Source organism: Crotalus tigris, unplaced genomic scaffold (assembly GCF_016545835.1).
Source record: "Crotalus tigris isolate CLP2741 ecotype Arizona unplaced genomic scaffold, ASM1654583v1 scf7180000017668.6805642782:7212621, whole genome shotgun sequence".
In the NCBI taxonomy this organism is placed as follows: Eukaryota; Metazoa; Chordata; class Lepidosauria; order Squamata; family Viperidae; genus Crotalus; species Crotalus tigris.
The window spans coordinates 5,686,474-5,930,266 of record NW_024096554.1 but is presented as its reverse complement, the minus strand read 5'-3'; the positions used below and the strand labels follow the sequence as shown (position 1 = coordinate 5,930,266).

The following is a 243,793-nucleotide window of genomic DNA, read 5'->3' as shown; positions in this document are numbered from 1 at the left end:
TTCGGCTCTTTAAAAGAAGAGGCTGATTGCAGGGTGATGATATCTTATTTACTGCCTTTTGGATGCTGTGTTGTGCTTTGAATCCCACTGCTGTCAAGCTCCATTAGGAGATTTGGCCATCATCTTCTACCTTTGGGGCCCAGCCTCCTACTAGCCAAGCTTGAAATGAGGGCAGCACTTTGGCCATGGAAGGAGATAGATGCAGAAAACAGCTTTAAAGAGACAATGCCCTGCACCTTGTCTCTCAATGGGCACAACTAGTTTGGTTTCAGAGATGTTTAGCCTAGACTATACATGGTGCTAAACTAATCTGTTTGATTACCTGTTTATCATATTTATATGCTGCATACTCTCAATAGGACAGAATGACTTTGCTCACTATGCTAAACTATAAGCCCCATAGCACTGTTTGAAGGCTGGAGGTTGCAGCTAAGCCTCACTATCTTCAGAAGAGTTTTAGGAGGCTATCCTGTGTCTCTGTGACATCACTAGAGAAGCCAACATTTCTGACCTGTTTTTGATGTTAAGGATGGGAGCCGGTGGTTACAAGTTATTTCCATTCCATCCTTAAAACCACTCCTTTTATCTACTATAAAGTTTGGATCCTCTTTGCGACCCCAGCCTGCTTGCTGGGGAATCCTGGAAGCTGATGTCCACATAACTTAAAATTGCCAAGGTTGAGAAACACTGATCTAGATGTCTCTGCCTATGACCTCAATCATCCCCAGTCATGCTGACTATGCAATAGAGCAGTGGTTCTCAACCTTTCTAATGCCGTGACCCCATAATACAGGTCCCCATGTTGTGGTGACCCCCAAGTGGGTGTGGCCACCAATAAGTGGGAGTAGGACAGCTAGGGAAAAGGGAAAAAATGGCGGACAGCGTGGTTTGGCGACCCCTGTGAAATGGTCGTTCGACCCACAGGTTGAGAACCATTGCAATAGAGCAACTGTAGTCCATAGCTTCTGGAAGGTCAGTACTGGAAGGCCCAAGTTGTATCACTTAATGCTAGCCACCAGTGTTTTGCTTTTTGAGGGCATTTTTTTCATTAGAATTGATGCAGATTGGAAAGAGAGAGCTTTTTTTTTTTTTTTTTTTGCTAGCTTGTGACACTCTTCCAAGCCTCCAGTCACAAGATTTACTTTGTATAGCTATGGTATATTGACACCTCATTTATATATCATTAACTGAACTTGAGACCAGCTGTAGCCCATTGCACTTTTCAAATCCTATTGTCATCCTTTTATCCAATATTTTTGCCATAAATATTACAGGAATAAGATGGACCAATGATTATTTCCTAGTTCGCCACAAATCTATACCTTCTGTAACTGATCTGAAATTCTATTAACCCTGCTCTGGCCATAGGAGATACCCTTAGGCTATCTGAGATTGGCTTGGTGTTCCAGTCACATTAACTTCCAATTGCTTGTGTTCCTCAAGCCTGCCTTCCATTTGTCTTACTGGTTTTTTTAACCTGGTTCTCAATTTGTGGGATTCTCTTTTGTGAAATGAAGTATGTTTTTAATTTTTAAAATTAATATTTATCATGCTGGAAAATTTTAAAACTATAAATGGAAATGAAAAGGGCTTATGAATAGTGGCTTGCAATGATGAAAGTTCTGAACAGGATCTATTAGGACAGAACTGCATTCTGGGTGTAACAACTGAAGCCATATTAACCACATGTTTCAGAGCTTCAGTTCTTATAAGTTTCTCCATGATAGATGATAAATAGGTAGGTAGATAGATAGGTAGATATGTAGGTGTGTGTGTATGAGACAGAGTGAGAGAGAGAGAACGTCTGGGCTTGGCAGATTGAAGGAAAACAGTGCCTGATCTTCCTGTTTGATCATTGTTGCCCTTACTCAAAAAAGTCTTCTTTCTAGTTATGTTTTAAATGTTATGTTATGAATAGCAAAACAACAATTTACTGTCTCTTAAAATATATGAAAAGTCTATCAGTGTGAGGAACAAAAAGAAAACATGTATGTCTGGCTTTTTGTTGAAATTTATGTGAGGATGTTGTTGCTGGTGCTGTTGCTTGCCCCTGTCTGATATGAAACAAAGCGAGATAGTTAAATTTTATTTTTCTTTTTTTCTTGAAACCCAGGAGTACTCATTGCTAAGCATACATTTTCCTAGGATGTGTCCTTCACATTTCATTGTTCACTCTGTTTGTTCTTGGGCACATCATTTTCATTTCACAAAAAGTACCCTTCTACATTGTGTCTTACAACTCCCAGGAGGCCTTCCTATCTGGAAATTTGGACTATCCTAAACACATTCCAGTTTGGGGAAAGTATAACCTAAGGAATCTCTCCAGATTTCAACTATGACATGCCCATGCTATGACACATAAAGCTATAAATGCTGGTCCTATCTTAGAAGCTAAATCAACCTATAGGATTCACAGTTTCCCATATTTCACATTGAATTATTTAATAAAGTACTTGAGGAATTGGTCCCTTTTTTGACCATTTGAAATGATCTGTTGAACCAAAGTGCTTTATTCAGTTACTGCTCAAAGTTGCAAAGAAAAATTCCAGAAGAACATGAAGATTGAGATAGATCTATTCTGGAGTCACTAACACATAACCCAAACCTCTCCTAGCCTTACGAAGAAAAAGAGACAGTTATCCAAATTCTATTACAGAAGACATGTGATTAGGCTGGCTTTTCTCCAGAATTCTGCAGATATATTAAACTACAAATTCCACAATTCATTGCTATTGGCCGCTTGGAAGACACTAGGTTGGGAAGGTTGGTCTGTGTATATATTGGGATTCAGTTATTCTGGAATGGATCTAAAGCTTGCTATTAGATATGAAGTTGAAACTACAGAATTCTGTAGCACATTAAAGTTCCATAGATTGATTTGGGCATCAGTTTTGAAAGTTTTTCATCCTTTCCCCAACACCTAAGTCCTTATTTATATTTTTGTTTTTATTTTAAAAAGACTATTTTAACACAATATTACTTTAAGCATAACAGAGCAAGTAAACAAAACCAAACAATAGGAGCAAATTTTATTTAAAAGTATGTCATGTGGGAGTATAAATATGACCATGTTTATCATGTGAAGAAATACAAAAATGAAAGTCATCCTCAAAATTTCTCTCAGAAAAGACTTTTATAGTAGCTTCTTGACAGCTACATATATTCAGATCTGGAACTTTGAAATCAAATCAGAGATCCTACAGTAAGACTAAAAAACCCAAATATTATGCAGTGTGGTATGTCTTGGAAGGAGAGATTCAAAAAAGGCTCATGGTGACTTCCGGTTCTGGTTCATGGCGACTCTAGTCGCCCGGGGAGACTTGTCTCCTCAGCAGCTAGATTTCCCTCCGCCGGTCGACTCTTATACGGGTCGAAAGTCACCCTGGAGGGTGCAACTTCCATCAAAGAGGCTTCGGCTTGGCTGAGGAGGAGCAGTAGCTCCTCCAGCTGTCCGGGCGATCTCTGAGGGCCGACGGAGAAGAAGATCAGCTAGTAAAATGGCTGATCAACTTGCTGCTTCAGACCGCAAGTCAAGAACATCTAAGCGTTAAGAGCCTCCGTGGTGAATCCAGGTGAGATTTTTCCTTGTTACCCTCTCTACTTGACTTTGTTTTCTGCCTGTAAGAGCCTTGTTGGAATTATTTCCCTGGCTAGAGAAAGCAGCTTTGATATTTTTGGGAAAGAAAGTGTTTTATAAGATTAAAATTTATTTTCATATTTTTTGGGATACAGAAATCTCTCTTTTTTTTGTTCTGCTAAGGACTGTACTATTATTTGGTGTTGGAAGATTATTTCTTCTTTCACACTACACTTTTAAAGATAGAAACAAAGCAATGCTGTCTGGAAAAGATTCTTCTTTAACTTACTGAGGACATCTAGTGGCAAAAACTTAATATTGCATTTTCTGGTTATTTCTTTGAAGTAAAACCAGACCTGACCTTCAAATCTTTTTTTGAAAAAAGATAAGCTGAGCTGTGGGAATTGTGAGGGTGGATATAGATTAACTCTTACCAAATACAGCCTCCACAAACAAAACAAATAAACAAAACAAAAAACTATTACTAAGTACTATCAAAATGGAGAATTGCATCACAATTAAATTATAAGCTTATATTGGAAAAGATACATGAGGCCACTACAGAAATTTGTACCATGCTGAAAGAATCTACTTCAGAACTAAGATCTAGAAACTTCACTTCAAACATTCAAATGGATGACCAGACTACACTTGACTATTCTACAAACCAAATTATATTAGAAGAGGAATCAACTGAGATAAAAGAGGAGCTTATTTCACCCTACAAGCCTTTCATCTGTAACTTTGAGGAACAGAAGAAGCAAAGACTGAGATTTGAAATTATAATTATAAAGCAAAGATATTTTAAAGAGGAGAAAAACAGATGTCTGATGCAGAGGATGGGACTTTTATTTCTTCAAAGGCCATTCCAAGCAACAAAAATAGACTTACTGATTGAAAGGGAAGCGTGTTTATGGAAACCTTCCCGGTACAGGAAAAAACCTAGAATTAGACTTAAAAGAGGAATTTAAAACTGTGTAATGGAATAAAAGGCAATACTGGATTTATGGATTGTTTTAAGGATTAAGATTCAGAGTTAGAAGCAACTAAATATATATACATACAGGAGCATGATTATTAGAATAGATATTTTAAACAGATTAAGAATGTACTGGATTGTACTTATGTAGCGTTTGGGAAATATATGAAAATTATTATCTACTGGAATTGAACAAATGATGACTGCTTAGATTGGGATGTTTTTAATAATTTATGGAATGTTTTAAATTACTAGAATGGATTTCTTGTATGACAACAAAGACATGATAAGGCATGATAAGTTGGAGAAAATTTGAACTTTGTTTAATGAATATGAATGAATCAAGGTTTAATATTATTTTGTTATTTTAAAGAGATGGATTGACTTTGGGATTACATATATATAGGGCTGATCAATATTTTATTGCTATTAAGGTATCTATTGTGTAGTGGAAGAAGAAATAAATGAGTTTGGTATAAAATGAGGGATGTGAGAGATTAAGAATTAGAATTAATAATTTTTTGTTTTAAATTTAAACTATTGTAATTGTAAACTGATAGTTATAATACAGGTTTAATAGTGATAGAAATTTAAAATAGAAATGGAATATTTAAATGTATTATGTTAACTGAATAGAGAGGGGATAGTGAAATTTATTGAGTTGTATTGTTTATATATATCTTCACTTTTGAATGTTTGACCACCCAACCATCACGGTGGGTCTTGAGTACTTTTTGCTTAAGAATTTTTTAAAAAATGTCTTTAAAAAAAAAAGACTGGTGGTTTTGATTTCCATGTCAGTATTATTGGCCATCTGGACATATAATGGGAATTGTTTTATGTTGCTGTTTTAACATGACTAAACATTCCAAGAAGATGCAAGGAATGCCTTGGTTATTCTTATGCCAGACATTCCAACTTGACAGCTTTTGTTGATTTCAAATTAGCTTTTTACTTAATTCCAAGGGAAAGGCTGTGGTAAAAATTAAGGGGACAGTTTGGAATGAGAAGGTCACTAATGGCATTGACCTCTTTTTGCCTTGAAGAAAAACTTGTTATAAACTATCAGAAAGCCAAAGTTCTAGTATTTGCATGAAATTACCATAAAATACATATAAAATACATAATTGGCAAATTAATGGGATTTTTCTTGTGTAGATACATATCTATAAATAGCTTAGAGTGCTATTCCAGGCCTCAGTGTCTTGGAAAGACCTCTTTTCCTATATGACTGATATTCCTTAGCTATCCTGAGATTTTTCCAAAGTAATATCTCAGCTTCTTTATGGCATCAAAGTCTGTACTTTTATTAAACTCAACATCCTTAAAGTGGTATCTTCTAAGTTTCTATGAGGTATATTCTGGAAATCCCAGTATGTTATTCTACTTTTATAGATGGGCCTGGTCTCTAAAGATGCTAGGCAATGACAATGTTTGCAAGTCTTCTTTTCAAAATAAAAAAAGCAACAATGGCGGGATTGTTCAGACCATTAGGTAAGGATAATAGATGTATTTTCTTTTCTTCTGCAAGAGTCAAACTGGATTATAATCCAATATTATATCTACTCAAAGTTTAACACATCCACTTTCTTTAGTTTTTCTCCCCCAAATCCAATTGCTTTTCTCTATTTTGTGCTGGATATCAGTGGTATTGTCTTGAGGCTCTAGAAAGTACCAACCCTCCCCCACTCCGAATAACAGCAATCCACTAACTGCTGGAAGCGGTTCAACTCTGCCCTGCATGAAATATTTCTTTCACAGTACAGAAGAAGGAAAGTTTAAAGAGGATTGTGCATTGTCACCAGTGTCCTCTAGGCCAGAAAACTGAAAGAAACCCTCAGTGGCAGCTGGTTCTTAGGCAGTTACTGATGTCTGCCTAGGGGCAACATAATTACCGATGTCTAAGCTGTAATCAGAATTGCTTTCTTCCGATCCCACTTGCAGTTGCCAAGAAGCACTGTGCAAATCTGCATTCATTTTGGAAGGGAATTGAAAAATAAAAATGAGTCTTAAAATGATTCCTCCTCCTCCTCCTCCTCCTCCTCCTCCTTCCCTCCCTCTCCCCCTCTCCCCCCCCTCTCTAAGATGATGGCCATAGGTCAGACAGCAGACTTCACATCAAATCAAGAATTTGCCTATCATCGGGATGAACTTCTTTCACTTCTATTCTAGCAGTGAGTTGGACAAAACAAAACGAGTGAAGGATGAGATGTGAGCCTTCTCTCAAATGACATACAAAGCTTCTTAAAAATAGTTCATCTCTTGCAGCATGGCAGTCTATGTAAAATATATTTGTGAATAATTTGGCCTTCTTGTTCTAAGCTCACCAGCTGTCAGATAGTCATCCCCATCCTACCCCACTCATTTAAAGGAATGCTGGTTGTTCTATTTTCTTGAAAATGACCCATAATATGGAAAAAGTTTCATTCATCAAATATTAAGTTAATCAGTGAGGGGGGGAAAAAGAAACATTTCCCTCTTAATTAATATGATCTGTATGAATTGGGAGAGGATCAGATTCCTCTTACAGTGATTTAATGGGGTTGGTTAGACCTAAACCAAATTCATTACAATCAAGTTTTTCATTCTGATACCGGTATTTGGCTGCATGTGATACCATCAATCTCAGAAGACTGAAACAGAAAGTTTATGATATGACAAATGATTTTAAGCTTACAAATATCATTAGAAATCTGTTCCAGAACCCTTTGTTTTTTGTGGAGTTCCAGGGGAGGTGAAGTAGATGGAGGAATCAAAGGACTGTGTGCTGCAGCTGCCAAAAAGGCCAACACAGTCCTGCATTAACAGAGGGATAGAATCAAGATCACGTGAAGTATTAATACCACTCTTCAATGCCTTGGTAAGGCCACACTTGGAATACTGCATCCAGTTTTGGTCACCACGATGTAAAAAAGATGTTGAGACTCTAGAAAGAGTACAGAGAAGAGCAACAAAGATGAGTAGGGGACTGGAGGCTAAAACATATAAGGAACGGTTGCTAGAATTGGGTATGTCTAGTTTAACGAAGAGAAGGACAAGGGGGGACATGATAGCAGTATTCCAATATCTCAGGGGCTGCCATAAAGAAGAGGAAATCAAGCTATTTTCCAAAGCACCTGAAGGCAGGACAAGAAGCAACGGGTGGAAACTAATCAAGGAGAGAAGCAACCTAGAACTAAGGAGAAACTTCCTGACAGTGAGAACAATTAATCAGTGGAACAACCTGCCTCCAGAAGCAGTAAATGCTCCAACACTGGAAGTTTTTAAGAAGAGACTGGACAGCCATTTGTCCGAAATGGTGTAGGGTTTCCTGCCTGAGCAGGGGGTTGGACTAGATGACCTCCAAGGTACCTTCCAACTTTACTACTATTACTATTTAATATTTGAATGGCTTACCATAGGATAGTGTATTGACTCCAACTCAATATTTACACCAATGATCAGCCACTCCCTGTAGGTACTAGCATTTGAGGAGGTAGCACAATGTCTAACTGAAGCCCTGATAGAGCTGTACTGGTATTATCGTGATAACCAGTTAAGCCATACCCAGCAAAAACTCAGGTATGTGCCTTTCATATTCACAATAAGAAGGCTGTCAGGAAGCTGCTCATTATATGGAAAGGAACATTATTGGAGCATTGCTATAGCCCTAAATATTTAGGGGTCACTTTAAAGAGGGCCCTAACAAACAGTATAAGTAGCACTGTACCAACAGTAAACTGAAAGTCAGTGGAAGAAATAACATCCTCGGGAAATTAATGAACTCTACCTGGGATGCCAAACCAAGGGTCCTTTGCTATTTGGCAGGCGAATATGCCTGCCCAGTCTACCCCTCTAGAAAAGATCTACCAACCAGCTGGCATTGCCCCACCTGCTGTTTGCAGGGAAGAAGAAGCATACAGAGAGGGATTCAAATCATCAATATCTAGGCAACACCCTCTCTATGGCCTACAACCAGCTCATCAGAGATTAAAATAAAAAAAAAGCATCCTTAGCTCAAAGGAAAAATTTGAAAGCAGAGTGTACCTGTGGAATGTTACCAAGAACCAACAATGGATAGAACCAAGAGAGGAGCTGGCACCTGGGTCTAGCAAAAGCTGGGAAATATATTGTTATTATTTAGCATATGATGAGAACATGACAGAAGAAAGTAAACATATATACACAGTCTACATAATTATAAGTGAAACTTTTATGGGGGTATCACAGTGGCCTCATAACTCGATGTCCAATTCAGCTACCCAGGTGATCGCTTCATGCAGATCTTCTAGGGAACCAGAGAACATATCGTGGGCAAGCTTGCACAATATGTTTAATAGTTTGCATATCAATACCACAATTGCAACAAAGGGAATCTTTCCATCCCTATTGATACAGGAGAGAGGCACTTCTTCCAGTATCACACATAATTCTATTCAATTTCAACTAGACAAGTTTCTGGATGACAGATAATGTACAATTCCCGCAAGGGAGAAGTGCCAAGCTGGAAAGAAAGAAATGAAAGATTTGAAGTGAAAGCTGGAGGGAGAAAGAAATTTCTAAAGCAAAAGCAATATTTAAGTGGGGTGTCTATAATAATTTGTTTTAGATTTAGAATTCTATTATGCAAACTTTTTGCCCGCAGAAAGCTTATTGCAACAGTTACTGGAATCTCCATGTAATTTGACCCTTTAAATTATATCTGTGGTATGTATTGTTAATTTCTTCTTAATATTTCCATGTATCTTTCTGAGAACTATGTTTACGTTGAGACAAAGTTTGGCTATGGTAGATAAAACTGTGTACAGGTGGTCCTCCTCTTATGACCATTTGTTTAATGATGGTTCAAAGTTATAATGGCCTCAGAAAAAGCGACTTGCAACTTGTCCTCAAACTGTCACACCATCCATGCAGTCGTGATCACAATTTGGCAATTGGCAATTGGGTTCTATTTATGATGGTTGCAACGTCTTGCACTCCTGTGATTATGATTTTTGACCTTCCCAGTCAGCTTTCAACAAAGTTAATTGTAGAAACCAGATTCACTTAGCCCAGAGGTAGGCAACCTTGGCTCTTTTATGACTTGTGGACTTCAATTCCCAGAATTCCTGAGCCACATGGCTGGCTCAGGAATTCTGGGAGTTGAAGTCCACGAGTCATAAAAGAGCCAAAGTTGCCTACTCCTGACTTAGCCACTGGATGATTCAATTAATGACCATATGATTTGCTTCATGACCACAGTAAAAATGATTGTAAAATTGGGTCTGATCACTCGAATGACTTGCTTAATAATCGCATTGCTTAGAGACCAAACTTCCTGTCTCAGTTATGATTGTAAGTTGTAGACTTGCTATAATAAGATGATCCTCTAGTTGGTTGTTAGCTCAAATTTCTGAATTTGCACAAAAGTTTGAAACAATGCTCAAAAAGCAAGTGACACATCTTGCATGTATAATCAGAGAGAAAAAGTAGAGTTCCCATTTATGGGGCTATGTGAAAACATCTTGTTCATGAAACTGAATATATATCATGCTTGCATAGATTTTCTATACTGTGGATTTGTTGTTATTGTTGTTGTCATTTTCTCAGTCAATTGGATTCTTTTCTACCACACCCCTGATGACTATGGCAAAAAAGTGCACTTAGAAATTTTGTATTTTTGGTCTTAAGATCTTATGCCAATTGATGTTCCATGCGGAAGAAGCAGCCATAACTCAAAACTGCTGTGAATTAACTCTTCTGTTTTCCTCCCCAAAAGATAAATTGCTGTAGGCTATTCTTGCTCCATGTCCTATTTATTCAAGCCAGAATATAAGAAATTGGCTTGCTACATAAGATGAAGGGCTATTTAATCCAAGGTGCTGTTTCCTGCTGCAGCTAGCTATATACAAGAAGGCTCTGAAGGAGATAATGTTATTATTCTTCCTTATACATCCCTAACACCTAGGAAGAGCAAATACCATTTCATATTATAATTAGCTTTATGGAATTGCCCTAAAAGCTATCTTGAGTGAAGGTGGGGGTGCGGGCGAGGGGCTAACTTTTTTTTTTTATTAAAATTTTTTAAAATTTTACAATAAAAACCCCTTCCCCAATCCCTCCCAACCCACCCCAAAACCCTCCCCCGTTCTTCCCAGAGCTGAATACAGGCTTAACTAGATCTTAAAAGAAAAAAAAGTTTTAAACCCAAATAAACCTTAAGCAAATATAATTACACTCAATAAACAAATTGTAAAATACTTTAACTCCATTATATATAAAAAACAAAAAGAGGAAAAACAAAAGAGAAAATAAAAAAGAAATAAAAAAATAAAAAATTAAAGAATAATAACAATTACACTTCTAAATAATATCTTAAACTTATATAAATTATTCAAAAGCTAGATAATATTTTCTTATACTATACTTATATTGTATAAAATTTATCCATCTTTTCCACACCGAAAGATACTTCTCTTGCGATTGATCTTTCAAGAAAGCTGAAATTTTTGCCATTTCCACTAAGTAAGAAACTTTAAAAAACCATTCTTGCAAAGTAGGCAAAAATTCCTTCTTCCAATATTGCCCTATTAACAACCTAGCCGCAGTAATTAAATTTAACATTAAAATAATCTCTTTATCATCACAATCAGAAACAATACCCAACAAAAACAATTGTGGAGTAAATTTTATCCTTCTTTTAAAAATTCTTTGAATATTCCACCATATCTTAATCCAAAAAGCTTTAATACTTTTACATGACCACCAGATATGATAATAAGTAGTATCCGAGTAACCACATCTCCAACATTTAGGCTGCAGATTTGGATACATACGAGACATTTTTTGTGGATCAAGGTGCCATCTATAAAACATTTTATAAAAGTTTTCCCATAGGTTTTGGGCTTTCGTGAATTTAACATTCCTCACCCAAATAATCTCCCAAGTATCTAATAAAATTGGTTCATCAAAATCTTGTGCCCACTTAACCATACAATCTTTAACTAACTCTGCTTCTGAGACCAATTCCACCAAGACACCATAAATTCTTTTAATGTGGGTTCGATTTTGATCTCTAATTTGTTTTAACAAATTCTCATCCTCTCTAAGCAAGCCCACCTTATAATCTATCTTCCACCTTTCCAATAATTGTCTAAACTGAAACCATGAATAAATAATATTTTCTTGTGCTAATTCGTCCATAGATTTTAATTGCCAATTTTTACCATCCCACTTAAGTAATTGTGTATAAGAAGTAATATCCATCTTAACTCCTCTCCTTATTCCTTCTATTGCATGCCATGGAATGCGGGGGGCTAACTTCTTCCCTGCCATAACTTTTAAAATCTGAATTGTATGCCTTCCTAACAATTCACCAGCCATATAGTTTCAAATGGGCACTTAGAAAATCAAAGGCATATCAAGAATTTACTCCACTGATGAAGCTACTCAGTGAGAGTTGCCACAACCCAAAATACATTCCTCTAAGGTAGGGGTGTCAAACTACAGGCCCGCAGGCCGGATGCGTCATGCTGAAACTGCACCCCCCATTGCCAGCAATGGAAAAAAAGTCACAATATGTCACGACACGTCATGTGACATTGCAAGTTTGATACCTCTGCTCTAAGAGATACCAAAAATGACAATAATAATATAGTTCAAGATATTTCACCAAAGCATATTTGTGTAAATATATCATTTTGAAGCAGAATTCCACATTATGAGTTAAGCAGGATGTTTTTAATGCTAATGGGAAGATAAGTAGCATTTTCAGGAAACAAAAGAGGAAGGAAGACATAATTAATTTTAATGTTCCAATATAAGTGAGCATAGAATTTCAGTTAACTGCATGTCTGGAGGGGATCTGAAACTGAGTGGCTATACTACTATGAAATTATTCAGATAGGAAAGGTTCAATCATTTATGGATTAATTATCAGCTATACTGAAAATCACATACATCTACATAAAAATGCCAACTTCTGAAATAATAATTTATATACAGTATTGGTATGTTCAAATGTTGTTAACAGTCAGTAAATAGACATTTTGCTTATAAATGTATACAGTGTAATCTAGCCATGAGTTTATTTACTCAAAAAATAAGTGAACACAATTCTCTAGCACATGTAGCTTGCCAACCTTTTGATGTAGGCCTATTCAGAAAAACAAATATCAGAAGGGCAACTGGAATTCTACTTTATTGTTGAAGGGTATAATAAAAAAAGTCCCTCTCTTATGCTAAAGAGAATCAAAGTAAAGCAATCTTGAGTTTCTTATTCATTCTCTTTCAGGGCTAAGGTGGTGTGTTGCTAATGGCTGCTGAATATCTTCTTCAAGACCATCTTCATGTTTCTCTACCTAGCCTGTCATCAAGAGTTCACTACAAGAGTATTGAAAGTGAAACCCAATCAACAAGGCTGGGAATCACTGTCTAATAAAAATATTCAGGATCACAGCCTTGATTTGAATAAGATTTTAAAAACAAAATATATTGTCTTCCATACACACCTCAAACAATGTAGAATTAATGCTTTTACAAATTCTTGAATACTGTAAATATAGTTAAGAACTTACTGCACGAAAACCATACAATTATTCTGGGATGTAAATGAAACATGCTCTTGCTTTTTATATTTTTTGAAGAGAAGCTAATAAAGTAAAGAAAACATTGCTGAATGCATGCTAGGCTTGGTTTTGTCTTTATTAAAACAAACCCAGCCCCTCCCAACCTCAAGTTCATCTAAAATTTTGTTTCTTAACATTTTCTATTGTCCTTCAAAAAAGCACAAAGTGGCTATGAAGTTCTGTTGTTTTGATTAGCAGTTCTCTGTATTCTCTGGCATCCATTTTTACTCAGGAAATACCTTTGCAAGTGCCTAAGCAGCTAAGAATGAGAGTGGAAATATTTTCAAAATAAAAATGAGGAGATCAACCTGTTTATCATCATGTTTCTTTTCTGGCAAGGAAGATATCATGTTGGTGCTAAATAAAACCATTTGAAAATTGCAAAGAAGAGGAGGTGGGAGGATGCTAAACTGTGAGAAAGTATATAAAAAGAGAGAAGTATTAAGTAGATCTAAATGTGTTGCCTGCTTCTAATACAGGTAAAATATTAGGAATGGAAGATGCTTCAAACAGATGCCTCTTAACTGCTTCTACAATAACTGAATTTTATACAAATATTTTATAAACAGGCTTACAAGTTTTAATTGAGATTAATTCATGACAGGCCTATTTAATTGATGGGAATCAGTTTTACACATTTCAATGCAGTTGATCTTTCCTCTTAAAGGTGAAGAATGGATTTTGTTAACTTTATTTTTATTACTGGTTGGTTAGTAGACCATTTATTTATTTGCTAAATTTATATGGCTGCCCATCACACAAGAAGTGACTCTGGGAGGCATACAGCAAAAATTTAAAACAATAAACATGTCAAAACAGTCACATTAAAAAGGCTTTTTGAAAGAAGGCATAAAAATACACAAGAGATTATATTAGCAAGGGAGCCATCTCAAGACCTCACCAGTCTCCTGAGACTGCCTGGCTGGATAACATAGTCATATCTTGAGGGATTTTTGGAAAATAAGTAGGGATTGGTTTACTTTACTTGTTTGATTCTTTGGTTTACATGCTAATCAATCAATATGCTCAAGCTGGCTTAAAAATCTTCCACTGGAGACCTAATATTAACTAAGACTCTAGAAACTTACCAATTTCTTTCCACTATGGCTCTGAAAATGTGCTTCCTCTTCTATAGTTTTGAAGATAATGGACTGCCTGCTAAACACTGGAAAGGAGGGGAGCTGCTGTATATCTGAGCTCCAGTTATTGCAGCAAAAACAGCCTCTCTGCTTCTGCAAATGTAAAGTATATTATGAGAAAGAAACAAATTAGATTGTAGACATCCATTAGCAATCTATTTAGATTATAGTAGTCTTAATTCAGATTCAGATTAAAATAATTCTTCCTTGCTAGAAGATAGTAATTTTTGTATTGGCTGGGACTTTTAGCAACAAGATATTATTTGTTTTTATTTACAATCAGGATAGTTTATTGTGTTTGTTCCCCTGGCATCAAACTATTATAGCCCTATAAGGGACTAGAATGCTATTTGAAAAAAAAATCACAAACACAGTTTATATTTTGCCTCAAATGTCTTCAGTTTATGTGCTGGCAACTTCATGGGGGGGGGGGGAGAAATACCCTCCACCTGAGATCTTCCAGAAGCCATTATTGGTCAAAACAAACCTGAATTATTACTCTAATGCCCCACTAACGCAAAACCAACCTAATAGCCATCTAAACCAGCCCAGGAAATTTTTCATCAATCATTGCTTTTGGACTCTAAAAACAATGTTTGTAAAATACAAGATGGTACTAATGGCCCAAATGCAGTTTATGTGTCTCAGATTAGATGAATCAACAGTTTAGACTTAACCTAAAGTGGGCCAGGAAAACTGGGAAAATGATATATTATGTGCCATACCAGCTTAATGTGGGGATATTTAAAATGGCTCAATTGTAATCCGTTTGAAAACTTTTTGAGTATGCTACAAACAGAAACAAAGGAATAATAAAAAAAAAAAGACCTGTATGCTAAGTCTGTCTTAGAGGCTAAGTCTGTGCCTCAGAGGAGAAAGGCTATTCAATTCAACACTTGTAGGTTTCCTTTATAATCCATTCTATATATTTGAAGGCTTAGGTCATGGCTGTCCAATCATTTGGTTTGCCTAGGCTGCATTGAGGAAAAAGGAATTGTCTTGGGCCACATATAAAATACATAATAGCAAAAGCACTTAGACTTGTATACTGCTTCATAGTGCTTTACAGCATAATGTACTGTACAGTACAATTTGTACTGTGCTTTATAGTACATTTTACTGTACATTGTATCATCATCATCATTTTAGTATTGTCTGTCCACTGCAGGATGAAGGCCTCTTCCACATGTTTCCAACCAACACGATCCTGGGCTTTCTTTTACCAGTTGGGCCCACAATACTTGCTGATGTCTTCGATACAGTATATGGTACTCTGGACAGCTAGTAATGTGGCCCCACAAGATAGTAAACTTTTAATATGTGATTTATAAACTGTACATTAATATCCAGGGCCCCAGGCAGCCCATAAGCCACATGTTGGACATGCCTGGTTTACGTAGAAGCTCATGTCCATAACTGCCTTTTCATATGCAGTTTTAATATGTTCAATTGGCTATAATAAACTCTGTGTGTGTGTGAGAGAGAGAACATACTCAGCTGTCATGTTTGATTTTGTTATGTATGTATTATACTGTTTTTACACCACCACCATCCAATATCCAACATAACAGAAGCTGTGAACATCCATTAATGCCCAAACCATAAATTCATTTCAGCCAAAAAACTGTTTGGCTATTCATTCATTTTTTAAGATGTTAGATCTGTTAACATCTAACTATATCTTAAGAAAAGACTCTTACAAATAACTCCATTCCCTGATGGTCAGGGAATTTCTGGTAGAAGAGAAGTCCAGAGGGTACAGGATTCCAGGAAAATTCAGATTTCTTGCTCTATCCTTAAGTAAAGGGATACTAAGGATGTGCACATCGGATGAAAAAAGTCTACTTAAAGTGTTTGATCTGGCAGGTGCCGGGTGTCACGTCATTTAGAATCTTACAGATCAAAATAGTGAAGTGTATCTTACAGATCAAAATAGTGAAGTGTATCTTGTGTACTGGCACAACCCATAGCAACAGTGTTATGGGCAAATAAATGTTCATCCCAGTCTACTTAAGGGTCAGGATATCATCTCATTAGTCCTGCTTCTTCCATTCTTCTAGTTTTTAAGCATGCTTGTAATCTACTGTGTTATCAGAATCAGCATTCAGACAAAAATTAATACTCTGGATATTTTGATTAATAGCATCATAACACAATCCTAAACATCCATGTGTTCCAAGGATATATATTCAAAGCAACCAACTTCTCTAAACTTTCTTCCATTAAAAAAATAGGGACCAATTAAAAATGAACAAAATTTAAGACCTGTCCAAGCAGACGGAGAATTTCATTAGCAAACCTTTGGGCTGATAATTAAGGTGCGTGCCGATAATGAACGCCTAGCAAAAACGATTTTTGCTAACAATGAACGTTGAAAAATAACTTCAGCACCACGGACAGCGACCAAGAGCGCCGAAATCCCTTGTTTCATTGCATTCCGCCGGCGCTCCAGCAGCCGCCGACCACGCGCAGTTCGTCGATTTCACAGGGGCTTCTGGCTCCACGGGAAGGTGTTGGCTTTGCAACCTGTGGAGCCAACACGAACTCCGACTTCTCTTCGCCCTCGGAAGCTCAAGAAAATCCTCGCAGGAACCTCCCCCTCTCAGTGGCTCCACCCTTCCAACGCTTCTCAGGCTCCTATGAAGCCAAGCTCAAGTTTCGGTTTTTAGGACCAGACGCCGCCGCTTCCTCCTAAGTCTCTCGAGTGTCTTTAATCCTGCTTGCCAGATGTTTAGTGAGCTGCATTTTCAAAGTGACCATCCTTAGGGACCTAAGGTAGCTGAAGGCGGGGCTAAACATCTCAAAAAAATAGTTAGCGTGCTTGGATTTTTAACCGTTTGCTAAAGCGGATTTCCCCATATCCCTCCAAGATTTACAATCCCGAAGTTGGACTGCTTTGACCTAGTCGAAGAAGGTGGCCGTGGGAACTGGTCGTCGCTGATTAGTGTTACCCGCTTTCTGACGCCCGGTGACACAATCTCCCGTTCCGCACAGTGATATCCGCGTGTCCCGACGTCCCTGTTACAAGAGTGCCGGGGATCGTCTTCAAGCTCTAACTGGCGGGCGATGGAACCTCGGCGCCCCCTGCAGGAGGGGGAATCCAGCGCATCCTTTGGGAGAGTGCGGCGCTGAAATGTACCAGAATCTCCCCAAGAGCTTGAAGGCGCTTTGATCGCCACCGCGGCTCCGATCTCCCTGCTTGTTTCCCCCCCATCTACATACTTTTCTTCTCCCGCAGTTGCTACTGAGGTCCAGCGTCTTTGGACAGTTGCAGAGCTGGAAATCGGGCGACTTCACCCAAGTAGACGCCTCCAAGGGTAAGTGGTCTCTCCGAATACTGTCCTAACGGTGTTTCAGGATATTTGCCTCCCCTCCCCAATTTTACAGTGTGTCCGACAAACATACTGTTGAGTGACGTGTGTAGTGATAGCGCTGGATATCTATGTGAACGGAGGAAGGAGACGTCGAAAGAGGCATTTCCTTCCATTCAGGTCTAATTGCACGGAGGTCTTTTAGTGTGCAAAAGAAGGGTGGGGACTGACTGTCCTGATCCTCTCCTTCTTATGGACGAATTTTCTCCTCTAGCTGTGACACTTTCTCCCCTCCTTTTAAGACTTGGCACTCGCTTTTCCCTAAGGCCTCCCCCACTTTCTAAATCCGCTTGCTAGTTTTGGGGTCGACACACTAGTTAGAAGAATAAACCAACCTGGAGGAGGGACATGCAAAGCGGGACAGGAAATGGATTAAAATATAATATAAATGTATCTTTAAAAACTAGAGTTCCTTGTTCTCTTCCTCTTCTAGTTCGTTCTTAAAACAAAACAGCACTATATTTCTTTTTCCCCCTCTCCCCTCTCTTTTATTTCTTTACTGATTTGTGGGGGGGGGGAGGGAGGATGGAATTCCGCCAGATGGAGTGCAAATATTCTAGGGATGCTTTCTATTCTTTTGACTCCCATTATTACCAACATGGATTCTCTGCATAGCTATTAGCAATTATCTGACTTGCATGAGATGCTGCATTTCAAGTTATTCAGAAATCTCGGTTTATAGAATCATCCTGTCTTCCCTGCTCTTTTCCTGAGTTCCATCTGGGAGCTTCTCTTCCAAGAAGTCAAATGACTCTTCCATTTGGGAGATTTATCCATACTGAAAGTAAGCAGTCTGGTAAACATTGACCAAAGGATATGTTCCACCAAGAAATTATCCTGAGCATTCATTTTAGTGGAGCTTCCACAAGCCACTTCATACAGCGGCTGTTTAGCAATTTTTTTATTATTCATTCATTCATTCCTTTAAATTTATTGACTGCCCAACTCTAGAGGAGCTGCACATCAGATGGAAGACATTGTGCTTAGGAGAGCTGATATAATTCATAATCTATGGTGTTTCATTTATAATAGTAAGGACGTTGCCAGGCTTGGTTCACTTTGTGTGTAGTTGAGTTGCGGGGTTGTTGCTGTCATTCAGGCAATCGTCTATTCAAACTTTATCTTACCCAGACTTATTGTATCTGATTCTATATTCCAGTAATAATAACTTCACTTCAGTTTAATTTTGCTTAATATTATCAAGGTTTTCCATTAGCACACAATTCCTGTAACTCATATTAGAAATTGCAAATTTCATTTGATTAACATGATCATCTTTTTTTCTATTCATGTCTCATGCATGCCTTGCTTTGCTTTCTTGTGTCTGGTAATATTCATAAAGTTATGGTTAAAGATGTTTCTGAAATGAGATTTTTCCCTAACTGTTTTTTTCTTGAATCCACTGTACATTTCATGTATTTCCTTGTATCTTCACAGTGACATCCTATAATATTTGTATGTAGCACAATTACTGTATGGATCATCATATGGAGAATTCTACCTAGAAAATAAAGATTAGATATATTTATGTCTAAATATATAGCCTAATGCTGGCAGGATAGTCTGGAACTGTTGTCACAATATATCAGGGAGGCAACAGCTTGGGAAAGACTTGTTCTCAGCAGTTTTTTCTTGGCCTTCCTATTTAATCAAGATCCTTAAATTGATGGGTGGGAGGCATTTGCCTTAGATCTAGGAATTTGGGGAATCAGAGGATGGCATTTAACTGATGATAGATTATTGTGACTGCTAATTTTAATTCCTTTTGTTCCCTAGTGAATTTATTATTATAATATTATGATTGGTCACAGAGTCAGCCAGATGTTTAGATTGGCTTTGGCATTTTTATCCACCTATCAAGTGCTCCCCACTGACCTAGGGTAGGCAGATGTTGGTTGATGGTTCTAAAGATACCATCACAGGATGTAAGCTGTTCCAAGTACAGCTGCCTTTTGCACTTGACTGATGGTAATTTTGTCATTGCTGAAGATATTCAAGTGGTGTTCCAGTTGCTTTAGAATTGCATCCGAAGTGCCTATTACTATTGTTACTATCTTTGCTTTTTTTTTTGCTACATCGTTCTACTTCTATTTGCAGTTCTTTGTGTTTTGTGATTTTTCTACAGACTTTCTCTTCTCTTCTGTGGCTCCAGGTATTATTATCTCTTCACAAAATGTGAAGTCACAGGTGCCTGTTCTTTAGTTGGTGTTGGCTTTCATAGGCATCTAGTTCTTTCCAAGAACATAAGATATTATAATGTATTGGCATAGGATATGTGCGGATCCGAACAGTATGGCGTTTTGCAATTGACATATGGAAATTTTGTCAATGCACACATTATTATCATTATTATATTTTTATCCCACCTTTGTATAGATAACTCCAAGCAGCAAGTATATCAAAAACTCCTGCCATCCATTTTTCCCAGAGCAACAACCCTGGGGAATGGATTGGGCTGAGAGAGAGTGACTGACCCAAAATAACCATGTCAATTTTCATGCATAAAGCAGCCCTAGACCTCAGTCTTCAGACTTCTTGGCCAGCACCTAGCCTAGCTACTACCCCAAAGTGGCTTTCATTTATATGGGTCAAAGCTGGTTTGAAAATTGAGATTCAGTGTATTAGAGTGGCACAGAATTGGATCCTTCTTCAGATATGTACCCCATATGACTTTGTTTCTATTTATCTTTCATCGGTTTTGTCGATCCTCCTCAAAATCTTTCAGATAAATGTTTTGTGTTGTGCCTTAAGCATTTAGAAGAGAAGTAGAACATAAATCTAATCAAAAAGAAAATAAATAAAATTGACGGCTTGCTTGTTTCAACACCTCTGAGTTAGATTAGGAAATAGTTATTTGCCAGTATTTTCTCATAACCAGATAGTTAATGGAGCAAAGATCTGAATCTGAGTTTTCTGCATTAAAATTTTACGGCCTTCCTAAATTGTAGCCTTGTAATTTGATGTTCACATACCAGAAAGTAGTTCCATTCATCTTGGACATTTAAATACATAGGGTTAAGGTTAGGGCACCAGCTGGTGTTCCAAATGGTGATTTTATACTGAAGATCATGAAACTACAGACCTATCAGCCTGACCTCAATACCTGGGAAGATCTTGGAAAACAACAAATCAGTGAACATCTAGAGGCAAAGTCATTACCAAAAGCCAACATGGGTTTATTAAAAACAGATCATGCCAGACAAATCTTGTTGCATTCTTTGACCAGGTGACAAAATTAGTGGACCAGAGAAATGCTGTGGATATAATTTACTTGGACTTCAATAAGGCATTTGATAAAGTAGACCACAACCTACTACTTGATAAGATAGAAAAATGTGGGTTAGACAGCATCACAACCAGATGGATTTGTAGCTGGCTGACTGGCCGTACTCAGCGTGTGTTCCTCAATGGAACTGCATCTACACAGAGGGAAGTGTGTAGTGGGGTGCCCCAGGACTCTGTTCTGGGCCCAGTGATCTTCAACATCTTCATCAATATTTTGAATGAGGGGATAGATGGGGAACTCATCAAATTTGCAGATGACACTAAGCTGGCAGGAATAGCCAACACTCCAGAAGATAGGCTTAAGATACAGAAAGATCTTGACAGACTTGGACATTGGGCACTATCTAACAAAATTAAATTCAATGGTGAAAAAAAATAAGGTTCTACATTTAGGCAAGAAAAAACAAATGCACAGGTATAGTATAGGACAGGTGGTACCTTGCTCAATAGTAGCAATTGTGAGAGGGATCTTGGAGTCCTAGTGGACAATCACTTGAATATGAGCAAGCAATGTGCTGCAACTGCCAAAAAAGCCAACATAGTGCTAGGCTGCATTAACAGAGGGATAGAATCAAGATCACGTGAAGTGTTAATACCACTTTACAATGCCTTGGTAAGGCCACACTTGGGATATTGGATCCAGTTTTGGTCACCACAATGTAAAAAAGATGTTGAGACTTTAGAAAGAGTACAGAGAAGAGCAACAAAGATGATCATGGGACTGGAGGCTAAAACATATAAGGAACAGTTGCTGGAATTGGATATATCTAGTTTAATGAAAAGAAGGATGAGGGGTGACATGATAGCAGTGTTCCAATATCTCAGGGACTGCCAAAAAGAAGAGGGAATCAAGCTATTCTCCAAAGCACCTGAAGGCAGGACAAGAAGCAACAGATGGAAACTAACCAAAGAGAGAAGCAACCTAGAACTAAGGAGAAATTTCCTGACAGTTAGAACAATTAATCAGTGGAACCACCTGCCTCCAGAAGCTGTGAATGCTCCAACACTGGAAGTTTTTAAGAAGAAATGGTATAGGGTTTCCTGTCTGAGCAGGGGGTTGAACTAGATGACCTCCAAAGTCCCTTCCACCTTTTTAAATTATTATTATTATTATGGATCATCGCACAGTCAGCCAGATGTTCAGATTGGATTTGGCATTTTGTCTACCTATCGAGTCCTTACCCAGGACCTGGGATAGGCAGATGTGGATGTTTGATGGTATTACAGATATCGTCGCAGGATGGAAGCAGTTCCTAATAAGGCCTGCCTTTTGCAATTGACTAATAGCAAATTTGTCAATGCCAATGGTGTTCAAGTGGTGCTCCAGTTGTTTTGGGATTGCACCCAAGGAGCCTATGACTATTGGTACTACCCTTGCTTGCTTTTGCCACAGTCTTTCTATTTCTATTTGTAGGTCTTTGTATATTATTATTATTATTATTATTATTATTATTATTATTATTATTATTATTATTATTATTATCATTAAATCCAATTATAGTTAGCATCAAGTGTAGAGGTGAAGGTGACCCTAAACATTTTGCTTTCTGAAAAAGGAATTCCACATACATCAGCCAAGAGAGTGGCAGCTGCATTTTAACTTTCCAGTACTGATCAGAAAATGTCTCTCACTAGAATAAAAATATCTGAACTGACAGGCAGGATTGCAGACATAGCCCATCATGAACCAATGGCTGCTGCTGGGGGAAACATGGCTGCCTTACTCTGCTGGATCAGATAAGATTGGCTTTGTGAGTTCACTGAGCCAGTAAATCAGTGGTCAGTTATTTAGCATGTAGCAAACTAGTTTGTAAGTACAAGAAGTCCTCAACTTACGTCCACAACTGAGCTCAACGATTCTGTTGCTAAGTGAGACACTTGTTAAGTGAGTTTTGGTCCCTTTTATGACCTTTCTCGCCACAGTGATTAAGTGAATCACTGCAGATGTTAAGTTAGTAGCCCTGTTGTAAAGTGAATCTGGCTTCCTCACTGATTTTGCTCGTTAGAAGTTGATATACGACCCAGGGACACTGCAACCGTCATAATATGAGGCAGTTGCCATGTGTCTGAATTTTGATCATGTGATCGTGGGGATGCCGTAGTGGTCTAAATGTGAAAAATGGTCATAAGTCAGTGCCATTTCTTCACTGCTGTTGTAACATTAAAAGGTCACTAAAGGAAAGGTTCAGGACTACTTGTAATGGGCTCAATTAACTGAAAGGCTAGCTGCAACTAAGGCAATCATTATTAAAAATATTGTAAATAAAAACTTTTTAACATAAAAATTTTTAAAAATAAATATGCCAAATTCTGCTTTATCAACATTACTTCCTGAAGGACATTCCTTATCCACATTCTCAGGCACATTCAAATCTAGAACATACATTCTTCTTCTTCTTCTTGTGCCATATCCGTTATCGGACGTTGGCAATCATGTTGGCGATCCTGTTTTTATCAGCAGCTGCACGAAAAAGTGCTGCTGAGCTTTGTCCAAACCAATCCCTTAGATTTTGAAGCATACATACATTGCAGTTATCAAATGTTTACGAATGGTGTGCACTTGAAAAAAAATCATTGGTGTGTAAGAAGAAAAACTACAGTTTGGAAACACGGTGTGTGTGTGTGAGGGGCCTTTAATTTTTTTGTCACCCCTTTCTGATCCTGCTGGAAAGCCTTGAGTTTAAATGAAACTTTCTCACTTTTGGAGAATCAGAATCTTCCAAATTTTATTAATTTAGGTTTAGAATGGGGACTATAACTTTTATTATCTCATGCATTGGACCTTCTTTATGGTGTCTCATGATGATGGTCTTCTGTTTAAAATGTACCCGCCAAGGCTAGCTGTGTTACATTATGTTTTGTTTGCCCCTAGGTTTTTTTTTGCAAAATCTCATTAGACTCAGTGGGACATGACATGAGTGTAACCTAGAAAACATCAGTCTGCAAGATTTCTGTTATAAATTGATAGCCTTTATAAGAACTGGGAGATTGTTTAACTTTTTGCAGCAATTACACAATGATTTTGGAGGTAGACCTGCATATTTCTTTAGTATTCTATTAAGCTATCATGAAGGAATAAACAAAGGATTTGAAGAGAAAAAAGGAATGCAAGTAACAGGAAGATATTGGTCAATGGAATATCTGTGACAGGAAATTAAAGCTGGGGGAGGGGGGAAGCAGGTTGTTAATCTTTTTCCTCTGATCAACTCACCTCTGAGAATGTCCCCAGAAAGAAACATGACAAGCACCAAGGAGAAATGAATTAAGAGTGGACATTTACAACAAAAATGAGTGGATTGCAAAAGGATTAAACATTCTCCATGTTGCCAGCTGATTCTCACCACACAATGCCGCCTCTGCTTTGCTGACTTGGATCAATTCTATGTCAGTCATTTAAATGAGTTTTGATCTACCAGTAGTAAAGCTGTATCAACATGTCCATGAATAAGATGTGCTCCAGTAAGGGAGGAGGTGGAGGCATCGATTGGCACAGTTGGCGTCTTCATTTTGTTTAAAAACATTCTGCTTAAAGAATGTGGATCATTTCTTAAAATTGCTTTCGCCTACATTTTAATTAATACTCTGCAGTGACAACAGCTAGAATAGCCCAAGACATTTCCGAAACCAAATGCAACCTGGTGCCCCCTTTCCTTTTCCTAGACAGAAGCTGGCAGGACTAGCATTTCAATCTTTGCTCAGGCCCAATTTTGGGAAAGCATAGTACATCGCCCTGGGGCAGTTGAGTAATTTAAGGGACCCAAATCAGATTCTAATCAATAAAAGATTCTGCTCAAAGAAATAGCCCTTACCTTAATTCAAAGAAATAGGTGTGGATCAAAACATCACCACAACCTGAGAAGTATTTCTGACCTTAATGTGATCGATCAGTTTAGCATTTCAGTATCTTTTCTAAAAAACATACAGTGACTTCTTAAAACATAGGCTGAAAATCAAACCTTATTTCATTGAACAATGATCTTGAATTTGCTTCCATGGAATCTCTTGTTCCTCCCCATAGGTCCGAAGAACCCACAGGCTTGAACTGGAAGTTTGTTTGCTATAACAGAAGATAATTGAATGAAAAAAGGCACATTTTCTATCTGTCACAATGTATTTCCATGAAGCATGTGTCCTGGTCAATTCATATCACACTCTTGCTGGAAGAAAAAAAAACTTGGAAGGGAAAATGTTTCCCTATATTCCCTCCTCCCCCATCCTTAGGAATAATTGTAAATATTTCTGCCAAGTCCAATTCCTTAAAAGAATCCATAGCATAATGTTCTAAGATCTTTATGAAAGTCTAAGTGCTATTCTTTCCAAAAGAACATTGTTAAAACTACTTATTTCTCCAGTTGCTATTACTCTGCATGTTTCTATGAGAAATTCAAGCATACTGTAGAATTTTCTGCCTTCTAGATGGATAATTGAATCTGGAGGGACATGTTGTTAGCTTTTGTGAAATGCAAGTGGTAGTTGGTATAATATGATCACAATATTAGTGAGCACTGTTTAAGCTGTCCTGCAGCCTGGCTGATGTTTAATTGCATAAATATAGTAATAGGAAGCTTGGATCATGATATTTTAATTGTGTACCTTATTATCTGTTCTGGAAATAATTAGAAAAGAGGTTAAGGATAAAACATATTAAACAAAAGCTAATGACAATGAATGTCTAAACTGACTCAGGCCCCGTATGATTTAATCTGTAATGATGCAGAGCTTAATTTTAGCCAGGACTTTAGCCAAGAATATTATTTATTTCACTAGCAGTTTTCAGCTGCCTGGTTATCTGAATTAAAATGTGAAATACAGCTTCCATACACATTACATCTTGCTCTTTGCAGTTTTTTTTATTCTTGCCCAAGGAGCCTTGATTCAAGATCTTTTTCCCGTCCTCCTCCTGCCATTTCATGTAATTTTTGCTCTTAAAACTTACATGATATTATTTGAAGACCCAGCCCCTTTTCTTCTTCCATAACAATCAAGGAGAAAACATTCTCTGATAGCTGTTTTTTTTCTCTGTACATTCAGGATGTTTACAAATATTCAGTCGAACCACATTAAGCTAATAAATTGGCTCATGGGATTTCTTGCTATATTAATCATACAATATTGATGAGATGTATAGGTAGACCAAATTAATTGTTTCTAGCAGGTGGCAATGCTTAAGCACACACCTATCTTTGGGACAAATCTAGTCTAATCAAGGGGTCTTATTGCCAGGCTGAGTAGTACAATTTCCTAGACTGATAGTGCTGAGGAATTTTACCTCCATGTCTTGATAATAGAATAATGGTTTTCATGTCCATGTTGTTTCATGGGTATCTCACAGGTTATTGGCAGTCATCTTGGCAGTCATATATTAGACCTAACGTTCACCTTGGTGCATGATCTTAAAATAGTGCATGATCTTAAAATGGAAGGTAGTACGATCAGTTCTTTGCCATGGTCAGATTAGTTTTTGGCCAAGCAGTATCTCAATGCCATTCTTGCCCACTACAAGGGTGGTTAGATGAATTAAGATTAAGTGAGAAAGTCAGGATGCTAGATGTACTTGTTCCCACATAGCCCTTCTTCAATCAAATATCCAAGGGTGCATCTGAAATTATTAAGGAACTCTGATAATTGAAGCATGAGACCCCAAAGACCAAAAGTGAAGATAAGCCATCGCATGTAAGTCTATACTCAAGTTTACACTTGATGATCCCTACCCCTCTTGGATTTTCAGAAGACTTGGTGGGGAGGTGATCAGCTAGATGTGAGAGATGGTAAATGATTCTTAGATAGAAAGTAAAATGCTGCTAACATCACAAGGAACAGTGGTCCTCTTCTCTCTCAAAGAAGCTATTTTTCAATTTGCCCGTATTGACAACTACCAGACTATCTTCCTTTTTTAAGGAAAGGAATTGAAGAAGGTTATTGTGTCTCAGCATCAAAATATCTTAAATGAAATGGGCTAACCAGGCTCTTTTCAGACATGGTATTGTCCCTTTTTAGATAGGATTCATGGATGACTACCAATGGAAGATGGGGTGGGGTGGGGTGTTATACTACTCTCAGTCCTTTTAGATCTCTAAGTGGCTTTTAGATCTCTAAGTGGCTACTAGATTGCTTGAAGGACCTGGGGTGGGAGTTGCCAGTTGAAGACATTGTTTTGTGAGAGTTTATTCTATTCAGATCTGTATAGGGAATGTCTGTAAGCAGCTGTGTATTAATTTATACAGTGCAAGTGCAAGTTGTATCTTGAAGTATAATTTGACCAGTGGATTTATGTCTTTCAATATCAGTCCCTAAGTATTTAGCTAAATACTAAAAAAAATGTATATCTACCAACACATACTGGACATGCATAGTAGATTATGGTCCATGACCTTCAATAAGGAGGTTTTTATGTTGCAGTGCATTTATTTGGGGTGATAATAATAATAATTTTAATTCATTGACAACCTCTACTCTTCTTCTAAAGATGGCATTTTAATTCCAACTTTTAATAAGAGGCTGAAAAGTATTTTTTTACTGATCTACTGTATCCTTCTAACATGGTACTTCATTTCAACAAGCTGATGGAATTGCTTGATTTCAGTATCCAAATCTGCCAAGGCTATTCTCATAAACATATTTCATTGAGCTATTTTAAAATGGTAGTAGACTACAAATACATGTGCTTAAATTACTAGACTTTTAGTGGCGTTTTATGTTTGGTAATTTCATAGAGTCTGTATAGCAGATATTTAGAAACTGCACTTCTAAGTGAGCCTGCAACAAATCCTTAATGTACCAGTTACTGACCTGAAATGCTCCCTCATACATCCTCCTTTGCACCAAGACAGTACTAGCGAGTCTTTCACGTACCTAAAGCTTCTGTTCTACTCCATCTATCTACCTGGGTCTGCTGTCACCCCTCCTTCCAGCTGTCTCCTCCATATTTACACAATCTATTCCTCCAGACTTCAACCAGCATTATTCCCTCACCTCTGCCATCTTCCCATCTCCCTCTTCCCAACATAGCCACAAGATATAGCAGAAGACAAACCACTATATCATCCACCTCTATTCTTTTTTATTATTATTATTATAAATTTTTACAATTTTACAATAAAATCCCTCACCCACTCCCTCCCAGCCCCCCCAAAACCCTCCCCCCTTTTTCCCAGAGCTGAATACAGGGTTAACTAGAATTAAAAAAAAAACCATTTAAACTTGAATACAATTCAGACAAATATAACTACATTCAAAAAACAAATTTTTGAATACTTTACCTCCAATATATATAAAAAAAAGAAGAAAAAAAAGAAAAAAAAAGACAAAACAAGTCTACATTTCTAATCATTATCTTAAACTTTAAATATAGATTATTCAAAAGCTAAATAATATTTTCTAATATCATACTTATACTGTATAAAGTTTATCCATCTTTTCCACACCAATAAATATTTCTCTTGCGTTTGATCTTTCAAATAAGCCAAAATTTTTGCCATTTCAGATAAATAAGAAACTTTAAAAAACCTGTCAGAATCCAATTATATTTCATCTTTAATTATCAAACATAGAAAACCCCAATTCTGCCTTCTCTGGATTCTGCCATAAGAGGGAGAGAAGGGGGAGAACAAAGGGGCTTTATGGCCCTCACTTCCTTCAGTAGACTTCAAAGAGCTGAATGCTGAATGTATGTTTATTGTAACCTCAAAGTGTTAGCACCAAGAACATTACCATAACAAGGAAGGGTATTTGCCTTTCATGTAGTTATCTGAAGTCTCCATCCAGACGGAAGAAAGAAGAAAGGGGGTGGAATTGTGATACTTGAAGCTATCACTGGAAGGGGGGTTGATTGGGTGGGACTACTGGGGAACCCCTTAAAACCTTGAATGGGAGAGCTTGAACCCCAAGTCCTGTCTAGCATGCCTGCAACCATTTTCTCTTAATAAAGGATTCCTGTTGGAAGAATTATTCCAAGAGTTCTGTCTTCTTAAGATGCAAAGTGGGGTGGGTCCTTACATTAAATTCCTCCAAAGTCGGCAAAAATTCCTTCTTCAAAATGATCCATGACAAGTAAAACACATATCAACCAAACAGCATTTTAATGTAGGAAAGAGCAACATTGAGAGATATCCCTGTTCATAATGAACACCAGCAATGTAAACAATATACCTGAAATTCAGAATACATAGTCAAGAATAGTGTTGAGTTCTTGGCGAAAAGCAGACACGAGAAGCAGTTGTAGTTCTCAGGTTTCTTTTTATTCTGTGTTCAGCTTACAGGTGAAGGCTTCAGCAACGCCCCAAAACTCCCAGCCTCTTATATAGGCAATTCCCGGGTCAATGTGTTACTTTTCCCGCGCCAGCACCCGCGCGTGCGCGCAGGCGCTGGCGACAGCCTGTCTGGTCCCGGGCAGCTTGCACCTGCCTGGGACTGCCTGCAAATGCCCCGAGCCCGTTTGCAAGGCTCGGGACATAACACCCCTTACCCCTGGGCTAAGACTACTACCAACATACAATTATTTCTTGATGCAGTGTTCTACTCCCCAGTGCTCCTACTGTTTACTGGCTTTTGTTTAGCCAGCAATGTTATGTAATCCTCTAAGTACTTAGGAGATTTCCTTGCTCTCTGTGACCTTCTCAGCTCTGGGTTTCTGACAGGTGTTCCCTGACTGAAGGGAGACGTGAGCCTGTTCTCCTTATTTTGCCTTGGTGCCTTCCAAGGACTGTGCCCCAATGCCTGGCCTGCTTGCTCGCCCATCGGGCTCGTCAGGCCAGGGCTTCTGTCACTTTGTGACCTGTTTGACCTGCCTAGCTGTAGGCCCTCGGGCCCCTTGAAGTGATAGCCACTGCTGGGCGTCTCTGTAGAACTCCTAGGTCCGTCCAAGACCTGTCAGGAGGCTGTCCATTCCCTAAACCCCGTTCTGTGTCCGGGCTCGTGTGGGTTTCTGTACCTTCCCAAAACTCAGTTACTCCCTGATTTGGGCTAGAGGTGTTGCGGTCGGGACTTGGTTCCTCGACCACCTCCCTGTATGTTTGACCCCCTGTAGGACTTGGGGTAAGGTCAGGACAACTCTGGGGATTATGTGCCAGCTCTCTTGCGGGGTATGATTTATTGGGATCCTCCCGGGTATCCTCCCTGACTGGAGTACTGTGCTGTGCAGGTGAATAGAGATTGTACCCCCGGGGTGACTCCCTGGCTGGAGTAGGTGTGAATGCCTGGTAGTTGGATAGGCTCTTAGAATTCCTGTTTGGGGCACTCGTGGAATCTTGGAATGGGCCGTTTGTGGCTCCATCATTGGAGGTGGGCAGCAGCTCGTCCCCTCCCTTTGCTCTAAAGGGTCCCCCTCCCCCCTGGAAAAGACCCAGGAGTCTCATCTGGAAGATCCCGCCTAGGGCGGAGTTGGTCGATGTGCCGACGCAGGACACGACCGTTGTCCAGGGCTACCTCGTAGGATAGAGGACCTGTGACCCTGGAAATAGAAGCGGGGACCCATGTATGACCAGGCCCGTAATTGCGAGTCCAAACCGGGGCACCCACAAGTAGTTGTCTAGGTGCCCTAGGATGTGAGGTAGATGAAGGCAGTCTGTCCGGATGCAACCGGTCAAGCTTCGTAGTAAGTTTGCGCCCCCAGCGAAGTTCAGCTGGGCTTCTCCCTGTAGAAGTGGACGGTGTGGTGTGGTAAGAAAGGAGAAAGTCAGCCAACCTGTGATGCCAGTCCCCATAGGTGAGTCTTTTCAAGGCGTCCTTTGTGATGCGGACCATGCGTTCAGCCATACCGTTGGTGGACGGGTGGAAGGGTGCAGACGTGGCATGACGAATCATGTTAGCCTGTAAGAAAGCTTGGAATTCGGAGGAAGTAAATTGAGGGCCGTTGTCAGACACGATGACATCTGGGAGCCCGTGTGCAGCAAAAATCCCCCTCAGTACCTGAATAGTCTTTGCAGTGGTGGTGGATGAGACAGGTACAACCTCAAGCCATTTTGAATGACTGTCAATGAGGACCAAGAAGAACTGGCCCTGAAAGGGCCCAGCGTAGTCAATGTGCACCCTAGACCATGGGGACTGTGTATCCTCCCATCTATGCACAGGAGCTTGGGGCATCTCTGGGCGAGAGCGCTGGCACAGGTGGCATGCATGCACCTTAGCCTCAATGTCCTTATCTAAACCAGGCCACCACAAGTGGCTGCGCGCAAGGGCCTTCATGCGAACAATGCCAGGATGACCCTCGTGGAGGGACTCTAAGATCCTAGTCCTCATTGAGGTGGGAATGACAACTCTGTTTCCCCAAAGCAGACAACCCTGAGAAGTGGACAACTCGTTCCTTTTGGACCAGAAACTCTGAAACTCAGGACTAGGGCAGTGCTCAGGCCATCCAGACAAAACCCAAGAAAGGACACGTGAAAGTGTGTGATCTGTGCCTGTTTCAGCGGCAACATCCCTGGCATTCAGAGGGGACTCGGGCAAGGCTTGGATGGAAAGAATGTTGACAGCTGGCGCAGGGTCAGCTTCTACTACTGGCAGGGGCAATCTACTGAGGCCATCAGCATGGCCCATTTCTTTCCCAGGCTTGTGGAGTAAGGAAAAATCATATGCAGACAGAAAAATAGACCACCTAAGCATTCTAGGGGAAATGATTTGGGGAGTTTGTTTACGTGTGGTAAACAGTCCCAGCAGAGGCTTATGGTCAGTGAAGACCGTGAAATGCCTGCCATACAAAAAATCATGGAATTTTTTAATTCCAGCAACAACAGCCAGAGCCTCCCTGTCTATCTGAGCGTAGTTGCGCTCAGCAGAAGACAGTGTTCTGGAGTAATATGCAACAGGAACCTGAGTTCCATCAGACCTGAGGTGGCTCAGGACGGCTCCTACCCCGTAAGGGGAAGCATCACAAGCGATGCACACAGGAAGGGACTCATTGAAGTGTGCAAGTACACTGTTAGAAGTGAGTAAGGCCTTGACCTCATTGAAACTAGCCTCATGTGTTTGTGACCACTGCCACACTGCTTGTTTGTCTAATAGCCTGTGAAGAGGCTCAGCTACACTAGCTTTATGTGGAAGAAAGGAATTGTAGAAATTCAGGAGGCCCAGAAAGGCCTGAAGTTCGGCCTTAGACTTTGGCCTAGGTGCTTCTAAAATGGCAGTTAGTTTGGATTCAGCAGGGTGAATCCCAGCAGCATCAATTTTGAACCCCAGAAATTCAGTAGAAGGCACCCCAATTTTGCATTTGTCTTTTTTGAGCTTGAGGCCTGTTTTCCTGAACCTTAACAGAACAGCCCTTAGCCTTTCAGCTAGAATGTGTGTGGAGTCTCCTGCAATTGAGACATCATCAAAGTAGGGGCAAACCCCCGGTATGCCCCATAGTGTGTTTTCCATTACGCTTTGGAAAATCCCAGGAGCGACATTCACTCCAAACTGTAGCCTTTTTACCTTAAAGGCTCCCCTGTGGGTCACAATAGTCTGAGCTATAGCAGCATCATCATCAACAGGCAGCTGTTGATACGCTTGAGCTAGGTCAAGCTTTGCAAAAACGCGCCCCCCCTTGAGGGAGGCCAGAATATGACTGACCACAGGAACAGGATAGGCATGTTGCTGCAATGCCTTATTAAGAGTGCATTTGTAGTCAGCACAAATGCGAATGTCCCCATTTGCCTTTAGAGGCGTGACAATGGGGGTCTCCCAAGGGCTGGAATCAACAGGTTCTAGGATTCCCTGTTGGATCAGTTTGTCTAACTCAGTGTCAATTTTACTCTTTAAAGCAAAAGGGACCCTTCTTGCTTTAATTCTAATGGGAGTGACAGTGGGGTCTAGTTTTAAGGACACAGGGGGTCCCTTGAATGTGCCCAGCTGGGGGCTGAAGACATCTGCAAATTCTTTGCAGACTTCCTGTAGGTCGAGTGTTTGTAAGCTGTTGAGCCCCGTGACGTGTATCCCCAAGGCTTCAAACCAATCGAGTCCTATGAGACTCGTTCGTTCACCCCCTACTACTAATAGGTCTAGTGGACCTTCAAAATTCTTATACTGTACGTTAAGGGTGGCCTCCCCCTTAACACACACTCTCGAATTCTGAAAATCTGTTAGCACAATGTCAGAAGGCCTTAACTTGGCCTGAGTTCCACTGCCGGAACAAATCTTCCTAAAAGTAGGCAAGGAGATGATTGAAAGTGCAGACCCTGTGTCTAGTTCCATGGTTAATGGAACCCCTTGTAGCTTCACCTTGAGTGACAGCTTTTTCTTAATGGGCTTGTGTGTGCCTGTCCTAAAGATGCTCCTTCGTGAAGCGCAAAAACCTGGTACCCTGGGGACCCTGGTACCTTTCAGGCGCAGTTCTTCCTGAGGTTGTACCTTTCGTCGGCCCAGACACACAGCTGCAATATGTCCTTGTTTCCCGCACGCCCAGCAGATAGCGGAGCGGAACTGGCAGTTGGCTCTCCTGTGGCGACCTCCACAGCCAATGCACTTGAGGGGAGCTGAAGAGCTTCCTTTCCGGTTCTCTTCCTTCGTGGGGTGGAGACGGTCGACTTCCTCGTCCGGATCCTCCTCAGAGTTCCCTCAGACTTCTTCTTGGTGCACGGATGCAACATCTGGACTGTTCCTGATCGGCCGCATGTTCTTGATGGCGCCACCTGCTGCTTCTTCTGGGGTGACCTCTCTCAAGGCATCTTGGAAAGACAAGTCCTCTTTGGCGAAAAGCCTCTGTTGTAGCTCTCGATGCCTTAGCCCGCACACGAATCGATCCCTCAGTCGTTCTTCGAGGTCCTTGAACTCGCAGTGCTTGGCGGCCTTTCTTAATGCGGCGATGTATTCTTTGGACGATTCTCCGGATCGTTGATCCCTCTGCTTGAAGGTGTGGCGCCATGCGATGACGGACATCTTAGGCTGGAAGTGCTCCTTCAATAGCTTCTTTAGATCTGCGTAGCTGACAGACTCTAATGGAACAGGTGCTGCAAAGTTCTCTGTGATTTCGAAGGCGTCTTGGCCGCAGACACAAAGCAGGGTGGCAGCCTTCAAGCTATCTTCCCTCACTTGGTTCGCCTTGAGGTAGTTTTCCATCCTGGCTACGTAGGAGTCCCACCGCTCTGGAAGTGAGACGTCGAACTCCGAAAGCCTTCCAACCTTTGCCATCTTCTGGAGACGGGTCTATCAGCCAGCCTACCCCCGAATGCGCACTGGATTGGCGGGTAGCTGCCGAGTCAACTCCGTTTCGCCGCTCAGGACTCACTTGGGGAAGCTTACACCTCTTCCTTTCCAGACGATGTAAGGGATCCCACCTTCGTCGCCAGTGTTGAGTTCTTGGCGAAAAGCAGACACGAGAAGCAGTTGTAGTTCTCAGGTTTCTTTTTATTCTGTGTTCAGCTTACAGGTGAAGGCTTCAGCAACCCCCAAAAACTCCCAGCCTCTTATATAGGCAATTCCCCGGTCAATGTGTTACTTTTCCTGCGTCAGCACCCGCGCATGCGCACAGGCACTGGCGACAGCCTGTCTGGTCCCGGGCAGCTTGCACCTGCCCGGGACTGCCTGCAAACGTTTGCAAGGCTCGGGACATAACAAATAGCATTACTAGGAGGATTGGACAGAGTACAGTATGCACAGTATACTTCATGCCTCTTCTCCATTCCCTGACTTCCATGAATAATGAATGCCACAAGAGAGGAATAAATGGCAGGCACCTTCCAGTGGTTGATCCCCTAAAACCAGAAAGTTGTCTGGAAAGTCTGTTGCCCTTTATTACAGCAATTCCCTGAGATGGTACTACCTGTACAAATTTCAGTGACAACCTGGGCATGTCTTCCAACATTACATTCCCACTGCCCTCATTAAAATTGGGAAGAATATTGATGATAACCATGACCGTATTAGATTTGATCATGCAGAATGTAGAAGAATATCAACTTGCCTTTATTTGCCAGAATACATCCTGTTAACTACTTAGTATGAATGTTTGTAAAAGAAGAAAAGCCAATGGTTTAGAGTGTGGGGAGATATTATTGTAGACCATGTCTGAATAATATATCTCTTATCTCCAAAGTCTAAGGGGTGCCTCAGCAGTAGATACAACATCGTGGCAGGCCATTCAAGAATGTGGTATTCTCCAGCCTTCCCACAGGCAGGAAGGCTCAAAACATTTCAGTGTCATCCAACTGAACATTCCCAAATACATTTGTGTAGATGTAAAATGTGTATGTGTACGTTGCCCTGGCTTCTCCATGATCTGGAGAACTGTAGTGAAAATTTCTGAAGTAAATATTGGATCAATCTTCCTCTGGGGCTAAGATGTGAATATGTACAACCCCACTCAAGGAAAACCCAAATTGCAGAAGCCTCTGATGGTTTACTTTCTCATTCTTACCTTTCTGACATCCGAGAAGTATATTTCACTCAGGACAAAATAATCTTGCAGAAGATCTCCCAGGATGTATATTTTCTCAAAACAAACATGGTACTTAAGGGGTTTAATCAGTTCTGAATTCCTGCTTGTACCTGGGCAGAGGCAGAACCTCTCCATAGGCACCGTAGTGTTCTATCACCACATCGTGAGGGCAACCCCTGAACCAACCTGACTGAATTTTACAGGAAACCTGCTAGCAAGGATGAATTAGTAGCAGGCACCAACAAACGAACAGAAAAAAGCTCATCATCATGAGGGAAAGTAGCATCTGAAACAAACTAAATTGGAGTGTCCTTACTGTTACATAACCAACAGCCCCCTCCTTCCACAGGCATTTTTCCTACTCATAAGACAAGATCTGACTGGAAAAGCAATTTTATGGAGGTACTTTGTAAAACTGGATAGGGCTGCTCGATTATCATTATCAAACAGGGGCCTGTGTGGAAAGAGCTTTAATAGAAAATGGCCTGTTTTTTCCAGGCAAAGTTGGCATGGGGGTGATACTGGTCCCAAAAGAAGGCTAGATGCTGCTGTTTTGTTCCAGACAGATTGCTATGTACCTATTCAGAGTGATTTAGCATGTCACAGTTTCTGAGCTTGGCCTCCAGGGGCTCTGTTGAGGGGATTTATCATTTAGTTGCTTTGCTGGCTAAGTACTTACTGGAGGAATATTTGCTGGCAGCCTGACAGGAAAGGTTGGGGCACTGCAGCCAATCAGAGTTGGAAGCTCATTTCTGCAGCTGCTAGCCTTTCCAGTGAGGTTTAGAATAGCAAGTTTTTGATTTTTATTCATATCAGTTCCTATAGGTATTTGGCTGGCTCTAATTGGGAATTGTATGCCGAATTTGGGGGCCTTAATGTGATATAAAGCTGATATACAAATAGACTTTCAAAGTACTCCACTAAAATTTTTGGACCAAGAAATATACCTAACATATCTTTAGGAATTAAACTATATCTTTATATCTAGATTGAACAGTGGGAAAACATCTTGTCCTTTGCCTCAGATGGCTATTTTCCTTCTCTGGAATATATATTTTCATATACAGGTAGTCCTCAGCATACAACCATTCAGTCAGCAACTTTTCCAAGTTACGACAGTGCTGAAAAAATGGAGGTCCTTGAAGTTCCAGTTGTCCCAGCATTCCCTGCAGTCATGTTATCGAGATCTGAGGACTTGGCCATCCTTTTGCACTTTTTGACCAGTTGCCAAGTGCCCCATGATCATGTGATTGCCATTTGCAACCATCCCTGCTGGTTTCCCCAGAAAGTCAGTGAGGGAGCCAGCAGGGAAGGTTGCAAGTAGCACCCTTTGCAAACCCTCTTCCAGCCCCTTTGCACTTGCACCAAATCAGCTACTCACACATCCCTCTTGCACCTTCCCAACCCACATGGTGCCTCTCATGCACCTTGCTGCACCCTCTCAGATCCTCCTTGACCCACACTGCACCTCTTGCACATCCCTTTCTCTCCCCCACTTCTCTGACCCGCCCTCCCACCATATCCTCCCTGTGCCACACCTTTTGCATACCCTTCTCAACCCTCCTCCACACCCCTGTGTACCCTTTGCTCCTCCCTCCCCTGACTGCAGCCATTTATCTGCCTGCAAGCCTGGCACTTACAAGTTTCTGCCAGCTTCCTACGGAATTTGGTTGCAGCAGAAAGTTGTCTTTCCTAACAACCATGGAATTCAGCTCACAATAGCAACTAGGACTGCAAGGATTGCCATTGCTAAACAATGCAATTGCATTTTATGATCTCATGTAAACGTAAATTCTGGCCAATTGTAAAGTCAACTACCTGCAGGAATATACAAATATTTTAAAAAATAAAATAATCAACTCCAGACATGTACAGGGAAAATGCTGGTTATGCTTGGAATAGGAATGATGGGAAGGTCAGGAGAAATTAAGTGTCCTATTTAGATGTGGTTTTTTTTTTTTTTTTTTAAAGAAGACTGATGTTTTAAAAAAGATTGGACTAACATAAATACATAATGAGAGAGAACCGGCAAAAGAATAGAAAGAGTGAGTGCAGAAGAATACAAAATTAAGTCCAGTTGATAACTAGGATATAATGTTTTTAAGTGGTTGCTCAGGAGTTTAAAACCTCACTCAGAACATGCTGGAAAAGATTTCTGGGCAGAAAGGAGCAAGGAGAATCACTGCCAATGTGGAAATCACCTGTATGGGTAAGGCAGGAAAACTCCAGAGGATTGCATTTTTGCTCCAGATGATCTCTGCTTCTGGAAAAAGATGAGTAAGAGCCAAATAGACAACATAGCTGTTGACTGACAACGATGTCGCCTAAAAGTCCAATGAAATTTTAATGATGGACCTTTGTAAATGCAAATGGCTTATGAGTGGACAAATCTAATTAGCAACCTGGAGAGAATATTTCCCTGGTTTTTATTAATGACTCTGTACATCTGAAAAGAGGGAGGCAAGCTAAAGGAGGTTCCCAAAGGGCAGCTTCTTAAGGGGGGGGAAATGCAGGACTGAGCTATTTCTCTGATTCCTTTGTAGGATTGGACTCACTCCGAGGTTGTTTGACCCTCTCCCTCCTTGAAGTTGATGCTATTAAGTTAAGGCAGTAAATGACACATTGTTGAGCACATTGATGTTTTGCCCCTATCTTGCACAGCTTTAAAAAAAGTTGGGGGAGGGAAGTATCCCCTCCCAGCCAAGAGGTCCATTTAGACTGCCTGCTTGGGTGTCCTCTTTTGTCCTAAGGGAAAACAGATACTACCAGTCTTATATATAGTACCCATTTATTCCGTTTTTAAGGCTCAGAGCTGTTTTCATTGGAGGCATGTCTATTGCCTTTTTTCAAGGCCGAATTAGCATTCTCTCTCTTTGGAGCTCAGAGATGATACCTTTTTGAGACTGCTACCAAGTCCAGACTTGTTAATTTCAGCGAGAGAAGTATATCAGCCCGTCTCTGTTCTTTTCCTTTGATAACTAGGATTCTGGAATCTATCAAGAATAACAAGTGCTAGAAATCATTTATTTCACATTCTACAGGAATTTTGCTCATTGTTTAAATAGTTTAAATGCCATTAACCCTTTTCTGATGAACTGATGGTCAAAACAGATATTAAAAACATTTGCATTTTAGCAATATCTTTTCTCCTTTGTATTATGAAAATAGTATTTGCTATCCAAAATTCATATTTTATACTTACCTTAGAAGATTGGAAAAAGTTGCTTTTGACCTTACATCTCTTTCCCATTCCTTAATCATTCTTTTTTGAAGCATCAGCATACATTTGTTTAGTAGAAAGAATAGAGTGTTTGAAAAAAAAGATAAAGAGAGATGAATCCCTAAACCCCAACTAAATCATGCAAAAGGATTTGTGAGGAATTCCAACTTGATTCGAAATCAGTCAGATCCAATTATACTTTTGATTTGAACTTTGAACTTGATGAAGTACGTTGGAACTCTGGCATAAATTCCTTTAAATTCTATTTCACTGAATTGCCAACATTGCTTTAAAGATAATCTATAGATTTCCACTCCTCCATAGTTAAATTATCTAAATTTAACTGCATTGATTGGGATAATATTGTTTATCTCATCATGTTAGTAGCAATGCCCAGTTAAATCAGTTCTTTCCTTCACATTTTATGAAGAAATTGTGGAATTCAAACAGCTGTTGTTCGTAATGAATCTGCTGTTGGTTTTTGGTCCATATTCCCTAAAGCAGTGATGGTGAACCTTTTAGAGACCGAGTGCCCAAACTGCAACCCAAAACCCACTTATATATCATCAGGTGCCAGGTGGGTGTGGCCCATTGGGTGGGTGTGGCCCATTGGGTGGGCGTGACCACACACATACTATAGATTCGCTACCACAGACTTAGGGTTAGGGTTATGTCGCCATGAACTTGGAGAGCAAAATGGACATTGCGAACAAATTCGGAGTGCTTGGTTATGGTTAGAAAGGCACTGTTTTTTCTAGCCTGCCCTATCTATGCTTCCTAGTAAAATACATGGGAAAATCCCATTGGAGGAAAATTCCACTTAGGGTTAGATCACCATGAACTCATAGAGCAAAATGGACCTAGCCAACAAATTTGGAGTGCTTGGGAGGGCACTGACTTTTTTAGGCTGCCCTATCTATGTTACCTGGTAAAATAAATGGGAAAATCCCATTGGGGGAAAATTCCATTTAGGCTTAGGTCACCATGAACTCATAGAGCAAAATGGACATCACCAACTAATTCAGAGTGCTTGGGTATGGTTAGGGGCACTGACTTTTCTAGCCTGCCCTATCTATGTTTCCTGGTAAAATATATGGGAAAATCTCATTGGAGGAAAATTCCACTTAGGGTTAGGATTAGGTCACCATGAACTCATAGAGCGAAATGGACATCACCAACAAACTTGGAAACTTGGGTATGGTTAGGAGGGCAGTGAATTTTCTAGGCTGCCCTATCTATGTTTCCTGGTAAAATACATGGGAAAATCGTATTGGAGGAAAATTCCCCGGCCTAAAGCAATTAAACTGATGCCACATATGCTAATTAACCTATACTATTAGCTGCCACATTTGTTATTAAAAAATACTGAAAATTACAACATATCTTATACTGCATTGTGGCATTTAAAAGTGTGAAAAGTTGTTCTAGCTGAAAAATTAACAATAACAGCAACATACTTTAAAAGTCAATCAAAAGCTAAAGTTTAGTTCATCAAGCTTGACTACAAGAACACAATCAGTTCTTGGCAACAGTATGAATATTATTTGTATTGTCTTCTTTAGGGATGAATTTTCAGCTTCCTATTTACTCTGTTATACTAGGAGTCACCCATCCAAATATTCCCCAGGCCTGACTCTGCTTAGCTTTCTCAGAATCAGCCAAGGTCAGTTAGATGCTATTACCCCTTCTAGAAAAAAATATTAAATTGATTTAGTTGACATTTGTTTCAGTAATTTTAACCGAACTGCTTATATACATAAATGTTCTGAATAGAAATATTGAACACCAAAGCTTAAAATATTTGCTTCTCTTTACGATCTCTTTGTGTGAGCATTCCTTTTAATTTCTTTTTTCTCCTTGCTTTTGCTTGTGTTTCAACACTGCAACGTTTCTCCTTTTTTAACACTGTAATTTTTAACTTTAGTTTTTGTCTTAAAGCTTTTTCCTTAATTTAAGAAAGCAAATATATATTGTCACAAAGAGCTGTAGAACTACACTCTTATCTTTTAGTTGAAATTTTAGCCTGACCTTAAGGTACGAGCCATACCTTAAGGGAGAGGCTGTGGTAACTCAGCCTGGTCCATTTTGAGTATGATATGAAGACAGATGGCAGACAACCCATTGAGGTAAAAGCGGAGATATCACAATGTCCCTAAGTACATATTTCCACAACACTCCAATGTCCTTGTAAATTAGGGAGTTCAGGTTTGTGATTTTTGATTTGTGGGAGGCAGGCAGTTCTTGGAAGGGCATTGTGGCCACATCCACAATGTAGAAAGAGAGAGACAATGTGAAACTTACATGCATCCATAGTTATAATGGTTCTCTTTCCCCGAAGCTATAAGAAGGGAAACAGTTTCCCTGAGTTTAGTTTCTTTGAAAAGAGGAAGTTTTGTCTTCCTGATCTCACATCTCCAGAGACATTTATTGGCTTACGTAACCCCAAACACAATTTGTCTCATTTGAGATCTGAAATTGCAGGGTTTTTTGCCACATGAACCAAGATGACATCATCCTTGGCTGAAATTCTTCAGGATGGCTTTCTTCAGGAAAGTGAATTCTGCATTCAACATTGCAATTATGTTAATGGGCCAAACTGCCACATCTATCAAATTGCAGCCATTAATAAAATAGCCAGCAACGATACATTGATTTTTCATAAAAATGGGCCAAAACTCTTTGCCCTTTTTTCAAATAAAAAAACCTTACCCCTTGAAAATATTAATAACTTTAAATGGTGAAAGGTCAAAATCTCTTAGAGTTGGGCATGGAATTCAGAAGATAAATATCGGACAAGATTTATCTCATCTTCTCTCACATCTCTCTTGCTCCAACCAGCTTGCCTATAGTTTTTGCAGTTGCATGTCTTCCTGCTGCCCGATTGCTTGAGAGCATGAGAGGAACCATGATATCATGATTTTGGGCTTTACCAATTAGACTGATTTGCCAATACAGAAATGGCTAGTGCATATTACTATAGAAATGTAAAACGTTGAGATTTGATTTTAATGTCTCATTTTACGGCAACAGAGTCAGAAGTCAATGCCTTTTTTTTCTCCCCCCCTTTCTTCACAACTTTTTTGTTTTCCCCTTTTCTACTGTTGTCCCCTACTATTTGCTTTTGTATTTTCACATGTTATGTTATAAATGAATAAAACTAATTAAAAAAAGAACCATAGATTTGCAGTCCTCAACACGTGCTCTTTTGGTAAGTTTGGAGACTCAAGGGAACTAGAAATATGGAATACGTCCTGTAGGAAAAGATAGTTTTCCCCAACTAGCTGAAAATCAGAGGGGCATGTTTGTGTTGGCATTCAGTGAGAAGAATAGACAATGCAGCTGAAAATAAAAGAAAGGGGAAAAGATATAAGTGGCTCTACAGATCTCAAAAAGCAAATCCCTTGAAAGATTAGTGCTTGCTTGGCAGCACTAATGTCTTAACCAGTGTTTGTTGGCAGCAATGTTTTAAATACTATTTCTCAACTTTAACTTTAAGACATGTGGACTTCAACTCCAGAATTTCCCAGCCAGCCATCAACTCCCAATTCTGGGAGTTGAAGTTCACACATCTTAAAGTGCCTGAGATTGAGAAACATGGTTTTACCTAGTGAATTTCATACTTCTTTGTCCTAAGGCAGAGCTTCTCTTCTTTTCTTGCCTGTTCAATTATCAGTACCTCTCCCCATACTTCCATTGTTCCTCTTTTTCTTTTTCCTTCCTTTCTTCCCTATAACTATTTCTTCCCCTTTGCCCATTTCCATCTTTTATTCCTCTTCTGTTTTGTAGTCTCTTACTGAAGAAGGGAGGGAATGGGTCTCTCTGTATTTGGGTACTTCAGATGCTTAATGTGGGAAAGAAAGAATAATTAGTATAAGTAATGGGATAATTCAGTTTATTTTACAATTTTAATCAGTTGTTATTAATGCAATTTTTCTGACAGGTATATATACTTCCATACACTTATACATATACATACCTGTAAGTGTATCTCTCTTACACACGTAGTCACATTTATTGCAGAGTTTATGTGGAATTGCCATGGTTGATTTCAGGAGGAACTGTCAGTCTTCTTGTTCACAAAGTCCGGAAGCTGGGATAGATTTTTTTTTCTCTGTACCCTTCTTTTGAGAATAATCATCCAAAATTCAGAGTCTTTGTCCTGTCAGATAAACACAGTATTAACAAACTCCTCCCCTAGTTTTGGTGGAAGGAATAAAGTGACTTTGAAGACTGTCCCAAATTATTTGCGTGTCTGAGCTGAAGTAGCAAATGATGTTTCCCTAATGCAGTGGTTCTCAACCTGTGGGTCGTGACCCCATTTGGGGTCGAACGACCATTTCACGGGGGTCGTCAAACAACGCAGTCCGCCATTTTTTCCCCCTTTTCCTTAGCTGTGCTAATCCCTTTTATTCTATTGGCTTTTGAAAGCCAATAGAATAGACTCTCTTGAATAGAGTCTAATTCTATTGGCTTTCAAAAGCCAATAGGAATTGTCCAGGCTGTCTCTGCCCTGCTGAGCCCGCCAAAAGTCCCATTCTGCAAACAGTGCTGCACCAGTTGAGTAGTCCTCGACTTACGACCGGTTGAGTAGTCCTCGACTTACGACCGGTTGGGGGGTCGCGGCATTAAAAAGGTTGAGAACCACTGCCCTAAGATCAGAGGGTATAATTAGGTTATTTTCATCCATGTTGAAGGAAATCTGAGAAATGATTGCCCCCCACTTTATAAGAAAAAAGCATTAAGTTATTTAATAAGAACCTCTCTAGTTTAGACAAAATATTTTGTCCCAACTACATCCTGAATGCTTCAAAAACCAAGGAGCGTCCTCTTATTGAACAGAACTCGAAGACGTAAAGATTCTTCAATTTCTTATGCTTGGAGACCTGGGCATCCATTGAAGCTTCTGACTTTTGTCAAAATGTTGAAAGCAATGTTGCACAACAATCCTTGCCCACTTCATAAGCTAGTGCAACATCATGACACATATACACAAGGGATGGGGTTTGGGTGGTGATACCACTCTGTCATTTTGCCCCCCCTCCCCGAAGTTGTTGGTTATATGATTGCTGTACCAGGCAGTATCAAACATCCAAATTAAGTTTTGCCTTAATCTCAGAGGTCATAATGAGGCTGGGTCAGGTATAACTGAAATTACTTAATGTCACTAGTTTGGTGCAGAAGATTTGGCCAACTTTCTGTCATGATATCATTAAAGAGACATAACAGGCAAGGTGCTTTTTTAAAAATCAATTGGCTACACTTGAAGTACTAGTTGGAAATCGACACCAATAGATACATTTGCAAAACATGTTAAAATATAAACCACTAAATCCCATTTTAGCCAAGTGTTTGTACAAACCCGCTTTTGTGGTCAGCTTATGGTTCACGAATTGTGCAAAAAAAAAAAAAGGTTGAATAAATAATGTGTTTAAGCTAACTATAGCCAAACTTGTCATGAAATCACAACTGGAAGATAAGGCAACAGAAAGTGAATTATTGGTCACTTTTCTTCACCAATGACCTTCTGGAATAGTTTTCAGTGGAGGTATGACAAACATAGGAAGCTAAATTTTAATTTGTTTACTTATTGCTACAATTTCCTTTCTCTGTTTCAGTCTCTGTCTTACTCTGGGAATAAATTCCACTAAATTTAAAGGACTGTGCTGCAGATAAGCGACTTGAAACCTGTTAACCTGAATCTGTTGTCTTAGCAGCCGAAGTGAACAGCTGTGCTGAAAACAGAGAATGTGATGATTATTTTATTGAGAGAGGAGAAATCTGCCACTTATTTAAATATGTTAGCTCTCTCTGTGCCCTGCCACTTCCCTCTAGAGATGAAAGGCTTGTCTTGTTTTTCAGTGTGCTGTTACCAGACTATTCATATCAGTTGTTATCTTGGAAACAACCAACCAAACAATCAGAGGGCTGAGAGGTGGCAGATTCGACTATATTTCACTACCACCATGACTACCTATCTCCCTCTCCCTCTCCCTCTCCCTCTCTCTCTCTCTCTCTCTCTCTCTCTCTCTCTCTCTCTCTCACACACACACACACACACACACACACACACTCACACACAATATACACACACACACACACAAAACACACACACACACACACAAATCCACAAATCCACATGGTGCACATAAAAGATATAATGGCTAATGGTTTGTGTTGTCATGGCATGAAAAGCATATATATGAACAATTCTTCAGTGAAACAGAAGGCGGAAATTTCTCCCATGGAATGCTGATTTTGTTTTCCTTTTCTCCTTTACTCTTCAATATTTTATTCAAAATGACATAAAAGCTCTTTGACTATCTAATTAAGTAGGTCCAGGCTTCCCCCCAGGTCTCTTATAATGATAAATTATTAGATTTGTTGTGTCCTCTATGTGGCTGTGATTTCACAAATCAAATCTAAGACTTATATAACTTATATAATTAGGAAGTGCACGTTGCTGAAAATATGAGCATTTTCCTTAATCAGAATGGGTACAAAAAATATCAGTCACAATATCTGAATAAGACTACATTCCAATCTCCAAAAATATAGTGGCTCAAAAGTTTTTTCCTCTTCTACTGTAAAATGACTCTGATTTCTTTAACAATATAATTTAACTAAATATTAGAGATCAAATTTATTTGCTTCTAAACCAGAGGTTTTCTGGCAACTGCTGCAAGATTTGGTAAAGAAATCTCTAAATCTGGAAACTGCAATATGTCCATTTTTACAGCCATGCTTGGTGAAAGTTATTTTAATTATTTTATTACAATAATATAACAGCAACAGTAGTTTCTGCCTCACATAGTATTGTTCCCTGCAGTTGAGAGCTTTCTTTTTGGAAACATGAAGAACATGCTTTAAAAACATGGAGACACAATCTTATCTATTTTATAGTGGAACTTTATTAATTTTTCATCTGACAATAATTGTGAGATAACTTCCCATCTCACAAAAAGCAGCATATGGTTATTTTCATGATCTTTAACCATTAAAAACAACAAAGGAACTAATAAAGAAGGAGTTTTATATTAAGTACCTTTCCCAGAATCTCTTCTTTGACACAAATAAATTTTTATTTATTTATTTAATCAAATTTATAGACCATCCATCTCACCATCAAGCGAATCTATAATAAAATGATTTATTATAAAGTAACTAGCCAAAACAAATATCCCAAGCAGCGTCCAATCTACATTTGAGAATAAGGATGAACAGAGGAGACAATGATAACAGGAAATTAGTGAATATTTTTCATACTAATCTAAGTTTCAATGGGGGAATCCATAGTTCTGTATCTGCCTGATTCCCAACCACCCCGGCATTGTATAAACCTTGGCACTATTAACTTTGTGCTAGCAAAGTATATAAATTAAATACATGGTTCCTTAGAGTGATGAAATACAGAGAAGAAGTAAATATGCATGATAATTACATTAGCTGTGGACATGATTCCTGATTATTTAGCAATTTCCCATCTATGAATCAGTTGATGTTTTATATCCAAGAGGGAAAGGTTTATTGATTTAATAAATAAGAGCACGGAGTGTGAATTTTTCTGGATACCTTCCCAGCTCATCAATATCCATGGTGTAACAGGCTGGTCATAAACCTTTTATGTTGCATTCTTTAGTTCTCTTGATCATTAGAAGTGTTGGGAAGAGAATAAATATGAGATGAAGTTTTTGATACTTCTCTATTTCTTGGGGTTTTTAAACTTAGAATTCTTGATTGTTATGTCAAACCACCTACTTCAACCTTATATTAAGATAAGATGTATGGAATTACACATACAACTTAAATTGGCATGTTCTCCCTTATTGCAAAGAAAAAGTAAAGAAAAAGAGAGGAGGCTAAACAAGTGTGAAAAAAATTACATTATTAGACCTAACAGCAATCATTTTCATGCAGTAGATCCATGGATATTAGAAAGTATACTTTCTTATATTATATAAGAAAGTATATTTATTATTATTATTAACCCAGGCTAATTTCTATCTAACCAAGTTATAGCTGATACATATAGAGTGCTTTGGGAATTATGACTGTAGCCAGCTCTTAGCCCCACTACCAAAGTTCAAGGGAAGAAAACAGACCAAAAAAAAAAAAAAAATAGAATAAACACTGCAAAAGTTACACTTGCTGGGAGAAACCCCTTTAAGAAAGTTATTCCTGATGCTGTTAACATAGATAAATCTCTTGTTTTGCAGGCAAAAAATATCATTTGCCATCCTTGGTCAATCAGGCAGCCAAATCTTGTTTACAAACACTCAACTCATAAATAGCTGTGGGATCTCTACATTTTTTTCCAACAATTAAAGATTCCAGGTTGATTTCAAAGGAAAAATGCCATGACAATTAAGCATAGCAACATTTCATTTTCTAATTTAACAAATCTAATGACAGTGAGAGAAAACAGATGAATTGTCACTCCCCCTGACAGCACTGCCATTCCCTCACAACATTAGCCAGGGACTGTACTTACTTATTATCACTTCCCCGGTTTCATGCTGTGCACATCCTCTGTGTGCCAATAAAATGTCAGTTGGGCAGTGCTTGAACATATACTTAGTGATCTTCTAGAATAATGCTAAATCTCTCTTTTTCAGAAATAGCCTGATAGATCACAGAATAAGATAAGATAAGATAAGATAAGATAAGACAAGACAAGACAAGACAAGACAAGATAATTTTTATTATTGTCATTTTTTACTGTGAGCACACTGGCCCATGTAAGAATGAAATTCTCAAAGGAAAGTATATACCTACCCATACACATACATAACACACATATACACATTATATGTGTGTGCATTTATATGTATATGTGTGTTATGTATGTGTATGAGTAGATATATATATATATATATATATATATATATATATATATATATATATATATATATAATATATATGGGTATGGGTATATGTAAATATATATATGTGTGTGTGTGTGTGTGTTAAATTTAGATTTTTGCTGACAAAGAATTAAAGGAAGACTATATATGTGTGTGTGTGTATATATATATATGTGTGTATATGTATGTGTGTGTGTGTGTGTGTGTATGTATGTGTGTGTGTATATATAACATCGCCAGGACACTTCCAATTTTACGCGGGAGAAAACCTGAATAACCAAAGACCTACATACAAACACCCGCGAAAACCTCAGAATATATATATATACACAAACCATCTGACCAGGACCTATGAAAAACCTGAAGTCCAAAGAGCTTCCATTTTATGCGACCTCGCATTCCTACGCAACTGCCAAGATCAAAATTTAATCCCCACATGTTTCCAACTGAAATTCCACTCCAACTCTGCAGCTACCAAATGCATCCTGAAAAGAATAGAATTGGCCCTAATCAGAAATGAACTTCACACAAAAAGATTCCTCCTAGACCGAATTAACAAAGATCTCCTCACACTTCACCTCAAACTCAGCAACAAGATCCACCCCGCACTTTGGGACAAATCCAAACAACTCGCCGTCTGGAGAGCTGAAACACAGACCACCCTCAAGACATACACACACACCAACAAACTCTGAAGACTACAAGAATGCCAGAAACAAACCCCTCCTCCCTCACAGCCACACATGAAACAAACAGTGCATAACATCTCAGATAGGATCTTCACCAAAGCCAAAACCAATGTCCTTTCCAAAAGATTCAACTTTGCAGTCGCTCCCAAACACATCCCCACTGAAACCATTATATGTAGAGTTGAAACCAGCCTGACCAAAATCAACCCCAACGACGCTAACAGAATCAGACTCGAAATCACCAACATCCTCTGCACCAGCCACCCAACCAAAAGCAACTTACCCAAAGAGGAACAGACAGCACTACGTAACCTGAAAGGAGACACCAGCATAATAATCCTACCAGCAGACAAGGGCAATGCCACGGTGGTTATAAACACATCTGATTACCAAACCAAATTAACCAACCTACTCCAAGACTCCACATACAAACCCCTAAACACAGATCCCACCACCTACCTGGAAAAAACCACCAGATTCAAAATAAAAGCCTCCCTCATTAGCAAAGAGATCCAGTAAAGAATCATTCCCAGAGAGAAATCATCCAGATGCCTCAAACTCTATGGTCTCCCCAAGATACACAAAGAAGGAACCCCACTCAGACCCATAGTCAGCTCCATAGGCTCACCTCTACAAAACCTATCCAAATTTCTCGCCAAACAACTACAGCCCTATGCAGAATCCATCACCTCACATGTAAAAAACTCATTCCAGTTTATAGAGATCATAAAGAAACAAAACTTACAGCCCAGCGACCTACTTGTGAGCTTCGATGTCATATCCCTCTTCACCCAAGTGCCTATCAAAGAAGCCTTGACAGCTATTCAAAACAAATATAACCTCCCCAAACACATCTTAGATCTGACCAACCACTGCCTATCCAACACATACTTCATCTATAATGGACAAAAATACAAACAAACAGAAGGAGCACCCATGGGATCACCCCTCTCACCTGTCATTGCAAACCTCTACATGGAACACTTTGAATCCCAAGCTCTAGAAAAATCGGATCACAAACCCAAACTCTAACTCAGATACGTAGATGATACCTTCATAATCTGGCCACATGGGAAAGAAAAACTGGACAACTTCCTCACACACCTCAATAGCCTACACCCCAAAATACAGTTCACCATGGAAACAGAAGCTAATAACCAACTTCCCTTCCTGGATGTCTTAGTCTACAAGAAATCCAATGGCTCCCTAGGACACACCATCTACCAGAAGAAAACACACACAAACCACTATCTGCATGCTCTCTCACACCACCACCCAGCACAGATCAACTCCGTAGCCAAGACACTCATCTCCAGAACAAAACGCTTAGCTGACGAACAACACCTAAACACCGAACTACACACTCTCACCAATGTACTAACATCCAATGGATTCCAAAGAAATAAGATTACAAACCTAATCGAAAAAGAAACCCCCACTAAAATCCAAGACAGAGAACAAGAAAACGGCAAAGCCCTCCTCCCATACATAAAAGGCACCACAGACAGAATCAGTAAGATCCTCCATAAACACAACATCAAAACAGCATTCTACACAAACAGAAAAATATCCACCATCCTAAGAAACCCCAAAGATAAAACTGAGTTAGAAAATCAAGGAGTATATGAAATCCCATGCACTGCTTGTCCCAACACATACACCAGACAAACCAACAGAAGAATAAGTGCACGCATTGAAGAACATAAGAACTCAGTCAAAAAAGAGGAACCAACATCTTCCCTGGTCCAACACCTTAAAGCCACAGGACATGAAATTGACTTTAAAAATACCAGAACCATTGCCAAAAGTGAACATTTTAATAACAGAATAATCAGAGAAGCAATCGAGATAGAAAAATGCCCACACAGCATGAACAAATGAGATGATATGTCCCCCCTACCAGCCAATTGGAAACCCGCCCTTATTGACAAACGACTCCCTAACACAAAAAATGACACCAGACCCACACTCAAAAAAACCACACAGGATGTCACCACCACACCTCCACGCAAAAAGCAAACCCAAAGCCACACCGATGATGAGGCATGACCACAAACCAGAAGCCAGACCACATCATTAGCCACTTTAAACCCCTCCAATCCATACATGAAGCAAACTGACACCCTCCATGAAGATGAGGCACGACCACAAACGTGAAGTCAAAAAATAGCAAGGCAGCCCACCTTCTTAAATCCCCCTGCAACTCAGACTAACCTGAGCAAACAAAGCCCCCACCCAAACAGAACACTCCCCCAGCCAATCAGAGCACAGCCAACCCCCCAGCCAATCAGAGCACAGCCAACCCCCCCAGCCAATCAGAGCACAGCCAAGCCCCTAACCAATCAGAACACACCTCCACCCAATCAGAACACAGCCAAGCTCCCACCCAATCAGTTCATAGCCCCACTGGCAGTTAAAAGGAAGAAACAGCTAAGACCACACATTGCTCCTCGAAGCACGAAGCTGAAAACACCAGCATGAAGATGACGAATGGGACTTCGTCGAAACGTCGCCAAGACACTTCCAATTTTACGCGGGAGAAAACCCGAATAACCAAAGACCTACACACACACACACACACACACACACACACACACTCATACCCATATATATTATACATTTAATCACTGTCCATTTTGAATACATAATGGAAGGAAGAAACTTGAGAGTTCACAAGGTTGACACTACATGGAACGAAACTGTGGCTGAATCTGGATGTTCTGCTTTGTATACCACAAAACCTCCTCCCAGAAGGTAACAAGGAAAACAGCTCATGAAGAGGATGAGTAGTCTGGCAGACCCTGATCAAGCATCGCTTATATGCTATGTTTGTGATAGAAGGAAACGACCAATAATCGTTTCTGCCATTCTCACCACTCTCTGCACCACCTTCCTGTCTGATGCAATGATGCTTCCAAATCAGACTATGCTGCTGTATGACAAGATGCTCTCGATCGTCCCTCTGTAGAAAGTGGTAAGGAGAGGGGAAAGAAGATGTACTTTTCTCATGCGACACAGAAAATGCAGGCACTGCTGTGCCTGTTTCACCAGTGTCTCACTACTGAGCGACCAAGCTAGCCTACTCATTAGCAGCAAACCCAGAAACTTGATACTGCTAACCACCTCCACAAGTGAATCATTAATACATAGAAGTATGTGCTTGCCTTTTTTTTCCCTACATTTAAAATGAGGCTGTTATTTTTATAAGGGGAAACAAAGTATCTCCACCAATCCATTTTTTAAACATTCCCTACAGTAAATGTGTCAAGCATCTTCTCCAGCCTTCATAATATAAAGTATATATATACCTAACAAATCTGCTGCTCACATTTCATGAGATCTCTTTGAAAACAGGCAAGGTAAGACCTTTACTACATCTGACAGCAGCACATCCCATAATGTAATTGCATTTTATTAAGAAGTACTTTTATTAGCCCTGCAATTCCCAGCTTCAGTAGATGTTCTTGGGTTCTAATGATCCTTGGGAGGGACAAAACTCTGATACAAGGTTGGTTTCCATTGGAAGTCGTGCCAGCACTATTATGAAAAGTCCTGGTCCACACTGAGCAGCAGGGCCTTGAACTGGAAATATGCACGGTCAACTCCTTTAGCCATTCAGTTTCATTTCTTCACAAGGTCAATGGAAAGATGGTACTCATAGCTTCTGTTTTTTCTTTCCCTTGAACCACACTACTTTTATTTGTTTATTTGTTAATTTCTAGCTAACCATTCCTATTCAGTCTTCCAATTTCATCACACAACAACAACAACCACATATAGCAAGTTGGTCCCTAAGACATAGTAGTACTAATAGTGTTTGGCCCAAAGTAATTCACAAAGGATCTATAATTGAATATCAACTTGAAATCTGGTTTCCTTATTCCAACACTACTACCCCACATTGGCGTGCCTCATAATGTTGATGGTTTATCTCTTTCAGTGCTGTTCTCCCTACTACTGACAGCCAGCATTTAGTGTAATGGTCTGCTTTTGTCTGAAAGAAAAAGCAGTAAGTAGAACAAATACTTTTCCAGGTCTTTGAACAGAATATTGCCTTGCAATTTAGCCATACAAGTCATTGGATGTTCTGTTGATGAATATTATCAGTATCAGAAAGTACACAATCTGAAATAAGTTTCAAAATATGGTTTTCAAATCTGAAAGAGTTTTGTTTCTAATAGCCATGAATTCTCATTTCTGGCATAAAGGAAGGTAATGATTAATTATCCCTAGAAGTCTTCAGCTGCAACATATCAAGCAAGGCAGGACTTGAGTATGCCATAATTGGTAAAATAAATCAAAAAGTGATAGTATGATGAATATAGTAAGGACCACAAATTAGCTTCTTCAATATATGATCATCTCATATATTGGAAAAGATAAAGAAAACTGTTCCAAAATGTTTTATTAGAGACATCCTCTAATTATTTTTCTGCATGTAGCAGGGAGCCAAATAGAACTGGTGGTTTGAAATAATCAGCAAATTATCTTTAAGATTGCTTTTAGCTATTCTTCAGTTACTTGGTTCTAGTTGGAAGGTCCTATAGGATGGAATTTTATTTTCATTTTGAAAGAACTGCAGGAGGCAGTGACAAAAACTTGATATCTACTTAAGAATTTCCCAGACAGATATGCCTGTTTAGCGGTGAATGAAGGATAGTTGGCATTGTTATATGTTACATATTTATATCCTGCTATAGTCAAAAACTGATGACAGACCAATTGAATCACTCTATTTTCCTGCATGACTTCACTATTACAGGAAAAAGGTTTTGAACAACCCAATAATATAAAAGTCTCAAGTTAAGAATTTCTTCAGAATTTCATGGAGTAGAGAACTGTTGTCCCAAATACATCTCCTCTTTTTCCTAAGGGTATCTATTAGTTTTGAATCATCAAGAAATGTCCATTCTGGCCCTTTATGTGGGCAATATGGCTCTTCTATTCCCCTATACTATACACAGTGGTTTATGTACAATGTACCCTTATGCATGAGTCATCACTTAATGGACAAGCTAGGATTTTTAAAATGAAATATTTCCAATATCTGAACTCCGCATGTTAGACAATGAACCATATTTTCCATTTATCACATTGCCGGTATTCTGGTGAGTGAACTGGGCATCTTATGGTGCAAAACAACAGACAACTTTGGAAATAACTAGATAACCCTGCCCTATGGGGTCAACATTTCAAGATACTTCCTTACCTCAACAGGGAAACAGGATCACCAAGATCTTAAAAGCAGTGGGAGTAGACGTTATTTCTGACTTCTAGCTGGCTTCATTGTGCCTGACCAACCTCTGGCACAATGGTGCGACTGGTCTACCTAGCACCAGTGTACTCGTCCTCTGGAGAGCTAGGGTGAGACCAATCCACAGAGCCTCTATACAGCAGCATAGTAGCACTGAAACAAGCACAATTTGCCAAATTTGAATCTGACAGAAGTCACAGGTCCCAGATATGGACATACTCTGTAAGTTAGCCAATTTGAGGTCTCATGGTTCAAAAATTGTTGTCCTAAGATGCTGTTAAAGGTTACAGACCCAAAGGTTATAGAGTTTTAGTAGCATATAGATTATTTCATTTTCTCCACTTTTTGCCCATTAAAAGGTATTAAAGCCCAAAGAGCTTTCAAGTTCATATGAGCATTTCAGTGGAAGAAAGGTGAGAGAAGAAATGGTAATTTGGAATTAATGTGGTCAGTTTCACATATTCTCTACTAACCTAATTTGTATGAACTGACTTTATTTGGAAATTATTATATGTGGGATAACAAAATATACCCAGGCAAAATACACCTATAAATTGTGAATCATTGGCGTCTAGCCCTTAATTTAGCTGTAGCTGCTATTGCAGGGAATAAAGAAAAGAAGACTTAAGAAAGATTAGGAAGAACATATCGATATTAATAACTGCTGCCATCAACTGGTACACATGTGGATAAAATAATACTGTGGCAAAATTCAGTAGTAGAAAACAATCCTGTCATTGTTAAGTGTGTGAAAGGAAAGCATAAGGATTATGAAGAATGGAAGCACAGAATAATGTCCTCATCATCACCTTTACTCCTTTGATAGTCAAGATCACTGGAGGTTACAGTGCCACAATTGCAGAAGAAATATTGTATATTCTGTGATGAGTCTGTATGTGCTTCAGAAAATTATTTAGAAATGTTTTTGACTTAGGGCAAGCACAACGCCTGTCTGTTCTTTCTTAAAGCAGCTCAACTTTTTCAGGTTTCTCTAAATTTGGGGGGGAAATGCCAGTCATTTAAGGAATCTCTTAATGCAGAAGCACTATTTTTTTCAGGCATATATGAAAACTTTAAATGTAGATAAAAGTCTTCTTTAATGTACTAAAGCACTTTTGGATCATTTTCAAGCATGCTCAGTCCTGATATGTGTGAACCAGGCAAAAGTGAGTTTGCTTGAATCTCTGTGGAAGAAGTTTATATGACAGGGACTCCAATTAGCTGGGATATACAGCAACTTCAAGAATTAAATGTAGCATGTAGTTTTTAAAATAAAAATTGAGAAAAATCAGCATTAGACTCAGAAGTGGATAAAAAAGAATATTTGTAATGCTGTGATGCACTAAGGCCACTTGCAAGAGTCTATACTCCCCTAATTCTCTCATGTATCCAGACAGTACAGTTTACATTTGTATCTGTCACATCACATTCTCATGCATGATTTCCTGCTCCTCATGGCTTTTTTCTTTTTTCTTTCTATTCAACCAAAGTTTTTCTTGGGATGATTCATCACTAATTCACGCCTTTCTTTTTCTTTGCTCTTCTTTCCTCCGTTTTCCCAGATTTTATAATAGATTCCTTGCAATACACAATTTTCATGGTAAAACCATCATTTTACGGGGCCAGAACAAAGCATCCAATATTAAACAGGTTTGGCATGATCTGTAGCTTAGCTTAGGCACTACAGAGCTTGGACACAAACTAATTGCTTTATCTCTTCTAAAACTGGCCATTTGGTTATGAAAGAGAAACTTCAGTGTACACGTCCTTATCCTACCATCACATCTACTTCCTATTACTTGCTCCTGATTAATTTCTGTCTCTACTTACTCTTTCCTATGAACAGTAGAGAGAAAGAACTGTTTTTTGGCCCCAACCCTTGTGCTCATCAGTTGTGAAGGACTGCTGAACACAACTGATCAGTACATGAAGACTACCTTTTCCCATTATCTTCGACAGACTCTTAGTCTCCTATTGCATGTTCTCTTGCCAAAAAATCTATTGAACATTTGTACAGATTTTTATTAAAACCTTGTGGGGGGGAAATCACCAGATTGAAACATAATTGCACTTATTTTGTAAAATATATCATGTGAAAAAGAAGTAATTTTCATTTTGTTGTTTGTAATTAAAGCTTAGCGTGTTTATTGTTGATCTAAGTTTTAAAAAAACTGATCTCTTCCTCCAAGCTTTCAGGAGTAAACATGTGATCACTGACTGACACATTTATTTATCTCATTTCTACTCCACCTACTTCCCCTAAGTGACTTTTGGTGGTTTGGAAACAGAGTCTACAGGGTCCTATAACTGGACTCTAAAGGCCAATAGAGACTCTCAAATGACAACTCCTACCCCTACTCCCCTGCCCTGGGGTCTCAGTTGGTGCCACACTCCAAAATGGGAACATTTCAAAAAGAGGACCCCCCACTCTACCTTCTGGGCGCAATCGGGTTTCAGAAATGTGTGTCAGGTCAGCCTACATCTCCTTAATAAGACCACAAATAAGGTGTGTGGGGGGGGGGTTATTACTGACTGACCTGGCACTGGGTAGCAGAAACCAACAGGCAGGCTCTATAGGTCTTTTAGCACGATCATTTGGCTGTTCTAAGAACTGCTGAAGGGAAAGTTAAGGAATATAAATATTGCAAGCTTTCTAAAAAATATAGAAGAATATTAGAAGTGTCCCTTTAGCCACTTCATATATATAGAGAGAAAAATAATAAACATCTGCACAGCCATGAACTCCCAGATGCTCTCCACATTGCAATGGTCACCTCTGAGAATTTCAGCAGGCCTGCCAATAACTCTTTTCAGAGATTCCCCCCATAGTATCTCTATGTAACTTTCTGTCTTATTGAACCCATATTTTGACGAGCATTACAGAAAATTAAGGCTGCAGCAATCTAGTAGAGATTGCTTTTTCCCATGATGTAAGTGTTGTGGTCTGTGCCTTCTCATACTGTAGCTCTACTGATCTTCAGGATAACAAAATAAACCTCAAAAAGTCTTCCCCTCTGAGCTCTAATTTATCATCTTATGTTTAGTGGACCTTTTTCTCGAAGCTTCTTTAGAATACATTGTAGCAGCTCCTTACTATAAATTAGAATTAGATATTACATGAAGCAATGCAAACCCAAGATTTAGTACAACCTCTTTCCATTTACTGTAGTCATCTTTTCATTTCACAGACGCTGTAAGCTGGAGAATAAATTAACAGCTCCTCCAAATTCAGAAAGCTAGGTAGGAGAGAAATTGTGCCTTTACAGAAATCATACTCTGCTGTTTTCTCAATTACTTGCTTTGTTCCTGTTACAAGTCCCTTTGACATAAAGGATCTTGGCGCACTCATGTTTACTGTTTTACTTGAAAAATGTCCTGTCATTTCACAGCATCTCAAAGAAAGCACTGTTGATTTTGTTACCATGATTTCCACAATACAATTTCTGATCTGTTTTAGTTGATAAATACCAGACACATTATAAACTGGAAGATGACATGGTGTATGCTTAAAATATAGTAAAAAAATATGATATTGTTAGAAATGTGCACCTTTAATGAAGTGGTTTTCTAGACAACTCACTTCTATACACTGAACTACAGTAATCCAGATATTTTTCAGATATGTTATTTGCTGGATCTTTTTCTCTCTTATTTCTCCAGATGTCTTCCCTCAGCCCTTTTTTTCCAACTGAATTCATTTCTATTCTTGGAGGTAGCCGAAGGATAAATTGGAAAAGCAAACCTGCACTGGAGGCACAGAGTGGGATTTGTGTGTTGAATGGAGCTTGAAGGGATCAAAAAACTTCTCAAAATACAGCTGGGTAATCACATGACCAAAGATAATCCATTATTATATCCCCTTGTTATTTTTCAATATTGGTTCTTTTGAGGCAGTTTTGACTACTAGCAATTATCTGAACTAGTGCCTGCAGTTTTCTTGGTAAGGTTTTTCAAAAGTGTTTTGCCATTGCCCCCTTCGTAGGCCTGAGAAAGTGATTGGCCCAAGGCCACCCAGTGACTTTGTGCTTAAGGCAGGACTAAAACTCACGGTCTCCTGGTTGCTAGCTTGGCACCATACAGGTTCTTGTTTTCAATGTTTCTTTGCTCCAAACTTTCAGCTAATGTAGCAACAGCACTTAAATTTAAACATTCCTGATTCCTGGCAGGTAAGTCTACAAATTTAAATATTCTTTTATACTTGGTAGGAAGTACTTGCTAGACTTCCACAGAGAAATTCTTAGAAAAAGCCAGTAGGTAAAAAAAATTAATAAAGGAGCAAGACATGAGATAAACCTGCTGCCGGCTCCCTGAGTGCCTTCTGGTACTGAAAAATGTACAAGTTACATTCAAGCTCAGACTTAACTGTTAAAATAGAAGGTATATTTTGAGGGAAATTGACAGCAGTGCTATAAATTGCAGAGCACAAACTCTAGATATATTCTAATTTGATTTCCTGAAATTTCTATTTACATTTTCTATACAAATGGTTTTCTCTACATATTAGAACATTGTGTGTGTGTGTGTGTGTGTGTGTGTGTGTGTGTACTTAAAACTTGTCAATATTTCCTTATAGATAATTAGTTGGAATCATTCATAGCAAAAAGGAAAGAAGGCAAAAGCTGAAGGGAGAATATATCAATCAAGATGTTATGAATATGAAGTTTAGTATTAATTTGCATTTCATGGACATGCTATAAAAGCAGTGGGAAGGAAATCACCTTTGTCTGCCCTTGCCAAGTGGATTCACGTACTGGATTAAAGCTAAAGCACAAAGGAGAATATTAAATATTTCCTCAAGGTCTTCTCATGGAGCATAAGGTTGACAATACTGCTAAGCCTATGAACAGTAACAAGAAATATCAGGACCTTAGAGCAGTGGCTGACATCTGCAGAATCTCATGATGGCATCCATAGGCCTAAAAAAATGAAAGTATTTTAAACATAGTTCATAATACAGCAGATTTCTCAAGATGTAAGGGTGCATAGTACTTTGGAAATCATGTTCTTGTTCTTTCTTGCACCCTGCCATCCTTCTTATTGTATGATGATGCCCATTATTTCAGAAGACTGCTCAGCCTATCTCTGGTTCAAAGAGATCAGAGTTGTCCTAAAAAGCCAGCATTTTTCTATTTAGATCCATCTAAACAGAACTGCGTTCAAAGCATCTTAAAGGAACTCCAGGCTAGGAGATAATAAAGCCTGGAGTTTGGTCTTATATACGTGCTTAGAGAATACCAAGCTAGTATATTCTGGCAGACTTGTTAAAAAGGAAACTGTAACCAAATGGCTATGGCGAAGTCCATAAGCAAAATATAAAGACAGTAAAGGGTTGTGAAGGAATATGGAGATAACCTTGATAAAGACATGCAAGAGCCATTCAGAGAAAACCCTGGGAAAGGAGTGTAAGAACAAAATTCAAAATAGCCCCATCTTGATTTTACTTTATATGAGATGGGGCAGAGAGATACCTTTGCTGGTTTTCAAGACTCTGCTGTTTTACTCAAGAACATTAACTAGTATTCCTGATATTAAACTTGCTTTAACCCTGTGATGTTATGGGAACATATGCGTAGATTCCATTTCCTCCTCCTCCTCCTCCTCCTCCTCCCCCTCCTTTTATCTCCTGGTCCTGCCTCTACAGCCCTGGAATTTCCTGTTGGTCTCCCATCCAAGTCCTGACAAAGTTTGAGTTTTGCAAGATCAGCCAAGGTTAAATACCTGCAGTCATTTATTGATAACTGTTCAACTTCTTTAAGAGCCATATAAGTAGTGCTCCAAAAAGCATTTTTGAAAAATAAAAATGCTGGTAATTGAAGTCCAATGTTGCATATAACTATGCCTTTTGGCTCAAAAAAGGGGCACAGATAACCTGGTATTCAGTAGAAGAGCCTTGGAGGATCATGTGTGTCAGTGTGTCTGTGTTTGTGTGTGAGAGAGAAGCAGGAAAGTGCATTTTGAAAGTTAAAGGGCATAGCAAGCAGGAGAGGTCTGTATTTTACTATGCACATAAGATTATTTTGTTGATCTGGTGTGGGTTTTTGCCTAGATAATTGTTTATGCTTGCCCAGATTTTCCAGTATGCATATGTGAATGTTCATTCATTCTTTGAGCATCATTAGGGAATTTTTTGTTTGTTTTTTGTTTTAAACTGAACTTCTGTTTGGTATAAGTTCCTGAGCTATTATTTAGAACTCAAACCCCGTTTAAATGCTCACAATGTGGTTTTAAAATTCCAAATGCCACCTCAAAAATTTGGGAACTGCTGCTGTAATGAATCAGCATCATACAGATGGATAGCAAATGCATTTATAGACTGCTTTTAAACATCTTTTGAATACACCATTTGAAATGGTAGCAAAGTAGCTGTGGATTTCCCCACCAGCTTTTGGCCTTGACACATTCTGTTCTTTGCCTGCTGAAATAAAAGTTGGCGACCCAAATTCAGCAGAAAACATTGCCAGAGGATGTGCTATTAAAGATAAGCAGAGTGCTGAAAAAGTGGTAGCAGAGCATCTCATTGAAAAAAAGAAAGGTAAACATTATTATATAGATGTTTGGATGTAGAATATTGGTTTAGGCCAGCTGTCAGTGCTAACAGACATTGTTCTGTTTGAAGGTAAATTGATTGGAAGATCCATTAATTCAGTAAAACAGAACAGAGAATAAATAAAAAAAGGAAATCCGTGGTAAAAAAAAAACCCCTTCATCCTACTTAACTACAGTTTGAGAAGAGAGAAGCAGAAAGCACAACAGAATGTGAGTGAATTAGGAGCATTTCTTTGCCTCTTAAATGCAGATCCTACTCATTAAGAAGAGGCCAGGTGAGAAACAGAGTAGGGACAATGTGTGAAGATCTTTCCCCTTAGCTATCTTTCTTCATTTTCCACAGCGGTCAAAATGAGTTCATAAATGCAATCTTCACACTCCCCTTCCCATCATATCCAGAACCCACATGTAGTTCCCGTCTTCTGCTGAAGCATCTGAATCCCTCTTAAGACTGTGGTTTGATCAGCCTATCAGTCCTGTTTCTGCATTCTGATAAGTCCTTGATCTTGTACATCTCATGCTTAGTGCCATTTGGAATCAGTGTGCTTACAGTTGGCTTCACTAGCTGAAATATACTTTGCTTTGGTGGAGGACAGTGCCGTAATAGCTTGTTTCCTGCTGGCCAGCTGATTTCTACACCATTACAGAGGAACAGAGGCTTGCTTGTAAAATTTGTGGTCAGCTCTATCTTTGGCTCAGTTTGTGTCATGTATCCAATTAGTTCAGGGTTGCTGCTTTTTGGCAGTTTTAACTTTAAGTCAGCAGTGCCCTTGAGGTATCTGCTCAGCCTCTTTCTTGATTGTTGTCCAATTGCTTTGAGTTGGCACACTTCCTTCTCTGCATAGAACTCCCACTGCTGTGTTAATGGCTGGTCTAGGGATTGTTGACACATAGAGAGACTTTGCAATTGCAGGTATGTATTTATTGATGCAGGAAAAGGACTGTTTTTCTGTCTTTTTTCAGAAAGTTGCAATCTCCATTGGTGCGTTGATTGAGTTTGCCTCAGTCAGCCCTAGGAATTCTACACTGTGGATAAACATCTGTTTCTGGTGAAGGAGATAACATCCTTTCTCATCTTCTTCAATATGCATTCCAAAATAACAAGAGAATTTCACCTCTCCTTTCCCCAACAACTTCCTTTGTTCAGGTGCTCTATAATCTTTTTCATCTTTATAACCAATTATTAAATATTAAACTCTGAACAAACATCCATTTGTTGTTTTACAAATTGAATCTAGGCAAGAGTTGACCTTCCTAAAGCAAGGTTTAGTTTTCGTTTTCTATATCCTGGGGGCCTGTTTTACCACACAAAGGCTTTTCTGTGGTTTGCACACAAACTTCTTGTTAGCTTCAATGACCCCTGGGAGCTGTTGATTGTACATTTCTTCCTCTGAGTCACCATGTAAGAAAACATCCTCAACTTCCTGTGTGTTATGGCTAGTAATACCATTTTATTCATTTGCTTGTTTGCTATAGTATGGGGTAGAGGTGGGATCTTCCTCCTAGTCCAGTAACCACATCCAACACTGATTGTCCTCACTGGCACCCCAGGCCAGCTTGCAGAGCCAGGTTTTGATGGGAGGCCAAGAGGGTGGGGGTGGATCTGACCTCAAGGAACATGATGTTCCTCACCAGCCAGAATGCCTTGACCAAAGGGGTCCACAACATGCCCCTTCTGCCAGAACCAATGGGGTGGAGGGCAATCCCATAGGGTGAGACAGTTCATCAGGCCTTATTGGGTCAACACTTCACTCAGATGGACTACAAAGTCGGGAAATTCTAAAAAAAAACAGGTGCATTTGGAAGTTGTAGGATGCAGAACACAAAGAATCAGATGGAAAGTCCATGCTCGGGAGATTTGATTAATTTTACCCTTCTTGCTATAAAACATAAAGAAGCTGCCTTGGCACAATGAAGCAGGAAAAGCAGTGTGTGTCCAAGAAGGTTTTATTTCATGCAATTTTGTGAGATGATAGCTTTAAAAAGTGAGAATTGGGCTCCAGTTCCAACATTTATGAGAGAGAAAGAAAGAAAGAAAAATCTATCAGAGCTTGGAGTGGAAACTTACAACCCACTCAATATATATAAAATGAACTCTGGGCAACAGACAGTAAAACTTTGAGAGAAATGGCACTTATGGTCAGGCAGCTGCCCTCTTTCAAACTTTTTTCTGACAGCTCAAATTCTCTGCTGGAGGCCATAAATACATTTTCTGTCCATGTCCATTATGAAAAAAATCTGGATTTTAGAGAGGAGAAAGACAAGAAAGAGCAGTTGTAGGATGAAATAATATTTTTTTATGGAGGGAATCTGATAACTATTACAGAGAAACATTGGTTATCAACCACTGCATTATCTCTATATCTTCAGCTGAAGTAACTGAAGTAACAGTGTCTACATTTCTTTGTTCAGTATGTGGCAGAACATTCCGTGCTAACATCGGTCTTATTAGCCACCTATGGACACATCGTTGATGGCCCATAACGCACAAGATGTCAAGGTCTTCATCGAAATTGATGGACGAACAACATTATCTCTATATTTATTTATTTATTTATTTATTTTCAGTGTTTATATGCCGCCCAATCCCAAAGGACTCAGGGCGGCGTACAAAGTTAAAAACAGTCGTAAAACAATAAAATAATCCAGTCATACCGCGAGTCCGATCATATCCCGGCCCCCCGGGGACATCAGCCCCAGGCCTGCCGGAACAGGAGAGTTTTAACGGCTTTCTTAAAGGCCGGCAGGGTGGGAGTAGTTCGAACCTCGGGGGGAAGTTGATTCCACCAGGTCGGAGCCACCACAGAAAAGGCCCTTCCCCGAGCGCCCGCCAGCCGACATTGTCTGGCCGATGGGACCTGAAGGAGGCCCAATCTATGGGACCTCACCGGTCTCTGGGAGCTGTGCGGCAGAATGCGGTCCTGTAAGTAACCTGGCCCTATGCCATGAAGGGCTTTGAAGGTGATAACCAACACCTTGAATTGCGTCCGGAGACCCACAGGAAGCCAGTGCAGCTCGCGGAGGATAGGTGACACATGGGCGTACTTTGGCGCGCCCACAATCGCTCTCGCGGCTGCTTTCTGAACCAACTGCAGCCTCCGAACGCCCTTCAAGGGTAGCCCCATGTAGAGCGCGTTACAGTAATCCAGTCTTGAGGTGACAAGGGCATAAGTGACTGTGAGTAAAGCCTCCTGGTCCAAATAAGGCCGCAACTGGTGCACTAGGCGAACCTGTGCAAAGGTCCCCCTGGCCACAGCCGATAGATGTTGTTCCAGATTTAGCTGTGAGTCCAGGAGGACACCCAAGTTGCGTGCCTGCACTGAGGGAGGTAAATTTGCCCCCTCCCCAGGACTAAAGATGGACCATCCAGTTGGCCTTTGGGAGGCAAGACCCAGAGCCACTCTGTCTTGTCAGGGTTGAGTCTAAGCCTGTTCACCCCCATCCAGACCCTCACATCTTCCAGGCACCGGCACATCACGTCGACTGCTTCATTGAAAGGACACGGGGTGGAGATATACAATTGGGTATCATCCGCGTACTGATGATACCTCACCCCGTGTCGCCGAATGATCTCACCCAGCTGTTTCATGTAGATGTTAAAAAGGAGGGGGGACAGGACCGAGCCCTGAGGCACCCCATGATCGAGGCGCCTAGGGGTCGATCTCTGTCCACCCGCCAACACTGACTGCGACCTGTCAGAGAGGTAGGAGGAGAACCACCGCAATACGGTGCCGCCCACCCCCACCTCTCCGAGACGACGCAGAAGGATACCATGGTCGATGGTATCGAAAGCCGCTGAGAGGTCAAGAAGCACCAGGATAGAGGAATGACCCCTATCCCAGGCTCGCCAGAGGTCATCGATCAGTGCGACCAAAGCAGTCTCAGTGCTGTAGCCGGGCCTGAAACCAGATTGAAAAGGGTCCAGATAATTGGTTTCATCCAAGGATCGCAAGAGTTGAGATGCCACCACCTTCTCTACAACCTTCCCCACAAGTGAGACGGGACGAAAGTTCTTCAAAACAGCTGGGTCCAGGGAAGGCATCTTGAGGAGGGGCCTCACCACCACTTCCTTTAAAGGTTGCGGGAAAGACCCCTCCATCAAGGAAGCATTGATTATCGCCTGGAGCCAGCCTCGTGTCACCTCCCTACTGGCAGAAACCAGCCAGGAGGGGCACGGGTCCAATAAACAGGTGGCGGCATTCATTGTCCTCACAGCCTTGTCCACTTCATCAGAGGTCACAGGCTCAAACTCGCTCCAGATAATATGACTAAGACCAGCCCCTGGAAACTCGGCTGGCACTGCCCAGTCAGAGTCCAGTTCCCTCTGAATCTGAGCGATTTTGTCCGAAAGAAACTGAACAAACTCCTCAGCTGTCCCCTGCAAGGGTTCCTCCGCCTCCTCCACTTTAAGAAGGGAGCGGGTCACCCTAAACAAGGCGGCCGGGCGAGATTCTGCGGACGCAATAAGTGCGGAAAAGTGAACACGCTTTGCCGCCCTTATCGCCACTAAATAAGTCCTAATATAGGCTCTTAATAGTGATCGGTCAGATTCAGAGTTACTGGCCCTCCAACGTCGCTCTAGACGTCTCTTGTGGCGCTTCATCTCCCAGAGCTCCTCAGTAAACCAAGGCCCCCTCCGGGGACCACCACCACAGAGAGGTCGCAAAGGCGCAATTCGATCCAGGGCCCCGGACGCCGCCTCATTCCAGGCCGCAACCAGGGACCCGGACGAGTTGTGGACAAGGGAGTCAGGTATTTCCCCAAGCTCCTCCTGGAACCGATCTGGGTCCATTAGGCGCCTGGGGCGAAACCACCTAGTCGGCTCCCTCTCCCTGCGATGGGGGAGTGATGCTCTGAAGTCCAGCCTCAATAGGAAATGATCTGTCCATGACAAGGGAGAGATCTCTATTCCCCTTAATTCCAGATCATGTCTCCATTGCCCCGAGAGAAACACAAGGTCGAGTGTGTGACCACCCCTCTGGGTCGGATCCTGAATTACCTGGGTCAGGTCCATGGTTGCCATGGAAGCCATGAACTCCTGCGCCACCTCTGAGCGATCGCCGAGTGATGGTAGGTTAAAGTCCCCCAGTACTATAAGTCTGGGGAACTCCACCGCCAACCTGGCTACTGACTCCAGCAACGCAGGCAGGGCTGTTGCAACGCAGCTGGGAGGTAGGTACGTCAGCAGCAAGCCCAACTGAACCCGTGAACTCAACTTCAATAGGAGGGACTCACACCCAACAACCTCTGGGGCAGGAATCCCACGAGGACTCAAGGACCTCCGAGCGATGACTGCCACTCCCCCACCCCTGCCCTGATGTCGAGGCTGATGAAGCACCACAAACCCGTCCAGGCACATCTCCGAGAGGGAAACACCCCCCTCAGGGCCCAGCCAGGTTTCGGTTATACATGCCAGGTCCGCCCCGCTGTCCAATATTAAATCACAGACAAGGGGGGCTTTGCTGACAATGGACCTGGCATTAAGCAACAGCAGCCTACAATTAGGGCCCTGTACTCCCCTGTCACCAGTACTACAGGATGAGCCTTTTGAGGGGCCGGAACAAGGAATCGCTCTAACATAGCGAGTCCTCGTTCCCCAAAGATGGCCTGCCCTTCGGCTCCCGCCATATCTGCCCATCCCAGTCATGACCAGGATGCTCCAACCTTCTCCCCTCCCCGGAGTACCCCCACCCTCACCAGCCTTCTCCCTTCCTGACCGGACTCGCTTTCCATATAGACCAAGCCCAAGGGTAAGTCCTGCCCCCCCCTACTTTTGCTATTGCACTCAGCAGAGGGGGTACCAGGCTCCACCCCCGACTCCACCATTCTCATACCCCAAACACTCAATACACATTCACACTCAATTTATATACATAGAAAATAAAATAAAAATGTTCACATTCATACAATACAATAATAAAATTTATACATAACAGGGCCCTCATTCATCTACATGCATACTCACACCCACAACAAACATTCTCTAAAAATTAGTATTGCCCCTCTGTGTCCCAGGCTGGTCCAATGTGGCTGGCTAGGTGATCATTAGGTACTTGTCTTGGGGCAGACCGTACTTGGCCTTATGCTCCTCGAAGAGCTGGGTCAACTTCTCCAAGTTGTTGCTGGCCGTCACTGCCTAATGTTTTGATATCTGTTACTGTTGAAAACCTGATCTCCATTTGTTCTAATGGAGACATTTTGGAGGTGCTTTTCTTATTTTTGTTATTGTGAATTGCTTGTCTTGCCATTCTTTAGCTCTCATTATTTTCTACAAGCTTCTCCCCTTGGACAAAAAGCAATACTTAGAGCAGGGATGTCCAATCTTAGCAACTTTAAGACTTGTGGACTTCAAATCTCAGAATTTCAATGCTGGTTGAGGAATTCTGGGAGCTGAAGTCCACCAGTCTTAAAATGGCCAAGGTTAGACACCCCTGACTTGTGCTAAAAAATAGGCATCAACTTTCTCTCAGCAATACATCTCTAAACTCTATCTCCTTTAGAAAACCATCTTGTCTAGTTACGTTATTAGAACAAAAGTTTTTCCTCTATTGAGAAAATAGCTTTGCAGCTGTTCTGTTGCCAAGTCTGACTCACTAAGACTCTTCATATAGTATTTGCACCATCCCGATTCAGCAACATGCCTGTGTGATCTAGTGACATTAGCTCTGTTAAACAAGTGAACTGGTTTATTTATGGCTCAGCTGTAGTTCTACAAGACGTTCTGAACCTTATTTTCTCATAAAACTTCTGGAACTCTGTGGTGCTTGAGGGGGGGACTCCTGCTCCCCTGCCCCCACTTCCTGACTTCTGGATTCTTCCTTTCCCTGCAGAAACTAGGCTATCGTTCTTCACTGTTTCATAAAAGGCGCATAGGTATAATTTCTTAGGTAATTTTTGTGGCTAGCCCTGACTTTGAATGCTTTAATGTCTTAAACAACGGGCAAAGAAGATAGTGGATGCAGGAGCCATTTTTTATCTAAACATTCCTACTCATCAGCTGGAGGTTTCAAGGATCACTTCACGGGGTGTTCCCTGTCTTTTGAGATCAGCAGTAATAAGGATGATTATGGGTAAATTCTGAGGATTTGGGGATTGCAAATGATTATAACATGGAATGGGCTATGAACAACATTGAATGTATCTTTTTCCCGTCTTAATTAGGGAAAGAAGGATTGCTGGTCTGCGATTATTCTAGTTGAAGAGTATAACTACATAACCCCAGAATCCCTCATCACACAGTCTTTTTGTAAATCTTATATTGAGGTAAAACTGCCTTTAGGAGCCCAAGAATGTGGGGGGCACCCTTCGATCAGCTACAGCCAGGACTAACTCAGTGCCTAAAACTTAGGAAGATATTATTCTATACATATCAAATTCACAGTCCTGTACAGGTGATCCTCGACTTATGACCATTTATTTAATGACAATTTGAAGTTATGATAGTGCTGAAAAAATATTTGCGCCTGGTTGCAATGTCCCAGAGTCATGTGATCACCATTTGCGAGCTTCCTAAGGGGCTTCTGACAAGGTCAATGGGATAAGCCAGATTCACTTAATGGCTGAAGCAAAAAGGTTGTAAAATGGGATGCAACTCACTTAATGACCACATTGTTTATCAGTGGAAGTCCCAATTGTGGTCATTAGTCAACGACTATCTGTGTAAGGGCAAAGCAAATTGCAGCATTAAAAGGCCTAATGGAGGACTTCTGAAGGTTTGAACAATCTTGCCCAGCACTTCAGACATCAAGGAGAGAAGCAACCTAGAACTAAGGAGAAACTTCCTGACAGTGAGAACAATTAATCAGTGGAACAGCCTGCCTCCAGAAGCAGTAAATGCTCCAACACTGGAAGTTTTTAAGAAGAGACTGGACAGCCATTTGTCCGAAATGGTGTAGGGTTTCCTGCCTGAGCAGGGGGTTGGACTAGATGACCTCCAAGGTCCCTTCCAACTTTACTACTATTACATTATTACATTACATTACATTACATTACATTGCATCCCTGAATCACCCTCAACAAGTTAAAATCTGCAGTTTATTGTGGAATATCTTAAGAAGGAAATAAAATAGCAAAAATACAAACAACTGCAGCCTTTCCACATCGTACAGATGGTTCAGAAAAGTACAAGGGCTCTTTCTTTCTTTCTTTCTTTCTTTCTTTCTTTCTTTCTTTCTTTCTTTCTTTCTTTCTTTCTTTCTTTCTTTCTTTCTTTCTTTCTTTTTCTTCCCCCCATCTTTTTCAGACCACAATTGGGGGAAAGTGGACGTGTTACAAGGAAACACCATCCAGAACAGGAATGGAACACCATGAAGCTGCATTCCACAGGCAAATCATGTTCTTTTTCTCTTTTTCTCTCTCCACCAGGGATTATCCTACATCAAGTACTTACTGAGTTTTCTTTCAATTCTATAAGGCCCCTCCCTCTGATTTGCCAGGTTTCACCTTTTATACTCAGGCTTTGCTGCCATCTGACCTGTGCAAAATACTTGAAACCATAACCATACAATTGGTAGGTAATTATGAAAGCAATTTTCTCTGTTATGAAAGTGATTGTTTGAATGGGTGAACTAAATGAGTTTGGAAATAGGAAAAATAGATGTGGAAGAAGGAATACTTACATGCTCTATTTAGAGTTTTCCAGGACTGACATATGCATACTCGTCTCTTGATGACTCTACATATGAATGTACCACTAGTTCAGGCATCACAGAGTATTGTTAATATGCTTTTTAATAGTTACAGTTAGGGTTATTAGAAGTAGGCTGCAAAAAGCCTGATAACCATCTAATGGCTACAAAGAATATTAACTGGATGCTCTCATCTTGTAGTCATCCCAATTGGGCTATGTTGTGAGAAGACATTGGTGCCAATCCATGCAGTTTGAAAGATTAAAACCAGCTCATTGAATTAGGTTTAGAAGCTATGGAAAACCATGATGCAATCTCAACATAGGTAGCACACTGATGAATCTACATTCTTTTGTCAATAGTCAGTTTGCAATTTCCGCATCACCTTCAAGGATAGGCATTGAATAATTGTGTTACAGTATATCAAATGTAGCAAAGGTATCCCTATCCCCAAAAGGGCAGCAGTTGGTGTACCAACTAAAGCTGGGCAAAGTCTCTACTGTCTCTGATTTCTATCTGTTGCTCAAGCAGTAGCTGCAAACAGGACTCAAGTTCTATTCTTTAAGGGAGAGCACATTGCTGTCTTGGACCAAACTGGTTAACAAATTGATTGCCTTCTATAGCAACTCTATCTTTTCCAAAGCATCCCCCCAAAAAGAAGATTGGAGATTGGGTGGAAGTTGTCTAATATCACTGGATTGAGCAATGGCCTTTTCAGAAAGAGGCCTATCACAACTCCATTTCTCTTTCAGACCTCCAGTTAAACTTATGAAGGTTAGAGAGAGTAAGAGAGGGATCAGAGGGCACGCTTCATCTACTATCCATTTTCAGACACTAACGCATTCAAGCAAATTCCTAATGCACAATAAGAAATCAAATGATCTACATGAGTTGGTGAATGTCATTAACAGCATGTGGTAGAGAACTGGCTAATATTTAACATAGAAATCAAGGACTGAACTAGTTTCAGGTTTTTTTGCAATGATCCTGGTCAGTGGCGGCTAGGATTATGCTCTACTGTATGTCAGCATAATCTGATTTGAAACAGAAGCCCCTCTTGCCTGTTTCTCAAATTAGAGCCTTTAGAAGATTCTGCAAAGGCAGAAACTAGTCTAATTTGACAGACTGACATTTCATTGAATTATATGAAAACAGAGGAGAGTGAAGCAAGGGATTCTGGGGCAGAATGGACCAGTGAAAGAATGGAAGAAAGCCAGTTTGGATGAAGTTGGCCTGGCTGTTTATTTAATATTCTTTATTACTGCCAATTTGCAATAAAAGAGGTTAAGGGAGTTGGAAAACAAACAACAATCAATCTCCTTGCCAGCTGCGTGCTTATTAAAACCTGAAGGAGTTTTGCTCCTGAAATAAGATATTATTTGTTCTAATGGGAATTTTTTTTTAAAAAAAATCTGGTTTTTAATAGCAAAATCAGATCAATGTATATTCTAATTCAAAATCCTGCTAGCATGATTTTTTTTTCTGTTTAGAAAAGTAGAATAACAGATCTCATCAAAAGACATATCGTGTCACCAATTAATATTCCATAAGGTCTCTTTTAGATTTTCAGGGGGTTTTTTTGTTACCATCTTGACTTCTTGAGATTTATTTGTACTAAAATTGCTACATACAGTACTAGAGAAAAAGAAGATGATGGGAATAAATGTGAGTGTAGCTGTAGAATATAAGCTTTTCTTAAAAACAGATTTGCTATATAATATTTGTTCTATTTACATTCTATGTTTTAAAAGTAAGTTTAGTAATTTCTAAGAAATATATCAAAATAATTATGTGTGAATGGGCTATTAGTCTCATCTCAGTATACACTATTTTCCCTCTTGATATTTAAAATATGTGATTCTTTGGATTTCTGTAGCTTCATTTTGCAACACTTTCTGCTACAGTTGAATTAATATGCAGCACCAGGGATAAAGTGTTGTATAAATGACACACTATAAAGGAAATTGGAAAAAATAATATTTTCTTGGATTTATTTCTAGGGTCAGACAGTAATCTAACAGGCAAAGAATGTTAATCATTCTATTGCATTCTTTCAAAAGTCTGCATCTTATTGTTCATCTCCAAAAATGTCAGGACTGCTTAATCTGACAGATAAAGTAACTTTCACTAGCACAAATGATGCTTGTAATAATAGTAATACAACTTATGTCTTCAATATACAGTAAATAAGTGTATTTCAGCATGAAATGGATGATCTAAATCAAGAACATGGAATTGGCATCTGGTAGGATTAAACGTGCCCATCTGTCAACATTTGAATCAATAAATCGTTTTTTCAAGATTTTTCTGATGGAGAAAATGCTTTTTAAATTGTAAGGTAATCTACACTTTAACATCACACTTTAAGGTCTTGAATGGCTTGCACCTATTACATCTGAATGTGTGTGTTTGTGTGCACATTTCATGTGTAGTAACCATGAAGTCCTTATTGAAATATGTATGCCAACTTTGTTGCTGTAAGTTATCTTTTATATAAAGATTACAAGTAGTCCATTTTTCACACTTACAACCATTGTTGAACTGGTGTATGTATGTATGTATATGTATAGGTATATATGTATTCCTTTTGTCATCTGCTCAAAATATGAGAGTCAAATTCTAAGGCAGGAGAGGATTTGCTTCCAATAACTCCTTCTTCAGAAATAGCCATGGAGATTTTCTGGGCTGCCCTATTTGTGCCTGGCACATCCTCTGGGCATGTCTCTTGCATTTAATTGCCTTCACAGCAATTAAAGCACCTAGTCTAACTGTCCAAAGTGCACAAGCAACCCAATGTGTCACTTTGGAGCCATCACAGAATGATACAATAGATTAATGGAGTTCTTGAGTAGAGTTTGGCTTATTGGACAATCCGGCAACCTTAATGCCAGTTCCAAAGATTCCCCTGGGATAACCTTTGTGAGACTAGATAATATATGCTAAATACATCTTTCACCTCTGACCCTCCTCAACAGTTGTGATGGGAAGGCGGAAGCAGGAACTCTGAATGCCTGTCATGGTTACTACAGTACCCATTGAAAAAAGAAAAAGAAAGAATCAAGGAGGGGCTAGACAGTTCTTGTTTCGATACTCTTTGTTTAGTGACCACAGTTGGGGCCAGCAACTCAGTCATCAAGTGAAGCAGTTGCTAAGTAAAACAGTGAATTGGTCATAAAGTCATTTCTCATCAATGTTGTAACTGCAAACAGTCACAAAATGAAGCAGTCACTAAACGAGGACTCCCTGTTTTTCAAACTCTTTTTTCCATTGTAAGAAACAAAGCAAAACAAAAACACACATAAAACAAAACAAAACCTGAATACCAAAACAATGTTTTAAAGGAGACAAATATTTTGCTTCTGTTCTTCCCATTATTTGCCTGCTCACTCTGCTTTCAGTAACTGTAAAAGACTTTAAATGTCCTCAATCTTCAAGGTTGACAAACCCAAAATAGGAGAAAGACTTGCTTCTTTGAGGTTTAAGGGTACCATCCATTGTACTAAAATAGTGCAGTTAAAAGGTACCATATGTTTAATGTTGGAATATTCAATTTATTTTTATTCGATGCACTTCAGGGTTATAGTGCACATTTTTTTTCTTTAGCTCCATTAACTTTCTCACCTAGTTTGTAAATCAGCATTGTGGTGTGAACTCTCTTAGGGTGCAATGATAGCCACTATCTTGAATAGTGTTAATCAAGGATTTTTGAAGGATAAGGTTTTTAGTGGATATATTGCCTTTATAAGCTATGAGGGAACATGAATGGGAAGGTGATGCTATCAACTGAAGCCAACATTCTAGTTTGGTAGTTTTCTGGGGGGGGGGGTTGTAATGAAAGAATCTGAGTTTAACATCTTAAAATATTGTAGGTTGTGCTGTCAATGTTCTAACAGTTGGCACTATATCTCATGTTGACCTGCATAGTATGCACATTTTATCAATGATAAATAAATAAATGAATAAATCAATGACATAGATGTCATTGGAGGAAAATTAATATAGAATATCATAGTGTTCTTAATTTACAGAATCGTTTTTCAGAGCATAACTTCACATTAAAGTGCAGCATCATTAAAGCAAATATCTCTGCACCAACTGGCCCCAATAGACCTTCACACTGTTTGTATCCTCCACAAAGATTATCTGCTCTCTCTCTTTTATACTTTTAATTCTTTTGCTGCTATCATTTAATAAATTATGAAACCTTGAGGAAATATGCAGTTAAAGCCAAATTAATGGCAACCTTTAAAAGTCAAATTAAGATATTTGTGTATTCTAGTGAGCAGCGATATATGGTTACAAATTGCCTCACTTGATCAGATCAAAGGTGCATGAAGCTTGAACCTGATTAACTAAGTGTTAAATCAATTTTTGATATCTATAGACAGAAGAATACAGGAGAAGTCTCCAGTATCACATTCCCTTTTTTATAGTGGTAAATCACATTTTTCTCTAGAAATCAGCAAGCAGAGAGGATGAGAAATTTAGCAGCCCTTGTCCCAGCATGCAGAATTACTGTTCATGTTAAAGGAAGAACAGGATTTCCAGCAACTGTCTAGGGCAGAGGAAATACAGCAGAAAAAAATTGCTAACCGTACATTGTGATCAGCCTAACTTGAGGACTTTAAGTCTAGTATTATAAAAGAAATCTAATGAAAAGAAGGTCTAATTAAATGAAGGCGTAGGGATGATGTACCAGTGTCCCAATATTTGAGGGGCTCCTACAAAGACGAGAGAGTCAAACTATTTTCCAATGCACCAAAAGGCAAGACGAGAAAAAATGGATGGAAACTAACCAAGGAGAGAAGCAACGTAGAACTAAGGAGAAATTTCCTAAGGCTGAGAGCAATCAACCAATGGAATAGTTTCCCTTCAGAAGTTGTGGATGCCCCATCACTGGAGGCTTTCAAAAAGAGTCTGGACCATCATTTATCTGAAATGATATAGCGTCTCCTGCTCAAGTAGGGGGTTGGATTAGAAGACTCCAAAATTACTTCCAACTCTATTATTCTATATTCTATGTTCTAAATACACGTATTTTCCTTTCAGTACAAGAACTTAAGAGTTGCTTAATTAAATTCTGGTCTAGCAATAAGATTTCAAATCTTCTAGTCAACTGTCAATTGATTGACAGTGATGTGATGTGCCATCAGGTTGTTTTCAACTCCTTGTGATTGCATAGTTATTTCTTCATGATGATCTGTCCCTAACCTGGTCTTTCATGTCTCCCAATGGTGCACTATTGCCACTGTAACTGAGCATCTACCGTGGTGGTGGTGGTGGTCTTATTCTCTTTCTTTCCATCTTTCCCAGCAATAGAACATTTTCCAGAGAGATAGAATAATTTGTCTGAAGTAGGATAGTGATTTGGATAAGTTATATACCATACTGTAGAATTCAGTTGGAATTAAAATTATGAGCCAAAAGGCTGTGCCTGGAGTATTTCTGCTCTGACTGGCATCTACAGTCAATAATTATTACTTTTTGCAGAGATTGAAGCCAAAAGGCAAGAATCATTTTTGGGTCAGAATAACGTGTAGGTGTAATGCTTTCCCGGAGGATAAAAAGTAGGGAAATAAACTGTCCTAACAAAAGAACATCCTAGTTGTTTCCTTGACTATTAAGGGATGTTGAAGTATTCTTAGATTCTACTGACTAGGTGGGAAGCATACAACAATTTATTTAGGTATATTAAAAGTTGCTCTTATTTCTTTTCCAATCCTTCCCTTCTCTGGCTACATATTTTATAGTATAGTCAGAACACAAGAAACCTCTTTGAACTTACAATAGGATTTTAATTTATTGTGCACGAGGTACCTCAACTGGCCTCCAGAAATATGAATGGGAATACAAAAACTTATTCATTCAATTATGCTACTGCTAATACACTTTAGTCAACCATTTTATCAGAGGTAGTTGGAGAAAGAAAAAGCTAGCTAAAAAGCTACTCCCAGTTTGCAGGATATTGATCGTGAATGAGCTTTGTTAGCTCCTAGCTGAAGAAGTAAGAAAAACAATCATCAAAATGAATGCCCAGTAGTAGCAAGAATGTGATTCCCAAATAGATTATCAGAAGACAATGGGCATATTTATTAAACAGTCCCAAAGAACTGGATACAAATTCCAAAATAGGCAAGTTTGATAATACCCTCACAAACTTTTTAGAGCTGATTTTAATCTATTATTACTATTAATAGATTGTATCTCTACTGTATTTAAAGTCAAGTATATCTTTTCAACATTATACACAATTCTGTCAAACACAATAGTTTCTAAATGGAAAGTCTAATATAAATTGGAAGGATTATTTGGGATTTGAATTAAATGAATATAATAATAATAATAATAATAATAATAATAATAATAATAATAATAATAATAATAATATCCCCCAGTGAGGCACTACCTTGACGTGGTTGTGGGGCTTGTGTACTCTGAGGAAGATGAGAGCTATGCCAGAGGTTCAACCATACTGGACAGGTCTCATCAGAGGAGTCAGACAAAGAGTGTCTCTCCCATAAAAAATATGGTGAGACGTAAATTTCAGAATGCCATACCGGCTCGGACGTCGCCCGGGTTAACAAGGTCCGCACTAGATATTGGAGTTCCTGGATATCTGGTGAAAAATGGGTTACAGGACTCAGGACTGTTGGCTGAGCAACCAGGGCCAGCAGCTGCAGAACTACTGGAAGAAAAGGTATTTACCCGTCGCAGATACACAGTGATGGAAAACAAAGAAATAATGATCTGTTACTATAGATCAAGTCCAACAAGACGAGGATATCTAAAACGAATGCACCAATTCTGGAAAGAACAACATCCAGAATCAGAAATAACAGAACAGAGACTAGCAGATCAACGCCGATTTATAACACGAAATAAAGTATTTACAGAAACAGAATTGGACGAACTGCAAAGGTTTACCCAGGGCAAAGAAATCAAAGCCTTACAAGAAGTAATTCAGGATCGAGCTTCCGGTGGGAGGCGACGGCGATGGCGGCTAGCTTTTAGCCGTCCAGCTGGGGAAGTGTCAGAGCCGCGGAGCGCAGCGCGCATCAGCTGGCCCGCGGCTCGGAAATCCCTTCCCGGGCAAAGGGAAGGGATAGAGAACGCAAGAGTAGAGGTAGAACCCCTGAACCCCCTCTGGATTTATTTCTAGAGGGGGTGAAAGGAGTGTTCCCTCGGAGCTCTTGCTGATCTCCGCCTCCCAGCTGTTTTTGCTTCCTTGGAAGCAAAAGAAACCGCCGCTTCTATCTCCGTGTTTACAGCATTTTGGTGAGTAATTTTTAAACGGACGGAGCAGTTTAAAGGATTTTTTGTTATATTTTAGGTGTTTATTTTTTTTTATCTTTTGATTTTTACTATTTTTCCTCCTTTTCTTTGTTATACTAGTGAAAGGACTTAAGATGGCGTTTTGAAAGTGTCGGAGTTTTTTTTTCCTTTCTCTTTTGTTTTACTTTCCCTTTTTAAGGACTGTTTTTTGCTTTTGCTTTTGCTTTTGGCTTAGAATTTTTTCTTTTGAATTGTTTGCTCTTTTACTACTTATTCTTGGGATTTATTTTGGACTTTTAATGATTATAGTTTGTCTCTTTTTAAAAATTCTTTTTTTCTTTTTTTCCTCCTCCCTTTTTGGCTGGAGGGGAAAGGGAAGTGACAATTGTGCTTTTTAAAATGGCTTCAAAGAGGCAGCAGCCTTCCTCAATACCCAAGGTTATTTCTTCTCCTATAACTTCCACTGCACAGTTACAACAACAATCTAAACATGCACCACCGGCTCAGCCACCACCCTCCCCTCCTCTACCTGGACTTTCAGTACAAGAGGTTAGAGGCATAATGGGAGAGATTGTAGTTCAAATGAGAGAGGAAATGACTCAATTTGTTTCACAGATTAAATCAGAAATTAAATCTGATCTCAAAGAAGAGATAACGGGGATAAAGTCTAAATTGCAAGAAAATAATAATGAATTACGACAAGATATACTGGCAGCTGTTTCAGGTTTGGCTACTGTGGTGGTTAAGCTCGATGCAAGGCTTGAGGAAGTGGAAGACAAAGTTGACTCTTTAGATGACAAAATTCAAGACGTGGAAAGGAAGGTGGACTCCTCACAAGAAGATATTTTGATGTTTCAATACAGACAAATGGAGTATGCTCTGAGGATTAGAGGCCTCAAGGAAGATATGAATCAAGATTTGATGGAGGTGGTTCTTAGTGATCTGGCGCTGGCTTTGGATATGGATAAAGGAGAATTACAGAGAGAAGTAGAAAAAATTTATAGACTCAACTCCTGGATTGCTAAGCAGAAGAATTTGCCCAGAGATGTGGTGATTTACTTTACAAAGAAGTCCCTGCGGAATGAGATTATACAAGCTTTTTACAACAAAAGATTTCAGATTGCCGCCCAAGATGTCATCATTCTAAAGGAAATCCCATCTAAAATTTTAAGAAGTAGGAAAGACTTTGCTTTTTTAACCAATGAGCTTAAAGCTAGATCGATGCCATTCAGATGGGAAATTCCGATGGGTATCGTTTTGAGCCATGCTGGGACACGTTACAGATTGAACACAGTTGACAAAGCTAGAGATTTCTATACTTCGGTCCTGAGTGCAGGCTCAACTTCATCTGGTCGGAAATCTTTGAGTGGTAAGGAACCTGAGCAGCAATCTGAGGCACTAGATTTGGTTTCCGCAGGGATGATAGAAGTGGCAAAGCAACGCCAAACAGAGGCTAAAGAGCAGAGGATGACTCGTGCAGCCTATAAGCGTAAAGAGAAAGAGCAACGTAAAAAAGAGCCCAAAGAGAATTCTCCTGGAAGTGCATCACCGCCGGTGGGAGGAGCAAGACCCAAGAGTTATGCAACACACGCAGCTCTGTCAGAGTTTGATGGTGTCTTCTCCAGGCTGCGTGCCAAGGGAGATGGCAAAGTTTTTGACCTGGAATGTTAATGGATTGAATTCTCCTCAGAAACGGAAAAAAATCTTTTATTATTTGAAGCAACATACCAATGATGTTATTTGTTTACAGGAAACTCATATTCTACTTAAAGATCAGAAATATTTAGTTAATGCTCGTTTGGGATCTCATTTTATATCTCCTGCACCTGGGAAGAAAGGGGGAGTTGTTATATATGTTAAACAAAACCTGCCAGCTTGTCTGGTAGAATCAGATCCCCAGGGGAGATATGTGATGATTGAACTTGGTATTTATGGAAAGAAAGTACTTATAGTTGGACTTTATGCTCCAAATCAACAACAGGAACAATTTTATAAACAGTTACACCAAAAAATAACTTTGCTTGATTATAGATCAGTGGTATTAATGGGTGATTGGAATGGTGTCTTAGACACACAAAGGGATAAGAAAGGTTCCTCTCCTTTTCTTAAACAAGCAAGGCTACCTAAAGCCTTTTTTGATATGAAAGAAGACTGGGAATTAAGGGACTATTGGCGGGAACGTAATCAAGAGGAGAGAGACTTTACTTTTTTTTCTGACAGACACCAATCTTTTTCAAGAATTGACTTTTTCTTGATTACCACGGATTTGTATAATAAAGTAAAGAATGTAAAGATTTTTCCTAGATCACTGACGGATCATAGTCCAGTTTGGATGGAGTTGATTCAAGAGAAAGAGGAAAGAAGATCCTGGAGAGTTAATGAAAATTTGTTTAGACAAGAGAAGAATGTTCAAAAACTAAAGGAGTGTTTAAAGGACTATTTTGCTTTGAATATGTACAAGGGGACTTCAATGTCAATGGTATGGGATGCAGGTAAAGCATTTATGCGCGGTGTTTTGATAAAAATGAATAATTTTTATAAGCGAAATCAGATTCAGAAACGTAGAGAACTTGAAGATGAAATTAAACTAAAAGAAAGGGCTTTGATTCTAAATCCTTCTGATGAAAGTACTAAAGAATCTGTAAAGTTATTAAGGTCACAATTTAATATGTTGATAGCAGATCAAGCTGCAACCAATTTATTATTTATGAAACAAAATACATTTTGTAATGCTAATAAGCCGGGGAGATGGTTGGCTTATCAATTAAGAAAGAAACAGAGACAGAGAATAATAGAGAAAATAAATTATAAGGGTAAACTAGTTTCTCAGAAGGAATTAATTAAAAAATCTTTTTTGGATTATTATCAAAACCTATACAAATCTACTAATGTACAACTGTTAGATATAAATAAATATTTAGCTGAGGCAAGTTTTCCTAAACTGACTGAGGATCAGAAATATGAAATTAATGGTTTAATTACTAAGGAGGAAATTGCCTCAGCAATTCAACAATTGAAATTAGGGAAAGCACCGGGTACGGATGGGTTAACAGCTGTTTATTATAAAGCTTTAATGGAGGAGATGATCCAACCATTAAATGATCTTTTTAATGGTATCTTACAGGGTTTAGAGATTCCTCCTTCATGGCGTAGTGCTTTTATATCATTGATTCCAAAGGAGGATCAAGATCTTACTTTACCAAAAAATTATAGGCCTATATCTCTTTTAAACGTGGATTATAAGATATTTGTAAAAATTTTGGTAAATAGGCTTATGAGGGTGGTGCATCATCTTGTGCATAAAGATCAATCAGGGTTTATAACAGGAAGGTATATGAAAAACAATGTTAGACAAATTATTAATTTATTAGAATACTTAGATAAGAACAACCAAGTTCCTGCAGGGCTCATATTTTTAGATGCTGAAAAAGCATTTGACCAACTGAATTGGCATTTTATGCTAAGAGTAATGGAAGAAATGAATTTTGGTGAAAACATATTACAAGCTCTTAAGGTAATATATCAAAAACAAACAGCACAACTTATTGTTAATGGAGGTTTGTCGGAGGTTTTTACAATAGAGAAAGGTACTAGACAGGGGTGTCCTTTATCGCCATTGTTGTTTGTTTTAACATTGGAAATATTATTGATCAAAATTCGAGACTCTCAGGAAATTAAAGGAATATATGTTAATAAAAAAGAATATAAGTTGAGAGCTTTTGCGGATGACTTGGTTGTTACTTTGTCGCAACCTGATTATTCTGTAGTAAACTTATTACAGTTGATTCACCATTATGGTTTGGTCTCGGGTTTTAAGATTAATGTAAACAAGACTAAAATTTTACCTAAAAATATGTCGAGTCAGGAGAAGCAGATTTTGGTTAACTCGACGGGTTTTGAGATTGTTAATAAGGTAAAATATTTGGGGGTGATGCTGTCTGTTTCTAATGCAAAATTATTTAAAAATAATTATGAAAGGTTGTGGGTCAGGGTACAGAAAGACTTGAAAAATTGGGAAAAGTTGCAATTATCCCTCATGGGAAGAATTGCAGTGATAAAAATGAATATTCTACCCAAGTTCCTTTTCTTGTTTCAAATGTTACCAATTTTGAAAAATGAGATTAATTTAAATGAGTGGCAGAAGGGTCTCAATAAATTTATTTGGGCAGGTAAAAAACCAAGGGTTAAGTTCAAAATTATGCAAGACTTCCGTGAGAGGGGTGGACTCAAGGTACCAAATTTGAAATTATATTATGATGCGGTGGTTTTAACATTAATTAGTGACTGGGTAAATTTGACAAACTCTGAGATACTTTATCTAGAGGGATGGGATTTACTTTATGGGTGGCATGCCTATTTAATATTTAATAAAAAAATAGATTGGGCTTTTAAATCTCATATTTTAAGAATTTCTTTACTTAGGATCTGGAGAAAATATTATAAAAGTGATTTTAAAGTACCATTATGGGCTATACCTTGGCATGCGATAGAAGGAATAAAAAGAGGGGTTAAAATGGATATGGTGACTTATAGACAGTTACTTAAATGGGATGGACAAAACTGGCAATTAAAATCACGGGAAGAATTAGCACAAGAAAATTTTACTTATTCTTGGTTCCAATATAGGCAACTACTAGATAGATGGAAGATGGATTGTAAGGTGGGTTTTCTTAGAGAAGATGAAAATCTTATTAAGCAACTGAAGGATCAAAGACAAACCCACATTAAGAGAATTTATGGGGTTTTAGTTGAATTGGACTCAGAAACGGAACTAATTAAAGATTGTATGATTAGATGGGCGCAGAACTTTGGTGAGCCAGTTTCATTGGACACCTGGGAAACTATTTGGGTGAGAAATGTCAAATTTACTCAAGCACAGAATTTAAGGGAGAATTTTTATAAAATGTTTTATAGATGGCACCTTGATCCACAAAAAATGTCTTACATGTACCCTGACGTGCAACCTAAATGCTGGAGATGTGGTTATAAGGAGGCTTCCTATTATCATATTTGGTGGTCATGCAGAGAGATAAAAGCATTTTGGATCAAAATATGGTGGAATATCCAGAGAATTTTTAGAAGGAGGGTAAAATTTACTCCGCAATTATTTTTGTTAGGTATTGTTACAGATTGTGATACAAAGGAGGTTGTATTGATGTTAAATTTGATCACAGCCGCGAGGCTGTTAGTTGGACAATATTGGAAGAAGGAATCTTTGCCTACATTGCAGGAATGGTTTTTTAAAGTAGCTTATCTGGCGGAAATGGCAAAGATTTCGGCTTTCTTAAAGCAACAAACGCAAGAGAAGTTTTTTGCTATCTGGGACAAATGGATAAAATTTATACAATTTAGATTGGGTATACAAAAATATTATATAGCTTTTTCATAAGTTTTATTTTTATATATATTATAGATATCTTTTTTATATATATAAACATAAAGTTTTTAATTTAATTTTTATTTTTTTTTATTTCTCAAGCCTATATTCTGCTCTGGGAAGCTCAGGGGGGGGGAAGGGAGGGTTTTTGGGAGGGGTGTGGGGTGGGGTTTTTTTTTTTTTTTTTTTTTTTTTTATATATATGTATTGTTTAACTTTTTTTCTTTTGTATATGTTGTTTTTTGTTCTGTATTGTTCTTGTTTTTCTTGTAAAATTTATAAAACTTTTAATAAAAAAAAAAAAAAAAAAAAAGAAGTAATTCAGAATGTAGAGGCAAACCAGGGGGAGTTGGCAGTGAAAGAATCCAGTAGAGATATACAACTGTTCTCATTTGGAAACCAGGCACCTCTTCCTCAGGAAGAACAAAACCCTCTAACTAAAGAAATAAAAGAATTGAAACAAAGAATAATTGAGCATCTAGAACAGCACAAAAACAACAGAATAAGGCTGCCTGCATTGAAGCTTGTTCCAAAGAAACAGCTAGCACAAGCATTAAAAGATGCAAATACTGCAATAGCAAGTATAAGCACCAATTCACTGCAAGAAACAAACCAACTAATGTACAGCACAGCTGCAGTTATAACAGAATACCTGGGATGTAAAATCAACAAAAAAGAAAAACAAACAAACAGTGCACCAGAAAAATGGAAGGTTAGACTAGAAAATAAGATCAGCAAGTTAAGATCACATGCAAGCAAGCTAGAACAGATGAAAGAAAAGAAGCTGAAGAACAAGAAGACCAAAGAATACCTAATCAAGAAATACCACTTAGAAACAAGGAAGATCAAGGAAGCACTGGAAATAATAAAGCAACAAATAACAGCTATAGCCAGGAAAATCAGTAGATATGAAGCTCGAATTGCAAACTATAGGCAGAACCTCCAATTTCAATCCAATCAGAAACGTTTCTACCAATCCATCAATGGAGAAACTGCAAGGAATCAGTCAGTACCTGACAAGGAAGAAACAGTGCAATTCTGGAAGCAGATATGGGATAACCCAAAGAAATACAACAAGGATGCGGCTTGGTTAAAAGAGGTGGATGCAAATAAAACAGAAGTTGAAATGAAAGAACTAGTAATAACAACAAAAATGGTAGAAAAAAGAGCAAAGAAAATCAAAAATTGGTCAGCACCAGGTGAAGATGAACTGCATGGGTTTTGGTTGAAACATCTAACTGTTATACACCCACTCATTGCCAAACAGTTCAACAATATACTACAAGGAGGAGAAATTGAAAAGTGGCTAACAACTGGGAAAACCTACCTAATAATGAAAAATCCAGCAAAAGGGGCAACACCAGGTAACTACAGGCCAATTACCTGCTTACCAACAACTTTCAAATTACTAACTGGTGTAGTAGCTGATGCAGTACAACAGCATCTAGTTGAAAACAATCTCTTTCCACCTGAGCAGAAAGGAAACCGCCCCAATAGCAGAGGAACAAAAGATCAACTCCTAATAGACAAAATGATCTTGGAAAACTGCAAGAGAAGGAAGACCAACCTGAATGTGGCATGGATTGACTACAAAAAGGCATTTGACTCTCTGCCACATGATTGGATAATCAAGTGCCTAGAAATAACAGGAGTCAGTAGAAACATCAGAAAATTTGTGCAAAGATCGATGGCACAATGGAAGACACAGTTGCAGATCAATGGTGAGAGCTGGGAGAGGTTAATATCAAGAGAGGAATATTTCAAGGAGATTCATTATCACCATTACTATTTGTTATTGCACTGTTTCCTCTGTCAACAATACTGAATAACTCAGGACATGGCTATCAAACATCAAAAACATCTGCCAGACTATCCCACCTCCTTTACATGGATGATCTGAAGCTGTATGGAAAAACATCATCTGAAATAGAATCGCTGCTCAACACTGTCCGTATATATAGCCAAGATATTGTAATGGAGTTTGGCTTGGACAAATGTGCCACACTTACTATCAAACAAGGAAAAATAGTGAAAACTGAAGGAATCAAGATGCCCCACGAAAATAACATTAAGAGTCTGGATGAGGAAGAGTACTACAAATACTTGGGTATCCTTCAAGCTGACAACATCAAGCACACTGAAGTCAAGAAAAAGATTAGAGGTGAATACATCAAGAGAGTGAAGAAGATCTTAAAGTCCAAACTCAATGGAGGAAATACCATAAAGGCAATCAACACCTGGGCAATCCCAGTCATTAGGTACACAGCTGGAATAGTGGACTGGACTCAAGCAGAACTAAAAGCAATGGATAGGCAGACCAGAAAAATAATGACAATGAATCATGCCCTTCATCCACGCAGTGACATTGATAGACTTTATCTACCAAGGCAAATAGGTGGGCGTGGAATGCTACAAGTACATCAGATGGTTGAAGAAGAAAAAATGGCTTTGGAAGAATATCTGAAGAACAATGATGAAGATGCACTGAAATTAGTATATCAGGAAGGCTTACTAACTACTGGAGAGACCAAACTGGCCTACAAGAAAGACCAAATGAAGAACAGAATAGAGGCATGGGAAGACAAAGCACTACATGGCCAATACATTAAAAAAATAGCTGGGAAAGCAGATAATAATAAAACCTGGCAATGGCTAAGAGCAGGAAAATTGAAGAAAGAGACCGAGGGATTAATTCTGGCTGCACAAGACCAAGCCTTAAGGACAAATGCATACAAAGTCAAAATTGAGAAGACAGCAACAGACAGTAAGTGCTTCCTATGCAAAGAAGCTGAAGAAACAGTGGACCACTTGGTAAGCTGTTGCAAGAAGATTGCACAGACTGATTACAAGCAGCGACATGACAAAGTAGCAACAATGGTGCATTGGAAGATCTGCAAAAAATATCATTTGCCTGTAAGCAAAAACTGGTGGGATCATAAAATAGAGAAAGTCATAGAAAATGATAAAATTAAACTGCTCTGGGACTTCAGAATTCAAACAGACAAGCACCTGCAACATAACACCCCAGACTTAACAATTGTCGATAAGAAAGACAAAAAAGTCTGGATAGTGGACGTGGCAGTGCCTGGAGATAGCAGAATAGAAGAGAAAGAACTGGAGAAGATAACAAAATACAAAGACCTACAAATAGAAATAGAAAGACTGTGGCAAAAGCAAGCAAGGGTAGTACCAATAGTCATAGGCTCCTTGGGTGCAATCCCAAAACAACTGGAGCACCACTTGAACACCATTGGCATTGACAAATTTGCTATTAGTCAATTGCAAAAGGCGGCCTTATTAGGAACTGCTTCCATCCTGCGACGATACCTGTAATACCATCAAACATCTACATCTGCCTATCCCAGGTCCTGGGTAAGTACTCGATAGGTAGACAAAATGCCAAATCCAGTCTGAACATCTGGCTGACTGTGCGATGATTGAGAATAATAATAATAATAATAGTAAAGTTGGAAGGGACCTTGGAGGTCATCTAGTCCAACCCCCTGCTCGGGCAGGAAACCCTACACCATTTCGGACAAATGGCTGTCCAGTCTCTTCTTAAAAACTTCCAGTGTTGGAGCATTTACTGCTTCTGGAGGCAAGCTGTTCCACTGATTAATTGTTCTAACTGTCAGGAAGCTTCTCCTTAGTTCTAGGTTGCTTCTCTCCTTGATTAGTTTCCACCCATTGCTTCTTGTCCTGCCTTCATTGGAGCTCTTTCAAAGTAGCATTTCTTTTGAGTTGATTTCAGCATGTCATCAAGAGCTGAACTGTAAAGATAATCCTTAGATGGTACTATGAAGTTATTTTATCTACATTGCATGTTGCTTAGATTGTGTTGGTGGGGTTGTAATCAAATTGACACATTATTACCATTTCTATAAAGAATTCTCAAGTAGTAATTGTGGGTACATGTTTAAATTTTTTTAGAAAAAAGGCCCAATAATTTTTGGAAAGGAAACCCCCTGATTTACATTTTTCCCAAGGCATCATTGCAAGTATATATTTCATCTGATAGTTACAAAAAAAAAATTAGCTCTAGCCAAAAATTTGACACTATAGAGAGCTTTGAGGAATTCCATAACAAAAGATATTTGGTCACCAAATATCAGCCTTATAAGGTAGACTAGACTAGACTAAGAAATAGATGCCATATAGGCCTAAAACTATTTTTATTGGAACAGCTGTAGGAACAGAATCTTCCAAGTCTGAATAGGATTCTGCCTTCCCTCTCTTTATCTTTGTGTGAACTAGGCAGAGGTTTATCTGACATGTTTTCTGAAGTTATTTTCTTAGCCCAGAATCAAGTCCCTCTTATCTCACCATAGTCTCAGTAGCAGCTCTCCTTCCTGGACTTCGTGGCTATTCCCTATGTCCTGTACACTACCAGATCTGGACTGCAAAACTCTCCGTAACTAGAGGACAGTGGTACAGAAAGCTCACTTTGTTGCTGTGCAGTCCTTGTCTAGAATTTTGCAGCTATGCTGTCTAGCTTAGCCAAGAATTCTGTAGCCATGCACGCTGAACAAAAATGTTGGAGCTTCATATAAAGAGAATTTATAATGTTTTAATAGAATTGGATTCTGAAACGGAGTTAGTTAAAGATTGTATGGTTAAATGGGTTCAAAATATTCAAGAGCCGATTTTATTGGATACATGGGAGACAATTTGGGTTAGAAATGTAAAATTTACTCAAGCGCAAAATTTAAGAGAAAATTTTTATAAAATGTTTTATAGATGGCATTTGGATCCCCAAAAATTGTCCCGCATGTATCCGAATTTACAGCCCAAATGTTGGAGATGTGGAAGTTTAGATGCAACCTATTTTCACATTTGGTGGACCTGTAGAGATATAAAAGCTTTTTGGATTAAGATTTGGTGGAATATTCAAAAGATTTTTAAGAGAAAGATAAAGTTTACTCCGCAGTTATTTTTGTTGGGTATTATTGTAGATTTTGATGTTAAAGAAATCAACTTGATGTTGAATCTTACAACAGCTGCAAGATTATTAGTGGGGCAATATTGGGAGAAAAACTCTTTGCCTACTATGGAAGAATGGATACTTAACTAATTTGGCAGAAATGGCGAAAATCTCCGCATATTTGAAGGACCATTCACAAGAAAAATATATTATGGTTTGGTGAAGATGGATTGATTACATTCAAAAGAAATATGAAACTGAAAAGTATTATCTTGCACATGAGTAGATTTTAGATAATTATTAATAGTTTTAATTATATTATTATTTTTATTTATAATTTGTTAATACTTGTTTTGAAAAGGAGTTAAAGTGTGTTATGGTTTTGACTGATAGTATAGTTGGTTAATGTTAGTTAGATTATGTTTGTTTATTTGTTACCCTGTAATCAGCTCGGGGAAGTGGGGGAGGGGGGGAGGGGTGGGAGGGGTTTATATTGTATTAAATTTGTAAAACTTTTAATTAAAAAAAATGTTAGAGCTAACTGTGAAACTATCAGTTGCATTCATCTTTAAGACCAGGACAAATTATACTGCAAACTTAATTTTCTGACTGTTCCTCTACAGCTTTTTTTTTTTTTTTTGCATTTCATTTACACATGTACTATGATGATAGAAATTTCAGATTTATTTAGTTTTATTACAGCAATCAAAGATGAAGATTAGCCTAGACTCCCAGAATTTGAAATTTTAATGACTTTTAATGTAAGTATTATCTTAAACACAAACAAGAGAGTTGTTTGAAAGATTTAATGTGTTGTCTAAAATCAAGATCCCCAAAATTATCTGCTAAGATTTATGACCACTACATGCATTTTTTCCTATCAACAATGGGTTTGTATTAGATTTAAATCCATGCATTAGTATAACTGTTTTTTTTATTATAAATTTTTACAATTTTACAATAAAAACCCCTTTCCCAATCCCTCCCAACCCTCCCCAAAACCCTCCCCCATTCTTCCCAGAGCTGAATACAGGGTTAACTAGAACTTAAAAGAAAAAACTTTTAAACTCAAATAAACCTCAAACAAATATGATTACATTCAATAAATGAATTGTTAAGTACTTTAACTCCATTATATATAAAAAACAGAAAGAGAAAAAGAAGAAAAAAAAGAAAATAAGAAAAATAATGAAAAGAAAAAAAAACAAAACTATTCTACACTTCTAAATAATATCTTAAACTTTAAATATAAATTATTCAAAAGTTAAATAATATTTTCTAATATCATACTTATATTGTATAAAATTTATCCATCTTTTCCACACCAAAAGATACTTCTCTTGCGATTGATCTTTCAAAAAAGCCGAAATTTTTGCCATTTCAGATAAGTAAGAAACTTTAAGAAACCATTCCTGCAAAGTAGGCAAAAATTCCTTCTTCCAATATTGTCCTATTAACAACCTTGCCGCTGTAATTAAGTTTAACATTAAAATAATTTCTTTGTCATCACAATCGGAAACAATACCCAACAAAAACAATTGTGAGGTAAATTTTATTCTTCTTTTGAAGATTCTTTGAATATTCCACCATATCTTGATCCAAAAAGCTTTTATGTTTTTACATGACCACCAGATATGATAATACGTTGCATCCAAGCAACCGCATCTCCAACATTTAGGCTGCAAATTTGAATACATACGAGACATTTTTTGTGGATCAAGGTGCCATCTATAAAACATTTTATAGAAATTTTCCCGTAAATTTTGCGCTTGTGTAAATTTAACATTCCTCACCCAAATAATCTCCTATGTATCTAATGAAATCGGTTCATCAAAATTTTGAGCCCATTTAACCATACAATCTTTAATTAGTTCTGCTTCTGAATCCAATTCTACTAATACATCATAAATTCTTTTTATATGGGTTCGACTTTGATCTCTAATTTGTTTTAGCAAGTTCTCATCCTCTCTAAATAAACCCACTTTATAATCTATCTTCCACCTTTCCAATAATTGTCTGTACTGAAACCATGAATAATTAATATTTTCTTGTGCTAATTCATCTATGGATTTTAATTGCCAATTTTTACTATCCCACTTAAGTAATTGTATATAAGAAATACTATCCATCTTTACTCCTTTCCTTATCGCTTCTATTGCATGCCATGGAATAGCCCATAATGGAATTCTTGAATCAATTCTATAATATTTCTTCCAAACCCGAAGTAAAAAGTTCTTAAAATATGGGACTTAAAAACCCTGTCAACCTTTTTATTATAAATTAAATAGGCATGCCATCCATATAATAAATCCCACCCCTCCAAAAGGAGTATATCTACATTTGTTAAATTAACCCAATCACTGATTAATATTAAAACCACAGCATCATAATACAATTTCAAATTCGGTACCTTGAGTCCACCTCTCTCTCGTATATCTTGTATAATTTTAAGTTTTACTCTTGGTTTTTTCCCTGCCCAGATAAATTTATTGATACCTTTCTGCCATTCATCTAGATTTGCTTCTTTCTTCAGAATAGGTATCATTTGAAATAGAAAAAGAAACTTTGGCAAGACATTCATTTTAATCGCTGCTATTCTCCCCAATAGGGACAATTGCAGCTTTTTCCAATTATCTAAATCCTTTTGTATTTTAAACCAAAGCCTTTCATAATTATTTTTGAACAGTTTTGCATTGGAAGCAGATAAAATAACCCCCAAATATTTTACCTTATTAACAACCTCGAAACCTGTCAATCTAACTAAGGTCTCCTTATCCAAGTTGGTCATGTTTTTTGACAATATTTTAGTCTTATTGTTATTAATCTTGAAACCTGAAACTTGTCCATACTGATTTATCAATTGTAGCAACTCCATTACAGAATAAGTTGGTTGAGACCAGATCATCTGCAAAGGCCCTTAATTTATAATCATTTTTGTTAATTTCTATTCCTTTTATTTTAGATGATTCACGAATTTTGATCAGCAAAATTTCCAAGGTTAAAACAAACAGCAAAGGCGACAATGGACAACCCTGTCTGGTCCCCATTTCAATTGGAAATACCTCTGATAAACCTCCATTAACTATAAGTTGTGCCGTTTGTTTTTGATAAATGGCTCGAAGAGCCTGTAAAATTTTATCTCCAAAATTCATTTCCTCAACCAATCTTAACATAAATTGCCAATTTAACTGATCAAAAGCTTTTTCAGCATCTAGAAATATGAATCCTGCAGAAATCTGGTTGTTCTTATCCAAATATTCTATTAAATTAATAATTTGTCTAACATTGTTCTTCATATATCTTCCAGTTATGAAACCAGTTTGATCCATATGTATTAGTTGATTCAACACAGTCATAAGTCTGTTAGCTAGAATTTTCGAAAAAATCTTGTAATCTACATTCAAAAGAGATATAGGTCTATAATTTTTTGGTAGAGTAAGATCTTGGTCCTCTTTTGGGATCAAAGATATAAAAGCTCTACCCCAAGACAGGGAGGTCTCTGATCCCTGTAATATATTATTAAAAAGTTCCCTTAAAGGTTCTATCATCTCATCTATCAAAGTCTTATAATAAATTGATGTCAGTCCATCAGTACCCGGTGCTTTACCTACTTTTAATTGTTTAATTGCTGTAACAATTTCCTCTATAGTAACCAATCCATTAATTTCTTGTTTCTGATCTTCTGTTAACTTAGGAAAATGAGCATCTTGTAAATAGTTATCTATATCTAAAGCCTGTACTTTCCTACCCATATATAATTTTGTATAATAATCTAGAAAAGATTTCTTAATCAATTCCTTCTGATATACCAATTTTCCATTATGATTTATTTTATCTATAATTCTCAACTTCTGTTTCTTTCGCAATTGATAAGCCAGCCATCTCCCTGGCTTATTAGCGTTACAAAATGTATTATGTTTCATATAAAGTAAATTGGTTGCAGTCTGATCCGCCATTAACATATTAATTTGCGTTTTAAGCAAATTTATAGATTCCTTGACCTTCTCATCTGTAGGATTCAAAATTAGAACTTTTTCTTTTAATTTAATCTCATCTTCCAACTCCTTACGTTTTTGCACCTGTTTCTGTCTATAAGCCTTATTCATTTGTATCAGAACCCCATGCATATAAGCTTTACTTGCATCCCATACCATTGCCATTGAAGTTCCCTTATGCATATTTAAAACAAAATATTCCTTTAAATACTCTTTAAGTTTCTGAACATTCATTTCTTGTCTAAATAAATTTTCATTCAACCTCCAAGATCTCCTCTCCTCTTTTTCAGTAGCCAATTCCATCCACACTGGGCTGTGATCTGTCAATGTCCTTGGAAATATCTTTGCATTCTTTACCCTAAAATATAAGTCCATTGTAATAAAAAAAAAGTCAATTCTTGAAAAAGATTTATGTCTATCCGAAAAAAAGGTAAAGTCTCTCTCTTCCATATTATGTTCTCGCCAATAATCTTGCAACTCCCAATCCTCTTTCAAGTCAAAAAGGGCCTTAGGTAATTTAGCCTGTTTAAAAGAAGTAGAAAATCCTTTTTTATCTCTATATGTGTCTAAAACTCCATTCCAATCTCCCATTAATATAACAGATCTATAATCCAATAGAGTCAGTTTTTGATGTAACAACCTGTAAAATTGTTCTTGTTGTTGATTTGGGGCATACAAACCTACTATAAGTATTTTCTTCCCATACAATCCCACTTCAATCATTACATATCTCCCTTGAGGATCAGAGTCTACTAAACAAACTGATAAATTTTGCTTAACATAGATGACTACTCCCCCTTTTTTCCCAAGAGCAAAGGATACAAAATGAGATCCCAATCGAGCATTAGCTAAATACTTTTGATCCTTAGAAATAATATGCGTTTCCTGCAAACAAATAATATCATTATTATGTTGCTTCAGATAGTGAAATATTTTCTTTCTCTTCTGAGGGGAATTAAGGCCGTTAACATTCCATGTCAGGAACTTTACCATCTCCATCATCCAGTAACCTAGAGAAGACTGCTTGGAGATCTGCCATTGAAGATTGCACCGAAGATCTCTTAGGTCTTGCTCCTCCCACAGGCTCAGAAACAAATTCTTGTGAGACTTCTTTAACCTCCTTCTTCTGTTGTTCCTTTTCCTTACGTTTATGTGCAGCTCGAGTCATTCTCTGCTCTTTCATCTCAGCTTGTTGAAACCACTCAGCCTGTAGTTTTCCAGCTTTTATCAATAAAGCTTCTTCAGACTGCTATTCTGCCTCCTTCTCTTCCAATGCTTTTAACATTATAGGTGGTGATGAGCGTGCTCCCAGGACCGAAGTATAAAACTCCTTTGCTTTAAAAACAGTATTAAGTCTATAACGTGTCCCCGCATAGCTCACCACAATTCCAATTGGAATATCCCATCTAAATGGCATCTGCCTCTTTTTAAGTTCATCTGCTAAAAAAGCAAACTCTTTTCTTCTTCTTAAAATTTTAGATGGGATCTCCTTTAAAATTATAACATCTTGTGCAGCAATCTGAAACCTCTTATTATAAAAAGCTTGTATAATTTCATTACGCAGAGATCTTTTCCCAAAGTAGATTACCACATCTCTTGGCAGATTTCTTTGCTTTGCAACCCAAGAATTGACTCTAAATATTTTTTTTCAATTTCTCTGAATATTTCCTCTTTTTCTCTGTCCAGAATCACAGCAAAATCATTTGCTACCATCTCTCTCAAGTCTTCTTGCATATTCTCTCTCAGACCCCTGATTCTTAAAGCAAATTCCATCTCTCTATATTGAGACATAACAATCTCGTCTTGTGAATTTTCCATCTTTTTTTCATTCCTTCAAATTTTTCCTCCAACACCTCCACTTTATCTGCAACTTCTTCAACACGAGAATCCAATTTTTCAACCACAGAAGCAAGTCCTTTTAAAGCCAGAACTATATCTTGCCTCAAAATACTGTTATTCTCCACTAAAATCTCTTTCACTTCTCCTCTAATTTGAGATATAACATTTCCCATTATATCTTGCAAGTCTTTTACCGTTAGTGGTTGTACAGGAGGAGAAGATGGTGGTGTAGGTTTAGGTTGTTGTGCTGGTAATATTGCCGGAGAAGAAGCCACTTTAGGTACTGTGGAAGTTGCTTGGCGCTTTGAAGCCATCTTTTTTTGAAAAAATTATTTCTTCTTTCCTCCTTCTTAAAAAATACAAAAAAAAATCCCATAGAAAAGTAAAGAAAAATAAACAAGAAAGAGGGAAAATAATCCTCCTAAAACCCAAATCCTCCTTCAAAAAATCATTATAATAGAAAAAGAAAAAAAAGTAAAAAAGAAGTACTTAAGTAACCAAGTCTGTTCCATTCCCTTAAAAAAAAAAAACCTTAAATCGCCATTTTACTTTCCCTCTCAACAAAAGAAAAAATAAAAAATAAAAATAAAAATAAGTCTTTAAAATTAAAGTCCAGATAAAATCAAAAGGTAAAATCCTCTGTTCAGCTCTGTCCACTTTTTAAATAACTCACCAGTTCTCTTTGATCGCAGAGGTGGGAGCGGTGTCTTGCTTTGTCCCAAACAACGAGAGACAAAGACAGCTGAGAAGTGGAGACACCCTGAACTCCATGGGAGCACTCTTTTCACCCCCCAAAAAAAGATTCTTTTGGGGATTTCAGACGCTCTACCACTATTCAGGGTGATACTCCCCTCCTTCCCTTTGCCCGGGAAGGAGGTTTTAAACCGCGGAACAACTGATGCCTGCTGTTCTCAGCGGTTTTAACGCTTTCTCAGGAGGACGGCTACAAAGTAGCCACCATCGCCAGCGCAGTGCCACCGGAAGCCTTGCATTAGTATAACTGTTGAATAAATGAGACCTTTATCCACTGTACTGATTTTCAGGTTTACCATTTTATTCACTGCTTTGTAGATTAATGTGCTGGAAATTATAACCCTAGAGTACAATTTGTGCATCTTAATGTTAGCATTTGCAGTCTAGGAGGGATAAAAATCCAGCCTATATGTGACCAGAATTGCAGTATTTTCCATATGTACCTGGAAATCATTACATTAAACACCGAGGAACTTTCCTTGGCAAGCTAAGTTCTAAGTACAATTTGTAGGATAAATTGCAGCCACACTGTGATATTTTACTTCTGAATAAATATGTAATGGATTGGGTTCCTCATCAGATAGGAGTGTGATTTTAAAAGAGTGATTCAGGGTAGTCATCAATTATGACTAATGGGAAGAAAAACTCTATCTGGCCTTTGTCAGGGTACTTTGTCATCCGGTGTTTGGATAGCCTTTCCCTGCATAATCCTATTCTTGCTGTGTTAGTTTGCTATTCTGTTATATTTTGTATTCTAATGTGTTGTTATTGTTATTATATTGTTATTGTTGTATGATTCCATAGAGGGAAATTAGGGAAAAGGAAGCACAATTTAGAACCACAGGACTATGAACTTGTCCTACAGGACACTCTCCACCCTACTGCATTTTCAAAGGCAGCAATACTATAGACAAGAACAAAGTTTAATCTTCCTCAACAGACATTTCATATAGGAACAGTTGTCTTTTACTGTATGAGAACCCATCCAATTTATCTAATCAAAAGACAATGGTATCCTTAAAACGTATGTGTGGAGTATTTACCTAATATAACCTGTTTAATGGACTTAAGAGTAACAGATCTGTGTCGCTATTTGTTAATTTTGAAGGTCCTGCTTAGGTTCATTTGATGAGCAAAGGTCATTAATCTTTTCCTTTTACAGTATCCCTCCAGTTTCTACTGAAGAAAAGAGTTGGAAAAAACAACCAGATTACATTTGGGGAGAATCCATTGTTCAAGTTGTCCAGCACCTATACCAAAGGAAATTAAAGTCACCAAAATTCATATACAGATTATTGTTTCATGCCCTTTATTATTATTGTTAACCAGTAACTCTGAGTTCTACACATATAGAAAGAGAGTATGGCATATACTTCCATTGTGTTATGCCTTTGTGTATTTATGTATGTATGTATATGTATCTGTCTATAGATATCTGTGGATGTATGTACAGACCTAGGCATACAGAGTTTATGTTCACAATTCTTCCACTGCCTTTTATTAGATTTTCACAAGAAATTACAAGAGGATTAGTTATCCTTGACTAGATAAAAACCAATAAGAAAGACTTAATCAATGAAGTGACAGTAGCAAGGCCAAGAGGAAAAGAAACTATGTAATTCTGAAAGTAAGGCTGAATGTAATTGAACATATATCTTGGATGTCAAGAAAGGAGATTTTTTTGTAAACTCAGAGCTATCATTCCACAGAAGCAAAAGCTAATGAGGAGAAAAAGCCATGTTGGGTGAAGTTCTTTTAAAAAAATAAGTAAAGGTTAAAAGAAAAAAGTAAAGGTAAAAGTTTCCCTGCCCAGTCATGTCTGACTCTAGGGCACAGTGCTCATCTCCATTTCTTAGCTGAGGGAGCCAGTGTTGTCCAAAGACACTTCCGTGGTCATGACTATACACCTAGGTACATGGAACGCTGTTACCTTCCCACTGAAGTGGTATCTATTTAGCTACTCGCATTTGCATGCTTTTGAACTGCCAGCTGCACAGGAGCTGGAGCAAGGATCGAGAGCTCACCCTCTTGCGCAGCACTCAAGTCTCGAACCTGGACTATCAGCTTTTCTTTTACAGCTAAGACATCGCACTCCCTAAAAAAAACAAAATAAAAAGATATTAAAAACCACATTTCAAAATAACAGGGAAAGTGTGAAAGAAGACAGCAGATGAAGACAGTGGGGCTCCATATAAAACTTGGTGATAACCTAAAAATAAAAAAGGTGGAAAGAGAGAAAAGAGTATATGTGTACAGTATGTGTAGCTTGAAATAATACACTACCAGAAATGCTAAAACTGCAAATAAATTAAGGTTAGCAAAGGAAGCTAAAGCTAACAAAAAGATCTTCCAACTCACTCCAAATGAAACAATGGCAAAATGCCAATAAAGATCAAAGAAAAGACAAAACTACTTAATTCTTATTTATGTTTCATCTTCTCTGAGAAGAGGATAGGCAACAATAAAGAGCAAAATGAAGGCATGGAATTGATCATTCATTTGTTTGTTCATTAGTTCATTCATTCATTTTTACATCTGCCCATCTCTATGAAGCCCAACCACCCTGTTTATCACCTCCCTAAAAAGGAAAGATTGCATACTGGATGGGAATTGTCCAGGATGACTATGTTCATAATTGTCTCTTGAGGAGAGCATCCACCACATCCTTCTGGGCTAAGTAGACCACAGCTGGAGGAAGATGAAGAATGAATCTGAATTTTAAGAATATAGAAACTTGAACAGAGAAAACCTGAATTATTTTAAATGTTCAGAGTCAGAGAAATTCACTCTAGGACATTGAAAGAACTCATTGCTGGATTGGCCATGCATATAATACATCTATTATTTTTGAAAAAATGATTGAAGTATCAGATGAGTAGAGGAAGACAAATGTCCTACCTTTAGAATGGAGAAAAAGAACAAGCCAGGAAACTGAAAATTAATCATTCTGACACTAATATTTGGGAAGAGTCATAAGCAGATCAGAAAGTGATCAATCTCTAAGCATCTCAAAAAGAATCCCTGATTATCAAAATTTACCAGGGAAACATATCTTGAATGTTAATAGTGTGTGAAAACACTAGAGACATAATATATCTTGATTCAGCAAAGTGTTTGAGAAGCTACCACATGATATTTTAATTAATAAGCTAATTAAGCATGAATTAGATCCATTAATTGGATGGTATAACAGTGGATACATAACTGTCTGGGCAATTGTATTCAAAGATAACTCATCAAATGGAAGGGAGCTGGATAATAGTAGAGTAATGGGCATTTCGCTTTTCTAAGAAAAAGACAAATTAGAATAAGTTCATAGAAAGGCAACAAGGATAATCAGGGAACTGGAAACTAAGTACAAAAAAAAATTAAAGGAACTAGGAATGTATACCTCTGAAAAGAGTGGGAAAGAGATTTGATAGCACTCTTCATATACTTGAAAGAATGGCAAAGAGAAAGATAAAATCTGTATGATCTCACAGAGTAGATCATGCAGTAGAAAATCGACATGATCTGAGAGAGAGTAAATAATACATCACAGTGCGATGGATTCTGGCTTGAATCTTACAAAAAAAACAACAACAACACCATCTCTTAATAGTAAGAATGTGCTTGACAGAGGAACAAATTACTCAAAGAGATGTTGGTCTCTATTACACAGAAATTTGGCTCCAAGATAGTCCTTGCTTTCTCATTCAGTTGTTGAGGAGCTTGCACCTCTGAAGACTTGCCCTTGCTAGTGAATAACATAAGACATCAAGACATCAAGCTTTATTGATTTCAAACATTTTTTTAAAAAAAAACATTCAGATACATTCACTCAGTGATACAGTACCACTTATATATTTACCTGAGACTGAGTTGGCCAAACTCAGCCTGGAGCTGTTGGAAAAGAAAGCTTAAATACAGTGGAGTCTTCCAACAGAACCCCATAGAGTGTGTTCTTTTAATCTTTATCAGCAGCATCTGTCACTCAGTTCTTCTCAGCCTTTCATTGACCTGTTAACATTTTTGAGCCAAATGTGACTTACTGTTAATAATTAATGTTCTTTTTTCTAGTTGTGGTCCTCCTATATTTTTGCAATCTGATCTTAATGAATTACTTACCAGTTCCAGGCATCTATTTTTGATCTTAGCATGTGCTTAGGTGTAGACCCCATTCTTCTATCTCTAGGAAATACAAAAATTGTTTTCCTTTTACACATCACTGGCCTTCACAAGTAGTCCTCTACTTACACCCCTAATTAAGCCTGTAACTATGGTCATAAGTCATCATGTGACCAATCCAATTCTGTAATATTTTTTGTGGTGTTGTTAAGCAAATACATGGTTGTTAAGCAAACATCTTGGTTGTTAAGTGAACCTATTATCTGCATTGAGCATTTTTACCAGAAACCAGAAGTAGATGCCAATTTCTGTCAAAAATACATCATAAATTGTGGTCATGTGACCACGGGATGTTGTAAACAGCTGCAAATGCAGGCGGGTTGCTGAACACCCAACATGCAATCACATGACCACAGGGGTTTGTGGTAGGGAACCAGTCATAGTCAAGGACTATCTTCATTAGTTTAACTATCACTGTGCCAGCTGCTTGTTATCTCCCAAAGTTTAAGAAATGTTAAAATGGAATTGCTTTCACTAAACTTATAGCAGTCTCTTTTTCACTGCATGTAGTTAGATGGTGACCGCCAGATAGGGATATTTTAATTCAGATTCCTGTGTAAAACAGGAATATTGGACCTCTTCCAATTTTTTTATTTTATGATTTTGTTTTGAAAATGTAAGTTCAGAATGTCTGGAATAGATCAAAGTCTCTTGTTTGTTTTTTAACATTAGAAGCCAAGATTTCTAATGTATTTAGTGCGATGGAGATGCGATGGAAATAGAATCTTGATCTTCAGTTTTCTGTTTTCCATACATAGCATTCTCACATTGTATTCTAAAATCATGCAATGTTTTCCAGTTCCTGTGCCACATTATTGGTGATTTACCACAGCGGTCCCCAACCTTTGCAGCTTGATGGCCCGGTTGCGGGGAGAGGAGCACACATGCAGCTCAACTTGTGTGAGTGGCAGGCTGGCATGTCTGCACATGCAGCTCAACTTGCACAAATTGAGCTGCATGCATGCACCAGCCCACCGCTCACATGACTCGGTTCTGAAAAACCCATGGGCCGGTAGAGGGCCACAGCCCCAGGGGTTGGGGACCCTTGGTCTACCTGTTTCTACATAGGGTGATAGTGTAATGATAAGCCTGGGACATTACTATATTCTGCGTTTCTACACCTTTATAAATCAGACATATGCAAAGCGATGATGTGAGAAGGAATAAAATAACATCACATCCCACTCCTCTATAGGAGAAATTATGAGAATTGAACACAGGGGTGCTAAGTTTAGCAATCTCCCCACAGTTTTGAAAATATGATATATCAACAAATTAACCAGCAAAATGAGTTCCCTCAAAAACTGGGACAGCTAATAAATGTCTGTGAATTTTGTTGCTTTTCTGCCCAGGATATTTCATGTGATCTCACAATCTGCTGCTCCTTCTCTCCCACACTGTAATTTCTCTACTGCCTGGCTGCTGGCTTGCTCTGAGCGTTAGGATAATTGCATATTGTTCTCAGAACTCTAAATCAAATCATGGCCACTGTAAAATGACGTTTTCTGGATACAAAGAGCTCTTGGCTTCATAAATCATGGCTTGTTCTTGGACATTTTTCACTGAAGGGAAGTCGCCAAAGGTCTCTGTCTCTCTCTCTCCACAACCTCCTCCCAACAGCTTGCAATTACTGTTCCTTATTATCAAAACCATTAAAGGCTGTTAAGCTAATCGGCATTTCTCCTGCCCTGCCCTTCTTCTTAAACACAAAGGAACGTATCTGATGTAAAACTGAATGCAACCCAGACTTTCCCAGATGTTGCCCATTTCAACTGCATTTGGCACATCCGCTTAGTGGGGTAAAAAGAACCCACATTAGTCATTTCCATTTGGGGCTTGCAGTTATGAGCAGTTTTGATCTATTCTTCCATGGTCAGAGAAATGCAGTTTCATAGTAGCGATGGCTGCAATGTATCACACTGCCTCAGAGAGCGATTATGCTCCAGATAAAGAAATTCCTTGGATTGCAGCCTCCCGTGGGAATGGCACTGCTGGGAAAAGGAGTCCAAATGCAGAACTGTCTGTTTGTCAGCATTAGGGGTTTAGAAGACTACAGAGTTTTCCAATTGGATGACTAAGGAGGTATTGAGAAATTGTAAGTGCATTTTTTTATTATTATTATTTTTGAACCAACCATTTGTCTTTAAAAGCTTCCCCTCAGATTGTTTCTGGGACTTAATCACAAAACAAGGGACAAATATTCACAAATATTTGCTAAGGAACCTCCTGAATGCAGGGTAGATGGAGCACTGATATTTAATTAATGTTTCTTCTTGATTGATTGATTGATCTGATTTATAGGCAGTCCAGCTCCATCAGAACTCTGGGCAATTTACAAAACAATTTAAAACTATATAATATCCATACAAAAATCCATATACCTGGAATAAAAGACACAAACTATAACTGACCAAGGCCAGGGGGGAAAACTGTATTTTAAAGCAGAGGTCCCCAACCTTTTGGGCACCAAGGACCGGTTCTGTGGAGAAAAGTTTTTCCACAGACCAGAGGGGGCGTGGTTTTGTGTGCTGCCTGCATCCCGTGGATGGGGCTTTGCTTGTCTGTGCGGACCGGTTGCTGGCATGCTGCGGCCCTGTACCAGTCCACAGACCGGGGGCTGGGGACCCCTGTTTTAAAGTCTTATTTAAATAAAATTAGGGGGGGTGTGTGTGTGTGTATGCATATGAAACCCTATGGAGATATAGTTCCAGAGTGTAGACAATGCAACAGCTGTGTATAGGTACTTCTCTACTTACAACCATTTGTTTAGCAACCATTTGAAGTTACAACAGTATTGAAAAAAGTGATTCATGACTGGTTCTCGGACTAACAACCATTGCTGCATCTCCACAGTAACATGATCAAAATTTAGGCACTTGTCAACTGGTATGTATTTATGACTGTTGCAGCATCCTGGGGTCATGTGAGTGCATTTTGCTACTTTCCCAGCCAATTACCATTAAGCAAAGTCAATGAGGGGAAGCCAGATTTACTTAATGACTGCAAGATTCACTTAACACCTGCAGTGATTCGCTTAACAAGCATGGTAAAAAGGATCATAAAATTGGGTGCAACCCACTTAGCAACCATCTTGCTCAGCAAGAGAAATTTTGGTCCCAATTGTGGTTGTACAGTAAGTCAGGGACTACCTTCAATTCTATCAAATGAAACTATTTAATCAGTGGGACCTAGAACATGCCAATCATTCCCAATCATCTTGGATAGCAGAAACTGTAGGAGACAGTCTCTCAGATAATCAGTCCCTTTGCTATGTAGAGTGTAAGAAGAGTGTTTTACTTTTACTTCATTTTTTACTTTACTTTACCTTAAACTTTATTACTGATTGGTAGGAACTTCTTTTTGTTCACCTGTTGGTCATTAAAGGAGCCATTGACTAGGTAACAGTTTTCTATGAGTTGCAGACTTGCAAACATAAACTTGTTTCGCCCCGGGATAGTTGCTATTGTACAAGCTGTGACAGAGAGGTCCTGGTTTCTTCATTAAAACAATGCCATCTTGTAGGGCCTAGGAAATGGGCCTTCTCAGTGGCAATGCCTATCTTAAGGGATGGCTTTCTTGATTAAATGATGTATAATAATAATAATAATAACAACAATAATAGCAATAGCAATAATAATAATAATATAGTGACATTGACAGACTCTATCTACCAAGGCAAACAGGTGGGTGTGGAATGCTGCAAGTAAATCAGATGGTTGAAAAAAGAAAAAATGGCTTTGGAAGACTATCTGAAGGACAACGATGAAGATGCACTGAAATTAGTATATCAGGAGGGGTTACTGACTACTGGAGAGACCAAACTGGTCTACAAGAAAGACCAAATGAAGAACAGAATAGAGGCATGGGAAGACAAAGCACTACATGGCCAGTACATTAAAAAAAATAGCTGGGAAAGCAGATAATAACAAGACCTGGCAATAGCTAAGAGCAGGAAAGTTGAAGAAAGAGACCGAGAGACTAATTCTGGCTGCACAAGACCAAGCCTTAAGGACAAATGCATACAAAGTCAAAATTGAGAAGACAGCAACAGACAGTAAGTGCCACCTATGCAAAGAAGCTGAAGAACCAGTGGACCACCTGGTAAGCTGCTGCAAGAAGATCGCACAGACTGACTACAAGCAGAGCATGATAAAGTAGCAGCTATGGTGCATTGGAAGAACTGCAAGAAATATCATTTGCCTGTAAGCAAGAACTGGTGGGATCATAAAATAGAAAAAGTCATAGAAAATGATAAAGTTAAACTACTCTGGGACTTCAGAATTCAAACAGACAAGCATCTGCAACATAACACCCTGTACTTAATTGTTGATAAGAAAGACAAAAAAGTCTGGATAGTGGATGTGGCAGTACCTGGAGACAGCAGAATAGATGAGAAAGAACTGGAGAAGATAACAAAATACAAAGATCTACAAATAGAAATAGACTGTGGCAAAGGCAAGCAAGGGTAGTACCAATAGTAATAAGTGCCTTGGGTGCAATCCCAAAACAACTGGAGCACCACTTGAACACCATTGGCATTGACAAATTTGCTATTAGTCAATTGCAAAAGGCAGCCTTACTAGGAACTGCTTCCATCCTGCGACGATATCTGTAATACCATCAAACATCCACATCTGCTTATCCCAGGTCCTTGGTAGGGACTCGATAGGTAGACAAAAATGCCAAATCCAGTCTGAACATCTGGCTGACTGTGCAATGATCAATAACAACAACAACAACAATAATAACTTTGTCACTTTGAATATACACCAATCGGCATACATCAAAATGAAATTTCGTTGCATACATCTCTCAAAGGGTCACCACCTCCAATATACACTCCTTGTTCGTGGCCAGCTCAAGTTTCAGATCGTCCATTTTAGTCTCTAGGGAGCGAACGATGGCAAACAGGACAGATGGAAGTGGAGCTCTATGTGGATTAGCCCTCAATTTAGCTTGTATTCCTGCACGACAATCTTGCCTCCTTTCGTTTTTCTGATCCTGACTCTTCCCTCTTTTCTTTAAAGAGGCCTTGCTTCTTTTTGCCCCTGGAGCATGCTGCCACTGCCACCAACTCCTCCACATGCTGCTCTCTCTTCCTCTGGGCCTGCCGACAGCCTCCTCCAGTTCCTTCGCTCCATAAGCTCCGGGACCTCTTCTCCTCTGCCTCCTTTGGAAACAGCCCTTATTTGCAATAGAATCTGTCACTGGGCCAGCAGTCAGATCTTGCTGCTGGCAGAACAATTTCAAATAGCACCAACGACTTTTAACGGTCTCACCAACAGTTCCAAAACAGCTAGAAACCCGCCATGCCAGCAAAGATTGTCAGTCGTATGTTATGTTAGTCCCATCATGTTGCTCAAACACATCAAAACCTTCCTGATCATGTGGCCCATATCCCTTAATATCCCTCCCAAAACTTTTCACCTTCGAGAGCCAATGCAGCCACAGCCGATCCAGGCGCCGCCATCTTAGAACTGGCTTTTATTGTTTTATTGTTTCATGGTTGTTTAATAGTTTATGTAATGTGATTTTATATTCTTTGCATTACGTTTTCTTGATTGTTTATTGTAAACATCTCTGAGTCCTCTTAATTGAGTTGGTTAGCCATATAAATGTTTTAAATAAACATCATAATGAATTTTAATATTTAAACAGAGCCAAGCAAACCAGATCTTGCAGAAGGTATTTTATATTGGGTGACGAAGAACTGTGAGATGAAAAGCCTGGTGATTTGGGGAAAAAACAACCCTTTCTCCCAGAACCCATGTTAGATAGAATCTTGATCAAACATGACACGAAATATTCAGAATGCTTATCTGTAGATGGTTGCTTGATCATTAATAAAGTTTTCAAAAGGCTTGCTATATTAGGTTGCATCCTAGAAATAGTTAGCATTGGTGTCCATTTAAAAGTATACTGTATTTTAAGACAAAGTCAAACTGAGTCCAGTTTGGTGATGATATAAACATGTCTGTGTTTATTTTCTGGGATTAGAATTATTATTTTCAGACTTTCCTATGTCATTGGGATTTCCTTCTAATCTCCCATCTGATCCATTTATTTAGCTCTTTGGAGATCAGTTTGGCTAGGCACAAAACCAGTTGCTGTGGATTTAGTCATGTTGCTTGTTCTTACATTCCCCATTCAAAATATGAATTGGTCAGAATTTGCCAAATCCATTTGATTTAATTAGTGGCTGAACAATATTCTCAATAAATAGTGGGAAATTACTGAGGAGGGCATTCTGATTTGGTAGCAAATTATCTGTTAGCCATCACATCAGGTTTGGCAATAAATATTAACTCAAAAGAAAGTCAGCCCCACATTCAACAGTAGTAGAAGTTTCACATATTCTGAATAGCTGGAGACGCTGCTTTATTGCAGATGGGAAAGATCTGCATAGTGTATCCCGGAAACAAGGCCTATATACACCAGCCCCAGGATTTAAATCCTAAACCTATTCTAGAATAGAATAGAATAACAGAGTTGGAAGGGACTGAGTAGGTCATCTAGTCTAATCCCCCCCCCCGCCCAAGCAGGAGACCCTACACCAGTGGTTCTCAGCCTTTTTAATACCGCGACCCCCAACCGATCATAAGTCGAGGACTACCCAACCGGTCGTAAGTCAAGGACTTTCCCTGCCCGGGAGCGCCGCGCATGTGTGGTGCCGCCCCCTGCGCCGGCCGAGGCATAGCTGGCAAGTGGCAGAGACGGCGCAGGCCGACCACCGGCTGGGCCACCAGCTGGCCCAGCCCAAGGGAGGTAAGGTACCCGCCGGGCCCTATGCGCACCAGCAACCCTCCCTGCACTCGCCGGCCTCCCACCTCTTACCCCTGGCCCTCTTTTACTTACATTTTTAGTAGTTGCTCAGCAGGGAGGGGTGGAAACTTCCAGACAGCTCGCCTTTGCTGCAGACAACTTGCAGCACCGTTTGCAGAATGGGACTTTTGGCGGGCTCAGCAGGGCAGAGACAGCCTGGACAATTCCTATTGGCTTTTGAAAGCCAATAGAATTAAACTCTATTCAAGAGAATCTATTCTATTGGCTTTCAAAAGCCAATAGAATAAAAGGGAGTAGCACAGCTAAGGAAAAAGGGGAAAAAATGGCGGACTGCATTGTTTGGCGACCCCCGTGAAATGGTCATTCGACCCCAAATGGGGTCCCGACCCACAGGTTGAGAACCGCTGCCCTACACCATTTCTGACATTTGTCAGTCCAGTCTCTTCTTGAAAGCCTCCAGTGATGAAGCTCCCACAACATCTGAAGGTAAACTGTTCCATTGGTTGATTGTTCTCATTGTCAGAAAATTTCTCTTTATTTCTAGGTTGAATCTCTCTTTGATCAGTTTCCATCCATTATTCCTTGTCTGGGCTTCAGGTGCTTTGGAAAATAGGTTGACCCCCTCCTCTCTGTGACAGCCCCTCAAATATTGGAACATTACTATTATGTGTCCCCTGGTCCTTCTCTTCACTATACTAGCCATGCCCAGTTCCTGTAGCTGTTCTTCATATGTTTTAGCCTCTAGTCCTCTAATCATCTTTATTGCTCTTCTCTGCACTTTTTCTAGAGTCTCAACATCTTTTTTTATAGTGTGGCCACCAAAACTGGTTGCAGTATTCTCTCTTCTTTTGAAGCAATGGAATTTGGGCAACTCTTGCCCAAACTTTATTTCTCACATTAGTGGGAGGAGACAGGAGGGCAGTCTGCCCTCTGCGCAGGCTATCAAGACACAAGGAGGTTAGCAGCGGCAATGACATGCTGGTGCCTGCATGTCAACCAGCAAATTGATGTGGCAGAAAAAATGTATGCCTTCAAATCAGTTTTCACTCCTGGCAACTGCCCCCTACAGTTTTCTTGGCAGTATTTGCAATTTTTAGAAGTGGTTTGTGACTGCCTGGAGCTGACAGAAGTGATCAAAGCAGAACTAGAACTCACATTCTCCTGATTTCTAGTCTTATCTGGTTCTCAGCAATGAAAGAGGGAGGTGTTTAAAAAAATGATCTGCCCTGGGTGTCAAATATGCTAAGTATGGTACTGTCCCCAACTTTTTTCACTGCAGCTGACAGTGAACTGACCAAATAAAGCTGTCTTAAGTTTGAATTCACCATGAAGAGCATCTTGTTTTGTTGGTCTGAGCTGGCAGTTGGGGAAAATCATAATATCCTTCATCACACTGCCAATAAATGTAGGAGTAATGAGGATGTGTTGAAAGTGTATTTTGTGAGAGGGAAAAGAGAAAATTGGGATGCTCATGATCATTTTTTGTCACGCTATCCACATGTAAACCATCCTTCCTTAGAGTGAATTTGACCACTACATATAAATGATATACAATCAGTTATACAAGAAAAATTGCATTTAAGTTTTCCATCCTCTTTTTTCTGTCTTTTTTGATATATCATAAGTCTGGATCTTTTTACCTCTTTTATCATGCACATTCTAAGCTATTTTAATGTGTGTGACACAAGAGGTGAAAGGATCCAAACCAGTTACTAAGAGCGGTACTAAAAAGGTTTTACTTCTTTTTTCAGGTTTCTGCTTGACTAGATTTTCCTTTTAAATTGTTCTAAATGGGCAGTTGATTGACCTCCCTGTAATAAAACCTTGTTGTATGCGTTTCTCATCTTTCATTTCACTGACTCCCCCAGGTGAGAAGGGTCAAACAAGGCACTCTGGATCCACTTTGGCTTCTTGTGAAAGGCAAGGATGACATCTCACATCTGGCATGCTGATCTGGCAATTGATCCCATTATAAATCTTTTGCTTCAGCTACTTGGAGGTCTTTTTTGAAAAAGAAATTTACAGAGATTCAAAATGAAACAGTGAGCCAAGTTAATCTAGTGGTTAAGGCACCAGGCTATAAATTGGAAGACTGTGAGTTCCAGTCCTGTCTTAAGCATGAAAGCCAGCTAGATGACTTTGAGCTAGTCACTTTCTCTCAACCCAGCTCACCTCACAGGATTGTTATTGTGCAGAAAATAGGAGGTGGAAGAAGTATTAGGTATGTCTACTGCCTTGAGTTATTTATAAAAATAATAAAGGTGAGATAAAAAAGCTAAAAGAATATAACAGAATACAAAACACCTGGGACCAAGCATGGTGGTGAAAAACCTACAGTGGGAGATCCTTTTTTTTTAATCTACTAAAAATGATTGAGATATGGAAAAAGACAGGTGGGGAGGAAAATATTAACGCTTTTAGGTCTTTATCTTTCAGAAATGCAGTCTGTAATTCACATCAATTTAAAATTAATTTACATCCATTTATTTATCTATAGTAGAATAGAAAATCTACACACCTCTGTTAAAATGCCAGGTTTTGGAGATGTAAAAAAAAATCAGAACAAGATAAATCACTTCAGAATTTTTTCCACCTTTAATATAACATATACTGTCAGTCAGGGGCAGACGATTAATCTTGCTAGGGGCCATGAGAAACTGGTAGGTTGTGGAGGGTCACCCTGTCCCCAATGCTGCTGCTACACCAACGCCTTCCCTCTGCCATTGATGCCCTGCCCCTGATGCCAACGTCCCATCCTCAATGCTGCTGATGTCCCACTTCCCTGTTGCCAACACCACAGGCCAAATTGGGACAACCCATGGGTTGGATGTGGCCCATAAAATGCCCAGGTCTGATATAAGCTCTACAGTTCAACTGAAAAACAAATTGAAATATTTGGGAGGGGGCGGAAATAAAAATAAAAAACTAGAATAATGTGCCTCATAGTATGCACACCATTAAACTAATACTTTGTTGAAGCACCTTTTCATTTTATGACAGCATTTAGTCTTTTGGAGTAACATGGTACATCTTGCCTTGGGAATCTTTACCCATTCTTCATTGCAAAAGTATTCCAAATCTGCAAAGGCATCTCTTGTGCACAGCCCTCTTCAGGTCATCCCACAAATTTCCAATTGGACTTGGGTTAGGGCTCTGGGCCAGTCCAAAACTTTGATTTTCTTCTACTGAAGCTGTTCTTGCATTGATTTGGAGGTAAGCTTTGGGTCATTGTCATGTTGAAAGATGAAATTCCTCTTCATCTTCAGCATTTTAGCAGAGGCCAGGAGGTTTTGTGCCAAAATTGACTGATATTTGGAACTGTTCATAACTACCTCCACCTTGATTAAAGCCCTATTTCCAGCTGAAGAAAAGCAGCCCAAAGCATAATGCTGCCACCACCATGCTTCAGTGTGGATATGGTGTACTTTTAATCATACACAGTGTTGTTTTTGCATCAAACATACAATTTGGAATTATGGCCAAAAAGTTCAACCTTGGTCTCATCAAACCATAACACTTTTTCCCACATGCTTTTGTCAGACCTGATGTACGTTTTTGCAAAATGTAGCTAGGTTTGAATGTTTTTCTTTGTAAGAAAAGACTTCCATCTCGACACCTATACATATGAAGAATATGGAAGATTGTTGTCAGTTGTAGTATATAACCAGAACTTGCCAGAAATTTCTGCAGATCCTTTAATATTGCTGTAGGCCTCTTTGGCAGCCTCTTAGATCAGTTTTCTTCTTGTTTTTTCATCAATTTTGGAGGGACATCCAATACTTGGTAATGTCAATGTTGTGCCATATTTTTTCTACTTGTTGATGAGTGTCTTCTCTGTGTTCCATGGTATATCCAATGACTTGGAAATTTTTTTGCATCCTTCTCCTGATTGATACCTTCCAATAATGAGATTCATTTGATGCTGTGTAAGCTCTTTGCAAATCATGGCTTTTGCTGTAAAAGGCAACTGAGTAAATGTCAGAAAAAGCCAACCAGAACAGCTGAACTTTATATAGGCTTGATCAGAGTCATTGTAATTTATGCCAGGTGTGTATTGACTACTATTTACCATCAGTTTGAATGTGATTAGTTAATTCTGAACATAGCCACATCCATATTTATAAGAGGAGGTAAACACTAATGCAGCCACTTCACTGTATTCTAGTTTTTTATTGTTATTTTTTCCCTCTAAAATATTTCAGTTTGTTTTTCAATTGAAAAATTAAATTCAATTGAATTGTACAGCTTATATGCTATGTTAAAGGTAGAAAAAGTTCTGAAGTGATTTATTTTGGTGATTATTTTTTTACATCTCAAAAACCTGGCTTTTTCACACAGGTGTGTAAACCTTTTATAACTACTGAATCTAGCAAACTGATATGGCCACCGATCTCACAAAAATTTACTTTTGGTAGCACACAATAAATTGATAAAACATATAGAGTCATTAAAACATTTTTAAAAACAAAGCACAAAACTAAACTAGACTAGACTAGACTAGACTAGACTAGGCAGAGCATGGAGTGGGAAGAAATTTAATATTTGGCAGTACTAACTAAAAATAGCAATAGTACTTAAACTTATATATGATTTCATAGTGATTTACAGCCTTGTCTAAGCGGTTTGCCCCCATCAATCTGGCTCCTCATTTTATCAACCTCGGAAGGATAGAAGGCTGACTCAACCTTGAGCCCGTTAGCATCGAATTGCTGGCAGTTGGCAGAGTTAGCCTGCAATAGTACATTCTAACCACTGCCAAGATTCTTTAACTATCATTAAGCATTAAGAGAATTAGGCATTGTGAGAACATTTATTGATGTATTAGATTTATATTCCTCCTTTGCATCGGGATTTCCCTGCTCCCATGCATGCTTTCCTGACATCAAATGGCTGCTGGTTGATTAATTCACTTTATTCTGGTTCTTGGGGAGCTGCAACAATCAATTTGGAAGTGGGTCCATGGCAATTGGTGTGGATTCCTATGTTATTCCCCCTCAATATCTTTGCTTTTTTTCCCCTCTGACTGGAGAAATGGCTCTGTTGCTTCCGTAACATGCCCAGTTTGCGTTCCCCTTACCCCACCCTCAGTGGAAAAGTCTTCTTATTTAATATGTTGCTGCACAAAGAATGAATATCCCAAATAATAATCAACTTTTAAAAAATGTTGTTCTGTATAAAGCTTTTTACATTGGACTGTTCCTTTAATTACTGTATACACTGTTTGGAGTGTTTGCTTATCCCTGTGGATATTATTTATAGAAGTATGACCTAAACCTCTGAGATGTGATTGTGTATTAAAATAGAGAGGCGTCACAGTTGTAGACAATTCTGGTAGAGGCTACAAAAAGGGAGGGAGGGAGAGAGAGAGAGGAAGGGAGGGGGGGGAGAGAGGACAAAGTATGAACAGTTCCAAAAAACAATATATAATTTAGTCAAGCTAATTATTTGTTCAGTTGTGGAGTGTGCTTAATTTCCAGGAAAAGATAATTCCTGTACAAATACTTCCAGCCATTGGGGGGGGGGGAGGGAATAGATGATCGAGAGAAGTTTATTTTAAAATAGTCCATATAATCTACAGCAATGTTTCTCATCCTTGACTACTTGTAGATGAATGGACCAACTCCAAAATTCTCTAGCCAGCATGGGAAATGACTGGCTGGGGAATTCTGGGAATTGAAGTATTTCTATCTTCAAGTAGTCAAAGTTGGAAAACACTCATCTATTATATTTCATGTAATCTGTATTCCATACTTTTTAAAATATGGCTTCCTGCTCCCCCTCTCTTTTCTACCTTTAGCTGAAATGAACCTAAAAATATGTATTTCTTTTCAGAGGCCTTAGGCACAATGCAAATCTGTCCTTGACAAAATCCATCTGGAGTTATCTTTTCTCTCTAGGTGCAAGAAGAGGAAGTGACATTTGGAATAATATTTAAAGAAAGTTTTACAAGAGGAGTAATGAAAACAAAGGCTGTAGCTCAAAGCTTCAGCTTTTTGCAAGGCAGCTGTGAATGCCAAGGAAGAAATGCTCTTTCTTTAGTACAATTCATCTCAGGCTGGATCTGAATGGGTTACAGCTGTATTCTTTGCAGAGTATGCCACAGGCCAGGGATTCATTGAGGCCAAGACAAAGAGGGAACAAAGCCCTTTCAATGTAATTAACTGAAAGGACAATTTGGCATCTTCTCACTCAAATCATATCTTGTCTGATGGCTTTGTTTTGCCTGCTATAGATATCCTTCCGGATTTTGCCATGGGATTTAATTAATGTTGGCATCAGAGTAGGTTGAATCTGAGGCAGGTTCAGGAAGGCCCATCATGCAGCATCAACCCAGGGGCTTTGATTAAGCTGGAAGCAATATGTGAATCTGAATTCATTGAATTCACACAGGTTCCTGGCCATGGTTGCATCAACATAAAATATGCTTCATGGTAGTGTTCTACCATGCAGAAGTGGATTTGTATCATCTCTTATCGGGCAGAGTTGAAATAGCTCAGTGGCCATGGTTGTCACTTAATATAGAAAAGATTACTGGTTTGAAACCCTGGCATTTTTTTAATTACACAGTTTCTTTTTCTAAGTAACTAGTTTTCTCCCTGGTGTTTTATTTTTTTAAAAACTTTCCAAGTTGCCTCATTTTACCAGTCTTGTGGCATAAAGGAGCTTCACCCCTGCTTTAAAATGACCTGGGACATCTAGAACCTTTAATGTCAGGTAACTGGAAAAGCAGTAAAACAGAGCATTTCTGGATATTAAAAGAGCTGAGGAAGAAAAATAAATAATCTAGAAAAGCAAAATACATAATTAAAAAGAAACATTTTGGCACAGTTTCAAACTGGCAACCTTCTCTCTCCCTCTCCCTCTCTCTCTATATATCCATGAAAGAGACTATATATATATAGTGTGTGTGTATATAAAATCTCATACAATATATGAGATAAAATAATAAAACCATGATAAAATCATCGTAATAGGGCCCATAGTCACAATAGGATATAAGTTATAATTCATATTATAGAGTGGGGGAAAGGGATTTTTTATTTTAAAGCTGCTTGTTCTGCTTGCCTATATTTTGCATTTTGACATTTTATACTGTATGTGCATGTGTGTGCATGCGTTTTGTAATCTTCTGCATACCCTCACACCCATGCACAAACAGAAACAGAAACACATATAAAAGTTAAAAGTAAATTTGTCCAGGAAGATTGTCAACTACTTTTGCAGAACAGAAAGTTGGGAGGGCAGAGCAGCCAAGCAACCAGTGGGGGAACATAATAGACTAAAGCCTGGACTGAATATTATACAAGCTGTTGCCCAAATGTCTCAGATTACACAGGATTTCCTTACTCCAATTTGGAGTCAAACTAGTATGAACAAGTAAGGGAGAAGCTTAAATGGTAAGGATAGCTATGCACAAGTCTCAAGTAGGCTTAGAAATATATGCTCTTAATAGACTAATCTATGTATTACTGTAAGAACTACATTTCCACCAGATTGATTGTAAGAAGTAGGCTTGCAAAGAATTAGGAAATGCACCACCTGATCAAAGCATTAAGGTATGAGCAGATTTATTTCTGTATGTTGTGTGACTGAAGTATAAGGTATGCTTATGGAAAGAATGGGATTACTTACAAAGTACACTAAATAACCTTATTTATAAAGCTATGTTGCGTGAAGAATGGGAGCTGGGAGTAAAACAACTGGAAAATAAAAATGAAAGAAGTGATTTTTGGCATAAGAGGTTTAAATAAAAGTAAGGATAGCTCATATGGTGGCACATATTAAGATGAATTTCTAAATTCAGGCTAGAAATCTGAAGAAGTGTAAATAGGGGTGAGTAGGCTGAGCAGGGGAGTGGGGAGAAATTTAATATTTGGCAGTAAAAACTTGTGTGAAATCCTTCAATGGCTGCTAGAGTATCATCAGTGGCAAAGAGAATTAGGCATTGTGAGAACATTTATTAATATTTTAGGTTTATATTCCATCTTTGGATCTGAAAATTCCTGCTCCCGTGCATATTTTACTGACACCGCATGGCTGCTGTTGGTTTTATTCTGGCTCTTGAGGAAACGCAACAATAAATCTGGAAGTGGGTCGATGGTTTCTGCAGGGCAGGACATTGGCTATTTTTGTTTTGTGGCACTTCAACTTCTTTGCTTCTTTTCTCTCTGACTGAAGAAATGGCTCTGTTGCTCCCCTAACATGTCTAGTTTGCATTTGTCTCACCCATTCTTCAGTGGAAGGTCTTCTTTCTTTTAGAGAAACAGAAATCTAAAACAAAAGGAACAGACTCTTCTCTGCACAAAGCTTCTTTGGCAGCCAAACATGCAGGTCAACTCCTCATTGGAAAGGAAGACAAGAATAGAACTGTCTCCAGATACTTCAGCTCTGGTTTCTTGAAGGAAGTGGCCTTCTAATGTACGGGATTCTAATTTGGGAAGGTCAGCTTCCCAAAACAAATGGGGACTTAAGTTGCCATAGTAACTAAGAGGAGGCTTCAACTGCTCCTCTTTCTGTTAGTGGCAGTGTGAAGGAATGACCAGGAAAAAGACAGGTTGGGGTATCATTATTGCCTGATGGGTCATAATAGGACAAGGGGGAATCCTCATATGATGTTGACTTGGCATCAATTCAGGCTAGAGAAAAATCTTATTCCAAGAGGTTATACTTGGTCTAGGGACAGTATTATGGAATTTTTTTAAGACTGAACAAATTCACGGAGGAATGAATTAATGAATAACTAGTGCTTAGTTATTAACCATGGAAGTTAGAGCAAAACTTGTATGTGAATCAACCTTTTATACTATTGTGTAGGACTGTAGTTAATCCACTCAATTGGCTGGTTAAGCCAAAACCTCTTTGGCCAGCGGAAATCCTTACAGGCAGTCCTCATTTAACATCCGTTCAAAGTTACAATGGATTTTTAAAAAGCTATTTGTGACCCATCCTAAAAGTTACAAATGCCGCCCCCTCCCCACAGTCATGCAATTGCATTTCAGGTGCTTGGCAACCAGTTTGCATTTACAACCAGTTGCAGCATCCCACAGTCACATGACTGTGATTTGTGATTTTTGCCAGCAGAAAATGGCAAAAAAAATGCCCATTAGATATGCTGGATTTGCTTAATGATTAAGTGGGTCACTTAATGACCATGTGATTCAATTAATGACCACAGTGACTTGCTTTATGACCATTGTACAAAATAGTTGTAAAATTGAGTCTGATCACCTGGTGACTGCAATGAATTATGATAAAAATTCTAGGTTTAAATACTAATCTTGGAAGTAAGGGATAGAATATAAAGAAATACAATGATCAAAATCCATTGTAGGTTTATCTTTAAAAGATTTGCCTTATGCCTCTTGAAAATTTCACATACTGATGTCCTCTTGGAATGCTCTGTGGAAGTTGAACTACACAGTCTCTATCCCGAATCTCTCTGCAGTCAGCTAATTGAGTTATTTTAACTATTCAGTACATCCCACTTTATCCTCTATTTTTCTTAACTTTTGCCCACCTTTTTAATCAATAACATATATAGAAGAATTAATATAATTAAAAATAGTATAAATTTTGAATTAAAGAGGAATAAAGAAAAGTAATAATAAGAAAAAGAAATATAGAAAAAATAGAACAGAAAAAAGGAAAAGAAAAGGTTCTAAAGAAGTGTCTTCTGATCTTCTGAAAAGTAGTTATAACTGTGTTGACAGAAAAATCATCTTCAGGGTCCAGTCCAAGTCGGGAATAAATAAAATGGAGGCTGCTTAGGGAAGAAGGTTCAATTTATTGAGTTACCAGAAGCTTCAGTGACACAGTATGTTTCTGGGGTAGCTGACAAAATAGAATTGGGATAGGTGGGCTTTTATATCTTCTTTGGGCTTTGTATTTGAGATTCTTTCTCTTCCTGTCATTTTGTATTTGTCTTTTTGAATAGGATTACCAAATCTGCATTTCTACAGCACTGGCCTGCTCAGTTTCTGCCTGGGGAAACTTGGGCAGAAAAGCCTTTTAAGATTTTTTTCCTCCATTATTCCTTTGGGGAAATATAATATTCTGCCTTTTTAATATCCCCCAAAATATTTCCTTCTCTGGGGGAGAGGGGTGTTGACTTCCTGCAGCTGCATTTACATTTTACCCTCTCACAGTTTCCTTCTTTCCATATATTAGCCTTTCTAATCTTCACACCCATAAATCACAAGTTCATTTTTTTCTTTTTTTCAGCAAAAAGTTCACAAGCTATTTCCAGTCCATAATAAATGTACTGATCTTTCTCTAATCAAATAAGATCTTCTCCTTGTCTTTTGTAACCATTCTTCATAGGCGACTAAATCTAGCATGCAGATCACTTTAATTGTCTTTTTCTGCATTTTTTCCAACTCTTGATAACTTTTCTAAGGCTTCCCTTTGGAGGATCCTGTATAGAGTCTCTGAAATACACATGATCGCTACAGGAGATGAAGCTCCCCATTTCTTAATGCATCTTAGAGCTTACATAAAGAAGAGAGCTAGGAAAGATTCCAAGATTTGAATGACTTGAATGGGGCTTACATTGGTCTTTTGTGCAAAGTCCATGGGAATGAGTGGGAATTATATCAGTTTCGGAGAACACTGGCTTTTAGAAAAACTCACAAGGTAATTCATCCCCCACAGGAATCTCACTGAAAATTATAGCAATAGCAATAGCACTTAGGTTTATATACTGCTTCATAGTGTTTTATAGCCCTCTGTAAGCAGTTTATAATGTCAGCATATTGCCCCCAACAATATGGGTCCTTATTTTAGCAACTTCAGAAGGATGGGGAGCTCAGTCAAGCTTGAGTCAGTCAAGATCAAACTCCTGGCTGTGGGCAGAACTAGCCTGCAATCTTATATCTTGACTTTGACTGAGTTTCTACACTGTGCTAAGCCATGAGCTACTTAACTGTACTTTGCTGAAAAGCTACTATTCTCTGGGTTTATGTAGCATACTAGGCTAAAATAAAACTTCATAATTTTTAGTGTGATGTGTAAATTATACCATTATGTATAAATTAATCATTGGAAAAGATCATTGAAATTGTGTAGTATATTAAACAATGCAACTCTTTCAAATCCTGGAAAAGAAAGAGATCCTCCCAGGTTAACAACTGCCATGTTTAGTGGCCATTCAAAGTTATAATGGCACTGAAAAAGCAACTGTACAATTTGTCCTTGCACTTGTGACTGTCATAGTGTTTCAGGATTATGTCATCACTATTTGTAAGCTTTATAGCTGGCTTCCAATAAGCAAAGTCAATGGAGAAGCCAGCAACAAAATCTCAAGTTGCAGTCACATTATGTCCCACTTAATAACTGCAGGCGATTTGCTTAACATCTGCAGTGGAACTGACAGCCGAAGTCTGTAACAGTCACATGATATTTTACTTAACAACAATACCCCTTAGCAACAGAGTTACTAATCTTGATTGCAGTTATTAAACAAGGACTATCTCTGCTTTATTGGATGGAATATTAATAGTTATTATATTTATTATGGCTGCCCATTCCAAAAGGCTCTGGACATATCAAAATATACAATTAAAACATTCAAAAATATAAGAGCCAGGAGAAAAACAATAATAGCAATATAAAAAACACAACAGAAGTTCCATAAACAAATTAATCCCAAGCCTGGAATTTAGAATAAAATATATATTATATATTTATAATATATTAAATTATATTAGAGCTAAGTGGATCAAAAAATTTGCGGGATTTTGCTCAACCTCTGACTGACAGTAACCTTATCAATGAATTCAATTATCTGCATTTGCATCCAGGACAAATATTTACAATATGGAATACCTGTTGTAACTTGCAAGGCACTTGCAAGGCACTTGCTTCTCTTCCTTAGAAAGATGCATTCTACATTCAAATTACATTCAAAGCCGAGGTGGCGCAGCAGTTAGAGTGCAGTACTGCAGGCCACTTTAGCTGACTGTGTACAAGCAGGTCAACGGTTCAAATCTCACTGGCTCAAGGTTGACTCAGCCTTCCATCCTTCCGGGGTAGGTAAAATGAGGACCCAGATTGTTGGGGGCAATGTAAATATATATATACATTGCTTACTGGTGTACACCGCTTAGAGAGTGCTTGCACTTAAAGCGGTATATAAGTCTCATAAATAAATAAATAAATAAATAAATAAATAAATTACATGGGAAAATCCAGGTGTGTGCAGTCACCAGGCAATGGAGCAGAAGTTTGTAGTTATTGTATTTATGTATTCGAACAAAATCCTAACTGATTTGGGAACTTTCCACAAAACAATTTTAAAAAAAGAAAAGAAATGAGTTGAAAGAAAAGAAAAGAAATTGTGGTAAAATAAATATCACATTTCCAATTCAGATTTGTTTTCTCCTCCTTGGGAATAGACTGAACTGATTTTTTATCATTTGAAAATGTTAGCAAAAGGTCTAAATACTATTTCAGTTTCAGTTTAAGTGTTTAGTTTTGTGGGTTTCTGCCCAATCCAGGTGAAAACCATCATTCAGCACCCTGCTCTTTTTCACAATTTTGCTTTGGTCCACAGACTCAGAAATAAAATTACTTGGATTATTTCAGGAGTGAGAAAAGGGCTTTATAACCTGTTTATTTCATAATGCCTCTGGGTCTGGGAGTTAGAAGTTCTGAGAGATACCAGCAGATACTTAGATTAAACATCAATCTCTGAGCAAGTGTTATTTCATTTTTTAAATAGATGTTTACTAAGATATTTTATTTAAATAGTAAAAACTAATACAAACTATATTTAGAGAAAAAAAAAGAAAAAAGGATGAAAAGTATAATAAAAAGAATATAATTAAGAAAAAGAAAAGAAAAGAAGTGACTTCTTATTTTCATCACAAGTTTAAACACATTTAGTTACTTTTACCTCTATAAAGATATCATTTCTTCATATATCTCATCCCTTATCGATATTTATTTTATTTATTTATTTATTTATTTTATTTACAAATATTTATATGCCGCCCAATCCCAAAGGACTCAGGGCGGCGTACAAAGTTAAAAACAGTCGTAAAACAATAAAATAATCCAGTCATACCGTGAGTCCGATCATATCCCGGCCCCCCGGGGACATCAGCCCCAGGCCTGCCGGAACAGGAGAGTTTTAACGGCTTTCTTAAAGGCCGGCAGGGTGGGAGTAGTTCGAACCTCGGGGGGAAGTTGATTCCACCAGGTCGGAGCCACCACAGAAAAGGCCCTTCCCCGAGCGCCCGCCAGCCGATATTGTCTGGCCGATGGGACCTGAAGGAGGCCCAATCTATGGGACCTCACCGGTCTCTGGGAGCTGTGCGGCAGAATGCGGTCCTGTAAGTAACCTGGCCCTATGCCATGAAGGGCTTTGAAGGTGATAACCAACACCTTGAATTGCGTCCGGAGACGCACAGGAAGCCAGTGCAGCTCGCGGAGGATAGGTGACACGTGAACCAACTGCAGCCTCCGAACGCCCTTCAAGGGTAGCCCCATGTAGAGCGCGTTACAGTAATCCAGTCTTGAGGTGACAAGGGCATGAGTGACTGTGAGTAAAGCCTCCTGGTCCAAATAAGGCCGCAACTGGTGCACTAGGCGAACCTGTGCAAAGGTCCCCCTGGCCACAGCCGATAGATGTTGTTCCAGATTTAGCTGTGAGTCCAGGAGGACACCCAAGTTGCGTGCCTGCACTGAGGGAGGTAAATTTGCCCCCCCCAGGACTAAAGATGGACCATCCAGTTGGCCTTTGGGAGGCAAGACCCAGAGCCACTCGGTCTTGTCAGGGTTGAGTCTAAGCCTGTTCACCCCCATCCAGACCCTCACATCTTCCAGGCACCGGCACATCACGTCGACTGCTTCACTGAAAGGACACGGGGTGGAGATATACAATTGGGTATCATCCGCGTACTGATGATACCTCACCCTGTGTCGCCGAATGATCTCACCCAGCGGTTTCATGTAGATGTTAAAAAGGAGGGGGGACAGGACCGAGCCCTGAGGCACCCCATAATCAAGGCGCCTAGGGGTCGATCTCTGTCTGCCCGCCAACACCGACTGCGACCTGTCAGAGAGGTAGGAGGAGAACCACCGCAATACGGTGCCGCCCACCCCCACCTCTCCAAGACGATGCAGAAGGATACCATGATCGATGGTATCGAAAGCCGCTGAGAGGTCAAGAAGCACCAGGATAGAGGAATGACCCCTATCCCAGGCTCGCCAGAGGTCATCGGTCAGTGCGACCAAAGCAGTCTCAGTGCTGTAGCCGGGCCTGAAACCAGATTGAAAAGGGTCCAGATAACTGGTTTCATCCAAGGATCGCAAGAGTTGAGACGCCACCACCTTCTCTACAACCTTCCCCACAAAGGGGAGGTTGGAGACGGGACGAAAGTTCTTCAAAACAGCTGGGTCCAGGGAAGGCTTCTTGAGGAGGGGCCTCACCACCGCTTCCTTTAAAGGTTGCGGGAAAGACCCCTCCATCAAGGAGGCGTTGATTATCGCCTGGAGCCAGCCTCGTGTCACCTCCCTACTGGCAGAAACCAGCCAGGAGGGGCACGGGTCCAATAAACAGGTGGTGGCATTCATTGCCCTCATGGCCTTGTCCACTTCATCAGGGGTCACAGGCTCAAACTCGCTCCAGATAACATGACTAAGACCAGCCCCTGGCAACTCGGCTGGTACTGTCCAGTCGGAGTCCAGGTCTCTCTGAATCTGAGCGATTTTGTCCGACAGAAACTGAACAAACTCCTCAGCTGTCCCCTGCAAGGGTTCCTCCGCCTCCTCCACTTTAAGAAGGGAGCGGGTCACCCTAAACAAGGCGGCCAGGCGAGATTCTGCGGACGCAATAAGTGCGGAAAAGTGAACACGCTTTGCCGCCCTTATCACCACTAAATAAGTCCTAAGATAGGCTCTTAATAGTGATCGGTCAGATTCAGAGTTACTGGCCCTCCAACGTCGCTCTAGACGTCTCTTGTGGCGCTTCATCTCCCGGAGCTCCTCAGTAAACCAAGGCGCCCTCCGGGGACCACCACCACAGAGAGGTCGCAAAGGCGCAATTCGATCCAGGGCCCCGGACGCCGCCTCATTCCAGGCCGCAACCAGGGACCTGGACGAGTTGTGGACAAGGGAGTCAGGTATTTCCCCAAGCTCCTCCTGGAACCGATCTGGGTCCATTAGGCGCCTGGGGCGGAACCACCTAGTCGGCTCCATCTCCCTGCGATGGGGGAGTGATGCTCTGAAGTCCAGCCTCAATAGGAAATGATCTGTCCATGACAAGGGCGAGATCTCTATTCCCCTTAATTCCAGATCATGTCTCCATTGCCCCGAGAGAAACACAAGGTTGAGTGTGTGACCACCCCTATGAGTTGGATCCTGAATTACCTGGGTCAGGTCCATGGTTGCCATGGAAGCCATGAACTCCTGCGCCGCCTCTGAGCGATCGCCGAGTGATGGCAGGTTAAAGTCCCCCAGTACTATAAGTCTGGGGAACTCCACCGCCAACCTGGCTACTGACTCCAGCAACGCAGGCAGGGCTGTTGCAACGCAGCTGGGAGGTAGGTACGTCAGCAGCAAGCCCAACTGAACCCGTGAACCCAACTTCAATAGGAGGGACTCACACCCAACAACCTCCGGGGCAGGAATCCCACAAGGGCTCAAGGACTTCCGAGCGATGACTGCCACTCCCCCACCCCTGCCCTGATGTCGAGGCTGATGAAGCACCACAAACCCGTCCGGGCACATCTCCGAGAGGGAAACACCCCCCTCAGGGCCCAGCCAGGTTTCGGTTATACATGCCAGGTCCGCCCCGCTGTCCAATATTAAATCACGGACAAGGGGGGCTTTGCTGACAACGGACCTGGCATTAAGCAACAGCAGCCTACAATTAGGGCCCTGTACTCCCCTGTCACCAGTACTACAGGATGAGCCTTTTGAGGGGCCGGAACAAGGAATCGCTCTAACATAGCGAGTCCTCGTTCCCCAAAGATGGCCTGCCCCTCGGCTCCCGCCATATCTGCCCATCCCAGTCATGACCGGGATGCTCCGACCTTCTCCCCTCCCCGGAATACCCCCACCCTCACCAGCCTTCTCCCTTCCTGACCGGACTCGCTTTCCATACAAACCAAGCCCAAGGGTAAGTCCTGCCCCCCCTACTTTTGCTATTGCACTCAGCAGAGGGGTACCAGGCTCCACCCCCGACTCCACCATTCTCATACCCCAAACACTCAATACACATTCACACTCAATTTATATACATAAAAAGTAAAAATGTTCGCATTCATACGCCCTAAATACAATAATAAATTTATATATAACAGGGCCACCATTCATCTACATTCATCTACATGCATACTCACACCCACAACAAACATTCTCTAAAAAATAGTATAAATCCATAAAACATTATTTTTTTCAATCCTGGTTTCAACAAAAAAAAATCCATAAAGAATTGTCAGAATTTTTGAAAAAAAGTTTTATTTTAATCTTGATCAAATAAATATTTTTTTTATTTTACTTCTAACAGTCTTAATTTTTAATTCAATCAACTATTGGAATAACAATTCATTTCTCTTCCATTAAATTCCTTCAAAACTTTAATAAGTTTATTTTGTGGATCCAATAAGAAAAATTTAACAGATCATTCTCTTGGTTTATCATTTCCATTTCCTTTTTTAATTTTTAAAAGTTCATCCAATTTCTTTTGTATATCCACTGAAGGCTCTTTTTGCAAACCATTCTCTCAGCTCATCATTTGTTGTTCCACTTTCTGTATTTTCTCTTGTCTTATCAGAATTGTTGAAATTTGTTCCACATCTGTCATTCCTTCACTGACATCTTTGGGACACAATTTATCCGTAGAAGCAGACATCATACTGACAGTGTTGATATTGTAGTTATTTCTGGCTCCATTTTTCAAAGATCTCCTTTAATGTTGCCAATATTAATAATGTGTTGTATCATTTTGTAAGTCTCAGTATTAACTGACATCAAAAATCAGACTGTGGTTTTTTCCCTTTTGCTTAGAATCTTTGTTCCCCTCTAGTATCCAGTTTCATAAATCATAAAATAACTTATTTTTGTTATGACTTGTAGTAGCCAAAGTAGCCAAAATATGCCTGTTTCCCAAAAGAAGCTATTTATTTTTTATAATTCATTCCAAAATCTTGTAATAAAAGTCTATATTTCAAGTTTATCTGGACCATTAATTCATTTATAATTTTCTTAGAGCAAAATCTTATTTAGCATTTTGTTATTTCTTTTAAATTATTTGAGTTCTTAAGTTTATAATTCATTGTTCAGAGTTGACAATAAAGTTCAATTTATGACTTTTTAAACTTGTCATACCTAAGGTCTTTAGTAGTTTTAAGATGGTTAATAGACAATTTCCAAAAATGATTTGAAAGTAAAGTTTGTGAACTTAGGATGCTTAAAAAAGGCTTCTCTGCAGTTGTGAGCAAGATGGCTGATATTTTTGTCTCCTGGTGCTCAAGTTGGCAAACAACCCATGCCCTGTGGTCTCCTTGCAAGGAGCAGCTTTTTGGAGCACATGTGCCAATCTCCTGTCCTTTCCTTATCTAGAGAGTTTCCAAGAAATGATTTACTCACTAATTCCTTGGTCTTTGCTGCAGTTGCCAACTCTACTTTCATGGGGATATCTTCTGTTTACCATACCTTCCCCAGAAATCCTGATCTGTCTCTTTTTATTCCTGCGAAAAAAATATGAAATATCTTGCATTATTATGTTTATTCCCAGGTAAGGGGAGATGCATTTATTTCCTCCCTCAAATTAAATGGATTGCTTTTTATCTCTCTGCTATGACTTCTCATCCCCATTAATAAATAGTGTAGAGTGACAATTTATACATTCTATGTTTAATATTACCGAGAGTTTTCTCTGAATAACCAGGAGGGAAGAATATTTGGTAGAAGACAATAAACATCACAATAATCAGTGGTGCCGATTCCAGACAAATAGACAGATTTTCAGACCAAAAAAGATGTGAATAAATATGTAGTTCATGCATTCATGCATCAGGCTTCATGCCTAGCTAAAGTTATAAGATTATATGACTGAGATAGAACAAATTACAGTATGTCCACTGGGAATATTGCAAATTTGTATTAGGAATGAAAAAAAAAAGTGTTTTGAACCAATTAGGGAGTTGAGAAGCAGAATGAGAACAATTTAATCAGTTTCCCTCTTTATTTTATTTTGCAGGTCCAATATACCCTTCACTGAACGTAAGTATTTTTAACTATTTCATATGTGGGTTAACTCACTTTCTGTGTAAACATGTTTGTTTGAGAGTTTCCAGAAAATTTGAAAGAAATGTACAAACAAATCTACAGATAAAAGTAAGCACTAATAACTGCTGTTAAAAGTTGGATTTACTGGGGATAAGCCTGCTGCAGTTATATTATACAATTCATAGTCTATCTATGGGCAGAAAAGTCATTATGTGACTATGGCTCAGCATGCACCAAAATGACATCAACACAGGAGATATTAGCAGACTGAAATGTTTTGCAGAGGTAGGGGGAAAAAGTAATTGAGAGAAGGGAAGAAATGCAAGCATGTTTCAAAAATATGGGGGTATAAGTTGAAACTAACAGGAAGGAAGTTCAAAAGTAGTATTAGAAAATATTCTAATAAATATTTTCTAATATTCACATAAAGAGTAGTGGAAGCTTGGTACCAACTTCCAGCAAAGATAGGGAATCAATCATCAGAAAGTGAGTTTAAGCATGCTTGAAATAAATACATGTACATCATCTGACAAAAATTAAAAATGAAATAAAAAATAAAAATAATAAATCAATTTTTTAAAAAAAAAAAACAAAGAAACTTAAAGGGTAGACGCGATGAACCACTAGGTCTTTTTCTGCTGTCAGTTTTCTACGTTTCTATGTTTTCTATGTTTCACTCAACATATATTGAGTGAAAATTGCAAAATGGAAAGAAGAAAGAACAAAATGGAATAGTTTGAAAAGAGATCTGTCTTCTTCATCAGTTTGCTGTCCCCAATACTGACATGGCATCTCTATATTCAAAGGAATATATGCCAGAGTATACAAATTGCTAGAATTAACTGAACCAAAGAAGAGTTCTTGCTTTTTGTGGCTTCTCAGAAGCTTCTGAGTCCAGCTTCATACAACCAGGAGTGACATTTAACTTGATGCATCCTTTGATCTTAATTCAGTTTGTAAATGCAAGTAAGAAACCAACAGCAAAAGCTAATTGCTTCCTGGATTAAAACCCTGGCTTGTCCAAATGTCACGGTTTGTTTTACTTGCCCACGCAAATAAATAAGTTGCACAAACCAAGTTGATCCCTTTTTTGTGTGCAAGAGGAGATAGACAAAAATCTTCCTTTATTTGCTTTGTAAAAAATAAGGGACACTTCCTCCATTTTGGAGAAAGCTGGGGGTGATAACTCTCTTTCTGCTCTCTAACAGCAGATGGATTCTGAAGAACTCCTCAGTTTGAACAAAGGAAGTATGGCTGGACCTTCCAAAGAAGGGTTTTCTCTTGTGAAGCCTAGCTACTGTTTTCATCCAGCCCAGAGATTATGGCTGGCTCTTGAATCAGATTCAGTTTCCTCATCCCTGTCCTTGAATATGCAGTACCTACTACTGATATAAATAATGCTCAGTATCAATGTGCTGATTTTTTCATTTCCGTTTAAAAGAAATGCTGATTTACAACTCAATGGCCATGCTACTTTGGTAGAAAGAGATAGATCAGTGTTGAAAATACTGAAGGAAACATACATTATAAATATACTGCTCACAAAAATAAAGGGAACACAAACGTATAGGATCCTATACGTTTGTGTTCTGTTTATTTTTTTGAACAGTATATATTCATTCATTGTCAGAGAGAACAATATTCCTCTTTACAATAAAATATGTAGCTGTGCAACTAAATAAACATCACCCTAATTTTTAGTTGAAGAGTTTTAATGGTTAAAATCAACTCAGCTGTTGACCAACCAGTTAAGCCAGATGCTTTATGAAAATTCTGTTTAGATTATTTTTTATGTTTATAAGGCTACAAAAACAACAGGAGAATTAGGAAGAGATTGGACAGCCATTTGTCTGAAATGGTATAGAGTTTCCTGCCTAAGCAGGGGGTTGGACTAGAAGATCTCCAAGGTCCCTTCCAAAACTGTTATTCTATTCTGTTTAAGGGATCTCAGGGCTGGAGGGATTTTGAATTCTTATAACTAGTTTTATTAGCTTAGATCTCCTATCTTTTCTCCATTTCTAGAATTTGATGGAGAATCGGTCGGATGACAGCAGGAACTGTTGTGATCACTGGGGGAATACTAGCAACTGTCATCTTATTTTGTATCATTGCAGTTCTTTGCTATTGTAGGCTACAGGTAAGACTCCTACCAGTGTCTGAGACGTACAGTTCATTTTGTATTCAAGGACAATAGAACATTGTATGCAACAAGCATATTTGCTTCATGTTCCTCAGGTGTAATTACAAGACTTTCTCTTCTATAAAATAACAACACAACTTAATGCATGGATATGAAGATAGTGGACACAGATAAAATACTATTTAAGGCATAAACCTAATTGTTGTTCTTAGACATCTCAGCAAACTGAATAGTCAACAATTGTAAAAAGAATTTAAAAAACAAGGTGTAGGGAGGCATGAGGTAGGAAAGAAAGCATAGATATTATCTAGAAAGAACAATAAAATGCCTTAGTGTTTAAAACATTTTTAAGATCATCAGGAGTGCGTATGGCATTTACTATAGTGAAGATATTTATGGAGATTCTCAGTCATCCAGGTCATAGTTATCCCAAAGATTCTTTTTCTCCGAGGCAATTGGACTTTCTTGTTTTTCTTTGAAGATGTTTCGCTTCTAATCCAAGAAGCTTCTTCAGAACTAAAGAAGCTTCTTGGATGAAAAGCAAAACGTTTTCAAAGAAAAACAAGAAAGTCCAGTTCCCTTGTGAAAAAAGCATCTTTGGGATATAGTGAAGATGAATAGAAGAACATTAAAACTAGGGACCTAAGTGTTAAAAACAAAATGGCGACATTAATTAAGCCATAAGTAAAGCCAATATATATATATAGGCCCTAAAATCCAAGGAATTCAACCTAGTTTGTTAACAAAGTGCTGCTTTTGGAACACAAACAAAATTCAGCAGCAAAACACTTTTATCCTTTTGAACTCATGCAGGATGTCGGAAACATGATTAAATACATTATATTCATTACAAGTTAATTTCCTATTTCTCAAGATTCCTACTTGATACAGTCATTCTAAAATTATATTTGCATGTAATTTGAAGGGGTATATCACAATCACCAAAAGTTTTTCAGGAAGCAAAACTTTTGAAAAAATGTATTGTCCAGTGTGATTATTACAGCCTTTCTCCAGGTATGGACTCAAATGCTCACTTTTAGATCAATAAAGGCAACATATAAAGAGAGTGTGGGCATTTATTTCTCTGCCCCAAACTGCAGGAGAGCAGACATATCCATGTATTCCTAAACCTAGCAAGAAATTTCTCCTATTCTAACTAGTTTAGAAGCTTATGAAATAAAAAGTGTGCATCTAGTTTACTAGGGATGCTGAGGAAACTAATAGAACAATAATTAGATGGGCCCATGATATTATTACCCTTTTTAAAGAGGGGAACAGTAATAGAACGATTTCATTCTTTAGGCATATGGAAAGCATTGTTGATGTGGGTGTATAAGGAGGTCAGAAGGTCCACCAATCAACATTAGTTTTTAACAATTCAGCAGGTACCAAATCACTATTAGGGGCTTTTTAAAATTTTTATTGATTGATTCAAGAGTTTCCAGCCAGGAAGTGGATGGCCAAGGGAGAATACTATTGGGGGGGGGGGTGCTTAACTAAGATGAAAGACTGGTGAGCTGAGGACTACATAATTGGCTATAAAAGGTCCCCCCCATCTTTGCTACAATCTTAGCTTGTAATCTTGGCTAAAATGCTTGTAATTATCTTCTAAAGGAGAGGAAAGGTCAGCCTAGACTCTAGAGGAAGACTAGAATGATACTTAATTGAGACAGGCTGTAATTATAGAATCTTGCAAGCCTGACTGCTTCACCTTCCCAGTGAATCATGGAGGGCTTTCTGCCTGAGTTTCTTCTGAATGCTTATTTTCCAGCCCTTAAGGAATGTTTCAGTCCTCTTTGCCTATTTTCCATCTATTTCCTTGATTCTCTGCAGTACAGATTTTGTCTCTTGTGGCTTGGAAATGTTGTTCCCAGATTTGTTTCTCCCTTTTTATTAACCGTTTATACTGTAACTTCTTTTAAGATCTAGAAATCTTAAAACCTAGTAACAAGATGGAGTTGGGACAAAGGAAGAAACATTGTAGGTGGACCTGTGTCATGATGTGTCCCCCCAGGAGATGGAATCATTAGGTCAGATTAGATGATGAATGTGTAGAGGGCAGAGGGATTGGCCCTGAGGGGCAAGAGAAATTGTTGCTACCAAGACAATGTTTATGTAAAGAGGACTGTTTCCACGTTAGGAATGTAATCAAAATAAATTAAGATAAAGGGAGGGATGGGGAAAGTGCTTTCCATCTTGCAAGATTCTGTCACTCAAGCTTTATGATAAAACTATTACTGATCTACATAACATTGGATTCCTAGTCTGGTCAGCCTTGAAGGACTGACAGAATGTTACCTGAAAGATTCTCAGTAAAAGTCAGGTTGAAGGTTGAGGCAATAGTTTGGAGTTGCAATTCATTGTACTGTGAGGGATGCCCTATCTATGACAAATGTGTCATTCCCTCATGCTGAAGTGCAGTGGATTACCAGTACTTTTTACATACTTAATGAGAGACATATTTGTACTATTGATGGGTGCCGTGGGCTGTTTGTCTTGCTTTTCAAGGGCTTCAAGAGGCATTAGATAGAACATCCAGTAGAGCATGGTGTAGATAAAAAAAAAGTCATAATTCTGTTTGGTCTCATCTCTGTTGTTTTGACTAGTGTTTTGTAGTGTGGACAGAATTAAAGTCTTCTTTTAAACAGCAAAAAGCTCTGCTGTTTCCTAGGTTTGGTAGCCCATGACTTTTAAAGAGAATTAGCTCTTTGGCCAATGCACTGTAAGAGTTAATCAGTTCACTTTGAAATGGGCAAAGCAATGTTTCCCTCATCTTAATGAAGCGTTTAGATACACTATTGCTGTCAAGGATAGAGATAAGATTAGATAAAGTATGACAACTGTCCAAGTTGGGTAGCATTTCAGAGTGAATGATCTGATGTAACATTGTCTAAAAGGGGTCTCGACGATTAAATCAGTGAACAATCAAATACGATAAATTCCAAAACATTCCAGAAAGGACCTCATTTTTAGTAGCACTGATGGAATTAATGAACTGCTGAAAAACAATTCGATACTTTTCATGTATATGGAGGAGCCAGTTAATATGGATAGGATCAACAGCATAAGGCTGGCAGTGCAGCAGTTGGCTTAAAGAAAAATAACCAGAACCTCTATTCTTGCATTAATAGTATTAATAGTAGATTAATAGACTAGATGGAACTAATTGTGTTGATAAGTGATGGGAAAATCTTTTGGGGAGGGGTCTGGGCTTGGGGGTTTGCAGCTGTCAGACAGTCTGTCAAGAAAATTCACTAAGATACAATAATGTGAGCATCAAATGTTTTCCTTAGGTCATCTGTTTTAATAGAGATAGCTGTTATTCCTCAAATAGACTTAAAACAGTGTGAGCTGTTAAAAGACAATAATTAGCCAGAAAATCTGGGAAGATTTTACAATTACACCTTCATTTGGTTCATCAGTACAAAACACACTAACCAGGCGGAGTGTTTTTCAGAAAGTTTTCATTCCATAAGAGTATCATTTTCATTTAAAAAACAGGAGCTCTGTGCTTCATCAGATTGTTGGGAGATTACCACAGCTATGTTCACTGAATTCATCAGATTCCAGGAGGTTAGATTTTCTGTAGCAGCCTTTGACACGAGGAGCTCATTAACCTTAAGTTGTTTTTTGCTGCCTAGGCTGGTTTCAGTGTTCTTGGGCTGGTTCTATGTCTCTTTTGCTTGCCCACAGCACTGAGAACTTTTAAGCTAAAGGACAGAGTTTTGGGTTCAGCTGATATATAGGAATAAAATAAGATAAAAATCAATCAAAGATAAAATGGAATGAGATAAAAGTGAAAGACTAAAAACAGAAAAATGTCTAGATGTCAGATAAAATAGGCATTGAGCTGGGCTGCTCCTCCAACACTATTTTAGGATCTGCACTTAGATATCCTCATCCACACAACTGTTCTGTTTTGCTTCCCCTAAATCTTGCTGACACTGTAGAGCAGTCTACCATCCGTCCAACCTTCCAAGGTCGGTAAAATGAAGACCCAGATTGTTGGAGGCAATATGCTGATTCTTAGAGGGGGCTGTAAAGCACTGTGAAGTGGTATATAAATCTAAGTGATATTGCTACCATGCACCTTGAATAGGCTGTTGCTATACTTTTCCCATTCAGCTTCAATGTGCAACTTTCTAAGCTCTAAGGTACTGAAATTTCAGCCTTGCCCAATATCAGCCCTCTCAATGAAAAGCATTCTCCAGTTGGTAGACACAATGCTCTTGTTACTCATGCACTCCATTTCTTAAATTTCCTGTTCTACTGTAAACTTTTTCTTCTTAGCACAGCTACAGGTATCCCACCTACAGGCAGTCCTCGTTTAACAACACTAACTGGGACCAGAATTTCCATCTCTAAGCAAAGCAGTCATTTGGCAATATATCACGTAATCCTACTGTTTAGTGACAGAAGTTCTGATAATCTCAATTATGATTGTTAAGCAAGGACTTCATGTTTCTCCTGCCCTGCTGTGCTCACCTCTGCTTCAAACTCTCTCACCTACCTTCCCCTCCTCTCTGCCTTTTGGCCATCCTGTGCCTGGTGCCCCACACGGGCCTCAGCTGATCTTTGGAATCTTCTTCCTCATGCTGGTGGCGAATTGTGTCTGGCCTTTAGAAGGTCGTCTAGAAAAGTACAGGGTTAATGTTTCTTCACAGCAAATAAGGTTATTCGCAAAAAAAATATATTGAACATATTCATAGATATTATCAATGGCTATTAATTATGATGGCACTAAATTATCTACGATGTCCCAGGAATATGCTCCTCAATACCAGTTGCTGGAGAAAGTACTTTTGAACTCTGATGCAGCTTGCGGGCTTCCTACTGGCCAGTGTGGAAATAAAATTCTGCAACAAAGTCTGTTGGTTTGATCCAGCCAGTAGTTCAGATGTATCTCAATGTGTCTGAAAGTTGACAATTTTAAGCTGTGTGGACTTCAATTCCCAGAATTCCATAGACAACAAATACTGAATAACGTGATATGAAAATTGCTGAATTTAATGTGTGTCAATATTCTGAACTCTCAGAGTTCTATTTAGGAAACAAACTTTTTGTGCGCTTACAAAAATATTCCTCTCCTGCTTTAGTATTATTGCTGCAAGAAAGATGAATCTGAGGAAGCCAAAGAGGAAGAAGAGGAGGAAGAGGCGGAGGAAGAAGAAGTCAATCTCCCCCTGCATTCACACTACATTATGTGCAATGCTTGCAACTGTCGTATCATGGACGGGCAGGGCAATTCTTCCTTTCCACTCTGTGAGCTGAACAAACAGAGTAACCGGAACTATGGCCCAGTCTGTTCCCCCTGCAGGTCTCCCTTTTATATACGGACCGGTGAGATAGTACAGAATGGGGGTGAGAATGTCACCTACACACCCATATGCTGCAAGGATATGGGGTTGCCTGCCAATCTGGCAACCCATCAAAATTACCCGGTGATCCATCACTGCGCCATCCATGGGACTTTTCCAAATCTGAGGGCTTTCAGTACAGAAGTATGATCACTGTCTATCACTATCACAGGTGCTTCAGTGTGATCCACTTGCTGGGTGGGGATTTTAATGTTATATGTTTCAGCCAAAATGGAACATATATCCAAGACCCATCATTGTCCCTGATCTTTGCAGTAAAAGATTTGTAACTTTGTAACCAAGGGTAGGTGGGTGGAGTTGTGCAAATTTCAACCTGCAAAGTGATACTGTTGTTTCCACTGAGGATTCTTGTCTAAAGAGGGCTATCTATAATATAAAAACTATCTTGCATTTCAAGGTTTTTGGAATCCAATTTACAATTCCACCCCCAGTAAGAGATTTGGGATCTACCATTAGGCATTCCCATTTGTCTCTTTCTTTAAAGCAATACCCGCTCACTTCCCTTGATTAGTAGAGTAGGCTCACAATGGTCAGTTCGAGAACTTTTTAGGGAACATCATAATTCCCAACCAGGATGGGGACATCAGTGAGAAGGATGACAACATGTTTGCTGAATTAGTATTCATTGCAAGTGGAACAAGAACTAACAAGAATGAAATGTTTTGATTATTTCTTTAATCCATTGGTTATCAACTGAATGCTATATTTGTACTAGAATGTAAAATAGGCAGCCATATTGTATGTATTACACACATGAACACGCATACACAAGCACATACATTTACTAAGGGTAAGAAACTGGGAGTTGAAGAACTGGAGAAATTACCAATTTCTTCTGAAATCTGATTATTTTTTACATGGCAAAAACATCCTGTTCTCTCCAAATTCTCAGTTCTTAACAGGCTTTCTTAAGAACAATTCATACTGACACTTAAAGGCCACCCCCATCCCAAGCTTTGTTAAGTCGTTTTTCTAACTTCCTGTCCTCATGTAATTAAAGCTGGTAGAATTGCGAAAGGTAATATTTTTATGATCAAGCCATGGCAAGGAAGCATTGAAGTGACTACGATGGTCAATGCCAAATTCAACAGTTTTATGACTTTTTAAAGGTAATACCTTTTAAAATAGAATTGGTCAGATACAAAGAAAAGTGTACTGATTTGGTTTCAAAATTTGATTGATAACTTCTGCCAGTCTTCCCTTTGCTATGTGTGAAATGTTGTTCATGTGTTTGACATTCTGATGGTTTGATCTTCTAAGAATGGTAGATGAGGCTATTTTGGCAACTACTTGGTCTACTCTTTTGAACAAGCACAAGAGTCATTCTCTGAAGCATGATTAAGCAGCCAGTCTTGCATACTCTTCTTTATTTATATGTTTATAAATGTTTATCAGAGAAGAAATTTAAGACCTTAGCCTAAAATGGTAATTATCTCAAGAACACAAGAACGCTGACATGATAAAGGAATCAGTATATGCACATTCATTTCAATTATATTTTGAACAATTTGAGTTTAATCTGGATTGTACCCATTTATCCCAGTCCCTAGTTCCAGTGGAGCTGCATTTGAGCAAAAACAGAGCTCCCTCCACAACAGAATCCTAATTTTGTAGCGTTTAAAAGTCTGTGGAGAACATATACACCGGAGTTGCATCTCTGTTTACACAGTTCCTCTTTACCCATAGAGTTTTACAAGACTTTTCTGGGTTGTGGTGGGGGGAGACCTAATGTACTCTTGCACATAGAGGTAACATGTATCTCTAATCTGGGAGAGATGTGACAAATGCGTGCCTGCGGTTCTTTGAGATAGGACAGTCAACAATACAGTTGTATATTGCCAGCACCACCCTTCTCATGTTCATGAATAACTTTTATGCTGAGCACACAGAGAACTACACTTCCAGCTTCTTGGTCCTGTATATGTCTGGAAATTCTTAATATTCAGGGAATAAAATATTTGAGGTCAATGAACAGGATGAAGTTAACTCAAGTTTCTGCAGATAACTATTTCTCATATGAAGTTTTCTTCCCTTCCTTCCTCTCCCTCCCCCCTCCCCAACTCTTTCTCTCTCTAATCCTGCCTTCTTTCAGATATTTTCCTGAGAGGAATTGACTGGCCCAGTGAGCTTCAGCAGCCAAGGGTGGTAACGTTAAAAAGCTATCACAGCCTTCCAATCCAAGAGAAAGCAGTGTGTGTGCTTCAGATCATTTAATCATGGTAATAAAGTGCCTTATAAGGTATATGGAGCCAGCAAATAAACTCAAAAGACTTTCCATTTTAAAAAATATGAAAAATCCAATAAAAGACAGTTCCATAAGTTGCTGTGAAAACTGCCTGTATGATCAGCAGTGAAAGAAATACAGGTTACAAAGATTGATTTTTAGACCTAAAACCCAAACTAAGGAGATTACATTAGCATTTGAAAACTGGAGGCATAAATAGTAACAATAGAAGAGAATATATGTAACTCAAAGTTGAATTGTGAAGTCCTTGGTGCTCTTTGAGTTTGGTTGCTTTCTTGCAGATACTTCAAACAACAAAGCTCAGACAACAAGGGAACAAATACTCCATAGGGATAGAAAGTATTATATGCTTATTTTCTTATATTTTGTCTACACATCAGGAAGGGGCAGATTTCCAGTGACAAATCTGAAAGAAAGGGAAAAAAAACTTCATTGGGCATAGAAAAAACCTTAGAAGTCACTAAGGTGCAGTAAAACAGCCCTCAGAAGATTCCAGATTATTATCAGAGGAAGATCTGGAATTTAGGGCTGCAAGGATACACACACCTAGATTTTCAAAAAGTTTTACACACAAAATGGTTGCCATAGCCCTGAAGCACATCCCTTAACTCCAGATTCACATAGGCTGCCTGCTTCTGCTTTGCTTTGCTTGGCAGCCCATCATTTACACTTTGTGTAAATTTCATTGTTCTGCAAGCTGGAAAAAATCCTGTTGTTTCTGTTAACTTAGGGAAGGTTTTTGCCTTGCTTTGAATTTCTTAGACCTGTTTGGTTGATGTTCCTAAACGACAGATTGGAAGGTGTGATGTTGCCACACCTTTCAGTTGTCCCTTACCACCTGGACACACCTTCTTTGTACTTTTGCTGAGATGTGCTGTTTATTTCTCCAGGGTTGAGATGACACTGGGAAACCTTAATTTAAGAGGTAGCATTTCAATCCAATGCAATGAGAACTCCTGTCTTTTTTCTTTTCTTTTCTTTGTTGTGCCTTTGAGTCAGTTTTTGGCTCCATCCTGCAATTTTCTCGGCAAGGTTTTTCAAAAGAGGTTTGCCCTTCCCTGCTTTTTAGGGCTCAGAGAGAGGTACTGGCTCAAGGTTACCCAGTTGACTTTAAATCTAAAATGGGATTAGAATTCAGAGTCTCCCAGTTTGTAGTTTGATGCCTTAATCACTACACCACATTTGTACTCCTTTCTAGTAAGTGGCTATTTGCCCAAACAAACTTCTTAATTTTGCTAATGACACCTGACTATATGATAGAATTATAGTCAACATATGGTTTTAGATGTTGTTGCTTAAAAGCCATTTAGGAATGCAGTTTCCCATATGGATGTTTTTGCCCAAATTACACTGTACTACATAGTAGTTGTTTAATCTTATTTTGTGCCTAAAAACCATGGCCAAAACCATTAAACCCATTATACCTGTGGTTTTCTATGAGCAGATTTTCAAAACGATTTAGACATATTTCTAACAAGGCTAAATACCATCACCAGGTGCAAGTATCCATAATTGTAAATTTGCACTAGGGGGCTATTCCTAGTTGAACTTTTCATGCATTCTCATGTAAGGTGAAAGATCAGCTGCAGCTAAATCTTTATAGGACTGATTGTCCATAACACCATGTTCTAATAATCAAAAACTCAGATACATAGGAGTCTAATTTATTTTGACTACAGTGGTTCCTCTTTTTTTTGCAGATTAGCTGTATATACAAAAAAACCCTAATCCTATATTTATTTGGGGAAGAATTAAGATAGCAAGGAAACAGACTTGTGCTTAATTATCTGTCTATGGCGCTACTTATTTATTTAATGATGGGCATTTTTGTACAAGTGGGAAAACTTACTGCTCACCTTTAGTTTGAAGTATGCAACCTCCTCTTCTTCATCAGCCTAGGTTCACTTGAAAGTGATGAAAAGGGACTGACAGCCCTTCCAAAGAGGACCCTGAATGGAAAGCAAGCTGGAAAAAATCTGGATTATCTTCCTTTAGACTGCTGCAGGAGGAGCATCTATTGAACAACTTGCACACTGACATCCAACTGGTTCCAGATATAACTCAAAATCCTTAAATTCCCCCAGTCCCCAGCTCCAAATGGCCTGGGACCAAGGCAGCTATAGCATTGCCTTTTCCCATGCAATCCAGCCTGCCACATCAGAATGGATGGTTCTGCTCTAAATGCTTTTATTTATTTATTTTTTAAAGAAGATGAATGGCAAGGAGGGCCTGGCTTTCTCAGTAGTGTTTTTGTGGTGCTAGAAGAAAAGGAAGTGGCAAATTAGTAAATGGGGCAAAAAATAAAACACTATTATTTATTTTTACTTTTTGCCATTGTTTTAATTACTTTAATCTTAGTCCTCTGTTTTTCTGATGCTTAATGTTATGATACACTAGTTGCCTTAAATTCCTACAGTGCTTTAACCAAGTGATCTTCTCTTAACCTGTCCAACTGAGAAGAAAGATTTAACATAGTCCTTTCCCATTTATTTAGTACACTGAGGAAAGTTGATCTTTGTTTTAATCTGGAAAAGAACTGAATAGATCTTCCTAGGCGTCTCTCCCTACAAACCTGGTATTTCATCCATCCATCCATCCATCCATTTTTTAAGGCCACTCAGTCATTGACTCTGGCAATGGCATCATGGCAAGGTCAGGAAAATTGTGCAATTACTGGGATACCATGAGGAACCCAAGCCTTCAAGGTAGATCAGATCAAGAAACAGGGCAGGAATTAAATGAAAGCTCTTTATTGGAGTCAAGGTAGAGAGACAGAAATTATGTCCAACTATCTCTTTGTCCCAGCTTATACTATACAAATTCAAGTAGGGGGAGGTCTATTTTGCGTTTCTTTCTTGCACTTTCCTTTTTCAAGACTCTGCAATCTTTTCTGCAGGCCCCTCCTTAATGGCACTCATTCCTTCCTAATCCCTAAGGTCAGTTTTACGTACACCAAAATGCAGACAGGAAAGCCTAAAGCAGGTTTCCCCTGTTACTGTTAGTCCAGTTCCCAAAGATCTAATGCTAATGCCCCAGGCAAACCAGAACAAAGAGGCACCATGAAAACACCATTATAATACAATAACTACTCTTGCAGTATTTTTTCCACTGTCAAAAAACCAGGACATGCATTATAAAAAGACAGCACAGGTTTCCATGAAATGTGCCTACTACAGTTTTAGAAGGAATCATAAGTAAAATTAAAAACAAAACAAAACAAATACCTTCCTCCACAGTGGAGAAAACTATGAACAGGTGATGGGAATGCTACTCAGTCTGTTCTTGATAGGTCAGCTGAAGGTCCCTACTCTCTCCTCTCAGAGTCCTTTAGCTTTCAACCAGATCTGGTTTCAGAATAAAGAACTGTCACGTGTAAAATGTGAAAGAAGGCCATTATGCGTTTGACTGCTTTTGTCACAAGAGAACCTCAGGAAGCCTGTACATCTAACTGCATAAGACCTGAAGCGGCAAAAATGGCTTTGTACGATGCAGTGATGCAACCAATCTTAAGGGTGACAAGGATCCACCCCTCCTCATGAAGGCAAAGGCTATTTGTCACCCTTTGCCAACTACCACCCAGCAAGATAACTGAAGTTATGTCTGTCACTGTACATGTTTTTAGAAGGCCCAGATTATCATCCTAAACCAGGGGTCTTCCAACTCGGCCCTTTTATGACTCATGGACCTCAACTCCCAGAATTCTTCAGCCAGGCATGCTGGCTGACGAATTCTGGGAGTTAAAGTCCATGAGTCATAAAAGAGCCAAGTTTGAAGACCCCTGTCCTAAACTAACATCTTTTTCTGACTTTCAGAGGGCCATTGAAAATTTCCCCTCCTCTCAAATTCTGATGTCAGCCTCTTTGCCACTTGGATCCTTATATAAGGAAGAAAATGGATTGTGTAGGGGCAATCTACCCAACTGGTCAATCTAGAAAAGCTACTGGCCCTGATCAGTCCTTGGATGGAAGATGACCGAGGAGTACTAAGGCTGTAGGATAGACTGAGAAATAGGAAAACTTCTCAGAAAAAGATAGTGGTAACCCACTTGGCAAGAAAACTGCAAAGTTGTGTCCTGCAAAGTCAGCAGGAAACAAAAAAACATTTTACTTTTTGTTGCTTTATACTTGACATGGGCTCTCCTATAGCCATTTGGTTACACAGTCGGAAACTAGCTTGGACCAGACTAGGTTGCCCACTGCTGGATTTGCTGGATTTCATGTTATATCTTAATGTAAGTGAATATGCTAAAATTATGTATGGACCTTTTGGTACAAAGTGTGGATGTGAAGCTCAACCAAAAGAAGCAGTGCATAAAGGGGAATACAGTGTTTCTCAACCTCAGCAGCTTTTAATATGTGGTAGACTTCAACTCCAATGCCGGCTGTGGGATTCTACACATCTTAAAAGTTGCAAAGGATGAGAAACACTCTCTAAAACATGACATACCTGTCAAGAGTGGAATTCACCTAGATATATAAAAGGATGAAATGGCATCATTATCAGGGGACTGCTAAAGCAACACAGACGATTTGCACATCCCAAGCTGTGTGTAGCTTCCCAACAGTCTCATATGATGCCACTGAAATTCAAATTCAGTCAGGGATGCATCCAGTCCCAAGAATTCAAGGAAATGAGAAGCAGAGATTTTAATATTTTTAATATTACTTAGCATGACAAAATGCCCGTGGATAGCATCATGGAGCCTGATTATTAGGTCACCTGCACAATATATAGGAGCAGGCCTCCTAACAAAAAGGCCTGTAATCAGAGTCATTTTTACAGCAACATTCTAGTAAGTGGACCAATGTTCTGGACTGTCCAATAAGGATCATGCACTTTCTGTTCGAGAAGGCAGGTCTCCATCAAATTTCCCTCTTGAGAATGCTTCCTATTCTGAAGTGGAAGAAGCAGGAGCCAGATCAGGGCGTTTTGCCCTTACAAGACCTGCAGCAAGCCTTTCTATAATACCAGTGTGAACAGAGCTTTACTTTCAGGACCAACACACAATTAGCTGTTGCTTTGTCGTCACAGTCTTCGTCTGTGGAGGGGAAACATAGCACAAAGGTTAGATAGAGGGTGGGTCACCTGAATCCTTTTGCAATTGGGCTACCTCAGCAGAATATTAACTGGTATTTCAAAAATACTGCTGGCTTCCACTGATACGGTGCATGCAACTTTCCTTATGTCTGCAGTTCCACACACACTCTTTCATCTTCTCTCTTTCTCCACTTTTTCCTTTTATCTTCCTCCTGTGAGCCAGCCTCTTCTTTAAGCCTCTCAGCATAGTGGTCTTTCCTATCTCTTTCTGTGTGCCTTCTGGATTCAGAAATTGGCAGCTCCAAATTGGCAGCTCCAATTTCTATTACTCACAAACTGGGTTCAGCCCATTGCACTAAGTTTCAAACTAACCAGATAGCCACATCATGCTTTAGCATCACAAGTGATCCTAGCACTAATTTCTTGGATTTACGGCTCTGTCTGCTTCTTCACAGCTCACTCCCCGAGGGCCCTGTTGGTTCAAGAGCGGCAATACTTTTTACTTCCTTAAGCTAGAGCCCCTGACAGGTGGCTTTTTACCTGGAGCATCGGTGGGACACGGCTGTAACTGGCAAGCTTGCCTGGCTTCAGGTTTGGATGCTGACTCACAGCCTTGGCCTAAGGTTTCTCCTTGGTAGCACTTCACTTCACGGAAACGCAGGCCAGTGCCACAAGTCTTGCTGCACTGCAAGGGATTGGGGGGGGAGGGGAGAAAAGTGTTCTCCTTTCGGACAAAGTATGGACGTAAAGCTCAACCCAAAAGAAGAAGGGCATAAAAAGAAATCCCACTATCCTCAAGAATGGTGTCACTTTGGGCAAGCATGGATACCCAAGTTAAATTAGAAAATGGTAGCAATGCTTCATTTACCAGTGTGATTTCATACTTTAGATTTTAATTTTAATAATAATAACAATTTATTAAATGTGTGCCACCCAATGGCTTTGGGTGGCTCACAACAATCAAACAAAGGCATTACATTAAAATCAATAAAGAAAAAATACAGAAAAAAAGATTGCAAGTGCAATGAAATGAAACAAAGCCAAATGAATTAAATTAATTTACTGCTCCAATACTGGGGCCACATTTAAACCTCTTTAGATATACCAAGGTCAGGAATGTTTGCACAGCTACTTTGTCTGAATGCTGCATCTTCAAGTAGCAGCAGTGGCAAGTTATAGGTTTGTCCAATTATGTTTATCTTTCCTGATCCAACAAGGGTTACCTTTGTCCTGGACACCTCTTTAGGCAATTGTATCCGTCTCCGGTTACAGATACCCTTCAGCTCATGTAATGAGAGCACAGGACAATTTGCCAGGTGCAAATAAAAGGGCTATACTGTACCTCACAACCAAACGAGAGGGCATGCTCTCTTTTACAGTTGCAATCAATCCCCAGGCACTTTTGCAAAGCATAAAGCCACATTTTTTAATCTTAGCATTCTATAAATGTTTATCGTATTTTGTGATGGTTTTTTTTAATGTTCTATAATCATTTTTTTTAATGTTGTGCACTGCCATAATGGTTTTCAGAAAGGTGGTATCTACAAACTGGACTTTGGAAAGCAATGCTGAGAATCTCAATGGATGAAACAGAGAACAACCACCACCCTGCCCCGCGCCTCTATTTTCTCCTATTAAGAGTTGTTCAGGGTGATCTTCCCTGCCACTTCCCTCCAATCCTGTTCCACACTTCAGCAGCTCCCTCCCCTCTCCAGGTTGCCATAGCTTCTCCATCTACCTGAGACCAAGAGGTTGAAAACCAGGTGGAACAAGGTCTCTGGAAACATGGGGCTTGTATTTCTGGCTTTGGAAAAGCCTCGCAGCGCTTCTCAGGATACTCCTTGTACAGGCCTTTTTCTAATCCCACACACAGCACTGTCCGCATCTTGACACCTCGGCCACATGTGGCATTGCACTGCAGTGGAGAAAACAAAACACCATTTTTCATCTGCATTAAAAAGCAACAGCCTCTACAAACCCACATTGGGCTCATTCTTTCCATTTGGAAGGCTGCCAGGAATTAATACAAAATACAGTGGGTTTGGGCTTAACAATGCAAGGGTTTTACTGTATAAACGACAACAGTAACCCTAATACAGGTAATCCTCGATTTACAACAGCAACTGAGCCCAAATTAAATTTATGTTGCTGAGTGAGAAATCTATTAAGTGAGTTTTGCCTCATTCTATGACTTTTCTTGCCATATTTGTTAAGTCAATCAATGCAATTGTTAAATTAGGAACGGAATCTGGCTCCCCCATTGACTTTGCTTGTCAGAAGGTTGCAAAAGGCATGATCCCCGGGATACAGCAATCGTCATAAACACGAGTCAGTTGTCAAGCATCCAAATGTAAATCAAATGACCATGGGGATGCTGCAATGGTCGTGAGTGTGAAAAATGGTCATAAGTCACTTTTTTTCAGTGCCATTGTAACTTTGAATGTCACTAAATGAATTGTCATAAGTCAAGGACTACCTGTATAGTCCAAATTCCAATGCTGTTAGATCAGAGTAAGATTTACTATACATATGATCACCAGGCCTAGATGGAATTCCGGTTGAGTCTTATAAAAAATACGAGAATTACTACAATGAATAATGTTGGGTTCCTAGTAAGTAGTAGAATATGAAAGAAGGAAAACGTAAATAAGAAACAATGGGGCAATAAGGACAAATATTTCAAAGAAGAATGAGGGGGGAAATGTAAAGAATAGAAGGATATATTACGTGTGTATGTGTGTAATGTTTTGTTGTGTTTTGTTTTGTTGGTCTAAAATAAAAATTAAAAAAAAAAGATTTACTATACATCTGGGCGTGGCTAACCACTGACCAGGATGGCGTGCTGAGTTTTCCTGATCCAGCTATTTTCTTAAACATAGCCAGGTTCCCTTATTTTATCAAATAGTGAAATAAGTAAACAAAATGTTTGGGAAAGATAATCTGCTCAATGGAAAGGGGTTTAAAGTTTATTTGGAAGACCTGAAGGAGCTTGAGACGGTTCTCTGCAATGAAGAAGAAGCAATGGAGGAGATCACTGCAGGGCCAAGGATGGACGTCTGATATGGACATAATTGGACAGCTAATAAAACAACTTTTAAAAAAAAGAACTGAAGCCAGAATTGGACAAACATGCTGTATGAGTATCTGAAGACTTGGCAGACCAAATGAATAAATACTATAAGAAAATGCAAATAGCAAGTATTGCTCTGAAAGCCAGCAATGTTTATGATATGGCTACAAATAATACTCATGAGAGAGAGACGGCTCAAAAGAGTATTTTTGAAATAAATAAATAAAACAAAGATTGAGTTGGCAGATTTAAGGGATCGTGGCAGGAGAAATAATTTAAGGATTAAAGGAGTGGCAGAGTAAAGCAGAACAAACAAATTTGACTACTTCTCTCATCTCTAAAATTAATTACCAGAGCTCTAGTACGAACTTAATGGATAAAGACATTGAACACGCTCACCAGATTTACTCTCCTAGGAACACACAGAAGAAACCTACAGTCATTTTATAGATTTGTGAACCCAAATATAAAAAAATAAAATTATGAGAAAAATAGATGGACTGGAGAATATTCTTTTTCCAAGATATCAGCATAGTTACACTGCAGCAAAGAAAAGAATTACAGAAAAAAACTATGCAGAATGAGGTTCAATACAAACGGGACTCTCCTCTCAAATGAATTGTTTTTATATTACAAGGACAGAAAGTTATTTCAATTTCAACTGAGATGCAGAGCTGGTTGACAAAGCTTTCTAAGAAGAGAGGAAGAAAACTACGATTCATCCTTGGAACTGTCGAAAGCGGGCTCAATTACAAGGGGAAGATTAGATGGGAACAGTGCATTGAGATATGGAGAAACAGAAAGTATATAGACTGTTTTCCTTTTTTTAAAATTTTCAGGTTTAGAGTAAAGGGAAAAAGGAGGGAGTTAAATAAATAAGGGAAAACTATATCAAATACTAACATAGGTAAAACTATAGTTAAGGAATTATTGTAATTAAAATTGGGAGGTTATAGGCTGATGAGGGGAAGAAGGAATCTCAGGAAGTCACACCCCTCCCCTTAGAATATATGGAACAGGGATCCCAACCCCCGGGCTGTGGCCCACTGCCAGGCCTTGAGCAGTTCAAAACCGGGCTACAGAAGTGGTGGTGAGTGTGCGCATTCCCACTTGCATGAGTAGCGGGTGAGTGCTTGTGCGTGTACTCCCTTTGCGCAAGGGGCAGGTGTGCATGCCCCCCCCCCACTTGTGGAAATAGTACTGTGTGTGCGCTCTCACCTGATGCTCACGCTCCCCTCTCCCCCCCCCAGTTCCCAAGGTCAGAAAAGTTGGGGAACTCTGGTATAGAAGATTCTTTAAGGAAAACTGGAAAACTGTAGATAATATATAAACTGAGTTGTGAATTAGTAAAGCTTCTTTAATTGCCACATTAGAAAAAAAAATGACAAAATCAAAGTTAAAGTAATGAGATTTCAGATGCAGGAACCACAATTTTATCAAACTTGGTTGAATTTTATAATTTACCTGAATAGGTAAATTATAAAATTTACCTACCGTAAGTGCCGGCGTATAAGGCGACTTCCGCGAGCGCTAAAATCGGCGCCAAAGACAGGGGTCGTCTTATACGCCGAGTTGTCTTATACGCCGGAAATACTGGTAGTTTCCGGCGTATAAGACAACGTTCTAGGAATGCGGCCCGGCTATAAAGACGAGGGTCGTCTTATACGCCGGGTCGCCTTGTACCCCGGCATTTACGGTATTACTGTAATTTTAATTACAATAATAACCTGGTGTACTGCTTATTTATGACAAATTTTCACGTGTATGGTAGTTGACGTTTCATTTACACTGTAGTAGGGTTTTTTTGTATTTTCTCTATTTTGTGTATATATGTATCTCGAAATTATGTTTAATGATATTGCAAAAGGAAAAAATAAACTATTCATCTTTAAAAGAATATCTACCTCTTCATGCCATTCAAGAAGCTAAAGATTACATTTTTTTTTCTTGTTTATTTATTTTTCATGTTTAGATGTTTGTTTTACTCTGGAAAGGAAAAACTAAGTTAGGTAAAAGTAATGCAGAATAAAGAGTATTTCCCATGCAAAAGAAGTTTGTTTCTCCTAAGCTACCAGCTGATGGGTAGGCGAATGAGAAAAAGAAGAAAGGGAGGCAGAACTGATTTAAGCTGGCGAATGGTAAAAATGAGAAGAATCGTGATCTTTCTACAAATTCTTTGCATATGTTACTGGCTGTTCCTTTTGTATGTCTGGGTTGATGGCTTAGAAATAGATAGGTGGCTTAACACTGAATGTCAATCTAGGAACAGCTCAAAGGGACCATATAAGCATATGAGTTTTATAGAGCCTTCTTATATCTCCCAGTTGTTGTTTAGGAGTTGCTACACTATCTCCCAGACCATCCGTGGTCAGGGAGCTGACACAAGCCAAAATCTGCCCCCATCAACTCCCAACTGAGAGAACAGCAAAAGGAGAACCCGCTATTTGAATCCCTGTTTGGAAGTTGCATGATGGAAGTACAGATGAAAACAACACTCTGAAGAGCTTCTAAATTAGCCAGCAGAATCTCTCATTAACAGGAGCCAATTTTTTAATTTGATTTTGGGCTGACGTCAATAACTTCCAGTGTCTTTTCTAAGAACAGAGGTGTGTGAACAGATGCAAACTCACATGGTCCCATTCTTGCTCAACCCAATGGGCAGGGCAGTTCTTGTCTCCACAGGGGTAGATTGCCAGGGGCTTAGTGTTGGGATTGCACTGGGACTCCGAGATCAGCTTCTCTTCCACATTGCGGCAGGTGACCAAGCGATTCATCCGTCCCTCACCACACAAACCTGAGCACTTGAAGAAATAATGAGACTTTTCAAAGTAACTGGATTTAGTAAGTAGCCTTTGATCTAGATGGAGCAATATATGATATAATTCTAAGACCTTTGGAACATTTTAATACTGAAATTCTGGACAAATATATAGTATTAGACATGCAAAATTGGTCTTCACAGAATCTTCACTTATTTTTGAAAGGATGCCTCTAGCCTCATGATTTCTACAATAATTTCAGAAAACATACAAGCACTTTCTATTCTAGACTAGAATTAGTATCAGCCAGATCATGAAACTGATTCCACAGGAAGACTAGAATTGATATAAGCTACAGTAATGGACTCTTGCAAGTTTGATTATGTTTCTCTAGTGAAATAGGAAGGAGTCTTCCGCATCTTTCCTTAATACTATCTTCCTTCCCAGACTTAGGAATTTTCTGAGTATTTTCTTAAAGGCCATCTTTATGCCTTTCTAAAATTAATTAGAATATTTCCCATTCCCAACCCCTCCACAAAGACTCTAATAAAACATACACACACACACACACACACACACACACACACACACACATCAACCTTGACTCACCGGTCCCCAGTCAGAAACAGCCCAGTGCCTGTCACAGGGAGGACCTAAACACTCCTTCTCATTTACAGGCTTTGTAGATTGATTGCACAGTTTGGGTTTGACCGAACAACGCACTTCTCTTCGCATTGTCCCTTGACTGCCACACCGAGCAGAACACTGTAAAGAAGTGGGAACCAGAAGAGACAAACGATCATGGCATGTGCCAGCAATGATGAAGGTAAAGTTATAAAATCACATTATCACCAAATTTACCCGTCACATTTTCTTTTGCCCTGCTATACTCACATATTATGACTATTACTCAAGTAATACATGCCTTCCTGAAAAAGGCAGAATGAAGAAGGTGCTTCAGGCAGCAGATTTTCAGGACCCATAATTATTGTGCAATTTACTGTCAAAATGGAATTTGGGATATCCCTGTTTCCCGGAATAGTGCAGTCCTCTTGAACCATGCTAGTTCAATTTTATATGATAACTTTTTGTCTAAATTTTCCCTTGAATGTTAGCTCCCCCCCCCTCTTTTCTCTTATTAGCAAGGTCAATTGTCTTCAGTTTCAGACAAAAAGCTTGGTATCACAGGTGAAATAAAATGTATCTGATAGAAGCAGGAAGGTACATCTACTAAAAGGCCTGGTATGAGATCTCAAACCAAGTTCTTGAAATTAATCTTCAGTGTCTTACTACTATAGCATTAACTCTCTTGATCCTCAAGCCTTCAGCCAAACTAGGAAAAATAACACCATCCAATTTGAATTCAAACCAAAGATTGTGTTATGGCCCCGCCAGAGGCTGACTCCGATGAAGAGGACAAGCCGGAACTGGGACCATCAGAAAGGGGCAACATGGGGCGTCTGCGGAGAGCTGTGTGGCAGAAAGGGTATGCAGTCCCAGGAACGTTGGGAAGTGGATGAGTGATTGATCGGATGAGCAGTTGCCCATGCAAGCAGAAAAGAGAGAGACTGGGCAGCAGGTCAACTCTGATGAAGAACAGCTGCTGCCCCCACCCCAATCTGCAGACAAGGAGAGAGGAAGGACGAGAGGCACAGCAGAGGTGGTGAGGCTACTTGTGAGGAGCAGCCTCACCCTCCTAATAAGAAGCACTGGTTAAGACTGACTTAAGCGAGCAGAGGGAGTGGGCTGGTTGTCGGAAACAACTGTTTGTTTTTCGTTGTAATGTCTTCAGATTCTTGCCTTGTTCCTTTGCTTCATCTCAGTGCCTTGTTCCTTGGCCAAAGTTCATGAAGTTTATTCAAGACTATTTCATTGCCTTGACCTTGTTACTGGGACTCGGATTTGGATTTGGAGAGAATTTCCTTTGGAACCATTGAAGCCAAACTGTTGGTATCCTCTTTGGTTTGCCCCCTCAGCCACTTTTCTCTGTTTTGCCTTCGAGCCTCACTACTTTGCAGCCCGCTGGCTGCCTTATTATTGCCTGTGCTTCAGGTGTCAGACTGCCTCTGTTAGTCATGCTCTGTGGTAAACTCCTGGTGCCCTTGTTGGAAGGTATTTGGTCACTGAAGTCACTACTCTTGAACTCCCACAAATTGTGGGAAATTGACTTGGGGTTTTGGGGGAATGCTACATGGGAGTTAGTTGTGAAATAAACATACTAAATACCTTCCGAGTGCTCTTTGTGTGAATTGGGACAGGACAGATTGTGCCTGACTTCCAACTTGCCAAGAACAAGAGCTGGGTGAGAGTAGCTAGTAGTTTTTCTAGCTCTAATTTTTTTAAATAATTTATACCAGTGCCTTGCACTGTGATATTTGAAGTTCATATTGGATCAAACAGGTTTTTTACAAGTAAGGTTCTATAATGTATCTTCACAGTCATTTGTTGCTCTATTTTTTCCAAAAATGAAACTGCTTTCTGAAGCTACTGCATTCGTTAAAGGAAGAATGGAGTAGGATTGGGCGCTTGTAGTTTTTCCTTCTTTTAATCAACAGTTCTGCCAGGTCAATATTTTATACCAAACATTAGCTAAGATATTTATGTATTTGGAAAATTTAAATGAATAATAATACCGTGGTCCTCACACTTGCAGTTCATACTGCTTTGCCACAACTTGTGTGGACCCAGGATTAGGACCATCTCTACAAAACATTGAGACCATCATGCGGCCAATATTATACAACTTTTTAATTTAAAGGCTAACAACTGGTACCCTTCTTTTAAAATAGATTTTAGCCTACTAAGGAAGAGGCTATTCCATTTCCATTAAGGAAGAGGAAAAATATAACAATGGCCAAATACAGTATAAGAGAGCAGGACTCTTGCACTTTTACTATCGGATGAAAATTTCATGATAAAGTATATCTGCTAACATTTCTTCCTCTGCACAGCTAAGAAAGGATGCTGGTACCCTGTCCTTTTGTGCATCTTTTTACCCTATCTGCACTTGTTTCTAAACACAGGTGTCTAAAAGAGACATTCAGTTGCATCTCTGAAGAGATGCACACTTAACTGTTTCCTTAAAGCCACATTGAAAATCAGGCATAAGCATCTTCATGTTCTCAATGTTTTGGACATCAACCACTATCAACTTTTGCCAGCATGACTAATGGCAAGGGACTGGTAGAGTTCAAAACATCTGGAAAGAACTATCTTAATTTTGTGCAAGTTCAAGAGCAACATACCTCAGACCATTCTGACAATTCCCACTGCGGGCCACAAACTTTGTTCTTGCATGATTTCCGTTCCATAGGCCTGGTTAGCCCAGCTGACTCACACATGTCATCATAGACTGAACTATCAAAGCCTGGAGCCAGCATCTTCCAACAGCGCACAATTCGGTACTGATAACCTTCACCACAAGTTCTTGAACACTCACTCCATTGGCTGGTCTCCCACCTTCAGACAGTAAGCAATGGCAAGAGAAAGGAAAAGCAGTTTGGGCATAATTTAATGCAAAGAAAAAAATAAACAATAAAACTGGCTAAGGATCTATACAGACTCCTAAATCAAAGATTCTTCCATAAAGATCTATTATAGTTGTCTCTCATTTTTCTCTATGTAGGAGCAATTCTATCTGCTCTGTAAAGAATTTTTCCCTCAAAATTCAAAACCTTTAAAACTTCCATAGCAATTTTCATACATTTGCATTTCCACAAGGAACAAAAGGGACAAAAATATATTTCACATTATCTTCTACAAGCTTAAGCGACAGAGTTTAATTTCAGTATTACAACTGCACATCACAAGGGTTCCAGAATGCCTTCAAAAGAACTGGCTCTTTCCACTCACCTAGGCTGGCACTCTCGGCCTGAACAGAATTCATGGGTGGGTTCAGGACGAGTCAATGCATCACAGTAGGTTTCTTCCACTTCCACTCCATCATAGCGGACACACATAGCATAGGAGGTGCTGATCCCTGGATGCACAGCAAAGCTGAATCATCATTAGCTGCCCTACAGGATTAAGTGCTTCGCTAACAACTATGGTCCAAAGCAGCAGCAAGTGACAGTCTATCCCTATATCTTAGGCCTCATGAAAAGAGAGAAAGTTGGGATTTCTTCAGAAGGGAGAAAGATAATCTCTCCCTGCTGTATGAGAAAGCACATCCTTTTTTTCATAAAGAGATGAAATGGGCAGAAAGAATAATCTTGAGGAAGAGGAGGAAGAACTTTTATTAAGACAGTGGTGAGATGAAAGAAACTGGAGTCTGGGCCAGGACTGTAATCTGAGAAAGCATCTCAGAAAAGACCCTTCCTAGTCCTCATAAAGATAAAAGAAGCGTTTTCAGACTTGCAATATTCTGTCACTATAACCTTATAATAAAAGTAATATCAACTTGCTGACTTTTGTTTCCTAGTCTGGTCTACTTTGGATGGGTGACAGGAATATACTGAACAGAGTAGAGTAGAGTAGAGTAGAGTAGAGTACTTGGAAGGGACCTTGGAGGTCTTCTAGTCCAACCCTCTGCTCAGGTAGGAAACCCTATACCATTTCAGATAAATGGTTGTCTTCTTAAAAACTTCCAGTGTTGGAGTATTCACAACTTCTGGAGGCAGGTTGTTCTAACTGTCAGGAAATTTTTCCTTAGCTCTAGGTTGCTTCTCTCCTTGATTAATTTCCATCCATTGCTTCTTGTCCTGCCTTCAGATGCTTTGGAGAATAGCTTGACTCCCTCTTCTTTGTGGCAGCCCCTGAGATATTGGAACATTTGCTCTCATGTCATCCCTAGTCCTTCTTTTCATTAAACTAGACATACCCAATTCCAGTAACTGTTCTTTATTGTTTTAACCTCCAGTCCCCTAATCATCTTTGTTGCTCTTTTCTGCACTCTTTCTAGAGTCTCAACATCTTTTTTACATTGTGGCAACCAAAACTGGATGCAATGTTCCAAGTAAAGTGTTATAAAGTGATATTAACACTTGAATATGTGAATTTGATTCTATCCCTCTATTAATGCAGCCTAGAATTGTATTGGCTTTTTTTGGCAGCTGCAGCACACTGCTGGCTCATATCTAAGTGATTGTCCACTAGGATTCTGAGATCCCTCTCACAGTTACTGCTATTGAGCCAGGTACCACCTATACTGTACCTGTGCATTTGGTTTTTCTTGCCTAAATGTAGAACCTTACTTTTTTCACCATTGAATTTCATTTTGTTAGACAGGGCCCAGTGTTCAAGTCTGTCCAGATCCTCCTGTATCTTAAGCCTGTCTTCTGGAGTTTTTGCTACTTCTGTCAGCTTGGTGTGGAAATTTGATGAGTTTCCCATCTATCCCCCAATTATTGATGAAGATGTTGAAGAGTACTGGACTTAAAACAGTATACTGTATATACTATGTTCCCAACTTTCTAAAGGAAACTCAGACATATATAATAATTAAAGTTGTTCAATCACTGGATACACGATGCTCAAAAGCTATAGTACCAGTAGTAGTTAATGTTGGGAAAAGAATTAGAACTGTGCAGATCTTCAAAACTTCAAGCAATACATTCCTTTCAAGTCTGCTTTGCAAAACAACCTGGCCTCTTTGTTTCTATTATTTGTTTGAATTTATTAGCCATACGACTCTATGAGCACTTTTTTGCAGTTTTGCAGGCCCTGAAAGCATCTCTGGCATAATTAGCCAGGTTTTGGCAAGAGAAGGTGCTGCTACCTTTCTCAGGTATCACTTGCCAAGTCCTTGGTCAAGGGGTGCCAGGTGATGTGCTGCTTACTTCTGCTTTGATGGTAGAAGGTACACTGTTCACCTTTGGTACCAAAATGATGGGAAACTCTGCTGTGAAAATGAGTCCCTTTACCTTGCCTCACTAAAGCTGGAAATGACTCCTGTGCAGGTGTAGAGCTGCAGAGAAGCTTTTTCCAGCTTTCACAAGAATACTGTGAGAAGCTTCAGGATAGCACAACATGCTTCATTATGGCAGATCATTGCTTAATGAAGAGAACCACATTGTGTAACTTTCTTAGTGGGACTTGTGGATAGCCACTTAGAAAAAAAATCACAGAAGATTGACTTTAGACAGGGTAACAGCACAAGGCGAATATACAGTATGCACAATAATGGAGGAATATTGAAATCCCCACAGTGAAAAAGTGGATTGTGAAGAAGTTGGAGTTGTCAGAAATGATGAAGCTTGACCTTTTCTGGTGAGAGATAAAACAATAAATATGTTTTTAAAAGACAGGAAAACTTTAATGAACTTTTTGCTGACAATAGAGAAAAGTGATGATTTGTGAATTTGATTAATAAAAAAGGACTTCACCAGAGACCAAAGAGATTTTTGTAATATTAAGGAGGGAGGTTGGATAATAAAAGTGTTAATTTCTGTTGAAGAGAAGGTCAGAGATCCCGTATTTTTCTGACTTCAGTACTCTTATTCTTTTTTTCCTGGCTTTCTTTTTTCTTTGCTTTCTGTACTTTCTTTTCTTGACTCTATTTTTATACTTTCTGCTATTTTTTTCCTTTACATTTGTCTTTTATTGTTTGAAAAAAACCTTTAATAAAATTTAGAGAGAGAGAGAGTAAAAGAGCGAGAGACAGCACGCGCGAGAGAAAGGAGAGAACGCACGCACGAGAGAAAATCATATCATCATGTCACAACCTGAAGCGCTTTGTGGAAGCAAATGCAGACTTAATAAAAATTCATGCAGGAAAAAAGACATTAAAAAGAATACCGTAATGTTAGTCCTAATTAAACCTGTCTGCATTAGAGCTCCTGCTGTGTTGGAGACTAGACTGAAAAGCTAAAGAGAAACACAAAAGCGGTTAAGGCAGGGGTTCTCAACCTTGGCAACTTTAAGACTTGTGGACTTCAACTCCCAGAATTCCTCAGCCAGCTTTGCTGGCTGAGGAATTCTGGGAATTGAAGTCCATAAGTCTTAAAGTTGCCAAGGTTGAGAACCCCCGGTAAGGCACCAGGCTAGAAACTGGGAGACCAAGAGTTCTAGTCTTGCCTTAGCCAGGGAAGCCAGCTGGGAGACCTTGGGCCAGTCAGTCTCTCTCTCTCTCAGCCCAATTTCACCTCACAGGGGAAAATAGGAGGAGGAACATGCATTGGATATGTTCACTTCCTTGAGTTATTTGTAAAAATAATAAAGGCAAGATACAAACAAGCAAACAAATAACACACTTCTATTATGTAAATGCTAAGAGCCTACAACTGCTTGCAAGTTTCACCTGATATAATAATAAAGTAACATCAAGGGAAGGTGGGGTTGTTTTTTTTTTTTTTTTTGCAGGATTAAAGTAAAGAATACATTCAGAGGTAGAACAAGCACTAATATACAGCAAACAGAATTTAATACAACTATACACTGCTGTTCATTTCTGAAGAAGTTCTCATGTGGGCCCTTCTATATGCTAGAAACTGACCACAAGGCAGAATCCTTCACAAGACTCAAAACCACCCATACTAGTATCCAAAATTACATGTCATTTCACCTGATGTGCATGTGGAACTGCAAGGAGCATAGGCTGATACCTTCCAGCGATACATGTCAGCCAAGCTGATGTCCTCACGGCCAAGGGGACTCAGTTCAAAGTCATTGCTGCAGGAAAAAAACCCTCAGTATAAGTTTCTGGATGGATGATTTACTAGAGGAAGGGAAATATGCTGTCCTTCCCTGGTTTCCACAGAGGTTAAAAGGAATCCCCAGATGGCAATGTATTATTTCTCTACAGTTTCTTTATCTACAGACTGTCACAAGTGTAGGGCCTGTAGAGAATTTAATCATTTAAGAGAAATGTTCTTCAAGTAAAGGGCACACTGTATCAACAAAGATGCAGTTTAAATACTAAGAGCCTTTCCAGTGGAGCAGGGTTCCCATTGCATCTCTATGATTTACTGTCCCAGTATGCAATCAGCCTCCACTAAGGCTGTGTGTTAGTGCTGTACCTCCAAACTAAATGACCAGCACATCACAGCTGATGCAATTACCCAATGATAGAGGAAGCTACCTTCTGCATTTAACTACACCTCTTCCAGAGTAGTGGAATGGCTGATAATTCTGATATTCACATACATAAAAATAATCCAATCTACGAATTGAACTGAATTCAAGAATGAAGAACCACGTGTAATCCCAAAGGTGCTTTTTCACAAGGCAACTGGACTTTCTTGTTTTTCTTTGAAGATGTTTTGCTTCTGATCCAAGAAGCTTCTTCAGCTCTGACTGGATGGTGGAGAATGGAAGGATTTATACTCGTTGCAGTCGGCTGGTCATTTGCATTCCTTTAGAGAGTTGTTGAAGCCACCTAGAAGTTTATCTGTGTTCTCAGGGTCACCTGAGTAGTGCAAATGGATGTGGAGCCTTCTCGGAACTGCTGAAAAGACTGTGTTGTAGACTGGAGATAGATGATGCTGTATCCCTCTCTGTTGAGAGAAGGATGTTCAATTTTGACACAGATGGCCTCTTTGATCCCTCTTTCAAACCAGCAGTCCTCTCTGTCCAAAAGGTGGAATTTGCTGTCTTCAAAAGAGTGGCCTTTGTCTTTTAAATGCAGATGGACTGCTGAATCTTGTCCTGATGGGTTTGTTCTCCTATGTTGTGCCATGCATTTATGAAATGGTTGTTTTGTTTCTGCATTGTACAGATATGCAATGTATAGCTAAACCTCCAGGTGGCCTCAATGACTCTCTTAAAGAATGCAAAACCAACTGTCTGCAAAGATTATAAATCCTTCCATTCCCCACCATCCAGTCAGAGCTGAAGAAGCTTCTTGGATCAGAAGCAAAACATTTTCAAAGAAAAACAAGAAAAAAGCACCTTTGAGATAACTATGACCTGGATGAGAATCTCCATAAACATTAACCACGTGAAATTAATTTTTTAATATCATAGTATATTTACATAAAATCTATGTTTTCTCCAAAATAATTTATTTTTTAAAAGGGACTGTCATCTTAGATATGCTGGGAAAATTATGATGAAAGCAAATGAAAGGGTTTTTTTCTGGCTAATCTAGTACGTAGTGCATATTAATTTTGGGGCTGAGGGACGACTGGATTTAGTTTGCTCTCCTTCAAATGGAGAATTTGAGAGGAAGCCAAGCTTGCCCTGTTGCCAAGGTTCCTCCTGAATACTCTCTTTTTACATTACATCGCTTTTTTTTCTTAGAACATTCAACCCTTTTCTTCCGAATCTATTTTTCTTTCCCACCTTTCAGCACCTGGACCTTGAAGAGGCTCTGACAGCTGCTCATTCCCAAAGCTGGTTGGAAGCCTGGAACTGGAACCAGGGTTGGAAGAAATTGCCATGACAGTGTCATTGGTTGCTTCATTCACTGCAAAAGGGTTGACATTCACTTTGTCTGGAAAGTTCTTTTTTGCAGGTTGCTTGGGCAGTCCTTCTGGCCAATTGATAGTTGCATGACCCCACAACCTGACTGTTGAATTCTTTCTCCCAAGCATGGCTGTCATGTAATGCAATGCCCTACAAAAAGCAGCATTTTGTGGATCCTGGAGACACAGTGATCTGAAGAGATGCTGTCTAGATGGACCAATCCTATTGGCTTCTTGGAATTCAAATCTTGCTGTACCATGTGGCGTAGCTGTGCTGATCATAATCTTATTGAGTCTGAGGGCTTAAGAGGAATGAAAATGAACCAAGAGGCCCAGAAAATTCAGAGTTCACTTTCTACAATTAAAATCATTTTGTCCCCCTAAACACTTGAGAATACTCTCATTTGATCATGAATAATCTACAGTAGTTTCTGCATCTGTTTAGGTATTTCCTGTCTTTAATGACTACATAGAAAAATTGCAAAGTTTCATTTAAGCAAACAAACATACAATCAAAAAAGTTCCAGATATAATCTGCCTCATGCTTGAAATTTAATTTGGAATATGCAATCTGAATGTACAACTTATATGTGTTGCTTTCTTTGACAAAGGGACTTTGATCCTTAGGCAAACATAACACCTCTTTGTTATTCAATAAATCAGCTGCATCTTTTCATTCAGACATATGTGGAAATCTGCAAAAAGATAGACTGCTTTAATGAAGAGGAGAGAGATACTATACTTTGACAAGGTCCAAAATTAATATTATGAAGTGTTATTATTCAGGATTTGGGTAATATTATTATAAATTGCAGTCTACGTGTGTGTGTGTGTGTGTGTGTGTGTGTGTGTAGAGAAAGAGAGAAACAGAAAGAGAGAGACTTTAAATCAATGTAAATTTAAGTTAGTGTTCAATATATTTTGAATATATATCAGTATTTACATTGTATTTACACACAGACAATGTATGATGAATACTTTTTTCAAGTTGCCAAAAAGACACCTTTGCACTTGGAGATCACCAGCAGATACACAAAATAATATAGTAAGGAACCAAATTGACTATTTTACAATAAACAAAAGATTTAGAAACTCAGTAAAATCAGTAAAGACATACCCAGGTGCAGATGTACCATCCAATCATAATCTACTACTTGCCGGAGTGCAACTGAAACTAAAAAGGATGAAAAACCCGAATCCTGCTAAACCAAGAATTGACAGAGACCTCATCATTAAACATGGAGGTAAGATAAAAGAAGAACTAGAAATTCATTTAAGAGAAACCAACAACCTGAATGATGAAGATGTAGAAGTGAACTGGAATAAATTTAAAAATTCAATAGTAGAGGTAACAAATTCAAAACAGAGAGAGGGGTACTACAAGAAACAACAATGGATGACGGAGGAAATTCTTCATCTCATGGATGAAAGAAGACCTTATAAAAATAAAAACAAAGAAAAATGCAATGAATTGCAGGAAACAATTAGAAGAAAAATTTGACTGGCAAAAGAAAAATGGTTTGCAAAAAGATGCAAGGAAATAGAAGAGACAGACAGTATGCATGATAATTTTAATTTACACAAAAAAGTGAAAGAAGCAGCAGGCCTCCACAAAAGAAAAAAAAAACAGTTGACAAAGGGAAAAATTATCTTAGATGAGGACGAAAAACTAAAAAGATGGAAGGAATATATTGAAGAACTTTCTGAGGACACTAGGGATGATATAGATATGGGAAGTATAACAACTGGACCAAACATCACTATGGAGGAGGTTGAACATGCAATAAAAATAGCAAAAACAAGAAAAGCCACAGGACCTGATGATATCCCAGTAGAAATTTTAAAATTGCTGTAAGACAATGGGAAGAATTTTTTACTGTAGCTCTTCAATCGAATATATGAAACAGGAAAGATACCAAATGATTGGCTAAAATCAACCTTTGTGACAACACCCCCCCCCCCAAAATAAATGCAAAGATGTCTACCTAATACAGAACAATAAGCTTAATGAGTCATGCCCTGAAAATATTCCTGAGAATAATTCACACAAGAATATATAACAAAATTGAGGAGTGTCTAGGTAACACACAATTTGGTTTCAGAAGCAATCTTGGCACACAAAATGTGCTATTCAGCATTCAAGTTCTTGTATAGCGTTGTAGAGATGTCAATCACAGTGTTTACATGTGCTTCATTGATTTTGAAAAAGCATTTGATAAAATAAGACACAACAAACTATTAGAAATCCTGAAACAAGTGAGACTAGATGACAAAGACATCCAAATCATAAAGAATCTATATTGGCATCAGATAGCAAATGTGAGACTAGGCCAAAAATACTCAGCTGATGCAGAAATACAAAGAGGGGTCAGACAGGGATGTATTTTATCTCCACTGCTGTTCAGTATCTACTCTGAGTCAACCTTCAATGAGGCAGTGTAGAACATTGATGTTGGCATCCAAGTAAATGGTGTTTGGATCAACAATTTAAGATATGCTGACAATACAGTTCTGATTACCAGTAAGCATGAAGACCTTAAGCTCCTCATCAACAGAGTCACAGAAATATCTGAAAAATACGGCTTGAAGCTTAACACCTTGAAAACCAAGATCACAGTCGTCAGCAAACAACCCGTTAATTTACCACCAATAAATTCAGAAGGAATATCGTTAGAAAAAATTGAAAGGATCACGCATCTTGGTTCTAATTTACATAAAAGCTAGGAAGTAAAGACAAGGATAGAGAAAGCTCGAACAGCATTCTTCAAAATTAAAAAGGTCTTCTGCAGTCACGACATAAGCCTAAGATTAAAAATCAGGTTTGTCAGATGTTATATTTTTTCTGTCCTGCTCTATGGAGTAGAGAGTTGGTCTCTGACAGAGGGCCACCTGAAGAGACTAGAAGCATTTGAAATGTGGATTTACAGGCAGCTGCTATGTATAAACTGGGTTGACAAGATCAGAAATGAGAAGGTGATAAGCCACTGGGGAAAGCCAAGGGAAATCATCAAAACAATTAAAAAATGAAAGTTAGAATATTTCGGACATGTGATGCAACACCCAGAAAAATACGGCATACTCCATTTAATCCTCCAGGGAAAGATTGAAGGCAAACGAGGTTCAGGCAGAAGAAGAACATCATGGCTTCAAAATCTAAGGGACTGGTTTGGACAAAACTCAGCAGCACTTTTTTGTGTAGTTGCTGATAAAAATAGGATTGCCAACATGATCGCCAATGTTCGATAACGGATATGGCACAAGAAGAAGATTTACATTGATTTAGATCAAAATACGCTGCACTGAAGTCATGATGAGAATTAAATTTCAATATTAAATTTTTGAAAATGTTAGTATTCCACATAAACATGTTTGTTTTTTTCCAGTCAAAAATGGGACTATCAAAAAGAATCCCACCTTTTAGTTTTCCATCTCCAAATAAGAACCCTGAATATGGAAAAGTACAAAGGGTTGCATGGTTAAGAACATATACAGGGCAAGCAACACTCTGAGTTGTTTCTGTGGAGTCCTTGAAACACATCTCACCAATCAATCCCCATCAACCTTGTATTGTAGATGATTGACTAAATAAGCTATGAAAGTATACTGACCCAGATCTGCTTCTTTCTCAGCTGTCACTTCATCTTCACTTGTTTCACTTGTATGATAAAGTTGATGGAATTGAAAGTTGAGGTTGTCCTCCTGTGGCCCATGCTTCCAGCCCCATTCTTTACCTTGGGGAGTGGAGTTACTTGGGAAGACGTTCCGGCTATTGAAGGACATGCCCCCACGTTCTTCTGTGTCGTCTGTCATCTCTGTGACAGAAACCCAAGAAGCATTGAAATCTTGAGAAATGGATGAAACTGCATCTTGGTAATTTTGGCTAGGCTCTGGTAAGTGAAGATAGAGGGGCATCTTGATGGATGGCGGAACTGTCTGAACAGCTGCTGACAATGCTCTGGGCACAGTGTAGTCATATGTTACATGTGGCATTTTTCCATTGAAATTGTAGTACTTTTAACAAAAAGGAAAAAAAATAACCAAGCTTACTCTCACTTTTAAATTGTGCAAGATTCTAATACAGTCCAAAGAACTCTGAGAAAGACTCTTCACATAGCAACTGTATATAGCAGTGATGGCGAACCTTTTAAAGACCGAGTGCCCAAACTGCAACCCAAAACCCACTTATTTATCACCGGGTGCCCACTGGGTGGGCGTGGCTGTGGTGGTTATGGCAGAATGGGTGGGTATGGCCAAGGTGGGCATGGTCACCTCGATGTTGCTCATGGGCAGTGACTCCTGTAAGGGCTGGACAGGGTTGTGAGAGATCCAGGGGGTCTCTGGTGGGTGGGACAGTGGGCAGGAGGCTTGCCCTGTGGGGTGAGGAGAGGTGAGGCAGGGCAGGGGTGACATTGTCGCAGGACAAGGCGAGGCAGGGGCCGGGGCGGCTGCTGCCTGACACATCGGCACCCACACACAGAGGCCAGCGAGTGCATGGGGGCCGACAGTGTCCGTCAGCAGCCACAACCTGCCGGCCCCTCAACCAGTACACTCTGGGGCTCCGCAGCCCACCGGCAGCAGTTCAGGGAAGCTGACAGCTGAGGAGGCAATGCAGTGGGTCGTGCCCGGGAAAAGGAGAGCATGCGAGGCCATGAGGGAAGCCAAGCCATGCTGGGATGCATCCGGCCACGTGGGACCTCGGTGAGTTAGCGGGTGCCTGGTTGAAGAGGGACAGTTGCCATCTCTGGGGCATGGCGCGCGTGCCCACAGAGAGAGCTCTGAGTGCCGCCTCTGGCACGCATGCCATAGGTTCGCCACCACTGGTATATAGTAATCAGATGTAGCCGTGTGCAAAATGATTGGAATTCTAAATTTTCATTCAAAATGTTATTGTGAGTCTGGAACATTTCCACAAAATTTGGAACAGCCTTTCTAGTAAAATAGGATTTAAAAAATCAAATGTATTTCAATCTTGAAACATTCTGCACATCTATTTGGAAGGTCTCATAGCCCCCAAATCTACTAGATTTCAAATCTAAAAGTGAACTCTCAGAGTACCTCTTCGAAGATACCATTTTTATCATCTCTATTTGTTCTCCCAAATTTTGCTTTCCTAAAAATCCCAATGGAAGAAGAAATCAGGAACAAATCCAAGAATGAACACACCATACGATAATTCTTATTTCCAAGCCAAGTAACCACCCTCTTAAATTCCCTGCAACAATATCTGAGAGAGGAAGTTCTGGTAGTCATCAAGGTTTGTTTGGATATAATGAAGTGAATTTCAAACTTTGGCAAGACATAGAAGCATCGTTCTGGCCCTTTGCATTTTCTATCTAAAAACAGCACGATTCCCTCTAAACATTTCCTCTTAGTTCTCCATCCGATTGTTACAGTTTTATCCTTGGATAGGCTGAGCTGAAATTACTTCTGATTAGATGAACATGAAGTTATTAGAACCCATGCTTTAAAATCCGAATATGTTCATCAAATTAAAACTGCCAGTCCTGATCTAAAGTGCGACATGTCACAGCCTAAGATTCTTCACATGAGTTTGCAATAGTAGTGGAAGCTGGAAGCTGAGGAGGTGGCAGCTCTTGTTACTGGAACTTCTTGTGAATAATAGTAGAAGTGGGAATATAGAAAAAAATATGCTTTCTCACAAATATGGAAATGTAAAACAGGTAAGTGGGGAACTGTTGTATTTAGAGAGCTAAAGAGAAATTTCTGAGGAAAAGAAAAAAAAATCAACGTCTGTTGATCCTAAGATGGGTTAGGAGTGTTGAACTATTGAAGACATATTGATTCCACTGGCCCAAAGTTCAGAAGAAGTGGTGCCAAAGGAATATTTCTACTCAAAATAGATGTCTTCAATGAATCAGGAAGACATGGAACAAGACATGGAGAAATGGATCAGGTCTTGCTAGCCTGAGAGAGAATGCCAGTCAGCCAGTATAATTATCCCCTTTGTTTAATTCTAGGTAGGGACTTAATTACCATTAGGTAACACAGTAGGTTGAACATTGTTAACTTTAAAGTTCTTGGCAGTTGTGCATAAACCAAGCATTTGTATTATTACTTTCCCCCCACTGTACAAAAAGATTGTAGTGAATCAAGAGAGTGAGCAAAAATGAGTCAAGCTTTCTTGGCTGCTGTAAAGAAATACTGCCTGAATTGATCTCTGTGCCTGAAAATGATACTAAAAGCTTGTCTTGTTTTGCTAATAATAAAAACGGGGGGGGGGAGAGAATTATGATATACGGTGTAGTGGCTGTTGAGCCAATCTCTGTGAGCCTAAAAAGCATTTATGACATGCAGTAGAAGATTTATAATCATCTGACAGCAAGGGTGGTTTGTTTGAAATAAAAGAAAGTTTGTGTGTTGAAAAATTTGAAATCATGAAAGGTGCAGGAGTTGGCCTGTTAAACATACTACTTGTTGTTGATTGGAAAAACTAAGTGTAAGAGAATTAGTACATACATGTTTAAAACAGGTGAAAAAATTATCCTGAATGTACCTGAGAAGTATTTAATTGTGCTGTTTGACATGATTTTTCTCCAGTTATGTATACATTTCTGTGCAAATTAATAAGTTGTTGCAGAAATGGGATGGAACAAAATGTTTTTTAAAAATATGAAGAAAATGTGTAGATTCTCGTACACCTAATTTCAGATGGGAACTATGTAGGAGGAGGCAGTAGTGAACTTTCTCAAAAAAGCCAATGATAAACCCCTAAAAATAACCAATAAGCTCAGATTATCTTATTTCAAACACATTATGCAAAGATCCAATTCCCTGGAAAAGGCTCTAATGCTGGGAAAGTTGGAAGGAAAGAGAAGAAGAGGATGACTAGCAGCAAGGCAAATGGACTCCATTGCAATGGTGATAAGTGCACCGTTGAGAGACTTGAAAGAACAGGTTAAGGACAGATAAGTCATGGAGAAAATCTATCTATGTGGTTGCTAGAAGTTGAAAATGACTTGATGGCCCATAATCAATTAAAATAAATCAGTTTTACTCTCTATCCATTACCGTTCCTTGCTTTCTCTTCTCCTACCCCCTGGCTGTTACCCCTTTGTCTTTTCAACCCTCATAGCCTGAAATAAGCCTGGAGGAGATAAATATGCTAAGCTTCAGAGAGACTGAAATCCAGAAAAAAAAAATTATTTGCAGGTGCTAATTTAGAGGCAAGGCACTGATTATTTATTAGATCTGTTGAAATATACTCAGACATGGTGTAACTGCTGTGAAAACCTAGTCCAAAAACCAAACGATTTTAGATTAAAACAGATTTAGCCTGTCTGAAGTTAATTCAATTTTGAAATGTTTAATGATCTTGCATTTTAGATTAGATATCTGGTTCTATTTAACTGCCAGATGCTCGCAAAATGTAGTAAGAAATAGTCAGACAGTAGTTTGCCTTATTTACCATGATGTTGAGAGACTGATTAGTGGGTCCTTGTGCAATAATGTATTCCAGACCATCTGAATGTAGATTGGAAGGGCGGCGGTATTTGAACACGGTGCCAGCCACTCTAAAATTCTGTGGATTGTCAATAGCAGAATTTCCATTGAAGAAGAAATGCCCCAAATCATCAGCCAGAGCTACCAGGGAAACATAAACAAAACGAGAATGAAACACATCTAGTGTGCAAATATTAATTTAAATATGCATAACTGGAAGCCAAGTGACTCAATCCAGCCTAAGACGATTTCCACTGGTTTAAGTTTAACAGATCTGAGTTGCAAAAACCAGTAGATGCCAGCAAAAACAATGAGTTTACTGCCACTCCCTGCTGCTACCTAGTGGTCATCAAGATGTTTACATCCAAGTTCTAGTACCGTAGTTCCACATTGTTTCTTAGCCTATTTGTTGATCTCAAGAGCACTCTTCCTAAGGTGCATATTGGGGTTTCTATCCTGACCTCTTCACCATGATATTTACAGCCATGAAGAAGTAGACTCATAGTGACTGGATGTAGTGTAATCCATTAGTGGCATTTTAAGAGAAGACCACATTGCAAAAACCCCACAATAGCTTGCACAGTGTAATGGTTCTCATTGCCACCAAATTCCCCAAGTAAAAGCACATGGAGCTAGACCAGTCACGGCAAACCTTTTAGAGACCGAGTGCCCAAACTGCCACCCAAAACCCACTTATTTATCGCCGGGTGCCCACTGGGTGGGCATGGCTGTGGTGGTTATGGCAGAATGGGTGGGTATGGCCAAGGTGGGCATGGTCACCTCGATGTTGCTCATGGGCAGTGACTCCTGTAAGGGCTGGACAGGGTTGTGAGAGATCCAGGGGGTCTCTGGTGGGTGGGACAGTGGGCAGGAGACTTGCCCTGTGGGGTGAGGAGAGGTGAGGCAGGGCTGGGGTGCTATTGTCACAGGCCAAGGCAATGCAGAGGCCAGGGCGGCTGCTGCCTGACACCATTGCCCCCCGCACACAGAGGCCAGCGAGCGCATGGGGGCCGACAGTGTCCGTCAGCAGCCACAACCTGCCGGCTCCTCGACCGGCGCACTCTAGGGCTCTGCAGCCCGCTGCCAGCAGTTCAGAGAAGCCGCCTCTGAGCTCGACGGCCGGCTGACAGCTGAGGAAGTGATGCAGTGAGTTGTGCCTGGGAAAAGGAGAGCATGCGAGGCCAGGATGGATGGGACGGGGGGAGGGAAACCAGCTGTGCCGGGATGCATCTGGCCTTGTGGGACCTTGACGAGTTAGCAGGCAGCTGCTTGAAGAGGGATGGTTGCCATCTCTGGGGCATAGCGCATGTGCCCACAGAGAGGGCTCTGAGTGCCGCCTCTGGCACACATGCCATAGGTTCGCCACCACTGACATAGACAAAGGAGACATCAAAGAAGGATCATGAACTCCTATAGTTTGTCAATAAAGGGATGCCCATCAACACCTCAGAAGAAGAAAAAGGACCTACATAGTTCTGCAGTCTTGAAAGTTGGTGCCAGGCCAATAAATATAAAGTCTGCCAATGTATTAAGCAAAAGTATTGCCAGATGCTGGAAATTACACTCAAAATCTTTCTATGTATATGGAATGTATGTTACTTCTGAACTACTCTGTTTTAATAGTAATAGGACTTAGACTTATATACTGCCTCACAGCCCTCTCTAAGCGGTTCACAGAGTCAGCATGCTGCCCCCAACCATCTGGGTCCTTATTTTATTGACCTTGGAAGATGGAAGGCTGAGTCAACCTTGAGCTGGGAGACTCAAACTGCCAAACTGCTGGCAGTTATTGCTGTAGGTAGTTGTTGCTAAAACTTTGCTAAATACATCTGACCAATATTTGATATATTGCCAAGAAGGGTCTCACATGTGCTACACATTTTGGGAGTCTGGATGAGCATACCACCTAATGGTATCCCAGTTATATACTTTTCCTCCTTCACCCATCTTCCATAAATATTCATCAAGAAATATCACATATCTAGGTTAACTTTGGGATTGTAAAACATTGATACAGACTACAGGAGTTTGAAAAATGGTGCTATCTTGAATAAAAAGGTAGACAAGTCACATTCAAAAGCAGTTTATTTATGAAGTCCATAAAAAAATCTATAATTGTACTGCTTTAATCCTCTGTTATACTGTACTTCTGAAGATTGGAGAGTTATATTTATGCGCTTTGGGTCGATCAATTTAACTGTCTGAAAATCCTTTAAGGCAGTGTTTCTCAACCTAACAATCTTAAGATGTGTGAGCTTTATGCTAGCTGGGGAATTTTGGGAGTTGAAGCCCACACATCTCAACATTGCTGAGACTGAGAAATGCTGTTTTAAGGGACATGTGCATACATAACAACCCATTCTCCATGGGACTGTCTTTGAAGAACATCCAGAAATTACAGCAGGTCTGGAATGAAGCGGCACTTGGAGTATCTCTTAGGTGACATATGTTATGCCACTGCTGGAGCTGTTTCTTTCTAGGTGGAATGCATGGTGGTTATTACCTTTAAAGCCAGAATGCACAGATCGTCTCCAAGGTATTCTGCCCATTCTGCTATGCCTGATAAGGTGGGAACAATCCAGGTCCCTTCGCTTAAATGTTGCTATCCAGCAGGACCTAGGAAGTGTGCCTTCTTGGTAGCCACCCCTTGCCTTTTTGGTTCCCTCTGAGATTCAACAAACCCCTACTGTCCTACCCTTCCAAAAAACCTCAAAGACCTGGCTTTTTCTAGAACCACTGAGTATCTGATGTATGTGGTTGAAGCTCAGAAAACTTAGTTATGGATATATGGGGATGTAGTTGGGGGCACTGGGAGTTTCTTTGTTAGTTTTTATGTTTTTTATTGATTTTATTGTTGTTTGTGAGCAGCCTATTGTTATGTTGTGGGTCTTTTTTGACCTGTTAGGTAACCTGGCACTAAAAGAACATTCATTGTTCTGTTGCATACATTTGGAAGCTACATGCATTAAATGAGTAAATAAATAAAATACGAAGTCCCCTAAGCATACTCTTTTTTGATCTGTTAGATAACTTTGCACTGGAACAACATTCTATTTCATTGCTTGCCCATATTTTCTATAGGTTAATCAGTGTAATCCTAATATAGATTGCTTACCCAGGATATTCTCTGTCTTTCTTCGTTCAATAATGAGTATATCTGTAGCACCAGCAGGAATGTTGGTGATAAATACATATCCTGGGAAGTGAGAAATATAGAAAAAACAGAAAACTAAAATCAGATGAACAGATCTTTTTTCTACAAAGCAGGTTTTTTTTTCTTTCTGTTTTGCCATAGCAGCTAACTCACTGAGAATGTAGAGAATGTTTGGACTACTCCATGCATTATACTCAGCAGAGAGTTACAGATAATCTCTTCAGTTTATCTCCAGATGTACAGGGAATGAGATTCTCTGCATTCTTATAGAGCTTGGCCTTTGAGGAATTACAATTTTAATGTATCTGGAGGGCATCGGGTCTATTTATGATAAATAGGATTGTTTCATTCAAAAAATTTTATATACCTGCAAAATATACGTTTTAAATGTTTTAATTATGCATTGTCTCAATTCTTTAAAAAAAACAGGGTAATAGTGTTATCATTATGTTAGATTTGGTCAGAAAAAACATGCAGAAAGATTATTTTGATATGTTACTCTATATTATTACAAAACTTCCTCTCTGTAGCTGGAGATTTATCAGAAAGTAAACTGGAACCCTTGCAGCTCCCATGTGTTGATGGAGTTGCAACCCTCTCTCTCCACCAGACTGACACATCCCTCAATGTCAGAGGTGAGGAATGATGGCCCCTTTATGACTTGTGGACATCAATTCCCAGAATTCCTGAGCCAGCAGAATTCCTGAGCCAGCAGAATTCTGGGAGTTAAAGTCCACAAATCATAAACGGGCCATCGTTCCCCACCTCTGCTCTATGTGAATGCCTGATGACAATGTACATTAGCATGCATTTTCTACCTCAAAAAAACCCTACTAATTACAGTTCAGGGTCAACTCAATCCACAAGATTTCCAAGCACTGGCCCAAGACATGTAGACTGCCTGGATGAAGGAGGACAACTAGCTCACTTCTCCACTTACAGTAATAAAAAGGATTGATGGTTGCATTTTTTTTCATCCCTGGAATCAGGACACATGCTAAACACATCTCTGTTGTTCCAACTATATGAGAGCTTGAAGTACAAAGACCAGGAACTGGGCAGTCATTGCTACTTTCCCTCAGGCAGTATTCCAATACCTCAGGGGTTGCCAGGAAGAAGAGGGAATCAAGCTGTTGTGTCCTGAGCCTGCTGAAGCATTCAGCAGGCTCAGAAATGTTGCAAACAGTCCCGGGCAGACCAAAAGCTGCCCGGGACCAGACTGGCTGTCGCCAGCCTTGTGTGCATGTGCAAGGCGTGAAGACAGCCAGATTCCTATTGGCTGACGCTGTCCGGGTTCAGGACAGTATAAAAGGCCTGCATGCCTTTTGGTTGCTGCTTGGTTGTAAGGAGAAGATCAATAAGGAAGCTTGTTGTTCACAATGTGCCTTTGTGTGATACCTGAATCCCCAATACATAAAACAAGCTATTCTCCAAAGCGCCTGAAGGCAGGACAAGAAGCAGTGGATGGAAACTAACCAAGGAGAGAAGCAACCTAGAACTAAGGAGAAACTTCCTGACAGTTAGAACAATTAACCAGTGGAACAACCTGCCTCCAGAAGCGGTGAATGCTCCAACACTGGTAGTTTTTAAGAAGAAACTGGACAACCATTTGTCCAAAATGGTATAGGGTTTCCTGCCTGAGCAGGGGGTTGGACTAGATGACCTCCGAGGTCCCTTCCAACTTTATTATTGTTGTTGTTGTTGTTATTAGGTACAGCAGTCATTAAGGCTGCTTTGAACAACACAGCCAACCCTGATCAGTCAAGATAGAATATGATCTAAAAAGACAGAACTCTTGGAATAATTCTTCCAACAGGAATCCTTTATTAAGAAGAAGTGGTTGCAGGCGTGCTAGACAGGACTTGGGGTCCAAGCTCTCCCATTCAAGATTTTAAGGGGTTCCCCAGCAGTCCCACCCAATCACCCCCCCTTCCAGTGATAGTTTCATGCATCACAATTCCACCCCTTTGCTCCTTTCTTCCGTCTGGATGGAGACTTCAGATAAACTACATGAAAGGTAAATAGCCCCTTTGTTATGGTAAGGTTCTTTGGTGCTAACTACATTCTTTGAGGTTGCAATAAACACATTCAAATCCTTAGAAGTATACTGAAGGAAGTGAGGGCCATAAAGCCCCTTTGTTCTCCCCCTTCTCTCCCTCTTATGGCAGAATCCAGAGAAGGCAGAATTGGGGTTTTCTATATTTGATGATTAAAGATGAAATATAATTGGATTCTGACATCCGGCCCCTCTTAAAAATAAGAGAGATCCACCTGCAAGAAAACAAAACAGGTATAAAAGTTAGTTAGGCTTGTTGGGATACTCTGTGTGAAACTTCTTCAATAGCTTCGGGGCTCTGACATGACGTTTATGGACCCACTCGTTTTGTGAGGCAGGGAGGTGTTTCCAGGCAACTAGGTACTGAGTTGCTCCATGATATCTCCTAGAGTCAAGGACTTCCTTTATTTCGAAGTGTTGTTCACCCTCCACCATGATTGGAGGTGGTGGGGGGGGGATTTTTGGCCGTAGAGGTGACTGATGCTCTCTTTTCAGCAAGCTGCAATGAAAAATTGGGTGTATTTGCCTGAGATTTTTGGGTAATTCTAATTCTACTGTTACTGGATTTATGATTCTTTTAATTGGAAAAGGTCCTATATATTTTGGTCCAAGTTTTTTACAGGGCTGTAGGGACTTTAGGTATTTTGTAGATAAGTACACCATTTCTCCTATAATGAATGGTGTAGGCTCAACCCTTTTTTTATCGGCTTGTGCTTTGTATGCCTGCCTAGCTTCATCTAGTGATTTTCTAACTATTGGCCAGGTGTTTTGTAGGTTTTCCATCCATTCTTTCAGTGAAGGGATCGTTGGTTCGTTTGGGTTAACTCTGGCATAGGGTTGAAACTTTGACCGTTGGCTATTTGAAAAGGAGTGTAGCCTGTGCTGGAGTGGACTGCATTATTGTAGGCAACTTCTGCAAAAGGAAATAAGTCCGTCCAATCACTCTGTTGGAAATTTAAAAAACATCTCAAATATTGCTCAAGTACTGAATGGCACCGTTCCGTTTGTCCATCTGTCTGAGGGTGATGACTAGATGTCAGTCCCTGAGTGGTCCCTAAGAGGGATAAAAATTCCTTCCAAAATGCAGACGTAAATTGCACTCCCCTATCAGAGATGATGCGTTGGAGTGCCCCGTGCAATCTGTAAATGTGCTGGATGAAAAGTTTTGCTAAGGCCTTTGCAGTGGGAATCTTTTGGCAAGGGATAAAGTGCACCTGTTTGGAAAATAAGTCCGTGACTGTCCAGATAACAGTATTCCCATTGCTTTCTGGCAATTCCACTATAAAATCCATGGCTATTTCCCTCCAGGGGGCTGAGGGACTTGCCACTGGTTGTAATAGCCCTGGCGATTTCCCTTGCAACCTCTTTGCCGATGCACAGGTTGGGCAGCTGGCAACATAACTTTCTATGTCCTTTTTTATTGATGGCCACCAAAATTGCCGTTTAATTAAGTGTAAAGTTTTTACAAATCCAAAATGCCCTGCTGATTTTGTGTCATGGCAAAGCTGCATGAACGTGATTCTTTGGGTTGTTGGTATATATAACTTTTCCCCTACCCAAGGCAACCCGTCTCTCATTGTGCACACATTTTTGTTTTTCTGGAACCATTCATCTGTTTCCAAACTTTTTCTGAATTCAATTCCAGTTTGGCTGTCCAGTTGTGGTTTTAATTTGGCTTGGGTTCTTGTGGTTACTGGTGCTGCCAGTTGTGACTCTGCCATTATTGGTCTAGAGTCTGTGGTTCGTGCGCTGTTATATTGAGGCATGCGAGATAGAGCATCTACCAGGAAGTTCTTTCTCCCTGGTAAATGTTTGAGCTTAAACTGGAACTGGTGAAAATGCTGAGACCAGCGGGCTTGTTTGGGATTGAGTTTCCTGGACGTTTTCAGGGCTTCTAAATTTTTGTGATCGGTCCACACCTGGAAGGGGATTTTGTTGCCTTCCAGGAACTGTCGCCACGTGAGTAATGTCCAACGTATACCATAAGCCTACTTCTCCCATACGGGCCAGCGCTGTTCTGTTTCCGTGAGTTTCTTGGATGTATATGCACAGGGTTGCAATACTGCATCATCATTTTCTTGTAATAGCACAGCCCCCACTGCCACATCACTTGCATCTGCCTGTATTATGAAGGGCTTGTCCATATCTGGGTGCCTTAGAACTGGTTCGGCAGAAAAAAGTCTCTTTAGTCTCTCAAACGCTGCTTGGCACTCCATTGTCCATGTTAGTGGCTGGCTAGGTTTTACTGAGGATGCTCCCTTCGTTTTTAGTAAGTTAGTGAGGGGCAAGGCTATCTGGGCACATGAGGGGATGAATTGGCGGTAAAAGTTTGCAAAGCCCAGGAAACTTTGTAGTTGCTTTCTTGTGCAGGGTGGTGCCCAATCTAATACTGCTTTGACCTTCTCTGGGTCCATTTCAATGCCCTGGGGGGATATGCGATAACCTAGGTAGTCTATCCTTTCCTGGTGGAATTTGCATTTTGAGAGTTTGGCATATAGGTGGGCGGCTCGCAGCTTCTTTAAAACCGCTCTGACAAGGTTGACGTGTTCCTCTTTTGTTTCAGTAAAGATAAGGATAAAGTAAACAAGGACCCCCTTAAACAGGTGCTCCCTTAGAACGTCATTGATTAATTGCATAAAGACTGCAGGGCCCCCTTGTAATCCAAATGGCAAGACTTTGAATTGATAGCACCCCATGGGGCAGTTAAATGCAGTCTTCCATTCGTCCCCTTCCTTAATTCTCACGCGATAGTAAGCTTCCCTTAGGTCTAGTTTAGAAAAAAATTTTCGTTTCGATAGGTGTGACAACATGTCTTTCATGAGGGGCAGAGGGTATAGGTTGCTTTCACTGATTGTATTCAGGACCCTGTAATCCACGCATAAACGTAAAGAGCCATCCTTCTTCTCTCTAAAAAGGACCGGGGCAGCCACTTTAGGCTTGGCTGGCTCAATGAAACCTCTCTCCAGGTTTTTTTTTAATAAATCTTTCCATTTCCTCCTTCTCCTTTGGGCTCATGGAGTATAATCTGGGTTTCGGGAGTTTTGCCCCAGGCTTGAATTCAATGGTACAGTCTGTGGGTCGGTGGGGGGGAATCTCATTCGCCCTCTCCTCACTGAAGACTTCAGCAAGGTCCCTATATTCCTCTGGTATTTCTGTTAATCTTTTTTCCTCTCCTATGGATGCTTTTTTTATTCTTGATTCTGGTAGCCTCCCTTGGGGTTTTAAGTCCATAGGGTCCCCCTTCGGGAATTTGATTTCTGTCATCCTCCAATTTACCCAGGGGTTCCATTTTTTCAACCATTCCATCCCTAGAATCATTGGGCATTCCATACCTGGGGTCACCACAAACGTTATGTCCTCTTCATGTTTGCCCAGGGAGAGGGGTATTGGTAGAGTGGCTAGGGTAGCTGGCACCCCCCCTGCTATGGATCCATCTAGCTGGCCAAATGAGATTGGTTGTTCCAGTCTCCTGGATGGGATGCCCAGATTCCCCACTAGTGTTGGGCTAATGAGGCAGCGGGTTCAGCCAGAGTCTATTAAGGCTTTCACCTTCACAGCTTCGGGCATGGGGGTGATTAATATAGTCACTGTTTTGAAGATGGGTGTGATGCATCCACTTACCAGGGGTTCGCCCTCCGAGCTGTCATCTGAGGCATCCACCGTCCCTGTGGTGTAGGCTGGAGTTCTTTCCCCTTGGTGAGCAGAGGTGGGGGTTTCTGCAATTTCCATCATTCTCATGGCCGTTTCTTTTGGCTTAGCTAAAGACTTTCCGGATTTGTTGATTGGGGATCTGTCTGGGTTGTGCTGGGGGGCTTTGGAGCGGCATTCTACAGCTCGATGCCCTTCTCTTCCGCACTTGAAACACCCCATTTGCTTCTTGGCTGTAGCCGATGATTTCACCGGTTCGTGTGTCAGCTCAGGCGGGGGGCGGCTCCATTGTTTTCCTCGGCGGTGCCTTTTCAATATGTCGATCTCTGCTTCCTCTGCCAAGACGTACCATTCCTCAAGTTGGTGTGGGTCCCCTCGGGGCAGGCAAGCGTCATATAGATCATAATTTAGTCCGTCTTTGAAATGGCTAAGGAGGATGTCTTCTGGCCAATTCAGTTTGCTTGCAATGGCCCGGAATTTTTGTGTATATTCAGCCACCGGGCGTTTGCCTTGCCTCATCGTTGTTATTCTTTCACGGGCTTTGCGATCAGCCAGGGGGTCTTCAAATCGTCTTCTCAGAGAGGACATGAAACGGTTGAAATTACTGAGTTCTGGGGCATTGGAGTCATGCAAGTTCACCACCCAATCTGCAGCCGGTCCATCCAGGGCAGATTGCATGATCCGGATGCGGGCTTTGTCGCTGGGAATGTCCTGCCCGTATTCCTCCATGTAGCTGAGGACTTGGGTTAGGAAAAACCCCAAGCGTGTTGGCTCCCCTTTGAATTTCACCCCCAACGGTGAACGTCTTGGACTGGATCGGTGCCTCCGTTGTTGGCGGTAGTGTCTTCCGTCCAGATTGCCATCTGTGGTCCGGTAGGGGGTGGGGGCTACTGGATCAGTAGATGTCCCCGGGGTTGCAGGTTCCATGTCCCCCTCGGTGTCTCTCCCTTTGTGGCTCCAGGAGCTGGGGCAGCCGTAGGGCTCAGTATTCTCCTCTCCTAGGGAGCTGAGAGTTCTCTTCATCAGGTCAATAGCTTTCTCTAGGATCCAGTCTGAGTACGGTGCCCAGCTTCCTCCCTCTTCACTTGCGTGCAGGGATTTCTCCATCTCCTGCTTCCATTCTGCTTGCTTGGTCCCCCGTCTCAGGGTCACCTTTCTTGATTCCTTTCCCCACTCACTTTTCTTTCCAACGCCCATTGACCAGCGAGACTTGTGGTCCCGTGTCTCCACCACTTCTTCTCCTGAGGAATCTGACCTCTCAGGTCCCAACATCTGGCAAGGTTCCAACTGGGTCAGCGGCTCTCTTTCCAGGGAGTTTTCCCCCTCTCTTGCTCCATTGTCTGACATGGTAAATTTTTGGAAAAACCCCGGCAAGGGTCCCCCTTCCAGGTGGATTAATTTTGCAAGTCCTGTCTAATGTAAGGACCCACCCCACTTTGCATCTTAAGAAGACAGAACTCTTGGAATAATTCTTCCAACAGGAATCCTTTATTAAGAAGAAGTGGTTGCAGGCGTGCTAGACAGGACTTGGGGTCCAAGCTCTCCCATTCAAGATTTTAAGGGGTTCCCCAGCAGTCCCACCCAATCACCCCCCTTCCAGTGATAGTTTCATGCATCACAATTCCACCCCTTTGCTCCTTTCTTCTGTCTGGATGGAGACTTCAGATAAACTACATGAAAGGTAAATAGCCCCTTTGTTATGGTAAGGTTCTTTGGTGCTAACTACATTCTTTGAGGTTGCAATAAACACATTCAAATCCTTAGAAGTATACTGAAGGAAGTGAGGGCCATAAAGCCCCTTTGTTCTCCCCCTTCTCTCCCTCTTATGGCAGAATCCAGAGAAGGCAGAATTGGGGTTTTCTATATTTGATGATTAAAGATGAAATATAATTGGATTCTGACAGATATAACAAAACACTGTGGGTATTTGTGGGCTGACATAAATAATGAGGGGCTTTCTGTCCATTTAAAACATATCTAGATAAAAGGTTTTACTTCTTTTAATCAAAATGAAGTTTGGTGCTCAATCCCCATTCAGTATTTTGATAATGTTTGGAGGAGCCAGAGTTTTTGAGACTGTTATCTGAGTCAACCAAGAGCCCCAGCTGCATGACTTCACCAAAGGAAAGAACTATTTATTTATTAAATTTATATGCCACACAACTTATTCTGAAAAGCAGCTCTTTTTAATTCTCTAAAAGAACTGTTGCAAGGTTATTAAGTACAGTATCTGTGACTCTGCATGTGGAATATTTTTTGCAGAGTCTGATATCTATATAGATTTTCCAATTTCACATTTTTCATTTCTTCTCAGAAAGAAATGCATGGGACTGCAACAATACAGCTTCAAATGTATGCATTGCTTTCTGATTCATCTTCCTGGCCCTCTGTTTATTTTTTTCAATTCATTCTCTCTTATAGCTTATTTCATAATCCCTCATTCAACCAATTTGTTACTTGCTTTTAAAAATGCAAGGATGCCCACATGCACAATATAATCTTAATTAATTTAAGAATAGAACTGAACTTCCTCAATTGAAAATATTTATAACATGGAGACTTTCGAGCCTCCCAAGTATATTGAACCACACTTCCCTGTAACTTCATTATTTACAACTAATGACAATGAAACGGCAGAAATCGTTATTCAGCAATATTTAGAAAGTTATTTATCTGAACTATTCCCAATTACAAAATGACATTAGCTACTTTTCAAGAAAGAAAATACCGTAAATGCCGGCGTATAAGATGACTTCCGCGAGCGCTGAAATCGGCGCCAAAGACGGGGGTCGTCTTATACGCCGAATCGTCTTATACGCCGGAAATACTGGTAGTTTCCAGCGTATAAGACGACGTTCTAGGAATGCGGCCTGGCTATAAAGACGGGGGTCGTCTTATACACCGGGTCGCCTAATACGCCGGCATATACGGTAACCTCACAAGAGACTTTTCTCTGTCTCTTACTTTTTCACTGGAGGTTTCTATTCCATATGCTTTTGCCTGTGATGGGTTTTAGGCGCAGTATGAAAGGATAAATATGCAAATGGAATTCAACAGTGCCATATCATATGACTACAGCAATGTACTGCACATTATCATTCTAAATAGATGCCCAATTCAGTCTCAGATTCCAACCTAAAGGATCAGATGGGTTTAATATCCTTCACAAGTCTTTGGTATTAAACAGTATTCCAGTATCTCAGGAGCTGCCACAAAGAAGAGGGAGTCAAGCTATTTTCCAAGGCGCCTGAAGGCAGGACAAGAAGCAACGGATGGAAACTAACCAAGGAGAGAAGCAACCTAGAACTAAGGAGAAACTTCCAGACAGTTAGAACAATTAACCAGTGGAACAACCTGCCTCCAGAAGCGGTGAATGCTCCAACACTGGAAGTTTTTAAGAAGAGGCTGGACAGCCATTTGTTTGAAATGGTATAGGGTTTCCTGCCTGAGAAGGGGGTTGGACTAGATGACCTCCAAGGTCCCTTCCAACTTTATTATTATTATGGATCATCGCAGTCAGCCAGATGTTCAGACTGGATTTGGCATTTTGTCTACCTATCAAGTCCTTACCAAGGACCTAGGATAGGCAAATGTGGATGTTTGGTGGTATTACAGATATTGTCGCAGGATGGAAGCAGTTTCTAGTAAGGCCGCCTTTTGCAATTGACTAATAGCGAATTTGTCAATGCCAATGGTGTTCAAGTGGTGCTCCAGTTGTTTTGGGATTGCACTCAAGGAGCCTATTACTATTGGTACTACCCTTGCTTGCTTTTGCCACAGTCTTTCTATTTCTATTTGTAGGTCTTTGTATTTTGTTATCTTCTCCAGTTTTTTCTCGTCTATTCTGCCACGTCCACTATTCAGACTTTTTTGTCTTTCTTATCGACAATTGTTAAGTCTGGGGTGTTGTGTTGCAGGTGCTTGTCTGTTTGAATTCTGAAGTCCCAGAGCAGTTTAATTTTATCATTTTCTATGACTTTCTCTATTTTATGATCCCATCAGTTTTTGCTTACAGGCAAATGATATTTTTTGCAGATCTTCCAATGCACCATTGTTGCTACTTTGTCATGCCGCTGCTTGTAGTCAGTCTGTGCAATCTTCTTGCAACAGCTTACCAGGTGGTCCACTGTTTCTTCAGCTTCTTTGCATAGGCGGCACTTACTGTCTGTTGCTGTCTTCTCAATTTTGACTTTATGTCAGAATCTATCTGTTATATTGGGGCATGCTCTATCTCGCATGCCCCAATATAACAGCGCACGAACCACAGACTCTAGACCAATAATGGCAGAGTCACAACTGGCAGCGCCAGTAACCACAAGAACCCAAGCCAAAATAAAACCACAACTGGACAGCCAAACTGGGATTGAATTCAGAAAAAGTTTGGAAACAGATGATTGGTTCCAGAAAAACAAACATGTGTGCACAATGAGAGACGGATTGCCTTGGGTAGGGGAAAAGTTATATATACCAACAACTCAAAGACTAACTTTCATGCAACTTTGCCATGACACAAAATCAGCAGGGCATTTTGGATTTGTAAAAACTTTACACTTAATTAAACGGCAATTTTGGTGGCCATCAATAAAAAAGGACATAGAAAGTTATGTTGCCAGCTGCCCAACCTGTGCATCAGCAAAGAGGTTGCAAGGGAAATCGCCAGGGCTATTACAACCAGTGGCAAGTCCCTCAGCCCCCTGGAGGGAAATAGCCATGGATTTTATAGTGGAATTGCCAGAAAGCAATGGGAATACTGTTATCTGGACAGTCACGGACCTATTTTCCAAACAGGTGCACTTTATCCCTTGCCAAAAAATTCCCACTGCAAAGGCCTTAGCAAAACTTTTCATCCAGCACATTTACAGATTGCACGGGGCACCCCAACGCATCATCTCTGATAGGGGAGTGCAATTTACGTCTGCATTTTGGAAGGAATTTTTATCCCTCTTAGGGACCACTCAGGGATTGACATCTAGCCACCACCCTCAAGGAGATGGACAAGCGGAACGCTGCCAGTCGGTACTTGAGCAATATTTGAGATGTTTTTTAAATTTCCAACAGAGTGATTGGACGGACTTACTTCCTTTTGCAGAAGTTGCCTACAATAATGCAGTCCACTCCAGCACAGGCTACACTCCTTTTCAAATAGCCAACGGTCAAAGTTTCAACCCTATGCCAGAGTTAACCCCAAAAGAACCAACGATCCCTTCACTGAAAGAATGGATGGAAAACCTACAAAACACCTGGCCAATAGTCAGAAAATCACTAGATGAAGCTAGGCGGGCATACAAAGCACAAGCCGATAAAAAAAGGGTTGAGCCTACACCATTCATTATAGGAGAAATGGTGTACTTATCTACAAAATACCTAAAGTCCCTACAGCCCTGTAAAAAACTTGGACCAAAATATATAGGACCTTTTCCAATTAAAAGAATCATAAATCCAGTAACAGTAGAATTAGAATTACCCAAAAATCTCAGGCAAATACACCCAATTTTTCATTGCAGCTTGCTGAAAAGAGAGCATCAGTCACCTCTACGGCCAAAAATCCCCCCCCCACCACCTCCAATCATGGTGGTGGAGGGTGAACAACACTTCGAAATAAAGGAAGTCCTTGACTCTAGGAGATATCATGGAGCAACTCAGTACCTAGTTGCCTGGAAACACCTCCCTGCCTCACAAAACGAGTGGGTCCATAAACGTCATGTCAGAGCCCCGAAACTATTGAAGAAGTTTCACACAGAGTATCCCAACAAGCCTAACTAACTTTTATACCTGTTTTATTTTCTTGCAGGTAGATCTCTCTTATTGTTAAGAGGGGCCGGATGTCAGAATCCAATTATATTTCATCTTTAATTATCAAATATAGAAACTCTCAATTCTGCCTTCTCTGGATTCTGCCATCAGAGGGAGAGAAGGGGGAGAACAAAGGGGCTTTATGGCCCTCACTTCCTTCAGTACACTTCAAAGAGCTGAATGCTGAATGTGTGTTTATTATAACATCAAAGCGTTAGCACTAGAGGACCTTATTATAACAAAGCAGGATATTTGCCTTTCATGTAGTTACCTGAAGTCTCCATCCAGACGGAAGAAAGAAGAAAGGGGGGTGGAATTGTGATACTTGAAACTATCACTGGAAGGGGGGTTGATTGGGTGGGACTACTGGGGAACCCCTTAAAACCTTGAATGGGAGAGCTTGAACCCCAAGTCCTGTCTAGCATGCCTGCAACCATTTTCTCTTAATAAAGGATTCCTGTTGGAAGAATTATTCCAAGAGTTCTGTCTTCTTAAGATGCAAAGTGGGGTGGGTCCTTACACTTTATATGCATTTGTCCTTAAGGCTTGGTCTTGTGCAGCCAGAATTAGTCCCTCGGTCTCTTTCTTCAATTTTCCTGCTCTTAGCCATTGCCAGGTCTTGTTATTATCTGCTTTCCCAGCTATTTTTTTAATGTATTGGCCATGTAGTGCTTTGTCTTCCCATGCCTCTATTCTGTTCTTCATTTGGTCTTTCTTGTAGGCCAGTTTGGTCTCTCCAGTAGTTAGTAAGCCTTCCTGATATACTAATTTCAGTGCATCTTCATCATTGTTCTTCAGATATTCTTCCAAAGCCATTTTTTCTTCTTCAACCATCTGATGTACTTGTAGCATTCCACGCCCACCTATTTGCCTTGGTAGATAAACTGTCAATGTCACTGCGTGGATGAAGGTTGTTGTTGTTATATTATTATTATTATTATTATTATTATTATTATTATTATTATTATTATTATTATTATTATTTGTAGGTTTTTTTCTTGCTTTAGCCTCAGGCTAAATGTATTTATTTACTAGATTTTAATCCTGCTTTTATTATTTTTATAAATAATTCAAGGCGGCAAACGTATCTAATATTCCTTCCTCCTCCTATTTTTCCCACAACAACAATAACCCTGTGAGGTGGGTTGGGCTGAAAGAGAGTGACTGGCCTAAAGGCACCCAACCAGTTTTCATGCCTAAGGCAGGACTAGAACTCACCATTTACTGGTTCCTAAGCAAGCACCTTCAGCACTGCACCAATCTGACTGAATTGTCTAATCAAAAGCAAGAGGGTCACAAAGCGTAATACAAAACAGCTCAGTGCTCTTAGCAAAGTGTACCTAACTGTGAGATCCCCTTTCGGAAACTGCCTGAGACTCGGTAGCAAGTGCTTCCATCTCCTCCACATACCCGGCATCGATCCATCACCTGGGAAGAGTAGAGGCTGCCATCACACCCGATTGGCTAGGAGAAAAAGAAAAGGCCAGTTTGATATTCTTACCTATAGATCCATGCTTAGAAGCCCACTTTGACTCTTCACTTTTTGGATCAAGCTCTTTGGTTTTTTTCCTCAACTGATGTGTATAGCTCTATTTCTTATATATATATAATTCTTTAAAGCTTGGTTCTTTTCTCTGCTCCATTTCCCTTGCTCAAAAAATTTAGATTCTCACCATTACATTTTGGAGTGTGGTTTTAGCACAGCATAATGCTCCATAGCTCTTCTTCTCTCACTTCAGTTGCACATACATTTCACGAAACAGACCTTGACAATTCCATCTTCCTCCATTTAGAGATTTTTAAAGTAGCACAAAAGGGAGCTATAAAATTAGGCACAGACTGAGAAACAGTCTCTCTAATCGGAATAGAATTTAGTGATTTGTTAGACTAGATGAAAGCATCATCAGACAAAGAAAAGTATTGATATGATATTTATTAGACACATTAATGCAAAAATAGATGCCTTAAAAGTGAAATGGAAGTTACATCTCAACACCAGTCTACTGGGAGGTTGGGGAACTCTGTATTACCTTTCTTGATTTCCCTAAGGCCTCTAGCTTGAAACAGACGTTAAAATAGGAGGCTTTTGGTCTGTTCTAGCAGACTATTCCTGTGTACCTTTATTGTGTCCCAATAGATCTGGCCAATAGATCTGGCCAGCTGAGCTCATACATCTCAAAGATAAGAGTCGTCCTACCACAGTAGGAGTCTGGGAAAATATTCCTTTGGATCATCTATGAATCTAAAAAGCAGCTCCTTTGACCAAAGTTGTACCTCACACTTCCCACTGATACAGACTCCTTGGTAAGCCCTATCCTTGCATGATGTGCCATCCTGGGCTTGTGCCATGAGTTGTCTCTCCCCACTCCTTGAAGTACACTGGAGATCACAGGGCTTGTTAGAGATGCTGGTGTAATCATCTAAAGAAAAGCACAGGAGAAAAGGAAACAGGGTGTGTATGAAAATTTGGGTCAAGAGACTTATATACAAGAAGACATTAAAAATCAATTAAATAAAGAATGGGAATTTGGATCCTCCTAGCAATCATCACCATTGTCTATTCTTATTGTGGCTGCTAGGAGTTGTTATTCGGCAATATGTCCATGGAGATTCTCAATCATCTAGATCATGATTCTCCCAAAGATGCTTTTCAAAAGGCAACTGGACTTCGTTTTTTTCCTTGAAAAATGTTTCACTTCTCATCCAAGAAGCTTCTTTGGCTCTGGCTGAATGACAGGGAATGGAAAGATTTATAATCTTAGCTGTCATCTGGTCATTAGTTCTCTGAAGGTCATTGAAACCACTTGGGGATTTATCTGTACTCTCAGAGTCACCTGAATCAGACTGCAAATGGATGTGGAACCTTCTTGGTCCTCTGAAAGGATTGTGTTGCAGACAGGAGATAGGTGGAATCGTATCCCTCCCCCTCTGTTGAGAGAGGGCTGTTCAATTTTAATATAGATGGCATCTTTGGAGAAACAAAACAACCACTTCAGAAACGCACGGCAAACACAGAAGAACAAAACCATCAGGACAAGATTCAGCAGTCCACCTGCATTTGAAAAACAAAGGCCACTCTTCTGAAAACAGCAAAGTCCATATTCTGGACAGAGAGGACCATGGTTTGAAAAGGGTCAAAGAAGCCATCTATATTAAAACTGAACAGCCCTATCTCAACAGAGGGGGAGGGATATGACACCGCCTATCTCCAGTCTACAATAAAGTCCTTCCAAGCAGTACCAAGAAGATTCCACATCCACTTGCACTCTGATTCAGGTGACTCTGAGAGTACAGATAAACCCCCAAGTGGCCTCAACTCTCAGAGAGCTAACATCAGACCTTTAGACTGCTAATGACCAGACGACTGCTAAAAATATAACTCCTTCCATTCCTCACCATTCAGCCAGAACTGAAGAAGCTTCTTGGATAAAAAACAAAATGTTTTTCAAGGAAAAAAACAAAGTCCATTTGCCTTTTGAAAAGTACTGTTGGGTTATTCAATAACCTAGCGAATCACAAATTTTTCCAATTCAGAATTAAATAATTCTAAAAAATCATGGCTATTTTTTTAAAAAAAAACTTACCTGAGATCTCTTGCTGGTAGAAGCATATACATTGTACTTATCTTCTGATGTAAACTAGAACCTGACTAAAATGGAAGTAAGCAATTTTCAAATTGCTGCCTTAAACAGTGGAAAGCCATGGACTACTATTCCTTCATGTGTGATGTCACTTTAGATTAGATTTTCTTTAGATTAGATCTCTTTTACTCTTTGGGGTATATAAGAGTGAGCCTGGCAGCAACAACTCCTATTTCCACATTTAACAATCTTTCTAAAAACCTAAAATATGGTTTGAAATTAGATCATCAAAGTTTGCCAGTAAAATGTCCAAAGACCAACTATATAATTTCTGACTGGGGGAAGGACTTAAAGCTGAAATGGTAAGTTTCCCTTTCAGATGTAACTTGCTCCTATTTTCACTCTTAATGGGGATCAGGTCATAGAAAACCCATGCTGCTGAAAATTGGCCATCTTGCTACTGAATTTCAATAACAAAATGATTGGGGGGTGGGAGGAAATGACCAGAGTGTTACCCCTTCCTATTTGAAGGAAACCTGGTGTTCTTAAGGTCTACGGCAGGGGTTCCCAACCAGGGGCGCTCGTACCTCCTGGTCTATGTTTCATTATGGCTCTCAATTCCATGGCCCTACTTCATCTATAGCAGCAATTTTCAGGCTTCTTCTGAGCAGGCTAAAATAAAGTCAGTTAAATAGGCACACAAGAATTCAGCCATTCTGGCAAGCAGTTGTTATTACAGAAAACCTAAGAAGCCCTTTTGAAAGAATCATTCCAGTGACTGTTGTGTATTAAATGCAAGCTCTATTTATAATTATCAGTGTTCACGTTTCTTAGGTCTCTTTCTCTTGCCTGCTCTTTGTAAAGAGCTAGAATAAATTCTCCTTTGAGTGGGAGGTATTGCTTCCATCTCTCTCTCTCTCTCTCTCTCTCTCTTTTTTTTTTTTTTGCTTGTTTTCATAATGGCCAGAACCACCATCTAGTCATTTATTTTTGACCACATGAAAATGAACTTTAACTACAGTTACTTGATAACGCTATCTTCCTGGCTAGAGAATTCTCAATTAAATTCAGTGCTGTCTTCCCCAATCCAGATGTCTCCTTGATTTGTGACTTCTTGGGATTCCTTAACCACATGGTCATAATTGAGAATTTTAGTAATTGAAATTCAGATATCTGAATATCTTGAGGAAGGCTAGTATACTAAATTAAAATAATTGAGATAGAAAAATAACGTTGCCAGATATAACTGCTGTTGCAAATTAAACCTTTTCCTCTTTGTAGGAAACAGGAATAGGAAATAAGTAGCTTTTCTCCCACATCATTTACCTTTTTTCTCTATATCCATGTTATCTGCACACTAAATATGCTTGCTACATCTCAGTATGATTTAGTCAATAAAAGCTCACGTTACAATGTATCTTGCTATTTAAAATGGCGATGTTTTCTTGTTTTCTGGGAATAAACATTTGCTGTCTTCAACCTTCACAAAGTCTTGCAAACCCTCTTACCTCCTTGTGTTTTGATCTATAGTTTCTGCTTAGTAATTTAGCAAAGGCAAACCTGGGTAGAGTGGCATCCAATGATAATAGTGTTTCCCAAAGGCCTTGGCATTGAAACTGGCACACTGATGTTGCTTGAAACTGGCTGTGTTGGCAGGGCAAAGCTGGGGAGAAAAGAAACATAAGTCTGGTGCTTGTTCCACTGCCTCTCTATGCCAAACTGACATGGAATCATTTCCAAATATAACGTGAAACAGTATTTTAGGATGCATGGACTACATCTCCCAGAATGTCTCAGCCAGCTGGAAAAGGTTGATAAACAATGGAGTGAAAATCTGAATGGTATTATTTCATTGTATGAAGATTTTGAAGTTTTCAGAGAAATGTAAAGGTTTAGGACAAAAAGAGGTCAGAGGTCATCCATATCATTAAAAACCAAATAAATTATTTGAAAGTAAATAGCATGTATGAGTCTCTTCGTTAGTTCTTTATTTCCCTTCTTTCCATTTATTATATCAAGTGAGATTTTAATTTCCACCTGAAACAAAGAAGTCAGGTGAATAAATGAGTGATGAAAAAACATACACGTGGAGATTGCTAGGAGCAGCTTTTGAAGCAGCCATGCCAATATCAAAAAGGCATGGCTTTTCTAATGATTCACAAAGAAGTGCTTTCTATCTGCACCCTGTGTGTTTTAATGTACCTCTCTTCAAGATTCTTAATACGAGACATGCAATCCTGTTACTTATTAGCATTTAAAAGTTGGGTATGGGATGGACATGCCTTTTCAAATTTTATTCATTAAAGAGAATTTACAATACCTGAAGAGGAATGATTTCTCTAAAAGAGATATGCTGTGAAATGGGAAAGAATGTGGCTGCAGATTAAAACTAGTTTTGTGAACACTTCACTGGGACATTCATAAAGATGGACTGGCTGCAACGTCTCCTATTGTTTGCTTTTCAGAAGGACCTTGAGTAATTGGACTCTGGTCATATGGATCTGCAACTATGTTTCAGTTAGGTATTATACTTATAATCATGTCCAACTACAGTGGGTTATGGTAGGACAGGATTTTCTGTGGTACAGAACAAGAGTTTGAAATAAAGATGCATTGTATATTCACAATCCTTAAGGAGTGAATAAAATTGACAAGGAAAAGGGTTGAATTATGTTAAACTCATTCTCTTTCCTAAGCTAAGGTTCTTCTGATAAAGAACTTTTCATTGGGACAGCACTAACCCCAACTGCTGACCAGTAGTAGGATATCCCGTTCTATCATCATCAGGAGACTGTCATTTCTTTCAGCTGCATCTGTAATTTGTTTTTCTACCCAGTGTTTCTATTTCAATCGGTTTTTGAAGTATAACAAATTTGTAGAGTGGCAGATTTAACAGGTATAGTAGGAGTAAAAATAAACCTTCCAAGCAAATTCTCTGTGCTAAGTCAATTACTTATTATTCAAATAAGGACAAAAGCATGAGATGGGGGAAAAAATTACTGAACATTTAAGAAAGTCTATAGGCCCTTACAATGATCAATAAATATGAAGAATGAGACAAATTATATACAACCATTGGTTTTGAAGGAATTGTGTTTTCTGTTCTTTTATTTTGAAATGCTAGGAAGTACTGCAGATTTAGTAACAATAAAGTATAAATAGTGCCTAAAATAACCTCTTCCCATTTGCCCCCATACTTCATGGTTCAAAATGTTATTAGTTTATCAAAGCAAAAATATATTTAAAAAAGAAAATAAAGGTAAAATAGGAGAAGAAAAGCAGAAGAGAAAAAAGTGTAGGGTAGAGTGGAAAAAGAAAAAAACCCATTGACTTCTGACTCCTTTTGGTACAGTAGAATAAGATAATAACATGAAACTTCAACTTTTTACTTTTATATAATAATACATAATAGCCATTTATATAATACCAAACCTATCTAATCAGTCAAAATCAAAGTTTCATTTTTTTTTACTTTAAGCACAAAGTCCAAAAGCAGTTTCCAAGTATAACCAAAATTAATTGTGTTTTTTTTTTTTAATCAAAGCAGTCAATTTAGCCATCTTTGCTAACTCCATCAACTTTTGCTGCCATTTTCCATTGTGGGAATCACAGTGTCCTTCCATTTTTGTTCATAAAGTAATCTTGCTGCTATCAACATGTATAATATTACCATTTGCTCCCATACATGTTTAACTGCTGGTTGGGCTCTGCAGCACACAAAGAATCAAAATCATTCTTGACAATCAAATATAGTATCTATAAAAGATTCGCTTACCTGCTGTTGGCATAATTGAAAGCGCTTCGACTGACCCAGGCACATGCTACTATTTGTCCCCTGAGATACATGTAGCCTGCAATAAAAAGAGAATCCTTCTTCAAAAGAACTGAAAATGTTGACTTCAGAGAGGTTTTGGTTTAGAGTATGAAACACCTTTTGAAAAGGCTTTCTGAAACTGAGTTTCATATATATGGTAGCAGTGTGTTACTCCCTTCATTCAGGATGAGTTTTCAGTTTCCCTGTCTAGCCTATAGTGTGGTCTTCTATCCCAGGGCTTTTCAACCTTTTCACCCATTGTACCACTTTTAGGATATGGTAACATCTGAGTACCACCAGTCGCCTAGCAAGGTATCAAAAACTTGATGACCCCCCCCAAAAGTACACGTAGTCCTCGACTTACAATAGTTTGCTTAGTGACTCTTCGAAGTTACAATGGCACTGAAAAAGTGCCCCCCAAGCCACAGCCAAGCAAGACACCTGCCTGCCCACCTGGCGGCGCTCTTCCTCCTATCCGAGGTTTTCATTGTTCTGAGCATTTCTGTTGAGGATTGGCAGCGGGGGTGGGGTGGTGGGGTGTTTGGTTTTTATTCCCCCCCCCCCGTCTGCTGTGTGGTTGCAGCAGGTTTTGGTCACTTCACATGACCCTGGGACATTGTGACATTGGGACATTGTGACCGTCATAAATATGAATCAGTTGCCAAGCATCTGAATGTAAATCACAAGATCCTGGAGATCTTGTGATTCCAGCTGATTGGCGCTTCTTCTGGGCTCAGCGGAAGCGCCAGGATCAGTGCTGCTTTCCAGCTGATTGGTGCTTCTTCAGGGCTTAGCAGAAGCACCAGGATCAACGCCAAGCTCCAACTGGAGCCTGGCACTGATCCTGGCGATTCCACTGAGCCCTGACAGCCCTGCAGCTCCAGCCATCTCTTGCTCAGGCTTGTGCAATGCTGCCACTGGTTCAGCTCATTCCCCTCCCCCGCTACCACTTTTCTAGGATGGTCGCGTACCACCTGCCAGGTGCCAATGTACCACAGGTGGTACCCGTACCACTGGTTGAAAAGCACTGTTCTATCCAAATTCAGTTCTACCTAGTATGGTTGTGCAAAGTTTCATATTTTAATGGGAACGTAGAATTTAAAGTTTGAAGAATCCAACACCATCTACTCTTTAAAGATCCACCAAAGATTAATTTAGGTTATGCCATTACAACATCCATACAATAACTTTTGCTACTTCCCTCTATGCTGCAATTTCTTTCTTTAGATTAACTATGAGCAAAAACTCTGCATTAAAATCTATTGCATCCAGAAAAATATTCAGAATATCTCCAAATGGTTATCTGTGATTTCCTCAGCTTTAACTAATACTCTGTTCCAGAATTTCTGAATTCCAGTCTTCCAAAGCTGAACAGCATCACAGTTTTTTTCAGAGCTAACAGCGAAATAAAGCCAGCTCAAGGTAAATAGAACTTACTCCCAGGAAACAAAATACAGGATTGGAGAGTCCAAGCTTAACTTTACCACAAGGAGGTTTGACAATATCAAATTCTACATATCAGAACAAGCTGGAATGCTATCAAAGAAGCTTACTTCCCCACCTAACTTCGATCCTAAAGTGAGGAAGCTGCTCTCTAAGCCTGAAGAACACTTGTGGTAGACCTCCAACCAGTTAGGAAGACAGATGGCTCCTTCTTTTAGTGGGACTGGAGCACAGAGTCTTGCTCTTAATTTAGCTAATATGGATAGTCCTTGACTTAACAACCGCAACTGGTACCAAAATTTCCATTGTTAAGCGGTTGAGTCACACCTGATTTTATGATCCGTTTTGCCACAACATAGACATTTTTTTTAAAGTGAAGAGGCAAACTATAGGTTGTAGATAATCCTGCTAGTTGGTTCTTAAAAGGAGATCCTGGTTTGCCTTGTGAAAAGTAAAACTTATTTCTAAGTATATTGCGAATCGGGGTTATTTCCAAACAGAAAGAACCTCAGCATATCCAGACCTCAATTATTCAGCCACGCCGCATAAAAGGACACACATAAACTCACACAATTTTGACAGAAGGAAAGAGGAGCACTTCAGAAGTATGTTTATGTAGAAGAAGGAGAAGAAATGTGGATAAGCACAGTTGAGAAAAGTCTCCAATGCCAGTTCTCATTAGTATTCAGGGATCTGGAGCAACAGGTTAGAAGAGGTGCCTTCCTGGAGTTATTCAACTTTTGAGTGCAGGTTGAAGTTCGGGATGATTAGCTAGATGGAAATTTGAGCAACCGGGCTAAGGATGGGAGTATAGGAGTCCTTAGAAAGAAATCTATCATCACCTTTATGGAAACTGTACCTTCCCTGCACTTTAATCAGGGAATCAGCTCAGGATGTTACTTGCTGAACCTCAAGAAAATAAAGAGAAAACAGTGAGGATTACGAAGAGGAAGTGAGAGAAATAGAGCCACATGGAGAAAAAGTGATTTCATGAATTACTCTGCCAGATCTCAATGTTCTTTTTTTTAATGCCAAATGTATTGTGATGGTAAAATTGGCTTATCCAACTAAAGGTCCCACATTTCTCTCAAGTGGCCTTGGTCAACTACTTACCGCTGCCATAAGCAGTGCCTCTCTCTTGACATTACACCTCCTCCACACGTGCGGGAACATGTAGACCAGGAGCTCCATTCTCCCCACCATTTGGTGACCTCTTCATTCCAGGTACCAGCTTCTTCTGCTGCCTCACTACTGTCCTGACACAAACAGGGAAAGGTTACCTTAAGAACTCCAGAATGTTTCCCATTATCTCCTTTTTTCTAATCTCACAAGCTATTCCTAGATCCATATTTGCTGTATGACAATGTTTTGGTTCTTCTGATATAGACTGTTGGATATATGTAGATTATCTGCAAACTGAAACAAATGATGAAACATATAACAATTTGTATCTTCCTGTATATATTTGTTCCTTCCTGTATATATTTGTTCATTATTGGATGCCTCCATGTCCTGAGTATGCTTCCCAAGCCCAGTACTTGAGACTGATAAGTTATTTTTTGGGCTCTCTTCTCCTTCCTCCATAGGATTTACTTTAAAACTTTTATCTCAAACTCATTTTTTTTTTACTTTGGCTTTTTTCATTTTTAAATATCTTAACTCATATCTTTTTACCACTGAGGAACCTCCAATCCACTGGGCTAATTCGTGCTGTTAGTAATATGATTGTGATCTGGGTGCTCAGCAACCAGCCCGAATTTCTGACCATCATTGTGTCGCATGGTCATGTGATCACAATTTGCAACCTTCCCTGCTGGCTTTCCACTATCAAAGTCAATGGGGAAGCCAGTAAGAAGCGGAAGGCTCTGATTATGTGAGGTCCTCGTTTAATGACCCACAGTGATTCACTTACTAACTAGAGACTGATGGAACTGCTGCCACTGAGCAGTGCCGTTATATGACATCATGCTTAAGGGCATCATTTAGTGACAGAAATTCTGGTCCCAATTACAGTCTTTTAGCTAGGACTACCTGAATTTCTCTTGTATCACCTGCAGCCATAATATCATTTTCCTGTATTACTCTGTATGGTTAGAAATATATATATGTGTGAATAATACAGAGAAAACAGAATTGATTGAGATGCTATAGAGAAATAAAACAGGCTTCGTGTTAGCCTCTGCAATCGGTTCCTGACAGAATTATCTATCCACATAAGGTACACAGATAAGCTATGAATTCCAGCATATGAAAAAGACTGTCTGCTGCGTATCTGTATGAGTCATTGTCCTGGATCTTCCAGAGAGTGACAGTGAGTGTGGGAAGGAGTGGAAAATGGAGAGGAGCTGCTGTATCTCCTGGAATGTTAGTAGCTGCTACAGAACTACATAGAAGCAGCATAGTGCACCCTGATTACATTTCTATCCATGAGAGATGATGATGTCATTGGCACTGCACACTGCTTTTGTTTTTCTGTAATTTCGGGAAAGTCGGTGCTTATGTATCAGTGTGAGCATTTGAAGAAGGTGATGACGAAATTAAAGTGTTGCCTAATGACAAGCGTGCATCTATTTTGAACACAGAGAGCTGAAACATCTTTCCAGCTAATAGAGGTTTGGGCTTCTTGCCTAAATCACTGAGATGCATTTGAAAGGACCAGCAACGCTCCCCATCCCAGATGGAAAAAGAGGTGACTCTTTCTTATTCAAAATGAAAGACTGGAGGAGGGTTCCCTGTGGGGTTTCTGAAAAACAGGGCTACAATGGGTTCAGTGATCCACGAAATCTAAGGCAGCTAAAGCAAGTAGACTAAAATGGGGAGGGGTTCCCTCCTTCATCTAATGGCAGAGGTAGTGCTTGATGGCCTGAATTCTTAATGGATGTTCTGTAATAATGAAAGGGTGTGATGGAGAACTTTTTACAATTGTGGGGAGACCAGGGCTCTAATTGGAACTTCATGTTGGTCAGGTCAGAAGGTATGTCTTTGCATGTCTCACAAAAGGCTAAATGAATACGCCATTCTTCCCTACCTAAAATGGGAGAAGGAAAAGCTGGCAGTTCTTCTTTTTTTTTATTGAAAATTTTTAGATATTTTTACAAAAAGCAAAAAAAAAAAAAAAAAAACAACCCTCCCCCACCCACCCCAACCCTCCCTCTCCATCCCCCCCGATCTTCCCAGAGCTGAGTATAGGCTTAATTAAAATTTTTAAGAATCTTAAAAAAATTGAAAAAATATAAATCATAAATATATCTAAATACTTACATAAACAATTTATAAAGTAATTAACAATAAAATATATGTAAAAAAAGCATACGTATTAAAAGGAAAAAGTACTTGAAAGAAAAAAAGATAATAAAAAAGAAAAAGAAGAGAAAGAAGAAAAGAGATATAAAAAGTACAATCTATAAAATATTAAAATTTATATACAAATTATTAGAAAGCTAAATGATATTTTTTATATCCAATTTATATTGTATAAAATTTATCCATTTTTCCCATACCGCAAAGAATTTCTCTTGCGATTGCTCCTTTAAGAAAGCCGAAATCTTTGCCATTTCCACCAAATAAGAAACTTTAAAAAACCACTCTTGCAAGGTAGGCAAAGATTCCTTCTTCCAATATTGCCCTACTAACAGCCTAGCGGCCGTAATCAAATTTAACATCAATATAACTTCCTTAGCATCACAATCAGTAACAATACCTAACAAAAACAATTGTGGGGTAAATTTTACCCTCTTTCTAAAAATTCTTTGAATATTCCACCATATCTTAATCCAAAAGACTTTTATATTTTTACACGACCACCAAATATGATAATAAGTAGCATCCAAACAACCACATCTCCAACATTTAGGCTGTAAGTCAGGATACATACGAGACATTTTTTGTGGATCAAGGTGCCATCTGTAAAACATTTTGTAAAAATTCTCCCTTAAGTTCTGGGCTTGTGTAAATTTAACATTCCTCACCCAGATGGTTTCCCAGGTATCTAGTAGAACTGGTTCACCAAAATTTTGTGCCCATTTAATCATACATTCTTTAATTAGTTCTGATTCTGAGTCCAGTTCTACTAGCACCCCATAAATTCTCTTAATGTGAGTTCGCCTTTGATCTTTTACTTGTTTAAAAAGATTTTCATCTTCTCTGAGCAGACCCACATTACGATCTATCTTCCATCTATCAGCTATTTGTCTATACTGAAACCATGAATATATAATATTTTCACGTGCTAAATCTTCCAAAGATTTTAACTGCCAATTTTTACCATCCCACCTGAGTAATTGCGCATAAGAAATACTATCCATCTTAACTCCTCTTCTTATCCCCTCTATCGCATGCCAAGGTATAGCTCATAATGGTATTTTAAACTCACTTTTATAATATTTCCTCCAAACCCGAAGTAAAGAAATCCTTATAATATGAGATTTAAAAACCCGATCCACTTTTTTATTAAAAATTAGATAGGCATGCCATCCAAAAAGTAAATCCCAACCCTCCAAATGGAGTATTTCTACATTTGTTAAATCAACCCAATCACTAATTAGTGTTAAAGCCACAGCATCATAATATAATTTCAGATTCGGTACCTTGAGTCCATCTCTCTCACGGAAGTCTTGCATAATTTTAAGCTTTACCCTTGGTTTTTTCCCTGCCCAAATAAATTTGTTGATACCTTTCTGCCATTCATTTAAATTAACCTCATTCTTTAAAATAGGTAACATTTGAAATAAAAAAAGAAATTTTGGCAGGACATTCATTTTAATCACTGCAATTCTTCCCATAAGAGATAACTGTAACTTCTCCCAATTTTTCAAATCTTTTTGTACCCTAACCCACAGCCTTTCATAATTGTTTTTATACAATTTTACATTAGAAACAGATAGGGTAACCCCCAGATATTTTATCTTATCAACAACTTCAAAGTCTGTCAGATTAACCAAAATCTGCTTATCCAAATTAGTCATATTTTAGATAATATTTTAGTCTTATTATTATTAATTTTAAAACCCGAAACCCGTCCATATTGGTAAATCAGTTGTAATAAATTTACTACAGAATAGGTAGGTTGAGACAAAGTAACCACCAAGTCATCTGCAAAAGCTCTTAATTTATATTCTTTTTTGTTAACTTCTATTCCTTTTATTTCCTGCGACTCTCGAATTTTAATCAACAAAATTTCCAGAGTTAAAACAAACAATAACGGTGACAATGGACATCCCTGTCTTGTACCTTTTTCTATTGTAAAAACCTCTGACAAACCCCCATTAACAATAAGTTGTGCCATTTGTTTTTGATATATAGCACCAAAAGCTTGTAATATTTTTTCTCCAAAATTCATTTCCTCAATTAATCTTAACATAAACTGCCAATTCAATTGATCAAAAGCTTTTTCAGCATCTAAAAATATCAGCCCTGCGGAAATTTGGTTATTCTTATCTAAATATTCTAATAAATTAATAATTTGTCTAACATTATTCTTCATATACCTACCAGTTATAAAACCCGATTGGTCCTTATGTATAAGCTGATGCAAAATCCTCATAAGCCTATTAGCTAAAATTTTTGCAAAAATCTTATAATCTACATTTAAAAGAGATATGGGCCTATAATTCTTCGGTAAAGTGAGATCTTGATCCTCTTTTGGAATCAAAGATATAAAAGCTCTACGCCATGACGGAGGAATCTCTGAGCCCTGTAGTATATTATTAAAAAGCTCACATAAAGGTTGAATCATCTTTTCTACCAAGGTTTCATAATAAATGGATGTCAAACCATCCGTACCCGGTGCTTTACCTAATTTTAATTGCTTAATAACTGTCACAATTTCCTCATTGGTGATTAAACCATTAATTTCTTGTTTCTGATCTTCTGTTAATTTAGGGAAGTTGGCCTCACTTAAATAATTATTTATATCTAAAGTTTGTACATTAGTACTCTTATATAATTTTTGATAATAATCTAAAAAAGATTTCTTAATCAACTCCTTCTGATAAACTAATTTACCATTATAATTTATTTTGTCTATAATTCTCTGTCTCTGTTTCTTTCTTAATTGATAAGCCAACCATCTCCCTGGTTTATTAGCATTGCAAAATGTATTTTGTTTCATAAACAATAAATTAGTTGCGGTTTGATCCGCCATCAACATATTAAATTGTGTTTTTAACAACTTTATAGATTCTTTAACCTTTTCATCTGTAGGATTTAAAATCAAAGACTTTTCTTTTAATTTAATCTCATCTTCCAGTTCCTTATGTTTCTGAATCTGCTTTTGTCTATAAACATTATTCATTTTTATCAAAATCCCACGCATGAAAGCTTTACCTGCATCCCATACCATTGATATTGAAGTTCCCTTATGCATATTTAAAGCAAAGTAATCCTTTAAATGCTCCTTTAATTTTTGAACATTCTTTTCTTGTTTAAATAAATTCTCATTCACCCTCCACGATCTCCTCTCCTCTTTTTCATCAGCCAACTCCATCCAAACTGGACTATGATCCATCAACAACCTAGGAAAAATTTTTACATTCTTTACCCTGAAATATAAGTCAGTTGTAATCAAGAAAAAGTCAATTCTTGAGAAGGATTGATGTCTATCTGAAAAGAAGGTAAAGTCTCTCTCCTCTTGGTTACGTTCACGCCAATAATCTCTCAGCTCCCAGTCCTCTTTCAAATCAAAAAAAGCTTTGGGTAATTTAGCCTGTTTGAAAAAAGTAGAAAATCCTTTTTTATCCCTTTGTGTATCTAAAACACCATTCCAACCTCCCATTAATATCACAGATCTATAGTCCAACGAACTTAATTTCTGATGTAGCAATCTATAAAATTGTTCCTGTTGTTGGTTTGGTGCGTACAATCCCACTATAAGTATTTTCTTACCATATAAACCAAGTTCAATCATAACATATCTTCCTTGAGGATCTGATTCTACCAAACAGACTGGTAAGTTTTGTTTAACATAGATAACTACACCCCCTTTTTTCCCAGGAGCAGAAGATACAAAATGAGATCCCAAACGAGCATTGACTAAGTATTTTTGATCTTTAGGTAAAATATGTGTTTCCTGCAAACAAATAATATCATTGTTGTGTTGCTTTAAGTAATGAAAGATTTTCTTTCTCTTCTGAGGGGAGTTAAGGCCGTTAACATTCCAGGTCAGGAACTTTACCATCTCCCTTAACCAGAAGCCTGGAGAAGACTGCCTGAAGGTCTGCCATTGAAGAATGTGTTGCAGAGCTCTTGGGTCTTGCTCCTCCCACCGGCAACGAAACACTTTCTTGAGAAGATTCTTTGACTTCTTTCTTTTGTTGTTCCTTTTCCTTGCGTCTATGTGCAGCACGAGTCATTCTTTGCTCTTTGATCTCTGTTTGTCGAGACCATTCAACCTGTGACTTTCCAGCAACCATCAAACCTAATCCTTCAGACTGCTGTTCCACCTCTTTGCCATCCAAAACTTTCTGAATCATGAGTGAAGATGAGCCTGCTCCCAGGACCGAATTATAAAACTCTTTTGCTTTAGTAACAGTATTAAGTCTGTAGCGTATCCCCGCATGGCTCAAAACAATACCCATCGGAATCTCCCATCTGAATGGCATCAATCTTGTTTTTAGTTCATTAGCTAAAAAAGCAAAATCTTTTCTATTTCTTAAAATTTTAGATGGGATTTCCTTTAGAATGATGACATCTTGGGCAGCAATCTGGAACCTCTTATTATAAAAGGCTTGTATGATTTCATTACGCAGAGATCTCTTGGCAAAATAAATCACCACATCTCTTGGTAAATTCTTTTGCTTCGCAACCCAAGAGTTAACTCTGTAAATTTTTTCCACTTCTCTACGTAATCCATCTTTATCCCTATTCAAAACAAGAGCAAGATCATTAACCACCATCTCTATCAAATCTTGATTCATATCTTCTTTCAGACCCCTGATTCTCAGGGCATATTCCATTTCCCTGTACTGAGACATAAGAATATCATCTTGTGAAATTTCCATCTTTTTTTCCATATCTTCACATTTATCTTCCAAGAGATCTACTTTATCTTCAACCTCTTCCACTCTGGAGTCAAGCTTCTTGACCACAGAAGCCAATCCTGATAAAGCTGTTACTATATCTTGCCTCAAAATAGTATTATTCTCCTCTAAGAGCTCCTTCATTTCCTTTCTGCTTTCAGATTTATTCTGTTCAAGAAGGCCCTTCATTTCCTCTCTACTTTCAGATTTATTCTGTCCAAGAAGGTCCTTCATTTCCTCTCTGATTTGGGATACAGCATTTCCCATTATATCTTTCATGTCTTGTACAGATAATACTGGCAAAGGAGGAGAAGGTGGGGGTGTAACTTTAGGTTGCTGTACTGATGGTGTAGCTTTAGATTGTTGTACTGGTAGAATTGCAGGAGAAGAAGCCACCTTAGAAACTGTAGAAGCTGGTTGCCTCTTTGAAGCCATTTTTAAAAAATCTTATTCTCTCTTTCTTCCTTCTTAAAAAGAAAAAGAAAATACTAAAATCTTCAAAGTTTGAAAGAAAAAAAAAGCAAAGGAGAGTGCAAAAAAGCTTCAAAGCCACTAGAGTACTTTCAGAAAAAAAAGAAAAGCTTAAAAGAAAAGAACTATATAGTCCATTATGTTCCGTTTAAATCAATGCTTTCTTTCCGGAAATAAACAAAAAAAAACAAAGGCACTTTCAAATCGCCATCTTACTTTCACTCTCCGCACCAGCAAAGACAAAAGAAAAAAAATCAACATAGACTAAAAGAGAAATGAAACACTACAAGTAAAATCCTTTAAACAGCTCTGTCTGCTTTAAAAGTCACTCACCAGAACACTTTAAGTGCGGAGATGGTAGCGGCGTTTCACTTTGTTTCCGAGGAAACAAAAACAGCTGGGAGGCGGAGAGAACACGAACTCCAAGGGAACGCTCTTTCTTCCCCCCAAAAAAAAACTCCAGGGGGGGTTAAGAGGTTCTACCTCTATTTGTGTAGTTCTCTACCCCTTCCCTTCGCCCGGGAAGGGGATTTCGAGCCGCGGGCCAGCTGATGTCCGCTGTGCTCCGCAGATCTAACGCCGTCCCAGGAGGACGGCTACAATGTAGCCGCCATCATCGTCGCTAACCACCGGAAGTGCGGCAGAATACGCCATTCTTCCCTACCTAAAATGGGAGAAGGAAAAGCTGGCAGTTCTTCTTTAAAATGTTCTGGGGATAAGCAATCCAAAAGCTAAGAAGAAAGTGTGGGACTAATTGCACAAATGTCCATGGGCATCTATCCATGGGCATCTCCCACAAGGGCCTGAGATAACTGTTTCAGACACAGGATACATTCATCAGCCTTTTGGACAGACTCTGATAAGAACACCTGCAGTAGCCTTGTATCTGGAGAGTGTCTGTTATTTGATACATTGTAACCACCCCTATATACGTCTTTTGATTATGCTGTGTGATGTAAAAACCTTAGTAACAATAAAAGAGGGTGCTGGAGTCAGCTCTGGGCTCTCATCCCGAGATACCTGTCTGCGTGTCTCATTCTCCATGGGAGACCACCACATCTGGTGACCCCGACGTGATCCACTGAAGGATACGTCCCTGCCAACCCTTTACTTATCGCCTGGAATAGGCTTGGTGCACCCGACGAAGTTGCTGGCAACTGACTCCTCTTCGTAAGTATGGGGGGTGGAATGTCTCACGCTCAAAAGCAGCATGTGGAAGAGCTGAGGCTACTTGGCAGGAAAAAATATCTTACTGATCAGGAACAGAAATTAACCCGTCACCTTTCTAAATCTGAGGCTGTTAAATTGCTTGCTTACGTATGGGCTAACTGCTCATCCTATCCGGAGTCTGGATCTTTAAAAGTAGATACATGGAGGAAAATTGGTACTGTTCTCCACCAGTCTCCAAGAGCCCCTGTAGAGATTTTATGCCTTTGGAAAATTGCCTATACTTTGATTCAAACCTATGCTGAATTGCCTCATCAGCCTTTATTAGATCCTCCACCTTATAAAAATCCGTCTGTTATGTTGGCCACTCCCTTACCCCCTGGAGCTGGTTTTAACCCTTCTGTCCCTGCAAATTTTATGGATTCTGATAAACAGCAAATAGCCTCTCCTGTTCCTGCTACGTTGCCTCCTCTCTCCCAGCCTGGAATCATCCGTGGTGCATTTCAAAAGGCTTTAAACAATGGTGATTTAAGCGTCTCTGAACTATCCGAGACAGAGTTGTTCCCTGTTAATTACCAACAGACTGCTACAGGGTTAATAGTGGGTTGGGAGGCACTTCCCCTGGCTATGATCAGAGAATTGAAAAAGGCTACAAAAGATTATGGCATAACCAGTCCCTATACTAGAGGACTAATACATTCAATTGCTAGTGCATATAGAATGTTGCCTCAAGATTGGAAAGATCTGTTCCGCATGCTTCTTAACGGAACACAATACGTAGTCTTTGAATCTGAATATAAAAGAGAGGCACAAAAGAGAGCTAATCACCCAGGTTCACAATACACAGCAGAACAACTCTTTGGAGAAGGCAATTTTACTACCCTCAATGCTCAAGCTCTAACTTTTACTCCCTTTGCATTTCCTATCATTAATGCTTGTGTTCTTTCTGCCATGGCTCGTGTTGATGAGTCTGGCAGCCCAATTCAATCTTTTTCTGCCATTCGCCAAACTGCAACTGAATCCTATGCAGACTTTGTGAATTGCTTGCAAGTTGCCATTGAGTGTCAAATTTCAAACAGAGATGCAGCAAATGAAATCCTCATAAAATTGGCTTATGAATATGCAAATGCAGACTGCCAGTCCATTCTTAAACCAATTGTTTCCAGTCCCACGGCCACTCTGGCAGACTTTCTTAAAGCCTGTCGCATTGTGGGAACCAATGCTTTTCAAATGGACACTCTTGCAGCTGCAATCCAAAAGGGGAATCAACCCCAAGGCACTTGCTTCAATTATACTCTTCAAATGTATTGCAACTTTCTCTTGCTGACTGGGCAGGATCTGTTTCCTGTCATGTTCCCTCTGACCCTTGCTTCCAACTCCTTAATAATGTTTCAATTTCTCTGCATTCTCCCATTTCCTCCTTTCCCATTCCTAATGCTGTCACCCTGTATGTTGATGGCAGCAAGACTTATGGTTCATGTGTATGGAAGGAGGGTGAACAATGGCACACAAAAATTACTCCTCCTCAAACTTCTGCTCAGCGTGCTGAACTTGCTGCTACAATATTGGCCTTACAAACTTTTTCTTCTGAACCTTTTAATCTTATTTTAGATAGTATATAAAGTTCTCACCTCTTTATTTGATTCATATGTGTCACCCTCACTGGATGACTCTCTCCTCAGTCTATTTCTCACACTCCAATCCTTTCTTCATTCCCGCTCTACTTGTTTTTTTCCTGCTCCTATTAGAAGTCACCAACCTTTCCCTGGTATTATCTCCGAAGGCAATGCCAAGGCGGATGCTGCCGCTTCGGCCGCCTCCACTCACCAGGACGTTTCTGTCCTTGTTTTATCTCCCATAACTCCATGGGACAGCCATTCATATTTTCATCAAAATAAGAAGGCTTTAATGAAACAATTTTCTTTAACAGCTACAGAGGCTGCGGCTATCATACAACAATGTCCCACCTGCAGCCTCCAAGCACACTCTGTTCCTCAAGGGGTCAACCCAAGAGGGACGCAGAGCTGTCAACTTTGGCAAATGGATGTTACACAATATTTGCCATTTGCCCCTTGGAAATATTTGCATGTTTCCATTGACACCTATTCAGGTTTTATTATGGCCACCCCTCAAAGGGGTGAGTCTGCTAAACATGTTATTAATCATTGTATTCGTACTTTTTCTACCCTGGGCAATCCAAAAGAAATTAAGACTGATAACTCTCCTGCTTATACCAGCACCTCCTTTGCGCAGTTTTGCTCTCGCTGGTCTATTATTCATAAATTTGGCATTCCATATAACTCCACTGGTCAAGCGATCGTGGAACGAGCCAATCAGACCTTAAAAAGGGCTCTAGACATGCATGCAAAAAAGAAAGGGGAAAATACCCCCGGCTTGCCTGGGATACAAAACACTCTTAATCTTGTACTTTTTACCTTAAACTTTTTGAATGTTTCTGGCACCCCTGGCTCAACTGCCGCAAGCAGGCATTTTTCTGCTTCTCCCACAGATTCTTCACGCCCCCAGGTATACTATCGACGTTTGCCTGATCCCATCTGGAAAGGGCCTGCTTCCCTCATTACTTGGGGTCGAGGCTACGCTGCAATAGACGACCATGGCGAGATCATTTGGACTCCAGCTCGTTGTGTTCGTCCTTATATGGCTCAACGTACACCACCTCAGCCAGGCATATGAGGATCAGGGACTGTGGGCTTTTAATGCTTTTGTACGGGATGCCAGGCGCACTGCTCTTACACTTAACATCACGAACTGTTGGATCTGCATGCAAATTCCTGGTGACAGTCGTGGTGGCCTTATTTTCCATGCCATCCCGTTCAATGAAACAGGATGGAAGCAGCTGTGGAGCATAACTACAGAGACATTGAATATGACATATGCTGTGGGTGCTCGTATAATGGAACCTGCCAGATTTTGTTTTTATAGCACAGGACTATTCCGTACTGCCATTTATTTGGGAACTTATAGTAATTGTCAACAAGTTATTATATGGAATTCAGCAAAGAAATGCAAATCCATCAAAAGCAACCTTACTAAGGTAAATGACACTTATCAAAGCAATCAATGGACAAACATCAGTACCTACATGGCTTGCCTTGACATGGAATCCATAATAACATTTGCTAATGAGTCTCACCAGGGTTATTATGAGTTACCCGATATGTGGCTACTATGTGGCCGTAGAGCCTATCGCCAGGTGCCTAAGGATTGGAAAGGCACCTGTACACTGGGCCTTTTGACTCCTGCTGTATATGCTTTGCCTCATCTCCCTGATGGACGCCTGCGGAACAAACGTGATACTGGTTCCTCGGATCCACCCCTAACATTGGGTGGTAGTTTAGAGACTCAAATCAGCAGAGGGATTCTACCCAATCTAGGAGTTGCCATGAACTATAGAGACCTTCATTTGCTTAACAATTGGACTGTTCATATGTTTAATGAAACAATTAACAGCATTAAAATGATTAATCAAGAAAAGGGGGAAATAAGGGAAGTAGGTTTGCAAAATCGGTATGCTTTAGATATTATTTTAGCAGCAAAAGGCGGTGTATGTGCCTTAATTCATTCTCATTGTTGTATATATATACATGATTTTCAACCTAATATTTCTGCTACAGCTAGAAAAATGGAATCTATGCTCCAGAATAATCCCTTACGCAGCGATGGATCAGGCACCGTGGATATTTGGGGTGCCTTTGGTCCTGGCTACCGGATGGATCCTGGCTACGATCTTTGATTTCTATTATAGTAACCATTTTGATATTATTTGTATTGCTATGTTGTTGCATTCAATGTATTCCCTCCCTCCTGCAAATGTGCAAAAATGTTACGCCCTCCACTAGGAAGGACGCCTTAATCAGTGAATCAAGATCCCTTCTGGAACTGGAAGTGAGTAACATTGAAAAAACAGAAAAGCAGGAGATGTGGGACTAATTGCACAAATGTCCATGGGCATCTATCCATGGGCATCTCCCACAAGGGCCTGAGATAACTGTTTCAGACACAGGATACATTCATCAGCCTTTTGGACAGACTCTGATAAGAACACCTGCAGTAGCCTTGTATCTGGAGAGTGTCTGTTATTTGATACATTGTAACCACCCCTATATATGTCTTTTGATTATGCTCTGTGATGTGAAAACCTTAGTAACAATAAAAGAGGGTGCTGGAGTCAGCTCTGGGCTCTCATCCCGAGATACCTGTCTGCGTGTCTCATTCTCCATGGGAGACCACCACAAGAAAGAAAGGGAGAAGATCTATTCTTCTGAAATAAACAACATATAGTTGATTTTTCCAGAAAGCAAAATCTTTTAACATATTTAGCTCAATGATTAGAACTGACTACCTTTGGACATTACCAATTGTGAACATGATACGTGAAAGAGAAAGCAGTTTAAGATGAATGAACTGGGCCTGTGCATGGCACACCCTTATTTTCATAGAATTTTGTTCTTTAAAATGACACAGAAGGTTACAGCAGTCAGGATAAGCCACTTTTCTGACTCATGTCCTGAAAGTTTAGATACAGTAGAAACAGCCACAGCAAATTCATTCCTATAATACCTTGATCATCCCCAAATGTGAAATGTTCTTCTTTCTATAAAAGTTATTACATTGAGGAACAGAATAGGAATGTTCAGGTGTAAATATCCTGCTAGTAGCTGGATGCTCGGATAGGACATTGAAGCATATATTCAGAAGGTATTCTGGGCATCTCCTGTTCGACACCGAAATATGCTTTTCTATTTTGCTTCCTGTGCTTTTTAAGATATACATGAAATCACTGAAGTTTTGGAAGGGGAGGCCGTCAGTGAGACGACGACAGCCCCGTTCTATTGCTCCCTGCCTTTTAATTTAATTCCTTGCAACAAGATGGGCAGCTAACAAATTTAATAAATAAATAAAATAAAATAAAATAAATCCCACGGAAGCAATTGACATGACTGATAAATGCTTAGTTTTGATAATAACAACCTGGGTGAGGAAAAATAAGCTGAAATTATTTCGAGATAAGACAGAAGTGCTATTTAGTAGAGAGAAAACTGATTCGGTTAGGGTAGAGTTTGTTTTCCCTGGGAATCAGAGGGCTCTTTGACCACCGTGGTCACTGGATTTGCAAAGTGGCTGTGGTGAAGAATAAATATGCAGAACTACAGCTAGTGGGCCACCGAGTACCCTTCCTGAGCTACTTGATAGAACAGCTATCAGCGGCTTGATTACAACTCGTCTTGACATGCAACACCCTTTATGTGAAGCTACTCATGAAAAATGTCCAGAAGGTACAAACTGCCCAGGGGCCAAGTTATTGATTATTGCATGGCTCTGGGATCATAACGATGCTTCTACTAGAAACACTTTCACTGGTTATCGTAGCTATTGGCACAACATAAAGTACCTTTTTGATCTTCAAAATCCTCAATAGGGATGGGATAGGGTTCATTTGCTATATTCCCTGTCCCGGCATGAATCTGGCCAGCTCCAGATATCAGCAGAAGAGGTCCTTTGAAAAAGCCCGATGCCAGAAGATGGGACAATCAGGAACTTGGGCAAGCCACTCAGTGCACTTCCTAAGGAAAGGAGCTTGGCTCCTGCTCTCCCGTTATTTAGGATCTCTCTGGCAAGCTTTAACTTCTTAATTATTTTAATTAATTTTTATTTTGATTTTAACTGAATTACTTTGTTTCCTTGTTCCTATTTTTATTGCCACAAACCACCTTGAGTATTAGAATAACATCAGAGTAAGATTTAAGATTCAGTAACAAAAACATTTTAAAAGACAACCACCAAATTCTGAATTTTCACGTAGGAGGGTTTTTTCAGTGATTCAACTGTGTACTCGACAACCCACAAATCACCCACGCCTGTCCATTTTCTGTCCTGCATTAACTGGGCTTCTTCCAATTCCAGACGACCAGAGAAGCTTTTAAAGCCACTGGTGACAATGCCATGAGTTGTAGAGATGAACTAGCGGCAATAGGGGAAAAGGTTTCGGAAGCAAAATAATAATAACAATTTTAAAAAAAAATTCCAGCCTGAATTTTAAAGCAAACACCGTGGGAAGTTTCAAGAGGGCAGCGCAGCAGGCTAAATCAGCGCCGTCGTTTCACGCCTTTCTCTCCTTGCTCAGCACTGATCGTAACATTTTAAAAGGAATGGGGCGGGAAAACGCCCTAGAAAAGAGGTCGATTTGGAGCCAAGATTCGCGACAGATCCGAGTATAGCGACGGTGGCTGGGACAGCCACGAGACCTTACTCAAGAACGGATTATTCGGGGGGGTATTACTTTTCCGAAATGGGGCACGGTGGCTACGGCCGGATGCATCTGCTTGCAAGCAAGCCCAGCTAGGGGAAGCCGCGGCGGGAGCACATTGTAAAAGTGCCTTTCAGGAATCCTTCGGGAAGGGCACACAAAATTCCCCAAAGTGCAGCAGCGGCTGAAAGTCGGTCACCGCCGAGGGTTGCCTCACATTCGCCACTTCTGGCCCCTTACCTTAGCGCGGAGTGCACAGGCGAATAGCAGAAGTAGCAACTGCAGCAAGGGGAGCCGGCGGGCGGAGAAGGCGGGAGGCGCGGCCATCGTGCTCTCTAGCGCTCCATGAGCGGCCAAAAGGCGGCAGCGAAGTCCCGGCGGCAGCAGGAGCAGCTGCCTGAACACAAACCGGCATGGCCGAGTAAGTAAATAATGACTTTCCGATCTGATGGGTGTCTGCGGGAGCGCGGGTCAACCCTGTGGCTTCTGGGCAGCGGTGATTGACAAGGCGACCCGAGAGCCACCCAAAGAGGCCGCCAGTGGGACGGAAGGAAGGGAAGAGTGGGGGTCTTTCTGTCTGCCCCTTCCTCCCTCTTCAAAGACGAGACAAAGGATCCCGGCGCAGCGGGAGCCTTCCTGCAGCAGCTTTTGCCCGCTGCTGGCCGAGGAAAGGAAGGCGGGAGGGGCCCACATCCTCTCCTGCTTGACTGTCAAAGAGGCCCTTCAGCGAGAGCTGCCAGATTAGACAGCAGGGCGGGAAAAGTAGGCAAGGTTCCAGGGTGGGCTGGACTCTTTGGAACTATGTTTTCTTGCACCTAAGGGTTGCAGATGTTGGAACAGAGATTAAACTTTTATTAGATGGGGTGAGGGGGGGGCGGTATTGGATTCAACAATAAAGAGGCCTTTCCCAAACCTTTAGGTGGGTGGGTATATATGGATCTGTTGTATGCATTAACCAAATGGCGGTGATGGGAAAAGTGAACTGGTCAACTTAAGCCAACGGTCCAAATATAACCCCAAACATGTTCATTTAGGGGTGGGAAGCTGTTGATATAGCTTGAGCTGTGTCAGGGACTGGGAAGTTATTGTCAAGCAGGGCAGGCAGCAGTTTCCAAGTTTTTCCTTTTTGCGGACAATTAATCGTTGATTATTGTTGAGGTGTACTACATAAACAATGTTTTTGTATCATAGGGCCCTCTCAGTGGCACCCATGGGATCCTGCTACTTAACACATGAAGTACAGTAGTTTGCTCCAGTGAAGATGAAAGCCTTTTTTGGCCTGCTCCTTTCAGGAATTTAAAGGGAATTCACTGGGAGCCAGTGAATATAATAAGACTTGGCTGAAAAACAGGATGTACAGGGGCATGTATCTCTCAATGATTGATACCCCTGTACAATTGAGCCCCAAATTTATGTTGCTGAGACAGTTGTTAAGTATTAAGTGAATTTTGCCCCATTTTACGACCTTTCTTGCCGCAGTTGTTAAATGAATCATTGCAACTGTTAGTAATAAGGCTGTTAAGTGAATCTGGCTTCCCCATTGATTTTGCTTGTCAGAAGGCTGTAAAAGGCAATCACATGAGCCCTGGGACGTTGCAAATGTCATAAATATGTGTCAGTTGCCAAATGTGTGAATTTTGGTCACATGATCGTGGGAATGCATAATTGTTGTAAGTGTGAAAATCGGTCATACATCACTTTTTTCAGTGCCGTTGTAACTTCAAATGGATACTAAAGGAACTGTTGTAAGTCAAGGACTACTTACATATTTACAAATAATTGGCATATAGTACAGTACAATTACTCTTTGAGGTGCTTTAGCAACAAAGTCAATTATTCCCCACCAATGGGAATATCTGAATGATCTTTTGTTTAACAAAAGGGTTTCATGAGATTCTGTTGATTGCCTTGCTTGAGAAGGACTTTAATATATTCACATACTTAAAAACAAAGGAAGCCTGTTTTTTTCCCTTTGTTTTATCTGTTTTATAAATGTATTTGTTTGTTAAATGTATAAATTACAAAATGAATACCCATCAGATATTTGGAAAGTTTAAATGATCTGTTATAAGTGGCTTAAGAAGCTATGGTCTATAATGTAATACACTTTTCCCGAAAGGTTTCCACAATTTTGGCCACTACTGTAGATTGATATTTGAAAAATGCTCTGATCTTATGAATCAGAGCAGATATTGTTGTATTATAAGGTTGAGTTATAAACAGTGGTCTGTGTTGTTTATCCAATAATTCTCAGAAACCTCACGACCAAATGAGAAAGCTTATTTTAGCTTTTATAATTGTCTATAATTATTGCCTTTAACTCTGGCGAGAAACCTAGAATTCATCATTTCTGTCTCCCTGTGTGGTTTTTGCAGCCTTGTGGACATTATCTTTTGCAATTTCTCTTTGGGTTTTGATCCTTTATAATTATCAGGTATTGCACAACATTTGGATTACTTTGTCTGCATTCCCTTAAGTATTGTATATGTTAATGTTAAAGTGAATTTAAAAATAAAATTCATGATTTTATATACATTAAACTTTGTAAAAGTATTCCAATTGAGTTGAGTTTTATATTCATTATTTATAAAACATGGGATGAAAAATACTTATGCTTTTTTTTTTTTTGCTATAGTGAGCTGTCCAAAATATTTGGATGTACTCCTGTATAGGACAGCATATAAAACAGGGGTGTACAACTTCCATTAAGTAAAGAACATCTCAAAGCTTTCATCAAGTTAAAAGTCATACTCCTAAAATATTCATTGAAAAAAAATGCAAAATTAAAGATATATTACTTTATTTGAACAGCAAAATATATTTTACTCTTGATGAAAAAGTCCAAGAACAACAACACAGGTCTGGTTAGAAAGGTAATCTTAAAGCTGGAGTTTGTGTAACAATACTACCATCAAACACCAACTTTAGCTGTCAAAGCAGAAATCAAAGAGCACAAAAAAGAAACAATGCTGTTCTCTGTAGACCTACCTAAGACCCTGAAGTGTAAATACTGAAAGATGAAAACCAGGGAATGAGAAAACTTTTTCAGAGAAGAAAAAGGAAAGGGAAGAGAAGTACTAGCAAAAATAAACTGCTGTATTTGAGATTTTAATTCAAATTTTGAACCTCAGTTGAATTTCTTGATTATGGCAATTGAAAGGGTAATTCTTGGCTGTGAAGAAACTTCACCCTATTTTAGGTTTGGATTTGACTAAAGCCATAGAGAGCTCCAATCTTGTTCTTTCCTCTGATTTTATCTCCCCTATCATGGCTCCACAGTTGATGTACACTGGTTGCAAAGTGCCTGAATCATGATCAGATGACCACGGGGACACAGTGACGGACGCAGCTTTGAGGACTGGTCATAATCTTTTTCAGCTCTGTCGTAACTTTGAATCATAACTGAATAAGTAGTCAGTTAGCAACGACTATCTGTGATGATGCAGTGATTGGAATGTAGTATGGCAGGCTAATTCTGCAATTTATGCTGGCTGGGGAATTTGGGGAGTTGAACTCCACAAGTCTTAAAGTTCCCAAGTTTGGGGATCCCTGCTTACAATAACGATATCAAGGGAAAATTGCCACGAGAGGCAGTATTGGCAAATATAATGGAAATCCTGACTCGGTGTTGGAGACATCATTCCAATTCCAAATGAAATTGCTGTTTTGATCTATAAAAGTACCCAGGTATTTTCTCCAGTTGGAATTGACCAGCCTTTAAACATCCTAGCACAAATTTTAAATTGTTCCCCATGTGACATAGAGAGGGCTAAGATTAGCAAACACATCTCTGTCATAGTTTGTGAAATAGGCTCCCTTCAGAAATTATGCTTGTTGTAAGTTTCTGGGAGCTAATTTCTATAACATAGAGCTCATCCAGAGACTGCTGGGAGATAACAGAGATAGTCTTTTTTTAAAAAAACTGTACTTGGAAAATCTGTTATTATTGTTTTTGCCGTTTATATCAGGGGTCCCCTTCCCCCAGGCCGTGGCCACTACCAGGCCTTGAGCCTTTTGGAACCAGGCCGTGGAAGTGGCAGGGGAGGGGCACTCAAGCATTCCCACTTGTGCGAGCAGAGGGCAAGTGCGTGCACAGACACTTCAAAATTTGCGCAAGTGATGGGTGCGCGTGCATGCTGCTCATGCAAATAAAGCTGCGTGTGGGCTTGCCTGTCGCGCACACAGAACCATCTCCTTCCTCCCCCACTGGTCCGCAAAGCCGAAAAGATTGGGGAACTCTGGTTTATATGATTGGTGAGAATTTTGAATATGTATCATGTCATTTTAATATAATTGGAGGGTTTTAAACGTACAATTGATACTTTCATACCGCAGTTAACAGACAGGAATTCTATACTGATTTGGCAATATATAAAAGTAACGAATGAATGACAGCCACTTAATTAAAGTGTGAGATTCGTGTTTTAAAGATATATATAAAAAAACATTGATACATTAGCAACCATGTAAGATATCCATAATACACCCACAGAAAAATACAGGTAGTCCTCAACTTAAGATAACAATTGGGACCAGACTAAAGACTAAGCAATGCGATTGTTAAGTGAGTTGTGCCTGATTTTATGACCTTTATTGCTGCATTTGTTAAGTGAATCACACAGTTAAGTGAATCCAGCTTTCCCCACTGACTTTGTCAGAAACCTCCTGGGAAGGTCACAAATGATCATGTGACACCAGGATGCAACCATCATAAATACACATCAATTGCCAAATTCTTGAATTTTGTTCATGTGACTGCAGGGACACTGCAACATAAAAGTCACTTTTCAAGTATTCTTTTAACTTTGAACAGTTGTTACATGAATGATCCTAAGTTGAGGACTATCTATATAGGTTGACTCTAGTTACACAAAGACATACGTTTGCCTTAATACAACCACTAGATGGCATTATATTGTTTCAAATCCCACCTTTCTAAACATGAAGAGCAACAAAGTGAGGTAGGAATTTAGACTTACTTTGACAGATCAGTCTCCCCCAGTCAAGTGCCTTCCAGATGTTTTGGACTACAACTCCTATAATCTCCCATTATCTAACCAGATGTTGAGAGCATCCATTCTGAGAATATTTCTTTAAATCTCCTAAGAGCAGAACTACATCTATGCCTACACAAAAGTAAAATCCACCAAGTTCAATAGAATTTATTCCCAGATTAGTAGTACAGGGCCCCATCTCTCTCTCTCTCCCTCTCTGTCTCTCTCTGTCTGTCTCTCACAGGTCATAAAGCTGTTTTTCTTCTTGTCATAATATTTTTAATGAGAACATATCCTAGCAACTGTTAATATTGCTAGATACAAATCAAATACAAATCATGAAGGGCATGCAGTAAATTCTCTCACAGATGCCCTTTAAAACAGCGGCATCCAACTTTTCCGGCTTGGCAAATCAGCAGAAGCAGCGGTTGAGTGGGGGGAGAGGGGATGGTTTCGTGTGCGTGCTGCTTTCACAAATGCAGCTTCATCATGTATGCGCTTGCACATCACTTCGGCGGCCAAGTTAAAAGACACATGGCACTAAAATTTAATTCTGTAGCATTGAAAATTTTCTAGATCACTCATGTCAAACCTTTCCAAATTAGCCATCTTTACCAATTTCTCCATCTGTGGTGATTTGTAGGTGATTTGATTAGGTTTACATTAAAAAAAAACCTCTCCATTAATTATTCTGCCATTTCATGAGCTTTTTTGAATTTCAATCTTTCAAAAAATCTTGATTAATTTGCTTTTCATGAGCTGTTAGGTTAAAAGGTGATGGTAATTTTTCAACCAAAACCCTGCAGTGGAAAATAACTTGCAATGCTAAGTTTGTGGTAGAATATATTCAAAAAACTTGGGTAGGGAATGGTGAGTTTTCTCAATATACATTGAAAAAATGCTGTGGAAAAAGATCTGTACTTACTTACTTCCTATCTGCTCCATTAGATTTGAACCACATCCCACTTTAGTTCCATTGAAACCAATGAGACAAGGCAGTGATGACCAATTGCAGACTTGTTGAATTCAAGGGGACAAACACGTGACTAACTTAAGTTAGATCCAATTTTTATGTTGTATATACTGGTTTATTATTATTGTATACTTATTAAATAGATAAAAATTGTCTTGAATTGAGCTTTACTCCTGGTAACTACACAGATCTATTCATGCAGGGGGTTTTGGCACTACTTTGGAAGTGGTATGTCATTACCTTATTCCAGGTTTTTGGGTTCCTATAAATTTGGGAACTGAAATTTTAAGTTCAATGCAGACTGGCATCAATAGATGCTTGCCTGAGTTGCCTACTATCATATTACTCATCAATTTACTCAACTGCAATCTGAAGAGCTCTACCCAGCACCAAACTGTGCTAAAAACTACAGGATCTTTAAATGAAAATAGATTTAGTATGTTTGTCCAGGAGAATCTTTTACTAAAAGAGAATGGAGATTCTCATAGATTCTCGTAACTGTCACAAAGTATAGAAATATATGTAGCCTGGTTTGCAAGGGAAACTTCCAATTTCTTTTATTTCATCTGTAATAAAGTTAAATAAAATGAAAATAATTTCTTTGTATTGCAGCTACCATAGGTTTAGGCTGTCAATTCTTTACAGACATCTGTATGTTTGTTAACCCAGCATCACTTTTCTAAATCTCTGAACTTTGTAGTCCCTAACTAGGCAGTCCCAATTTATTACTAGAATGGAACTGAATTATACTTATGTAATTTCTAAGGCAGCATTTCCACCCTCTTCACTTTTTTTATAACAGCAGTTCTAAGAATTCTCAGCCACCTTCAGTGCCAAGATATCCAGATAAGTCCAAGAGTCCTAATCAGTGGTTGAAAAAATACTAGATTAGATGAAACGGTAAACTGAGTGACCATAAGGCATCATCTTCTGTTCCCAATAGGATATTTATATTATATCTTTGGAAAGAATTGTAGTTTAAATTCTTAAAATCATCAAAACTGAAAAGAGGTGCAATATACAACAGCTGCTTTATATATAGAATAGTATATCACATTACAGTAAAAGGTATTTTTAGAATTACCATTTAGAAAATATCCCTTAGATCAGTGGTTCTCAACCTGTGGGTCGGGACCCCATTTGGGGTCGAACGACCATTTCACGGGGGTCGCCAAACAACGCAGTCCGCCATTTTTTCCCCTTTTCCTTAGCTGTGCTACTTCCTTTTATTCTATTGGCTTTTGAAAGCCAATAGAATAGACTCTCTTGAATACAGTCTAATTCTATTGGCTTTCAAAAGCCAATAGGAATTGTCCAGGCTGTCTCTGCTCTGCTGAGCCCGCCAAAAGTCCCATTCTGCAAACGGTGCTGCACCAGTTGAGTAGTCCTCGACTTACGACCGGTTGGGGGTCGCGGCATTAAAAAGGTTGAGAACCACTGCCTTAGATGCACAAATACAGTGCATTTAACTTATTTGATAAGTTAATCCAAGTGGAGGCTGTATTTTAAAAAACTTTTTATAAATTCAATATATTCACTTGCATAAAATCTGAAAATTGGACCTAGTTTATTTTGCAGTTAGCTTTAATATCAGCATCTAATTTTCGGTATGTTGACTGAACTAGTATATGGAGATTTTGTGCAAATATGCTGAACTTTGTAGTGCTTGTTTAGGAATAGAAGTTCACATAATCACTAGTTAATTACTAGAATTCTCACATGCCAATCAGGAGTTCTAGGTTAAGCTAACCATTCTGTTCATAAGAAAGATTTTAGGAGTAGTCTTTCCATCTTCCTCCAATGGCAAACTTGTTATGAATATATAAATGTGCAAATTATAGTAGTTACCCATCTTTAAAAATATTGCATTAAATTGCATTGCAAATGCCAACTCAACTATAAAATCAATTCAATAATTTCTCTGTTTTTTTATGAAAGCCATAATCAAAACCAACATCACAATGCATATTTATTTAAAATCAGCTTGTTTCCTCTTAATACCTCTAGTCCGTTTAAGCAATCAAAAAAAAAAAATCTGATTTGTGCAAATCCTTCAGAAGACTGTAAAAGGAAGGTTTAAAAGTGGGCTCCACTTTTACCTTTAATTTTTAAAAGTGAAATCTTCTTTATTTGCCACTTGCTGAAAGCAGCCATTATCTTCTATAAATGGCACAGGACAAACAGGCACAACTAAGTGGGATATGCGGCTCCAGAGCCCACTTAGCTTGTCAGTATCCATAAGGTCATAAGAACTGGGTGAATCAGAGTTTATGAATTTGGCCCAGAGGAAATCCCGCACATTTTCCTCCACAATCTGTAGGCCAATGCTAGGATCCAACTTCTCATTCTCCAGCAAAACTGTCAAAATCAGTGCCACATCTTTGAAAGCAGCACTCTCGTGGTCACAGTATTTGTAAAAGATTAAGGTGGAACTTGCAGGCAGGGATTCAAACTGATGTACTACTGCTGCCTTTCCTCCTCCATGGAAACCAACGCTCAGCTCCTCATCAATTGTCAGCTTTGCAAGATCATTGCTTAGAGTGGATTTAGAAGCTCCATCTACATGGACTGTGCTGCCTCCCAGGGATGATGAATAGGCACTGGCAATCTGGGTGCTCAGACACTTCAGAGTTGATTTAGCTTCCTGGGCTGCAGCAAAGATTAAGATAGCTGGTTCAGTGTGGTAGGATGTATTAAGGTGTTTCTGCAATATTTTCCGTACTCGTCCCCACAGGTGAGGGCTCTGACCTGGGAAGATGTCTTTCAGTGGATCAAACTTTGATAAGAAGACTTCCACCACTGGATTTTTTGGCATATTTGGAGGGCGTAAAGGGTAGCAATAATGGCAACTTATAGCAATGAACACGAACGTTATTGCCAGAAAAACTCCATAGAAGAAAAAACCTAATAATCAAGGGCAAGGAACAGAGAATGAAGACAGAGAAAGCCATTCAGAAAACAACATCACACAAAGACAAAAGTCACATGCCAAAGACTTAAGCAATTTATTATTAATGGAAATATCTCACATCTCAAAGGAGTCAATCTTGAGACAGTAGTAATAACTAATTCCCACCCCCAGGCATCAGGTCAACCCCTACTTAATATATAAAGAGTTCAGGTTCAATTCCCGCTTATAGCATTAATGTCTTTTGTTTGGCTTTAAGAGATTTTTTTCTACCAAATCCCTTGCGTAAACTCAGGCACCATAGTTTTTTAGCTAGTCATAGCTTAGCAAACTATGTCACAGTGTCACTATCTTCTATAGGCAGGTAGCACTTAAGAAACCCAACCTGCACAATTTCATCAAAACAGCAGAGTAAATGGAGTATTGTGATGTTTTATGATATTGCACATGCATAAACAAAGAAGTTCTTTACACATTTGGACTGCAAAGCCTCTAAGGTATTAAATATAATTTTAAATGAAGATTTAATGGTCCCTTGTTACAGCAAAGTATTGCTTTTTTCATTTTACTTGATTTAGCTGTAACATCCTTTTTTTTACCCAGTAAAATAAGCCTAGAAATAAACAGCTAGGGTGACTACAAATGATATTATCGGGACTTGAATTTCATGAATTACTGTATGGCTTATTTGATCAGTTTTGTAAAAAATCAAGAATATTCTTACCATTATCTTGAAGAGACTGATAATAGTTTATTATTAGCTGTTTCACTGAGTTCTGTTGATTTACTTGTGGTGTAAAGCATTCAACTGTCTTCTGAGAATAGACTCCAGGCACTAATTTGGATGTCCTATGTGGTACATCTTTAAAAAAAAAAAGCATAGCAGTATTATGAGAAACAACCTATCCAGTTATATGAAATTATACAATTTTACCAATCAGTACAGCAAGCTTTTTCAACCATTGCTCCCAGAATTCCTCACTACATGTCAATGGATATGAGTTATGAATGTTACAATCTAATAACTGAGGAGTTGAAGTTCAGAAAACTGCCCTAATCCAGGGTTCCCCAACCTTTCGGATTGGCGGGGAGAGGGGATGGTTCCTTGCAAGTAGTCAGCAAGCGCATGCGTGCAGCTCCATTTGCACGAGCAGTGGGCACACATGCCTGCCACTCACACAAATGGAGTGCACACGATTCACCTGCTGCTTACGCAAATGGGGATGTGCATGCACCATTTGCCAGGTGCTTCCGTGGCCTGGTTCTGAACAGCTCACTGCCCAGTAGTGGGCTGCAGCTTGGAGATGCCTGCCTTAATCTGTAAATATTAATCTGTACTTAATCTGTACTTAATTACTTAATCTGTAAGTAATCAGCAAAAGTTCAGCAATAGTTCAACCTTTTCATGTTTTCTGGCCATTCTATGTTTAAGTTGAAATATCATACCAAACCATTCTATAATATCTTTGGATTTGTTCCTACTTTATGGTGCGAACCCAGTCACCATAATTTATTCAGCAAGTCGCAGCTTAGCAAACTATCTTGGTGTCCCAGTCTTATTAATTTCTGTAGATATGCAGCAGTTAAGAAGTGCAACATACACAATTCCATCGAAACAGCAGTAAATGTAAATGAAGTATTGCGATATTTTACAATATTTCAATTGTATAAGCTCTTTAGACATTTCCTGGACTGCAAAGTCTGTATTAAAATACCATTTTTAAATAAGATTTCATGGTCCCTAGTTACAGCAAGATGATTTTTTTCATTTTACTTGATTTAGGTGTTAACACCCTTTGTTTTACACAGTAAATAAACTAGAAATAAACAGTTAGGATAACTACAAATGATATTATCAAGACTTGAATTTCATTAATTACTGCATGGCTTATTTACTCAGCTTTGTTTTGATTTTATAGCAAGTCTAAGAATTAAATAGGACACTCAGTCTATTGGACACCAAGATTGATATGTCTTTCCTTAAAACTTGCACTAAAAAAGAGGGATTTTTAACAACCTTTACTCTTTAAAGTTTATAAATCTTAGCAAAGCTCTCATCTGAAGAACCACTGCAACAAAAGTGTACTTATTGGCACTAACTGCAACTAGAAAATGTAATTAGAATATGAACCAATGTCAAATATTTTATTCCACTTGTCTAATTTGACATTGGAGTTTGCCAACCTCATGTGTCTTATATGTTTGCAGTTAAAATATACTTAATAAATTTAATATAGAATATGCTGTTGTATTTTCTCATTAATTGTTTTACCTGCAATCGGGCATGCCTTCTCTGTACCTTTAAGATGTTGAACTGTTTCTCTTTCCTTGTCCAAACCATCTTCTTTTGTTTCTTCAGTATGTTTTGGAGAGTACTGGCTTTGCTGGCCCTGTGAATTGATTTTATCTTCTGGAACAGTTTCCGTTAAAGATTTTTCCTCTTTCTGAGAATCTAGGTGGTCAGTATGGGTGGAACACTCTGTCTTTTCATGTAAAGAATTCAACAAATTTGAATCTACACAACTATCAGGTAAACCAGCAGAATCAGATGGAAGCCCTACAATGCATCCTGTAGCATCAGTAGCCTCGGTTCCGGGTGGAAATTCATCAGAATTTGACAGGTTTTCTACCAAGGAATCCTCTTTTGCTTCTTCTGCCTTATCCTGTTGAAGGCTGGCTGAGATATTTTCTACAGAGGGGGACTGAAGATTCATCTGCCTCTCTGACATATACTTTTCTTTTTCTTCTTCAGGGAGGTCTGTATGGGACAACATACAAAATATGGTTTCAGTAATTTAAGTTGTTATGTGCTCAAGAAAACTATTTGCTTTCCAGGATAAAGGAAGCAAAGCATTGAATCTCCAGTGAATTATCACAAATCATTATTTTTCACCAGTTTCTAGCTTTCTTTTAGTAATTTAATAATTTTTATTTTCACATTGGCCTTCTTATTCTTCAGAGGCCACACTGGAAGCTTTTGCCTGAAAGATAGCTTATAAAGTATCTTACATCAGTAAAAAAAAAAAAAAAAATCTCTGTTTTTGCCAACCAATGCTCTCTCTATATTTATATCCCATCTTTCTGTCAAGGATTTCAAAGTTGTAAGACTTCTTTTAAACTTCTGAGAAAAAAAATTAATTGTTTACAGTTGATTCACTTATGTCCCTCCAGTAACTTAAAGCTAGACACTCGACTGACTCCAGCTGAATAAATGATCTCAGCACTATTCCTTCAGCTTGCAGCTACCAATTTGCTATCCATTTAGACAGGGGGAAAAACCACTTCATACTGGAAAAGTCCAGATTTATAAAACAGGGACCTACCACATACACTATGCTCACACTACTGTACTATTTTCAGAAAGTATATTGAACAAAAGTACCTAGATTGCTACTTGACCACTTGCTACTTTCTAAATGTAATGAATTCCCATCTTTAACAGTATTACTTGTTTGTCAAATGTAAATCCCACCCCTCCTCCTAAATTGAAGTCAATATACCTAACACTATTCTTTCCAATTTCTTCCATACAACAACTCATACAACAAAGTAGAACTGTGAAATAGTGACTTGCCTAAAGACACTTAGTGGATTTGACCTAAGAGCTTCTTAACAATGTAGACAAATGTGTCCCATTAGTTCTGAACAGTCATGTATAATATGCAAAACAATGAGCCATACCTTTCTGAGCAGATTGCTTGTTTTCCTCTGCCATCTTTTCTTAACTTTCAATGATTTGATTAGTTTTACTTTCTTGCTTAAACAGCAAACATTATTTTGTCTATTCTGAAGATCTCTTCTAGATATATTCCCCAATGTTCTTGGAAAATATATACCTTGCCCAGCTAAAAAAAAGAAAATTCAAATAAACATCCAAAATAATTAACTTGTGAAGAAATCTTAACTAAGACTATAACTTTAACCTATGTTGAAAAGGAGAATACCTCACTGAATTTACTGTACTTTTTCAATACATGCTTAGAATGGCACTAAACTCAATAAATTTTCTGTCACTATTTCTACACATTTATTTTTAATATTTGAAACTTATTTATTTTCAATTAAAATTCTATAAGAAATATTTGTCAAGAACTTAGTGAATTCCTACAACATGAAAACATTTCTGAGGCATCTATGGATAGTATTCATTAGCCACAAATTAACTGAAAACAAGAAAAAGAATTAGGAAATATGTCAAAACATTAAAATATTATATTTTTGTAACAAATTATTATGGCTGCAAAATGTAATGAAGCAATGGTCAAAAGAACTGATTTATTTGTGCAGAAACAAGATTAATGATTTATTAACTTTTCTATTTTATTTCTCAAACTTTAATTTTTTTGCAGTGCTCAGTAATACTTACAACAAAAGAATTATAAAATTTTATTTATCCGGGTTAAAATTATAATGGTTTATAATTTAATTATACACAATTTAAGAACTTTAAAATAACTCTCATAATTTCTACCTGAACAAATACCAAGTCTAATTAATTTATTTAGCAGCAAATGTTATTAAAACAATGAAGGTATTTCTCAAAATGACAATCAAAATGAATTTATTTAAACTGAGGAGGAAGAGCAATAGAAATAACTGATTAAAATCACTCACCAATTGTTTACATATTCTCTAAACATGTTAATTTATGATAATTAAATCATTTGCTTAATTATTTCATTCTTACAACCAGTGTAATTCTTTATTGTGTAATAAATTTGAGCTCTTTTTGTCTACTAAAAATAGACTGTTTTAAGTATTATTATAAAGGATTGTTTTAATAGTTAACCACCATAACAGTTTGGGAGATTAGGAATGGGAACAGGATTATACCATTTTTAGCCTTGTTGGTCAAACCAGATACTGTCATTATTAGTTTACGCTCTTCCACTTGAGTTAAAGCAGGGGTCTTCAAACTTGGCCCTTTTATGACTTGTGGACTTCAACTCCCAGAATTCCTCAGCCAGCATGCCTGGCTGAGGAATTCTGGGAGTTGAAGTCCACAAGTCATTAAAAGGGCCAAGTTTGAAGACCCCTGAGTTAAAGTATCTTTACATGATGCCTAAATATTTTGGACTGCAGGTAACTCAGATCATGTCTCATCACATCATTTAAAAAAAGGTAGCTCCGGGTGGATTAATTAGATCAGCTGTGTCCTACCCATGGCCTGCATGTGGCCCTGGACAGCTAGTAATGCTCCTCATAAAATAACAAAAAAATGTAACAAAAGAAAGGTTTTTTATCTATCTATTAATTATATTATATAGTTAATGTGTGCAGCCCAAGATAATTCCTCTTCACTCCATAAAGCCCAGGCAAGCCCAGGTGGACAACCATGAACTAGAGCAGGGGTGTCAAACTCAATTTCATTGAAGGCCAAATCAGCATTGCAGTTGCCCTCGAGGGGGCGGGGGGCGGCCTACAGGGTGGGCGTGGGTGGACTGGGTGTGGCCTACTGGGTGGGCATGGCCAGCTCTACATCGTTCGCGTCAAGGGTGCCTGTGGGGGCCTTGGCAGGAGTGGGACAGATCTGAGGGTCTCTGGCAGAAGAGGGTGGGACCAAGACAAGTGCCAAGGCATGGTCCATTTCTTCATTCTTCACAAAAGGTGACACCTCCCAAGCATGCACCCAGGAGTCGGGCCCGACGCAGCAGGGGCTGATTCCTCGCTTCTTTCCAGACGGCCTTGTGGAGCTAAGACTGAATGCATTTCAGCATAGATGGCCACCACAAAATTGTACATTGGCTCCCAGCCGGCCTAGGCCAGGGCCAAAGCAGCGGGGGGCCGTTCCTTCACTGTTTCCAGGATGGCTTCGCGAGCCGCATCCGGCCCCCAGACCTTGTGTTCAACATGTCTGAACTAGAGTATGACCATAATATAGAGAATAATGAAGTTTATTTGAGATCCTGAGCTGGCACTTCCCTCTCAGTCCTTTGTCCCAGGATGCAGGAAGCCATCATTATGTCCCTAAGTCATTCCCTGATTATGCAGAAGCTACACTTATTTGAAGATGGGATCTGGTTTGTTTCTAGACATGAATAATACTTCCATGCATCACAGGTAAAACAGGACTAAAACAGGGTAACTTTTACGAAAAGCAAGAGCAACATAGATGGAGACAGTATTTTAGGTTTATCTATTTATTTAGTTCATTCATAATGTCCAAGCAGGTGAGAAGTACTTGAATGGAAAAGAGAATGATCTTCTCTTACAATTTAGAGAAATTAACCTGAAATAGGAAAAAAATATCTAAAGAGTCTTTCACATATATAGCCCAGGAAGCCTCCAGGAAATCGCCTCCAGTTCTCACCTTGGACTCGCCTTGGCCACGTTAGCTTGTCATCTTTCGGCGGGCGCTAAATCCAAAACGCCTTCTTACCGTCCTCTTCCCCCAACCCAGGAATTCACATTTCTATTAAACGACTGAATGGATCTCCTTCGTTGCTCTGCAGAGGGTTTCAGAGCTACTTTCGGTGCTACTTTTTCAGCTTTTAAATACTTCGAGCTTACTCGTAGCCTCAGACTGGAATAAAAATGCATCACAGCAAAGGCTATCCTTATGCAGGCGAATTGCTACCGGTCGTTAGATAATCGCAGGTAAATCTCTCCCTCAACACAGTACCGGGAATTTGGAAACCGCGTCCCTTCTTCCTTCTCCCCTCTCCAACCAAAAAATAAAAGCGAGAAAACCAAGATTTACCTTTCCGCAGAAAGTCATGCACGTTGCTCCGTCCTTCGTCGTGTTAAAAGGAAGATTATATCCAGATTCTATCTTCCTAAAACTAAACTGAAACTCCTTAGATTTAGAATAACTTCCTTGAAGCCGAACACACAACAATCCCAGAATCCTTAATTCCTAGCAACGTCCGAATGATTTGTTCCTCAGTGGAAGACCTTGCAGAGGGATGCTGGGAGGTGTAGTTTTTCCCCCCACTCTTCCATGACTATGAGAGAAAGCAATCCATGGGAGCCGTCTTTTCAATAGCTGATTCAATGACGTTTCTTTGTAAGGTTGTCGCCCCGATCAATGTTCATTCCACTTTGGAATGTTCTGTTTTGTGGAGGATTTTTCCTCACTCAGCAGCGCCTCTGTTATCTCTTGAGCAAGGACGGGATAGCTATAGAACGCTGATAGCTTTCTTTGGAAGGACAAAATACTGACTTAAAAATGATAAAGAGTAAAATACGGCTTCTACTTTTTTAATAGTATGTACATATGGACGAAAAAAAAATCACAATTTTGCTGGCTTTGGATTAATTAGAACTGTAGGGTTTTGAAAGCAAATGCATTGCTGATTCTTTATCCCAAAGTGATGCCTGTCCACAAAGATGCATTTGCAAAAAAGACAGTGAAATAAACATGGCCTTTGGATATAGAATTCTGAATTCTGGGTCTTTGCACTCAGTTATGATGGATCATAGCTCCCATGAGTGTGTCAGAATATGAATATGTAAGTATGTAAAGAGCAGCTGGGTCTCACAAATACCAATACTTTTGTCTGAATTTCATTTGGAATACCAAATAAAATGGAAGATTGGGGATGAATGGTAGAGCAATAGCAGATGAGAAATACTGGAAGGAGAAATTATCATGTTTGTCTTAATTTCAATCATTCTGCGGAGGTTTGATAAATAGGGATAGATGAAACAGGCCATCATTTTCCAAGCTTTCTTCCTTTCTGAGCCATTTCTTCAAAACTGCAAGAACTGTCCCAACAGAAGAGATTATAGAAGAGGGTTGCAGTATGGCATTCCTGTTCCTCTCTGAATTTGTTTGCAAGAATTATATCAGGATATATGGTATCCAGTTGTTGGCCTGAGCCTGTGCACTTAGTGTATTTAACAACATACTAAAGATCTGGAAATCTAACAAGATTGGTTTGCTCTTCCAAGAACTTTTATTTGAGGAGTCAAATTCCCTCTTTTAAAATGAGATATTTATATTGAATAACCCTACTGTGCTGCAACAGCATTTCCCACAGCAGTTTTGGAGGGCTGATACAAAAAAATCCCTTAGGGCTGATACAAAAAAATCCCGTAGCACAGCTGACACTGTGCCATTATGAACAAGGGGCAATTGAAACTATAGCTCACATCCTGCTATACTGTATCTTCTATAAGGACTCACGGATTCAATTTATAACATTTTACCTAATATCTGGGAAATACTGATCTCTTTTACGTGCAACTACTGTTATCGTTATCAGTACAAAATAGTTTCTTTGAATGTGGCCAAATTCTGTTATGCTGTATGCAAAATTACGCAGACTCTAACTGCCCACTGATAATCCACCATGAATTGCAATACATTATTCTGTTTTTCATTTTTATTGATTACTATTATTGTTTGTAATGCTTTTATTTGTAATGCTGGTTTCTGACATTAATAAAATTGATAAACATTTTCTTTGGAAAGCACAGCATTGTAATCATGATGCAGAATCTTTAATGAAGATTAAAGTTATTTTAGTTCATTAGAAAAGTTTGTAAGAACATATCTAGGGACATAAACTTAAGACATCAATTAGATATTTCTAGGGGAATCTGGGAGGGGTTTAATTGTTTTGAATAATATGGGATAAAATAAACTTTTGTACATATAGGAATTTATTTAGGAACAATTACATCCAAACTGAGTTTACAGAGAAATTTGGAATTGCAAATAGGTTTAAGGCTAAATAAACTTTGATTATGGTGAATTATACTGGAGAAAATAAGATACAGTAATGGTAGCAAAGCATCAAAAGAATACAGTAAATAGAATGCTGAGTACATAAAATATTAATGCTGAACTCCTACATATATTCACTTACCATGAATAAGTCCTATTGATCTCAAAGGGGCTTGAGTAGAGATTTATAGGATCTCACACTAACAATGTAGTCTTGTGCACACTTATTTGGAATCACAGTTGTGCATAGAAATTTATAGATAAATGTGCACTGGTAGAATTTTAAAAAGTGAGAAATAACTATCATAACATGCTATACATCTAGCTTGGTCTCAGTTTTTCTAATATTGAATCTCATCATAATCAAAACAGGTACTATTGAATGAAACTATTTCAGAGTGTATAGCAGTATCTGAGATGAATTTCTTATCAAATCTTTACTATTTTAGATAAATGATTGTATTGTTCCAATTGACATCTCTGAACTTCAAAAAATAGAGATCCTGAGCATGCAAAGATTGCTGCATAATAATAAATTTACATAACAGGTTAAGAAAAATTCAGTTACTTTGATCTTGACTCCTGGAGACTACATAGACACATTCATGCAGGTCTTTTTGGCCAAAAATGCCCAAGCTGTTTGTCATTGCCTTTTTCTGGAGTTTTCAATTCCCTGCTTGTCTCCCTCTAATAAACATGGTGCATAACAGCCTTGGCAAAGTTAGCCAGTTGCTAGTTTAGGCCATAGAATCTCAGTATTATCTTTCTGGGTTTATATAGAATAGACAACAATGTCTATATCTTTATTCCTTGAGTTTGAATTGTAGTAGCCTTCTTTGGACACTGCAGTTTCCAAAATATTGTTTTCCAAATAATTTTTCCTTATTAACAGATGGTATACAAAGATTCAGAATTAAAGTATTTATTTATTTATTTGGCTGATTCAATTAGGAGGTTAATATTTGTCACCTTCCGGTGACCTACTTACTTTTTTAAGCAGATGCCGGGTTGAGCCAATACTCTTTACTTGCTGATTGTGGACTAGGTACTGTTTGGGAGACTTATCAGGGGTTAGTTTTCGAGGCAACCCTTTTTCTCGCGACAACCCATAAGAGGAGTGGGGGGAGAATAAAATGGTCTTACTCTTTTTTTTTGTTGTTGTTGCTGTCCTATCAGTTTGTGTTCTCTTCGGAAAAGGAAAAGGTTGTCAGTAAGACATGCCATAGATGACCGGGCCAGGAGCGGCTGTCCGTCAAAAATATAGGCTGATGAAGAGGTTCAAATTAACTTTCACCAAGGGCGTGTGTTAAATCGACCGCTTTGCTCCTGTAAAGAAGACATAGGGGAAGAGGACGACAAATAAAGGCGTAGAAAAACCGTGGAAGAGTTGAGAAGGAAAACTACGAAACAAGTGCAGAGAGGAAAGGATTAAATCTCTATAATATTGGTTTTCATTTCTCTTTTCAGCCTGCAGCGTAGAATGAAAGTTGGCTGGTGCAAATCGATTAAAAAGAAAAAAGACCGCGACGCTGAAGACCAGTCCCCGGGGTGGCTAAGCTCCTCGGCGGTAGAAAAATCAGCCAGGGATTGGTGAGGTTATAACAGACCGGATAGACGGCTATGTCTGCTGGAAAGTTAGTAGCCTTCTCGGACTCTCCCCGCCAGAGCGAGGCGGGCGGGGACGAGGAGAGGTTGTTCCTTTGTCACGTGACACCCAGGAAGCCTCTGAGGAGAACTCCCTCGCAAAATGGCGGCGGCGGCGGTAGCAGGTTTGGAACGTGCGGCTCCATCCCCCAAGGCAGCGGCGGAAGCCATCACGGTGGTCGTAGGCGGGAAGTAAGGTTTTCTGAGGAAGTACTCGAGTACTCGACTGAGGGGACTAAGCCGAGGCCGCACGGCTTTGCGATGTCGGGAAGACGGCTTACCAGGAAGGCTGCAAAAGATGAAAGAGAGGCGGCGGCGGCGGCAGCAGCAGAAGAGGAAGAAGAACATGGTGTGGAGTTCCAACCGGCATGGCTGACCGAGAAGGAAACAAGGACCGAGCAGCAGCATCCGAAAGAGGAGCAACTAGCTGGATCTTTCAAAGGTAAGATATCAGCGCTGGCTTTTCCACACCTGGCGCCCTCACTGATGCCAGTCCGAGGTTTGTCTCGATTGCTGGTAACTTCGACGCTCGCTTATTTTGGTACTGTTGCTAAAGTGGCTGGCCATGTCTTTGGGGAAATTTTGATTTATCAATCTACTGCCCTCTACAGTTAGTCCTCGACTTACGACCACAATTGAGCCCAAAATTTCTATTGCTAAGTGAGACAGTTGTTAAATGAATCACTACAGTTAAGTTAGTGACACGGTTGTTAAGTGAATCTGGCTCCCTCCATTGCTTGTCAGAAGATGTCAGATAGTGATCACGTGACCCCAGGATAATGCAACCTTCCTAAATATGATCAGTTGCCAAGCGTCAGAATTTTGATCATGTGGCTGCAAAAATGCTGCAATGATGGTAAATGTGAAAAGGGGTCATCACTTTTTTCAATGCCATTGTTACTTCGAAGTCAATGAATGAACTGTTGTAAATTGAGGACTACTTATATTTTTGGGGTGACCTCCCATCCAAATGATGCAGGCCAAATTGCCTTAGAAAGAAAGCCCCAACCAGATGCTGGCATCTATTGAAAACAGCGATGCTCAATTTCTGGTGTATAAAAAGCTTGTATTTTAACAGTGTGACATAGTGGGCTAAAGAGAACTGTGGGGCAGTTTACTTAAAGCCATCCTTCTCCCTTTGTGAGAAGCAAAAATGCAAGCCAAATCTTCTGACTCAGTTCACTATAGAGCTGATATATAATAGTTCTGCTTTTTAGAAATTTGCTCTAAGAAGCTTGCAGGAGCAATGCTTACTCTGGCTCGGCCATGCCCATTTGAATCTATCCATCATAATTTTCCCAAAATAGAATTATATTGCAGGTGATTTATGAATTTGGTAGTTACATTCTATAGCAGGGGTGTCAAACTGCCAGCCCGCAGGCCGGATGCATCACATGGAAGCCACGCCCACCCCATTGCTGGCAATGGCAAAATCAGCCCGATACATTGCGCAACGTCATGTGACGTTGTGAGTTTGACATGCCTGTTCTATAGGAATACATAATAAAAGATACCCTGAATTGATAATATATCTTTGTTTTTTATTCTTTTTAATACTATTGGTAATCCCAGTATTTTGTTTTCCATGGCAATTGTTTCACATCGTGCTAACAATAGCAGATCATTAAATTCTTTTGTGTAAAATTGCATTGGTTTGAGAAAAATGTAAAAATAGGATTCTACTCACCTATATGAATTGTCCTATAGAATTCATATTTACATCTGTCTCCCATACAATAGTATGCATTGTTTAATTGTTCGGTAAGGAGACACCTGATTTTTAGTGGAATTACTTTACTTTAGAAAATGCAGGTGACTAAAGAGAATCTTTTTATTGTTTTTTAAACACAATCTAATTTTTTAAAATGAAAAAATATCCCTGAGATGAAATGGTGCAAGTTCCATTTTGCTAAATTGGTGCAATTTGATGCAATGCAATTTGCTAAAAAAAACCTGGAGAAAAAGCTTAAACATGGCTTAGGTTTATCTTCCAATTTTCATGCAGTTTTTGTCAGTGCAAAAGGGAATGAACGAGTGGTGGGGTTCAGCCAGTTCGCACCACTTCAGTAGAACCGGTAGCTAATTTTTTGTTGCCCAGGCCCAGAATGGACTTCTGGAAGTGTCATCCACACAGAGAACCGGTTGTTCACATATTTGAATCCCACCACTGGAATGAGCTATTAAATTAAATAACTGATAAGAAAAGGGACATATGAGAGAAGTTACAGTGAGGAAACCATTATTTTGTTTTGAAAGGTTTTTGGGGAACATTTCTGAAGTATAGGAACTATATTGTGAATTATGAACTAATTTTTCCAAGAGTCCCACAAACTTTTTAAGAGCCTGCTCAAAGATGGTTTCTGCAAGAAGCTTAGTTGTATATAAAATGGCTATGTTGGGAGACATACTGGCACTCATTCAGAATGCAAATTACCAAGAATTGGGAGCCCTTTACTTCATATCATACTTATATGCAGGTTCTTTTTTATACATTTCTGAAATATAAAAAGTGAGGCATTGGTAGCAAGAATCACAAGGTGTCCACAGATACTTTAGTACCTATGCATACAGCATTTCATAGGACTAGGAGTGGTGTGATAGTCACCTCTAGAAGAGATGGGCAACACACAAATTAAATAAATAGTATCTGGATGTTCGCTTGTTTATGCTTTATTTATAAAAGACTTTCCCCTCTATATTTAGAAGAACGTTCCTCAAGTGAAACCAGAAACCGAGCGTCCAACAAAAATTTTAATGGCAAAATGCAAATACAGACAGGTACTTTTGGATTGTCTTTATGGTAACAAACATTTTGTTAATTAAATCCCAAATTCAACATGTAAGCATTTCTTGGTAAAATAAGATTTGAACATAATACTGGGTTTTACCCATTCAAAGGTTGAAAGCTTTTGCTTCAAAGGACTTGGTTAAGTTCATATTAGAAAGCTAATATGGAAATGTCTGTTGTCATGAAATACATGTAGTTCTCAACTTATGACCAAAATTGAGCCCAAAATTTCTATTGTTAACTGAGACATTTGTTAAGTGGCAAGAAAAGTAGTAAAATGGGTCAAAATTCACTTAACAAATGTCTCAGCAACAGAAATTTTGGCCTTAATTGTGGTCGTAGCTCGAAGACAAAGATCAGTTTCCATTTCATTTTCTAATACTGAACATACCGAGTTGTGATGACAAAGATGGATTATGAGTAAAATCTTGAAAAATGTTATTTATCTTACAGTTGTTGCACATCCCTTGAAAGAGGTAATTTAGAGATTATGTTTTCTTACTGTTATTGATGGAAGAAATACAAGTTTATTGCTGTTAGAAGATACTAGATTTTTTTTCCTGGTGGTACCTTCTTTAGAATTGTTCTCACTTTTTTTTGTATCTGAATTGTTCTTACTTTTTTTTAGATTTTAAAAAAATATAAGTGATTGGGGATTGTAAACATTCCTATTAGTTCGTCCTCTTAGACAAGCACACTTAATATACAAGTAATCCTTGACCTACGACCATTCATTCCGTCTAGCCACTCTGCCACAAAGCCCAGGTCGGTGGAGGGGCTGCAGTCATAGTTGTCCTTCTAGAACTCTGTCACATTTCCACACAGATCTCGAGCTCAGTCAGAGTGACCATTGGGTTCTGTGTCACCTCTCTTACTAAGGACTTTCTCCCCGATTGCTCAGTTTGACCGGGTGACCAGCTCTTGGAAGAGTCCTGGTTGTGCCAAACTTCTTCCATTTGAGAATTATGGATGACACCACCTAAATTTATGGCACTGAATGAAGGGACCTACAACATGTGCCTGAAATTACAGCTATTGCAATTACCCTAGAGCAGGGGTAGGCAACCCAAAACACTCAAACAGCCACTTGGACCCGTTTCCCACCAAAAACAAACACCAGGAGCCGCAAAACCCTTTTGATATCTAAAATGAAGATAACACTGCATATATCCTTTTTTACCTTTATTATAGGTGTGTGTGTGTTTGTGTGTGTGTGTTTGTGTGTGTGTATATATATGTGTGTGTGTATGTATGTGTGTATACATACACACACACACACACACACACATATATATATATATATACACGTACATACACATACAGGTAAAAAAAGGATATATGCAGTGTTATCTTCATTTTAGATGTCAAAAGGGTCTCTCTCTCTCTCTCCCTCCCTCTCTATCTGCCCTTGGTCTGCTTGCCACTCCTCTTCCCCCGCTCTCTTTCTTTCTCTTTCCTCTCTCTCTCCCTCCCTCTCTCTTTCTCTCTCTCTCTTTCTCCCCCCCTCTCCTATCTGCTGCTCACCTGGCAAGCTTCAAGCTGTTGTCCAACAAGCTCAAGGGTAGGCAACCTCGTCTCTTTTATGACTCATGGACTTCAACTCCCAGAATTCCTGAGTCAGCCTAGCTGGGCTAGCTAGCTCTCTCCTGCCCTTCCTGCTTCCTGCAGAGACGCAGCAAAGGGAGGAGCTCCGCCCAGAAAGCTTTTCAGCTCCTCGGAGAACACTGTGAGTGCACTGTTTTACACACACACACACGCACAGAGAGAGAGAGAGAGAGAGAAGCAGGGAAGCGCAATTGCCTCTCTCTGTCTCTCTCTGCAAAGGCAGAGGAGGCTGGGAGCCACCGGGGAAGGCTCAAAGAGCCGCATGCGGCTCTGGAGCCGCAGGTTGCCGACCTGTGCCCTAGAGTCATGTGATAAAAATTCAGGTATTTGACAGCATGTCTGCATTTACAAGCACAGGGCATTGCAACTCTTCCTACCTATCTATTCACCCCCGCCCATCTCAGCTGCTCACTGGGACTGCCAACCCAAGCAAAGATGTCCAGATCCAGGAAGCTTTATCGCCATCCAGCCTGCCAGCTTAAATAAGGCAAACTGATCAGTGCAAGCAAAATGACTCACTTATCCTAGCCATTTTTCTGCAGCTGCTGGTAGATGTACCCAATCTATGGAAAGTAGAGCACTATGAGAATAGAATCCACTACATGGTGCTTCAGAAGCTTTCTTTTCTGAATTAGCCAATTTGGAGAAGGGCACTTTTCAAACACCACAGGAGCCGGCTCCATTCTTGCAATCTTTCTGAAGCCTCCTCCTCCAAATGGCCCAATTTGGAGGGGGCTTCTGAAGAATTGCAAGCATGAAGCCTGCTTTAAGGATGCTGCTAGGTGACCTTGGTATATAGTAAAGGCTGCACCTCATACAAACCGGGTCTTCCTGTCAGCTGGTGAAAAACGGCAAAGATAAGTGGATCACTTTGCTTGTTCTGATGGGCCAGGTGGGTAGGGAGGTTTCCATGAGTGTCTAGGCTTTGCACCACACTGTAGCACCTCTCCAATTTGTGTGGTCCTGCATCAGGCCATCTAGGGCCTTCCCCACCCCCCTGAGGCTACATGTATGTATTCCTTACCTTGGACTGTTTAACAATCACAACCAGGGTGCAGATAGAGCAAAACAGTCACGTGACAGCTTGCTTAATGCCACTTTGCTCAACAACCGAGATTACAGTCCCAACTGTCATAAGTAGAGGACTGTCTATATTTGTTTGCTTTGGTATCAACACGGTGACAAGTACACATTATATACAATTTCTGATCATTTTTTCAAATGATCAGTATTGCAGTGTTTGGTGCCAAGATCATATAGTGTTTATGCATATATATCTTCAGAAAGAGAGATACACACATACAACAGACGCACTTTTATGTACATGTAAATAAGTTTGTAGGAAAATGTAGCACACAGTAACACATGTACTTTTTTGTACATATGCATAAATTTGTAGGAAAAAAGCATATTACAAAGAAGCCTAGTGGTTTTTTAATATCTATTATATATGCATATATATTTTCTTCTCATATTATGTGGGAACTAGAACTGTTTTAATTTTTTGTTTTGTTTTGTTGGATAGGCTAGCTGGAACAATTTTTCTATTTCATTTATTCCTCTTTTCTTTGGTAGGAAATACAGATAACATTGAAATGTCAGGTGTCATTCTCACTCGACAGCCTATTAGGACCGCAAGAGAAGGTAAATAAAACCTGTGGCAATTTCACAAAAAATCTCTGTCGTTTAAAATGTACAATTATTTAGGTTCTGTTTCCATTTGATAAATGTTTCCAAAGGTAATTCTGATGTATTTTTAAATGTATATATCATATTGTATGAACTGTAAGCTGCCCAGAATTATTGACTAAGATGGATGGCCACAGAAGTTGAACAAATAAAAATAACTAGAAAAATATTTTATAATAGGAGAAAAATATGGTGTCAATGCTGCTAACATCGGATATTCTTGCTTTGACAACAGATGAAAATGCAGCCATTTTCTCTTCCTTTTTCCTTACGCTTAGAATTAGTGCAGGGAGGGGGGTTTGGGATGTGAGCTCAGTTAGCCGTAACAATAAGTCTGCCGTGGGAACCCAAGGACAAACTGGGCCCAGAGCTGATAATGTTTAGGCAAGCTGGGGAGAAAGCCCTTGCTTTAAGCTAATTGGGGAATATGCTTTATGACTGTTTATTGGGGTGGGAATTGTACGTTGTTACTTTGTATCCAGGGGAGGGGAATTTAGTTTTTTGTTTCAACTATGTAGTGCCGATACTTTGTTTCCCGAATAAAAGATTCTTTGAGGAAAACAATGCCTCGAAGTTCTTTTGAGGGGTTTCATCTGTCGGAACCATGACACATGGCATAAATATGTTTAACCATGTTGTTAAAAGTTTTTGATTCATGTTTCTTGTTTTATATTGCTGTGTTTAAATTATTTTGGGAATTTGACTTGAATTGTCCGTTTCACTCCCTAATGCAGAATTCTCTAAAATGGTGCCTTAAAATATTTTAGACTTCAAGATTTTTTTTCTTCAGCCAACAGCTTCGTGATCCTGACATAAATGATTTTCAGCATTTATTTCATTACCTTCCGAGGGATTATGAAGATAAAGATTAGTTCTGAGACAAACATAATTTCTCCTATAACATTTTGAGAAGTCTACCTCTGTTTACTCTATGAGCTTTTACCTCATAGTCTGCCTTCTTTTGCTCATGCTGTACATCATTTTCTCTCTTATTAGGATTGTCAGTTACAAAATTTGTATTACTTTATCAGAATATAAAATATAAAGACAATGAAAATAATGGAAAAATGGAGGGAAGGAATAAGTATAGGGTAAAGGGGAGCAAAGGGGGGAAAAGCATTGACTTCTAACTCTTTTTAGAATAATAGAAGTTAGTAACACTACAGCTTCAACTTTTTACTTTTACGCAATAATAAATGCTAGCCATTTCTATAACAGCAAACCCATCAATCAGCAAAATCAAAACCAAAGTTTTATTTTTTTTATCACAAGCATAAAATCCAGATGTGATATATATTAGATAACAATATTAGATATGTTCTTTTCATAGAACAGAGCAATCACTTTAACAATCTCTTGTTTTTTTTCCTTGCTGTGGGAAATAATAAATATTTCTGTTTGTACATATTAATCTGTATACACTATCATCATTTATATTAACAAAATTTACTAATTCAATTCTTTAACTTTAAAGGGGAAAATCCATTTTTTAAAAAATACCTATTTTAAGACTAGATTTTTCTTTGAAAATATTTCTAAAATCAATAAATTCTAGTACATCTTTTTTATTTCCTTCTAACATTTGTACTTTCAAATTCACTTTCAATAATATTTCACAAACTTTAAGACTTATTCAAGCATTGTATATGGGAAAAAATTCAAACCCACTTTATTAACTCCAAACCACATTAGAAATTTCTTTCAATTGCAATATCAAACTTGTAAAAATCCATCCTAATTCTAATTGTCTCATTAAATGTAAGTCACTCTCTCCAGCCTATCCTCATAGCGTATAATTTTCTTCTCTGCAATGTTTATCAAGTCTTTTTTCTCAAAGAATTTTCAACTTTGTTAGTATCCATAAAGAAAAAATCCCACACTTGTCCTCTTGAGAATTGTGGATTCACTTGGAATTCTTGTTTCAGCTGCGCTGAGAGTGTTATAGTTAATCCATCATCATAATAAAGCTTGGTGTTAGATTTGTATTCCAAAGTTGCAGTTAAGTCTTTTACATTGTCAGATATTTGTGAAATTGCCTTAGTGGTTTGATAACTTTCTACACTTAATCACACCTCCTGTTCTTCTTTTATATCATCTCTATATATTATATAATATTCATATTTCTGAACTCCCTGCTTCCTTATTTTGGCTTGCCTCCAGCAACCTTCTTCCTTGTCATTTAAAGACTTCTCAAAAATAGTGCAGAACTTCAAAAAGGAGTGACAGGCTGTGACTAAAAATATTTTTTTTGCCAATACAGATAATCCATAAATTGATTAAGAAATGAAAGGCATGACTTATTTTCTGGTTGAAAAATAAATTCCAAAATGGCTGCTTTATCAATAATGAAATAATTGGAGCCCCATCCCCAGTTGAACATCTCACTAGTTGCTCTGAAGTACAGCTCCTGAAGCTTCTTTCAGACCGCTGCTGTAAGGAGGATTTTGTGAGGTGATTCTAGGACTCTCCCTAACCCAGGAGAATCGTACAAAAAGGAAGCCTGTTCCTTCTATTAGTAAGTTAAAAAAAAAAAAACCCAGTCCAGAGCGAAAAACTTCTCGGGGGTTGTCAACCATCGGCCATTTTCACAAGAAGCCCCATATTAGGTTTGTCATATATATTAGCTGAGACACTCTGCATGAATAAATCCAGTTGAATTATTTTCATTTGAATTCAAAAGACTACCCATGTTAATCTGTAGGAAAAACAAAAAAAATGTATTCTTAAAAATGACAGTAACTTTCATCACTGAATTATTTACTGATCTTTATTAGTGTCCAATTCAGCAGATACATAACAATTTCCTAATACAGGTAGGTTTCAGTGAGATTAATGAGTTCCATGAAATCCACATTGTTCATAGTAGTATTTCTATGGAAAATATGGTAATTGGTTTCAGCATGAGAAAAACAATGAAAACTTTTAAACATAATTTTTATATGAATATTAATGAAATGTTACAGTAAAGAATAAAAAATAATATACCTATAATTTAAATTTGTGATTAACAAAGTCACAGAACAGTTATAGGAAACAAAAAAAAATTCTGCTGTAAAATCAGCCATTCCAATATCTTGTCCTATTTTAGTCTTGACCACATTCAATTACATCACATTTTTGCTCTAATGCAGGGATGTCAAACTGCCAGCCCATGGGCCAGACACATCACGCGGAAACCGCGGCCACCTCATTGCCGGCAATGGCAAAACAGTCCCGATATGTCACATGATGTCATGTGACGTCGCGAGTTTGATATGTCTGCTCCAATGTAATAATGAGCCTCTTCTTTTAAAACTTGTACTGTTTTCCTCTGACAGAAATTTTCTTTTCTCCATTTTGCACAAATAAAGATTAGCTGCATCTAAAACTATGACTATGCATGTGTTTGCTTCAATTGTACACACACTAGACTACCATTAACTGAATTTGGAATGATGTTAAATGTGGCTATCAATTTACAATTCTCACTAAATCGAATATCACAGGTTTTTTTGAACTTGCACTAACTGTGACTTATTATATAGGTAATCCTCCTTCCCTACTCCAAACTCCCGAGCTCAAGAGATCTTTGAAAGGTAAGCAAAGAGGAAGTTCTAGGACCTGGTGGGATGGGGAGCAGGCCTAAGGCCTGCAGGAACCCAGTGGGAGGGGGAGCAGGCCCAAGAGTTATGGGGATCCTGCAGGGTTGGGGAAGTAAAGCCCAAAGTGTCTTGGATGGAGAAGGCCTGGAGCAGAAGCTCCCCATGACTTGCACTGTCATTTAACAACTGCATCAGGGAGACCAGGGGATGGAGGTTATTAAGCAGGTTCCATTATGGTCATCGGTCAAGGACTACCTCCACAGCCCATGTAATACTACAATAGATGTGTTAATAACGCATCTTCCAGCAATTGTTTTAATCAATGTGTATTTTATGAGATTGAAATCAGGTGACTTTGCAATCACTTATTGGATTTATAACTTATAATAATTTGCCTTTGATGCATATTGGTAGGCTGTAGGAGTCAGACAGACAGAGGAATCTGTGGTTTTATTTGTGCTTGCCTGGATTATGTAATAGTCTCTTGAAAGCTGTTCCCAATTCCTCTCTCTATTCCCTGATCTTAGTGCTGTTTTGGACTGCCAGTCAATACTCATATCTCATAGCATAGCCTTCTTTACTAACTCCCTTTTCAAGCCAGAAGCAGCTTAAACTATTGATGCTTGTGTTTAAAATCATCCAGTTACAAACCTCAAATTTTATCTATTTGTCTTTATTTCTCTTTACATTCCTGTCACTCTAGGTTTCTTTAAGTACAGCTAGGTTTCTGTTTGTTATTCCAAGAATACAGTCTTCATGTTGTATTCTTAAAAGAATCAGATCCTACTTTCTCTTAAAACTTGAAAAACTGTAAAGAGTTTAAATACCTGAATATTCAACTAGTAGGATATTGTAGGGCATGGTTAGTCACCCTACTGACATTAATCTTGGCAATTCCTAGATTAAGACCTACTTTTTTATCATGGATATTTTTGATCATATCTTAAGAGAACTGTTTTAAGTATATATGGTTGCTGTGTTTTGTCTTATTTTTGCCGGTTTAATTAAAACTAGTGAAAGAATTTTGGAAGGAATTTTGTAATTGGTGAATAAATATTTTTTTTAATCAGTATTTGTTTTTGTATTTAGACATACTGTAATAATAAAGAGATGAGACCTCTTGGATTATATCTCTAATATGATCATTTTTTTCTCCTAATGAGGTTCTTTTTCAGATTCAGCGCAGAATTCGGAGGAATTAAGGCACAGAAAACAAAGTATTTATTAACATTGTGCTCTGTCATATATAGAATTATGCTATTTGGTTTAATATTTCATATTTTGCATATTTATATTAACTATATGTGTTCTTTTTATGATTTACCACTATAAATGATAGCAGATATTTAGTTCTAACTGAGAGTACTACAGGTCTGACAGTAGGTTAGAAAGATTATTACTATACTTCTCTAAGTGTGTTTTCCAATTAAATATATTGAAAAGTACAATTGCTTTCTTATTGGTTGAACACAACATTGTACTAGTAGTGTGATTTTGCTTTGGAATGAAAGGCAAACCTAGTGTCTTCTTATTAACTCATATTTGGAAGAAAATCAGATGTAGGTTACCATTTTGATAACTCTGATCCTTGAAAAAAGAGTTAATGTAAAAAAGATAAGAAAGAGAAAAATGTCATATTTCATTAATGCAGCATACTTTGGTAAAATGTCATGTCTAAAAAAAAAAATTGGTGTTTTTTCCATGAGAAAATTGGAAATTTGGAGAAAATGAGAATAAGTTGACTGGTTTTTAAAGGGTAATAGAGGATAGGCCCTCTATAGATTCTTCTGTGTTACTTATTTTTGGAACTGCATAACTAAAACTATACTGTAGTTTTTATTTTCTAAATTAAAAATGTAAATTCAAAACTGGCAAAATGCCTATCTACAGATCAGACCTAAAATATTTTCATTAATTTCTAGAAGTTATAATCTTATTTTCTAAGGACTATAGTCTATTGGATTTGATTTTGGAAGAATTGCTTTGAGATGCAAAAATAACACCTATGTAAAATACATTAAAGCAGCTGTGTAATTCTGGAAACAAAGGTGGCAGTTTAATGTTCTCTAGATTTTCTGCATGTTTTGAAGTAATTCTTCAAAAATAAATCTCTAGCATTGCACTGGTCTAGTTTCAAGGATGGGGATAGGGAATCATATTTTGCATCTATAGTAAAGCTTTTTAAAATCAAACAAAAGTCTGTGTCCCACCCCAAGTTATTTTAAGTGTGAAAATTTTTCTTTTTCTGAAGGAAATTCGCAGATTTATTAAGTGCTTAAATTAAACATCCCCATGACTCATCAGATTATCTACTCTCAGTTATATCAATTTTGTCTGAATTATAGCAAATTATGGTCTTACCCATAATTTGGGTACGACCATAATTTAGGTAATTGGGGTTTTTTTAGCATATGACATATATAGCCAGAAAAGACTACAATACTTTTTACCACAGAGTATTTCTGACAGACTAAGATTGCTAGTTCATTTTATTCATGCATGCGCTCTATCCATGGTACACCATGGAGGGTGAACTAGCTTTGCTAGCTTGGGGGATTTCTTTGTTAAATTACTCTACTAGATCTAAGATATACAACATTCCAAACAAGTCTCTTTTTAATTAAACTAATGGGATTCGATTTTAGAATAGTTGGATTAGGATACGTTTTAAAATCTTTTCCATGTGCTACAGAATTAAGCCCCTATTTCAACTCCTTAAGATACAAAAATATTTGAGAGGGACCACGATTGAGCAGGTGGAAGATACTTGTGCACATAAAGCCACAGGATTAATTCCTAATATGCTTGAATAAATGGCTGTTGACTTGTTTAAGCAAATTGGAAAGTTCAGAATACAGTCTTAAAAGGCTCCAGCTTCTACAAGCTTCATGCAAAACAGGGTCACTTGCACTACTCCTTTCCTCTCTGCCTAGACCAGTGGTTCTCAGCCTGTGGGTCGGGACCCCATTTGGGGTCAAACAACCATTTCACGGGGGTCGCCAAACAATGCAGTCTGCCATTTTTTCCCCTTTTCCTTAGTTGTGCCACTCCCTTTTATTCTATTGGCTTTTGAAAGTCCCATTCTGCAAACGGTGCTGCACCAGTTGAGTAGTCCTCGACTTACGACCGGTTGAGTAGTCCTCGACTTACGACTGGTTGGGGGGGGTCGCGGCATTAAAAAGGTTGAGAACCACTGGCCTAGACAAACAAAGCCCAAACTCTATCTATTATCTACCATTTTCCTCCCCACTTTGCTTGGACAAGTTGATAACCACCTTGTCAGAGTAGCAGCAAGTTTTTTCAATGATCCTTCTTTGTCTCACAAATTGGAACCCTGTCACAACCTGATCATGCTGACTGTTGGATTATTTATGCAAAGCAGAGAGGAAAACATGGAGTAAGATCTGACAGGGATCTAGCCCAGTTTTACAGTAGTCCAGCAATGCTCGTGGCATGTACAGTCAGAACTGGATCATTTTTTTCCTGCTAGACAAAGTTAAACACAAATATTACAAATTATATAAAAATAAACTCAAATTAAGTCCCTTTAAATTAAAATTATTTTAAATTTGATTGTACTATTGCTTATTTCCAATTAAAATGTTTTACAGTATAAATTTGCAAAGTTCTAACATTGCTTTGATATATAAATTAAAAAATAATTACTGAAAGTGATGTATTTATCTCTTGCTCTACCCAAATCTTAAACTATTAGCAAAGGCTGCCGTAATATTAGCAGATCACAAAATCACAAAGTGTGAGAAGCTCAGTGTTGTACAGAAGAAGGATCTACAGACTGCTTTAAAAAGTAAGACTCATTTTTAATCCTTTGGAACTATGTATGGTGGTAGCCAGTATAGTCTACTATATATGTACTCATATCTGAAATATCTGAGGAACCTGGACCTCTCTGTAATACAGACAAATGCAGATGTACTTGGTTATGCAGAAAGATTTAACTTCTTTTCTCTATTTTGAAGACTAGGGATACAATTTAATAACTAGATTAACTGCCAGAGTGAAGCAAACTAGTGATAAGGTGAAGTACATATGGGACAGAACAGAGCATAAAATAATACAATTTACAGTTGGCCCCTACTTGGTGTCTGGATGTAATTCTGGGTAGTTTTCACCTATAAGCCATTTAATGGCATAGACCACAGATGGCAAACCTTTTAGAAACCGAGTGCCCAAACTGCAACCCGAAATCCACTTATTTATTGCAAAGTGCCAACACGGCAATTTAACCTGAATACTGAGGTTTTAGTTTAGAAAAACAACTCATGCATTAACATCTTTTGTCTTAAAAGAAAAACACAATAACAAAGCTTCCAATGATACAAATAACTTTTTATTGAAATGTAAAAGTTTGCATTTGGCATGCTTTTGAACAATTAATGTGATTTTTGCTGTTGTATGCATGCTGATAATTTGTCTAACCTTGGCTCATACTTTGTAAGTTTGAGAGCAACACATACAGCACTCAGGTCATCTGTTAGTCTGTTTCTGATGTCATATTTGATATAATTCCAAACTTAAAACAGCTGCTCAGAAGCATAAGATGATCCAAACAAAGTAAAGAAAGCAATCCCAAGTGCTTTCATTGACTTAAAATTATTTGGCAGAGAATTCCACACTTTAAAGATTTAATTTTCAGAACTAACTGTGCTGTCCTTTGTCTTCCTTGTTTTCGCAGGATTGCTCTCAATAAGAGCAAGGTGCGCTTTGGCTCCTATTTTGCCAGGAAGGGGCTTGGGAACTTTTTCCTGGCGAAAACAAGCCTCCGAGCCCTGATACTGGTGGAGTGAGGCAGCGGAGGTCAGAGCAGACCCTTCCCCATCTCCCCTCCCTTCCCCAAAGCCTCCCTTCACTAACCTCCTTTCCAGCTCTGTTCTCCGCCACCGCATGCAGGGCAACAAAAGAAGCTTGTGGGACTACCGGTTCAACCAGACCTTCCAACTTTGCAAGATCTTTTTTTTTTTCACGAGAAGTTGGAAGGTCAGATTGATTTCTTTTTTTAGTTTCACAAACTTCTTTTGTTGCCCTGCACACAGAGAACGGAGCTGGAAAGGAGGTTAGTGAAGGAATGTGATTGCCTGGGGTGGGGATTAGGATTTGGTATTGTGGATGCCCTGGGGTGTGGTAGAGGTTAGGATTTGGCATTGTGGATTGTGGAGTGTTTGTGCTCTTGTGGGGCTCTTCAAAACGCAGGGATTCCGTGCATTTTGAAGCACCCTGGGTGACTGGGTGCAAAGGGGTACTCTGTTTCTCAAGGGCCCCATTCCAGACATATAGAGCTTGCAGTCTCTGCCAGAGCTCCGTTGGGATAAGGTCTTTTAGCTCCTATAGAGCGCTTCCAAATGCAGTCTGTCCCTGCATTTGGAAGCGCTCCATAGATGCGGAAACATTTTTTTATCCCAATGGAGATCTGGCAGAGACTGCAAGCTCTTTGGCTAAGTTTTCACAGGAAAAAGCCATTTCTCAAGTCCCTAGCGAAAACAAGCCTCCGGAACGAGCACAACTCACTCTTCTTAAGAGCAATCCTGCAAAAACAAGCCTCCAGAACAAGCGTGCTCGCTCCACAGGCTTGTTTTGGCTAGGAAGGGGCTTGAAAAATGGCTTTTTCCTACAAAAATGTAGTCAAAGAATGAGGCCCATGTGTCCACAGAGAGGGCTCTTGAGTGCCCCCTCTGGCACACATGCCATAAGTTCGCCCCCATGGGCATAGACCCTAATAGAGGGACTGCCTGTTTCCTGTAATGTCCATCTGCTCTGTTCGTTCCGACAGCGTTAACCTGCTTCAGGTCCCATTGACTAGACCAGTGCTGGCGAACCTATGGCATGTGTGCCAGAAGCGGCACTCAGAGCCTTTTCTATGGGCATGCGCACCGTCACCCCAGCCGCGCCCCCCTTGTGGCCCCATCCTCACCAGCAGCCCCCCTGGAGGAGCTCCCCACGCGGAGCAGTGCAGCCAAGGACCTAGCGGGGACAAGACTCCAGCCTCGCGCAGTTGATGCTGCGGAGCGCAGGTGGAGGGCATAGCTGCCATGGAGCTGCTGGGCCGCAGTGGGCCATGGAGACGGTGAGTGGCCCTGCAGGGGGGGCAGAGCAGGCGGGACAGGGAGGGGCTAGTTTTTTGGGCACTTGGTCTCTAAAAGTTTCGCCATCACTGGGCTAGACTGTCATTAAGTGGAAACAGAACAACCTTTTACTCCGTTTATCCTCTGGGGCAGTGTCTCCTCCTCCGAGACCCATATGATCTTCATCATGCCCATTTTCAAGCATTCTTTAAAATCCCAGCTTTTTCTTAGGTCTTGGATTAAGATTGATTGGTAGGACCTTTTGAACTGAAGAGACATGATTTTGTTCCCCTGGATAGCTGTTTTATATATGTTATTTTTATGAAATTGTTATTTTAATTTTGTGAAGCCACTTTGTTTTATAGGGTTGGGCAATCTAAAAATTTAATAAATAATAAAACTGTATTTTCAGATATTAATATTGTACATTGATTGTGTATGGTATAGGTTTGAGTCACTTTATGAGAGGTTCTTTGGTCAATCTGAAGAGGTTAATTTTTTTTAGCAAAAACCTAACATATAGTGATAAATGGATTGCATGCTAAATCAGTTTGGTTATTTGTGTATGGTGTGTTAAAATCTTCAGTAAAAAAATTATTATACTTTATTTTGATTGAAAATCTTTAGTTGACACTTTCCTAATGAGTTAAGAATTCTTTGCAGTCTGTTTTCTGGAACGCTTAATTTCTTACGATAAATGTTTAGAAAGACTCAGGTAAATTAAGATATACACTTAGTGTAATAGAATGTGACTGCATTACTGAAAATGTTGTTTTTTCACTTCTTACATGTATGTGCTAGTTTCTACACCTGACAGAAGATACTCACTTGCAGCAATTGTGATATTTGTGGTAACTTTTATTGCTGCTGGTGGATGGTATATATTTCAGTATTCATCAATTCATGCTTCAGAAATTGATTATAAAGTTCTACAAGCATTTAAAAACCAGATGAAAGAGCTCAGGAACACCTACCCAAGTCAAGATGCAATAGTGTGGAACAGAATCCAAGGTACTTTTGAGAAACGTCTAAATTCTTCTCACACTCATTTGGAACCAGCTATTTTATTGCTCACCGCTTCAAAGGAAGCTGAAGATGTGTTGAAGTGTTTAAGCAACCAGATTGTTGATGCTTTCTCATCTTCTCAAGGCGCACTTTCAATTAAAATTGATGGGGCCAGCACAACAGCTCAAGATAGTGATGTTGTCAAACTTACTGTTGATGAAAAGCTGAGCTCTGGTTTTGAGAATGGTAATAAAGCAGCAGTAGTCCATCGGTTTGACTCACTACCTGCAGGTTCCACCCTGATTTTTTATAAGTACTGTGACCATGAAAATGCAGCGTTTAAAAATGTGGCTTTACTATTAACTGTTGTTCTGGATGGGGAGTCCCTGAAAAAGAGCTTTTCCTTGCTGGAAGTCGAGGAAAGAGTGAAAGATTTCCTCTGGGCTAAATTTACTAACTCAAACACACCAAAGTCCTATAACTACATGGATACAGACAAGTTGAGTGGCTTGTGGAGTCGCATATCCCATCTTGTCTTACCTGTATGGCCAGAAAATTTCCTCCCTCAGGAAAAATGCTTGCAGATGAAATAACTTAAGAAAAGGGAGCAAGAAGAAAATATCTTACAACACAATATGTATTGTATAAATCTGTTAATGCTTATATAATGAGAAAATTGCAATTTACTAATCAGAATTACTAAAGTTAATAGGTGATTCAATATCAGAATAAAATTTCTCCTTTATAAGGAAGCTGGTAATCTATAAAGAACTTGTAGGCCTTTAACATAATTCTAGTGATTTGTTGGAAATCAAGATTTTATACTGAGAGGAAAAAATCTTGTTGTTCAGGCCCACCCAACTTTGTATAATATGAATTTTTTAAAGCATCAAAATCCTTTTAAAAATACTGGGTTTGTGAGCAACAAGGTAATGAAATATAGTACATGATTTTGTCTTTCTATGCTTGACATTTACTGGACTGGAAAGTTGAAGTTGACACCAGGTTTTCCTATAGCCTAAGAATAATTCTGTCTTACTCCATTTCCCAAAACTGCATTCAAAAAAATTGTGTAACTAGATTTTGTAAATTTCTGTTTTGGCTACAAAGTTATGTAAGATGTTAGCCTGTGTCCAGTCAACACAATGACAGACTGTTTCTCTCATTTGAAAATGGCCTGTAGATATATAATATATATGTGTCCAAACAATTATAGTTGTGTCAATCCAAAAACACAAGGCTCTTCTGTTTGTTCAGTTAGACCACGGGTTGGCAACCCGGGGCTCTGGAGCCGCATGTGGCTCTTTCAGCCCTCTACTGTGGCTACCAGTCCTCCTCAGCCATTTGCAGAGACAGAGAGAGGCACTTGCACTTCCCTTCTCTCTCTCTCTCTCCCCCCCCCCAATCTTCTGCTCACTTGACCAGCTGGCCTCACGCTGTTCTCCAACAAGCTGACAAGCTTATTGGGCGGGCTCCCTGTCTTTGCTGTGTCTCAGTAGGAAGCAGAAAGCAGCAGCGCTCTCTCTCTCTCTCTCTCTCTCTCTCTCTCTCTCTCACACACACACACACACACACACACACACACACACACACATTTTATTTACTTAGTGGGGGAAGAGAACTGGCAGACCAAGGGCAGGAGAGAGCAGTCTAATAAGAATGTGTGTCAGCTTGTCGGAGAACAGCGTGAGGCCAGCTGAGCAAAAGATTGGAGAGAGAGAAGGAGAGGGAAGAGAGAGAGAAAGAAAGAGAATAGAGACGGGAGAGAGAGAGGGAGGAAAGGGAGAAAGAGAAAAAAAGAAAGAGGGAGAGGAAAGAGAGACCGAGAATAAAGACGGGGAGAGAGGGAGGAAAGACAGAGAGGAAAGAAAGAGGGAGAGGAAAGAGAGAGAAAAAAGAGGGGAGAGAGAGAGAGAGAATATGAATATAGAGTTGCAAGAAAAAGTATGTGAACCCCTTGGGATAACGTGGAGATTTGCATGAAATTTGCATAAAATGTGCTCTGAACGTCATCTAAGTCACAACAATAGAAAAACACAGTCTGCTGAAAATAATAATACACAAACATTACATGTTGCCATGGTTTAATTGAACATAACATGTAAACATTCACAGTGCAGGGAAGAAAAAATATGTGAGCCATTGGACTTAATAACTGGTTGACCCTCCTTTGGCAGCAATAACCTCAACCAAACGTTTCCTGTAGTTGCAGATCAGACCTGCACAACGATCTGGAGTAATTTTGGACCACTCCTCTTCACAAAACTGTTTCAGTGTAGCAATATTCTTGGGATGTCTGGTGTGAATCGCTCTCTTAAGGTCATGCCACAACATTTCAATCGGGTTGAAGTCAGGACTCTGACTGGGCCACTCCAGAAAGTGTATTCTGTGCTGTTGAAGCCATTGTTTTGTTGAATTACTTGTATGCTTTGGGTCATTGTTCTATTGCATCACCCATCCTCTGCGGAGCTTCAGTTGGCGGACAGATGGCCGTACGTTTTCCTGCAGTGTCTTGATAAAATGTCGAATTCATTTTCCCATCAATGACAACAATCCATCCAGGCCCTGAGGCAGCAAAGCAGCCCCAAACCATGATGTTCCCTCCACCATGCTTTACAGTGGGGATGAGGTTTTGATGTTGGTGTGCTGTGCCTTTTTTTCTCCACACATAGTGTTGTGTGTTTTTCCCAAACAACTCAATTTTGGTTTCATCTGTCCACAGTATATTTTGCCAGTACTGCTGTGGAATATGTGCTCTTTTGCAAACTTCAAACGTGCTGCAATATTTTTTTTTGACAGCAATGGCTTCCTCCGTGGTGTCCTCCCATGTACTCCATTCTTGTTAATGTTTTCCTTATTGTAGATGTGTCAACAAAAATGTCAGCATGTGCCAGGTCTTTCTGTAGGTCTTTAGCTGACACTCTAGGATTCTTCTTTACCTCAAGAAGCATTCTGCGCTGTGCTCTTGCAGTCATTTTTACAGGACAACCACGCCTAGGGAGAGTAGTAACAGTGCTAAACTTTCTCCATTTGTAGACAGTCTGTCTTACTGTGGACACATGAACATCAAGGCTTTTGGAGATACTTTTGTAACCCTTTCCAGCTTCATGCAAGTCAACAATTCTCGATCGTAGGTCTTCTGAGAGCTCTTTTCTGCGAGGCATGGTTCACATCAGACAGTGCTTCCTGAAACTAGTAAACCCGTAACAGGTGTGTGTTTTTAAAGGGCAGGACAGCTGTCAGCAACACATCCAATATCATCACACTGATGGTTGGCTCACTCCTGGCTCCAATTAGCTCTTGGAGACGTCATTAGGCTAGGGGCTCACATACTTTTTCCTCCCTGCACTGTGAATGTTTACGTTATGTTCAATTAAACCATGGCAACATGTAATGTTTGTGTATTGTTATTTTCAGCAGACTGTGTTTTTCTATTGTTGTGACTTAGATGACGTTCAGAGCACATTTTATGACCAATTCATGCAAATCTCTGCGTTATCCCAAGGGGTTCACATACTTTTTCTTGCAACTGTATGTTGTCCTTACTGGACTTTTAGTAAAGAACGTTTAATGAAATATTTTGATTTTTTTTAATTGATGAGGTATTGGGATAATTATGCTGTATTTAAAGATGGTAGATAAACTACTAAAAATTGTTTTCACCTGTTGGGATGAAGGAGAAAGGTTTTTTTTCCCCTCTTTCTCTGGCATAAAAATTTGTTTTCTTTGTAGCAGTTCATTGATTTCATAAGTGCAACACGCTGTAGTTTTTTTATACATAGCATAAAGGTAAAAAAGGATATATGCAGTGTTATCTTCATTTTAGATGTCAAAGGTTTTTGTGGCTCCCAATGTTTTCTTTTCTGTGAGAAATGGGTCCAAGTGGCTCTTTGAGTTTAAGGTTGCAGACCCCTGAGTTAGACCATCACCATAAGACAACTAAAGGCATCTTTCAGATTTATGAGAAACTTGAAAGTTTTTATTTGGAATGTATTTATTTATTCAGTCAATGACCAGCAACTTTAAATAATAAAATGAGGGATAGAAAACAGTGAAAGGAAATACAATCAGGATCAAGAAAGAGAAGTAGCTGCAGTTATATATTAGCAATTATAAATCAAATATAGTATTACAGTAATACCCTGTTTATCTAACACTGATAAAAGTAATACAGGTAGTCCTCGACTTACAACAATCTATTTAGTGACCGTTCAAAGTTACAATGGCACTGAAAAAAGTGACTTATGACCACTTTTCACACTTAACTGGCATGACTGTTGCAGCATCCCCATGATCACTTGATCAAGTTTCGGATGCTTGGCAACTGCAGTGTTCCGTGGTCACGTGATCACCATTTGCGACCTTCTGACAAGCAAAGTCAATGTTTCTATGTGTATAAAGAGGAAACCCTTTTTTCTTAAACAAAGCAGGCTGCAGTACTACGAATCCATCAAACCACAGTGGGGCACATACCAAGGACGGAAAGCTTGGCTTGCTTTTCTACTCGGCTGAGCAAAGAGGCTGGAGAGGGGGGCACAAGCCTCTTACCGCCCGTCTCTAAGGGAAGAGGCCAAGCTCTGCTCTCTCCACATGGAGCAAATAACCTCCCTCCACCCAAAACATTTTTATACACACCAGCACTTTAGCCAAGCTTACTGATTCTGCAGCAAAGACAGCTAGTATTTGGGCGCCAGCGAAGAAAGCCTTCCATTCCTTTTATTCTAGGTTAAGCTGAAAGAAAAAAGCTTGCAAAGGACCACATAATATACTGTACTATGCCATGTCCTGCCAAATGAGCTCACCTAATGGTTTCATCTCCTGCTGATATTTAAAAGGAGCAGCAACGAACTCTGGTCACTCAGACCTTGCTATTCGTGTCCTTATGCAGTGCTTGGAGGCTGTGAATTTTGGGATAGGGAGGAACGGGGTCTACCTCAACCCTGATTCTCAGTGGGGTAAGGGCTTCCCGAGAGACAGCTGGTATGCCATTTCAGTTCCCTCTGGACTCACAACTGTTGCTTGAGGAGTGGCTGATAACTGGCTAGTGGGCTTTGTACAGATCCATCTTCTGCATCAACTGTGCCCACTCCTGGACTGAGAGGGTTTGCTCACAGTCCGTCACAACTTGGTCCCTTCGCAGTTGGATTGATGTAATGGGCCCTATAGCTAGTCTTCTTTCAGCCACCATGCTGCACAAGCTTTTTGGTTTTTTCTCAGGTGCAATACAAAGTGCTGGTTATCACTTTTCAAGCCACGAATAGACAGAGCCAGGAACTTGCAAGAAGGCCTCTTTCTGAGGGTACATGCCCATCTGACCAAGCCAGATAAAGTGGGTGCCTTCAGGTCCTCTCACTTAGATGTTGTCACCCAATGAGGCTTAGTTAGCACACCTTTCCCATAGCTGTCCCTGCCCTGTGAAAGAGGATTTTCTATGAGATCCATTATCCTCCTCCCATCCCCTTATTGGGTGATAAGGACACCGCAAGCAACTGGTTCTTCCCTCAATACATGGGGGGTAAGTTAAGACTAGAGTCCAGAAGCTGTGGGGGGAGAATGGTTTTGCGGATATGATACTGTGTATGGTTTGTGGTTACTATCATTTTGTTTTTTATATTTTATTGTTATGCACTGACCCAGAGATTTTGTATATAAGATGGGTGTCCATATCAGTCTCTCAGATAAAAAGGTGTCGCTACTGTGTAATCTCCTGTCCAACAACAAAATCAAACTGATCCCAATAAATGAGGAATTTGCATTTAGTCTGTGTCTGGGAAGGGGAATAAATCTGAGTTTGGGCAGAATAGAAGATGATGAATGAAGGCAGTTGGGAACTCCAGGACTTCGCTGCACTCAGATAGCCCTTCCTTACCTGTGATGTGACTTGAGTTAGATCCTCCAGGGAGTTTCCCTCCAACAGGGTGACTGTTAAGAGGAACCCGTGCAGATTCCCTCTTGCCTTGGAATGATTGTCTCCATGGCAGACTCTTCACCTGGAAGCAAAAAAAAAAAAAAAAAAAAAAAGGCGGAAGTTGGAAGGCAGCACACATTAAGGACTGAATTCTCACTCTACTGCCATTTTGCCAGCTGTGAGTAATCTGGGAGAAGAAATTATCTGGGCAAAGCAAAGGAATGATTACCTAAAGGGGAAGAGAGAACTTCTCTTTGTATTCTTAGACTCAGAAAAAATAACAATTGATAAACTATTATCACCTGTTCAAAATTATATCACCTTCATTTCCTTGTATTATTTCTGGCTCCAGAAAAATTCTTCTGCTAGGGACACCATCTACTGGTAGGACCAGATCTCTGCTCTACATTCTTGAATTCAGCTCTGCATCTCCAGGGACAGAATGGCCAGGAATTACTACAGGATTATCTGGTCTGGCATCTGAGCTTCTGGGTTTTTTTCTCAATTCAGCCACTGATGTCAATGATGGTAGATGTTGCTGCTATGCTCCCAGGGCCCCTCCTGGTAGCACGACTCTCTAAAGTGATGTTGTAAATCAAAACTTGTGGTTCCTTCCCCCAGGTTGTTGGTCTTGATGCTCGGTCAGAATTTCCCACAAGGCCCAACCAGAATAATAAGGGTTTTTTTTTCCCCACCTCTGGTGTACTGTGGATACACTTTTTCATGGTGCTGAAAAGCTGTCCCAAGGAATCTCCTTGGATCTGCAAAGAAAACAGTTCTTTCTTAAGATCAGGAATTCTCTTGACCTGTTTGAGGTAGATAGAAATTTCACTTGTGAAATGAGATCCTTTTATCTTTCAAATCCTTATTTTGAGGAGTGGAATCAGATAGGATGCAGCTGTCCCTCTTCCTAACTTGCATCCTGTCAAATACAATCCTTGCTTTATTGAAAGTTCATTTGACTTTCCTTTGAACAAAGGGGAATTTTCCAGATTTATCCTGATCTGAAAATGCCCAGGACAACCATCAGTACATTTTTGGGCTCTTGCCCATTTGCTCTGTGCACAGGATTGAAGGAAATAAAAATTAAGGAAATAAAAGTTATTCTTTTAATAATTGTAGAAATAATTGTAGAAATGTAATGCCATTATATGAAACTGTCTCTTTAGTACTAATGTAATGCTGTAACACAAATGTAACAATGCAATGCCAATATATGACCAAATGTTTACTATATCCTGCCTAAAAATCTCCCGGACATAGGAAATTACACTTTAAGTGGAAATCCTACTATCAAAGAAGGGGATTTTAACCCAAAGTGAGAATTCCAGATAAAAAAGATAACAGCAGATGGACGGAAGAGGTCAGGTTAACAAAGTACCACTTCAGAGAAAACCACTAAGATGAAAGAGATGTGACAATGCATTGTAGGGCTATAAAATGCAAAACCTGAAACCAGGCCAGTGTGCTCCTGGAATCCAATCCATAGGGAAGGATCCAGGGGGCCGCGTTTGCAAACGCTCCTCTCTTCTATTCTTTCTCTTTTCTCTTTTATTCTGTTTCTGTTATTCTCCAATAAACCTTTGTTTTGTTAACCAGACTTGTCTTTGTATTGTGAGTATCAAAATTTGGGGTTTTTACATCTCACAATCTTGGTGGAGAATGCGGGCATTAAGAGCTTCTAGGGGACACTGTTCTCAGTAAAATCAGGAGCGCGCCTGTTGATTTCAACTGCCTGAAGTTATCTGAGATCTAGTTTCCCTTTGCAGGCTCCGAGCCAAACTAAATTGACAACTCTGGTTTACAAAAATCAAAGGACAGGAAATAGGAAGAAAGTCAACAACTGAAGCCCAGACCAGGTAACCCAGTGCACTGGCCCAGGTAAGGAACTTTTGCCCCGAAGGAGGGAAGCATGCAATTGTACCTGGGTGGTCAGGAGAGCGATTGTGGGAGGATTTCTGCGATAACGGCTGTGTAAGTGTGATGGGCTGTGTTCTGGGAACACTGGTAAGTCCAGAGGAGTGCAGACCCGAAAGGTTGAGGTCCCTTACTCCCGCAAGGGAGAAGGCCAGCCTGAAGGGAAGCAAACTGGTGTTAAAAGAGTTTTGAGTGGCCGTCAAATCGAGAACCTCAGGGAACCATAATCAGGAAAACTCTCAAGAAGATGGGTTGTTGTTGTAAGTCGTTGTTGTAAACCTAAAGAAAAAAAACTGTAAAATTGAGTAGCTTCAAACAGGAAAACCCATCTTGCTAGCAGCAGATGCCTTGTGTCTGTGAATGGGTTTCCCATGTGGAGCTAGGGTAGAAAAGGAAGTTTTGGGAAATAAGGGGAATGAGAGAAATGTGTGTTTGTCTCTGTGTATGAGTGAGAAGACCTTTTTCCCAAGCAGTTTTCTGTTCTCTTTTCCTTGTCTTGGTACGTATATGTGTGTCAGAGTCTTTGTGTGTGAAGTAAATATGACTGTTACTAACCTCAAGAGAAAAGAAGATACCAAAAGAAATAATTTCACTCTGTTTGTCTGGCCAACAAACAAAGTGAAGAAAGATGTGTTTGTTTATTTTTTTCTCTCCCTCTTAAGAACAGCCCAAAGTTACCTGCTCAGGCAGGAAATCCTATATCATTTTCTTGCCTATTCTGCTCTCTCCCTTTTGCAAATGTTAAGTGTGTTAATGCCTTTTCAAACTCTATCTGCAGACACAACCCCCTCCCCCCCCCTGCTTTTTCTGGCTGTGTTGCTTTGAGAGGAAGAGAGAGAGAAAGGAAAAGGGGGGGGGTTGATCTTTTTAACTTTTTCTCTGCTTAGAATTCAGGTTTGAGAAAGGTGGGGTGGCTGTGAAAATTTAATGCCCACTTTTGCATTTTTTTTCTATTCAAAAGAGGGGTCAGTAATTGTTGGACAACTTTTTTGGGGGAAATTTTTGAGTTTAAATTGTTTAATATCAACCAAAAGAAATGATTCAAAATTGTTTGCTTAGATTTGTAAATGTTCTTCCTATTTAATGGAAATTTAATGGAAATCTGTTTCCATCTGAATGGAATTTGATTAAATTGGAATTTGACTAACTTTATATTAAAAGCAATACTAGAGTTTAAAAAAAAACTTTTTCACTAACTCAGAATATCTTATTAAACTTGTTTATTTTTTGTGTGAAGTTAAAACAAAGAAGTTGAGAAAAATTTTGGGATTATAAATAGCTATGCTGTTTTGAGTAAAGATTAGTATGCAAAACTGTTAGAAAAAGAGCTTGTGTTAATAAATGCAAACAGGGTTTGGTGAGCTCTCC

At 39.3% G+C, this 243,793-nt stretch overlaps 4 protein-coding genes and 1 long non-coding RNA gene across 18 annotated transcripts in view; 3 read left to right on the top strand and 2 right to left on the bottom strand.

Annotated features, from left to right (window-relative positions):
- The first annotated feature begins 17,135 nt into the window (after positions 1-17,135).
- Positions 17,136-131,301, top strand: FAM163A (family with sequence similarity 163 member A). 3 transcript variants are annotated; one of them, XM_039337162.1, is made up of 4 exons: positions 17,136-17,597; positions 121,793-121,815; positions 123,844-123,958; positions 129,058-131,301. In XM_039337162.1, exons 3-4 carry the CDS (start codon positions 123,866-123,868, stop codon positions 129,466-129,468), a joined length of 504 nt encoding a protein of 167 aa, XP_039193096.1. In that variant the 5' UTR covers positions 17,136-17,597; positions 121,793-121,815; positions 123,844-123,865; the 3' UTR covers positions 129,469-131,301. The 3 variants fall into 3 exon arrangements, with proteins under 3 accessions (XP_039193096.1, XP_039193095.1, XP_039193094.1); XM_039337161.1 differs by lacking the exon at positions 17,136-17,597 and adding an exon at positions 98,811-98,899; XM_039337160.1 differs by lacking the exon at positions 17,136-17,597 and adding an exon at positions 110,976-111,143.
- Positions 131,302-136,224: 4,923 nt separating this feature from the next.
- LOC120305390 (ADAMTS-like protein 2) lies at positions 136,225-199,328 on the bottom strand. 3 transcript variants are annotated; one of them, XM_039337157.1, is made up of 18 exons: positions 198,903-199,328; positions 183,855-183,997; positions 181,260-181,335; positions 179,045-179,147; positions 176,178-176,323; positions 175,244-175,367; positions 162,368-162,448; positions 159,218-159,393; positions 155,400-155,802; positions 151,670-152,093; positions 149,952-150,058; positions 146,303-146,429; positions 145,696-145,909; positions 143,060-143,215; positions 142,322-142,492; positions 138,360-138,536; positions 137,162-137,306; positions 136,225-136,622 (listed from the first exon to the last, which is right to left on the bottom strand). In XM_039337157.1, the coding sequence occupies exons 1-18, from the start codon at positions 198,987-198,989 to the stop codon at positions 136,504-136,506; spliced, it is 2,979 nt and encodes a 992-aa protein (XP_039193091.1). In that variant the 5' UTR covers positions 198,990-199,328; the 3' UTR covers positions 136,225-136,503. The 3 variants fall into 3 exon arrangements, with proteins under 3 accessions (XP_039193091.1, XP_039193092.1, XP_039193093.1); XM_039337158.1 differs by having other exon boundaries at positions 183,855-183,992; XM_039337159.1 differs by lacking the exon at positions 137,162-137,306.
- Positions 199,329-206,581: 7,253 nt separating this feature from the next.
- TOR1AIP2 (torsin 1A interacting protein 2) lies at positions 206,582-217,480 on the bottom strand. Of its 6 annotated transcripts, XM_039337156.1 has the most exons (6): positions 214,238-215,244; positions 211,219-211,382; positions 209,810-210,295; positions 208,262-208,399; positions 207,378-207,533; positions 206,582-207,278 (listed from the first exon to the last, which is right to left on the bottom strand). In XM_039337156.1, exons 2-6 carry the CDS (start codon positions 211,250-211,252, stop codon positions 206,731-206,733), a joined length of 1,362 nt encoding a protein of 453 aa, XP_039193090.1. In that variant the 5' UTR covers positions 211,253-211,382; positions 214,238-215,244; the 3' UTR covers positions 206,582-206,730. The 6 variants fall into 6 exon arrangements, with proteins under 6 accessions (XP_039193090.1, XP_039193087.1, XP_039193086.1 ...); XM_039337153.1 differs by lacking the exon at positions 214,238-215,244 and adding an exon at positions 217,352-217,480 and having other exon boundaries at positions 206,582-207,533; XM_039337152.1 differs by lacking the exon at positions 214,238-215,244 and adding an exon at positions 217,197-217,331 and having other exon boundaries at positions 206,582-207,533.
- A 313-nt stretch (positions 217,481-217,793) lies between these two features.
- Positions 217,794-235,838, top strand: LOC120305387 (torsin-1A-interacting protein 1-like). 4 transcript variants are annotated; one of them, XM_039337148.1, is made up of 7 exons: positions 217,794-218,294; positions 220,556-220,630; positions 223,821-223,889; positions 227,459-227,509; positions 228,691-228,732; positions 231,231-231,323; positions 234,397-235,838. In XM_039337148.1, exons 1-7 carry the CDS (start codon positions 217,829-217,831, stop codon positions 235,191-235,193), a joined length of 1,593 nt encoding a protein of 530 aa, XP_039193082.1. In that variant the 5' UTR covers positions 217,794-217,828; the 3' UTR covers positions 235,194-235,838. The 4 variants fall into 4 exon arrangements, with proteins under 4 accessions (XP_039193082.1, XP_039193081.1, XP_039193084.1 ...); XM_039337147.1 differs by having other exon boundaries at positions 228,679-228,732; XM_039337150.1 differs by lacking the exon at positions 220,556-220,630.
- A 2,562-nt stretch (positions 235,839-238,400) lies between these two features.
- Positions 238,401-243,793, top strand: part of LOC120305386 — an 8,044-nt gene continuing 2,651 nt past the window's right edge. Inside the window, exon 1 of one of the 2 annotated variants that reach the window (XR_005556027.1) lies at positions 238,401-242,389. This is a non-coding gene — a long non-coding RNA (uncharacterized LOC120305386). Of the gene's footprint in view, positions 242,686-243,793 lie in introns of both variants that reach the window. The other variant, XR_005556026.1, reaches the window with a different exon arrangement.

Bases quoted from the DNA above. Each gene is read 5' to 3' on its own strand.
- FAM163A (XM_039337162.1), top strand. From the start codon at position 123,866: ATGACAGCAGGAACTGTTGTGATCACTGGGGGAATACTAGCAACTGTC. The intron at 123,959-129,057 runs GTAAGACTCCTA...CTCCTGCTTTAG, and splicing joins TTTGCTATTGTAGGCTACAG to TATTATTGCTGCAAGAAAGA.
- LOC120305387 (XM_039337147.1), top strand. From the start codon at position 217,829: ATGTCTGCTGGAAAGTTAGTAGCCTTCTCGGACTCTCCCCGCCAGAGC. The intron at 228,733-231,230 runs GTATTTATTAAC...TTAAACTATTAG, and splicing joins ATTAAGGCACAGAAAACAAA to CAAAGGCTGCCGTAATATTA. The intron at 231,324-234,396 runs GTAAGACTCATT...TGTATGTGCTAG, and splicing joins TCTACAGACTGCTTTAAAAA to TTTCTACACCTGACAGAAGA.
- LOC120305390 (XM_039337157.1), bottom strand. From the start codon at position 198,989: ATGGCCGCGCCTCCCGCCTTCTCCGCCCGCCGGCTCCCCTTGCTGCAG. The intron at 162,449-175,243 runs GTACACTTTGCT...CTCACTTCCCAG, and splicing joins AAAGGGGATCTCACAGTTAG to GATATGTATTTATCACCAAC. The intron at 137,307-138,359 runs GTAGATGGAGAA...AATCCCTTGCAG, and splicing joins TTTCAACCTCTTGGTCTCAG to TGCAGCAAGACTTGTGGCAC.
- TOR1AIP2 (XM_039337153.1), bottom strand. From the start codon at position 211,252: ATGGCAGAGGAAAACAAGCAATCTGCTCAGAAAG. The intron at 210,296-211,218 runs GTATGGCTCATT...TGTCCCATACAG, and splicing joins CAAGCAATCTGCTCAGAAAG to ACCTCCCTGAAGAAGAAAAA. The intron at 207,534-208,261 runs GTAAGAATATTC...CTTGATTATTAG, and splicing joins TCAGTCTCTTCAAGATAATG to GTTTTTTCTTCTATGGAGTT.